Here is a 288358-nt window from a genome sequence, read left to right on the forward strand (position 1 = left end):
GTTTACAGGTGAGGGGACTGAGGTAGGCTTGCTTCTTGGACTCTGTGTACTACAGCAACATGAGGAACCCCAATATGTGTCTTTGCTTGGCATTGCCAGGTGGCCACATAGAAGCGCTGCAGAGAAATCTGGGAGAATGGCTCAGGGAATTGTGGATTCCATCACAACACCAGGGGCTTTCAAGACACAAAGATTCATCTGACCAGGGAACACTCAAACAAACCATCAGCAGTGAGTGATAACAACTGCTGAACTGTGCATGCTTCTGAGTAGCTGCACAGTCTCCTTTGCACTGGGAAGGGAAAACATCCCAATAGGAAAATCATTTTCTATTCTCTAGTCCATAAAGCCTGAAGATGTTTTCAACTATTCCTGCTACTTGGTTTGAATTTGCTAAATCATGCCCAGTTCAGGGATCTGGCTTAAGCCAATCTGGGAGCCTGGTTTGGGGGATTTGAGGCTTAGAACCCTGGTCTGGCTGGCAGTAGCTTCTCCCAGTGGACAAGGGTCCATCAGCCCAGGAGAATCAAGGTGTGGATCAGAGATACATGAGAGAGAACAGGAGACTTGGCTCTTGCTTTAAACACTTGACTAGATGGGAGAGGTTCTCATTTTTCTCAGAAACACAGTAACCTAACAAAAAGAAGTCCTGCCTGGTCCTTTTGGCTACATATCGTCCACACAAGATAATTTCAGCATCCACAACTTTAGTAGCACACACACACCATGACAAAGGATGCCAAGCTCTTATCCCTCCACCTCCAAGTGCTTGGGTTCTCAGCTCCATCCCACAGCTGTGAACAAGTGATACCCCGAGGGTTGTCCTCAGAAAAGTGCCTGATCACTGTTTTCCAGCTCTCCTCTGCCCCTTGACCCCGCTGAACCTTCAGGTTGACCCACCCACCCTCACACATAAGGCAAGCAGTTTGTCTCCATCTCTCCCCTTTCCCAAAGGACTTTCCCACAGGAGCAGGCATCCCACTGCTCAGCTCTCCTCTTCACTCTTCATGGGGGCCAGTGCCCTCTGTTCAGCGTGGTGGGGTCCAGTCTCTGTGGTCTCCCCAAGCTCTGAGCAGGGAGCAGTTCCTTCCCGCGCGTGGATCTTCTGGTGCCTCTTCAGGTACTTCTTCAGCCGGTAGCGCTTCCCACAGACCCCACACTTGTAGGCTCCCCCCCGGGAGTGGAGCAGCTGGTGTTTGATCAGGAGGCGTTTATGCGGGAAGCACTTCCCGCACTTGGTGCACTTGCAAGGCCCCATGCGGACGTGGATCGACTGGTGGCGGAAGAGGTTGGCCTTCTGGTTGAAGGTCTTCTCGCACTCTGGGCACTGGTAGGGCTCCTCCTTGGTGTGGATCCTCTGGTGCCGGACCAGGTTGGAGCGCTGGGTGAAGCTCTTCCCGCACTCGGGGCACTTGAAGGGCTCGCTCAGGTGGGCGCGCTGGTGCCGGACCAGCTTGCGGCTCATGCGGAAGCTCTCCCCGCACTCCCCGCACTTGTAGGGCCCCTCGCTCGTGTGGATCTTCCTGTGCCTGGTCAGGTTCGACTTCTGGTTGAAACTCTTCCCGCACTCGGGGCAGGGAAACATCCGCTCACCCCTGAGAGCTCCTTTTGCTGAGGGATCTCTCTTGGATGTGGATTTCTCCTGGTTCTCCAGCATCCCCTCTTTGGTGGACTGGCAGCGTTTCTTCTGCTTCCTCTTTGAGCTCTCCTGGTGGTTGGCCTCCACACCAGGTTCCTCTTTAATCTGGATCCTTTGGATAGCACTGAGCTTTGGCTTCTGTCCATAATGCATCCCAAAGTCAGTGCTTTCCTCTGGTTCTTCCTTCACATGGAGCACGTGGTTACTGGTTATAGCGACTTCCTGTTCGTGCTGCCCATCAGCATCTTCTTCCTTTTTAGGCTGTCTCCCCTGTAAAGCCAGCAGTGGGATCTTTGGATCAAAGAGCTTTCCATAGTCCGGGTTTTCTGGTGGCTCTTCCTTGACATAAGGTTTCTGGCAGGCCACTGCAGTAGTGCTTGCTGTGTCATCAGTGGGTGGCTCTGGCTCCTCCTTCACCTGGATTTTCCAAGGAGGGTTTTTTGGATTAGATGGGTTTCTAGGTATGCTACACCCCTGGGCTACATCTCCTTCATGAGCCATATTCTCCAACACACTCTCCTCTGACCTGAGGGCATACTTAGGCTCCTCTTTAACCTGGATGACCCGGAGAGACACGCTGTTGATGTGCCCCTTTTGCTTAGCATGATTCCTCTGGTGGACATCGAAATACCTCTTGGTGCTCAAGCTCTTCCCACACTCCGTGCAGATGAAGGGTCCCCCCCGGAGGTGGATCTTCTGGTGAGCCACCAGCGTGGCCCTTTGCCCAAAGCACCTGCTGCACTCGGGGCATTTGAAGGGCTTCTCCCTCTTGTGGGTCTCCCTGTGGGTGGTGAGGGTGCCCTTCTTCACAAAGCTCTTCCCGCACTCCGTGCAGGTGAACGGCCTCCTCTCCCTGTGGGTGTGCATGTGGGTGTTGAAGTAGATCCTGGTGCTCAGGCTCTTCCCACAGTGGGCGCAGGGGAAGGGGCCCCCCTTGGCGTGTGTCCTCTGGTGGGCAGCCAGGCACATCTCCAGGCAGAAGCAGCGCCCACACTCCCCACAGCAGAAGGGTCTCTCTCCCGTGTGGATGCTCTGGTGGGTGGTGAGGTGGCCCTGGGTGGTGAAGTGCTTCCCACACTCCCCGCAGGTGAACAGCTCCTCGGCCGTGTGGATCTGCTGGTGTCTCCTCAGGTTTCCCTTCTTGCTGAAGGATTTCCCACACTCCTGACACGGGTGGGTCTTCGGCACCCTGTGCTTAAAAATGTCTTTCATGGTAGCAGTGCCCCAGTACCCTGCACCTCGTGGGGCTGCTAAGCAGCTGATGGGTACAGCAGAGCAACAGAGTCATGGGGATGGACTGTCTGTGGGGATACAAAAGCCATCAGGACACACACATCAAAGTGTACTTGAACGGGTGCACTTTATTCCCTGTAGGAAACAGGTGTATGCCATGCTGTATGCCAGCTCTGGGCCAACATGGACTGTGTGGTATTCCTCATTCCTCATCCTTGTAACTCCATCTCCTGCCTCCTCTCATCTGGACAGGCTTCTCTGGCATTCCTGGAAAGGCTTCTCTGGTATTCCTGGAGACTCGAATTGCCAGACTGAAAAAATAAAGGGGAAATAATTAGGTTATTATTTCTTCCCCACCTCCTGTGTTCACTGTGTCAACACAACGGGTGACACCTTGGTGGCTGCAGGAAAGGCTGAACCTGAGATCTGTGAAGCCACAGGCCCAGCTGAGCACAAGCAGAGAGGGCAGGAACAGGATGATTTCCCCTGGCAATGGGGGATCTGTGATGCACTGACTGCTGTAATGACACGGAGGTTTTGGCTCTTCTATTGCTGCACTAGTGATTTACTCTTAGAACAGACCTCTGTCCTTTGACCAAGGAGAAATGTAAGTTAGTAAGCTAATTAAGTAATGCACCTTGCATTTCAATTAGACTCATTTTTGAGGAGTGACTCTGCAGCAACTTAAATCCCTTGAACTTAGAAGAAAACCCAAACTTGGCATCACTTACAAAACTGGGGTGTCCTGCTTTGGGCTGGCAGATCTCCAGGCACAGGGGAGGACAAGTCAGTGATGTCCTGAGTGGGCAGCTGGAGAAGGAAGACATGGAAAGCTAAAAGGCCTTTGTCCTCCTCAAGAGGGTTCAACTGGCAGAAGGGTCTTGATCCTAAGTATTTCCATCAGAAAAAATAAATAAATCAGGGCCAAGAGAGATGTGAGCAACATCTCCTATCAGGAGTGTGAATTGCAGCAGGGAGAAGAGCCAGAAAGGCTGAGGGGAGGAAGGCAGCGGTGCTGGAGATGCCTGTCAACAAGAGCATGTGTGGCTGGGCAGGATTTCACTGATGGTACTGATGGCTGAGGGTGAGGCTGCCAAAATCTCCAGTTATGGGGCAGGAGGCCAGCAAGGAAATATGCTGCCAATGTCACCTCATCCCTGGAGGTCTGAGATGCCGTGGCTGAGAAGATGAGTCGCTGGGGAGCTTGTCACTGAAGTGCAGGGGTGGGTAGGGGGGATGCCATGGGTCAGGGGACAAGTGGTGGGACATGTGGAGTACAAACATCCAGGCACAACTGTGGTGCAGAGTTTGCAGCTACGTGGTCCTCAGAAGAGAGGGGTCAGAGTGGTAAATGAAGAGCTCAATTATAATCAGTAAAATTACTTCAGATTTAGTCACGTTTCCTTTCAAGCTGATCCATCTGGATCCCCACCGATGCTGGTAAGAGCTATGACCAGAACACAACGTTCCTCCTGTCCGAGCTGAGTGCTCCATGATGGTACAGAGGAACCACAGGAAAACAAAATCAGTGATGATAATAATGATAATGATGATGATGATAATGATGATGATGATGATGATAATAAAACAAAAAAAATCAACTACCTGGAAAGTTATACCGAACCAGGAGAGACAAAACACACCCACTTGGAGCAGGAGCAGGAACTGGGTTTAGTATTCGCTGTTGGAGGGGAGGGACCAAGACTTCTCCATAGAGGGGGGAGCAGCTGTGTGACACTACAACAGGTTTTATTTTAACGCAGACAAAGCCTCAGCAGCAGCCAGGCTGGAAAGAGGACTCAGAAAAGTGCAGCACTGTATTTTTATTAAGGAAGGTCAGTAACCCCCTGAGTGGGTGGTGGATTGAGCCTCCTGGCACCAAGGACCCTCCCGGGGGGTGTGGGTGACGCCGGGGGGACACGGTCGGCCGCAGATGCCGGTGGCTCATTGCGGTGTCCGCGGCCTCTCCCCTCGCCATGGATGCTCTCGTCCGTCCCTTGCAGGCACCTCTCACCACCAGCAGCGTTTCAGTTGCCTGGATTTTTGTCAAAACCCAACAAATCCTCAAAAAAGGATAAAAGAAGAACCTCCTGCCTACTTTCTCCCTTTCACTTTCCCCCCGCCCCCCCCAGTCTGCAGATCCTACGGATCCAAATCCTCTCTTACTTCCAGCTCCGCAAGCCCCGGGGCTCGGGGTTTGAATCGAGGGCAGAATCAGATGCCAGGCAGTTGCTTCGTCTTTCCTTTGAGCTACAGGGACGAAACGAACGCCTCTTACCTGAGCGGTGCCTCAGGTTCGGGCGGGCATCTCCCTCCTCCGGGGCATCCTCGGCGGTACAACCGTGTGACTGGACTGGGAGTTGTGTCGCGGCCAGAGCCGGGCTGACCTAAAGGAAGTCTGTGGCCAGAGCAGAGAGAGTTACCGGAGGAAGGGTGAAGCCAAACAAAGCCGAAGAGGAAAGGCTGGCGGTGCAGGGGGGGACAGGGAAGATGCTCTGAGCTCGGAACGCCCGGAGGGATTTCCACGCCACCGTCGAGGTGTTGGCGGGAGCGCTGGGAGGGCGCGGAGGGGAATTTCTCCCTGATGAGTCTTTCTTCTGCACCGTTGTGTTGGTGGGAAGCTGGAAGGGTCCCCGGCTTGCGCTGCCTTCTGGGAATTGTAGTTCCCCCTCTGCATCGCTGGTCCCCATCCCGCCTTCCCTGCTTTGGCCACTGAGTCAGCATCAGGACATTTCCGTTTTGCCCCAGCTGTGTGTCAGCATCGGGACATTTCCCTCTTGCCCGAGCTGAGATTGTTCCTTTTTTTGTTGTTGTTGTGGGAAGGAAAACATCCTGAGGCACTGCAAGCATCCTTCTTCCCTCCCGGGCTGATTGTCTGGGACTTGCTCCAGGAAGCGTCAGGAGAGGAAAGACGCATTCCAGGGAGTATTTCTGTGTCTGTAGCAGCTTGCAATCCCCCTTGGAGGGGTGGCAGCCATCGAGGCTTGTGCCCATTTACCAGCAAAGGATTCCTTTAATGCTCAGTGACAGCACAGGAGTGAGTGGATTTGACAAGGGGGGACGCTGAGGTACGTGGAGTGGATTTAGCAGAGGGATGAGCATGGCCTGGGAGAGGCTGAGCCTCAGCAGAATCTCATGGGAAGCACCCAAACCTTCCTGAATCTGCACTGCACAATGAGGCTTGAAGGATTAGCAGGAAGCTCTAGCCCAGGATGCCTCCCTGTGAGGGTTTTAGGAGCATGGGAATGACAAAAAGCTGTTTAGCATGACTCTTCCCTGGAGCAGTCACTAGATGCTGTCTGTGTCTCTGAGGCTGGACAATAACACTCATTCCTGCATGCACCAGCTCCTCCAATCCTGTCCTAAATATGGCACAAGGCTGCAAACATGCTGTTCTCCCCCTCTCTGACTCAGGGAAACTGATGCAGGAGATGGTGAGGTATCTGGCTTGGATCACACAGGGAAATTTAAAGTTACAGGGTCCCTGGAGTTCAGATTTACTCTACACTCTGTACATGTCTGGGCTAAAAGTCTGCTGATGTATTTCCTACCCCAGTACAAACCAGCAGGATGAGGCAGCGGCACCAGTTTGAAGGTGCACCTACATTCCAGCTCATATCCCAGATCAGAGAGGAAAGAAGTCATAAAAATTCAACCACCTCTACACCAGTTCATGCACAGAGAAGATACACAAGCCTCATTCAGTTTGCCTTACTGAAGCTGTCAGCTTTGAGGCACAAGTGCCACAGCAGGTCCCTGAGAGACAGGAGAGACCACAGTGTAGGGCCACAGTAGATCCCAAGTCACGTTCAGGACTCCTTAGGCAACTTGCCCCACTTTCCATCCTTCCTATTTCCATAATATCTTCCCACAAATCCTGCTCAGTTCCAGTCAGCAGCCCCATCAACCAGCTCATCTGGATGTGTGACTCCATGGAGGGTGAGAGGTTGGGGCAGGGCATGGATGAGGGGCTGACATGGAGCAACTGAGAGGGGAATGTTTGTGTGACTCCTTTGCTGCTGAAAGTTCTGGAGGAGGGGCCAGGATCCTGCCATTCCATCTGTGTCAATGTCCATTCATCCACTGGGGCACAGTTTACCTTGCTCCAAAGTGGATACCTCCACTGAGGCATTTGACTTGTGCCCTCAGGGTTCCTGTTTCTCTCCACTGACATCTGCATTTTCCAAGCTCATCCTCTCCTTCAAACAAACCACATCTGCCTGATGTCCCCTCAGGCCCATGCCAAGTCCCAAAATCCAAGAAAAGTGAGATAAAATATTCCATTATATCATCCCAAGGTTTTGCTCCTGCGGTCAAAGTAGACTCAGAGCACCTTATGTTCATCCCCAAAAGGGCTTCATGGGCAAAGTTTCAGGGCAGAATTAGGCTGTGTCCAAAATTGGGTCTTCCTAAGCCCAGCTTGGAAGTGGTGGCCCCCCAAGCCTGAACAATCTCTGCTATCTCAGGGAAACCCACTCTGGAAGTGCAGCTGTGCCATCAGCTGCCTCTACAATGCACCACTAGATGCCAGTGAAAGCTCTTCCTGGTTCTCCTGCTTAGAAAACCTCACACTTTGGGCAATTTGCTTTGTTATATTTTGTTTTTTTTAAGTAGTCCCTTTTGATTCACTTTTGATCTAATAAAGTCTCCTTACAATTAGGCAATATGTATAAATATGTGTGATTGTGTTTTGTTCACATCCTCTCTCTGTTTCTCCACTTCTCTCTCTGTTTGTCAAAGATATATTATCTATTTGCTATTATTTAAATGAGAACTATTTCCCAGTGCCTCCCCAGACCAGGATCTCATCCCCAACCTCCTTTCCTCATCCTGCTTCCTATTAAACACTCCAGTCTTCAAACCTGCCAAATCCCCAACCCACCTCATCGTGACCTGATGTCCTGACATGGACATCATTCCAAGAAACATCCAGGTGTTGGCATGGCATATCCAAGCCCTCTCCTCCTTTGGGAGATGATTCTTCATATCGGGTCACCAAAAGGCAAGATGCAGGTCCAACTTATCCAGCTCTGGGAATAATAGCCTGGAGGAACAGACCTGCACAGAGCTGGGAAGGGTATTAAGGAGCAGAAGCAATTTAGTGCAGTAGTGCCTATAACCAGCTCGCAGATGTTTGGTGTTTAGTGAGAAGGTGAAATGAATGAAACTAGAAAAGAAACCCTACATGGGGAAAGGATAAAAATTAAACAAATCTCACAGCCCTGTGCAGCATTGATCTCTGTGCTGCACTTCCCTGGTGTAGAGATTGGTATAGGACTGAAATGATCTCACCTTCTGTCTTACAGTGCCTGGAGTTCTGCACTTTGCCAAAAATAATCTGTCCCATGTTACCCTCTCGCATTTTCGCAGGGTCTAAGCCTTTGAGCAGCCTCCAGGCTTTGCACACACTATTATTTTCACCTGGCTGGGCAAGCTCCAAGTTGCTTGGACTGTCTCTTGGGCACTCAGGGTAAGCACAAAGCTCAGCAGCTACCCAGACTCCAGAAGGAGTGCGTGTTTGTGCTGGGCACAGCCACCCTCTCACGACAGAGGACACCCAGGGTCAGGAACACCTTCCCCTTTGGGCAGGTTGTGTGTTGGTGCAGATTTCTCCTCCAGCACCCAGTGCACCTCTCACTCTCCTGAGTGCCTGATGCTGGCTGCCCTTGGAGACAAGATGTTAGACTTGATGGGGTAAAGATCTGATCCAGATTGGCAGTGTCTGTGTTGCTTTTTCAGACAAACCCAACTCTGTGTTTGACTGGCCAACTGTATCTGACAGGGCTACAGAGGAGAAGTGAGAACTAAATTTAAGCCAAGCTGTCACATGCTCCAGTGCCTGATTAATTATTCAGTGAAATAAAAATGGAATTTGGCAAATTAAAGGAGAATGGGTAAATGAAATCTTCACTCTGCTTTAGCAGGAAATATTGATGCAGGTTTTATTAAAGATGCCACAGTTAATCATGTCAGGAGGCTTGAGGGTGAGAGGTGGGTTGTGCTGGGCACACACAATGCAGGAGGGATGGACAATTCAGTGTGGAGAGATAAGGCAGCAGGGAGCCCAGTTATTTGTTCAGGTGAGTCCGTGATTGTTCCTGAGATTTGCAAACACGATAGGTGCCAGCTGAGGCTGAGGGAGCCCCTCACTGCCTTGTTACACTACAGATTGTTTTTATTAATTTAGGAAACAGCTCTCACAGCAAGGCAAATGTGATACAAGAGAATAAAGTGTTCAAAATGACAACTAATTTTCTGTGCTATTCCAGACTCCCCGCTTTTCTTTAATTGCTTTCGAGCTTCTGATTAGCAAGGAAAGCTTTTCTTTTTTTGGCCCACATCTCCTACAGCTTCATTGTGCAGCCCAAGCCCACGGTTTCCCCTCCTGCTGCCATGAAAACAACTGCAGTGTCTGTAGCTCCTTCCATATCCACCACATTCATCTGATAAGAGCTTGAAATGAAAAAGTGGTTTAAGCACAAATGGCCTCAGCATTGATTTCAACCTGGACAGATAAGAATGACCCATCTGCCTTTCTGTCCTACCAGTAAAGGGTTCCTGAAGGGTCAGTTGCTTGGGTTTGTTTTCCTGGGGAGAGCTGCAGTCAGGGCTGGTGACTCCCTCCCTCTCTGTCAGGAGGAAAAAGGAAGGATTATGACTGTGATGCCCCCAAATCAGAAAGCCCTCCTTGCCCTATTCACCCTGCCTCGAGTGCTGTCACCATTGTGACAGGGATCAAACATCTCCAAGTCTTACAAGTGTTGACAGGGAACTGGGATGTTACAAGGACCGTGGTACCTGTCCCTGCACCCATCACCCTTTCATCCCCTGAGTCCTGCTCTCTTCACTCTGGCTGCAACTTTCTTTCCCAAACCAACAATCCTGTTATAAGACAACATAAAAAAACCCCAAAACTCAATTAGTAATGGCTAAATGACACACCCAAGGTTGAACAGCACATCAACAGCAGAGCAACCTCTCAGAAGTTGGTGTGAGGCAGCACAGCTCTGCTGTGTAACAGCAGCTTTCCCAGAGCCTTTCTAACACAACAGCTGCTGGCCAGTGCTCTTGCTCTCCTGGCTTCATCCTTCCTCCTCAACAAACCCCGTAGGTCCTCCCTACCAATAATCATGTGCAATGAAGTTGTAGCTGCTTGAGTAGTGAGTGCTACTTGTATTCTGATGTGTTTCAGTCCCCACATCCCACTGAGAGGGAACCAAAGAGGTATCCCTGGGACTGGGAGGCATCTTCCAAATCCAGATTATAGAAGTGGGGTCTAGTCGTGAGCCTGGCCTGTGCTGGTGCCTCAGTTTCCCTGCCTGGAGGGAACTGACATTTCCAAGAAGGGGAAGCCTTTGCTTTCAAATCCCTGCAGCAAAGACAGGCTCCCTGATACTGAGAGAAGCTTATATTCAGTGGAGGAATTTTAAGGTCATGAATCATCTGCTTTAATTTAGACATCTGCCTTAGGCTGAGATGAATCACACCCCAGGCCTGCCTGACTTGGTTTCTGCATGCTACCTGGGAAGCCTGGCTCAGGGAACCCTGCACATATTGCCAAGTAAATCCTGCTGACAGGAGGTCCCTGAAGGACCAAACCCTGATGTGCTGGCTCCCCTCTTCCCATGAATCTTACCAACTTCACTTCTCTCTGGGATTTGTCAATGGAGAGTAAAGGAAAGAGGCAGGTGTGAATTCTCTCACCAGGAGGCCAAGGAGGTGTTGTGCCTCCTCTGACCTGCCCTGTCACAGGGTGCAGGGCTCGGGGGAAGCCCAATGTGCCCCGCTGCAAACAGCCCTGAGAGCTGTGAACAGCTGTGGGAAAGCTGCAGATAAATGTGTAACTAAATGCCCAGGGCTGCCCTGTGTGATGGTGATGAAAGAGAGTTGAATCTTTGTGCACATCCCACACAAACACCTCCTGTTCTCCCTTTCCACACTCCCCGATGGCCAAGGTGGTTTGTCCTAAGATAAGAACACTTCGGCTTTAAATGGAAAGTGAGTAAGTTTAGATCAGATTTTAGGAAGAAAATCTGTGGGGTGGGGAGGCCCTGGCACAGGTTGCCCAGAGAAGCTGTGGCTGACCCATCCCTCTAAGTGTCCAAGGCCGGATTGGACAGGGCTTGGAGCAACCTGGGATAGTGGAAGGTGTCCCTGCCCATGGCAGGGGGGTGGAACAAGATGATCCTTAAAGTCCCAACCCAAACTGTTCTATGATTCTGTGAACAGCAAGTGAATATTGAAGAAGGAGCTGTCTGGCTGCTCCTATAAATAATGCATTCCAGAAATGGAGAAACTGAAGTGTTTGTGGTTGACTTTGGTGAAAAATGGGATAAAATGCTGCTGGAGACTGGGCCAACCAGGAAAACTGTTGTGACAAGGTTGCAGGCAGCTTCTGGGTGGATCCCACACCTGGCAGGGATGCCTGCAGGGCATGTCAAGTTCAAAGACAGGGAACACTCACTTTTGGATGAGTGAGTAAAAAGCACTAAAATCTTGTCAAACACTGAGGAAAATCTTAAAGCAGCTCCATAGGTGCCTCATTGCTTTGTAATTGTGAGTTCTGCAAGGCCAGAGACTGTAAACCTGCTGATATTATAATGCTTTAGACAACACAGACTGCTGACCAAATCTGAGACTGAGTGGCCAAGCTGCACATAGACTTCTCTGAGAAGTTCAGACAGCAAAGGGATCTCACTGAAGCTCATGACTCAACAGGAGGGACCATAACCCAACTTTACTATAACCTAAAATAATCTCTATAAAATGAAATAATCTATAATCTAAACTATATATATCAGAGAGTAGGTATTTAGATACTGCATTGGCAATATTAAGGTCCTGTATTAGCAATAAATCTAATCATAATCATCCAGATAATCACTGTGTCCTATTGTCATGCCTGGCTAAGAGCCTTCACTAGACTACACTGCCACATCACTAATATTTCTCTTGCTTTGTTTTCTAGTGTAGAGAACATTTCCTCCTTGCATTGCTTCTTAGATACATCATCCATGTAGTAAAAATACATCCTAGGAGAGAAGCACCACTCACTCCCCTGGACCACGGAAAAGAGTAGCCTTATATTGAAATGCTCAGCCTGTGCTTAAAGGACAAGCTTCCTTTGGCACAGGGTAGTCATTGCTTCTTTCTTTTAGATGCACTTTGGTTTAATCCCTCTCATCCCCCCTATCACCCTCCTCAAGAATCATTTACTGTCCTTCTCTTGAGAAAAAATAGTCAGGATTTCTATTTATAAAGTCTACAAGACTTAATAAGGATAATGAAGTCATTTTTGGAGGGTAGAAACACGTTTTCAAAGTGGTTTTATCTATCTACAGAGGACCAACAAGCTGGTGAAGAAAATTAACCAAACAAAATACTCAGTTTAAAAGTGGTTTTATCCATCTACAGAGGACCAACTGACTGGCGAAGAGAAAAATCCAAACAAGGCCTTTCATCAGCTTTTGTGACTTCTCAGAGACCTAGTGAGTAGTTCACAAATTTATCTCTTTCAAATCATGTGAAAAGCCAGAGGAATTGAAGTCTTCATCCATCAGACTTTACTCTCATGTTTAGGGTGAGCTTTTAGCCAACAGCTGGAAAGCCCCATGGATTTCAACCAAGAAGCCTTAAAAACCAAACCTGCTTATGAAAAAATGGGGTGGAAGTCCTTCCAGCATGACATGGAAACCAAATGTTTTAGGAAAAATATCTGTGAGCCCTCCAGCTCCAGGATATTTAGGATCAGTAACTCTTGTGCTCCTCGTGATTCAGTCACCACCCTGAAAGGAGACACCCAGAGCATTACTGGTACTTCTGCATCCTCAAGGCCTCACCTCATGAGACACTCAGCAAAGATGTCAGCTGTTTATAAATATTTTGTCAGCTGTTAATAAATATTTAGCATCTTGTCCAGGTGAGGGGTCATGGTGAAGTGCCCACGTTTCCAGAGTACAGGTGTTGGCAGTGTGAGCTAACAGCAGTCATGGGGATTTGCTGGGTGCCTGCTCAGGGGAGAAGACACTATTGATATTTAAAGGTTTGTTGTCTTGTTTTCTTACACTTCTTCTAGAGGTGGAGAAAATGAGTGGCATCCTGGTTCTTGTATTTTATATGCTGCTTCAAAGGAGAGGATGCTTTAAAGGATACAAAAGAGGGTTGAGAATGAAAAAAGCCCCATTTTCCTTGTTATCTGCTCAGTGTGGGCTGTGATGTGCTGTCAGGCAGCTGTAGCTCTGCATGACATTAGAAACACCTTCACTCATCTCTCATGCTCTCCCATTTTATTTGGAGCAAGCCAAGTCCTTTATTTGAAGCAAAACCTAGAGCAAGCACTGGCTTTCAAAATTAACAAATGCTGACATTCAACACTAATCTTTTCCAAGAGCAGAGTAGATGTGAGAACAGCCCAAGTAGCTTTGCTCTTTGAATGGGTGATTTCATTCGCTGTGCAATTAATTTGAAGCTCTTGAAATCAGCCTGTTTGTAACCACCAGAGTAGGGCAGGAGAGCTGTTATCATCCAGCAACAGCGAGAGAAATAAATGGGTTTATTTATCTGCAGAATAATCAATACACCTTGAATCCTGGGTTCAGTTTCAGGCCCCTCACTGCAAGAAGGACATTGAGGGGCTGGAGCGGCTCCAGAGAAGGGAACAGAGCTGGTGAAGGGTCTGGAGCACAAATCTGATGAGGAGCTGCTGAGGGAGCTGGGTGGGCTCAGCCTGGAGAAAAGGAGGCTTGGGGGGGACCTTATCATTCTCTACAGCTCCCTGAGAGGAGGGTGTAGCCAGGTGGGGGTTGGTCTCTTCTCCCGGGTAACAAGTCATAGGACAAGAGGAAACAGCCCTAATTTCTGCCTGGGGAGGTTTAAATCAGATATTTGGGAAAATTTCTGCACTAAAAGGGTGGTCAGGCATTGGAACAGGCTGCCCAGGGCAGTAGTGGAATCACTGTCCCTGCAAGGGTTCAAAAAACACGTGGGTGTGACACCTGGGGACATGGTTTAGTGGTGGACTTGGCAGCGCTGGGTTAATGGTTGGACTAGATCTTAGAGGTCTTTTCCAACCTTAATGATACCAAGATTCTATGATAAAGGCATGGATCAATGGCTCACTGTCCAACAAGCACCCAGTGACAAGCAGAGTGCCCCAAGTGTCACCACCAAGTCCCACATTGTCCAGCATGTTCCTGATATCCAGCTAAGAGCAGGAACAACTGCCCAGTGAGGTAGTGCTGTGTCCATTCCTGTAGGCTGTCAGTGCCCAGATGGAAAAAGCCCTGAGCAACCTTTTCTGCCCTCAGACTTCTTGAGATCCCCTTCAGCCTGAACTACCTTGTGATCCTAAGGTCCTGAGATGCAGCCAGTATCAGCATTAGGCTCAGAAAATCACCAGTTGACACAAAATTAAGGCAAGTACTGGGAATATTTCTTCCTCCTCAATAAAGAGAAGCCCTGTGGAGCAGTGGGGCACCTGAGCACATCACTGCTACCCGGGTCTGTGTCGCTTCACTGGGAATGTGGTATTGCTCTGGGTTGAGATGAGGATTCAGAGCAACACTTGTTTTCTTACCTCTTCTTTTATTTCCTTCTTAGGCCATAAATAGATTTAGTTTGTGTGTGCATATATAAACAGATAGTTTATTCCTGTATTTAAATGGATTTCACAGAATCACAGACTTGTTGAGGTTGGAAGGGGGATGATCTCTGGAGGTCATCTGGTCCAACCCTCCTGTTAAGTAGGGCCACCTAGAGCTGGTTGCTCAGGGCCATGTCCAGATGACTCGAATACCTCCAATTTCTACGGTTTTTAGTCTAAAAAAATTGTTTTTACACTCTGAGTTGTCCCAGCTTTAAAAAGAGAATGGATGCTCTTCAGCTGCTGCATTCTGGGCTCCACAGAGAACTGCTCCAGGTCCCTGAGTGATACAGGTGGTAATCATGTGACAGTAAGTCTCATCTAATGTGAACCCGAGCTCTCACCTCCTGCTCTGTGGACTGGGCTGAGTTAGTAGGTTTTGCTGCATAACTGAAACCATGAGGACTTTCCACACAAGCACAACAACCCTGTTGAAAGCTCAGTCCCCTGTTGTTACTCCAGGACTCCTTCTGTACACGGGGAATCTGCTGCTGCCCTCCCTGCCCGTGTAGGCAAACTGCCGTGGTTATATAAACACGGGCTGAGTCCCTGGAGAGCAAAGTGCTGTCAGCAAATCAGAGGATGGCTCTCCTGTTGAAAGGAGCAGATGGTGCTTATTAACAGCATGAGCACCATAAAAGAAACCTTTGAAGTGCCAGGGCTTTGTTGCTCTGCTGTCGAAGTCAATGGAACTTTAATGCCGTGGCTTCCACTGGAGTGGAACCAGGCTCTCCCCACTGATCTTGAAGAATATACTCAGGCAGCAGAGAGAGACTGATCTTCCAGTCCTCCAAATTTGCTTAGGTCAGAACTTTTCTACCATGGTGTTCTGTGGGGGTGTCTGTGCTGTGTTTCAAGCAGCCTCCACTTGCACGAGTGCCCTGAGAAGCGCCAGCCCCAGGCTGAGCCCTGACACAGGGTTGTGGGGTGTGATCCTTGAGCAGGTGTCTGCTCAGCCTCCAGACCCAGAAATGCAGATATTTCTCTTCCTGCCTGACCCTGAGATTCCCCATCCCTGAAAGGGTTCAAGGTCAGGTTGGACAGGGCTTGGAGCAACCTGGTCTAGTGGAAGGTGTCCCTACCCATTGGAACAAGATGAGCTTTGAGGTGCCTCCCAACTCAAACTGTTCTATGATTTTATGATTCCATGACTCAGCTCCTGGAGTCAGCACAGCACGAGCTGAACCTGCCTGTGGTTGTGCCATCCTTGCACCTATGTCTGATCTGCTGGCACAGGACAGTGACACAGGAGGGAGAGATCCTGCTGTCACACAAACCAGAGCTGCTGCATGTGGAGGAGCCCTCAGGCACCCCACCCCTGCAGATCACTGGAAAAACATCCCAATGCACTTGTCCTGTTCTCACCCATTCTTAGGCATCTCTATATGCACTATCATAGTGGTGGCTCTACAGACCAGCTCTCAGCCAGCTTTGTATCCTTCATAAAGCCCTTGCAGGGCTGTCCCACTCTTGCTGCTCCCTGGCAGAGGATTGGAAAGGGAAGGGCAGTGTCAGTGTCTCCAGTTTTTCACCAGTGGGGAAAGCAAGGTGCAGAGCAACTTTCCTCCATGTTTTAAAGCACTATTACGCTGCTGGAAATTAGACCCAGCTTTACATCCACTTTCCTGGATGTGTGTAGGGGGAAGGACAGGACGCACAGATTATAGCACTTTAATGCCTCTAAGAATGATTTTAAAAGAGTTTTATATTGTTGCTGGTGGCCAGCTCTTTCTGAAAGGCTAAACAGAGATCAGTGACTCATCCTGGCCAGGAGCATCCCTCTCTTCTGTGTTACCTTGGCATAATCCTGCAGAGGAAGCAGTGGCACTGTATTTCTTTTGCCTGCAGGTTTTTGCATGAAGACAGCTTTATCCAAACGAGCCAATCTTTAAATCTTTCTTGTGTGAAATAAAGTGCTCACGTTATTCTGGGACGTCTAACACCTGCTTAAAAACCTCCAGGGATGGAGAAGCTCCAGCTCCACCAGTCAATAAATCCCAGTGTTTCTTCCAGGAGGAAGCAGAATTTCTGTCACAGTCTTTCTAATGCTTGATAATGAGCTCCTGATGCCTCCCTTTGTGAGGGAGGCTGGATTGTGTCTATTTAGTAGAGCGTGTTTCGCCGTGCTTTTGCAAAGTGGAAACATGGTGTTTCTGAAACAAATGGGGCTGTTTATCCAACAGCAATCCACAGAGGTGGCACAATCCCAGCCATGTGCTTGTAGATTATTTCCAAGTTACGACTCCATATTCCTCCTTCTTGCTGCCTTGGCTGCTCCTTCCAACTCTGCTGCATCTTGCTGTGGAACAGATCCTGATAACTTTGGGATACAAAGCACAGTGAGCAGCACATTGGGATACAGCTCTGAGCTAACTTCAGACTTTTGAGGCAGTTTTGCTCATTAGGGTCCCTCAGTCTATAAATGATATAATGACTTAGCCCACTTCATGAAAAAAGTGATGAAGATGTCCTCTGTACCATCCTTTTTCTCTGCTCTGAATGTACAGGGACTCTGGACACCTGCCTTAGATTAGATACCCAGACCACCAAAGGGAAGGGAGATGAAGTCCTACCCTTGGTCTGCAAAGGGTCTCGTTGATGTTTGTGGGACTGATGTGGAAAGATAGTGAGGCCTTGGCTCAGTGCATTAAACATAAATATTTCATGTCTTGTGAGATGCTCTGCCCCAGAAGCTTCCAGCTTTTGCTCCAGGGAAGCACAATTCTCTAAAGTCTCTATCTCAAGTCTCTCTTCCCTGTGTGGGTATCCTGAATGCCTCAAAGCTGTGCAAAAGGCCACAAAAACCTACATTTAAGCGCCTAACTTGAATATTCTTTGATATGAGAGCGAGTGTTTGAGGTGTGCTTATAGAAAACACAGCCAATTACTTCCATGTGACCCCAAAGGTCCTCACAGATGGTTATTTTCACAGGGACACTCAGGAGGCCACTCTGCTACTGATGGAGGTGCAGAATAGAGCGTTTTCCATTTTCCTGGGGAATCATGGGATGACCCAAAGGAGGACATTTATTCTGGAAAGCTGTTTCTTCCAATAATTTGCAGGGTTTGACCTCCTTTTTTTTTTTATTTTCTGAGAAAAACAACAGTCAGGAATGAAGATGCTTGTCAGGATTTAGGATTCTCAGTATATTTTTGTCAGTAGAGGGAGAATTTTTTTTTTTCCAAGCAAAGATAACAGGACCTGTGAAATCTGTCAGATTGGAGCTCATGTCAGCTGCTCCTTAGAGATGCTAGTTGAACAGGCTGAACTTTAAACACTGAAGTTAAAACTCTTTCTAAAATAATGAAATCTGTTAAAAAGGATTAAAAAAAAAAAAAAGCTTTGCTGTGCTTTATCTTTTTCTTTCAAAGAAACTTGAGATTCCCCGTAATAATGTGATTTCAAGCAGTGTAACAGTGAGTGAAATGGAATGACTGAGGTTCTCAAGAAAATCAGAAGTGTTTGGTCACACTGCAAAGAGGAATTAAATGGTCAATACAGCGAGAAAAATCAGGATTGTAGTAAAATAAAGCCAATATATGGGAAGCAACTGTCCATCCTAACAAAGCATATGAGTTAATCACTGTAGAGTCCTTTGTTGCCAAAAGGGAAAATAATCTCTTCCATCATGATTCATCTGTCCTGTTTTGGCTCGTGTCTGAGCTGTGCCTCAGGACCCTCTGACCAAATTTCACTAAATCTCTGCTGCTTTCAAAAGATCTGAAGATGCTTAACTCACAAGGAGGCAGACACTGTCCAGGTATTTACTTTGAACTGAATATTCCTCCCTCCAGCTGTCCCGGCCTTTGTGAGTTGGAAGTTTTTCACAGAAGCCCCCCACATCTCTGTTCCTGCATTTGCAGGTCTCATTTGACCACGTTTGCAACAACTGCCTCCTGTTTCTTCAGTCGACCCACAGTAATTACAGGAACGTGGGAGCAGAACCTGGTCTTGCCAGCTCTGCTTTTCCTGCATTGTCTTGGAATTCATTCATTCACATACTAACACTGAGCTACAAAAGTCATGTCCCACGGTAATGAGTATGTTTGTAAGCTGACAGGGAGAAAAATGATGGCAATTAGTAGGCTGAAAACACAGGGAGGAGTGTGCAGTGCTAGTCTTTCCAGAGGAGCTGTTCTGGTTATCTGTGTTTGTTTGCTGATGACCAGGAAATGTAAAGATTTTCCACATTCTTTTCACTGTCTGCTGAGGAGACGTGTGATCAACAAGGAGGTTTTAGTAGCAAAGGGCTGTGCAAAACACATTTCCCACGGTATTAAAAAATTAAGAAGCTCCCAAATATGTGACATCTCAGCTCTTCTGTGTTATTTCATTCCATCTGGCCTCCTTCACATACCTAAGGTACTCTCAGAAAGATCCCTATTCAGTTCCATCCTCCTCATTCCAAACAGCATATGCCAACCAGTTTGTATGAGAAAAGTCTGTTTGTTAAATTTTGTGGGTTCATGATCCACTCTCCAAAAAGGTGATGATCACAGCTGACATGCTCAACATCACACAACCCACCAGGAACAATCACTTCCTAATTAGTGACAGGCAGCACATACACTGACATCTCCTCTGATCCCAGCTGGGAATAGCACAAACTGGCTCCTGGAAAGGTGGCACAGCTGAGCTGATGGTGCAAATATTATTGTTTACAAGCTGCCTGAGCTCAAAGGAAACAAAGCTTCAGAAACCTCCAAGAAAATTTCTCAGCTCTACTGACATCATTTCTACCGTGAGGGGGAAGCTTTTTAAGAAAAAAACATAGAATCATAGAATCATTAAGGTTGGAAAAGACCTCTAAGGTCAAGTCCAACCACTAATCCAGCAGTGCCAAGTCCACCAGTAAACCATGTCCTCATGTGCCACATCTGTACACTGGATGAACGTGTCCAGGGATGGTGATTCCACCACTTCCCATCCCATTCCTATACTCTTTCCAAGCTCTTCTCCTCCCTTCTTAGAGCCCTCTAAAGGCAGTGTGACAGGTAAGGCCCGTTCACAGGAAGCTTTACCCATAGTAACTCCAGTTGAGTAGAGCAACTTCTGGAGCATCAGTCTGTGCCCTTGCACTGGGTATTGAAGACTGGATATTGGAATCTCCTGCCAGTGTCCAGTTTTAGGGGCTGTTGGGAGCCTCTGGAACCTGGTCTGGGGCAACCCTGCATGACTGATGCCAAGTAGTAGCAGTGTTGTGTCCCCTTCTCCAAAGGGTCCTGACCTTGCAACCTTGTCTTGCTTACTGGGAGCTTTGTCTGATGAGAGGGAGCCATGAAACAGCTGAATACCTGATCCTCAGTCCAGCTGGGAGCTCTTCTGCTGTGCCAGAGCCATCCTTCTGGAAGGTACTTGTACATGACTGTCCTATGAGTGTCTGATGGGAGACTGAGAAAAGTCACAGCATTGTTCAAGCAAAAATCTGAAGTCCACCAACCAGGAGATGACAATGTCATAGCCAGCTCTGTGTTACATGATGCAGGGAAGGAGGTATCACCAAGATATATTTTCCTAAGCAACCAGTAATGTGGGAAGGCTTGTTTTTAGACTTGTCTTAAGACTGGGTCTTAATTACTGAAGCAGTGGGACCAGGTATGCACAGTGTGTCATGGTAAACACAAACAGGATGCTCCAGATTCATCAGCCTTGTGTCTGAATTATGCTCTGATACTTGTCACTCTTTGCTTTAATGCAGCCATGCAGAGGAGAAAGTCATTTGATCTGTGCAGGCAGCACAGTGTAGCCAGCAGGGATCCATTATTTTCTCTGCTGCTTATTGGAAATTAGCATTAATTGACGGTCATTAGCTGAGAAGTGCCTCTAATCAGTCAGCTCTTTATCAAGTTTAACATTCATTCATTCATTCTAGAAATTATAGTCAACCCATCTGCCTTGCCATTGCCCATGGCAGTTAAATAAACCATAGAAAGACATCACCTTCGACCCCTCTCCTCAAAAATCAAACCTACACCATCAGCTATTCTTTTTTTTCTCTAGTAATCCCTGGGACTCCACGGGTTCAGTCTCGAGATTTCGTGCAAGGCCCTGCCAAAATCCTGCTTCAGAATTGTCCCCTTTGAATGCCTGTGAGAGGTGCTCAAACTTAACCATTTGATCTGCAAATTTATCAGATGCATTTGTAATTAATTTGCATCAGGAAATCACCATTCTTTAGATTTTTGCCACTGTTTAAGTCCAAAAATCTCAAAAGGAGCAGCCGAATTCCCAAAACATGAGTTACTTATACCATGCATTACAGGAGGGGAAGCACAAAATGCACACCTTTCCTCTTGAAAGTCACTTGTGAGATTTTGATGTTGTGATGAGACAGAAAAATGTTCACTTTGGCAGGTTTTGTCTGTGAGACCCCCGGAGATGGAACACAATAGGAGCCAATTGACAACTTCAGCAGGTTGCCAGGTTGTGTCTGCCCTGGCAATGATGTTTGCAGAGAGGATCAATCATTCCAGCTCACAAACATACAGAAAGAGTGGAAAAAGGAATCGAATTAGATATTTGAAAGAGTGAATTACAGGGGTATTTACTGTGGTGTGCAGTTGTAAGAGCCTTCAGCCAAAAGTTTATGTGCTGTTCTCTGCAGCCAACAGCCCAATTTTTAATTAATATTAGAAGATGTTATTTAGTGTGGTGACTTGTTATGGATCTGTTTCATTTGGGAAACTATTTTTTCTGATTCAGAAAAAAAAGAGACATAGTGAGTATAAATTTAGAATTAGTTGCTTAAAGGGAAAGTTGAGGTAACGCTCACGTAGGAGGATGGCAAAACTAACCAGATACTTTCAGAGAAATTCTAGTATTTTGCATTGAAATATCCCAGTTCAAGAGGTGGATCACTGAAGAATTTTTGACAGGACTGAGGAGCCTAAATGAGATGTCAGGATGGGAATGAAACATTTACAGAGTACGTGTGCATCCCCTCTTAATGCCTCCCCTCAAACATCCCTAGGTCACAATTCATCTCACCTGACCTCAAAAAAGAGGACACAAACACCCACTCATCTCTTCCTTAGTGCACAGGGGAGATTAGACAAGTCCCTCAGCACTCAGCCCATACCAGTGATACCCAGACTTAGACAGGGCGACTTTCTTTTGGCGTCTGACTCTGAAATAGCCCCTTCCTGTGCTGAGCAGCTTGGTGACAAACCACTGTGTTTGAAATGGTTTTGGAGGAAGGGAAAACTGCAAGCTTTTGCTTTTGGCAGGGTGCCATGTCACAGGCTTTCTTCCGTTTATCAGTACTTCTTATTCCTACATCAAATGAGTAACAACAATTGCTGCCTGACAGCAGGAGGGAAAGATTGTTAGAATGAAAACACAATAAGCTTCTTAAAAGACAGTGGCACTTCATTTGAGATATTTTCTTCCATACAAATGAGATCCACTGCTATAGGATGATTAACCCAGATGTGAGATCTGTGATTTCAGGCAAATGGAACGTTTTGATGAAAAATGGAGATATTAAGAAGTGACAGAGATGAGGGGAGGGGGTGGAATTACTTGGGGAAGGTTTCTGCATTATCTGCATTATCCCTGGAGGAATCTGTGTGATGAGATGATGTGTTAGAGTTCTTTGCCTTTCTAGCATATGTTTATTATTTGTAGTGTTATGGCATTTATAGGTTCCAGCTGGGAATACCACAGTAAGGAATGAAGATCTCAGCAAGAAACAGTCGCTCTTCTCCCAGGAAGCACAGCTCACATGGGAAGGGAGGGAAGTAAATTAGGAGGAGAGGAAAGGAGAATAGAGGAGAGGAGATGAGATGAGATGACATGAGAAGAGACGAGACAAGACTTGCCCCTGGGAGACCTGTGACAGGAGCCAGGCAGGATGCTCTAAGTTGTCTCACATAACACCCAAAAATAAGTTTAGGGAGATGGTTCCTAGGTTGCCATGGGCTATGAAAGAGAGCCATGGGCTCGAGCTACTGCACCCAGGTGAGATAAATCCATTTCCAAGGCAATGTTGCTCATAAGCCTCTCTGTCACCTTACTCTGTAGACTGTCACAGTCTTGAACTCTAGTCTTCCAGAGAAGGTACCTTAAGTGCTCCAGGGTGCTGGAGGGCTTCAGTTGGATCATTTCTGTGCTGATCAAACTAGTGGTCACTAAAGGTAAACAAGAAAGGCAAAATTCACTCAGTTTCACACACTTTCTGCAGTGAGCAAGGGCTGAATGTCTCCCAGCCTAACATTTCATCTGAAGAAATGGCACCTAAGTGTTTCTTTTTTGCTCTCTCCTCAGCATCCTGCCTTCGAAACCACAGGTCAGCTTGTTCCTCTCCTGGGTTTTTGACCAGCTAATCATGTGGGAAGAGTAAAAGCTTCATTGCTTTGACCTTCACGAAAATATGAGAGCGGAGGAAGAAAGGGGAGAAAAAGACGCCACGCTCTTCAGTTATTAATGTCAATTCACAATAGTTAAAATGAACTGAATGAAATTATTGTGTTTAAAAGGAGATTTTTTTTCTTTATAATCTCTCTAAATGAAAGCCTAAACAGAAAATACACTTTTCCCTTCTTCCCTTCTTTTCTTTTTAGAGCAGAGAATAATTTTTTCCTTCCCAAATAAAAAGTCTTATTGTGCAAAATCCCAAGCAGCAGAAAACGTCTATTGTGCCATGTGATTGCAGGTATTATCCTTTGTGTTCAAAAGATACATCTTCCTTGAAAAAAGCATCAAGCTCCTAATTTAACTCTTTCCTGAAACGAAGATCTTCCATGTCTCTGGTAAAAGGGATGAGCATCAGCTTGGTGCAGCCCCTTCATGATGTGGGTGGATGTGTCCCACCTCGTGCTAACCTCCTAATGGTGCCTGGGAATTGTGTGGGAAAAGGCAGTCTGACCTGACCCATGCTCACTGCAAAGTTTGGGGAGGTGGAACTTGAAGTTTTCCAGATTGTTTTACCCAGACTTCATCCCTCTGGTGTGTTCCCAGCTGGTGCTTCTTCTCAGCAAAGACTTGCACGAGTCGTGTGTGGTTTGGTAGAGCTCTCTGTGACTTACCCAGATGGGGCTGGCTGGTTTTACAGAGGATATTTCTACTGAAATACTTCCACCTCCACTATCACACCCTTGGCAATTTGCTTCAGTCAGGTAATTTTTTAAAATTGTCTTTTCAGGTAGATTTAATTGTGACAGCAGGAGAGGAATCCCAGAGCTGGCGTGTCTTCTCTTCCCATCAAACCCAGGCAGTTTTATCCTAAATAGTGACACTGTTAGATTCATCCCTGCTTTCAGCATGGACAACCCAAGAAAAGCATTTCAAAGAGTAAGTTTTGTGCTGTTAGTATTCTATAAGATGACTCAGAGAAGCAGATGATTTGGCACAGAGCTGAAGACTTCTATTGCCAAGCAAGGTGCTTGTCACCTCTGCCAGTGCCAGTAGTGGTACCTGTGGGTCCTTGGATTAGAGTTTATTTAGGCTGTGATGATATTTAGGTATTCTGAGTATATATAAAATAATAAAAAAAACCCCCATAAAATACATAATGTTGTATGTTCTGAACATATGTAATAGAGTATATATATATATATCTATCTATATGCACATGTGGTACCTAAGAACTAGAGAGCCAAATTGTCACTGACAAAACTGTAAAACAGTGAGGAATGATGAACTATTCATCATATCCTTCCTCTGGGATGAGATATGCTGCAGGTGCATACAGGATCTGCTGTCTTCTCCTCTGCCCTTTGGAATCAGAGCTCAGACCCGGTGGCTTCCCAGAAGCTCCAATGCCCTGATCTCTGTGCTGCTGAGAGGGGAGAGTTTGTGCAAGAAGCATCCCTCACCTGTTCTGTTCTCCTTTTGGACATGTCCTCCCAAAACAGAGAGGTGGATACCAGGCAAACTCCCTTCCACAGGAGCCTGGAAGTTTCCCTAGAAGTTTTCCCCCCAACAGGGTGAAATTCTCTCCAGTTCTGTGAAGCAGTTCTGGAAACATGGAAAGATGAATTCTGCAGGGAGTCTACTAGCAACTTTCCTAAAGGATGCTGATCCCAGCTCCAAAGCCTTAGTGGTGTGCTGGTCAGAGAGGCAGTGGTTACACTGCTGCCTCCTGCAACATTATTTTGTTTCCCTGGAGAAGTTTTATATACTCAAGTGCCTTGTCTCTGTAATTTTCCCATTCTACCTCATTTATCCACCTATTGTGCTTTATCAGATCTTGCTTTGCAGTCTTTCTATCTCTGAGATCTGCTGCTTTCTGCCAGATGTTTACTGATCCCAGCACAGCTCTGATCCCAGCACAGCTCTGATCCCAGGATGTTCTGAGGGTGCAATGGAAATAAATAAAAATATGGTATCACGTGGAGCCCTGGAGAGCTTCCTGTGATGCTGTGGCCATGTGTGCTGCTCTCACAAGCTTTCACCTCAGAGATAAGCACAGCATAAATGTGCAGATAGAAGAGCCTCATGCACAGTCACGGCTCCCCCAAAACCATCCTGTGAACTAATGAACAGATTGGGTTGTGTTGGGTTCACTGGAATTGAGCTGCTTGAAGCAACAAACTCATGAGAGGAAGCACAACTGTTTTTTTAATGCAGATATCACTAATTACCATTAAAAATGAGTTCCCTTTGCTGGAAGCTTACCCTTATCACTCTCTGTGTCTGATTAAGATGAAGCCTGGTAGATGGGAGGTCTGACCCAGACAGCTCATCAGCCTTCTTTAGCCTAATTGCAGATGAAGTGATTAATTGAAGAATTACATTAGGGATTAAATTTTACCCTTGGACTTTTCCTTGCCTGCCAAGGAGATGCCTCCAGGACTTGTACAGGCAGGTGAACATGGATTTCTTTTTCTCTGGGGCCTTGTGGGAGGGGAAATCTGTTGCAGCCTGGAAGGTGACAGAACACCTGGAAACTTCTTCACTCCAGAGGAGAAAAGAAGGAGACCAGTTAGGTCTGAAACTCAGGTTCTGGGACAATATGGACTCAGCCCATCCCAGGCTGATTTGTCTTCCTTCATGGCTCACTCTTTCTGGGTCTGGAGCTCAGGAACACAGATATTTTGGAGCAAAGGATTGTGTGTGTTTGCATGGATCTCAGTGTAATGAATCAAGGTCTTCTCAGAGCTTTAAGTGGAGACCCCCAGGGATTGATATTGGACCCAACACTATTTAATATCTTCATAAGTGATCTGGATGGGGGGATCAAGTGTACCCTGAGGAAGCTTGCCCATGATACCAAAGTGGGGAAGTGGACACTTTGGAAGGAAGAGCCACCCTGCAGGAAGATCTGGATAGGCTGGAAGAGTGGGCTAGCAAGGAGCTGATGGAGTTCAATAAGGAAAAGTGCAAAATCTTGCACCTGGGAAAATACAACCCAGGAGTGCAGCACAGGCTGGGGACCAGCTCTGTGGGAAGGGTCCTGTGGGACTACAAGCTCATTGTGAGTGAACAGGGAGCTGCTGTGGCAGAGAGGCAAAGGGATGCTGGACTGCACCAACAAGGGCATCACCAGCAGAGGTAAAAGTCATTATCCTGCTCTACTCAGTGCTTGCCAGGCCATGTCTGGAATACTGTGTTCAGTTTGGTCCCTGCTGTACAAAAATGATGTGGACAGGCTGGAGAGGGTCTGGAAAAAGGCCAAAAAGATGATCCAAGGATTGTGGAGCTGCCATGTGAGGAAAGGTTGAGAGAATGAGGTTTGCTTGTCCTTGAAAAATGAAGGCTGAGGGAAGACCTTATCACAATGTCCCAGTATTTAAAGGGTGGCTGCAAAGATGGAGACTCCCTTTTTTTACCAGCAGTCACATGGAAAAGATGAGGGGTTATGGGTACAAGTTACTCCTGGGGAGGTTCCAATTGGACACAAGAGGAAATTTTTTCACAAGGAGAACAGTCAACCATTGGAATAATCTTCCCAGGGAAGTGGTGGATTCTCCAACACTGGATACTTCCATGATTTTTCTGGACAGGGTGCTGGACCATTGTGTCTAAATGGTGTTTTTGCCAAGAAAGGTTGGACCGGATGATCCAAGAGGTCCCTTCTAACCTGGTATTTGTGATATGCAGATTGGGATAAGCTGCCCAGTTGTGGACTTTTTTGTCCCTTCCTCATTGTCCTGGGTATGTCTAAGCAGTTCAGCCTTGTGCAGAACTGTATGGACATGACTTTTTTTAGGGACCCTGTCGGGAGCCTTGTCTTTGTCTTTTCTCCTTTGGTGCTTTCCAAGCTGGCGGAAGGATCAAGCTGAGAGCTTGTGGGAGACTCTTCAGTGAAACAAAGTTCAGTCTAAAAATATCTTCAGTCTAAGGCTGAATTATTTAATCTCTGTTTCAACAAACTCTCCCTGGGGTGTTGACTTGTACTCTTAGGTGCTGGAAGCTGTGACTTTCCCAGCCCCACACTGGTTTACAGACAAGGGGCCAAGGGCATTGAGCCCTCACATTTCTAGATGACTAATGAGACCAAGGATCATGCCAGCTTCCCTCAGCACCTACAGACACAGGCAGTTCCAAGCCACTAGAAAAACTGATTATTTTTTGTTTGTTTGCCTAAGTTTTTGTTGCCTTCCTTCTGAGTAAACACTGACCCCAGATAAAAATAAACACAAAACATTTTGCTTTCTCCCTGTCACTCCAACACATCACACTCACAGACATACATTCTCCCTTCCCTGGCAAGCATCCTGAATTTTATATGCACTTGGGACAACAAAGAAGCCCTGTTTTTCTGCCAGATTTAGCAACTGGTTACAATCTGTGTGACTGCTCGAAGTCGTGTTGAGTTTTGAAGGCTGAATGGCAGGTTTAGGGCATCTGCTTCAGGAAGAAGCAGCCTGTGTACCAACAGCTTGTCTGCTTTCTATGGATGCACCAGTTAGTTTAATAAAAGTTATTGTTTCTACTTACAACTCTTTTTTTGGCCTATGAACTTTATTCGTGATAGCCCTTCTGTAGTTCCCACTGCTAATATTAGTCAGTGTTTTCCTGGGAAGTACTGGCTGTTCTAAACAGAGGTTCAGCCTAGGACAGGGATCCCTTTGCAGTATCTGAATGTCAATTTAGGGTTTGCAGGAAGCTTATTACAGTTATCACCTGTGCTAACAGGGTGTGCGAAGCCACACCTGACAGTTCGGGTGATGTGACTTACACACACACACCTTAGCTCAGACCCTGTTTAAAAGCTCTTTTGGCCAGAGATTTGTTCCTTTATACCCTCCCTGGCCGAAAAGCACCTTCGGCTCCTGGCTTTGCCCTGGGGATCAAAAAACAGGATGAGATGCACAGATGTTTGGCTTTACCTCATAGATTTTGCTTAGGCTTTGTGCACTGATCCCAAGAACCAGCTGTGAACCTGTTCCTGGAGCAGGTTTGTGCAATTTAATGGATACAGGGGAAGGAAAAGCAAAGGCAGATGGAAATGGAAGAGGGAGGACTTTGATGTAGTTTATTACATGATGTGGTGAGCAAGACAGAAAGGGCTTCAGGAAGGGACTTATTTCTGGTCTGGTAAAGGGAAAATCCTTGAGATTTCTACAGACTCCACTACTTTCAGCAATAGAGATGGGATGCCAGGAAGCTGCTCAGAAGGATGGACCCTGTGCATGAAGAACATAGGCAGAGAGTGGATAGAGCAGCTGTTGGCACTGGTGCTCCAATGAGGGAAAGCAAAGCTGTTATCCCAAATCTTGGGTTATAGGCTGTGATGGAGGCATTCCCCAGTGAAACCATGGCAGGTGCACTAAATTCTACCTTGCCTTAAGGATTCTAGGGTGGGATTATCTAATGGAAAGCTTTAAGTCTCTCCTGCACAGCTGAATGACATGAGTTTCCTCCAGGCACCAGATGGAATTCTGGGGATGGCTTTTATTATTAGAGGTCAGTGGGTTTCCACCTTTTCCCAGGACACTTGGCATTTGGAAGGGACTGGGGACCTGGGTGACAGACCAGCCACTTTCTAACATCCCATCTCAAGCCTGAGTATGTTTTTCCAGGATTAAAATACATATGGACATATGTTCTGCATTAGGCACCCCATTGTGCTGGCACTGTGCTAAAATTTGAGATATATTTAGAGTGGGAGGGATGGATACAAAGTCACCGCTGAGATTTCTGAGAATTATGTTTGAGAGCACTATCTTCAGACTGCAGGACTTTGGGTTTTCAGTGGGTTACCCTTGTCAGAGCAACCTCCAGCCACGTCTCTGTTTTGGTTGCACTTCTCGAGGACATTTTGTTGCTGTCTGTGGAGTCAGCATGGATCTCACACACAACCAAGGACTGCCAGTGCAAGGCTGCACCCTCTAGGTCTTGCTCAGAAATGTGACAACAGAGAGCATCTTGGCTAAGAACCAGGTTTCCTAACAAGTCAGAAATGTGTTGATAGCCATGGAGGTGAGACACATGGTCCCCCTTTCCTCCTTGTCTCCCCCAGTGTCAATTGACTTCCTTGTATGTTATGAAAGACTCATTGCAATTGCAAGGTCAGAGATGGGCTTCTTACCAGCCTTTTTTTTCCTCTCCTGATGCCACTTTCTTGGTTCAAGGCACTCTGTACTTGAAAAGTCCAAGGAAGGACAGATGGAGCTCTCAGTGGCACTTATTCTGGCAGGAAGCTACTCAGTAGTTCTGCTGCTGGAGCAGTGCAATGGGTGAGAAAGCAACATCCCAGCAGGAGATTATTAGTGGATTTCAACTGTGTCAGTGTGAGGTATCACTTTGCTACCAACAGCCACCAGGCCCTGGAGGTGGGGAAGAAGAGTTTAGAAATGTTCCTTCACTGCTGCTGAGCACCCAACTGATTGTTCAGTGTTATAGGGAAGGGTGAACTGTCAATATGCTGAAACAATCCAAAAAAAACTTGCTGAAAAAAGTCATGAACAACACAAGATTCTGTAAGGCAATGAGGTATTTTTGAGCATCCTTCTGTGAGATGGCCTGACATTTTTTAGTGAGGAAACTGGCTTCTGATGGGACAAGACGTGGGTGAAAGCTGCTGCAGGGATGAGATAATGCATTGCACAGCTTGTCAAACTCCCTGTTGATGTCTGCGTTGAGTTTGGCTGGGCTTGTTTGCAAACACCTACTTGTACACTCTGTAATGCAATGAGAAAAAAGCTGAAGGAATTTTTGGGGGCTGAGAATCCACTGAGCAGCTTCGTGCCTCTTAAACAGGATGGTGGGAAATTACTCGGAGGGACACGGCGGCGCCTGTGTGCTCATTCTTGGGAGAGCTGCAGAGAACTGATTTACGAGTGTGTTTTGACACTGTAAACTCCTTGGAGAGCTCCTCAGCAGGCCTGGGAGGATGTAAAGAAGGAAATGGCTCACTAGAAAGGGGAAAAGCTGGAGCCAGCTTGACCTGCAGAGGGACTTAAGTCATGAGAGGGCCTGCCAACGCAGTGTGACATGTCAGAGTTCAGGGGTCCTGGAGCAGGGGCAGGCAGCAGAGACATGATGGAAGTAGACCAGGAAAAGCACATTGAGCTTCGGGAGAGACAGGCTGACCCTCCCCATGACCAGCAGTAGCAGTCTCTAAGCCACACAAGAAATTTCCCAAAGCTGGTTCATGGGTGAAGACACTTGCAGGAGGGCAGCATATGGCTCATGAAGCTGTTTGATCTGAACAGGGGAGAACTGTCCCAGGAGCTGTGGAACTTTGGTGCTTTCTTTGTGATCTGGAAGCTTGGGTCCCTTCAAGAGGTTTTCAAGGTGTTTTGAGGAGATGCCAACTGGGATTATCCTTAAGGAGCCCTTACAGTTGTCTTTTTGGAAAGGCTGAAAGGGGAGATCTTGAGTCAGTCAAGAACAGGACAATTAATTCTACTTGAACTCTCTTGCAGAACTTTGGCTTCTATGCCTGCAAGAAAACGGAGAGAGCAGAAGTCTCCAGTCCCCACCAGTCCAATGGAGCCGATGGCCCCTTGAGCACAGATTCTACTGAATATTAAATTCTGCAAATCCAACAAGGATTTCGGACTCAAGGGTAGAATGGGAATGGCTTCTCAAAGCTTTCATGGTGTGAAACTCCCCTAGGTAGGATGAATCTTTTCTTAGCTTTGCATTTCCTGGCTTCTCATAGCAGGAGGATGCAAGTGGAGGATCAGGAGGTGGCAAAGCTGCAGCACTCTGGGATGAAACCAGGCTGACCATGGAATCCATGATTCTTCTGCTTTGTCCTGGGGTTTTCACAGGGCCAATAAACAGCCCTGGATGGCTAGGAATCAAGACTAACATGTCAAGCTTGGAGATATTTCTAGAGAATGTCCTGCTGTCACTGAGGCATTTCTGGTGGGACAGAGGAATGACTGGTTTCTGTACATATCTGTAATTTGTGTTTAGCATTTTGCAGTTTTCACTTGGTGCTCAGCAGTTTAACACATTCATTTTGGTACTTTAACCTTGATTCCTTTTAGAGAGTAATTTATGTTCCATTCTGATGTTTTAGCACTCACTCCAGACAGCTAAATGGGTGATGTGTTGGCTGCATAAACCACAGAGGAGCCACTGAAACTCCTGCTGGCTTTTAGTAACTAAGCATCAAGACAAAATGAGTCTTTAGCCTCGGTAGGTGACTGCCTCATTCCCTGATTTCTACGTGCTTTCCTTGGACATCTCTGAAGAAGCCAAGTGTAAATGTGTGAATAATCCTGCAAGGGGAATCTTCACCCACCATTCCCCTGTGATTTCTAGGAAGCATCCGTGTCCTTTCTGTGGCTTCACAGCCAGCTTAATTGGTGCCCCAGGCTGTTCAAAGGACTGAACAACAGCACGGTTTCTCCATAATCTCCTTGCATGGTCCCTGTTTCCTACGCTGTTCCCATGGGTATGGAAAGATAACAATAGTTACACCATCTGTTTTTATACATCAGAACAAGGTGTTAGAACAAGCATGTGTTTCCGTGCTGTATTGGAGCTGGTTGTGAGCTACACAAATGTTACTTTATTCCAAAAAAGCCCTCACAGCTTGGGCAGGGATGGGCCACTGTGAGCAAGGGGGTGAATTTGCTGATTTTGGAAATTTGCAGTTGGAGTCACTTGTTGAAACTCAAATGTTTCTGCTGGGATTGCCAAGGGCTTGCCCTGCAAACTGTAGGGCTGTTTGATCCCATGGCTGGTGTGCACATGAGTACCTAGAGTTGCATTTAGTCAATGCATCCACAAAGCTAATTCTGGGCTCCTGATTCCTCCTCCATGTGGAAAATGTCACAGAGAATGCAAACATCCAACACTGTGATGCTGCTGGTTTCTGAAGGTGCAATGCTTCCACTGCTCTGTAGATCTCCCTGAACTGGATGTTGGGGGCAAATGGATTATTTCAGACATGTTGACTCTGTCTTTATCAGCTCCTTCAGTCATGTTGAATAGGATTATATTGTCAAAGTTATTTCTCTTTTATTTAAAAAAAAAAGACTCGGCACAATCTCAGAGGATGGGGTTGGTTTGTACTGTGGATCCACTTTTCTCCCTGAAACACAGAGACTGTACCAGTGACTATCACAGAGCACAGGAACATAGATCCAAGATAGATTCCAGTGTGGCCATTCCCCTGTTCCTCTGCCCGAGGACGGCCAGCAGACAGAAAGGTTGTTAAATGCTGGAATTAGAGAGATTTCTCTTGCTTTGACTCAGCTAACAATGTCATATTAAATTCAGAGTGGCAATTTGAACATGGATCAAAGCATTATGACAGCTGCCAGCCTTTGATGTACCGCTTCTGTTGGAGAAAGTGGTGGAAGAAGCACAGATGGTGTACTGGTGGATAATGGATTTAAAATTGCACACACTCTCACACCTGGGTTTTTTGCTGAGAACTCTTGCTCCCTTTCTTTAGATCACAGTCTGTTGATGCTCCAGGGAAAATGGTGTTCAGGACCAGTTTCCTGGCTGCACCGAAGCGCTTGTGAACTGAAGATATTTAACAAGACCCCGAGCTGACAAAAAGAAGCCTTCAAAACTATTTTCCCCCCTTTACTGTGGTCTGAAGTCAGCAAAAGATTTCAGTATGAGAAAATTGCTGTTACTTACAGCTTCCTGGCATGTGCTACCTGTGTGTTACAGCTCTGCTGTTTCAGGTCAGGCCACATTAGGGTGAGGGTTGCTGCTGCTATCACAGATTTGTTCTCAGTGAGTGTCTTGGATCCTCAGCTGCGTCTGGAGCAGGTCTCGTGACCTGTACACAAACACATTAAAAAGATCAGGCATGATCCATCTGACAACATCAGCTGGATGGAGCCCCTGTGCTCTGGAGCCAGGCTGGGGGAGCTGGGGGTGTTCAGCCTGGAGAAGAGAACCTTCAACCTTAGAGCCCCTTCCAGTGCCTAAAGGGGCTCCAAGGCAGATTGTACAATTCTGTGCCCTAGGGTGGCCCACCTGGCTTATCCCACCTAACTGTCACCTGTCACAGCTCCCAGCTCCATGGGGAGATCTCCAGTACCCTGGGGTATTTCAGATGGCAATGGGTCCCCAGTTCCAGGGGGGAATATACTCAGGATAAGTCACCTATGATATAGATGTCACCTCAAATCTCTACAGAGATTGCTTCTCTCCAGTGAAAACAGCACTGATCTTGGTATCCTGGGATGAGGGAGGACACACCTCTAAAATTCCAGTGCACTTTGTCTTCCATGACCTCTATTCCAGTGGAAGTCCCCCTTAGATTAATCTGTCCAAAACATGGACTGTGGGGACATTTTATTTCTACATTTTTTATATCTTTTTGAAACAGCCTTGAGCACTGTCTATTTATAGACAGAATAGTGCCTTAAACACCAGGTACAGTCTCTAGTGGTGTTATCCAACAATAAACAACCTGCATTAATCAGAGATGAAATGCAAGGTCACCTCTTTGTTCTGATTTTTTCTTCTTTTACTTGGCTTCACTCCATACTCTTTTGCTTCTTTCTTAAAAAAACAAAGAAACAAAAAAGAAGAGGTGCTTGAGTTGCTTGAGTTCTCACTTGTGTTGTGCTTGGTCTCTTCCAGGCCAGAAGAGGGAAATGTGCAGAGAAGAATTTCTGCATTGGGACCAATTTGTGTTTGGTTTCAGCAGTATTGGGCAAGGTTCAGAGCAGGGTTACAGGAGGGTGTGACTGTGTGACCTCCATCAGGCTGCACACTGGGGGGTTGGAACCATCATTTCCATGGCTTCCCTGTATCCATGCCCAAGTGGACACATGCTCAGTCTGCCAGCTGAGGAAGCACCTCATCAAAAGAGCACAGTATTGCTTTGTTTTACTGAACCATGGTGTGGAAGTACAGAAAAAGGTCAGAGTGAATGTTATTGGGCTGTATCTTATTCTACTCCCATGTGCTCTTTAAATTAAAGCTAATTCCACAACCAAATTCCCTTGTGATTCACACCAGAAAGACGTGGAGCTAATCCTGTGGGTGCTCAGGTAATGTTTTGGGTGTACACTGATATAAATCCAAGCAGCAGGACTCACTGGGATTGTAGTGGACTAAAACCCTGTAAGAGAAGAGCAGAATATGAGAATGACATTTGCTTCTAGTGGAGACTTCCAGCTTCCATTACGGTCTGTGCAGTTCTGCTTCACACCAGGAACTCTTCAAGGGTTTCATTCACTTACCATTTTCATTCTCCTGCCATTTAAGCTCTCCCAAGGTATTCCTTGTGACCTCTGGCTACTTCTCCTGGAAGGCCACATACAAGTCCCATGTCATGTCAGCCAGCCAGGAGTGCTGATGCTCTGGGGTATGTTATGGGAGGAGACACCCATGTTTTGGCAAAAAGAGACAGAGGGAATTGTGTATTTATGTATTTACAGCACATCTGTTGCCAGCTTTTGTGAAAATAGAATGAAAATGAGACTACAAATAATGAGGTCTGTGAGTATCCACGATTTTTTTTCCCTCTTTTTAAATTAGTGGTTTCTTTACTCCTATTATTTCCTTTGAGGGCAGATTTTTAAAATTTTTTTTTCTTTTTCTCTATGTACTTTCGTCTGTGTAAAATTTCAGGACAAAATAAATATTGCAATGTTCAAATTTGCAGAATGAATTTATAGTGACAGTCTGATTCAGGAGCTGTTTTCCTCTAGAAGGATAATGATAACATCAGTAGTTTTCTCCTCCCCCTTATGCCACTCTGGATCAAAAGGAGCTCCAGGGAAATCAGTAGATGGGATTCATCATCACATTATATTGAAATAAAACTGAAGTGATACACCAGTGAAATAATCTCGGTGGATTTAGGCAGGTTTGGAATGTGGGTGATTTCTGTGCTGAGGGACAAAGGGTGAATTCATCTCACCTTTAACTGAGGCTTCATTTTAAAATTCAGTTCAAATTTTTTCAGGGTTTTATTTCAATATTTCCCAAATCCGTCTGGCAAAAGCTTAAATTAAGACAGGGCTAAATTACAGAGTAACCATAGATAAAATAGAGGACCTTGAGTTTTCTGATCAAACTAGAAAGCAATAAGTCATTGAAAGAAGAGCTGACTGATGGAACTCGTTATTTTTAAGGATTCTCAAGGGATAAAAGCTATTAATAGCAAAAGAAAATTTGTTGTGATGTTCCTGACATTGCCTATTTTTGCACTATTGTTTTGCATTTTGAAAATCACTCTGAGTTCAGAATTCTGAATTAATATTCATGAAAAACAATAGTTTTAGAAGACCAGCATGAAAATTTTCAGCAATCCTTGAACATTTTCCAAAATCTATGTTCTCTTCCACATTTTTTTCTCCCTTTGAGATGGTCCTAGTCAAGCACTATGAAGTAATGACAGATTTCCTGTGAACTCTTGCTAGATAGTTCTGCTACAGCCATGGGGAGTGAAAGGATTTTAGGTTTTCCTTTCTCCCTACTGAAGTGATAACTGAGAGTTGAAAATCCACCCTGTGTGGTGCCTTGAATATTTTTGCCATCAGTTCAACCACAAAGTGGTGCCTGACCGTGTAAAGGTCTGAAAAGAGCCGCCTTAGAAGGTTCATAGTTTTTATCTGAGCCTCAAAGTGTCCACGTGTCTGATCTCTTACGTGTGATAACAACAAGGACTGGAGGAAAACATCTGATCTCCCATCCAGGGGTTAACTTTTGGCAAAGGAGAACTTTCTATAATAAGGGTAAAGTTTTCTGGAAGAGTACATATTACTGGGAGCCAGTTTAAACCTCTGGGAAAAGAATTTTGAAGGAATCAGTGGGCCTCCACGAGCCTTCCCAGCTTCTGCCCAGGCTGCTTTCAGTCTCAAGGATGTGGAAGTGTTTATCAAAAATAATTTTAAAATAAAAATAATTCGCTTTTAATAGAAGAATTAAAAATAACCCCCTATTACCTGCTCGCACCCTCTTCCAGGAACAACAAAAAGAAAATAAGTGTGAAAGACATTAGTCTGATTAATGCCTGTCTCATTACTGGTTATTATAGTCATGGACAAGAATGAGGTTTTTGGAAAAAAAATAGTGACTACAAACCAAATATCACTGTGTCCTGGGACATTGGTGACTTCCCACACCAATAAGCCAGAATTTCTACTTTATTAGGTCCAATCTCATCAAAATTTTCTTTTCTTTTTTTTTTTTTTTTTTTTTTCCATTTTGGAGATTCAAATCTTTCTATGTCATGGCAGATCTGTCCTTTCATGTTATTGGTAGGTGAGTTATGGGGTCTCTGTGTCCATCCCTTGCTCTGACCCACTCCACCAAAGCAGACAAAGGGATGTTTTAGCTCTCAGGGAATTGCCAAAGCAATGAATAGACAAAAACAACTAAATAGTCGGAAAAGTGCAATTACTACAACCTGTCACTACCTGCAAAACCTGGTGATGGATCAATTATAGAGAGATATATTATAATACAGTCCTGATCAGTAGAGAAAGGAAAAAGCTACGATACTGAGACATGAAGATCCTGAATCTTTTTCACCTGAAAGTTGGGCACTTGCAGAAGACTCTTGACTGTTGGTATGAAATTAGACAAGTAGTTTCCCGCAAGGTGGAATGACCATAAGTCAGTCAAACTCACTGATTTCTCCAGAGAGCTGGTGATAAAATATACATCTATGAAAGGCAAAAGAAGGATTTTTGACTTTCCTGTGTCTGAGTCTAAAAAAAAAAGCCTGTGCATTTACTAATTCATCTCAAATGCTGAATAATTCCCTTTTGATTTTCTGCAGAGCACTAATATGAGCAGCTGATTTTTCTTTACTTACAGTGAATTCGTGCTGTAACACAAGCCTACAATGGCTCTTGATCCGAGCTGTGTATTGATTAACTAATAAACCCAAAAGAGAAGACTTTTTTGCAGATAAATCTCGTGTTAGATGTAATGTGAAACCCTGCTTTGTTTACCTTCTTGCTCATGAAGGAAGCAGATAAATTCACTGAAAGCTGCAGTCAGAGGGAGATTGTGATGGCCAGTGTCTTGAGACAATTGTGAGTTCTGTGCTGTAACAAGAAAACCTGATTTGAGCATCCTCTCGAGGGCTGGTGGTGTAAAGAGAGGTGGCAGTGGCAAAACAGAGTCATTGCAAAGTAGTGAATGGGTGGACAAAGGGCCGTCCCCAGATGAGCCCTGGTTAAGCTTCCTGCACAGGCAGAGCCTTTCTGTCACTTATTCCTGTATCCTACACTCCAGTGACTGTACAGAGCAGAGTCTGGGCTGACTGGCTCAAATACAGTTCAAATACAATATATAAATGTGTGTGTGTGTGTTTATAGTTTATATGTATATACAATTTATTTAAAAATTATATGTATATATATTTCAGGCTGTAAGAATTTACAGGTGAATGTCTCAATCTGTTCAGGGAGAAAATCTGCTACATTAGAGGTTTCTGTAGCTTAGCTGAGATATAAGCAGTTTTATTTTTTCTGTAATTGGGCTAAGCACTGAAATATCTTGCCTGAGCACATTCTAGAAATATCCAAAAATGTAGTTAAGTGGACAGACAGCAACAGTGGAAAAATCTCTTCTGAACACATGGAAAAATGGTAAGAATTCACTGATGACCCAGGGGATCTCATATGCAAAAGGTATTACGTGTGTCCTGCCTCTATGCAAATAAATAAAGTGTTATATTATGATACTCAAAGCGTTTGTAGCATGGTCTGGAATTTTAATTTAGAGAGTGAGAGATAGTGACCAGGGCAAGGAATCTGATGGGAGTATTGTTGCTTCCCAGTGGCAGTGTCCTGCTGTTCACTGAGTTCTTCATTCAGAACTGGGAATGGGGGACAGTAATGATGCTGCTAATAAAACATTCCCTCTGGCTCCTGAGGGGTAAGGGCAGCAGAACAGATGCTGTCCTGCACTATGGAGAGTGGATTTCAGGTTAGTAACAGGTGAAGTGCAGGGAGTGGGAACCTTCAGGGGGTAGATGGGGGTGTAGGAGAAATGGTGGATATATCTGGGGTCATAAACTGCACAGTGAGACACGTCAAACTCTTCCCCACATAAGAATCCTGGGATCCAGTACAAAGGGTCACCCAAGAAGAAATGTCTGTGGTGCCCTTGTTGGTTTCCCCAGAGGAGGATTTATCAGTCATAGAATGGTTGGGTTGGAACAGACCTTAAAACTCATCTCATTCCACCCCCCTGCCATGGGCAGGGACACCTTTCACTATCCCGACTTGCTCCAAGTCTCATCCAGCCTATCCTTGAACACTTCCAGGGATCCAGGAGCAGCCACAGCTTCTCTGGGCAACCTGTGCCGGGGCCTCACCACCCTCCTAGGGAAGAATTTCTTCCCAATATCCAATCCAACCCTGCTCTCTGTCAGTTTGAAGCCATTCCCCCTTGTGCCATCACTCCATGCCCCTGTCAAAAGTCCCTCTCCAGCTCTTTTGTAACCCCTTTAGATGCTGGAAGGGGCTCTGAGGTCTTCCTGGAGCCATCTCTTCTCCAGGCTGAGCAATTCTCTCAGCCTTTCCCCATAGGAGAGGTTTTCTATTTATGGAAACTCTGTTGGTTTCCCAGGCTGGGCAGACAGGAGCCATGTCCCACCTGCACACTGCTCAGAGCCAGAGGGATGACAGGTCCCAGGACTGCTGGATATGGAAGCATTGGCTTCTTTCACCTCTATTGTCACAGCAGACATTCCCTTCTAACCTGCCTGCCAGGCATGTGTCTGCTCCAGGTCTGATGGCATATCCCCAAAGCTGAGTCAGGAAAACTCAGAGCTGCTTTCCATGGAATTTCTTCCTTCGGCTCTCCAGCCAAAGCCAGTAGTTTTACAGAAAACTGCACTGTAGCTTGGGAATGTTTTCCTTGGCACTTTGTATGAGTTATAACTATTTTATAGCTTTTACTTTTTTTTTTTTACCCCCTCAGCTTAGTCATACCAGAAAAACAGGGGGCATAGAAAGCAAACAGCAAACAGCCTCACACCGAAGACTTCCCCCCTCGCTATCTCTTTTTAAAAAGATACAGATAGTATTTTTACAAAGAGAAGAAAACTGGGTGACTAATGCAGGATAATCAGCATTTTCACTGCAGATGAAGAGCAGGAGGTACAGGAGAGATTAAGTAAACAAGAAGTGTTTTCTTTGGCTTGATATAAAATGCTAACGTGATGTGGTACTTGTGACACAGAGGAGCCCCACACAAGTGACTCACCTGCTGCTGTCTCACACCTTTGGAGCCCTGCCTGGTTTGGTTTCTCACCCTGGCACCCACCCCACGTGGATGTCTCAGACCCCCTGGGCTGTCTCAGGTGGCCCTTAGCAGGTATGTTTAGACAAAGAAGTGAACCAAGGTCTGAGCTTTGGCTCAGGAGATCCCTCTTTGTAACCCACAGGTGTCTGGGCCTGCCTCCAAGCTCCTCTTGTAGACAGTGGGAAAGTTGTCAACAGACCCCATGGGAGCTGTTGGGGTCACCCACAGGCTGTGTGTGGACAGGACAAACAACTCCCTGGGCTGTGCTCGTGACATGGATGAAACCTCCACTGACTCAGTGTGGATGAAGACACCAACTCCTCACACCTGCATGGTGACACCTCAGCCTAGGTGAGCTCAGCAAGGTGAATGCTGATGGAGAGGGGTGAGCTTGACCTGCCCATGAAGAGTGGCAGGAACCAGGGTGCTTGGTACCTGCTCCTGCAGCAGATTTGAGGTGTCTCTCTAGGCTGGGACACAGGTGAGCTGGGAATTCTGCTGTGCTGTCGTAAAGCAAAAAGATATTTGGGAAACCACTGCCTTTTTGAAAGCCCGTTTTGAATCCCACACACTCAAATGCTCCCTGTGTGATAACAGCTGCACGTTCAGCATGATATCTGCAGAGTTTGAGGTGAGTCCCCCATGTGATTGTGGATGCAGATGTTAATCTGGTCCTGGCAAACAAAATATTCTCATTTCAGTACGGACACAGATGGGATATATGTAGCCTATTTGAGGGGTCCACACACTGTTGAGCCAACAAAATTGTCTGTAAACAGGAAAATAATTGAGATGAGACAGTTTGATTTTTTGAGTTGTTGATTCGGATACGAACAACTGATAAATAACACCACCCAAAAAGATGCTGATGTGTAATTGATAAGAGAAAAGCATGTGATCCTTCCTTGCTGAAACAGGGACCAGGAGGTCTGATGTATTTGTTTTTTAATTGACTTTGGCTGCACAGCATTTCAGCTTTATGCTGCAGATGGGACTGCTGTAATCATTTCGCAAGGAGCCTGTCCCGTGTGAATCATAAATGTCTTGTGGCTGGAAGGTAATATCATTTCAGAACGTGTGGGAAGGGCTGATTTATTGAGGGAGTCACATGATGAGTTTTGGGGCTGCACAGGCTTGAGGCTTTCCTTCCAATCCTTGGAGCACAGCGAGTTGGAAGGGGTGGCAGGTTGGATCTGTTTCATTTTACATCTCTGCCTTTATGAGTTCAGCAGGAGGGGGAACTAAACGCTTCCTAAAGATTTATGATGTTGGCAACTTTGATAAAATGTCTTTTATGCAACTTTTCCTTTTTCTTGCTTTGCAAGCATCTTCCCAATACTTGTCAGTGCTGACCAAAGCAAATATGCTTTGAAAATCTCTGTGCACAAGGAGGGGAAAAAGCATGAGGATGAGAGAGGCAGCTGTTGTTAACAAGGTGAAGGTTAATTTGGAGGACAGCCTGGAGGCCCATTGCTGGTCACAGATTTTTAGCAGTGAGTGTGTGAAACATGCAAAGTGAGTAACTTTAGTGAAAGGAGAAAATGTAAATCAGCAAAGCTGAAACAAAACCTTCAAGCAAACCTCCTGACTACAGCATTGAATGCCTGTGGTGTTGTCCTCTGCTACTTTTCCCAGACAATGTACCTTCATACACAGGATGTAGCTCAGGACCAGTGCACTACAATCACACAGGACTGAGTATCTTCTGCCTGGTGGAACGTGTCCCTGCTTATGCCAGGGGATTGGGATGAAGGGATCTTTAAGGTCCCTTCCAGCCCAATCCATTCTGTGATTTTATGATTCTGATATTTGCAGAAGACCTGTCAGATGTGTTTCAAAAAACCCCCTGGATACATTGGAAAATACACAAGCACCTGTAAGGGCATTTACAAAGTCAATTAACTTTGATGTATTTCCAACAGGAAACAATGGGAATTAAATACTCCGCCTATATGGGAATGTTTGAAAATCCCATTATGCGCCTATCTTCATGCTTAGAACACAATACACATTGGGCCAAGAGCATGGAAAAATGCACATTATTTTTGGCTGGCAGTGTGCTGTAAGCAGCCCCCTCTTCCAGGGGTTTGTTGTCAGCACAAGGTACACAACAAGATGAAGGCTAATTAAAGCCATCGGCAGATTTTAAAAGTGAAGTCCAACTTTCACTTGAGTGTTGTTACTGTGGTAAAAAAGAAGATGACTAGACTTGTGTTTGGGTTGGTTTGTTTTCTTTCTTTCCTTTTTTATTTTCCCCAAGAAGGTTATGCAATCCTTTTGCTAAAGAAAGGCTGCTCTAGATTTGATGACCTTTCTGAAATACCTGCACACAGGTACCTGCTCAGAGCTCTGACCAACCTGATCTAGTTGAAAATGTCCCTGCTCATTGCAGGGGGGTTGGACTAGATGGCCTTTAAAGGTTGCTTCTAAACTAAACTGTTCTGATTTGCAGAACTGAGGCCAATCCTTGTCTGGCTGCCCGACAAAGAGACTTGCAGGGATCCCTGGGAGACATAAAACCATCAGATATCACCAGCTATGGTCTGTGGTCTGCATTGCTTTTGTTGGACACTGCTCCTGGGTCAATTTAGATGCTGTGCTAGGAAGCAGCAATCCCTGTTTCCAATGCTGGAGGTGACCAGTTGCTGTGCCAAGACCCAGTGGTGACATGGCTGAGGATCAACTGGCCTCTGGCTGAACTGCTGAACTGTAAGTCAGCAACCAGCCACCATCCCCAAGGTCTAAATGAGTCAACTACTAAATCACAGGCAAGCCAGCTGAAGGACACTCCGAATTTCTACTGTGCAAATGTTGCTTTCAGGCTGGATGTGGCTGGCCAGGATTGGGATGACCCAGGTTAACCACTATTCCCTGCTCAGCCTGGAAGGGGCAGATCATTACCCACTGTGCCAATGATGAACACAGCACTGCTGGACCCTGAGGACACCATCCCTGCAGGATGCTGGTTCTGTTCCCTCTGACCTCGCCAGCAGCTTTATAATTTGTCATTTTTCCACCTCAGAAGACTGAATGACTCATTTGACACATGCCAATATCCAGAGTGCAATTAACTGGCTCAGCCTTTGACACGACCCCTTGCAGCCCGGGAGAGCAGAGGAGAGATGTGTCAGAGGGGTCAGAGGGTTCATTCCAGAGCCTTTGGAGACTGCTGAGCACACACAGCCTCCATGGATGCTGGATGGCTCGTTAGTATCTGGGAAACTCATTACAGTTTTATGAGTTCTTCTTTAAAGCTTTGGCTTCTCATAGCTTAAGGTCACTACAGCACTGGTCTGTGGTAATTACACCAATGAGAAAGATTTCCTTCCCCTACACTAATTAGCAAGTGGAAAACCTTAAACCAACGTAGAATCCAAGAGATTCTACGTTGAATTAATTAATGAGTAAAAACCATCTGGGTGATGTAGGTTTTTGTTTTAACTACCTATTTTGCCATCAGTACACAATTTATAGATATTATCTATTTCTTTTCCATAAGTTTCCCCCGAGATACTTTTAATCTTCCACCTCTCTGGCATTATATGGGAAAGAGAATAAAGTGAACTAGTCTGTGAAAATCTGAAGGATTTATGTGAATTCCTCACTCATGAACCTACAACATCTTTTCTGCACAGGGAAACACCATTTTCTGAGCAGTGAACTCAGAGGACCGTAATTCCAAAATTACTTTGCTTCTCGCTGTGGACTAAGAGGAAAGCCTTGTGGTGGCTGTTTGCAGGAGTGGGTACCAACATCACAGAAATAATGAGTCTGACCGCAGACTGTAGTGGTCAGAGGGATATGTCCCTTCACAGCTCCTCTCTGCCCAGCTTCTGCTCCACACTGTCCTGAGTGACTCAGGACAGCCCTGCTGGGCCTGACTCCCTGGTTGTCCTGGATGTGCAGCACGATGGCACTCAAACCCAATCCTAAACTGATATCCCTACATCCAAGGAACTGCAGAGCAGCACTGCTGACTCCCACAGGGAACAGTCAGGATGAGGCAATGTGTTGTCTTCACTGGGGATTTACTGCAAAGGAGAAGGGTGAAAAGATTTAAATAGTGTCAGAAGGAAGCAATTAGTGTAGATCCAAAGTCAGCTCACACTTGCTCTCCCATGCCAGCTGGCACAGGCCTGATCTGCGACACTCAGCACTGCAAACATTTTCCTGGATGAACTTTTTGGAGTCGTGTTTCAAGGACTGAAGTGTTCATGGGTGTTCATTTCCATAATGACTCACTGAACACAAGAAGCTTTGTTTTCTTCCTACATGGTATGCTGTAAATCAGAAGTGACTTGACCAATTTTCTTTACACACACAGTCAAGAGATACACACACAGGTGGGCATGTATGGACAAGTATGTACATGTGAATACATGGGTACATAGACACACACACACACTGTCAGTCCAAGAGGTCCACAACCATTTCCTGGCATAGCTGAGACTGTTCCTGCTGATCCAGAAGCTACATCTGAATCATCCCAGATCTGTGCCATGAATGATCATTTTGTTGAAAGGGACTTATGACTTTAAGGAGGCATCACAAAGTAAAGGAGAGAGTTTTCTTTAAAGAGATGTGACTTTATTCATCTTTGCATTCCTGTCAGGAGAAATAAAAGGAAGAAGCTTCTTTTGAAGAGAGGAGACACCAGTATGTTTCTAAAACCCCTGAGATGCACATGAAAAAAATACACCAGCCAAATCTTGATCACGTTCATACTTTCATAGTTAGTGGAATGACATATAATATCACTACTAGGATGACAGGATAATCTAGATTGTAAGAGACATCCAGTCCAAGCCCCCTACTTGCAGCAGGCTCAGCTACGATCACAGAGAACGTTGCTCAGGGCTTTATCCAGTTGGGTCTTGAAAAATCTCTGGAGATGGGAGGTTGCACACCCTCAGCAGGAAACCTGCCCCACTGCTTGACTGTTTTCCTCAGCAAAAACTTTATTCTTATATCTGATCTGGTCCTTTCTTTTCACAACCTATGCCTGTTGTCCTCCTGCCCCACAGCACTGTGAGGGGCCTGGGTCTGTCACCAACCTTGTAGGTACTGACAGGCTGTTATTAGGTCCATCCAAAATCTCTTCATTCTGAAACAGCTCCCCCATCACCTCTGCACGTGGCAAGTGCTCCAGGCTGGAGCATTTTGGTGGCCTGTGGCTGACCTTGCTCTGGTTTGATACTGTCTTGTACTGGGGTCACAGGGAGCTCCTCCCTCTGGAAACCCAGGAACCTTGGCCCAGAAATTACCTGGGCCAGGGCTTCTCTGTGTGCTCTTGTTCCTGTCCTCTTGTCCAGCCAGGGTTTTAGTCTCTGAGCTGGGATGATCCCTGAAGGATGCTTTAGGTTCCCAGGTAGCCATAGGCTTATTGGCACGTGCCAATACAAATTTGGAAATGCATGTCTTCTTGACATAAGGGTGTGTGGCTCACCTCCAGTTCAGTCACCATCTTCATCAAAGGCTACTCTGGGAGAATGGAAGCTCTTGTTTATCTGTCTTGCTCCCAGTTATTTTTCTCCTGGGATGATTTCCAAACAGCTTAACTCAAACGAATCCATTTCTGAGCAGCCCCATGACTTGATCCCATGCCATGCCTTGGGACAGCATCAGCAGCTGCTTTGGCTGGTGCTTTGTGGAAAGGTGGGCATTTTGTCACCTCAGCTCTGATGTGCTAAATGTTGCTGGTGACAGAAGTCAGCTCTCCGCCAGTGGAACCAGACAGAGCAGCACAGACAAGAGCATCACCACTGCTACCAGGCAAATGAGCTGGGAACTTCTTCCAAACTCCTGTGGGTGAGAACTTACAGAGTGGAAACGGCTGGTTTTATTTTCTAGAATTTCTTTGTACTAATAAAATAAAGAGTGGAACATTTTTATCCTGGGGCCATGTCTAACAGCAGAGAGAGAGTCCTTCAGAGTCTCATTTCTTTGGCCAGTGAAAACCTTACTGGCTTCAGTGCACTTTGCATGGAACTCATTGCTGGAATAAAACCCCCACCGCAGTCCCTCCAAGTGTCCTAGGCTACCTGGATCTCCCTGCACTGTCTGTAGATAATAGAGTCCTGTTGGCAGAATCCTGGATTAGCTGACTTGACCCTGTCCAATTCGATTTCTCCCTAGGGAATATCAGAGAAGTAGCTGGGTAAGTGTACAGGTGTACAAGACATTCCTAAGTGACAATTTTCACCTGGAAGAGCTTAGAAAAGGTGGGACATGTGCACAGGGTATGCAGCTGCTTTTCTGGACAGAAAACTAGGAGGCAGTTGGGATTCCTGGGGCATCTGAAATGGTGGTAGAATCATATATTTAGGCAACTGAATCAAGCCCTCAGTGAGGGCAAGAGGTGTATTCCACCAAGCAAGGCCAAGAACTCCTCCTGAAGCAGGTGCCTCCTGAGGGCCAGCTAAGAAGTTCTGCAGACTTCACTGCACAATTTCCTTGGGTATGTACCAAGTGTAACGGGACAGCAGCCACCTGACTTACCGAGACCAAATTTAGGTGCCTTCATCTATTTTTTGGTCTTAGATGTTCAGTGGATATTTATTTTAAGTGAAAACAGGGCATTGCAGAAATAGCCCTGAAAACACTGTTACAAAGTCCTGGTGTCCTGGCATGGATATATTCCAGTGGTTTGCTGTGAGGTGAACTCCAAGCTCTAAAGGACCATGTGAAATCAAACCCTGCAGTTAAATTTCTAGTGCCAGAGACATGAGTTCACTTCTTCAGCTACGGAATTTCTTTTCAGCTCGGGCCTGCTGGATGTCTGGATGTCTGCTGCACTCCTGGTGGTAACAGTAACCTGCAGTTTCTGACAGGATCTTCTGCATTGCAAATCCCTCTCTTATCCCAGCATGGCCTAGACCAGAGCAAACAGGGAGATAATCTACATGGTTCTGACCTGTAGATGTATCTGTCCCTTCAAACACAAAATGCTGGGGCCGTGCATCCCTATTGTGATGCATTTGATATATAAAAGCACTGACCTGGTCCTCTCTCATCAGACACTCAAATCTCAAAATCTCAAATCTCCCTCTGTTATCTCATTGAGGCATAGGCAAATGAGTTAGGAGGGTGAAAAATTACAAACTTTTAATTTGTTAATTTAAATTTTCTGTTTGTGTCCAACAAGCTCCAAGTTGAATGTGACTGAGCTGTTAGGATAGGATGCCTCCACGAGCAGGGGATTAATATCAGTGTCTTCCAAGATATCTTCCAGCCCCTGAAAACTAGACCAATATAAATCTGGAGATTTAAATTGAGCTTGTACTGGAAAGTCCTATAAAACATCTGAAGAAAATTCAGAGTAAGCTTGATAAAGTAGAAAGATCAAATTACTACACCTTTGGTGTGATACAGGTAATGGGGAATGTATTAAACAACTTGCTTTTTTCTTCCTGCTGTTGCAAAGCCTAATGGAAGGAAGAGGAGCACAGAGGGACAGGGATCCAGTGTAACACCATGAGCTCAGAAGGGAGGCAATTCTTCCTGCATTTAAACATCCTCTTGCTCAGATTTTACCATGAGGTGGTTCCTCTTCTTGGCTCCTTATCAAACAGGCTTTCCTTCCCTGATTTTAGATACAAAACCACTGTCAAGACAGGTGTCCTCTTCTTTTCCAGCATAAAGAAAACGATGCCTGGTTTTATTGAAACCAACCCAGAGTAGTGTTTATTATTGAAAATATACAGTATTTTTGAACATCACATAAAAAGCCTGGTAGATACATTTGCTCTAGTTCAAAATGCTCAGTAGGTATCTTTGTGCAGTATGTAGCACTATCCTCTTAATGCAAATATCCTCTTCTCATTACTATTTTTACAGTGCTTCCCTTTTGTATTTTTTAAACCCAGAAAAGATGTTCTGTTTTCCTTCCCCACCCCGATCCTCTGAGCTGAAAAAAAACCAGAGACTTCCCAAAGGCTACTTACATTGTGCCAAAAGCGTGGGGCTAAGAGGAATAAGGATATTTTGTAGAGCACTTAGAGCTATTGCTGTCCTTTGCAAAATCTGTGTGTGCACAGGACACGGTGCTTGCAAGGCAAAGTGCCCCGTGTTTAACAGTCCAGTGATGCCCTGACAACTCCCAGTCTACCAAAGGGAGGAATGGGGAAAGTAGATAAATTTGGATTTTTCACACCAACTTCCAGACGCTCTTTTTGTGCTGCCACAAGTTCTCAAACGACAGTTCTGCAGAGAAGAAACTTTTTACAAAGAAACAAGAAAAGGGGTGGGCTATTATACACCAAACTGTTGAAATCATTGGGAATCAATGTACAGGGTGAGATGGGCAGTATGTTAAAAACAGTCTTTGTTCACCACAAAAAAAAAAAAAAAAAAAAAAAAAAAAAAAAGGAGAAAAAAATTGATTGTTCCTGCCAGTGTGCTGTTTCAGACTTTGCATTGTGAACTTCCACAAAGTGCAGTCAGGGTTGAACCTGTTTCTTCTTTGAATCTGTTTTACCACCACCGACTCCAAGAGGCTTTTGCCTGGTTGCCTTAAAAGCAGCATCACGGATACGGGAGATGAGAGTCCACAGGAATATGCCGGGCACCTCACTGAAAGGAGATCAGCGAGGACAGAGGAAGAAAGTTTGCAGAAAGGGGCTTGGGAAGAGTGAAGATCTCCGAAGGCCACCGGGTGGTGCGGGTCTGTGCGGGGCGGGTCACACGGCCGCGGTCTGTTTGATGCTGTGGAAGCTGATCCGTGTGGGAGAGGTGGGGATGGACATGGCCCGTGCCACACGCACTCGGAGGGAGTGATGGTCCTGCCAGCGGTGCCACCTCTTCCTGGCAGCAGAACGGACCTGGAGGAAGAAAGAGGAAAGAAAGTGAATCCTTGGAATACTCAGGTACCCTCTGGGAAGGGACGCTGGACAGCGCTGTGAATCTGAAAAATCCGGTATAATGAACTGCCCAGAGGCTTTTGATCTTTGAGCAGCAAAGGTATTATTGACAGCTCTGGGAGCAAGCCAGCTATTGCTGGACAAACTTGCTCGAAGGCTTCACACCAAAATCAGCAGTTTTTATACAATTTTCATATATGATTAAGTGCGTATTCATGTGATTACAACAACTATCTACACATATTAATAACAGACGGAGTATAGGTGGAGCTCAGGTGGGGCTTGAGGCAGTGCTTCTCTTGGCCCCCAATTTTGGTGGAAGATCCATTCTTCCTCCCATGGGTCTGGGGCCTAATTCTCATCTTCCTCAGCTTGACCTCCCTTCTCTTCTATTGTTATCGACCCGCTCACTGAAGCTTGGAGAAGGCCTTGGCCCCAGGTCCGTCTCTTCTATTTAAATCTCTACTTTATCTTACTGCATCTTAATTTATTACCTCCAGGCCTATTCTATGTTTCTTTTACCATTCTTTTAAGTTTTGGTCCAGTAGGTAGGACAGAACGAGTACAGATCGTTTAGATGTTCATAGCTTGTTAGCAGGCCCAAATTTCTCAGTTAACTCTTTTGGGCCTGGCCTCCTGTTTCAGCTGGGACAAGCGATGATGTGTGCCAGGGCACTGAAACATGCAGGCATTGATTCAGATGCCTAAACAGGGGTGTCTAGTTCATTGATATCCTCTTGGGTACTTTGGGAAAAACATGACTTTCACATATGTCTCATATCTGATGTCTTCAACACCCCAGAGCATTTCAAATGGCAACAAAGGCCTAAACTGAATCAGCGGAATCAAGCCCTTGAGACGGATGCACCCAAAGGATGGTGCACCTAAGGCCTCTCTGAGAGCTGATGGAGGTCTCAGCACTATCACAGGGGCTACAGCTGCCCCTGCTTCCCTTGTGTCTGAGGAATCACAGGTGATCTGACTGTGCGTTGGTTCTACAGCACAGACACACCTGACTCAGCCCTGTGAGCATCTTGTGCAGCAGGCAGGGCAGAGCTGCTCTGCAGTCAACAGAAGCTCATCCTCAAGCAAGTGCTGACAAACGGGCAAGATTAATCCTCAACTGAAGTGCATATTTTTTTACATGGAGCACAGAGAGAGCCCAGAAACTTTAGCTCAAATATATACTTATACAAGCAAGAGGAGAACAGGAAGAAGGAGTCCTAGCCTCAAACACAGCGGGAGAAAAGGCTTGAGGTACTCCTAATTTAGACCACGACCAAATCCCTGGCAGAGAAGACTCGAAGTCATAACCTGGAATGAAGCACTTAAACTAATTTCTGAATATTCTTGCTGATCTCTGCTTACTGTAGAGAGGAAAACAATTAAGACCCCTAACCTAGGCAGCTAAGTAAGCCTACAAAATTAGGGGAGATGAATCTGGGCCCAACTTCTTGGACAGTCAATGAGTCTGATGACACTTGGAAAAGATGTTTACATTCTGCTGCCAACCTGAAATCCAGTGAACTTTCAAAAAAGAGCATTTTTACATACAACCTCTATATCAAGACAGGGCCTCCTTTGCCAAAATCACATTTGTTTAGAAGATGGGGTTATTAATAATATAATGTAGAATTACATCTCAACTCTTGACCCACAGCTCTGCTCCTGACCAAGAGACAACCAGTCAGTATGTCAAAGGGTATGATTCATCTCCTCCTAAAGCAGTTGCTCAAAATAGGCCAGATATTGTGGTCAGATGAAAAATACCTGTATCCTTTAATTACTTATAAAATGAGTCTAGACAACTAGCTCAACTTGAGATGTCTAGATTATAAATTTAGCTAAATATAGACAATACTGACATCTAAGTCTGAATATTTTTCAGTCTTTAATGTACTTATCTTCACTGCATCCCTCTAGAGTAAAGGACTGCTCTTAGCCCTGTTTTACCACCAACAGCGTAAGGTTTGGGTATTAATAGCAGTGATGCTGTTGTAGAGGAGACCTCAACCTGGATCAGCTGCCATGGCAACTGTGCAAGGCCTGGGCTGAGCTTGCACAGTCTGTGTGAAAACCATGCTGGGGCAGGTTCTCAGCTATCAGCACCTGAGGGAGGTCAATCAAAGCCATCCTGGGTGTATCTGTCACCACCACTGGGACTGCAGGGGAGATGGAGTCAAAAAGAAAATTGCCCAAAGCTGCACAGCCACTGCTTTTCTCCTTTTATTTTAAAGCTTGGGGATTGCCTTCAGGTGCACTGTGAGATCTGCTCAAAAGATGAGGAACACACTCCCCAACCTCACTTCAAACCACACTCAACATGCTGTCTAAGGGTGCTCAAACATGTTGAAGAGCTCAACTAGCAAAGGTATTTCCCACCCCAAACCACACACTGTCAGTGTCAGGTGTCCTACATGAACAGGATGAAGGCCTGATGGTTAAAACCTACAACAGTTCACAAGGAGGACAGAGAAAGGGGGAAACCACACTCCTGCTCTCAGATGGTTTCAATCCTCCCATTGTTAGGTGGGCTTTCAGGGACTTGGACAGACCCGTGGTCTGGAGTGCTGCTGCTTAGAAACACTGCAGTGCTGTGGTCTGACACCAAAGAGTCCCCTTTTAACATAAGCTTTGTCCATGAATACACTCCATTGAGGGTTTGTGAGTACCAGTTCCATTACCAGTCTGGAAATATTGCCCTCTGTGGTGTCTTATCAGGGGAATCCTGAACCTGGAAATGTGACTTTTCTGTTAGAGCCCTTATAGAAGGCAGGGACTGGGCACACTGGACCCAAGGATTTCTTTCTTTGCTTGTTACCTCAACTGTCTGTGACCTGTGCCAGTGCCATGGTCTAGTTGACAAGATCATAGGTTGGACTCGATGGTCTCAGAGGTCTTTTCCAACCTAATTGATTCTGTGATTCAAGACAAGTAGGTGCAGATGTTTAGAGTAAGGTGAGGAGAGTGGCCCACTGGGTTTTTTTCTTTTGATTTTGAATCAATGATTTGTTTCAATATAAAATAATAACAAACTTAATAGGGGTCAGACATAACCTAATAAAACAAACGATATGAAGGAATAGGACTGGAGAAAGAAGAGAGAACATCTAATGAAAGAGGAACTAAAATTAAAAGACAGCACTGCCATGAAGAGTGTGATCATCACAAATGATTTTGAGATGAGAATGAGAACAGTGTGGTTAAACAAGAGTGCAGGGGATTTCTGGAAGAGCCTCTCATTATGATGTAGTGGCTACAGCATACCCTCACTAGTTTCAGGATGGGGTTTGCTCAGTTTACAAAATGAGTTGAATGAGACACTTAAATGAGACAGGCAGAGTCAGAATGGACCGACTCACTCACATTGGGCTACAGCCTGGACTGCTGACCTTCCCTGTCTCATCAAATCTCACTGGATCACTGAACCCTCCTGTGAAAACATGAGCAACAGTGGGAAGATGTGTCATGGTGTTGCATTTTCTGGAAGCTCACTATTTGTAAACCTACTGTGGTTCTACCTGAAGGGAAAAGGGATACTTATTTCTGATTCTGGATGTAAGGGAGGATATAACATATACCCAAAGGCAAATCCATGTGCCAGAGAACATGTGAGGGGAGGTTGCACCTCACCTGAAAGACTGATGCCTAGTTTTGGCCAGTTATCAGAGAATCCTGGAATGGTTTGGGTTGGAAGGGACCTTAAAGATCATCTAGTTCCAATCCCGTCACATATAGGGACAACTTCCACTAGAGCAGGTTGCTCCAAGCCCCATCCAACTACTGGATCCATTATTTATGTTTCCAATATAGGCAATGGTGAAAGAGAGACAACCCCACCGAGGATATGACTTAGACATGTGCAGTTAATTAGACCTTTCTCTCTCTTGCTCCTCTGGGTAAAAAACCAGTTTAAATAAATGTTGGGCACCTAAGACAAAGGGCATACGTAACATGTAAATTGTCAGAGCACTGTCATGGGAAATCACCCCACAAAGAACACGGGACCTGAAATGCAGAGGGATGTTGGCTCCCGAATGCTCATTTCTCTCCAGACGTCACCAAATGCTGAGATATTGTTAGAGAAAATTTTCCTTCTTTATTCTGGAGTGAAATTTGGTTTTTCTCAGCAACTAGTGTGAAGAGATACTTACTCAGCCAGTGAAGCCAGATTAGATTTATCATTTGTGCTTCAAATCAAGCCAATCAAGTCAAAAAGAGTCACCTGGAGATGAAGATGTGAGTCTAAACAAGGAGTTGTCCAAAAGGCTTTTATGATATGGTTTGAGACAGGATAAAAAGTAGTAGCAAAAATTCTGCCTTCTTGTACAGCTGGAGCCATTCCCAATGGACTGGGCACATGGAAATAGACTGCACTTAGAGGGGTGAGGGCAAAGCATTTCTTAGTGACAGAATAATTCACTGCAATTGGGATGTGACCAGAGTGCAAGCAGAAAAGGTTAAGCTAAAATTTATCTCTTGCAATTGAAGTCAGAATCAAAATGTTAGCTTAACTTTAGGTCAGAAAAGAAAAAGGAAAACTGGTTGTGACTACTATAATTAAAAAAAAAAAAAAAAAGGACACTGAAAAAGCTATCACACAGTGGAAGAGTAATAGAAAAAGAGAAGGTAAAATTCAAACATGGTTGTTAATCTCCATAAGAGATTAATTCAGTAATTCATTAAGCATTGGTAGAGTCAGAACCATGCCCTAGAGTCAGCATTAGCACATTTATGACCTAAAATTACCAGCACTTGCCTGTAATAGCCCAAAGATGCTACAGACTGCCATCAGTGCTTAGAGCTTAACAAAAGGGCTCTGGAACACAAATTATCAGCCTCACCCCTATGGAACTGTAGTTGCTTGAGAGGACCATGATTATCTGAGGAGAGAGCTCAGGTCTCTGTGTTGATCCCTGATCTGTCTTTTTCTTGCAAATTTTCCTCTTTCAGAATTACCCTTTCCAGCTTTTTGTGCTTTGTGTACTGTGAATAATTACAGTTCCTGAGTATGTGGTCAAATCAGACTTGCCAATATATTTGTGCCTACAGAGTGTGGGCACTGCTTTAGAACAGTCAGGAGGAAGGATTTGGATAATGGGATGGAAATAAATCAGTGGGTGATAGTTTTTCTCTCCTGATTGGATCACCTAACCCAGGACTTGTCAAACCGTTAGATCACACCTGAAAAATCACTAAAAAACACATCTGATAAAAAATATTGTTGAAAGCCTCTCCTCCTCCTCCTCCTCCTCAGCAGAATAACAACAAGAATGATAGAGATGGAGAGAAGGATGAAAACATTCAGAGAAGGTTTGCTTTTGATAAAATAGACATCAGTTTTGTACTGGTATTACCTGTGCTAGACACTGGCTGCTGGCTAATTTCTTGCAGCTATCCATTAGAAAGAGTCTTCAGTGACATTAAAAATAAGTTTTTGGAAGAAAAATATCATGTTTCATTGGCAGAGAGGAAGAAGGCTTGATCCATCTAAAGGGGCCCATTCACTTGGGGCTTGACATAACACTGAAATATAATAGTATTGTAGGTGCCCGATAAGAAGATCTGGAATAAAGGAGCTGTCATGGTAGCAGAAGCTGGAATTAAGACTGTTGGGATGCACCATCCTCTGTTCCCAGGGACACCTGGAAGTGTTGACAAGTGCGAGGTAGAGGGACAACAGGTACTCTCTGACTATAGGATAATCATGGTGTTCAGCAGTCTGTGACTGCATAACCCAAATTAAGTTCTTGCCATGCTCAAGTGTAAGTTTTTATTCCCAGAAAACCCGATCTGGAGGCAAACGAAATAAATTAAGATTTTTACACCTCAATGGCCTTTGAAACAGGCTGATTTTTGCTTTATGAAAACAGGTTTCAGTGTTCAAGTTCCACCCACACTTAAGTGCTTTGTGCCGTGTTTCAGATCCTTGTGCTGCAGTTGGAGGTAACTGGAGAATAATTTTGGACTTTAAACATCTTTAAACAGCAGTGCTAATGCTCTCAGAGAGATAGGAGTGTCTTTATATATATATTTTTAAATAAAGTACATCACTGAGCAATGACACGTATGTCCTACTGCCCCCTCTGACCCTACTGGAATGGCTTTACAAGGCCCCCCTAGACCCAACCTCTCAGGCCAAAGAAGCTCATGTTACCATTAGACCAAAAAATACTGAACTAAACATCTCCATAAAGATACCATTATCAGTATTTAATCCTCCTAAGGTCAGGAAGGGAAGCAGTCAAAACAATCTGCAAGGCTCAAAGGCAGAACAGGTAGAACATTTTTTTTGGGTGCTTGGGTTTTTTTGCTGGTTTTTTTTTGTTGTTGTTTTTTGTCTGTTTGGGTTTTTTTTGTTTTGTTTTCTTTGTTGGTTTTTAGGTTTTGTTTGTTGTTGTTGTTTTTTTCCCCAGCCAGCCTAAATCTCACCACTATTTATGTAACATTGTTAAGTTTCTTTTTCTCCCTAAAAATATTATCCTGCTTAACTGGTTTGCAATTCTTTTTTTTTTTTCCCCAGAGTCTTTGGCAGCAATTCCATACAACCTGGTAACAGGAGGAGAGTTTTCCAGCACCTGCCAGGCTGGGATGTTAAAAGTTTATTTCGAAGATCTCAACAGTGCAATTTAGTTATCCTATATAACTGTTTGAGAAGCTAGAACAATTCTGACTAGTTATAAACATTTGTCACATATTTTTTCTTTGGTGGAATAATATGCTGCTCTTCTCTTCTGGGCCACAAAGGACCAGAACTAATCATGAGGGAGGGGGGCCATGGATGCAACCAGCCCACCTCTGATTTTGTTGTGGAGTGCTCTGGAATTGTGTTCACAACAGCAGTGGTGTGATGAAAAGGAAGATGGGGTGGGGAAGAACCCTCAGTCCAGATGGAATTAAACTTTAGCCCTCTGGTCCACCTCCATATTCATATTTATTCAGAGATTTTAAGGAATGCTTAATGCATGTCCTTTGGGCTCAGGATGATTAATGTGAGGTCTTCTTGGATGGATGGGCAGGTGAATGACTAATCATTCCAGTGTTGATTCAGAGCTGGCAATTCTAATGAATACCCTCCCAAGATGATCAGATCAAAGTAAGCCACTTTGAGCTTAATAGGTTTTGAGAGACAGATGGTGCTTGGGTAAAGGGTCACCACGCAAAAAAATTAAACATATTTATCCTTGCCTTGCACCTTGTTGTGAGAATAATTTACAGTGGCATCTGATCTATTCCTCTCTGATGATGGTTTCCAAGTCAGATAATTGTTTTCCATTTTAAATGTTAATTCATAGATGATTATTGATATTGAACAGACAATACCAGAATCTGAGCCCTGCTTGAGATAAGAATTCATGTTTTGTAGGATGATTTCAGACAAAGGCCTGGTTAGATTCGTACCCCTCCAGGACATGGTTAGAAATGAAGGACAGCCATCTTATTATGGATATAGGATTTGTGAATTACAGAATAATTAAGATTGGAAGGGACCTGGGAAGGCCTCTGTCCAATGCCATAATCAGAGCAAGTCCAACAAACAAATTCTACCCAGCTTTGAAATTAGGTCAGGATCTTATCCAATCATTTTGAGTACAAACAAGGACAGAGATCTCAAAACACCTTTGAGCCTCTCTTCTAGTGCTTAAACATCCTCACTATGATTTTTTTTTGCCATATTTGAGCAGGATTCCCCTTGTTTCCTTCATTAAATTTCTTTGTGTAGCCTCACATCAAGCACAACCACTTCATAAATGTAGGTTGTGATTAAACACCATTGCCTTCATTCACAAGGCCCTGTAATGGGGTGGCTGTGTTATGATCTCCCACTATGGCTGGTAAGGTTTCCAAGCATTATAGAACTCTCTGAGGCATCTGGTGGTTATTGGAAATGGCATAAAGCACCTAATAACAAGGATGAGTGTTCTCTGGAGACAGGGATTCTTATTCCTCCGTTATCCTCCTGTTTCCCTCATGTCTTTACTGAGGTAGCAGGAGTGGAGCAGCCCTATCACTGAAGTTCTTGTTCCTCTGGAAATTCACCTGGATGGAAATATTTTGTTTCCTTTTCTGAGAGATGTTGCAGCATCTGGGATCTGACCTTCTCCCCTCCAGGCTCCAACAAACAGCTGTACAGGAAGATGTTTGGGCAATGAAGCTGGTGAGGGTTCTGGGGAGCAAGTCCTATGAGGAGCAGCTTAGGGAGCTGCAGGGATTCAGCCTGGAGAAAAGGAGGCCCAGAGGGGACCTTGTCACTCTCCACAGCTGTGTGAAAGGAGGTTTTATCAAGGTTGGGGGCGGTCTCTTCCCACGGGCAATTACTGACAGAACAAGGGGAAACGGCCTCAAGTTGCGCCAGAGGACGTTCGGGTTGGACATCAGGAGGAATTTCTTCAATAAAAGAGTAGTTAAGTACTGGAACAGGCTGTACTTGGAATATGAACCACTACAAATGCACTCCTTCCCTTCTCTCTCTGTAATATTTTACTTTCCCTCAGGAGAAAACCATCACTTGCAAGAAGGTCTGGCTGACAAGGTAGATACAACACCGGAAAGGGAACTGGTGGGAAGATCCATCTTCCTTTAAAGGTGTTTTATTTGGGATCAGTCAAAGACAGAAGAGAAACGCTGGGATTGCTGTACCCATCTGAGTGTCAGCAGAAGGTGCATACTTAAACAGGAGTTTTTTTGGGAATGCATTCCTTCAGCACAGCTTCAAGCCACTTGTACAATCACAGAATCATCTCATGGCCTGGGTTGGAAGGGACCTTAAAGATCATCTCATTCCAACCCACTGCCATGGACAGGGACACCTTCCCCTAGCCCAGGTTGCTCCAAGTCCTGTCCAACCTGGTCCTGGACACTGCCAGGGATGGGGCATCCACAGCTTCTCTGGGCAACCTGTGCCAGGACCTCACCACTCTTACAGGGAAGAATTTCTTCCTAATATCTCATCTAAATCTGCCCTCTTTCAGTTTGAAGCCATTCCTCCTTGTTCCACGACTACACGCTTTTTAAATTCTATCTAACCTTGATGTAAAAAACTCCATCTTAAACTTCTTTTTTAGTTTTTTTATTTTTAAATCCAGCATTATCTGAAACTAAATTCAATCTTGTGACCTCTGAGTTGATACACAAAAAATTTTGAGGAGCACCTTGATTTTTGCAGTCATTGAAAAAGAAGATCACATTCATTCTTTTGAATGAATTCATTCTTTTGAAGTGGCATCCAACACAAACGCATACATATTTTTCATTATGCCTGTTTTCATAACATCTTAAATTCTCAGAAACCTCTCACCATCAATTTTCTTGGAAGTCCTGAGATGATCTTTTCCACTTGGACTAAATGAAATTTGCATAGTTTTGCCCTCCAGTGCTTGTAGATTTTGTCTGTGTCCAAAAAAATACAACTATTTTTCCATAAAGTCTCTAGACAAATTAACGAGGCAAGTGCCAACAGCCTCTCGTGCCCATCCCTGGCACACACAGTTTGTCCAAAACAGCTTCAGAACCTTTCAGATGCAAAAAAACCCATACAGAACCGTAAAGTTTGTACCCAAACTGCTTCTTCTCCCCAGGTTCACTGCAATAATTTGTGTGTAAGGTGCTGGCTTGGAAAGAGGGGAGGGCAACAAAGCTGGTGAAGGGTCGGATGAGGAGCAGCTGAGGGGGCTCAGCTGGAGAAAAGGAGGCTCGGGGAGGACCTTCTCAGGAAAGGACCTGTAAGGATCATCAAGTCCAACTCTTGCCAACTCTGTAGGCAAACTCTTGTTAGGAATGGACTCTCACATTCCGAGTGTTTTTAAGAAGTTGATTTTGACCTTTAAACGCAATTTTAGTTGTACAGAAGTTTTGAAGCTACATAGACTGAGATGCTCAGATATTATGGAACTTCACTGACAGGTACAACATAAAGCTATCAGAAGCCAGTAGAATTTTCCTCATTATTTCCTCTTTCCTTTTTTCTTTACTTCATGCAGGTTTGTCATGACACATAATCCTGTTTCCTGTGACTCTATCGAAATGCTGCCTTAAGTAATATTTCTGCCATTTACTCAGATTCCAGTAACTGCTGTTAATGCTACTCTTGTACCCAAACCAAGTGATTTTCACACCAAACAGATTGGGAAATAGTCTCTTAACATTTAATAAACACTGCAATGTGTATGTGCACTTCAAAAATACAGGCAATAAATTAATTGCACAATTGTCTTTCCTCAAGAAAGGCTGGGTTTAATTGTAGCTTCTCCTTATTCTGAGAACATTAAAATCCAGCACAACTATGCAAAGGCTGCACCCAATTCCAGTCCTGAAAGGGAAGAAATTTTGCATGGGTCCCTCAATAAAAACAACATCATCTCTGCTCCTACAGGAGTTCCTCTATGTCCTGTTATTCTCCTTCATTCTCAGAATTACTTCCAGCCCTTAGTTGTGATTTCTAGACACAGAAAGCACATGCAGGATCTGGCTTGTAAATGCTTGTGTCCTGCTGAGAAAACTCAGCACAATGACACACCGAGCCTAAGAAAAAGAACCCCAAACCAGTAGTCTAACCAGGTTATGCAGGATTTTTTTCTGTGGCTACCTAGTGAGTAGAACATCTCTACAGCCATTCCTTCACACCTGGGGAGACCCACAGTGGTGTTTCCTCTGTCCTCCATCAAAAGCAGCAGCTTTAGTCCCACAGCAAAAGGAAATACATAAATTGTGAAGGGCCAAGTCTGCCTTTGAGAAAAGCTGGAGTAATTCACTCTCCCAGACACGAAGCACTAATTGAAGTTCTTATGAAGGACATGTGTTTTTTGAAGGCAATCCATAATTTCTGAACTCTGCTGCAGACAGTTATTGGCAGTTTGTAAGCACCCAGTGGCACGTGTATCAAATATGGAATGGTAGAGATGCAGCTGAGATGACAGCATTATTAAAGCTTTAAACTGATGGATTTTCTAGTGTTTTTCCCTGTGTCATCATTCAGAGCAGGCCTGGCACTGTTGGGAATGAGTAACCTGATAAAGACTATTACATGCATTTAAAGAACCCAACTCTGTCATAACTGGGAAACTTCAAGTATTTAAAACCTTCTGAGATAGCAAGTCATCAGCCCATCTATGACAGAGACAGGAATATCAGGAATATCTCACTGAAGAGATAATAACAAGGCTTCAGTGATTTACACAGATTTCAGGCTACTGAAAGGCTGCTCCTCACAGGTCATTTTCCTCTTTCAGAGCAAAATCTGGTACCTAGTGGGGATTGGGTGGCATTACCTTCATCACCACTTCCAGTAGAGATGCCTGTCTGAGGGCAGCTGAGCTTTCACAATAGTGTACTGTAAGATGCAAATTTGTTTTCTGGACAATATGATCACCAACTCAGGATGCTCTGAAAATTCATGGAATTTGCTACTTTTTTATATGCTGTGCAAAGCTGAGGCTGGAACAGAGCAGGAAATTTCGCCCTTTAAAGCTTTATGATACTTCAAAAATAAACATTTCCACGCTACATTAAGCCCATCCCAAAGTGCTTTCACAGTTTTGAAACAGATAATGCTGCAATATTTGGAGGGTTTGGACTTAACGTTGCACCTCAAAGAAGTAGTTACAGGGTTGCCATGGTTTAGTCAGTCAAGTAGGAGTTGCACATTGCAAACATGTGGCTGCAGGGAAGATTTCACTCACAAATTAAGCTGGTTTTGGGTGTCTACATGTGAATAGAGTGTGTAGGCAAAAGTGGATATAGTCCATACTGTCAGTGAAGACTAAAGTTCAGGTGAGCAGAGGGAGGTGTCTATTGCAGGCCAAGTTGATGACAAAAAGGTTATATCTACTGGCTTGAATTTGTGATATGGAAAGCCATTTGGTGAGCCCCATTATATCCCACTAGGCTTCCCACTTCCCAGTCAGATGTGAATCTTCTCTAGACCCTGCATCACTTGGTAAGACTCACGTGGATGCCTCAGATAGTCTACAGCCTCTCAAACTTATTAGATATCTGTGTTTAGGGAAATAAGACCACCTACGTCACCAAAGTTGGGTGTCTTGGACTGACTCCTGCAGAAATGCCCATTCCCACCAAAATAGAGTGATATAGCTGGAAAATCAGTTATGGAATCATTCCAGATCTGCTAGTAGATTGTGATCAAGGCACAGAAGCACATGAGTCGAATCATCCTGCCTTTGACAAGCTTGATTATGTCTGAACTCATTTAAGTTACAGGAGACGGGAAGTTGGCTCGTGGCTTTGGACAGACAACTTCAGCCTGCTGCAGTGAAGGGGATATTTCTCCCACTAAAGACAGCTGAAAGAATGCCAGAACAGCCAAAAAACCCTTGAAAACCTGGTGGGAACAGCCAGCTGATCCTAGTCCAAGTGCACAAAATGGAAGTGCACTGGATTGATAGAAAGTCCTGATGGGTTATGAAATCACAGCCTGGGTTCCAGCCCCTCGTGTTCCCTGTGACACCAGTGAAAAAAAAAAAAAAGACATAAAAAAGGCCTACTGTCTACATGGGAGATTCTCCTTCTGCATTTACAGTGTAAACCTGATGAATGTGACAAGTAGAACTGAAGGGGCTTCTGGTGCCTTAAACCTTATCAGATGGTGCAGCACAGCAGCTCACAAAAATATAAGCACAGCCATAAACAACTCAGGTATATGGCAAGGTTTGGAGAATCATAGAATATTCTGAGTTGGAAGGGGCTGACAAGGATCATCGAGTCCAATTCTTGGCCCTTCACAGGACATCCAACAATCTCACCACGTGCCTGAGAGCATTGTCCAAACCCTCCTTGAGCTCTGTCAGCCTTGGTGCTGTGCCCACTGCCCTGGGGAGCCTGGTCAGTGCCCAACCACCCTCTGGGGGAAGAAACTTTTCCTAATGTCCAACCTAAACCTCCCTGGCACAGCTTGTGGTAACTGTGGTTCTACAGTTAAGCTGCCTGCACTTTTGGGGGAAGGTTTAAACCCTCTATTTAAAATGGAGTGATGAGAATTTATGGAAGGAAAGTTGGGAAGAGAACTGAGAACACTCTGCTGCCAGCATATAAAAGTGGCACATGCCTAACCTGAGAAAGCTGTGCTACTTCTTGTTAACACCACCTCAGAATTAATGAGGAAGAGGGGAAATCACTAAAATAAAATAAAATACTGGTGCTTCATTGTCTGAAGTACAGAAGACGTTGCAGAGCAGCAGGATAAGAAGCCAAGCCCATTCTTTCTCATAACCCACAATGATATTAAGAACCAGCAACAGCAAAATATATATACCAATAGAGCAGGAATAATGAAGACATGGAAATAATTTCTGTAGAAACACAAATTTTAACTGGACAAAGATGACACACTTAAATGCAGGTACATGAGACAGTGGCAATGTAAATAGGGGTAAAAATAAATCTTTCACACTTTGGGGTGGAAGTCAAACACTGGATATTAATGAAACATTTCTTGCTTGAGTGGTTGTACCTAAAATTAATTCTGAGGAACACCGTCAATCTGCCCCCAACCCTCTTTTCTGAATGCAACAGGCATTGATCACTCAGAGACAGAAATCCACACGGAAAAACTAACTCTCTCAGCTCAGCATGGCAATCCCATTTTAAAAACAGGTCACCTGCAGCGTATCCTTAGCAAGAGCCCAGCTCAGAGGTAATTAGGTATGCCCAGAAATCATATTTTTAATTAATGAGAAACTTCAAAGAAGTCTTAAAACGAAGAACAAAAATTTCGTAATCTGAGAAGGCTTCTTTTCCTCTGCCCTGACCTCTCAGGTAATAACCCAAATTTGATAGAGCTTTGAGAACAAAGGACACTCACAAAGAGGGCTGGGAAATTCAAGTGCACAGTAACAGTCTTCTACGACAGACTGATGGAACTGTGACCCCACATAAAAACATCTCATGTCTCTGTAATCAGGCATTCAAGTAAGTTCTGCCTCCCAAGAATTAATTACTTACCTCACCATTCAGGAAGCAGTAAAATACTGACACAAAGAAACCCTGGAAAGAACAGAAAGCAGTCAATTATTAGGCAAATATTTTAACACTTCCACTGATAGAGGGGATTGCCACTAAAGCATATCTACAGCATCCAGCTGCCTCCCAAAATGGCCCAGACCCCTCACAGGTGCTATGTCATGTCTGACAGCTCTGTGTGGGTGTCTCAGGCACTCAGAGAGGGTGTCAAATGGCTTTAGATGGTCTTGTGTGGGCAGGTTTATCATCAGGTTGCTTAAATTCCCCTGAGCTGAAGGGCTCTGTGGAATTTATTGACAGCAGTGACTAGACCCCTGTAAGGACGGCAAAGATCAGAATTCCTGTGAGTGGAATCCTTCCCATTTTTGGTTTTAGCAATGGACTGTAATTATTGTCACCATAAAGGAGAGATTCCCTGTGCTTTCTTTCTTACATACATCTTCATAACACTAACAAGAAAACAAGCAGTGCAGCACTTTTTGAGACACTGAGTGTCAGCAGATGAAAAGTACAATCAATTTTAGGGAATGAAACGTGTGGATTAGTTCACTGTAAAAGGCTAAGGTTCCTTTCTTCGCAGATTAAAAGTGACATTTTTCATTTTGGTTATTCAGTTGTGATTTCTGGGGAGATTGCTTGTGTGTCACAGATAAATGTGTAATCAGTAAAAACAGTAACCCAAACCTCATAACTTTTATAAATCCATAACCCTAGATTTGGCTTGACAGCTGTGTGTTTGTATTGACACCCCTGGGTATCAGGGTGCTCGTTCCTGCACAAAGGAGGTAAAATATCAATGTCAAACATGTTTCCATCCTAGTTCTGAAAGGTCTTTAAGCAGAAGTAAAGCTGTAGGACACAACTGGGCAGAAATGTGGGGCTAAAGATCATCCAAGGTCTTCAGTTGCTTTTGGTTTTGTGCCAAATTCAGAAAGCTGGGGCAGTTATTCACATTCCACTGCTTTTTACATCCTGGTAGAACTCCTGTTAAATTCAGGGAAGGGAGGAGATGGGACATGTGTTCTGATGGTTGAGTGAATGCACCATTGCAGGACAGCTGGAGTGAGAGGCTGGGCAGTACAGCCAAAGTCTTCATCTCCCAAGTCAAATAGGTAGGTGTTGTTTCCCTTTGTTTTAACAACACCTAATCTGTCTCAACCCACTGTGAAGAGAGCAGTACCCTGGGAGGGTGATTCATCATCCTCTCTCAGGCAGTTAAAATGAAATATCATCTCCCCACTGACTTTAGATGGAGCCCAGGTGAGGAGCTGTAGCTGTAGACTGAACGTAGTGCTGATATTAAGGGGGATGAATTCCTCCAGTACACACCTGAAAGGAGATCTCCACTCCATATGACATATTTATATGTCTGTTGTGTATATGTGAACTAATCTGAGCTATTTTCAACTCGTTTTTCCATCCTAGACTTCATTCCCATAAGATTCACAGCTGAAAAGCCGTGAGGATCCCTTTGGCAGCAGCTGATGCCAGCTGTAAATTTGCTCTCTTACCTGAAAAGACTGCAGGAAGGAATTGAAATAGATGAAAACGATCTGGGAAATGTCATCTTCGCCAGGGTTGACAAAGAAAAGCATGTAGGTGATGCCCAGCAGAGGCAGGAGGACTAAGGTGGCTTTGACTGCCTTCCTGTGGGCAGGAAACAACACGGGAGTGAACACAAGGAAGGACAAGTGTGGTGGGGTGGGAAGGAGGAGCATGGAAGGAGTGACAGCCTCCCCTTTCTGACCAGTGCCTGTCCACTTAGAGAAACATGTTCTGGGAAAGGTTTTGCCTTTGAATCCTGCTGTTTGTGCCCACACTCTGAACCCCAGGGGATGAATGGGAACGTTATTTATATCCCTCCCTTTTTCTCTCTTTTCCCTTCAGCTCCTCTCCTAGCAATAAGTCTTGCAACAGGCTGAAGCCTGGAGACTCTCTGCAGGTTTGTTGGGTGATTTCCTGTACCTCAGGGTGATGTTATCAGTGCACAATTTAGCTGCTGGCCAGGGCAGGAATTCTGTGCCCAACAGACCTGCTCTATTCCCTATTCCTGTTTGATTCTCTTTGGAATGTTAACCCTTTCTCCCCCTCTCTCTGCAACACCTGCACACTAAACTCAACTGCTTAGAAATAACAAACAAGCAGGTGGTGTACAACAAAGCATAAATGATTATTAACAGAATTAATAGGGGTTAATCCTTATTATTGGTACTAGAATAGTGTCTTGGGGTGTTGGCTGAGAAGAGCTGTAATAGATTCTGTACAAACACAAAGACTTCAGCTTTGCCAAGTCTGTATAAATCTCTTTATAATGCCATAGCAGGTAGATAAAGACAGACAGGGGAGCACAGTAACACTGCAGAGTGACAGTCTAAAAGCAGCTGCCACATCGTTTAATATCTGCTTAACAAATGTTTGGACTGCTTGGCTTTAGAGCATCAAGGCTTGCCCCAGGCTTTGCTGGAATTCTAGGGGTTTCTATTTAGGCTGTGAGAAAGACAATTCCCTCACAGAGCCTGTCCTGAGGACAAGATCCCGTCATCTGATTGAGAACAAAGGCAGTTACTTCAGATTGCCTCAGATTCTAGTATTCCTAATGCTCCCTGAAAACTGCAGAGGGGATAGAAATATACTGATATTTGAATCAGGGCTTTTTCAGGCTAGTTTTAATTTTATGGCATGAGGTCTGAGCAGGAAAATGGGGTATTTTCCCCTTTTTTTCTCAGGAAATTCTCAGAGAAGGGTCTGAACAAGAACATCAGACCAACTGCACTAACTTCCCCTTTGTCCCAAAAACCCAGACTGGAGTAAAAGGAAGGAATCAGGCAAAACAACAAAAACTCATTACTGCAGCAAAACTGCCTCTCAGGTCAAGAGCAGACTGATGGGAGGACATCAAGATTCCACTCAGCTCAGTACACTGAGATTTTATCCAGAAATGATTTAGAGGATTGAGACCAATCTTATTCCACAAAACCTGTGCTATTTCCTAGTGTAAGGACCTGCCTGTCCATAAATGCTCCAAAGATAGTGGAAATGGTAAGAAAAGGGTGCTCAGCATCTCTTGTCTCTGAGAATTTTCTTTTAGACTGTTTAGGCTGATCTCAGCCCACACTGGTGCCTGAAGGGGCCAGGCCACCTTCCTTCTGCCTCACTAGTGCTTGTGAGGTTGCACAGTCAGCCAGTTATGGGAACTGATTTAGCTGAGAATGCCCCCCCAAATTAAGGTAATGATCAGTTGAGGATCAGGTCTGTGATTCCCATCCCCTACAACTTAAAAAGAGCATTAGATGCCTGTTTGCACACATTAAACATAAAATCACAGAATCCCAGAATGGTTTGGGTTGGAAGGGAATGTAACCATCTTGTTCCAACCCCCTGCCATGGGCAGGGACATCTTCTGCTATCCTGGTTTGCTCCAAGCCCCATCCAACCTGGCCTGGAACACTTCCAGGGATGGGGCAGCCACAGCTTCTCTGGGCAACCTGTGCCAGGGCCTTACACCCTCATAGGAAAGAATTTCTTCCTAATATCCAATCCAAACCTACTTTCAGTTTGAAGCCATTCCCCCTTGTCCTGTCACTACATGCAAATGGTAAGAAGAGGGTGCTCAGCATCTCTTGGCCTCTGAGAATTTGCTTTTAGACTGTTTAGTCTGAAAATAAATATATATTCTCTTTCTGTCTTTCTTCTGGGCTCCCTTCAGGTGCTGGAAGGTCACAGTTAGGTCACCCTAAAGCCTTCTCCAGGCTGAACAATCCCAATTTTCTTAGCCTTCCTGATAGGAGAGGTATTCCATTGTTATAATCATCTTGGTGCCTCCTCTGGCCTCGCTCCAACAGGTCCCTGTCCTTCCTGTGCTGGGACCCCAGAGCTGGATGCATTACTCTAGATGGCACATGCTTGTGCACATATAGAAATTGATAAAGTTCCTGCCCTCACATGAGATCAAATCTTTCAGATTTCATTGAAAGGGGGGAATTTCACGTGTGTGTTGGGCCATGTGCAAGTCTGGAGGGCTAAGAGAGTGGTGGCTGTGGCTGTGCACATCTCTGTGCCTGTAAACCAAGGCTGTTTGTGATGACTGGACATTGAAATGGAGTGGACAGAACAAATGCAGGCAAAATTTTATGGAGAGCCTGCAAAAATAAGCACTGTGTGCCCAATGTAGGAGCTCCATCAGCAGTGGCACCTGGAAAGACAAAGATGGGACAAGGACAGGACAAGCAAGGCAGCGCTTTGTTAACACCAGAACAGCAAGAAGCACCAGCTCACTTACCTGTATTGTATTGTCTCTGAAGTGGTTGAAGCTCTCAGCTTTGTCATTAAAATCCTAACTATGTTAAATAGAAATACAAAATTTATCTGGAAATAAAAGGAAGAGAGAGAAAAAAACAAGACCAGTGAGTCAAATAATGGCTTAAGGGTTGTGATACACCCTAAAGGGCCCATTTTACACTTCCAGTCTGACTGAAAACAGCCTCTTGGTTTTACCATTGATTGCAACAGACCCAGAATTTTACTAGAAATACCAGATTATACAGAAAACATCCAACAGCTGTTAATGTTTCCAAAACAGCAATGAAAGTGGAGTACAAAATTAAAAGTTTGAGCAAGGAATTTATTTTTATTTCCTTTTCTCCTTTCCTGGGCGCAACGAGGAACTAAGGGTGAGATTTTTGGCTCTTTGCCGGGCTCATCCAAGGCTCCCTGCACAGAGTGTTGGGCAGCACTGTGCTGTGATGATCTGGGAGGTGTTTGAACCCATTCTCCCATTCAACAGGAGGCTGAAATGGTGGGGTCAGACTCCCCAAGTACAAGGCTGCACTGCAGAGAGCTAAATGTGAAACAGTCACCACCAGACTCCCTTTGTATTTGTATATGTTGCACTCCACAAGAGACCTTTAAAACAGAGCAGATGAATCATACCTGTAGAGTGCCTCCTTTTTTGCTCTGTCTTTAAAGATAAAATGATGGATTTACCACTTCCCTTTCTAATCTGCTGAGCTGGGTAATTATTATTTGTGTTATGGCCTCACCCCTGAGAATTGAGATTTGCTCTAATTACCGTTGTTGTAGCATCTGTTAGGGAGTTTCTTACGTGAGTTTCCTGTCAGTGTAAACAGAAAAGGGAAAAAAAAAACAAATTGAAGAGAAGGTTCTGATTTGTGGACTGTGGTCAGTGGAAGGTTTTGGCACTTAGGAGCAAGTTTTGAGTGGCTTTCAACACACAGAGTAGCTTATAACACACTGATCTGTTTCCAAGCTATCAGTGATGCAGGCTGTCAGAACCACAGAGCTGTCCCCTCAGGACTGCTGAGGTCCCAACCCAAGCCCATGAGAAGGTATTCACCTCACACCCATTCCCAGGGTCCCAGGACTCCTGGCATTTTGCAGCCTATGAATGGAACAGATCTGTGATTCACTTCCAACTGTTTACAAACACTGCATCAGAGCTGCCAATTTAAAGGTTTTCTCAGAATATGCTCCTTTTCCCCCCCCCCCCCCGTGCTAAGCGGTGCATTTCAATGATCAGGGTACCTTGGCATCCATCAGACCATTCATTCCCTGTGGTTCCTGTAACACTGTTTATGACAAATGGTGCAATAAGCATCCAAACAGACACTGGGAGGCTGGCAGCATTGAGAATTGTGTGCATCAAGCACTTACTACGTGAGACACAGAAACGCTGCTCTAGGCATGAATGTGACATTTTTGGAAATTATTTTCTTAGCAGAGCAGGGCCCTGGGGAGTACAAGGAATAAATAAAACAGTGCAGTTGGTATATTTGCTCTTGTTAGAATTGTTTTTTTGTCATATTAAGAGCTTGAAGTCGACTGGCTCACAAAAACAGCTTCATATCCCTGTTTTGACTTGAATTTTAAACTCCTCACACTGGTGACTGCTCTGTTTCTCAGTTACAGAAAGAGAAATATTCAGGCAGTCCCTGAAATGTCCAGGCTCAGGGGGAGGTGGATGAGAGTGTCTCTCATCCACAGAGATCTTTTGTCTCTGAAATTCTGCTGTCAACTCTTGAGGTTCTTCACCAGCTCAGAGCCATGTTTGGGTAACTTCTACTGAAGATGCAAAAAAGGCACCAATCTGAAACTTGACACTTTTGGAATCGTAATGGAAAAGTGCCAGATTGAATTATAGAGTCCTAAGCAAGAGCAAGTAAGATTAATCACATGGGATTAACATGATGAACTGGACTGGAGAAGGCATTTCAAGTTTCCTGAGTCCTGCTTTGATGTGACAGCATCATTCCATTTGAACTGGAAATTCAAATTGCCACAGACTGCATCAGAAAATTAGGGATTTTGACCTTTTCTGAAATTAAACTGCAGAAGTGTGATTCATCAGACCAGGAGGATAATTGCCAGCTGAAAACTTTGGGTGTTACTTCACTAGAAACACTCTTGTTCTATGTAAATCAATTTTTCATTCTCCCAGTTCAGCTGCCCAAGCCAAGACCTGAGCAGCACTCGAGGCTCTCCTGCACAGCTGAAGACTATGGGTGGCACTGGCACCTGTGACAAAGTGCTGGTAAGAGACCTCAACTCTCTACAAAAGCAACAGGAAGGCAAATACATCAGTTCTTACTTTTAACAAGCTGCCCAGGTGTCAGAAGAAACCCTGATAGGGACATTATTTACAATTATATTTTCTAGGAGAAGGGAACAGCAACACTGAAACTGAGTCCTCTTCTTAATTTTTACATGGAATATGCCACACATCCTTAGTCACCTGGGCAGTGTTCAAGCCTGTGGGCCTGAAGGCAAACACTAAAATCCACTTGGGGAGTACTCAGTGATGTCCAGTCTGCATTTCAGAGGGACTGTCACTCTGCTTCTTCCATTAATATTTGTAGTCTTCTTCTACAAGGCTGCCTTTCCCTGTAAACCAGAGAACTGGGTTTTTTTAAAAGGCTGGTAAATGGGACAAGTGGAAGTAGAGTATCCTGGATGGAAGGTACTGGAAAAATGAGTTTCATATATATGCCCAAGAGATGATGGCTGGGATGCAGAGGATCGTGAGTCAGGAGAATCCTGTGGTCTTTTTTTAATGCATAAAGTTAGAAAAACAATTCACAACTCTGTCTGGAATCCATGAATAATGTATGCAGCTATTTCAAGGCTTGGTTTTCCACTTTCTCATAAGTCTTCTCTCCACAGCTGTCACTGCATCAGGACAGGACACAGGTCCAGCCTTGTTACACACACAGCTCCTGGTGTTGGCTTCATCCCACGGGCTTCTTCAGGAAAAGGAGTAGCTAATTCTTTCCCCATTCTAGATTAGGTACCTAAGAGAACACCCAAATGACTTGATCCTCCCTATAAAGCAATTCCATCACATGATGAGGATAAGACGAGCATAAGGAGATGAGTTAGATTGACATAATTTAATTTTAAATTATTTCTAAGCAGCTGGTTATCCCAGGGTCTATTTATACTCAGCGAAGAGAAAGGGAAACTTTTCAACAGTGGTTCATTTGACATATTTTAAATGAGTGGCTTGGACTTGAACCAGCTGCCCACACAAATCACCCAGTGATCTCCAGGTTGTCCATGACATCCCCCCTGAGCTTCAGCTGAGTGAATGTGGCTGTATCTACCGAGGTTCTGTGACATTGTCATCTGTGAAAGCTTAAAAAATGTTTTGAGGCACCAACATTTTGTCTCTACTAAGGTTTCTCTGAGAGATCTTCAAGACTTGAACAGGATAAGCCCTAAAATGCAGAGCTTAGCAAGCAAAAAATTCCAAGGCAAACGATCAAAATGCGGTCACATCAAAATACTTATTTTTGGTTTTGCCTACTAGAAGCACATTTCAGTGTGTTCACTTTTAGTGATTTCTTTTCCAAAAACCACTCCATTTCAGAAAAACACTTAGCTCAACATGACCTTTTAGCAGCGCTCAGAGAGGTCTAATCTGCAGATCAATTTTCACTGCATAATCAGATGGGATTTTAATTGTCCATTTGTCCCCACAGGGCCTGAGACCACAGCTCATTGGGATGATGGCTTGAGTTTGTTCAGGACAGAAGACACAATCTGGGAATCAAGCAGGGAACAGGCTGCTGCACACAGCCTGCAAAAGCTGAAGGATTGGAAATGAAAATGGAGCTATTTTCTCAGCTGGAGAGAATCCACACAGTTCTAGTGACTCCCAGATTGAGTCTGATTTACAGGCAAAGAAGATAAAGCCTCTGGTGTTTATCCCTCATATGTACAGCAGTGTTTCAAAGGAAAAAAGATCTTACTACTGCAAAGTGAATTTTCCTAGAAAAGACCCTCAGTGCTGTATTGAGCAAAGTACACAATTATTTGTCAAGGACTTGCTATTATTGGAGCTCTATGTCAACAGACTAATTTCTCTCAGAGCTGGACAGCTCTTGCAAAACCTACACATCAGTTCCATAAATGGAGACAGGAAAGATCATTTAAGAGGAGTAATGATGACAGGCAGTTTATCCTTTCTATTTATCCTTAAGCTGACTTTATATTTTCATTCATTTCTGTATATAGACATTTTCTGCTTCATAATGGAAAACAGAATTAAGGATTTTTACCTTAATATTTATTGTTGGATAAAATGAATCCAAAGCTGAAGTGTTGAAGACAGAGTAAAATGGCTTATTTCTTCTTCTCTTACTTTTATTTATGCTATGCTAAGAATATCTTTATTGCTGGAATAAGATTCTCTCCAGCTACAGATGGGAAAGAAAGAGTTTTCATATCTTGCCAGAGCTTTGGAAGTTTAGTCTTTCCATTTCTAAATTGAGATGAAAATTCAGACCCCCAAAATGGAGTTATAAACCAGCGATCCAAAAACCATTTGGACCATCTGCTTTGGCACTGACCAACTATAACCTGAACACACAAACCCAGAAACTCTTCTGAACCAAAAGAAACTTTTCACTGAGTGATTTTTGGTCATAAAATTTTTGTTTCATAAAACCCAAACTCTGAGAGAAAATTTATCTTCCTTAGCAAGATGCAATTGCCAAAATGCACAAAAGAGGGAACGCTGACTCTGAAGGTTCCTTTGCAGTTTTCCCCAAGCCCAGGAGTTTAAAAGGGAAGTCATTAAGCTCTTCTCTTTCGAGAATTTAATGGACAACTGGCATTTATTTTGCTCATTTTCTGCTGGGCTTTGTATTTTATGCTTCACAGAAAGCTTTTACTTCTGTGCTTCTTAGAATGTTTGTTCCTCTTCACTCCCAGGAATTGTAAAAATTATTCCATTTAGACTTTGTATTTTTATGCAATGTCGTAAAATCCACCTCAGGATTAAGTAACCCAAACTGAGATCAGAGCAGTCATTTCAGGGGGAGCATTAGATGCTGTCATCCTGCCCTCAGACGAACAGCCTGGCAGTTTATTAATGCTCTGTTTTAATTGTTCTCCCATGCTGTCCTGACACCATCCTCAGACAGTGCCTTTTTATCACAAAAGTTTCCTTTTCAAAGGTCACAGGCATCACAATGACTCCTTTGGGCACAGGGCTGGAAAATACTTTTATGCACAATCAGGAAAAACGAGAAGTGATTAAGAAGAATGAGGCATAACGAGGTGATGGTCATGATCAGGGAGACTCTGGAAGAGACACCCTGGGGCAGCAGGGAAAGATCCACTGCAGGGAAGCAGGGCAGGAATATCCATGCCCTGGAGATTGTATGGGAGTGGTGTTTTGGTGGGGAAAGCAGGGAATGGTAAATGGTCAGATATCTTCCTTACACATCAGCAAACAGACGCTTTGCCCACATTGCCACGTAAACCTAAGTCCAAACTCTAGTCCTGGTTGGGATCACATCATTTCCCCACTGGAGCCCTGCATCCTGCATGAGCATGTCCACAGCCTTTGTCAATCTTACAACCTCCTCTGTGATCCTCTTACTATTGGGATGGTCCTCCTGTCTCTCCTGAAACACGTCATATTCAAAAAGCTTTGTTAAAAACGTCAAATGTTGCAATGCCAGAACACACAGACCCTTTCAAAAGTAACAGAGTGTTCTCACCTGGAGGGAGTGTCAGCTCCTGGACAGCCAACTCATCCCACCAGCCCATTGAAAATGGCCAAGACGACATGACAGCCCCAAAACATGGTTACACTGACGTGAACAATCCACCTGGTAGTTCCCCAGGCTGGGCAGGCTCAAGTTGTCACATGGTGACAGCAAGAACCACAAGACCAGAGAGAGTTTCTCCAAAGAGAAACCATCCAGCAACTTGCTGAGGAAATGTGATTTTTTATCTGGAAAGTGTTCTAAGGCTTAGGATGAATTTTGGAGAAATTTTGTTAGCAGTTGCTGGTCATGTGAGATTCTTATTGGCTATGGAACATCTCAGAAACAGAAAATTTAGAAAATGGGAGACATTGTAGAGTGTACATGGTATTGGACACCTTGTTTGACACTATTGGCTGCACAGCTACAAAATGTAAATGGCAGGAACAAAGTAATAATAATGATGGCAAAATTGGAGATAAATTCTGGTCGACTATAACTAAATTATCATATTATCTCTGTCCTCCCTGTAGCTGGGGCAGCCTGCTTGCAAACCAGTGAAAATTATGATAAATGGTTTTCTTGCAAGAAAATCTCAGGGACATCAACAGTTTGCAGGTTATGAACTGCAACCTTGCAGCAGTGGAAGAACTGCTCATGTTTAGAGAGAGAAAAATTTAAAAAATCAATAGGAAAATCATTTAATAATTTAATCAGCAATCCAGTGGTTGAGAAAAACATGAGACAGTCAGATAGGAAGGATAAGGGAAAAAGAAAAAGATATATCAATAATAATAATAATAATAAAACCTCAGTCTCTCAACAGAACAATGCAGAAGTGGAAGCATAAGGGTGGAGAGAGTCAGCAGAAAATAAGAAAATATTCAGAGACTAAAATAAACCACCTAAACACTCGATATTTACTGAAGAAAGTTTCATGGTCTTCCAGAGCATCAGCCAGTGGTTGCTATATATAGCTACTGCTACATCCCATAACCTGAAGCTGAGCTGGACAAACTCTTTGTAAAGAAGAGCATTTGTAGAAATAAAGTGTAAAAGGGAAGAATGATATGCTTTGTGAAGTCCTCTGAAAGAGTCAGCATGGGGACAAGGGAGACCCTGTGGTCAGTGCATTCAGGTTTCTGAAAGGAATTCAAATTTGTTTCCCTAAAGGTTCCCATTGAACTCGTTAGAGGTTTGGAGGGAAGAGCACTATGGATAAAAATACATGAGAAAAAGGGTAGGAATACATAAATATAAATATAAATATATATATATACACACATATATACACACATATAATTTCTATTTTATCAATGGACAGAGGCTACCCGCATATCTGTGCTATTTTACACGCATCTATAAACGGGAACGAAGAACAGGCTGATAGATCTTTAGTGACATCAAACTACTCAGAACAGCTCAAATAAAGCCTGATTGCAAAGAGCTGTACAGGGACTCACAGCACTAAGTGATCAGGCAATAACATGGCACATAAATCACTTGATACAAGGGTAACGCTGTGGGGGAAGAAAACAATCTTAACTTTACCATGGAGAGTCATGAGCTCTGGGCATTTTCATTCACAAAACAAATGTTGGGATTACATTAGCTGGCTCCCTGAAAAACTTTATCTCAAGCTCCCAGTGAAAGAAAGCAAACAAACAAAAAAAAATTGGAATTACTGAGAAAGTAAAAGAAAATAAACCAGAGAACGGGATGCTGCTGTAAAAATCCATTGGTGTGTTCACACCTTGAGCACTGGGGCAAGCTTTGATCTTGCCACCACAAAAATGCTACTTGGTGAATGATTAGAACATCATAAAGACCACTTGGGTGCATGTGTCAGCCCTCTCCTGAACAAAATCCCACACTGCAACAAGGACAAGCCCATCTTCCTAAGGACTCTTAACTCCTCTAAAGCACTTGTCACCCAGGAATCTCAAAGCAAAGAAGATAAGTATCATTAAGTTTGCTTTAGAGCTGGGGGAAACCGAGCTTTGAGCAGCAATCTAACTTGTTCAAGAGGAAACAGCTGATGCAGGCACAGGCAGAAGTGGACTCCAGATCTTCCCATCAGCTAGTCCACCCTCTTATTCCAGCAGCTAATTGATTGTGGGGAATTATTTTCAACCAGGCACAAGAAAAGCAGAGGTCAGAAAACTGTTCAGTTCCCAAGCACAAGAGAAAAAAAAAAAAAATCTATTAAAGCCGAATATAAGGTTTGGAAAAAAAAAGAAATATTTGATCTGCCTGTTTGAACAACAGAATATTGATACAATTTTCGCTCTGAGAAATACTGCAGAGCAGTTCCTAGCTGGGGTCACTTCACAACAGAAGTCACTGTGAATGAAAGCAACTCAGTTAACTGCCCCTGGTGCCTCTTTTCTGAGTTTTGTCCTCCGGTCTCCTCTGATCCTATTGTATTTTTATGTTCACCAGTTTCTTTGGCAGCATTTACATTTAAAATTGAACATAAGGAATGTATTTTCCTTAATAAAATCAGGATGAAATTCACTTCTCTGGCATATATTTCCAAACTTTTGCCCATTCTTTACCTTCAGAGAGGAGTGTGTGATTAAAACTCGGTTATGTGACTCTGAGGAAAGAGATCAGAATTAAAAAAAAAAAAAATCACTAATTTGAAGAGCAAATACCTAACAGAGGTATTTAGGTATAGGAAATGTTATCAGAAATTGAATTTCAAAGCAACCAATGAACTGGATTATTAGATCTCTTGGGGGATATGTTCAAGCCAAAATCCATTCAGCAATGAAACAGAGAAGGATGATCACCTACATTTTCTCCCTCACATTTTTTGTTGATAAAAATACAGGTTTCTCACCCAATATGTGGGATCAGCACTTATTTTCCTTTGCTTCTGAAATAGTCTGAGATTGTGTCTGAAATCGTTTCCCTGTTTTCTGCCCGAGACAATCTTCAGGTTCCTTCTATAGATAAGCAGGAAATCAATCAAACAAATCTCTTGACTTCATTGCTCAAAGTTTTTGTAACCGAGATATAACACAATAATGTGGTTTAAAGATGGACTTGAGGATTGCTACCACGCTCAAAGGGCTTTGCTTAGACCAATCTTTCTTCCCCATGAGGCTCAGAATTCCTGCATGACCTGTTCCTCATGTCACCTCGTCCTGTGGTGTAGCCACTCAATGCACAGAGGCAAGAAAATGAGAAATCTAAAACCAGTGGAAATAATTTTTGCCAGAAAAATATCCTTAAAAAAAAAATCTTTTGAAGAGACTCTGCATCTTTAGAAGCAGGTTTTATCCCTCTGGGACTAAGAATATTTAACAAGAGCACTCTAATCATAATTTTACTGGCTGGTATAACGATGCTGCTGGAATACACATGATGTGTCCAAGAGGTAACCAAAACTCATCTGAGCTGGACATTGGGCTCTTGGCTCTTCAATCCAGTGGGTGAAGCCAATTTTAACTGTCCCAGCCTGAATGCTCACATGTGGACAGGAACTGTAATTTCATGGAGTTTTTAGACTTTTAGTTTTTAGTGTGAGCACCCTTTTGCAAATAACATTAATTTCTCCTAGTAACGTTCTTTTTATCTTTCCAGCAGCACCATGGGATAGTTCTCTCACAGAATTGCCATAGAATCACAGAATGGTTTGGGTTGGAAGGGATCTTTGAAATCATCTTGTTCCAACCCCCTGCCATGGGCAGGGACACCTTCCACTAGCCCAGGTTGCTCCAAGCCCTGTCCAACCTGGCCCTGGACACTTGCAGGGATGGGGCAGCCACAGCTTCTCTGGGCAACCTGTGCCAGGGCCTCACCATCCTCACAGGGAAGAATTTCTTCCTAAGTATCTACTATAAATCTACCTTCCATCAGCTTAAAGTCGTTATCCCTTGTCCCATCAGGACTATGTCCTGTTGTATATGTTCCTTCACAAAACATGAATTTCAGCTTCAACTCTATTTCAATTCTTCATTAATTCAAGTTAAGCTCATGAGCTGTGACTGAAAGAGGTCACAGACGTGCACTATTTTTGAAATCTTTGTGTTTTCCATTTTTGGTGACCATTGTTCACTGAAGGGAAGAAGAAAGCAGCACTTTGTCCCCATCTATGATCAGGCAGAGACATAATCACATATGAGGGTGGTGATGCTTGACTTTGTTGCCCTGAGAACATGGCAGAAGTCAAATTTCAGTGCTCTTAATCCATCACTTTTCACAGCACCCTTGAAAAGGTCAATAACTCCAATAAAATAAATGATGCTTGAATAGTTATATAGAATTTGAATTTATTCACATAAGGATCAAAAAATGAGCCTGTCAAGTTGCTCTAAGACTCTGTGGGGTTGTGTGTTTTAATTAAACACAAAACTCATCTGACAGCTCAAAAAAGAAGGGGAGAGGGCACATAAGAGGAATTTTCAAATTTGCCTTTTAGATTTTGTTTCCAGAGAGCTCCTTTCCTCTTGCAGCAGTGCTTTTTGATGGGACTAACTATAAGGTGAAGGGAGGAAGGGCTTGCCCTTTTGTTACTTCTCTGAATTGTATCAGCTGCTTCCCCCCCTCCCTACAGTGCAATTACTGATGTTATCTCATTAGTGGCTTAATTAGAGCTCAAGTGCAGGCAGGCCAAGGTAGGAAGGTTCATTACACAGTGTCAAGTCAGGGCTCCTCAGCTACAGGCTCAGTTTAGAGGGGTCTCAAGGCTATTCTAAATTAAAGGCAGATAATAATGATCTGTACATAGAGACAGCCCCCAACTGTACCTCCATTTCCTGGGTCTCCTTGGGCTCTTTAAAGTGCTGTTCTGGGGAGAAGAAAGGCGTTTTCATGATGAAGCTACCTACGGTATCTGCTAGAGATGCTGCCCAAGGATTTTACAGATCTTGTGGACTAAAGGGATTATGGTGGGTTCAGAGATTCACAGACTTCTAGGCAATGATGTGAAACCCAAATGCTCTGAGTATCACAAACCTCCCACCTCATGTTGTCCAAATAGGATTTATTTGTGAGTTAGTCTTGGTGTCAGTGATTCAATTCACCATGAAGCTGTTTGTGTTTTTGGGGTGACTCCCTTAGTGACATATTTGTGTATATCACACCAATTGTTATTTCCCTCCTTAGAACATAATGAAAAAAATTTTTACATAAAAACAGACTCCTCCTATGTGTGTGGTTTTTTTTTTTCTCTCTCTTTTCAGGTGTGCACTATGTGATCCATTTGCAGCATCTGAACAATACAGAAGTTACCTCTCCTGATGTCAGGACACATTCAGAGTGGTAGTTGGCTTCCTAGGCAACAGGGAAGCTTTTCTCATGCCAAAATCACATGAACACAGCACTGACCAGGTGAGACCATGATGCTGGAAATGGTGCCTGTTCTGGAGCATTTGCACCTTCTCCATGGGGATTAGAGTGGCAAAAGGGACAGCTGTGGTGAGTCTTGGTTCCCTAAGAGAGGGGAAGCCACCAAGCCCTGTGAATTCTCTGTTGTGACATCTGCCTGCAAGAGCAGAATTGGCTTTTTCAGCCTTGTCCTTTCCAATGGCACTGATATTTTCCATCCACACTCAGCACCACGGCCCTTCAGCTGAAGGCTCAATGTGGTTTATGAATGAGTTTCCTTCTTCCTCTGCCTACTCTTGCTTGGCACAGGAGAGAGTGTTGGGCAAACAGATAAACAGCCTGGTAAGTGTGGGCGGAACTGAAAAGGAAACTCAACAACAGGAAAGCTAAAAACAAACACACAGCAGTGATGGGGATGTAGAACATGGAGATGACTGTATGAGGAGACGTAATTCCCAGACACGATTATTATATTTTTCTAAACAATGTACGTGGCAGAATTGCTCTAGTTGTCAAGAACCTCAAGTGGATGAGCAGACATTGTGATGTACCTCCTGTTTTTGAGCATTTTCCCTTCCTACATCTCAAAACATTGTACAAAGGCAAACAGCTTTTCTTAGGGAGGAGCAAAGAATGGCCTGAGATCAAGGAAAGCCAGATCACTTCAATTCTGACTTGCAGTTTTAGCTACTGTGGCAACTTCAGAGAGCATCTGAAGATGTTTGACCTTGTTTGTGTCTTATTTTACATAAAAGTATGTGGAACCTCGCAGATGCCTATCAAATTATCTCTCAAGGGGAGATGGCAGTGTCCTTGAACCCACACAAACACTTACCAGAAGGACAAGAATCACTGGCCCTTGATATATGTAGTCAATATATTTCCCTGGCTCTTTTCCAAACCAGCATCTGTAAGAAACATAACAAATAAGAAAATCATATATAAAGTTAAACTCACTTCTTTTAGACTGTAATAGGAAGGACACTGTAGAGAGGTGTTCCTTTATTCACTGCATTGATTAATCATATATAAATAATCAGAAAGGAAATGAGTTTTCTGCTACAAAGCACCTGCTGTTGGACACAGATCTGAGCCCCGTTTCCCCCTCCCATTAAAACATTCACGTTCCCATACGGTTTTGGCAATTGCCTGAGTAAATATTTCCAAGAAATGTGAGAACCTGCTACAAGGAGGGTGCAGGAGATGTCTGAGAAAGGGACTAAGGAAATATTCTGTGTAAGAAAAAAACCTCCAGCTGTTATCTGCTGCAGTGCCCAGAAACACGTTCCACAAAGTGGCTGCTGCTTATAGCAAATATGTCTCAAATTGCATGGAAATGCTGTCTAAATAAGCTACTGGATGAATGAGAGGTAATTCCATTGGCCTTGAATGAATCTTGGGACCACTGGGGACTCCACTGGTAGTGTCACCATTCCTAGAAGTGTTCAAAAACATGGTTTAGTGGTGGACCTGGCAGTTCTGGGTGAAGGGTCTTTTCCAACATTTTCTTTTTCTTAGAGGTCTTTTCCAACTTTAGTGATTCTATGATACCATGACCACCAAACCCAGCAGACAGTACAGAGCCATCATTTGAAGCTACCAAATACCTGATCCAAGTATTTGGATCATCAAGAGGAAATAGACTCAGGTGAAGTGAAATCTCAGGTGAACTGAATGGCCTCAAACCAGCAGAGAGCCTGGATGTGTCACATGTGACTCAGCACTGGCTTGACTTCCACTTCCACTAATTCCACGTGATTTTCTCCCTGCTGTGCTACACAACAGACTAACCCTGTGATTTCACAGTGACCCACAGTGTCACTCACTTCATTGTCTTAACTGAGAGTAACAAATCTGTTGTATTTATGCTGGTAAATGAATTAGAAACTGGGCTCAGCTCTGAACTCAATCATTTACACCATTACATTTTCCTTGCTGCAGCTTTGGTGCAGGCCAAATAATATCCAACCCCTAAACTATTCTTGGGTAATGAATCTGGAGCTAGCACGAGCCAGAGAACACTCCCAATAGTCCACAAACTGCAGCTACCCTGATTTTTGAGGCCAAGAAGGTTTAATAATATGGATGTGAGTTACTCCATGCTGTTTGAATTCCATCCCCAGGAATTAACCCAGGCCCAGCTAATTTAGTATTACAGACACATCCACGTGGTCTGGATCCAGAATTCCACCAAGCAGAGACAACTTCACTCTCGTAATTCCTTAAGGTCTAGATCATTGGAGCTCCAGATCCCTTAGCAAATAGATTTTGGAGTTCAAGGGTCTGAGAGTTTTCTTCCCTGCCATGGATACCACATAACAAGTCTACGCAGCAAAAATTATGCCTTTCTCGTGTTTGCCTTGTGACAAACAGTAAGTTAGTGCCACTGGAGACATGAAAACAAGGGTAATTCCTGAACCAAGGAGACCAGGGAGGCAGATTTTCACTTTTACAAGCAGTCAGACAGAAAATGCGTTGCCTCAGAGAGGTGACTGTCTGCAAGACACAATGTCAAGAGTTCAGGGCAAATAAACTGAGATGAGGAAAGAATTCTTACAGATCACATCATGCCCTTAAAGCCTTTCTACAAAACCTGTTGTTTGCTAAAATAGAAGGAGCTGAGTGCCCATTTCAAGATGTTCTGACTGGACAGCAGTGCTGAGATATGTAGCTGGTATCTAAAAACGTGACTCAGAACCGTGAATTATTTGCCTTTTCTTGACTCAATTCCTGCATCTTTTAAGTTCCAAATGAATGAGTGAGCTGTGAATATTTTAGATATATAAAACATGTCTGTTATTCCCTGGTGCACAGGCTGCAAATTAGTGTAAATGTATAATTTTGCAACTAATTTTCCAAGATTTGGTAATGAGAGCAAGACTTGGAATAAGGCACTTCCTCCAAGTAAGTTATCATCCAAGAAGAATCCCCAGAGCAGCCTTAAATGAATGAAACTGCCTTTTTATTCTTGTGTAGATGGAAAGATTTGAAGAAAAATGAATTACAAGATATGCCAAGGCAGGAAACATAATTCTCCATAACTTGCAAGACCTACATTTGAGAGAAGATTTTGAAGGGTATTTTGGGAGAACTATTTTATATTGCCTGAAACTCATGGTACCAAGAGCCATTAGAAGAGGAGTTTCTGGGAAACTGGCTGCTCCAGCAGAGGGTTCTAGCAGGGGGACTAATAAGAAGGAGACTGAAGCATATGGCAGAACTTAGTGGGCTAGAAAAAGTCAGCAAAGAATTTGGAACAGAGCTGGTAGAGCACAGATGAGGTTCCAGGGCAAAGACTGCTCCCTGTTCTTTGGAATTTAAATTTAGCTGGAAGACCATCCTGAAGACCAAAATGCTGACATTTATTTTCTGGAGCCCAGTATTAAACCAAGGTTGCACTGAGTGAAGCCTCGTGTATTTACACACTTTCACACAGTTTAAGGGAACAAGGTTATCGCCAAAGATAAGAGTTCTACAACACAGGCCTCTACAGGGGAGCTGATTCCTTTTATTGATTCCTTTTGTAGGTAGGGGAGTTAAAAAAAAAAGGCAGGTAGCTTTTTAGGTTGGTGTTCATGTCTTTAGGCTGTAAAGCAGATGTGTTACACTGTAATCTAAATATTCCTAATACACCCATTAGATCTGGTGAGTAACAGTGAGAGGACAGTTATTTGCCAGTGAGGTTATATATGTCTGCATTTGATTAGCAATATTTCATATTTACAGTCTAACTGTTCAAACTGGGACCTTGGCTGAGATATTGCAAACTGTCTGCCATCTGAAGTCTTGCCTTAAATCCAACACAAGCCACTACTTCTGCAATAAAATCATCACTGCACATTTATTTAAAACCAAAAAGAGAAACTTAAATCACTGACAATTACTTGGTGCATCAGAAGTTTCATTCCATCTGTGTGAAATAAAAGCCATTTAACCTGGTTTTTTTTTTTGGTTTGTTTTTTTTTTTTTTTTTGGTTTTTTTTACCTCTGGAAGAATAAACACACACTCCCTAAATATTGAAGGGGACAATTTAGGAAGACAGTTCTGATAAGACTGAGATATGTAAACACACTTCTACTGAATAGAACTAATTAATATTCTTCACGGTTCTCTGATAGTTCTTAATATAACCAAACCCACCACTGGTTTTATCACTATTGTTAATTAGATCTTATTGATGTTCTTCCCCTTAACAACTGCCCATCAGTGAAATTACTACAATAATCCTTAATCACCTTTGTGGGATTTTTTGATTGAGATTTAACAGTGCTTTTTTTCAGAGTTGCCATACTTTTCGAAACCCCAGGCAGGATATTTGCCACAGTACCAATTAAAGTTGCCTCACTAAGCAGAAAACGATCTCTATTAAGTACAAAAATGAAAAAAATTAGGAAGTTGATTGAAGCATTTTCTTAACATTCTTCCTGAGTGCTAGTTTGAGCTTTTCAACTCAAATGATGAGCTACACAACTGGAACCCCGGTTCGACCTCCAAACAACTTAAGTTACAGCTGAAGTGGATACTCAGATGAAGGAGTTTCTCCATTTTGTCCCAAATTTTGGGCTGTCCCCAAGAGTCTTGGAATCTGCAGAAGAGTCCATGTTTTCTGCATGTGCCCAGTTTGCTGGGTCTGACCTCAGGGGGCAATGGCACATCATTTCCCCAGTGGTCAGGACAAATGGACAAACTCTGTGGCAAAGAGCAAAGTCAGAACCCAGAACTTTGGAAGAGGAACTGTTTAAAGAGAGCTGTTTAAAGAGCTAGTGGATGAGATCCCCTGGGAAACTGTCCTTGGAAAAAGGAGCTGATCAGAGCTGACAGCTCTTTAAGGACACTTTTCCTAGAGCACAACAGTTCTCCATCCCCATGTGTAAGAAATCAGGTATGACAGGCAGGAAACTTGCATATTTACACATATATACTAATATAACAACACAAATATTAACATCACTCACTGTTCATTTTCATAATATAGCTTGCCAATGGCCCAGGCAATGATGATTGGACAAGGAATACCTGCAGGAGGAAAAAAACCAGGAGTTAATCATGGATGTATGGACGGATGGATGCGTCTATGATCCCAAAGTAAATTCAGATTTGTGTGAGGAGAGACTTAGTTAATGAACTGGAAGACTCTAAGTACAAATGGTCCTATCTTGGTATCCTTGAGACATCACAATTGCTAAGACCTCTTAATGTATAAATTAAAAAAAAAATAAAAATATAATCTCAACAAAAATTTAGTACCAGTAAGAAAAGTTAATAAAAATGTTAACAAACACAGATATATACCCACATTTCTATAGAAGTGACCAGAACAATTTTGTCTGACTTAAAGGCAATTTTGGTCACTTTTAATTTTCCAGCAAAATCTTAAGGACAGCTCTTGGGGGTGGGTGTTTAGGTTTTTGCTTCCCAGGCTCCAAGAAACTTGGAAACTTACGGGGATCTTTGGTTGAAGCACATTTTTGAAACTTTCAGTAACTTTTTGAGTTCAGTCTTCCCTATGAAATAGGATTATGAGAAAGATTATCTTGATATCTTGCAATATCAGAATTAATTTTTTCCCCCTTCTAAAGGATCCAGCTGCTCTTAAGTTTACAGACATCATCCAACTCCCTACAATGTGCAGTGTGCTCTCTGTGTGTGTGTGTGTGTGTGTGTGTGTGTGTGTGTATGAGCTCTTGTCAAAGCCATGGATCTGTTTTTTGGGTTTGCTTTCTGTTGTACCCAGCAGGTGTTGCTGTCAGGCTCCTCAGTGTAGTAGATGAGGTGTATTTGTACACTTAATGCCCCAGCAATGCCATTTCCTCTGCTTTCCAGTTCTGATTTTATACCAGTCTCATGTCCAGAGCTTTGCCCTTGTGTTTGTTTTGTGTTGGGCCTTTACAGTCCAACTGGCTTGGAGGGCATTTGCTGGAGGAGGAAACTGGAAGTGAGGGAGAAAAAATGGAACTGGCCTTTTGACACAGACCTCCTGGGGAAAACAGGAACTTTTTCACCCAGACGAGGACTGGATTGATGTCAAAAGTGGAGGAGGAGAGTTTTCCCTCTCCATTTCCTCTTTCACCTCTCGTGCCTTTCAAATGACTGTGTTGTCCTCCACCTTTTTCACCACTGACTCACAGGGTCTGGTGCACTTTTCCCCCCACTTTTCTTGCTAGGCATGGGCAGACAAAATGCAGCCACATCCTTTCTTCTGGAGGAAAATATTTTACTTTCCCTTGTGAAACGAAGAACAGGGATTTGAGAATGAGACAGGTAAAAAAATGTTTATGGGAAGGCAGAGCAGAGGCAGAAAGGGCCCAGAAGGGTGAGAGAAAGGGTATATTCAGCCCACACCATTCCTGCATTAGTAGGACTCTGAGAGAGGTAGGGAAGGAAAATACCATGGATCAAACCAGTCTGTGAATCTGTGAGGGCTGTGTAAGCAGCTGATTTTCCAGTTGGGTGACAGAATTCAAAAATACTGGGCAAAAAAATATTGAATCAATTCCCCACATAAACATTTTTTTTTTCTCCTACAGCTCCTTTTCCTCCCATTTTATTTTGGATTGAATGACGTATTTTGTCTCAAAGGCTGTTTCTGCCCTCAGAACTGCAATTCAATTACTTCTGCACAATTCTGAGAGCGAGAGGCATTTTCCGAACAAAACATCTTCCTACTTTCAGAACAGAAAATATTGGTGACTTTTTTCCACCTTTCTTCTTTCAACAGAGAAGAACTGCCAAATCCACTAGCTCTGTCTGACCTCAGATTCTGCCTTCAAGTGAACGAGCTGCCTGCACAGGGCTTGTCTTGCCAAACATCTCCTGTCAAAGTTCAAAACATGGAGATGTTGGTTGGAAAGGACCTCTGAATGTACCCACTACAATTATCTGCTCTAGGCAGAACTATCAGCGCTGACCCACTCCAGCTTGGTCTCGGCCTTGATGAATTTTCAATACCCCCAGGGTCAGAGATTTCACAGCTTTGAAGTTATCTGTTCAAGTTGCACCACTTTTTGGTACATTTTCTGTTTTCTTAACGTCCAGCTGGAACCTCTCAGTCTGGTATTCGTGGACGTTGTCCCTTCTTATAAAATCTGCAATACCAAGAAGAACTTGGCTCCCTCATTTTTGTAATTATCTTTCAAATCATTCTTGGTACCTCACAGATCCTTCCTTAGCTGCCTCTTTGCCAGACTGAACAGGCTCAGCTCCTTCAGCCTCACTTCACATGTCATGTCTTCTAGACCCCTAAACATCTTGATAGTCTTTTACTGGATAATCTCCAGTTTTTCCACATCACTTTTCGACCTAAGAGACCATAACTGACCACAGTATCCCTAAGGCAGCCTTACCAAAGCTGAGTCTGAGTTGCCACAGGGACAGTACAGAGATGACATGGGGACTCTTTGTTAAAAGCTGTTTTCTAGGAACAAATTCCTCAGCAGTCCAAAAGACAGCTGTGAGGCTGGACTGGTAGATAATTAGGCTTCTCTTCTAGTCAGCTCCCCACTTAGGAGTGTCTCTTGAGACTAAGTGTTCCACTGGGCATGGACAGTGCCTCTTCTGCTTCATGCTGCGTTGAACAGCAGTGTGTGAGGGGTTGTGGTCACTGCTTTGCTGATTGAAGTGAAAGGGATGTGGTCTGAAAGGGATGTGGTATGGACTACTGACTTCCCAAAAGGCTGAGCCTGGGAGTTCTCTTTCTTTCCTGAACACCAGGTCCTTGAGGATGAAGCCAAATCCGGTGATAACCTATTAGCTTTATGTCATCACCACAGTGAAGAACTAAACCTGATCTCACATTGTTTTGACACAGTTAGGTCTGAATGTCAGATTTTGCCCCAGCAGGATTTTTAAAGTTTATTCTTGCTGCTCTTGTCTTTAACACTTTAATGTCAGGTACCATCAGATAACACCATTTTAACCATGGAAGTCACTTACACCATCCAATGAAGAGAAAGACCCATTTCCTCAACTTATCCGTGGAGTAAGTCATCACTATAGCAGTGTGCAAGTAGCAGCCTTCCACAAACATCCAGAAGAAGTTGGTCACCACAAAATAATTGTAGACAGTGGTAATACATCGACACCAGGGCTGGAGAGGAAACAGAAGAGAGTATTTTAAAATTATAGTGAGAACATTTATAAGATTCTGTATGTTGTAATCCCCATAAAAATCAATGGGAGATTTTACTCATGGGACACAGATTTTCCCTGTGACTTGGAATCACAATATCTTGGGTGCTGTTGGGAACTCACAGCTACATCTGTGACTGTCTGCTCAGGCTGCTTTGACCATGATATGCAGGAATTCCTGTATCTAAACATGTGTGGAAAGTTAACATGCCAAAGGCAAAGCCACACCAGCAGCCTCCAAGCAGTGCGAGGACACAAGAGGAGCAGCTCATTTGAACACAGATGATCTTCCAGAGGCACAGCCATATCCTTAGGGTCTTATCTAAAGATGACATGAGTCTAAATATCTAAATATCTGCATATCTGAGGCAGGATAACTCACCTGCTGAGCAATTCAAATACAAGGTAGACATTAATGTCACAGTCCTGCTTCCTTTCCACTGAAGGAAGGAGCACCATTAACATTTAGGCAAAAAAAAAAAAAAAGGTGCTTTAAAGGTATGTTTTTATCAGTTACTTTATCTCCTCTATTCCTGCCATTTGTGCTTCATTCTGTAAGTCACATCACATCACATCACACTTCACCTCTGAATTTTGCCTTAAACCCAACAGGAATTTTTGGTCAGGCTCATTGCATAAACACAGGCATTTCCTCCAAATGAACGTGCAGTGAGAGCACAGCTGTGGAATCACAATGAGCTCCAGAGAGGCTCCAGGAGGTAATATCCCATCAATAAATCACAAGGAACCGATGGCAATTTCCACAGAGCTCACACAGAGGTCTGGGAAAATGTCTCTGTGACCAGGCACACACTGAGCAGGACACTAATTACCTGTGTTCACTGCCACCACTGGTGGCATTTTGGTCTCACCATTCTTGAGACTTTTAATTAACTCTACTGGAGTATTTGCAACTTTTGATCCTCAGCTGATTTTATTTCAGCCCTCATATGCATGAGGGCTCCAGGCAGTCAACAGAGCAGCAGGTGCACCATCAAGCCCAGCATAATTCTGGAGACTAAGAATTTATTGGGCAAGAAACACAGTTACAAAGCAACAGCTCACTCACAAATTGCGAATTTGTTTATTGAATGGAAATAAAAAAATCTTTTTGATGTGTTAAAGCTTTCATTCCTGTATTATTTCATTAATATTTCAAATTTGGCTTGGCTCCATCTTTAAAATAGGATTAAAACCCAAAACAATTCAGAAAAAGAGAAACCATTCTGTTTTCAACATTTTGTTTAAACCAAATTTTTTTTTCCTTCCCATTTTGGCTTGAGTAAAGGAAAATTAAGCCATAAACAAACAAACAAATAAACAAATGAACATTTTTCTTTCGCTAAAAAAACCAAATATTTTGCTTCCATTACTGGTTGACCCCCAAAGTAGTAAGACTTAACTCTCACATTTGATTTCTTGAAGGTATGAGCACGAATTAAATCTTTCCCTGTGGCCTCAATCCCATGGAAATGCTCTGATAGAGTGTCTCCACTCTTGTTCACTTCTCTCCCTCACTTACAAAATTTACACAGTTTTTGTCCTTTCCAGAGCTGCCCATTTTCTGAAGAATTGGAAAAAATAATTATATCTGAGCCTGTTGTTCTTGTGTCGGAACTGAGTGGAACTGGATTGGGAAGATACTGGGACAGATACAGACAACAGACACAGTGGTGGGGAAACCTCCTTCTGCAACATTTCCGTAGCAGACCAAAATAAAATAAATTTTAAGCAATTCCCTTTTGGAACTGTGGATTTATTACTACTGAATAATAAACCCAATTTGCTGAACTCACTAATTTTGTTTATTTGACTGAGGATTCTTGATCCCCACATGTATCAACCATCCCGCTGCAGATATATTCAACAATTCCCCTTCTTGATTTATTTACAAGCACTATAATTTCATGCAAAATATTTCGATGTTGAACTCTTGATGCTTCTGTGCCTGTGTTATTTAATCTCCACTGATCAGCACAGAACAGATCACATTATTAGCCAGCATAAAAGATGTTATTCCCATTGATTTTCGTGGCGTTATTTTGTTATACCACAAAAATATAAAGTTATCACTCAGACTTGCACAAAGCACCAAAAAGACTGCAGAGAAAAGATAAGTTAATGAAAACTGGGGCATGTCCTTAATACTTGCAGGGTTTTATTTTCCTTGGCAATTTGTGGTTGCATTTTTAAAGGCACTTGAATGCCTGACTCCAACAGATTTTTCCTAAATAACTGTAAAAATCTGTATTAAGATTTGCAGCATTGTCATGAGGGTAAGTCACTCAGTAAGTAAGTCACAGAGTAAGTCCCTAAAGCTCCCACACCACCATCTTCTGGAGTATGAGAATGTCAGAAACACAGACAAAGCAAACACTGAATTAATAGAAGCTACATTTTTCTCAAAGGAGCCTCTGAATGAATAATAATAGAGATTTATTCACAGACTTCCTCCTTATCTAGGTACTAATGATTTTTCTATTTGTTTTCCCAAAGAATGGGATTGAAGTTGAGACGTCAAATCTTACATTTGAAACGTTAATTAAGGATGCTGAGTGTGCCCAGCTGACATTCAAATGAATGGATATCCAGGCTCCTGGGGTGGTTTTCCATTCCTACAGGGCCAGTGGAGCCATGATTGATAGCAGATGTGGATCCAGCTCACAGTCTACAGGCATTTTAGTCCATCTGCTTTCCAAAGACAGAGACTATAAACGGGGTGTGTGTGTGTGTATGTGAATATGTGTTTGTAGTACACTTTCTTCTTAGTTATGGAGCTAAATATCAGGGGACATCCCCAAAAGGAGAATACCCAACTATAAGATTATTACCAGGGAAAGAGAACAGTAAACTACCCTACCAAGGGACCATCAAAAAGGACTAATTTTCAAGGAAATGTAGAGCTGTTCTCCAAGAAAGTAAAGAAAAATGCTTTTTTTTTTTTGGAGTGGATGTTTTCATTCCACTCTGAAATCCTTGTACTGCTGGGGCTGCTGAGTGACTAAAGAGGGAGAGGAGTCAACCTTGATGTCTTTGATAGGACAAGGGGTCATGGCTTCAAACTATAAGGGGGAATGATTAGATCTTAGAAAGAAATTATTTCCTGTGAGGGTGGGGCCCTGGCACAGGTTGCCCAGAGAAGCTGTGGCTGCCCCATCCCTGGAAGTGTCCAAGGCCAGGTTGGACAGGGCTTGGAGCAACCCAGGATAGTGGAAGGTGCCCCTGCTCATGGCAGGGGGTGGGAACTATTGATGTTTAAGGCTCCTTCCAACCCAAACCATTCCATCATTCTGTGATTACTGTACTTACACAGGGATTGATTCACTCAGAGAAGCATCTGCAGTTGGGAGTGACTTGAGTGAACAAGAAATAACACGGGGAGTGAGAGAAATGAGAGCATGGTGACCACGATGCTGCATTTCTCAAGTGCTCAGTGCCATGCAGAGAAGATGCCCCACTTATTTCTGCCTCCAGCCTTCCCATTTTTTTATTGTGTGGGTCTGTTTGGCCCCTTGAACTGTTTCAGGCTCCCAACCACCCATCAGAAAGCTGACTTAGCTGTGCCAGCAGGAAACTCCTCCTTGCTTTTCTGATGCCTGGGTTAGTTCTCTGCCAGTTTAATGAGTTCAGTTCCCAAGAGTTCAGTCCTCCCCAAGGGGTCAAGAAAAGGAACAGAGGGAGTGCAAAGGAAGCAGCAGGAGCTGAAGTGTTTGGGTCCTTGGAGGAATGAGCCACCCCTTCCAGTGACAAGCAGCTGCTGCAGGATGCAGCCCATATCCCAGAACTTCATCCTCAAGGCCAGTGTGGTGAAGAAGGGATTAGCAGAAAAATGGAATTTTGTAAAAAAACCCCCACAAATATATCAACAACAAAAATTGTGCTGTTTCAGGCCCCATTTCTCATTTTTTGGGAGTCCCACGGTCATCAGAAAAAGTACCTGACTCAGAGCCTCAACAGCCAAATCAATTATTTCTGTCCCTGTTCATGGAGTTGTTGCCCTCTGGCATGAATTTTTTCCCTACACAGGTGCAAATCACTGCAGGATGCTCTGACAAAAATGGTCAGGAACCACCACGTTTAGTGTCTTGCACAATATTATGTCTCCAAATATATACATTTGGAAAGCATCTCTGGTCAATGAAGAGATGAGAGAAGCTTTTTGGCAGGATTTTTACTTTAAAAATCCCCTTTGATATTCAGTAATGAGGAAATCAATGGAAATTTAGGAAATCTAAGCTCATTTTAATTTTCATCATCTTATTCAAGTTGCATGAAAGCCACTCTGAGCCTGTGGATAAGTGTCCTTGGTAATATTTCTATCAGCTGAACAAAGTCAGAGCCCCTGCCTGCTCCCAAAGTCCATGGCAGAGAGATGCTGCCTCCAAGCACTTACTTCATTGCTTTCATGGATGTTGTGATCTATCATTTGGAGCAGAAACCACATCACGTTCCTCAGGATGAATGTGGTGATCAAATTCCAGTGGATAATATTCCTCAGGCATCGGATACTCCTAAACAGAGAAATGCATTTAAATCAACACACACAGTGGATATCCACATTAATAACTATATAAAATAAGTTAGTTCTGGTCACTTGTAAAATTCCTCCTGCTTTATCCCCCTGCCGTCCCTCTCTCACAGCATGAAACAGGAGATTCAACTGTTCTTGCAAAGCCATGTACACAATTTGTCTTGATAACACAAGGAGCTCCCTTTGACAAGAATCAATTCAAGCAGATGAAACAAAGATCAGTGGGAAAAAAAATCAAATATTCAAATGCTCACTTAATCCTTGGTTATTGGTTTTGCTCCCCTCCATCCCTAGAACAACTCGAGTTGATGGAACAGCCCCTGAACCACCAGGCTGCACTGGAGGCTGCTGAATTGCTCACAAAAGGACATTTGGTGGCAAATATTTGCACTGGAGTGGCAAAGCTGGAATAGTTTACATTTGGTTTGTTCTTGAACAGGCTCCCCTGTGCGAGGTTCAAAGTTAATGCAATAGGAGAGCACAGACTACCTGGTTTCAGTCCTGGGCTTAGTTGGCTCTATAAGCTTTCTAAAACAAGGTAGAGCTGCACATCCTCCTTCATTAAAAAATATTTTTATCTAGTTTTAGTCCCTCTCCAGCTCCCATTCAAACACAATGTAACATATGAGCACAATATAAAATAAGAGCTACAGTAAGCTGGGACACAGTGCCATAAAACAAAAGAGGGGACATCTTAGTGTTTGCAGCTGGAAATGGCTCCAGGAAGCAGCCAATGCATGATGAGGATGTCAGAAACCAAAGTATCACTGAAGTGAGACAGAGTTATCGTTACAGATTCAGTCATTCAAGACCAGAGCATTTCCCCTCTCACTCTTTGTGAAATGGTAAAGGAAGGCAAGTGCCAAGTTGCAGCGTTGCAGTTGCAGAGTCTTCAGTTAAATGATCTTTTCTCAGCTAAAGGAAAAACACTCCAGTTATGAAAATCACCTCCCCAAGGGTTCAAACAGCCAGTGCATTTCCTGGGATTCAGCATTTGCTGTATCAGTCTTTCTGCTTGCCAAGGAAGTTGTCAGATAACATGGGACACAGAAAGTGGTGTTCTAAAACCTGCTCAACTGGAACTGACTGCAGCTCACCCCAGTGACAGCAAAAAGAGAGGCACAACCCACTAACCAACTCTGCTGTTGCCTCAGGTCTTTTGCATGACAAACAAGCCAGTTTTCTTAATAACAAACACTATTTTCCTATCATAAAACACTTTTTGCACTTTTCCCAGGACTAAATTAGTCAGTCTCTGGGCTAGAAGCAGTTCTATTATGTCCTTCAGCCTCAGAGATTTCAGGCAATCCAGCAAAAAAATAAGTAGAAGACACATCTGAGATACTTACAGAGAGATGCTCAGAGGTATAACCCTACTAAGTCAACGTTAAAATAGTCTCTGAGTGTAACAACTCAGCAAGTATGAAATTGGTATTTGGTTTTCAGAGCCTCGGTGACTCATGACTAGAGTCAATTTGGAAAACAAATCTCCAGCTGCTCAGATTCATTCTCTTTTATTTAAGCTACAAACCCCCAAAACGATGCTCTTGGTGTAACCTGTGCTTCCAGGGAGCACGTCAGACACGAGTCTCACTTTGAAAATTTCACTTCTAACAAAATGAAGGCTCACAGTTCGGCTTTCAAAGAAATGAGGCAAAGAATTACTGCTCATGTTGAACCCCAGGAATCCATGTGGCTCTGGGCAGGCTTCGAAACATGTTAATAAGGTCCTCACTCTCTTGATCATTCTGCACATAAATGTCCTGCAGCTGCTCTTCACTTACACATTTTATTTAGGTTAAGGATTAGCAGATAATGGGATGAATTTGAAACATTGCTTGTAGGGGGAGAGGGAGGCAGGGGACTAAAACTAAGGAGATTCAGGTCAAACTGTGGAGTTACTGACATGAAATTAATTGCTTTTGAGAGCTCTAAGAACAAAACAGATCCAGCACACTTGCCAGCTGAATGTATTTCTTGACAAAGATAAGATAAAGGAGTGGGAAAAAAATCCCTTGCTGCAGGTGTCCATTTGGATGTAGTTTAATCATCCCATATGCTGGAGCCTCACTAAATCTGGCTAGAGGAAATCTTATTCCCAGAGGATTTACGGCAGGACATTGGACTGGACACAGAGGCAAACAGGATCAGATAAATAGCTGTAGACTTTTTGGTTCAGTTCATAAACAAAGTTTTTCCCTGCAGAAGTGTCCCACTCATCAAAACCACATTTTCTTCTGTATCTTAAGAAAAACTCAGTGGACTTGATGGTCTCAAAGGTCTTTTCTGACCTTAATGATCCTATGTTTCTATCTATTGGCTACATTATCTTTGCCCTCTTTACTACTTGTTGGTTCCCACTGGTTTTTCTTCTTTGCCCCTCAGTCTGCATCCTTCAACCTTTTAGTGATGTCTGTGGAGGACACAGAGCAAGAGGGTCTGGCCTGTACTGGGAACCTCCAATCTTTACAGATAATTGTGATCAAAACTGCTTGTTTTCAAAAAGCCACATGTGTTGAGGGAAAGTGTGTCCCTGGGGTAAAATTAGGTAAGGAATAAATGTGGCCAGCAGCTGGAATGGACCAAAATGAAGCCTGAAGCGTTGGCTTTGGACATGAAATAGGGGCAGTTGGCTCCCATATCCCACTGCCTTCATCAAAAACCACATTTTGGATACCAGCAACCTCACACCATCACCTCATTCCCTTCTGGAGACACTCTGTGTGTGGCTCAGATGGTAAAGAGGTGTTTTCACCTGCTAAAAATCTTTAGTCTTTGGGACTAACAGAGCCATGGAGAAGGGGCTGAGAGACTTGTCCAAAAGTGCCACAGACTTTCCTAAACAGCTCAGACAGTGACGTGACCATAGGCACAGAATGGTTTTAACCTTTTCACTTCTTTTGTTTTTCCTTTTCTTTTTTTCTTTCAGTAAGAGTCCCAACTGGAGACTCAGAGCTTGCTTTTGTTTATAAAGAGCCCAGAGCCCATGGTTTCTGCTTGTTTCTGTCTCCTAACTACTACCAGCACAGAAATCACAGTGGCAGTAATGCAATTCATAGCCAAGGGCAGGGAAAGCTTGAGAAATGACTGTGTCAGGTTTGCACAGGGGAGGGAGGAACAGCAGGATAATGGAGTGTGTGGAGGCTGCAGGGCACAGCAGTGCAGGGCTGCAGTTAACTCGGTGTAACAAGGGAACAATCTCTTGGCAGCCACCTGAGAAAGCTGCTCTCATTTTCAGGCACTCCTGGTGGGTGGTATTATTGTAATTTAGCATGTGCAAAGCATCTGGAGGGATCCTGACTGAGGTGATGGTTCCCTCATTCAGGCACTATTCACATATGACTGCTCTGCAGGGCTCAGGAGCTTAACCTGTGTCTAGAGTTTATCTGTGCAGCCAGGCTGGAGTATGAGGTGACCAGTGAATGAAGGACATGTCCCAAACTCAGCAACAAAACTAGTCAGCAACAGGTGACCTACAGCCCAGCTAATGTTTGGTGAGAGGGCAAAGCCAACATTGTCATACTTATCTCAAAGCCTGAGGAAAAAAAACTTCTAAGACTCATAGGGGTAATTTGTCCTCCACAGGTCTTTACCTGGCTCTTGGTAAATGGAAGGTAGCTTAAATTTATAAGCCTTAATTTAAATTTAAATACTCCTGTTACTCATGAAAATGACTTGTCCCATTTTGAGCATTTAAACAGTCATAACAGTATTCTGTGACAATGAGCCCCATGGTCTCCTTCTCCTTGATTAATTATTGGCTTCACTCCATGGAGTGGAAAAGTAAGCAAGCCTGTGCTCCAGGAACAGCAATAACTGCCCTCACAGGCAGCACTGGAAAGGCATTCCCATCACATCCTAACTGGCAGGAGGTGGAATTTAAAACACATTAAACTGTGTTGTAAGTTAGCAAATTGAGCTTTCCTAGAGGCACAGTGATTGGCACGAATGAATTCCCTCAAAATGGAGAAGCTAAGGAGTTTGGGGTTATTCTTGCCTCAGTAGGGAGATATCACAATTTGGGGATTGTGGCAGTGGCAACATCAGGAAAATGAGAGTGCAGAGAGCAGAGAGCTGCCTCCCAAGAAGGCAGAGAGCCACATGAGAGAGGGGAGAAATGGGAGATGATGGGACTGGGGGCTGAACTGCTGCTTCAGACAAAATTACAGCACTGCTAGGGAGAAATTGTGAGTTACAGAGCCATTTAGAGCCCCCTGGCCTAAAAGACCTGATGACAGAAAGTTTCATATTCATCTTCATGTCAGGTAACATCATTTATGCCATTTCCACTTGTTTTACAACTCTTGATATGTGTTGAACGGTGCAAGTGCCTCCCAGCTTCCAAGAACAGCAGCACAAATCACCATCCCAGATATCCTGAAGGCTGGCATGTGAGAAGATATGACAGACTGAGTTTATGGGCTTCCATTAAAAGGCTTTTCCTGTATTTCCTTCCTACCCTAATCCTTTCCAGACAAAAAAATGTTGGTCAGATCTTTGGCTGGACTCTTCTACTGACTCTTCCCTGGTGCATGGGTCCAAAGATGGAAGCAAGAAGAAAAGAGGTTGTAGCAATCTGGCCACAAGGGACTTATAGATTGAAGCCACAAGACAAAGACATAAGAACTTCCATATTCAGACAGACCAGCAGGCAGGAAATGGGCTCAAGTTACACCAGGTGAGGTTTAGATTGAGTATTAGGAAAAGCTTCTTCACTGAAAGGGTGGTCAGGCATTGGAACAGGCTGCCCAGGGAAGTGGTGGAATAACCATACCTGGAAGCGTTCAAAAAATGTGTAGATGTGGCACGTGGGGACATGGTTTAAGTGGGGGACCTGGCACCAGCACCCTGAACTGCTTGGTGTGCAGGTGTCAGAGGTGCCACGTGAGGAACAACAGCAGCAAAGACAAAAAAACAAACCAAATTCTCCAGCAGTTGACGGCAGCGTGAGTCAAAGGTTGGCAGAAAGAGCTTCAGATTGTTGCTGCAGGGAGGACTCTCTGATAATATTTCCACAAAATGACCCTAATTGTATGATTCAACATAGAAAGTAGGGAATTAGAAAACCCATTCTTTTGATTTGAGAAATGATGGGATCTGAAAAGGCAAGAAAAAAACCCTTATTAACTATTTCTGCAGAGGCGGCCTCGCTGATTCAGAAATGGACATCTATAAATAACCCTGGTAGAACTCAAAGCAGCTTTCTGTTATATATTGTTTTTTTCTCACTCTATTCATACAGTGGTATTTTTCCTCTGGGATGTGCAGAGCTACTATTTTCTGATTCAAAGCATGACACAAACAATTAACATTAGCAATTATAATAATGTGCCAGCGTGGCTGAAAGCTCGCTGAATTAGTGGAATCATCTGCATAAAAATAATTGCAAACAAAAACTTTATTAAAGAAGCTTGGAAACCTTCTATTAATTAATGTAGTATTCCATTAATAATGATGTTCAATTAAGACTGCTGTCCCAAAGCCTCTCTCAAAAACATCTGACAGGAGAAATAGGAGTGCACTTTGCTGGAGTCCTTCCCATTCCATGGCTGTTGAGCAAGCCAGAAGGAGAATCATGGACAATACTTAAAAAAAGTATTTTCCCCTCTTTAGTCTTTTCTAGGGCAGGCAAAGCACATGTACAAGCCATAAATGGCTTGGAGTGGGAAGAATACCTAACAGCAAGTTATTTCCCAGGCTCTGTGCCTGTCATGGCCTATTTGCTTTCACCCGCACCGAAGCCTTCCCTGAGGTTCTCATGGTGCTCATGTTCAATCAGTGCACATATTCTGGTACTCCTAATGCCTACAGATGGGAAAAGCAGCTGGAGAGGTTGGCAGGGAAAATCAGCTCCTTGGTGGCAGTTGCCTGGGGGAATATAAATATTCCCACAGGAAATGCAAGAGGCAGTTTCAAGGGAAGAATGAAAGCCTGGAAGAAAATAACAGCTTTATTACGAGGACAGGAGCGAGATGCTCAGGTGAAGAGGAGAAGCAGCAGCTTCCATTAGTGTTTAGGATGTGCAGAGACCCTAAAAATAAACCCATTATGGAACCATCTGTGCTCCACTAAGTCTTTTCCAAAGCTTCGTTCTCCTGCCTTCAAGCCAGTTTTTAATCACAGGACTTGGGGCATCCTGCCTGCTTCAGGCACAAAGGCTCATAGCAGTGACATTCCAGGGCTTGGAAGGATGCAGCCAACACAGCACACAAGAGGACCACAGGCAAGACAGCCCCAGGACAGCCCCAGACTGCCCGTGTTCACTGCCAGTGTTCGTGCCCAGCACTGTCTGGCTGGGAATGACGGTGGACAGGGGTTAAGGACCTCTGTGAACTCCCCAGGAACAGTGTGGATAACTGTGGGATACTCCATCAGCCTGGCTTTGCTCCTCATCAGCCTGCAAGAGTAATGTTGCCCTGAGAGCCACGTGGTTAAATAAGGGCTAATTGAAACCCAGTCACGGGATACTCCAGTCTAAGAACAAGGCTCCAACCTTGACTGTGCTGTCAGCTCTTCCAAAGGAGAAAATTCCCATTATTTTCACAGGAATGACAAAGATGACTTCACTTAGTGCAGCATGTGACCGTGGTTTAGACGGCTGAAAAAAGGTTTAGAACTCTGCTCTAATTTGTTTTGTTAAACAGAGGTCATTTGTCAGTAATTTTTGAACCAAAATTACTTTACAGACAGGGCTGTAAAGTATCTTCTTTTTTACGGAAAACATCTTGCAGGTCAGGTTTTAGTGCCCCATAACAGCTTTAGAGTAGCAGGGACACAGCACATGACTACAAACCTCCAGGGTTTTTCTGAGGTGCTAACCTGTAGACATAGGTTGTAGTTATCAGTCCACACTGTGGAAGGGTGAATATTTTCTTGTTTAATATTTTTCCATTGCTGCTGGATTGCACAAATTAGAGGCAGGACTTCAGAAGCCAGACAGAGAGCTAGTAGTGGCTGGTCTGGCTTACAGTTACTGTTTGGGAAATACGAGTGCACAGCATGTTCTCGTTCATAATCCCCTTGCGGGATTATTTAAAAAAAAAATAATTTTGAAACAAAATTAATTTAAATTACTGGCTTGGGAATTGAGGGGTTATGTTTTGCTTGCTTTTTTTTGCTCTTAATACAATTAGCAAAACTTGTAATATTATCTACATTTGCAGATACTGTGTGGATAAACCAAGGAGGAAAGTCTGAGCAACTGATGCTGCCCCTCTCCTTGGCCTCGTTTCCACCAAAATATGGTGTAAAATATTTAATTACTTTTGTGTATTTGTCCAGGAATTTAGGAAAGGCCATATAGTCTGATCCTTCCAAATAGTCATTCCCGTGCTCTGTCTAAATCCATCAGCCTCAGGATGCTCACTGTGCCTTAGGAAATGCTTCCAGTGGTTCAGCCTGGGCACCTCCCCAAGGAAGCTGCTGTTTCCAAACATGCAAAGGCAACCCACAGGTTAGTAGGGCTGTACATGTCCCATTCAGGGGTGACACAGATTTCCACTTCACTCATGTTTTAACAGAGTAATGTGAAGTAGCAGCTTTCACAAAATCACAGAATCATAGAATGGTTTATGTTAGAAAAGAGTTCTAAGATAATCGAGCTTAACCATTCACTCAGCACTGTGTTCACCACTAAACCATGTCCCCAGGGGTCATGTCCACACGCCTTTTGAACACTTCCAGGCATGGCAACTCCCTCACTTCCCTAGACAGCCTGTCCCAATGCCTGACCACCCTTTCAGTGAGGAAATCTTCCCTAATATCCGATCTAAACCTCCCTTGGGACAACCCAAGTCCATTTCCTCTCATCCCGTCACTTGTTACCTGGGAGAAGAGACTCAATTCCAACTGGCTCCAGCCTTCTGTCAGGAAGTTGTAGAGGGTCATAAAGTCTCCCCTGAGCTCCCCCAGCTCCCTCAGCTGCTCCTCATCAGACCTGTGCTCCAGATCCTTCCCCAGCTCTGTTCCCTTCTCTGGACACCCTCCAGCACCTAATTCATCCTTTAGATTAGACAGAACAGAAGGTGCCTGAGTGCTGAACGAGCACAGTGGAGTTAGTGAGGGTCCTTGATGGGCAATTCTGTGGATGAAAACTGAAATGGAACCATTTAGTACTTGCATGGCTGCAGGTGAATTTTTAGTACATAACTCTAAATATTGGCTTGAAACCACCTGCTCTGCTTCTCCTTTCTAGAAATGACACAAGACATGGTTTTTTTTTTTCAGTAAATTGTACTCCTGAGCATGATTCACATCGAAACTGTAAAGACCAAACTTTGCTTTCTTCCTTTCTCTTAAATCTTGGAAAAGTGGCAAGGTTTTCTCCTAAAACCATTCCATCATCATCAGAAGTAGAACAGAGCAGAGACAAGTTTCACCTTGTCAGTCAACATCAATCTAAATCTTGCACAGAGCAGTTCTATTATCAAAATTCAAACAAGCTAGTGTCCATCTCCAGAAAAATACCCTCATAGCCAAAATCTTGTCAGCAACAGAAATACACCAGTAGGAACATATTTCTAGCACAGGAGAGGAAGTGGCCTCCTGATCCTCCAAACCTCATGTCAAGAAAGTAATTGAGTAAAAGCCCTTCATTAATTCCTGATACTCTCTCTGAACTCCAACTGAATTTTTCTTTCTCTACTGCACTGTTGCTGGACCCCTCTGCTCTGTGGGTTGGAAACCATCCTCTAATACCCACTCCCAAGTCTGTCTCTAGAATGCCTATACCCATTTCTTCTTGCACTGACAGTGTCCTTGATTGTAAGTAGCAGTTTCTAATGTTTCTTCAGTGGTGATGGATTTACGGGCAGCAATAACACTCCTTGGCAGCCTTCATTTTGCAAGGCCACAATACCACCGTTTCAGATGCAGCTCTTGAAACCATTCACATTTTAAGAGTGCAGCTCTCTGGGCACACTTTTAATTACTGGTATTATTTCAGGACTTCATGAGGGCTCTGCTCTCTGTGGCTTTTTTGTGGGGTAGGCTCTGCACAAAGAGTCTAAAGAACGAGTCACACAGATGTGAGATGAGAGGGGGCGAGTAAAGGCAGTGGGAAGACAATGGCCTGAGGTTAATCAACGGGAAAAGTGTTTCTGTCCTTTATCTGAGTTGCTGAGATGAGACACTCGACATGGATTCAGGCAGTTCAGGGACTTCAGATGCTTTGTATTCAGAGACAACCCTCTCATTGCATATGTGCTTGTTTACAGCTCAGCTCCCTCATTTTCATTCCTGCCTTGCTTTGGGAACTTTACTGTGGACTGGTGCAGGGTGGGACAGAGTGAGTGCTGTCCCCAAATCTACAGCCACTGCACACACCCCACTCGTGCTCTGCTCTGGCTTTTTGATGAAGTTTAAAAAATGTCATTAATGAACCATCAATGAAGGCTCTGCCATTCCAAGTGGCAGATGGAATAGAATTGACTCAGCTGGATGGAGAGTCAGGAGATGAGGGGGGGAACATGGAGCACTAACACGAGCTCATGAATTCCACCAGTTGATGTCCTGTCCTGAGACTTGCTCTTTCCTCTTGTTCCACAACAGAAAGGCACAAATAGAAGGATTGCACCTGAGATCTGGAGCCTGCTCTGCTCTAACCACACCAGGCAGCACATCCCTTTTAAGTGCAAACCAGTGCTAACTGTGCAGATCTCCTTCCCACTGGGTATATCCTCAGTCTCTAGGTGTCAGAGATTTTGCTCTAACAGGTCAGATCACTTTGTTCTAAGAAACTTGCTCTGTATTTATGCTCTACATTTCTTCTGACAGATTTCTAGAAAGCATTTAGTCAAAGTCTTCCATTCCTACCAACAGAGGCCTGCAGCAGCAGTCTTGCCAGCTGCACACCAGACTGAACACCAAGGGGCAGTTCAAAGGAGCTTGGAACAGGGGAGGATAAAGGAAAGGAAATTTTCCTCTCCTAAACCCTGGGAGATAGTTAGGGGGTAAAAAAGAAAAAAATAAAAAGGCTACGTTGTTTCAGGAAAAAAATATTTCAATCTTTTGGGAAGAAGTAATATGTGGGATTTAGGAAATCTGAATGTAATTGTAAGAAAGAATGGTGACACTGCCTCAGTGCTGTGGGAAATCAGATGCTTTAATGGAGAAATAGAAAGAGGTAGATTTAAAAGCAACAGGAAAGCAAAATTTCCCTCAAAACCTCAACTCGCTTTCGTTACCACTATACAAATGACAAAAGATGTTATGACAATGTTTGTGGGTTTATTGTTTTTTTGTTTTAGAGCTGCCTTTGTCCAGTAACCCGTGCAGAAGCACATGTCATTTTTAATCTTCAGCCTATCTCCCTTTCAGCACCATCCTTTTATTGGATTCAAAACTCAGCAGGGACTTAGATGCTTCCCAGAACAAATACCTTTCATCCCCTACTTCTTCTTCAATCACCACTGAACAAATAAAACATCTCCTGACTGAATCCAGCTGGCCATTGCCAGCACACTGTTTAATAACAAGTCAGGAGTTTTACAAAGGACTCTTATTCCCTCTCACAGGCTGCTATAACAGCACACCAACGAGGGAAAATCCGTGACAAACCTATCTGGGTTTTTGCATTATCAGCAATTTGGGTTTCTGAATTATCAGCAACAATAAGGGAAAAATATGATTCAACAGAAGCATTTCAATCTTTTTTTCTTTTTTTAATAATTTTTTTTCTTCAGCTTGATTGGTGTTACTGACAGCAGGTTTCCTCCTATGGAAAACCCTTCCTTTACTAGTGTGAGAATGGGATTTGATGGGATGATGAGGCTGAGTCAGTGGGAACTGCCTGTGTGCACCTCTGGGATGGATCAAACCTTGGCTATGAATGAGAACACACAGACCATGAGATTCACAGCAGTGTGGGCACATTTAACAATGACAAAGGGAAGTGCCCTGAGCTAATCTTGCCAGATCCTGCCTTGAAGATCAGTGCTCCTCTACAGAACACTTTGTGCACAAATTCTACATTTTTTTATTCTCAGCATATTTCTTTTTGTTTGTGAGCTTGTTTTGTTCTGCATGGTAAACACAGCATGGCCCTCACAGTTTTAAGACCACCTACCTTTAGACCTTGAGAAACTAATGTTGACTTAGGAGGGATCTCAATGACTCATTGGCATTCAGTCAGAGTGCCAACAACAATCAAGGTCTCTCCTTCATTTTCTATTATTTAGGTGCTAAGTGAAATGTTTACAGGCTTATTTTTTGGCACAGTCAATAAAGGATTGGTTCATATGTGACAGAACTGGAGAAAATGAGATTAGAATAGGTCTTCACAGTAAAAAGGAGGCCCTGGTTGAGTTTTCCTTCCTTCCCAGTTGTGTTGGGGGTCTCATGGACACAAATGGCAGATGATTCCATTACTTCTTGCTGCATCTGAGACCTCTGACCCTCAAAATAGGTGTGGGGTTCCTTAGATTTTAGGGCAGGAGAACATTTCTGTGGGTTGTGAATGGAGGACAGAAGGTTGGATAAAGAACTGAGGAAGAACAGAACCAGGGACAGGAAGACATAGAACAGATTTGGAATAAAAGGGACTAGATCCAACTCTTTCCCACTTCAGCCCAACTGAGGACTAAGCTCCCCAGCAATGCAGCAGCTCCCTGGGCTGGGGCAGTAGTGGTGAAGTTCATCTCCAACAGAAGAACATCCATGTCAGTACCTGATCACCAAATCAACACTCTTTGCCATGGCAACCAAATATTTCACCTGCTCTTAAAACCCCCAACGTGGGAGACCCCACAGCCTTCCAAGCAGTTGTGTTCCAATACAGCAGGTGTGCTCCAGTCTCCTCCTTCAGACAGCACTGCTTTGGGACTCTGCACTGACAGAGCTAAGGAAAACCAAGCAGGTGGTGGGTGACAAGCACAAAAATATTGAGCAGTCATAGAATTTGAATCTTCCTGGAGGTCTCCTCTATCTTCACCCTCAGTAGGCACTCATGGAGTGAGGTGGATGGATGGAGTGGGGCAGGAAAAAGGAACTGACAGATTCCCACTTTGGGCCAAGATGTGAAACTATCAGATTGTATTTTTTTTTACCAGGAAATACCTAAATTCTCTCATTTCACCCAATTAGTAGGTGCCTTCTTCCACCCAAACTAAAATGGGGGGGGGGAAGAGAAACCCTAAATAACTGGAATTGATTGTCAAAACTGATTTGGTCTTGGGGCACTTTGTGATGAAGATGTGCCAAACCTAGAATTTGACTAGAGGCAACCTGTAATGAAATATGAATCTGGGCTGCCTTCACTGGAGCATCTCTGGAACTTTGGAAAGCAGATGTGGCTCGACAGACACTGAGGTATCTCATGCTGGTTAATGCTGGCTGGATACTGGACATTTTTTGCATGATACAATGGGAATTTGAAAAGGCAGACTATCTTCATTCACAGCATGTACAGGAGAGTGCTTAATTGCTGCTTCTCAGTTGTTTTCAATGCTGAAGCTGACTGCAAAATTTAAATCTTCAAGTCAAAGTTTAAATACCACAAGAACAATTTAAAATAGATCAGCTGGGCCACTTCTGTGTTGAAAGCTGGATACATTTATACCATCTTATCTAATTGTTTTTGTGTTATTTACTCAAGCATTTATAAAAGATTCAGCATAAAAGCAGGGAATATAATTACAGTGAATAATTTGCATTCTTTATTCAGTGTAAATTAATTCAGGTCTCCAAGCACTATGGGAATTAGCTTTATATGCACAGTAGAAGGCTTGAAATAGAAGTTTAAATTGATGCATCATAAAAGTTCCCATTGAATGTTTTAAAGTTTTTTTTCTTCCCATTAGCATAGATTATTCTGTTTATAGATACTGGAGTGCAAGAAGATTTGTATTGTGAGTAGAAAAGGCCTTGTTAGGAATGTTCAAGAGGAAAACTTTGCCTAAGACTTTGTAGGGATGCTACACTCCAGGAAAACAGGAATTCTTTCACTGAGGTCACTGTCAATAATCAAGTTGTAAACCTGGGGAGGGGAGGGAGAGAATTCCTCCACAGCAGTTAATCCTCTGCTATCAGAATAAGGTTTCTCTCAAGGATTAGCACTGCATGGCACTCAGTGGAGGTGGTTCTAAATTCAGTTGAACTCTTCTAGACAACACAGCACAAACAGTACAGAAATACCAGTCAGGTAATCCAAGAAATAACGCAGAAATAACCCACCAGGCCACTACCTATGAAAATATATCCCTGTGACTCAAGCTTTGTGCCTACAATACATTTGGTGACTGATGCACATCTGCCTGTTCCTTTCCACTAATTTTCCTTTCCTCCTGTCCTCTCCCTTTTCCCTGTATTCCTAATTTTCAGTTGCATATCCACTGGACCTACCAAACTCCCTTCTGTACCCTGAGACAGGGAAGTGTTTCTATGCAGTCTCCTCAATTTGTATTCATTGTTTCGTGGGGACTGGTGGGGATTAAGCTCCTCTAATGATGTTCCTCCTGTTATTTAAGAAAACTTCTAAGCTTTTAATGAAAGAAAAATCGAAATTAACCCAAAGCAAAATAGAAAGATTTCCTTCTATCTCCTTTGGGTTTAGATCTTGGCATTATCTGGCAGGGAATGTAAAATGCCTCCTGTTGTCATGCACTGCCTTACATTAAAGAAAAAAAAAAAAAAAGAAAACTTGCCCCCAAAACTCGCAACTTGACACGCTCAAATCTCAGTTTCCCTTAATGAAGCACTCTGTGCTCACCAAAATTTTTGTGCTGCATCAATAAATCACGCACAGTTCTCTCCCTGAACACAAACTTCAGCTTTAGGCTTCAGCTCCTACGCACAGAAGGCTCCAGCACAGCATCAGTCAACAAAACCATGGATGTGCCCGGGAGCGTCAAAGCCATGACCAGTTTTCCAGACCTGGACAGAGTTATCAGAGGGCTTTGAGCAGCCCAGTAAGTGTCACCCACGGAAGTTAGAAGCATGCAAAACACATTACTCACCTCAAGCACAAGAAAAGCATAAAGGCAACTATAAGGGCCCCTACTGAAATACAGTGCCCCAGGTAGTTTATGATGAGAGCAATCTTGTAATGGAGCGCATACTTCCTCTGGAGGTAAAGAGATAACAGGATTAAATCAGCATGAATCTCTAAGCACTGACATCAAGGAACAGTTAATCAGTTTAGAAAACAGTAATTACTTTTCTCAACCTTGCAATGATATAACAGCTCCAGGGCTGATGCCTATATATAAGCCAAACATATTGCCCAGGCATAGAAGTACAGGCTTGGTGTGGTTTCAGTGTGGGATTTGCCAACAGTTTATTACAAATATCTGCAAAAGAAGTTATTTTCTCCCTGTTTCTTTTTTCTTTTTTTTTTTTTCCCCTGCAATTTCATCAGGATTTCTTGTTTTCATTATTATGCTATTTTAAAACTTCGTCATTTCAGGGCTACAAAACTACCAAAGACACATCTTCTCAGAGTTTCAAAAGTTATAAAACATTATTTTCTTAGGAAACAGCACTGTCTTTAGGAGCCAGGTTATGCCACTTTCCTGCTCAAATGGCTTGGTTTTCATACAAAAAATTCAGTAAGGAGTAATAAAGCCTTCCCATACAGGCAGATTTTCCTCTGAGGGACATTCCTTTCAAGCTAGGATCTTTATCCTTCCAACTGAGGAAGAGCTGGAATCTGGTGGTGTCCCTTCAGTTCTGAGAGAGCCTGACAAACCAGAGATCCTGTTGTTTTTAGAAGCAACCCAAGTATGTGATGAAGCTTCATGTGCTGGTGTCTGTTTCCTAGGATGGGGGGAGATTATTGGTAGGTTCTAGATCCCGCAAACAAAAAATTAAGTACCAAAGAGCTCCCACCTAAATCAGTGAATTTAGGGGTATGACCAAAAATCTGGCCTTGCAGTAACTGGAATGTTCTTTATTGGTGGGCTGCTGCTGGTTTCAGAAAAGAGAAGCATCTCCTTTCTTTCCCCGATGGATAGAAAGAAGTAGAAAAACACTATTCAGATAAATACTGAAGCTGGTTAAAAAGGGACAGAGGTTTGCTACTGAAAGAACCAATCCTCCTGAAAAATATATTCATTTATTGGGTTTGGCATTTGTTTCTTTTCAGGATAAGCAGATCTTTCCCCAATTTGGAATGTTGTCCTCCTTCAGAAAAACAAGACCCTTGAGAACTAACCACCTACATTTCCTCCCTTGTGACAAAAATATAAAAGCAAAATCCTACAAATGGCACCAGTTTTCTAATTTTAGTTGAACTTCCTTTTTCCATTTTTTTTTCCTAGCAATTTCCCTTAATATTTTATTCCAGTCAAAGGAATTTCTCAGTGAATGAATGTTTGGCTGAAACTACAACCAGCAGCTGTAGTTAATCTGTTCCATTGTTCTGTGAAGATAGCATCTTCCAGCACTTTGCCAAAAAACTCTCTTGGAATCATTTCTGTGATGAAACCTGCCTACATCTTCAGCACACGGAGTAATGTGCTGCTTCTGGACAGAACTCAACCATGCAAGGTATTTTTAAGTCCATTATAAAATCCCCTAAAATAAACTTCCCCATCCATGGGCCCATTTTGTGAATCGCCTCGAGGAGAAAAGAAAAAAAACCAGCAAAACAAACTTACAAAATCCAAATTCCACAATGAGTTTTATTTATCCTTAAGACACAGGGACACTTAAAGGGAAGGAAAAAGACACTTGACCTGATGTGCCTACCTGTGCAGTGCTGTATTATTCAGGGAGTGCCCTGGTAAACTGCATGGCTTAATTACTCTCCTGCTTAATAAACTCATGGAATCACAGAATATCTCAAGTTGGAAGGGACCTGTAAGCACCATTGAATCCAAATCACTACTTCTTGCAGGACTTCCTAAAACTAAACCAATATGACTAAGAACTTTCCTCAGAATTGCTCGTGTAGTGCTAGATATCTTCTGGAAGATGACAACATTTTTCCCAGGACAACGATCCTGCTCTTTGAGTCTGACCCTTCAGCTCCTTCCTGTGGCTCCTGACCACTGTTTCAACTTCACTCAAGTTTTAAGAGGGCATAGTTCAAAGCATTAGAAGACTAGTTAGAAAAATAAAATTATTAAACTCCTGTTTGATGCACTGATGCTGAAGGAAAAACAGGCACGACTCTCATATTTTCAGTTTCTGGCACTAACAAGGCTTCCCAAAGGCAAAATCAAATATCATAGAAACAAGAACTGCCTCAGTGCCTATGAAAAACTAAGCTGACAGGGTGGCAAGATCACTTTCCACCAGCCTACATGCAATCTGCATCTCTGGTGGATTTGAAGACGGCACCTTCAGGGCTGAAAAACACGTGCTCAGAATCAGTCATGTGTTGGCCAAAGCTCAGTTCATGTAAAACACTTTTATAACTCCTTTCTGTCTCGCCCTCGTGAAGACCAATACATCTAAAATGTCAACAACCTTCTACTGTTACCCAATATTCTTCTGCTTCCAGGAAGATGTTTCACTTCACTGAAATGAAGATATAAATTCTATTCAGGCTTAGGAGGAGGGTTTTTACACAAGAAATTAGCTAGAAAAGGAGATCGTAGAATCACAGGATGGTTTGGGTTGGAAGGGATGTTAAAGGTTGTCTTGTTCCAACCCCCTGCCAAGGGCAGGGACACCTTCCACTAGACCAGGTTGTTCAGAGCCCCATCCAACCTGGCCTTGAACATTTCCAGGGATGGGGAATACAAAGATGGTCTGCACACCAGTAGCCTTGCTCTCTGATCACAGCAGGTCACACCAGTGGAATCCTCCTCCATTACACACAACAATCATGTTACACCAGACAGTGCAGAGGTGTCTCCCACCAGCTTCTACCAGGTAAGCTGAGGAAGCACAGCTTTATATCTTTACCTGCACCAGCCCTGCAAATCTAAGACATGGTGGGCTCCCTGCAGCCAGATCTCAGGTAATTGTGGAGTTGTTCTGTGTAGAGCACTTTTCCCCTTGCTTCAGCCAGAATGTGACAGCCAACCTGTCCAAACCAATTCAGCTAATGATTTGACTGAATGACCACCTAATGACAGCACTCTTTAGTCCAATTGACAAGGATTTTTCTCCCTCTAACAGAACTTACTGGCAGGTCCTGCCAGTGTTTACAGCTCATGTCTCCCTGTGGGGCTCTGCACTCCACTGCCAGTTCAGTCACTTTAGATTTCTTCCTGTTGCCAGCATGATCTCATCACCAGCACGGTTTAAAGACACCACATCTCCTCTCCAAGGACTTTCAGAAGCCACTGGGAAGTATCTTTGTCATCCAAGATGCCTCTGAGTTGACTGCTTTCCTGTTCTGAGCCAGCTGGAAGCTGCATAACTGTGCCTGGTGTGGCTGTGCTCCTATGCAGGATATATTAGCTTAAGCCCAGCATGGTGCTAACTCAGCTACACAGCTTGAAGCCACCTCAAAACATCAGCAGAACCAAATTCATATCCAGCTGACATAGGCCACATAGACAAGACCAAAGTTCCTAAATTATAGCTCTTTTTGGAGGCTAAGATGTATTTTTTTTTTTGCTGCCTGAGACTCATTTTATTTCTAACAAGCACAGATCTGTGCTCGATGCAGCAAAAGTCCTTTTGACACAGGAGCTTGCAGGCTGAGTAGAATTTTTGCATTTGTCACACGCTGTGCCATCAAGCAGCCAGTAGGATCAAACTTATTTCTGTACCTTATTCTTGTGCCTTGAGAAGGAGCCAACTATTTGTTCAGAGGGTGAGATTCAGTCTGACATTAGGGCACCAACATCTGGGTATCTACCCAACATCAGCAGCAAGGGAAAGAAGTAGTGCACACACAGACATCAGTGACCCTTGAGGTGCACTCAGCAGACTCTGCTTCCCAGCTGGCCTTGGTGACTGACCTCCAACTGCTGCTGTTTAATCACGGAATCATTAAGGCTGGAAAAGGCCTCCAAGACCGAGTCCAACAGTTCACCCAGCACCGCTGAGTTCACCACTAAACCATGTCCCCAAGGGTCACACCCATGTGCTTCTTGGACACTTCCAGGGATGGTGACTCCACCACTTCCCTGGGCAGCCTGTTCCAATGCCTGGCCACCATTTCAGTGAAGAAATTGTTCCTAATATCCAATCTAAACCTCCCCTGGTGAGGCCATTTCATCTTGTCCTGTCACTTTTGTTACCTGGGAGAAGAGACTGACCCCCACCTGGCTACAACCTCCTTTCAGGCAATTGTGGAGAGCGATGAGGTCTCTCCTGAGCCTCCTTTTCTCCAGGCTAAACACCCTCAGCTCCCTCAACTGCTCCTCATCAGACTTGTGCCCAGACCCTTCCCCAGCTCTGCTGCCCTTCTCTGGCCATGAAGGACCCGAAGGGCACAGGTATTCCAAAGGACTGTCACCTGCCAGCTACATGGAGACACACAGGGGCATTTTAAACTACAGGACACAACTCCACACAGGGAATTAGATCCCAGCCAAAATGGGAATCTATGAGCAAATCAGTCCCAGACTGGAGTTTTATCAGCTGCTGCCACAGGTCTCGACCACAAGCAGAGCCATGATGTGTTGATGCAATCCAGGGAATGTGTGTTACTGAGCTGATGCCCCCTGAGACTGACCCACAGCTGACAAATCCCTAAAATTTCCCTTGCTACATGATCAAAACTCTGCCATAAAACAGGTAGAGCTGGGGATGGGGCATGTTCCTGTCCCATCTATCAATCACTGAATTCAGAGTCAAACCATGTGATTCTTCAGCACTCTGGCTGTGAGTGGCCAAACTTGACAGCAGTGTTGTTTCCTGTATTAAAAATAAACACAAATCACAGGGCACACCTCCCAGCTGATGCTTAGCATCTGCTAGGCTCAGTCAATAAATAACAGGAGAAACATGTGTGTGCCTGAATCTCACCTTTAATCAAACCCCCAGAGAAATCTATGGGGATTTTTTTTCCTAGTTTTTTTGGACATCACAAAGCAAGTATTCATCCGTAACACTGAGCATTAGGAGAGATTTCAAAAATATTCACAAATATTAATATCTGCAAAGCTTGTTGCAAATCTTTGAAGATCTAACAAATGAGTTTTTAAGCTTCTATAAGCAAGGGTGGGGAAACATCTGCACTTTCATCTGTTTAAGAAACACGCTATTTGAGTAGTTTTAAGCTATCACCATAGCTGCAAAGTTTTTGAAAGCAAAAACAGAGCACAGGAAATAATCCTGTCGTCTAGTCACAACACTTCTCCAGCCTTTTCAAACAAAACTCCTCTGTGTTTGCTGGTGCAGAGATAGCAACTGTTGGAGCCATGCAAACACATAAGGAGGGCCATTAAAATGCAGCAGCACTTTCCTGAGCAGCACACTGTTATCAGCTCAGGTTTCCTGTACCAGCTAAACCACATCAAAGATATGGAGCCTTCACCCATCTCTGCTCCCCGTTCTCTAAACCAGCACTGGCTGCTCCACCCCCCCCCCTTGCTCATTTTTAAGAGGGTGGTTTCACAGATGTGCAGATCCCTTTCAGGCAGAGCTGGTCGGTGTGTCCCCCTCAATCCCACCAACGCCCTCACTGCCCTGTGCCTGGGCTGGCCCCAGCACTCCTGCAACAAAATGCTGTAGGGAACTGAATCATCCAAAAAAACGACCCAGCAACAAGTTAGTTTTTCATTTTAAGTGGGAAAGAAATGTAAGGAGGGGCTGCCCTGGGGTGGTCCTTACTTAGGTCAGTTTAAATTGCCATGAGAGCATCATCACTCTGCTGGATCACCTGGAACATCCCTCTGGATGGCACTCAGGTATTGGTACATTTTTTTTCCTAATTTCTAGAAGCCTCCAGCAAAAGGAAGGAGGATGGGGTGCCACCAAAGAACTTAGCTAGTGGGTAAGAGCAGGTCCTCCTCAGCAGCTGGTGTGTAGTTACCTGTTTTCTGAGTCACTGGTTCAAAGCCCACATTGAGCAAACACATTGATCTCACAGGATGGATGCTGGACCTAAGACAAAGCACATCCTGACTGTTTGGGGTACAGCACTGCTCCAGATAGTTCCTGAGTACTAAATGTGGGATCTTGTCCACCTCCCCTCTGCAACTGGCACAGCACAACTGCAAACACGGAATGAGCTGGATGAACCCCAAAACTTAAACAGAGCTGAGCTGCTGAGCTCCACCCTGATTCTTAGAGGGGACAGTCACCCCTGGCAGAGACAGCACAAGGACTGTGTGTGCTCCTGCCCCACCACAGCAATCAAAACAGGATGGAGAGGAAGAGAACCTGGTGTGAAAGGCTGGAAGGCTTAAACTGTGTGAGGGTGAATGTCTGCCATGCCTCCAAGAAAAGCTGAGACATTTGACAAGAAAAGGGCTTTGCATAATTGCTTGCAGCCTTTTGGAAGGAGCTTAACCCCATATGCTAATTGCAATCTGTAAACTCCTATATCATGGAAGACTGGTTCAATCTTTTAAAGGCAGCTGAGACCTGAGTCTGCTTTTTATGTATTTTTCTTTTGCTGCCTCTTTACATATTTGCTTAAGGAGAAATGACATTGAGATCTGTAAAGGTCAGTTGTTGATGAGACCTCAGAATGGACAGATACAGGGTGGAATCAGCTGGTTAAACTTGTTTTTTAGTGCCAAAGAGGCTTTTGGTCTTAATGTTATCATTACTAACATTTACTGTAGCATCTGTAGGCTCTGAACAAAGCTAAGAAAAATCTGCATAAACATACATCAGCAGGGACAGAGTGTGATAAAAAGCATCCTTTTTTAAAAAACATGTGAGTAGGGGATATGGAGAGAGGACAAGTGATTTGCCTGAATTCACAGGGAGGTTTTGTTGCAGAGACAGAAATGGAATCTCTCTCAGAAGTCCCAAATTAGCATGTTAACCTTAAGTTTAGCTTTGCATTCACGTATGAGAAATGTCATTGAGAAGAATGAAGGTAAAAATACAGACCTTGTCATCCAGAATAGGCTCACACTGAGAGTAGTTTATCTTGGAAGCCCATGTCCCATTGCCCAGGCATTCTCTGTAGGCATTTCCTGGTAGAGACCAAAATAAAAGAGAGATGAACAGTCTGTGATGGACTTTAAACAGCCTAGAAATCTCACAGATTTGAGAAAAGATTAACGGAACAGATTATTTACAAGGCAAATTAACTTATCCCACCTCCGTGAGGACTAGAACAGCCCACTGAGGAGAGAAATAAATAACATGAACACAACTAGAGACTACAAGTATTTAAAGATATTGATTGATAGTGTTTTCTTACAGTCTATGAGTTCAGAAGACAGAAAAGGTATGAGAAGAACGTTGCAAGAGAAAGCTTAACGTTGGTATAGTCTTTTAAAAAGAAACTATACTCAAAACCAGAGAGGTTCAGGGGTTCAGTGCCCCCTCTGTGAGAATGGTTTGTGCATGGTGAACTTACTGCTCTACCCCCCTTCCATTTATCCCACTGCAAACTAGACAAAACATTCCCGGAGATGCTGATTTTCTGGAGTCTTCCTGTGCAACACTATTGCTGGGAAAACTTCTGCAAAAAACATGAGGAGCAAGATCAGCACATCTCCCAAACCTGGGACAGGTAGGATGGGGGGGATTACACAAGAATCCACCCAGAATTATTTCAGAAAGGGGTCCCTCCAGGTTAGGATGTGTTCACCCATTGTCTGTGGAAAAGAAACCACTTCTGGTCTTTTTCCAAGGTTCCAGTTCTCCCCAAATGTAAGTGAAAATCAGAAATTGCTTTACTGAAGCAAAGAGATTTCATGGCCAATTGTAATGTAACCCCGAGGAGCTCTGAGAACTGCATGTAATGATACTGGGGGTGAGGAGGGGAGTTCAATTTCTGGCAAGAATTCCTCTTCATCCCAAGGAACTCCGAGGGAAAACTATGCAGTTTTGCTGTACAAACTACCTTCCTCCACTCATCAAAAGTACATCCAATTCCAAGCAATATTTTTTTTTTTTTTACATTCTTATTTTGAACTGTTTCTTAGAAACAAGAGAATTAAAATAAAACAGGAAATTCAGAAGGATCCCCGAAGGACAAATGCAGGCGACTTCCCTAATGAACTCTTCATGATGTTCCTGCTGCCCTTTATCCAATTTCTTCTTGGGCCTTTGCCATGGTCATTCAGTGCTAGTACAGCACCCAGCCCTCAGGAAAATCAGAAATAAAGGCATCAGATTGAATGTTTCTAAAAGTTCTGTTGACAACAGCCTTTGAAAAACAAAGGTAAAGAGACTTTTTTAAGGTGTTTTTCCTTACAGAGAAGGACAGTCCACATGGAAAGCAACAGGACACTCCAGATTACACCATATCCACACAGAGCACTGATTTTTTTACTGCTATTGTCTACTTGCACTTTTCCACTGCTTCTTTTTGACATGACAAGGTAAAAAAACCAAAACAGTCTGAGTGGGATTTAGGTGGTAGGATCCAATTTACATCTCTCAAAGCCTTTGTATTTGTCCCATCCTTTGGCCAGTTGCTGATCTTGAATCTCTGTAGCAAACTTCTGACTCTCCAGACACTGAGTGGGTGCTTAGTGGGATGTTGAATCCCAATTCCAGGACAGTGCTCATGTGAAACCCTTATTTTATTCATTCAAACCATTGTTTTATTCATTCTGACTCTTCATTTGCCTTGCTGTGCCTTTCCAGCTCAGGTGTGGAGAGCACAAACACAGTCAAGACTTAGAACATAAAACCCACGTCAAGGCAGTTCTTTGAGGAACTTCTTTGAGTTATCTGGGTTTATGAGCTGTCACACCAGATCTCCTACATGGTGAGTATCAGAACAGGAGGAGGATAAAATCAAACTCTGAATTTTTCTAGTCCAGAATCTCCTCCAGTATCAGTCACTTCTCGGAAACAACAGCAGCAAGTAGATCTGACTTCTGGGAATATCTCATTCCAAACTCTAGCAGTCATAACTAATTTATATCCCACAGTAAAGGTCTTCTTTCTTTCTTTCTTCCAAATGTCTTACAGCATGAGCCCTAATAGCCACATGGAAACAAGTTTCTGATCACACTGGATGTATTTTCATATATCTATTTTAATAACATAATGCAGATCTTTTACCCAGTGCTTCAAAGGAGAAATACCTCATTTAGTGAGTGAGGTAATAAAGAGTAAGAACCTCACTGAAGGCACCTGGAGGAAGCAGCTCTTGTTGATGCACAGATGAATCCCATGGCATATAGTGAGTCCAGCATTTCTTGAGGATATTGGATCAATCCCACATGCACTGGATAGAGGCTCACTGTGCTCACAGACACTCAGTCACATCTGGCATGAGCTAAAATTCCTGTGTGTGCTGGTATATCCCTGCACAGAAGACTCTGGATAAAATAATGGCGACTTCAAATAATCATCTTGGCATTTTTCATAGCAGCAAACATCTGCCTCGTGACATCCCTGGTTACTGTCAAAGGCAGCACAGAGAAGATGAGGAAATACAGACACTGGACTCCACGACAGGCTGATTTTCTGGGACATGCAGAGTTGTGGCAGGGATCAAAGCAGTGAAGAGATGCCAAAAATGACAGATACATTGGTTCCATGAGAGAGATCAATGGAAGTGATGTGTCCCCAGCTACAGAGTGTGTAAAGGAAGAGGGAAACCAGCACTGATTGAACGTGCTGAAAAATATTCCTTCTCACCCGGTTTTCCAGGGAGAACTGGGATTAATGTGCTTCGTGCTAGAAGCATTCTTGCTCTTAGCTTTAAAGCACTGTGTATGGAAAGAGACTGGATTAAGTTCAGTTTTTCTTAATGATTGTCATTAAAAATAGGAGAAAAAAAAAAGGGAGAATCATGATGGAGAACTCCATTGTAGAAACAAACAATGAACGCCCAGGAAGAAAAGAACAATTACGTGATCTTTCTAGGGCAAGAAGAGTTAATTATAAATGGAAAGAAATAGAGCTATTAGAACTGTTTTTTTCCTAGTTGAAAAACAACTGTGTAAATTTTCATCTTCTTTGACAAATGACATACTGAAAAATTCTGTATACTTTCTCTTCTTATGATTTCTCCTTCCTTACTGACTTTGTTCTAAAGAAGAAATACACAAAATAAAGAGATACTTGGTGGTTACAACATGTGGTTATTTGTGCTCTGTGGTGCACTTGCACTCACGTAAGACAACTGGACAAGTAGATTTAATGTTCATGCAAACCAATAATGAGTAGTAGATGACTCATGATGGCACAGGCAACACTCAGTCATTATCCACAGAGCTTCTGACACATCATCCAATATTCATTTCTGTGCTTCAGTCGATGGTCTCTTCCTTGATTTTGGAAATGTTGATTTCCTTTTGCTGTGGATTGGTGGCACTTGATTTCCTCTGCTTAACCATTAGTCCAGGGGATGGGCAAGGAGGCAAAAAAGAAATCCCTGAATAGGAAGGAATATGTAGAAGAGCTCAGGTTGTCACTTGGGTTGCTGTTAGCTTCCAGAAAATGTATTTCATCCCCTCAGGCCTGTCAGCACTACATATGCATTTCCCTATCTCCTCTAAGAGCTGATCATAGTCCTATTCCACCAGCAAGACCAACAGCAGCAATGAGAGACCAGATGCACATCACAAGGACAGCAGAAGCACCAACATTTGCAGCTCTCATGGACTCTAAGGTGTTGTAAAAGGGATCTCCACTCCTGAAAAACTTTGTGCCACATCACAAGGGAGGTAAAAGATCTGAGCATGACTACAGCAAAGCCTTGGCAGGAGTAGAACTGGAATACCCTGCTCCTTCCAACCAGCCACCCACAGCAGGAACAGGGACTATTCTGTGTATGAAGCTCCTGTAAAAGCAATTCTTGCTGAGAAGTCCTAGGTGCCAATTCTCCCTAACTCCAGCTTTTGGGGAAGGAGTGTCCAGCTCAGCCTATTTATTTTATGGATCTTCTCTGATTATATTCAAAGAAACAGCCAAATAACTACAAGAATGTCTCACTTTCGTGTATTTGTATACACATGCCCACACCATGTAGAGCTTTAACTTTTCTTAGTGGAGTAAAACCATTTGAAAGCCACTGAGAAATTCTAAGGTAGAGAGTAAAAGATCCTTGAAGGGAGAAAAAACAAAAGTTGCATTTATCCAAATAAACAACTATGATAATCACAGCTCTGTCTATTTTCAGGGCAAATGGGAATTTTAAGAAAGCTCAGCATATCTGTTGTTTCAATAAAGAGAAGCTGATCAACCCAGATTTGAGTACTGTAGCCCCAAAAATAATGGATAGTGATTTTCATCTGGCACGAAGGACATCAGAGAAGCTCACAGGCTTTATTTAGTAGTTTATAAGGACTCCTCACACTCTAGTGTTTGATAAAGGGGGGAGACATCCAAACTGTTCACAGCTTTGCCCATAACCCCCTCAGCACCCCTGCAACTCAGTGCCAGTATCACAAGACTAGTTCTGGGAAAACTGGCATGGGATGTGAGCAGTTTTTCACCAATAAGCTCAAGGACCTTTATCCCAGAACTGAGCTGTGGCTTTCAGGCATCTGAACTCATGCAGAATGAACTCCTCCCAATCGTGTTACACTTTATTAACAACTCTGCTAGACACTCATCTAAAAAGCCTCCCAGTCTGTGTCTAAACAGCAAATGAAGCAGCCAACAGTCAATATTTGTCATCTCAACTGTGATTTTTCTGCTACTTAGAAACCACTGAACCCAGTGGCTGTGGTAAGTCTCAATATTCGGTGTAACTGCTTCAAAACTGCAAGTGCTCACATGAACGTCGGACTTAAAATACTGACAACCAGCAACACCAGACAGCAAAAGCACACACAAAGTAAACACAGAGTAGCTACAAAGGCTGTGCCAACACATGGGCTGAAAACTGTGTCCAGTTCTGGGCTCCCCAGTACGAGAGACACGTGGACATGCTGGAGAGAGAGCAGCGAAGGATCACATGGTGATTAAGGGGCTGCAGCATCTCTCCTTTGAGGAAAGGATAAGAAAGCTGGGACACTTCACTCTGGGAAACAGAAGGCTCGGGGGGATTTACTAATTTATACAAATACCTGAAGGGAGGGTGCAAAGAGGATGGATCCAGGCTTTCTTTTTTTTTTTTTTCCCATTGCCAGGACCAGAGGCCACGGGCACGAATCAAGAAACAGAAGGTTCCACCTGAACAGCAGGCAACACATTTTTGCTGTGAGGGTGAGGGAGCACTGGTTGCCCAGGCAGGTTGTGGAGTCTCCCTCCGTGGAGATATTTAAAAGCTGTCCAGACATGGTCTCAGGCTGTAGGTGGCCCAGATGACCTCCAGTGGTCACTTCCACCCTCAATCATCCTGTGATTCCCTCATTAAGAGGATACTATTTATTACCTTCTGGAACAACTTTAAAACATAGCTTAGGTACAACGTATTACATCAGTTTGGGAGGTAAAACCTTGACCTTAATTTCATTTCTAACTGCAGATGAGGTTGCATTTCTGAATGGAATATGTAAGGAAGAGTGTTTGATTAGTGGTATTCTTTATCTTTTTTGTTGTTGTTGTTGTTGTTTTTTATTGATCCTGCTGAACAACATAAAGCCTTTTAGGTAGCAGTAACTCAATATGTATAGATTGGCCTGGTGGCTTGTGTTCAGTCAGTAAAAGTCCATTAAAAACACGAAGCAAACAAGAAACCAGAGACAGGATCACTGGGTAAAGACGAGTGGATGTAATTCCCAGCAGGAAGTTAACCACATCATTCCAGTCATTAGCAGGTGAAAGACAATTCCAGACACTGCAAGTAGGCACTGCTGTAATGGATCTTGTCCTTGACAACTGGAACTAATCTGGTTCTGAAAAAGATTTTAGTCATCTTGCTGTCTCTCATGTAGATGATTTTCCGAGGAGGTTTACGCTTCCAGTTATCACTAAAATGGAAATCCAACCTCTCTAACTGCCTTTTGCCCTGGATCCCACACACACAGAGTGTCCACGGAGTCTTGAGACAAGCTCATCTGCTACTGGAGCAAAGGGAATAAATAGGCAAATGAATAAATTAATAAAAGACAGCCTGAGTTAAGCCCTGAGCTGGGCACAGCTAAGGGTATCTGACTGCTCTGAGAGGTTATCCACGTGAGCTGGCAGCCAAGCTGAAATGAAGGGTCCGTCAATCAGGAAACAGGAATCCCCACTGAACAAAATCCCTGGAAATTACAAGGTGTTGGAAAGTGGAGTGAGCAGTGACTCTGGCAGCCTCAGAGCCTCCCAGACGCAGCAAACACCTGAAAGGGGTCAGTGGGTCATGTCACCCATCTCCTCAGTAGCATTTGTTCAGTCCAGATTTAAAAGTCTAAGCCCCAAGAATTTCTGGCAGTTGCTTTGTAAAACTGTTACAGACAGTCTGCTAAATCTCTCCACTGGGATTTTTTTTTGTGTTAATATCCTAAATATATATTTTTTCCTTGCTCTTTAAGACAACTACTGAACCATTTTTGCCCCTGTACTGCCCTCTGACCAAGTTGAGCAATTAGCCTTCTTTTTCAGGGTGTGTTAGTTCTGCATATTTACCACAGGTGGAGTTCAACCTTTTAATTTTAAATATCAACTTGCATTCAGCCTCGTTCAGCACATCTCACCAGTCTTTTCCTACTCTGCCTTCAGGGCACAGCAAAGCAGCCAGTCAATGGTGCCCCCAAAATGGAGGTGTTTATCCCAAGTTTGCCAATGGAAAACAAGCCCAAACAAGTGAGGTTTTCCCTTGGAAATGCAACATTAAAATAGGTTCTGTGAAATGCTGGCCTATAGAATCAGAAGCAGACAGCAGAGAAAACCTGTCTTGTCTCGGTATCAGGCTTAAAGCTGGATGACATTTCCTGAACTGAATAAATGAATTTTGAAATATACAGTTATGGGGCAGCAAAAACCACTTGATAAATCAGGTAAATCGGACTCTGAATTTTTCTAAAATTTTTCTTCAGGGCGTAAAAACCTAAGAACACAGGAGTTAAAATAAAAGACAATATTCCAGTGTTGATTGTTGTAGCCCATAAGTTACTCACAACATGGAGCACTTCAAGTCTGGTCCTTCCTCTGTTGGATTTCAAGAGGAACCTGAACCCAGTTTAATGGATTTCTTTCTTTCAGAGTGTCCTAATCACTGGGACATTGCAGGATTCTCCCAGTGTCTCCTCCAAATAAGTTTTATTCATTTAATCGTTAAAACAAGACAGTTTGCTTGGCATTAAGTAAAACCTTTTCACCATGATCCCCAGTAAATCCAAGAGGAACTGCATGATATAAATTCCTCAGACTGGCTGCCCAGATTTCATAGGATTCAGATCAAACGAGACAGAAAGAACCTGTGTTGCATAAAAGACACATCACTTCATGTATAGACTATTCTTAGCCCTTTTTCAAAGTCTCAGAAAAACAGAAAGCCTCTAAAAATAGGGGCTGAATCATGGGGCTATAAATTATTTATTCATGTGCCAAAGATTCCTCTTTGGAATCTTTCCTGATTGTTGCAATGACAAGCCAGAGCCAGGTAGGATTCACAATGCATCAGTACACTGCTTACTATTTCTAGAAATCATAAGTGACAGCAGCATAATTGTGACAGCAGCCAGACATCCAGGAGATTGGAGAAAAAAAAAGACCTCCACATACTTTATTTGTCAATGAGGGATATTCTGACAAAAATAAGGAGAGGCAAGAACAGTTATCCAAGCGATGCTTATTACTTTATACATCAGCCAACATCATCCTGAAAGCCAAACTTTGTGCAGAGGTTTTCTTAGATGTCACAGTTAGGGTTTTTTTGTTTGCTTGGTTTTTTTTGGGTTTTTTTGTTGTTTTTTTTTTTCCCTTACATTCATGCAGAATTATAATGTACTTATAGGAGAGTCTTGGAAGGCAGATAAGTAAGACTTCAGGCAAGAAATGTTCCCCTAGAAAAAATATTTCTAAACTCAGCTCTATCTGGCTCACCAACCTGATATTTCTTCAGGCTTTCAAGCACACAAGAAACTCTAATGAGTTTTCTATTGTTTTTCTTTACAAAGAAGTCCAAAAAGAGTTCACCAGAAGCTCAAGCAGCCCAATTATGCTCACTTGCTGTATCGATTTCCTACCTGCTGAAAAGCTTAAGTGATTCTTTCAGGTCATATAACATGTCAGAAGCCAAGGAAGCAACAGAACCTTTCAGAAGTTTAAAAGTCATCTGGACTTCCTCAGAGTTTAGAAAAACAGTTCTCTGGATTTGTAGCCCAAGGCACTCCCTGTTAAACTGACCAAGATTAAGGGCACCTGAGGAATTCAGTTCTGTTTGTCTGTACACTGGGTCACAGAAGGTTTTGGGTTGGAAAGGACCTTAAAGATCATCCATTTCCAGCCCCCTGCCATGGGCAGAGACAGCTTCCACTAGACCAAGTTGCTCCAAGTCCCCTCCAGCCTGGCCTTGAACTCTGCTTGCCCTACACTGGGCTACCTGGCAGCAAATATTGCCTTTTGAGCACCTTAAGAAAGATCCCAGAGACTGAACTGCACAGAACTCTCAGAACAGTGGCTCTTTTTGACTTTATTCAATGAAATACCTGCTAATGCAAAACTTTACACAAAAGAAAACCCACTTGTTTTTTTGACTTTCCAATCCCTTGAAAGTCAACCCCACAACTCAGGAAACACAATCCCTTGCCCTATTTTTTCACTCCTTTCATTCCTCCTGGGTTAACAGATTGTTCCATAAAATACAGCTCTTTTATAGTACATATTCTGTTCCTTTGCAGCTCCATTTTGACTTGTTTCAGGATTGAGGTGTGGGCAGTTGCAGGTGATCCCCAAACTGTTGCCCTTTCCTAAAACAATCACTCCTCAGAAGAATCACTGGGGAATCATCCTGGAAGCTGCTTTCTTTGTCTCAACTGTTTACAGCTGTGGTAACCCTTCTATTAATAACCCAATAAAAAAGAATTATTATTCAATTATATAATTATTATCCCTATATCCTATTAATTTCCTTAGGAAATTATTTCATGTCTTGTGAATAAGAAAACTCTTGTTCTGAAATGTCAGGACTGTGCTGTTGCAGAAACTACTGAGGGAACATCAGGAAGACAGAGAGAGAGAACCCAGTGAACAGGCTCACCAGCATCTGATAAATGCTCAGTTAATCCTGCTTTCAGAAACCTGCAAGAGCACAGTTCTTGTCCTTATACTAATTGACATGACAGGGTTTGGGCCACATGTGTCAAAAGCACTAAAGGAGGGGGAAAAGGCAAATAATCCCTCCTTTTCAGTGCGTGTCAGAAAGTGCTGCAGTGCCTAAATTACAAGTACACCCTGTAACAGCCTGCAAAGTTCATTTTTTTTCCCCCAAAACCAGTGTAGGTTATTTGCTTCCATGACTGTGTTACTGAGCTGAACTTGAGGTGAATATGCAGGATGAGTCTGCAGCCTGCCAAGGCTATTTGCACTCTGGAGATAATTCCCTGAGACAGCAAATCCCCAAACGTGAATGCACACAGAACCCAAAGGTTTCCAACTCAGACCTGCCTGTATTTTTAAGTAGAAAGATAAAAGAGGGAGATTACGAAGCAAGCTGTGTTGAATGATTCCTCAGGTTATCACCTTTTCCCTTCACCTGGTTTTCAGCACAAGGAAAAATAAAAAAAAAAGAAAGAAACAAAAAAAAAAAAACCCCAACAAAATACAAGAAACAAACAAGACCCCCAAATCAAAACTCTTAATTTCTAGCATAAACCAGAAATTATTTGACCCCCCTCCAAAAGCTGTTGCAAAATAGAAGTCTGACATTCATGCTGGGCTTGTAATTTCCACACACAGCTATTCAAATTAATCTTTGGTGACAGGCCAGGTGTCACACACAGACTTCTACTATCACTTCTACTTCAGCAAGTCACAGAAACTTGGGTTGCTGGAAACTGAAAGAGCACCCAGGAACAGTCTTTCTTCATGCTTGCCCCATTCTTCTATTCCTCTACAGATGAAACAGTTCAAGAATAAGACATAAATTGTAATGTCCTGATGCAGATGCTCATGTGAGTGAAGGCTGCAGTGTCCATGCTGCTAAATAGACATCCAGCATTATTTGCTGTCCATGGTATCCACTCAATCCAGGCCATGAAACAGCACTAATTTCTGCAGTTTAAGCTAATTTATTAGCCCAAAAATTGCAGCCAGCACAGTCTAGACAGATTCAGCTGATCTGTGGCCATTTACTTTATGGAGATGAATTGTTCTTCCATTTACCCCACGTCTATTGACAATAGGAGGAATTTAATCACCTAGAACACACATAAGCATTTTCACAAAGACATCTAAATTTATGTCTTTGAGCTGAACAAAGCACTAGCCTGGATAGGCCTGTAATTTGATGTGGAACAATCACTCTGTGTCTGTTTTAAAGACTTCCCTCACCTGACGCTGGGTGATGCAGTTGTTTTAAGAAACAGGCTATCATCCAACTAGTTAATGTTTGTATGGATCAAGCACAAATTACTGGGAAAGATTCTACAGCCCAGAACACTTCCACCTACACAGAGAGGGAACTTCCACCTGCACAGCTACCTAAAAAAACATGAGGGAGAAAGGTGTAGTCTAAGAAAAGGACTGGTTAGTCCAACAGATCATTAATTCTCCTTTTGCTGAGTAGTGGGAGTGAGTTCCTGTGGAGCCCCAGGACTGGAGGAGGAAAGTCATCACCCAGGGGTGAAGCCCAATTTGTTTCTGAGCTTGACAGACTAGAATAGCACAGAGCTATGAAACTTCCTGCCTGACCCCCTTCTGGAAGGCTGGCAGGGGCACAGGCTGATAATGATGTTTGATCTTTGTAGTAATTGCTTCTTAGTTGAAATTCAGAATTCAATTAGTCACCTGCCGTAATTACTGAATGCACAGAGAGATGGCAGTGATAATGAGAGGTGTAACTGTACTTTATTACCTGTAGTAAGGCACTGTGGAACTGAGAAACACTAAGATCTGATTAACACAGTAGTGGGAGGGAGAGGAAAGGAGCTTGAGGCTGGAGTTCTCCTAGGAGGGACAACTCAAGAAGACAATTTGTACAACCTGTGGAAGGAAATGAGGCCCTGTGTGCATGGTTAAGTTTTTGCTGAGGTGAGTGGGAAAGTGGGAATCAATGCTCTTCTCACAGAGCCTTCACTGCCTGGAATTTATGCAGGAGTTTGGGAGCTGCAATCACAAAAGCAAAGCACAGCAGCTGTGTGAATGATTCATGATGGAGCATAGAGTCAGTGTTCACTGGGAACCCTGACCTGCTCCCAGAACTCTGCAAAAGTAATGAGAAAGGTGGTTGAGAAAAGGAGGTGGTGATTAGGGATGAGACTAAGACTCCAAAATGCACCCATCTGTGGGATATTTGCCTGGCAAGGTTCAAATGTTTTTGACATGGAATTCAGGTGAAACCTCCAGTCCAGCAGCAGAGGCTGGGAGATGAGAGCAGCACATGGGAGAGACAAGGGCCCTCAGGAAATAAGGGCAACCCAGGAACATAAGGGAAGATATCACACACAACACAGGGAATGAGTCTGCTTAAGAGGATCTGCAAAACCTGATTATCACTGAGTCAGCACTGGGGATTCACCTCTCCCACAGTAGCCTCCACCAGGAACAGCTGCTTGGCCTTGCAGGGATTTTCTTTGTTAGTTGCTTTTTTGTTTAATTTTTTTTTTTTTTTTATTTCCAACTCTTCCCCGGATCATAGATCCAGCATTTTATAAGAGTCCTTGCCTTGTTGAAAACTACAGTCTACCAAGATGATTCAGACAGATCCTGTCACACTTGCATGTCTCAGGATGTCTGGACAAAAACACAACATACGCTGCTGTCAGCTTATGCTCTGGTTGGTTGCCAGAAAGCACCAAACCTTCCCTAAGCCTAAATATTCATCAGGGGAGTGCAGGGAAGAAACAGACTGCCTGCAAGACAAAAAAAGACTCCAAGTACGAGACGGGTGACCATTTGCCAAAACAATCCCTGCCAGCTTTCATATAACTAAACCTGATACAAGAATATAAAAATTCCAGATGTTTCTTGGCAGATATGAGCCCATTTTGCTCAGCCACAATCCTCCTTCTAAAAATGCAAGTTTAAAAAGGGGATGAGAATGGGCAATTTCTCCTGATTTCTGTGAAATGAACTTGATGTTTCTCAATAAAACCCCTTCCCTAATCACACTATTTTACAGGATGAGCAAAATATTCAGCAACATCAAGAGCCTGAATTTTGATTGTGGAGATGACTGCTGATGTGAAGGTTATAAATAGCTTCTTTAGGTCATCACAGATTGGGTTTGTTTGAGATGAGAAAATAAAATCCTTGCAGATATAGGGAAATACAGCAATTCTGAATCTTAAACTCCTATTACACACACTAATAGTGCTATACTTTCTGCTGATTATCTCTCTCTATAAATACCCTCCTTCTCCCACTGGTGAGCAGAATAAGGTTCAAAAACAGCTCTGTGAAAACACCTGCCAGGAGAAAAGCAATGCCCAAGTCAGATCTTCTTTCTTTCACAGTCACAATGAGGAACAGGAAACTTTCATTAAAGAACTTACCTCAAGGAGCACTGGGCTTTTGAGCTCCAGTTTTGCCTCCCTCTCAGTTTTTCTCTTCCCACCCCTGAAACTAGTGCCAAAAAGTTGATTGAATCCATAACAGAAACCAAGCACTGCTGTGGGGAGCTCTTCTGTCCAGAGATGTTTTATCTGGTAAGGAGGACAGCAGGCAATAGCTGACTTTGTAAATATGCAATTGCTGGGTTGACTTCTTAAAGCCTGTATTTGAAAGTCCACCAACTGCTTAAACCACCCAGGGCTCCCCTTCCTACACTTTTTAGTACTGTTTCCACTGCTGCATTTGCATTCTTTCCCAAAATGTAGCATGGAATAAGAATCATGTGCCAGTCCTCTCCTCTAGGACATGTATCGAAACTTTAAGTGAGATCAGAAACCTGAAAGAAACAATATTTCATGTGGTGTTTGTTAGTACTGGACAGTACACCAGGAAATTTGCTTTGCAAGTGATATCAAAATGAAGTGGGAAAGTATGAGATTAATTTTGAGAGGGAACTGTGAAGGACCATATCGTTCTGCAGGGATTGTTTTCATGCTCACACCACCTTAACAGTCAGAAAAGGCCGATCAAAGATATGCATTTGGCTCTCTGGGAGTGAGATGGGACTGTCTGCAGTGCTCCTTGGTCTCCACTTCAGTCCAGCTTCCCAAGACATCTCCCAGCCTTCACCCAAGTGATCCTTCACAGGACATTTCCCCATGCACAAGGAGTTGAGTGATCACGTGTTGGTCAGGAAGACCACAAATAATCTGCAAAAGCCAGGTGGAAAAGAGGAAAAGAGGCTGCTCCCCTGACATAACCCGATTAATACAATGCATCACTCATGTGGAAAACCTGCCGTTATGTAGGAAGGTGCTTTCTTATCACCTGATAATTATTGTCTCTCTGGGGGTTTGAAATGGCATGGGAGGCAGAAAGTGAATTTTAAAACCTCTTCTAATTTTATAGTGTATAAAGGGTGCTGTCAGCACATGCTGTGACAGTCTAAGAAAAGAATTTCACCAGCTTCATTTCTTGGCTAAGCTCTCTGAAGCATCTTAAGAGCCTGAGCTTATTTCAAGTAGGGATGATTAGTGAGCCACCTCTGAACCATCCCACGTGGGTTTGGGTTCACTGTGGCCTGGCAAACGTGGTGTGGCAGCTTCAACATCATCACATACAGCTTTTTAAGACCCATGTACCTGTGATCTCATGGCTGACTGTAACACTCAAACAGCTTTGGCAACTGCTGCAGTAAACAGGGGGATGGATTTGTGTACAGAGGGAACAGAAACTGTGGTCCCAAACCTGTGGAGGAAGAGAAAATGCTCTCTAGACAGGAGCTGCTATGAGTCCTTGATCACCACTGGAATTAACTCAATCATCCATGAGGAGAGAACTATATAATTGGCACCACTACACAAACTTCCCAGAGTCAGTTATGTGTCACCTGCAGGTACTGGCGTGTCTGAAAAGGGAAGGCTGGTGACACTCTGTGTCCAAAATCGGTACTAACAAAGTTGGCAGAGAACACTCTTCCCTTTGATTAATTCTCCATGACTACAAGGAAGTGGATGGAAAGAATAAGTCATCTCATGTTGACACCAAACACTGCACGCATTGCTTTACATGCAGGGCAATAATCTTAGGCTTATTATATAAAATTTCCTCACAGTACAAAAAAGGACAGAACAGCCCCCCTGTCCCTCCAGATATATTCCAGACACCTCTCAGAGCACTAAAAAAAATATGACACTTCCCATTGTTTCAACTTAGCTCAGGTTTTTCCTCAACATTCCTTCATTTCCAGGCAAGTTTCCCTCACTCTGTACCAATCTGAAACAACATTTTTTAGTTTGCTTTAAATCATTAGGAAGAAACTCTTTACTGGGAAGAAATTCTTCCCTCTGAGGGTGGGGAGGCCCTGGCACAAGTTACCCAGAGAAGCTGTGGCTGCCCCATCCCTGGAAGTGCCCAAGACCAGGTTGGATGGGGCTTGGAGCAACCTGGGCTAGTGAGAGGTGTCCCTGCCCATGGAACAGAGTTGGAATGAGATGACCTTTAAGGTCCCTTCCAGCCCAAACAGTTCTGTGATCCCACACTGTTGATACTTTTAATTCTTCACTTTCACTTTTTTGTAAATTTTATTTCTGATTATAATTATTATTCTTTTATTTCTCTATTCCTGCAAGAGAGGATATATACCATAAGTGAATATTATAGCCCAAGGTTGTCTGGGCTGGTTTTCAAGCCGTCAGTCCTTTGCTCCAGAAAGCTAAAACTGCTCTTTCCCTTCCATGGTTGCTAAGAAGGAGCTTGTCCTAACCAAAAAAAGGAAGGTGGTTCTGCTAATGATACAGAAAACCTGCTTTCTCTATATTTCACTTTTCTTCTTCCTTTCTTTTTTTTTTTTAAAGTTGATGTGGTGGTCTTCAATTTAATTGTAGAATTGAGGCTTTCAGAACCCAAATTTGTTGGCTTCACGAGCCCTAGATTTATGTACCCCTTTCCTGGGACATAGACACTGGCTCCAGGAATTCTGAAGAAGCACTATAAATTGGATCCAGATTGAAAATAAAAATGTTGGTTAGGTTTTGAGTTTTTTTTTTAACTTGTGGTTGTTGCTGGTCATTTATGTGGTTTCTTGTTGGGTTTTTGTTTTTTTTATTTATTTGTTTTTGAGTGGCTGTTTGGGGTTTTTAAAATTATTTTTAACCCAGATCAGTCTACATCAGGGACATAAGAGATAGAAAGAGGTAAGATGAAAGCAAGGCAGTCTTCTTACCCCAGCACCATCCCTAAAGAAATGATGCATCCACCAAGGGCAGAAACCAAGAAGTTGAGGTGGAGGAAATATTTTGGGTGATTCAAAGAGCATAAAAGAGTTGGTGATGCTTCAGCACTCGCTAAGTTTAGTTTAATACAGATAACTGCACAAAGGAACATAAGACAGGACACTGCAGAACACTCCTGTCATTCAGAGCTGAATTTGCTGCTCTTTAAATAGTTGTTGGTTTCCTGTCATGCTGACATGGAAGATGGGCACTAAGACTGGCTGTTTACAGTGACAATGCAAGAGGATTTTGAGAAATAAGAAGGGAAAAAAAGGTGTCTTAAGAAAGATTTATCATTTCCTTTCAACCAAGAGAGCAATTAGATCAGGTAGAATACGTTTGAAAGAGCTCATTCACCCAGGAGAAGTGTTTAGTGCTCATCATTTACTTCCATTTAGCTGAGACTCTCCCATTTAGACACTTACTGACTACTTTGGTAATAGTTTCTCTTTCATGAAAAGAAAAACATTACTGAGAACTCATACATTACATCTCTTACACTGAGACAGATTTATCCACAGTACCATTTCCCTTTCAATCACAAAATGAGCTCCCCAAGAGCAAATTGAGTGAGCAATATTTAACCAGTGGGTAGTCAAGTGAGGACTGCTTAATTGATGTTCTCCTTGGTACCAAGCCATAAAATCTTAAATCTCACATTTGCTGTGAACAGCTGTGCTGTCGAATAAAAAAAAAACCACCAACAAAACACAAAAAAACCAAAACAGAAAAAAAGTAATGTTTGAATGGGCAGAGAAACTGCATTGGACTTCAAAGAATCCAAAGTGCATGAAAAAGTGTCTTAAATTTATAACACTTTTCAAAGTAACACAGCTTTGACTTCCTCTGCTAAATAATAATGAGCTACTGACTTGTATATCAAACGTGGGAAAGGTGATATGGTGATACTAGAGTTGTTTTCTTTGACAGATGAATTAAAAGGTTTAAAAGGTAATTTCACTTTTTATTTTTAAAGGTAGGGTGAAACTTCAATTGCATTTAAAGAACAATTAATTACGTTTTACAGCAATGCAACTTTCATGTGCATGTTACGAACAGGGTACAGAAAAGCTACATAAGATTGTTGAAAAGCGTGTCAGCTTGACAGTTTAGCCCTGCTTTTAATTTATGTGACCATGAAAACATCTGCAGTGCAACATAAAACCTCTGCACAAATGAGCATCCAAATCTTGAAGCCTCTTCTCTGAGAAAAATAAGCAGTCACTTCCAGCTTCCACTGGAAATGTTCATTTTGGCCCACCAAGTAAGTGCTGTTCTATTAAGCTCTAACAGTGTTTGGTCCAATTTTTACTCTATGAATTTTATTTTAAAACAGTGCAATTGGGAGACCCAGTCTATCTCCAATTGCTCTATCATTTGCCAAATAGGCAAAGACCTCCTGGAGGATCCACAGATTTTGCTTCAGTCCTGCATTTGCCACCCCTGAAGGCAGGTAATTCCATAGGTGGGTGAGACCTCATCTCTGGAAAAGAGAGAATGAGAGGAAGAAAGAATTGGGGAAAAAAACTTTTTAAAAAGTAAAAAAAAAGTGGTATAAAGATCCATAGTGCTACATTCTAATTAACTGTTCTCAGACTTCTGTTAAGTCCCTCTTTTGCCTCTACTGCAGTGATGACTCTCCAAGACCATCCAAGCAGCCTGTCCATCTTCAAGCCAAGACAAAAGACTTTGCTTGTTTTCAACCATAGAAGCAATACAGATGTGGAAACTTCTGGAATTATTGCTAAAGATGGACATGTTCAGAGGGTGATTTGGTCTCTGCATCTTTCTCTGTTGACCAGAAATGGAGTTGAGAAGGTGGGCTTTGACCAGTCATCACTCAGAGATGGCTCAAGTTCAGTGAGATAAATCCCATCTTATGTATATAGACAAACAGAAATTATTCTGGGTCTTGAGGTTCAGCAAGTGCAATGCTACAGTTTTCTGGTCTTGAACCTAGAAGAATTCTAAAGTAGTGAAATCTAAATGGAATTGCACATTCTTTCAGGATGGGTGGGATGTGGCAGGGTCACCTATGGTGCACACAGACCACGCAGCAAGGCACAGCTACAGAAGTCAATACTCCCTGAATTTGGACTTTAAACCCTCTATGGTTTTTGCAGGAGTAGTGATGGGCTGATAGCCACAAAAGAACATTTTGAGTCTTACAAGTTAGATGATTTCTAGTGAAGTGGCATCTGGGGGGTTTGTACAGCACTGACTTGAGTTACAGAAGCAGAAGCCTCAGGCAGAGACCCAGGCCCTCATGGTGCTGTAATTGAAAACAGCACCTTTCCAAAATTTCTGTGAGCTCAGGCTACGAAGAAACAGTATAAGAATAAGAAAGTGGAGGTGGAGTGCAAGATCCCAGCCAGGCAGTGAGAAGACTGCAAACAGCATAACAAAAAAACCCACCCAGAGCACAGCTGATCACAAACACTGCTGCTCCAGGACAGAGCTGCCATCAGCCTCCATCAAATCCACACAGCATGGGACAAACCTTCATTCCCAAAGAAGTGATGGCCACAGTGAGCACACCAAGGGAAGGATGGCTTTTATGTGAGTGCTCCTGACACACATGTAAAAGAGGGCTGTGAAGATGGTGAAGGGCCTTGAGGGGAAGCTGTACCAGGAGGGGCTGGGAGCACCTGGGCTGTTCAGCCTGGAAAAGAGGAGACCACGGGGAGACCTCTTAGAAGTCTATGACTTCCTCATGAGGGGAAGTAGAAGGGCAGGCACTGATCTCTGCTCTGTGGGGACCAGTGATAAGACCTGAGGCAATGCCATGAAGCTGTGCCAGGGGAGGTTTAGGTTGGAGATTAGAAAAATGTTCTACTCCCAGAGGGTGGTTGGGCACTGACCAGGCTCCCCAGGGCAGAGGTCACAGCCCCAAGGCTGCCAGAGCTCAAGAAGTGTTTGGACAACGCTCTCAGGCACATGGCGAGATTACTGGGCTGTCCTGTGCAGGGCCAGGAGCTGGACTCGATGATCTCTGTGGGTCCATTCCATCTCAGGGTATTCAGTTTCTCTGATTCTATAAAAGCCTGACTCAACCCATCCATAACAAAAACTGAAATTCCTCATCCCTGGAAGCATTCGAGGCCAGGCTGGATGGGGCTCTGGGCAACCTGGTCTAGTGGAAGGTGTCCTTGCAAAGAGGGTGGAACAAGATGATCTTTAAGGTCCCTTCCAACCCAACCCATTCTATGATTCTGTGAGCAGGCAGTTCACAGCTGAACCTTCATTTCACCTGATACACCTTAAAAAGAGAGATCTGCTACAAAACATTTCCCAAATGAAAGGTTAGTGAGTAAAAGGTGACTTTACAGTCACACAGTGTCTTGGAGTACTTCCCATTAAAGACTTTTAAAACAAAATCATTACCAAGTTTTTTTTTTCTTCTCATCTGTCTGATTTTAATTATGTCATGTGAAATGAGATCATTTAATGCACTACCCTTAAACTCTTCTCCTCTTAAAATAGAATCTAAATCTTTCTATAGATAGAAGATTCTTTAAGTAATTACACACGAAGTGTTTTGGATAAAGTGTCTTTCCTGTGCAGAAGAATTTATCTTTGGATCAGTCAATAGAAGAAGGTTTGCAGATTTTCTAAGGAGAGTACAAAGGTAACTAAAATTTGTTCTTGTTATTTTTGAAACATGAAGGAGATGGGATATATATATCATATAACAGTTTCTTCTGGTCATCATCTGTGAAATTCAGATAATCACTGTATTTAGCTGTTAAATGATTGTACATCCGGAATATGACAGGAGGAAATATTTAACTTCGGAGAATTACTCAGAATTCAATTGCATCTAAGAGAAGAATACAGCTCTGTTACCTTAGTACTGATATCACTTAGGAAAACTATTCACAGGATGCTTCAGACTGCAGAGAATGCTGCTTGATTACACATGAGAACAGCCAGTTTACAAATCCTTCTTTAAATTTTTCTACTTCCTCCATTTTTCCCCACTTTCTTTCCACTTACACTTTTTTCCATCCTGAAATTATGTTGTTCATGATCTGTCAAAATAACTGAGACACTGAGTGACACAGAATGCACTCGTAGAAGGATTTGGGGAGCCATGTAGTGGCAATGTAAAAGACAACTTCTCTTGTGATAAGTGTGGATACACTTATGGATACACAAATGCTGCTGAAACAGTGGATGCTGAAGCTCCTCAAGGTCAGTTGAATGGAGAGCAGTTAGTGAAGGAAAGCTTGGAAAAGCTTAGAAAGCTTCCTCAACTTCTCATTCCAGACTGGAATGAGAGCCTCACCTTTGGAGCTAAGTTAGAGAAGGCAGAAACACACATCCAGCCTTTACAGCCCTGCAGAATTTTAAGGATTATTGTCAAACAGGACATGACATCAGAAACTTCAGGAAAGTTCAGAAATATTTGTAGTGAATGATGGTAATTACTACAGATCAGTGACCTTGTTTCAACAAAAGAAGATCCATTACGAAATTCTTTGAAGTGAGACACTAACCTAGAATTTCAGGTAAAAATAACACCAGTTTAGTCTGGTGTCTATTTTGGGAAAGGATATGTGCTACAGGCATAGAGAATTTCTCCACAACTTCACTGAGCTGTAAGAGATAAAAATGCCTCTGAGTCAGCACACTGAATTGTTTTCTGAGACTGAAAACCAGTTAGAGTATTTAGCTATAAACCACAGGTCGAATTTAAAACATTTACAGTTGGTTTAAAATACAGCCAGAGATCACTGCTTGAAACAGCTGTGGGAGGACCATGACTGGAGGGAGTATTTACAGAGGAGTGGGAACACAAACAAAGTGAACTGGGCAATGAGACCTCAGCAGCAACCCCTCAGCCCTGACACCTCTGTCAGTCCTGCTGGGCCAGAGCATCACAGACTGATGGTTGTGTGTCACAGCTCTGGTGTTATTTGCACTTAGTCAGCCTACACTGGCTGCATCTCTAACAGTCAGCAACTTAAATCCCACCTCTGACTGCAGAGCAGATCTATCCCTTTTTGCAAGAGCAATAACTGATCTCCTTCCAAGAGTGGCATATCCTTCCAGGCAGGATCTGCAACCCAAAATTAGGTCAACTTGGCTAGACTGAACAAAAATTTCCATTCAAATTCCATTCAAATGCCCCAGTTTATCTTCTGGAAGCCTTTCCTTAGGACAGCAGTCTGTGCTCTGCAGCGTTCAGTCACCATAAATATATTTCCAAGCTTGAAGAATTTGGAAAAAAATAGATCAGGATGAATTTTGCAGTATTTATTTCACATCCTCCTGTGGTGGGTTGACCTTGGCTGGCTGCCAGGTGCCCACCAGTCCTTTTGTTCTCCACCTTTCTTTATCATCATTATTATTTCATTCTTTTATGTGAAGTTTCTCTTGCAAGGCTTCCTGCCAGACCCTTGTGTCAAAGGCAGGTTTATGTGAACTGTTATTACATAGCACTACTCCTTCATTACAAAATTATATGTATTATGCAGAGCAAAATTGCATAATCTGTGTAATTAGCTCATCCCAGTCATTGCTGGCAATGAAAACATCTGTGAAGGTTGAGCAGAGGGGAAAGCTAATGACACCCATTCAGGAATAAGGATTGCACCTGTAAAACTGACTGGCTGAGCCCTCTGTCTTGTCCCAGAGCACAGCTGAGGCAACCATTAACCAGAGGCACTCAAAAGACACTGATTTATAGCAAGTACTTGCTATAAACTGCAGCAGACCAGAAGCTGATTCATAAACAGATGAGTGCATGTGAGCTGGGATGAGCAGAGACAGCAACCTCACTTCAGGATTAGGCTGTCAAAACCCCACAAAGCAGATTAAAAGCTGATCCTTCTCCATTCTTAGTTCTTTCTTTTTCTCTTCTTTCCCTTCTTGTCCTGACAGAAGCTTTGTTTCTCCTCCTCCTACTTGGTCCCTTAAGTATAAGCCCTGATTCTGCATTTTCTTTAATTCAGAGTTAAGATACTGGTTTCTCTATTGCTTCAATTCTTACACTTGTGGGCTGCCCAGACCCTGCTGACACTGTCACACCCCTGCATCCATGGGGCTGACACCAAACAGGGAATCCATACAGCTACTTTAGTTTTAGCCCTAAAAAGGCAGTGAAGAGCCTGATCAAAGGCTGTTTCCTTCTAACATCCTGTCTGTATCACATTATTTCCTGAGTTGGAAGAGAGAGAGTTTGAATTCCTCCTCTTCATCTGTGCTACAAAGTTGCACGATATATTTGAAGTGTATTTTCAGGCAAAAAAATCGTTGAAAAAATGAAAGAGCTTATGGAAGATGAAGACAATCTCCACTGATAAAGCAGGACAGTTCACTGATTTATCTCCAGTTGATCAAGGAATGAGGCCAAATCCACTGGATGGGATCTGACAACAGGATATGAATTGTACCAGAAAATGTAGCCTAGGAAACAACCCTGCATTGCAGAGAAGAGCAGCAAATAGCTGAATAAATGTGATTGTGATAACTAAGCACTTCATCTGGCACACAGAAAAACTGCAGGTGCTACAGACCAGCAGGTCTGCACCAAGACAATGAGGCATGAAAATAAAGAGATACAGATGAGCTCTGAAAACTTATGGTTGAACTCAGAAATATATTGGTAATTGTACCAATTGTACTAAATATTCAAGCTCATGGATATTTCTGTAATTCTGAAGATGTTAATGAAAATAATTTTGGTTTTCCCAGACCACACAGAGGGATGCTTTCCATTCAGTTCACATTTCAATACTGAGAACAGGAAATTTTTATTCCTGAAAGAGAGACCTGGAGAGAACGATATTTAGATACTACAATCCAACCACACTTTGTACGTCCAAAAGTCTTTGTAGGGAAACTCTTTTAAAGGACTGCAAAATACAGATTCTGTCCTCAAAACTCTCCTGCTCAGCCCTAATGAAATTAATGACACTGAGGAATAGAGGTGACATTTCCAGGGAACTTCTTGCACTGTAAACCAAAAAAAGGAGGAGTCTTTATAGAGTTGGAAAGCTTCAGAGTTCCTGATATGCTGGAATTACTTTATAAAGGGCAGGACTGAAGGACAGGGGACTGAAGCAGCTTCCCTGAGGCCAATTGCAGGGTATGAAATAGGTCTCACTTACTATCTGTTCTAACAGATACAAGCTGCATTCAGCACGAAACGACCCTGGTCCTTTCCCTCTCAAACTGGCACAGCCACAAACGCTGTCTCTTGGCTGCAGCAGGGCATCAGCACAACCCCACGTGGTAGAGATGTCCCAGATGGATCAGTGCCAGCTGTGGTCAGGAAAGTCCTTGCTCTCACACTGAAGGCAGCACAGTCAGAACTGAAGTGGTTCCAGTGTGAGGTTGTAGTCCTGTCACATGCCTGCCCACCAACTCAGGGGACAAGAATGCCAGAGGGGAGATAGCAAGAAAAATAATGAAGGAAACCAGTCTACGAACATCTCTTCCCACAGAGGCATGGGAAGAGAGAAAATACTTAGGCCAAATATGCTAAAAATCAAGCTGCACATCACCTTTTCATTTACAAGACAGAAACACTGGGCCTGACATTTTCTTCTGTTGAGTTGTAGTTTGCTCAGAGGTCCTGGTGGCCCTGCACTCAGTTAATGGTGTTTGCTGTTCTGTGCTGCCTGCCTTGGATGTGGTACTGTATCACATTTATTCTTTATATCTGGAATTTAAACATCAATTCCCTTCTCTTACCTGCAGTTCTTTGGGATGGCAACTCAGATTTTTGCTTGCTGTCTCCCAGCTGGCAGCCAGTCTGCATGACACTCCAGTTCTTCCCCAGAAATGCTTTCTGCACATTTCCCATACGTTTCCCCCATCCCTCTGTCAGGGATCATACACTGCATTCTTTGTCAGCACTAACATCTCAGCCACTCCTCACCCCTGTTCTGTTATCCCACCTTTCCATCTCACCTCCCAACACTTTGTCCTTAGTTTCTAAGCAGCTGGTTACTGCTCCCCGCCTCTGCACAGCCTGCTGTGCTGCACTGCCAGCTCTCCCTCCTGCTCAGTGGCATTTCTACATTTTAAATCCCTTCAGCCATTCAGTAAAATCTTCTGCAGGAGCTCCACCCTCACCCATTCCCACAGTGACTCCAAACTCGTGTTCTTCTCCAGGCACAAAGTCTCTGCCTCTCGCTCACTTTCACCTTGACAGGTTGGAGAGCTGAGCCTGTGCAAACCTCATGAAGTTCAACAAGGCCAAGTGCAAGGTCCTGCACCTGGGTAGAGGCAAGCCCAAGCCCAAACACAGGCTGGGCAGAGAATGGATTGAGAGCAGCCCTGGGGAGAAGGACTTTGGAGGGTGTTGGTAGATGAGATGTTCAACATGACCCACCAATGTGTGCTGGCAGCCCAGGAAGCCAGAAAGTCTGGGCTGCATCAAAGAAAATGTGGCCTGCAGGTCACATTATTCCCCTCTACTCTGCTCTTGTGAGATCCCACCTGGAGCACAGCATCCAGCTCTCTGGACTCACTCCAGCAAGTCCATGTCCTTCTTATGCTGGGGCTTTCAGCAACCCAGTCTAGTGGAAGGTGTCCCCACCCATGGCACAGGTGATAGATTCAGGTGATCTTTAAGGCCCATCCCAATTCAAATCATTCCTTGATTCTATATATGAAACTTCCAGCACTTCAACTGCCTGATTTCATCTCGAGGAAGTTATTTTTATCCTTCTACCTTGAGCAGATAGCTTTTCTGAATGAGCCATCCATGAGTCACTGACATTTCAGGATTAAATCAAAGCAATTAGCCCTGCCTTTTCCAGCTGATTTTCATCAAGGTAACATGGCAACTAGACAAAGGTCAGTGCCCCATGAGTATCACTTGATTCCCCTAAAAGCAAGCAAAAGATGAATTAAAACAAGTAAAATGGTGCAGAAAAATTACATATTACACATCAATAGGTAAATGGAATCAAAACAAGAGACTGAGACTGTTGCATGACAGGTAACACAAGTTCTTAATGTAAAAAACACAACAAGTGCCATGTCACAGATTTCCATGAAACACAAACAATTGGTGATGGAGGCCACTAAAGGATCCATTTGACATCTGTAGGGACATCACAAAGCCACAGAAATGCTGGTTAGAAGAAGCAGGAGAGTTCATCTAGTCCAACTTGCAATATGTCATGTTGCCACACCATGTTTTTTTTTTTTACCAAGCAAAGCCAGAACTTCTTCAGCTCCATGCTCAAAATCTGTAGAAATGCTTTGTTTCAAGAAGGAACTGTTAAAATCAGAGTGAAGTTTTTAAAGCTACTCTTGAACCAAAAAACTTGAACATGTAAGTGACTTACCACAGTGAAATTAGTTTCTTTCCCTGAGGTTACAGAAGGTGAATTTGGGCTCAGGTTTACCAGAAGCTGAATGAACACACCATCAGTTTTCATCTGGTCCCAGAGGATCAGTGACTTGTTCATATCTACCCCATTCACAGTTCTTTCTGTCTAGTCAGGGAAAATGAGACTGGGGTTGGACGAAGAGCTTAGCAGAGGGAATGCACTGAAGGCAGACAGGAGGCATGCAGTTATTTAACCAGCTGAAGAAGTGATGAAAAAATAACACCCCAAATTCTCTTGAAGCTCTGTAATTGCAATGAGTGCATTTAGGTGCTGATGGAATCACAGGAACTCACTCAAGGATCTGCAGCTGAGATCTAGCAGAGAATAGGAATCTCTAGGGAATTCTTAACACTTCAGTAATAGCTGAAAAATCCAGCTATTACTGAGCATATTTCTAATTACGAGAGAATATTTTACATACTCCCATGATAAACTGAATCACACTGCTATGATGTCTGTGCTCTTCTGACACAATCACCTCTGCAGTTCAGCTCAGAGACCCATTTATTCCCCTCAGCATTCACTGAAGTAATAAACCAAAGTACTTTTGGAGAATAAACTGCTATTATTACTGCTGCTGGATTTTTTTTTTTTCCAGGAGAAACATGCAGTGAATGCAGGAGAGATGAAGGGGTTAAAAACAGGTAAGGATGAAACAGATAAGGCTGTTTGGGTTTGTAGGTAGACAAGGATGACTTGACTACATGAAAAGACCTTTGTGGGGATTTTTAGCTCTCCCCCAAGAAAGAAAAAGCAGCAGCAAAACTCAGTATTCAACTGCTACAGCCTCTCCTTTGGACTGGACAATGCAGTGAACCACCATAACTGCATTTGGATTTATGCCTGTCCTTTTTGAGACAGGCTTTGAAACAGAAGGTAGATCCAAATGGAACTTCATTCCCTCAATTTCAAACAAAACAAACCAAAAACCTTCTGATTTCTGTGCTGCAAAAAAGCTCTGGGTGCCAGGTGGAAATGTGCATCTTCAGAGAGGCCTAATGATAGGGAGACATTTGCTAAATAATGGCACAGTCATGGGGCAAGTGGGTGAGTTTATACATGAAGTTTGTGTGAAGTAGGAGGGTCAGAAGATTGGATAAGATGGACAAATTTAACCAAAATGCAGATCTGTGAGACCCTGGCTTTCTTTAATACAAAGTGTTGGCCAGGAAGAATGAAAAGGGTTCTCTCTACAGAGGTCATGTGAGCTGGTGGCTGTGTTACCTGGCTCCCACACAGTCCCACACCACTCAGAGCATTGGTGAACAACTGTCCAAACCCCTGCAACTTCCCACCCAAGATGTCATCACCCACCCCCTGAGGCAAGGAGCTCTCAGAACAGGAATATAAACCCTTAAAGATCTCTTCTCTGTGGTGACCAGAGGCAGAACCTGAGGGAATGGCCTGGAGTTGTGCCAGGGGAGGTTTAGGTTGGGTATAAGAAAGAAGTTCTTCCCCCAGAGGGTGGTTGGGCACTGACCAGGCTCCCCAGGGCAGTGGGCACAGCACCAAGGCTGACAGAGCTCAAGGAGCATTTGGATGATACTCTCTGGCACAGGGGGCGACTTTTGGGGTTGGTCCTGTGCAAGGCTAAGGGTTGGACTGGATGATCCTTGTGGGTCCCTTCCATCTCAGCATATTCTGTGATTCTGTGAAAAGGGCTTCCCAAGTTAGGGGTCTCTCTCTCTCCCCCACAGCTCCTGAGAGAGAAAAAAATTCTTTTTAGAAACCTAGAAATCTATTTCCAGCAACCAAACTCCTGTTGCCTGCCCTGGTTTCCACAGAGAGTATTCATCTGTTGGGTGTATCAAGATCAGCACAGAAATGAAGATCCTTGAAAACACCCTCTGCTTCCAAACTCTTCAACAGCTGCTCTGGTTGCAAAGCAACAATCAGTGTGGTGAGTCTGGAGATTCTGAATTAAGTAATGACTGCTCATGGTGCCCTTTGAAATACACAATGCTGATGTTTCAGGTATTACTGGCATAATTCAGCAATATCTGAGTTAAATAAAAATTCTTAGAAATGAGAAAAAGAATCCCTAGGAAGTCAGGTCTAAGTTTAGTTAAAATGGGGATGATGCACTAGCAAAGTAATTTCCTATTTTCTCTCTTTGTCTCATTTCCATAACACATTTTCTGTTTTCCAAATCTCTCTTTGCTCCCTGGATGACTGAGGAGGATAAGTTACTGCATTAATTCTTGTGTCACGGTATGGTCAGTGTTTTCCAACCACCAGGGCTTTGGACAATACAGCTGCACTGGGAAAGGTTCTTCCTTCTTCTGTTTTCCCAGGGAAAACTCCTAATGAGAATTTGAGATTTTTCTCTGAGTTTGTTTTAAGCACTGAGTTTCTGTTCCTATAATTTCCTTCAAAGTATTGCTTCTCCCTGCACAAGTCTCATATGGAGCAGCATCTGGCCCCCTGTATTCCCAGCACTGCAGAGAAAGAAGTCAGCAGAAAGAAATCTGAGTTTTATTGATTTTATGAATTTGTCCCAAGAGCTACCAATTATGAACTCCAAGAATAACATCCGAGGGGAATGAAACTGCACTAAAAAAAAAAAAAAGAAAATATCTACTAAAAATCCATTCCCTTCCAATTTCCATAGGAGACCATATTTCTCATCAGCTTCTCAAGCTACTAAGAATGCTTGTTCTAATCTGGATGTCAACTAAGTGATGTTGGGGTCTAAAACTGAACAAAAGTTTCCCTTTCACAGGACAGCAAACTTTGAGCAAAGTCTTACATGACTGTCAAAGCCTGGGAACTTTTCTTGGATCAGGACACAGCTTAAAATTCTGTTCTTCCAAGGCACAGAAATTGCAAAGGTTCACCATTATATAAAAAACAATGTCATGGCAGAACACAGAGGGAAATCTAAAGAACCTAAATCTGAGCTGTTCTGCAGAACCCCCTTCCCATGAGCAACAGTCAAGTTGAACACTCACAGCTGGGGAAGGCACTGCCCCACTGTTATAACACACCTACATGTTATTCTTGCTAAGTGGGAGCACCTGGAGCATCTCTCAAGTGCCTGAGGGTCCACAGGGAAAATCCAACAGGGAAAGTTCCTGCCAGGGGACAGCACTGAGGCAGGAGACATCAGATTAGTGCAGCAGGAAGCAGCACAGCAATGACCATGGTGTGTACAGCAAGGAGCAATCCTTGTATCATCCTAATGCAGGTTCTTATTGACCACTTCAGCTTCTCTGATGGATTGGTTCACCCCTGCTTTGCACAGCTCCACATCTAACATTACACACACCTGCTTGGGAACAGAGCTCAGCACTGCCCTTCCTTCAGGCTTTCAGAGCAGCCCTGCTGAAACCACCACAAAGCACCTTCGGGGAGTGACCTGCTCTCTATTAACCCTCCACAAAGGAGAGGACAGCAGGATCCCTTCCAGAACATCCTCCTCCTCTTCCTCTCCCATGTCCTTGTCCCCACTTCACCTCAGTGAGTCTCTTTGACCCCCCAGGAGGACGGGGAAGCTGCAGAGGCAGTGCTGGCAGTGAGTGGAGCAGCACAAGGTCCAGGATCGCTCTCCATCCCATCCATCACTCCCACTCCCAGGTGGCTCAGTGCAGATGCCGGTGGACACTCACTTTACCTGCACTTTAAGTGACACCCTGTGGCTGAGAGGCGGAATTACGGGTGACCATTCCTTCAGTGGCACTGTCCCTAAGGTTTTGGGACAATAAAGAGCCGCTGAAACCCAGCGAGTTGCAGGCAGTCTCAGGTGTTCAGCGACTGGTGAGAACAGCCTGATTTCATCTTCCCCATCGCGGTTTCAGAGCTCATCCAGCTTGGCTGGATGGAAAATGGGTCATAAGAATACAAGAAATCCCACATCCACAAGAGAGTGCCTGCCCTAGATGTAGCTGGGTGGGATTTTTCCTCTCATTTTCACATGCTGAGATGAGGATTTCCTGCTCTGTCTCCCTTTGTAATATATTTAATTCTTTCCCTTCCCCATATGTTCCTGAGCCATTCCCCCTTCCACTCCTCCCCTGGCTCCAGAAGCACATGACTTTGCAAGTATCATCTAATTCAGAACCTGTGGGAAGAACTGAACCTCAGTCCATCTGTCTGCCAGCTGGTAGCTGCTGTCAGCTTAGAGAAGTGCTCATTATCTCATGCAAGTTCCAAAGAGGTGGATGGGGCAGCTGCCTTAGAGAGAGAAAGAGTCACAGAAGCCTCCAAAATAATGTGGCCAACCCTGTGTTTGCTGACTCTCCTGAAGGCCCAAGGTTAAGAGCCCTCTCCAAGATGTGTTGTTGCTCAGGTCTCACTGACTTCAGAGGAGGATCAGGCAGGCTTGGAGTAGAGCAGCAGCAATTCCTGGCTCTGGGAAATGGGAGAAGTCAAAAAGTCAAGCCTAAACTGAAGAGAATTCCTATCAGGTACAATAGGGTCATAGCAAAGCCACCTCATAACTTACCAGCAAAGAACAAAAGTACTTATCGGTGTTTAATTGGATGGAGAAAAGGTCCTTGAGCATTTACTGAAGTAACATTAACAATCTTCTTATTTAATTACATGCAATTTACTTGTGTTCTGCGCTGAATGAAGAAATCACACACTTCACACAATTGTAGTAGAGGGAGCAAGAAAAACGGGTTCTTTTCGTTCCTCCTTTTAAATATTGGTGTCAACACTCTTCTTCCAAACTGCAAACTCAGAGCCATCTCGTACCACAAATTGTGCTTCACAATTGTGAAGCTTCATAAAAAAAGAAGAAAAACTTGAAGGGAAACAAGTGAAGCCTCTCCCATCTGCTCATGAGTGAAATCAAGAGCCTCACGCTGCTGGATTTGTGGAAGATGTGTGTATTTGTGCCTCTCTTGCTAAACCAGCAAGAGAACAAGAACAAAGGTGGTTGAAATCTCAGTCTGGGTACGGTGCTATATTGGAGACAAGCTGATCCAATCAGCTGCAAATTTGATCTCCTCAGCTTTACAAGCCTAAAAATTGTGTTTTATTTGCTCCCCCAGAATTCCAATTCTGGACTTCAGTTTTCTGCTGCTGTGTTTGTTTCATTTCTCATCTGTCACCTTCCTTTAACTTTCATGTACTTTTGACTCCCTAGATGAAAATACTGTGTTGGTCACCCCAGAATGGCTAAAGCTTGGCTACTGCAAGGCTGCAGACTATTTTTATTTTTTTTTACAGTTTCTTCCTGGTGAGTTCATAATTAAAATTGGCCACAAAGCATTTCTCCTTAGCCCAAATCTTGTTCTATCATTAAACACTGGGATAAAAGCCTTCTGGATACCTAAGAAGGTTACAGAAAAGAGATGAGGTGGAAATAGTTTTGGGGCTTCACAGTATGTTTGTCAGCCTGAAAACACACATGTACGCCCATGATGGGCATTTTATTTTTCTCCAATAAAGATGAAAGGCCACCAGAACTTAAGGGGCCTCTGTGTTTTAAGAGGACTTGGCTTTCAAAAATGCACCCTTTAGAAATCAAGCCAGAATAACCTCTGGGGAAAAAGTAAGTCATGTGAATGCGATCAACAGAAATGCTCAGGACACTGAAATACATGAGATAAAACACAAGTGAAAGTATTAATTGAGTCCATAGGCCAGTCAGGTATAAAAGTGCACATTTCTGGAATTATCAGGACAGGTCTTACCCACATAGCATGAACAAGACTCTGCCACCAATGATTTCCTAGCAAGGGTCATGTTTTATATGCAGGCTGAAGCCACCACTCCAGAAGATCTCTGAACAATAACTGAAGGAAGAGCAGCAGAGGTTAGATCTCCATGAAAGAATGGTTGCTTAACCCATGAGAATTAGCTCTTTTGCTCTTTCAAAAATTAAATAATCTCTTCAAACCCTATCAAAAGAGGGGAGATGTGAATCAGAAGAGCTATTAATTTACTTCTCCACCATTCCATCAGCATAGAAAAGATAATTTCCCTCTGTTCAAGACAAGGCAACAATGGACTGCTGGAATTTTTCTTTCAGTGGGGAGTAAGACATGTCAACAGGTACGACGGCGATACTTGTGCCAGTGGCTCTTTCTCCCATGTCCACCCACGTGAAAAATAGACCAGTTGCCAAGTCACCAACCCTCTCAAATCATTCTCAACAGGCAGTTGGTTATAGGGCCAAGGAAAAGGTGGGGCACACACCCTCAGAACAAGGAGTAGGGAAGGAGGAACAAAATCCCCATCAGTGCAAGGTTAGCAGTGTTTATGCACCTGTTTCCAGCAGCACAGGCCCTGGAAAAGGTGAGGATGCTTTTCACAATACCCCAAACACTCATCTGAAGTGGTTATTTCAGTCAAAAACCTACACTGCGAGAGAGAGGGGGATTTGCAGAGCTATAGAGGTACAGTGACATTTTGTTCCTGTTGATCACAGAAGCATCTGATCTCAGTCCCCAGGTGTGGGTTCAGCTCAGCTCAACAGACACTCAGGGATGAATTCAGCTGCCTAAACATGGGCATGAGATAACTTGTCATGGAGCATCTGCAACACCTGTGTGGCCTGGAAGACAAAAACCAAACCTGCACAAGGCCTGAGCCCTCTGAAACATGAACCAGATATCAGGCAAATTACCTCTGAGACATATCAAACACCACCAGAGCTTCTGCAGGGGCTGCTGAACTGGGCTGAGCTGAGTAACTCTTTGGGCTTTATTCACTGTTTAGACCTCCACCAACTTGTATTAGAGCTTAAATACTTGAATTAGCTGTTGATACATAATTGGAAATACCCAGGTTCCAATGCTTCCAGCTCCTGCCTGCAACCAGCACAGAGCAAGGGAGGAGCCCACAACGGATGGGTCTCAACCCCTCTGCTACACCAGGGGTTGTAGACTCAAATCAGACAGTTGAGGCTACAAAAGTCAACTCTTTCTGTCCATCAGGCGAACATTTAATCCTGGATTTTCCCGTTGCAAAGCACAATTTGTAGGGAAAGAGCTAATAAGGGCATACTTTAGCCTGTAGCATGCTTTCATGTAGCACCACTTTTTAGCAAACAGCAAACAGACACATTATGGTCCATTTGCTGAATTAATCAAGCTTCAGGATATCCTAATAAGTGAATTGTTTCCTAAAACATGAATAAAAGCTTCACACTGTCAAAGCATAAACGCATCTAGAGGGCAGTAATGTTATTGTCATTTTTAGCTAAATATAGAACCTGAGCAGAGACAAGTGCACAGTCACACACTGCACCAACACAGACATTTTTTCCTGTTTTTTTTTTTAAATTTTTTTTTTCCTTTGAAAATAATACATAAGCTTGGCTACAAAACTGTGAAGTTGTAAGTGGATGGCATAATTTTCAGATCCTTGGTCAAAGAACGTTTTGTCTGTATTCACAAATAATACTGCAGGGTAACCAGAGCGTGTTTTGTCAACATGACTTTATTTCCCAAATAAAGAGGGAGAAAAAGAAAATATCACCAAAATAACAAAGTGTCAGGGATGAGAAATACTCACAGACTGACAGACTTAGTTCTACAAATCCAGCTGAAACTTATCTGAGTCACTCAGCAGTTCCCATGAGACACACACAGAAACACAGGCAAAGGCACAAAATCACCACGGGAAGTTCTTGCAGTTGGAATGGAAATATTTTATGCAAACAGTTTATTCTAGAGTGGCAAACAGGAGGGGATTTTTTAAGCACCAGGGCTTATTCTTAAGTTTTTTGCCTCAAATAGTCTTTCATTAAATTTTGCTGGCATATTGCAGGGTTTGATAGCAATCCCCCTCTGAGCACTCAGAGGTTCTGAGTTAGAGCAAACATCAAAGCATGAGAGGTGAAGAGATGGACACAAAGCCAGGGCAGGTCCACCCAAAGCTGATCTGTGGAGGAACTTACTTATCACATTTTGTCTTGAATTCCACACACTGCCTGCACAGAGGCTACAATAAGGTGCCCCATGAGGACCAAAACTCTGCCATGGATCAGCATCTTGGGCTTCCCTGAGTCTGAAATAAGCTTTTCACACAGTTTGGGCACTTTTCAGTCTGGAACTGCTGGTGTCTACAATGCAAAATCTTTCCTTTACAGGGAATGCTACTGGGTTCATTCCCTCCAGCTGATGGACTACTTTTAGGAAGTTGGTAGGAACTTGGAATATTTGAGACTAATTTCTAGAAACAAGAAAGAAACCGCTGAAATGGATCCAGAATTTCTATATGCATTCTAATGAGGAAAAATACTCACAGATGTGCAAAATCAATATAAAAATACGCTGCAGTTCCTAAAAGGTGGCAGCTCACAAACACAGGATGCCTGACAGTATAATAAACAGCTGAGTTACAACCTGCAGCTGGATAAGCCTTTAGTAGAAGAAAGAGATTGCAAGGTGCTTTATTTAAATTTGTCTGATTTTGCTCTCAAAAAAAAAAAAATCACTACAATACACACCATCATTTCTCCCTCTGCCTCATCAAAATGCAAAACAAAACAGGACAAAACGGCACTGCATGTCCTAGGCAGAAATCTTATGTTGATCCAAGCCATCTCCCTATCAGACCTTCATTTCGAGCTGTATTATTCACCTCTGAGATCTGCAAGATCCATTTCCCTCTTTTTTATCAGTTTTCTGTGCTTATTTTATCCTCAACACAGGGTGCACAGGCGAGATTTTCAGCACAAGGAGCCTCATTACAAATGGCCCTCTCGTCACCCACAAAGTGACTTGGTGAAATCGTGCAAGTGGTCAGGCCATGCCAGTATTTGACATTCCCAAACTCTGGATGTGTTCTGCATGCACTAATTACATCTTTCAAATCCCCAAAGAGATTGCACCTCTGTGCCTGAACCTTAACCTGCTGTCCTACTGCTTTCCCAAGCCTTAATCACCAACTGTTCCCAAAAAGCTACTGATTGTAAAAGTTCAGCAAATTTTGACATCCTTCCCTTCGTTTTCTGAGCTACAACTTGGAGGAATGACATGAATGGAAGAGTCCAAGATCAACTGTAACTGGCTACAGTGGTTTCAGTGTACTTCAGTTTTATTGCACTACATACTCTACTGCATCTGGGCACCACACATGGACACATATTTTCTCAACAGGACTACTCACATTTTGTGTTGGAAGGAGAAAAAATGTCCATTTCCCCAGACTTTGGCAAAATAATGCTTCAGCATTTCAATAACATATTTTCATCAGTCTTTAATTGAATTAACATGCCATTGTTTTAAGAGAACATATTAGCACTGTAGTATAAGCATTACCCACCACTGAGAGGGAAATGAGCAGGGAGGAACTTTAAATCAAGTCATTGATGAACTAGTGAAGACATTAACAGAGTTCATAAAAACAAATTGTGATACTTAGGACTTTCTTTTCTTCCATGCACAAGAAAAGCATTTAAATTCTCCTCACTGTGTTTACGATATAAACAAGGAAACCTCCGTAATGCATTTTTTTTTCCTTCCCTTTTGGAGAAACAAAAATCAGGCAAAGGAAACACTGATACTCCCCACCAAAAAAAGGAAATGGAAAAATAAAAAAAAAGAAGCCACAGTTCTTTGAGGTACCTTTTCTGTTCTTTTAGGGTTTGTTCTGATACACTTGCTCTTGTCTGAGCTGTACTTAATCCTCAGAAAATTTCTTCTGGTCTCAACTGAGACTTGTAAAGGTAGTGAAATACCTGCTCTTATCAAAGACAGCATCACCCAGCCCCCTCCACATTCTCACCAATTTTATTGCAAAGAACACAGGTCAGAGAATAGAGGGCTTGAGGATGATTTTGCAGTTCTCTGAGGGAACCTCCTTACTCTGCTCAAACTCTCAGGTGGCAGAAGCTCGTCCCTAAGAGCAAATTTGGCAGAGGGTTCTGTTTCACACAGAAAATACACCAAACTTTTGGCTACTTATCTGACCCTTGACATCTACAGCTGGGCAAAGAATAGATTCACTCTCAACAAGTTAAAAAATCAGATCTAAAATGTCAGGGTCATTCTTTTACGGGACTTAGAGAGAATGCTCACCCCACAAAATTAACAGTACCTGCAAATTAGACCATCGACACCCCAGCAACAGTTCAGAGTAAAATGTCCCTACAGTCAAAACCACACTGAATAGTCTGAAAAAAAATGAGTGGCAAACAAATGGGTACACATAGTCGGAACTAATATGTTAAAAACTCCTGGTGAAAGGTCCAAACAGCATTGACAGACAAGGGAAAGGAAATGAGTGCCCTGGTCTGACAGCCTGAATAATAAATTTTTAGTGACTCATCAGGACTGTTTACCTCGAAGAATAAAGCATCAGTTCCAGGAGATTTCTAAGGAGCCTCCGTTCTCCCTTGCTTTCAGTATTATTTGCCTCCTAATTTCCTCTCCTGTTTCCCTTGCAGTGCTGATGCAGCCACTCCAGCCTCACCAGCTGATGAAGTTACTAAACAGATTCCAGACCTCAGCCTTCTGTTTGTTACACACAACTTCCAGCCTGGTTTGTCCCCCTGTTCACACAAACAGCCTCAAAAAGGGACACTCCTCTCAAAATACAGTTCTTAGGTGATAAGCTTAAGTCCTTCAGGAGCCAGAGGATCTTTAATTATCCAGATGGCTGAAGCACTGCTACAAATACATCTATACGGCTATACATAGCTACACATGCACAAACACACAGCACAACATACCCTCCCTACGCTGCAGAGCATATTTTTTCCCAGATCTACCTAAATACACTTAAGTAAAGAGGAAACAGTGTCCACAAGTCTGTGCCTTTGAGAAATCTGCATCATTCCAGGCAGGAATTTTGAATAGACAGGCTGGAATGTGGAGGAAATGTTGATTCCCAGACAAACAATTTTCTTTTTTTTTTTTCTTTTAATGGAAAATATATTTTGGGTCTCCCCAGGCGCCTTCTCAACACCAGATCTGCGGGAGAAGGAAAGGAGTTTGTACTCACTCGTGGTGTTGTATTTGATCCCATTGAAGAATTCCGGGCAGGGTCTCTCCACCAGTTCCCCCGCGGAGGTTCTGGGCCAGCAGGTCCCGATCTGATCCGTGGTGGCATTGCAGTAGGGACCTTTGGCGTTAAAAAGGGAGACAGGAAGGGAGAAAGGAGCGGTTGAGAAAGCACAAAAGCGACACGCTTTGCATCACAAAACAAACCGAATCCCAGCACTCCTAAAGCTTTTCCGAGCCCTGCACCAGGTAACATTTCCTACCATCAAAGCCCAGGAAAGGGACTGAGGAACTCTCTAAAAAAGTCTCTTGTAAGCGATCCAGGAGGCTGCAGTTGACATCAAATTCTTCTAAGATGAACTGAGATATGGTCACATCCATTATTCCCCCCGGGACTGCTGGACTGGATGAGGCTCCTTGCCCCTTTTCTGATTTTTTTTTTTTTTTTTTTGTGTCTGTGTGTGTGTGTGTCCTCTCCTCTCTCGCTTTCTGGAACTAAAAGCGCATCAAGCTGCGGACACCCTGCAGTCTCGTGTGTGTGAGGCTCTTCCTCGCAGCGTGCTGACAACTTGGCTCAGAATCTGCGTCTGGCTGAGCAGTTCAGCCCTCCGAGCTCTTCCCTGCTTTAAAACAGCAGCTCGGGAACCAATGGGATCAGGCTGAGCCCGGAGTGAGGGGCTCGTGTCTCTTCGCCAGCGTCCCCTGGAATCGCAGCTCCCCGATGCCGCCTCACTTTGCCAGAGCCATGTATTGCTGGATGTCCCTCCCTCTCTCCCTCTCTCTGCCTCTCACACACGCACTGAGGCGCAGAGACAGTTTTATTGTCAGCTCCGGGGATGAGCACTTTTGCAAAAAACACTCGCTTGCAAATTGAAGCCAGGGAGAACAGGAAAAGCCATCAGAGGAACAGAACTCCTCCGGCTTTTTGTGGAGCGAAGCAATTCCTGCCTCTGCTGCGTGGAACTGAGGACGAACAGAGATGCTTGGACAGGGAGGGGGAAGAAGGGACACAGTCCAGTGGCTGCAGTATGGGATCCCTTAGAAAGGATCCCGCAGACCTTGAGAAAAAAGAGAAATAATAAAAGCTGGGATAAGGGAGATGATCCGATAGAAGAGAGGTGTCGGAAAAAAGGAATCTGCAGTAATCATAGAATCACAGAAGGTTTGGGTGGGAGGGGACCTTAAAGATCATCTCATTCCAACCCCCTTCCACTAGACCAGGTTGCTTCAAGCCCCATCCAACCTGATCTGGAACAAAGGAATCTGGAGCAACAACCCACAGAAGAGGCAGAGTGGGGAGAGTAGAGAGGGCTTGGGAACCCAGCCTGGGAGAAGGCACAGGGGCAACACATCTTTGAGCCACTCACACAGATGGGATGGGGTGGACAGTAGAGCAGAGAAAGGCATGGAGAGCAGAGGAGATTTATGGAGCTATGCATGGACAGTTCAGGGAACAAGGAGGAACAGATAGGCCAGTGTCTCATTTTCCACTGGTAGGAAGGAGTGAGGTTTTCAGAAAGGACGAGCACCTAGACTGGGGAGAAAGGGAAGAGCAAAGGGCTTTGCAAACTGAGGTCAATAAGGAACAGGATGAAAAAGGTCCAGAGAAGGGGAAAGATGACAAGAAGTTTGGAGGGAGCTGCCCAGACGGTTGGTCATCTTTTGGGGAATCAAAGCTCACTGCAGTGAGAACTGGGTGAAGTTCTGCACTCTGGGACATGCTGGAGAGCAGCTGAGACCTAACCAGCCTTTCTGACTTGCTACATCAGGATACGAGAAAATCATAAAAAAAAAATATTCAGAACTTGCTAAGGGGGATCATCCAGGATCACAATTCAGAAGCAAACAGAAAACTGACAAGTAAGGGACTAAAGGAAGATAAGTTATATGCCAGTAGCAGAGATGAATGTGGAAACAGAGAGCAAGGATAATAAAGAAGCTCTGACAGAAAGAATTGGATCCATAAAGGGACTGTTTCAGCCTGTGTTCACAGCTTTAGATTGGACATGGTGCTTACACCGAGATCAAAGCAGTGGTATAGCACTTCCTACAACATCTGTCTCCCACCCTGCAATGGCCTGGACTTCCCCTTTATTCATATTAAAGATGGAAGGACTTAATTCTTTGGAAGGACCAAAAGAATTGTGGTATTCAAAGAGAGGAAAAATAAAAAAAATAACTAGGTTAGAACAACAAATAAATTAACAACATGCACTGAGGAGAGAACTAGCCAGGATGTTGTTTTGCCATCTGGGAATCTGGAGATTTTTTAACATTTTCAGATTGCAATGGCAGAGAGGGGAGGAGTGCAAATGTGGGTTTGGGGTGAGTATTTTTGTTTTAAATATGTAAAAGCCCACAAAAATAACAAGTGCACTAACTCTCTAGACAGTGTGATATTCTGAGGCAAGGGAATGCATCTGTTCCTCTCTCTGGAGCCATGATCTCCTTCCCAAGTGAATGTTTCCAAAACTGCAACCCTTCTTGAGAAATCTCAATTGCAACAAATTAACCCTTTCAAACACCACCAGATCTGTTTGTCCCACACATCTCCAATCCCCAAAAGCAGGAGAGAAAATTTCTTTAGCGTCATTCCTGTAATATGACCACCAACAACATACTGGTTGTCTTTAAACAGGGCTTTGAGGAGAAAACCCTATTTCTTGAACTTTCAGGAGCAGAGGATAAAGGGTGCTCTAAATCTTTAAGCAATTAACAGACATCTATCCCACAAATCGTCTTAAACTCTAAACTTTAGCTTTCTTTTCTCCTTCCTGACAGTGCAGTTGAGTTCATAAAATTCCTTTTTGTTCCTCAAGCAGAGCCTCTTTGTGATGGATTCGAGATCTCTGGGCATTTAAAGGTGCCCAGTGGCATCACTGAGCCCAGTGGCCATTCCCATGGAGGGAGAACTGAGCACTGAGTAAGGCACTGCTCCAGGATGTTGGTAAGATTATTTTTTTTCTGCTTCTGCTGCCTCTCTGTAGGAGAAAAATCACACAGTCTGGCCAAAAGTCTTCATTTCTCACCTACTGTCTGCTCTGTCTATTTTCACACACAGTTTGTGCAGCACACTGGAATCAAAGTCTTGGTTGGAGGCTTTGGGCACTAGAGTTTCCTGAATTTTTGAAGGAATACATCACTCAATAAACTACAAAAAAGAAAGGCAGTTTCAAAAAAAGAAAACAGCAACTACTTTTAAATTTGGTAAATGTTTCATGTTCCTAAATGCTGCCCTGTATTTTCCAGCATAAACACTTGAAGACTTTTTTCGGATGGCTAAATTATTACAGAATTGAACACTGAGCTGGTTTTCATTTCAAATTTGTTCTTTATAGTGGTTAACACCTGAAACAATAGCCCTGCATTAAACTAAATATTTTTTCAGGATTAAGAGAACGATTTCTTCATTTCAGTGAGAAGAGCTAGAAAATCCTCAATCTAAACTGATTATTCCCTCCATCTTTTTGGTTCAAACTTTAGAAAATTGGAAACAGTACGTGTCATATGGATAATACTATCGTGTTCCACATATTTAATAATCAAAAAACCCACTCCAAAAGTAAATAGAGAGGGGATGAAAAAATTATCTAGGAGTAAGTGTGAACGAAGAAAATTATTTATTGTTCATCAGTCCACAAATTAGCACTATTCTTTAATAATCCCTTCCCAGTTCTAGTGTAACCTCTTGATGAAAAACTACTTTTGCAGCTTTCCCTGGGTGCAATTAACTACCCCATCAAAGTTTCCCTCTGAATGGGTCTAGTCAAATCCTGACCATGTCAATTTGACTCGTGTGATGTGAAGATGTTGTTCTTCATACAAGAAGCAAATGCAATTAAATGAAAGATTGACAGAAATACTGCAGCTGCTGATCCTCTGTGGATGCAACACCCCTCCGTGGTGCACATCACACAAATCACTGCTAGGTCTTGCTGGGCAGTAGGTAGCAGAGATCTGCCTTGGAAATTACTGAGCATCCCAAGAAATTTGTGGTTGGCAGGCAGAAGAACTTTGTTAAGTTAAAGGTGGTTTTGTTCCTGTGTATTTGTTTGAGTGTGTACACAAATGCACAACCCATCTGTATGAGAACACCTGAACATGCAAGGTTCTGGGGGTGAACAGGACCCACAGATAAATATATCAACACATGCACAGCTCAGCAGGGCTCTTTTACAGAAGAGATATTAAAAAGTGACCCACAGCTCTTCTAGGAAAGGAATGAGCTCTGCTCATAAATGGCAGTGGAAACCTTTGTATGCCAGCCCTCACCACTGTTACACAGCTGGTTTCTTCATCCTCGGCTCAATCCAAGCCACAGCTGATAGAATTAGCCAGAGCACAGCTCTCGGTTTGCCCTACTAACAATTACTAGCAAGGGTGACATTGTGCTGCTTAACCAGTAACACCAAAACTCAGCTCTGTGCAGACTCAGGCAGCACCATCATACGTGTTTGGGGAGGGTGGAAGTACCTCCACAACCAGCTGGCTGCTCCCTGCTCGTGTCTGCCAGAGGCACCTCTTCTCCTCAGACACTCAACTTGCACAAAATCAAGAGACCACTGTTATGTTTCGATATCCAGGATGGGTATTTGGGGGGGGAGGAAGGCAAAAAAACCCACAAAAAACCAAAAAAAAAAACCCCAAAAAACCCAAAAACCCAAACCAAACAAAACCAAAATAATAAAAAAAACAAACAACCAAAAACCCAAACAAATAAACCCCCCCTCCAAACAAACAAACAAGCAAACAAGCAAGCAAGCTCCAGTTCTCTCCACTACAGTGACTGTTTTATCACTCATGTTCTCTATCCATTGATGTGAAGAGCTCCTGCTTTCCAGGTAAAACAGTCACCCATCTCTTCTGCTCTGTAACAGGCAGGCAGGAAATGCACGTTGCCTATCAAACAACCTGGTTACACCAAACCCCTTGTACTACAGAGTCATTGGTTTTCAGGAATTTTATCTTATCAGTATGGAAGTACCACAGGGAGTCATGGTCCCACTGGTGGCTTTTTAGGTCTCTTTCTTTTAATCCAGGTAAATCCACATCCGTACTCATTGTCTAACATCATAAATTGGTTAGTTAACACAGTCATGGTTCTGTGATGGAGCATGAGATAAGGAAGACAATGACACACCCAAATAAATGGTTCAAAAGCACTTTGGTCTGCAGGTCAAGTACAATCCTATAGTTGAACTTCACTTCTCCCCAGCCCTTATGGAGTTAATGCCAGTTCATGTGAAATGCCATGAACACTTTGTGATGTTTATCACACCTTCAGTGAGGGAAAGACTCAGGTACATCTCAAATAAAATATTCCCTACACTCCTTTTGATGGAAGACTGAGGGACAGAGAGAAAGGTGGAGAACAAAGAGGAGGAGAAAGAAACACCTCTCTTATTTGTAGAAATGAAGTCTTTAAATCCTTTGAGGGCAATCAAGAGGCAGAATTAAGCTTGATGGCAGAAATACAGGGTCATCAACTTATTGCTCATACAGCCTGGCTGCTCTGGTTTGGAGTTTAGTGCCAAGCTCCTTGTCTCTCTACCACTGCATTTTTGTCACCATTAAATATGAGGCAGGAGGGTTTCAAATGGCAGAGTAAGCCTTTTATCATCTTCATTTTATGTTTTAAAAGTGTTCTCTAGTAATCTTCGATTATTGCAATCACCTTTCAGCATCTGTCTTCAAAGTCAGTGGGGCTGTTCAGCTCAGTAAGGGATGCAAGGCCATACACTCAAAGGAAGGTACTAATTTACCAAAGTGGCTTCTGAGCCACGAACTTGAAGGCCCTCCTTCTCAACACACACTGCAAAACTGGCCTGACTGCACTTTCAAATGCCAGGACAACATGACCATTCTCTGGTAGAATATTTATCTTTCCTTCCCATTCCAGGTATGCTGGCAATGCATGCAAACAGAATTTTTAGAGTGGGAACAGGGCAGCCTCACACCACAGGGAGCAAGACAATTCAAGCAGCAAGAGACTGAGGACAGCATAAAGATCTCCACAGACAGTACACCTCCAGAGCTGCCATGGGAATGTCATATATGGCTGTCTTTGCCACACTGTGGCTTCCCACTATGAATTGCACTCTGCTACAGGAGTAGACTGCTAAAAAAAACCCCTTTTCAAACTGAGGACTGCACTTCTAATCCAAATCTGGCCCTTACTGCCTGTACTTGAGATTTATGCAGAATGTGCAGAGTTGCAAATTGTTGTATGTAGAGACGAGGATCAGACACAGATAAATACAGATCTTTGTTTCAGTTCATTGACCCATTTGCTACAAAGAGGAGACATCCTTTATCACTGGGAATGACTCTACTGAGCAAAGATAAATTTAATAAATGCAGGTTCTGTGGTGATAAATCTTTGCAGCTTCATTGATGTTAGAAAATATTTACTGGGGGTGTAAAAAGATTCATCAGCATAAATAATAAATGGCTTGTAGCCACACATCAATATATTTCTTTGGGCACATTAATACACTTGTGATTCTCTACAGCTATAAAACCTGTACAACTGAATCATGTTACATGAGACAAATGATGAGGCATTGCAGGGAGGTTTCAAGAACACACAAGAGAACCAACCTTGACACACTAATGAACTGCCAAAGTTATTTTTCTTGAAGTGAGGTGTTTTGGATGAATGTGCAGAGCATCATCTATTGTATAAGAATGCAAAAACATTCCAGAATAACTGTGATTTTATACACGGTCAAATTCAGGGTCGGTGCTGACATTCAAGAACACAAAACATTTTATATATTTATCTATGCCTGGCATTGGCCTGCTCCTCTGTTTACAGCATAAGCACAAAAAATAGAAAAAAACCCAGGGGGTCAGGTCACATCTGAACAAAGGATGACCACGATGATGAGTCTCATTGGTCCCACTCTCTCTCTGTAATGTACAATAGCACCATTGCCAAATAAGATGTGAAGAACCAGGGGCCTTGCCCTGTTCTCCCCCTCAGAACACATTAGCCACATTTCTTGTGGCTTAATTCAGGACATGCCAGTCAAGCTTTTGCTTTCCCTGCCTCCCACTTTTCTTTGTTGTGCTGACTTTCAGTGCATGCTGGGAAGATCTGAGTAGTCATCACATATATCATAAGTTGGGAGGATGCAAAGGAAAAAAAGGCAGAATGTTCAGAAGTCAATCCCCCATTTCCCTCTGAAAACACACAGACACTGCACGATAGCTGTCTTTGAAACATCATGTAGCTCAGAAAGCAGAGGTAGAGAGACAAGTAACATGTGATCATGCTGACCAGTATCCAGTCTTTGAAAATTACCCAAATCAGATGCTTCAGAAAATGATTTAACCCACTCCCAAACCCAGCCTGCTCCAAATTAGTAGGGTAACTTTAATATAAGCAGTAAGAGAATTAATCCTTTGGGCTATGGGCTTTGCCTTCATTGCCCAGCACACAGCATGGGAGCTACACTGTTGTAACTCACAGGTTTAAACCATCCAACTCATATTTGCTTGGTTTTTTTTGAGGAACATCATCAGTCTGGCTTTGGAAACCTGGGTTAGTGGCTTAGGTAATTTTTTGGGCATCTCTGCCCATCCCAGGTGTAGAATCCAGGATTTGTGACAGATTTAAACACTGCAGATTTGCCAGCTCTCAGATTGCTTTGAGTCTCTGCTTTCCATGAGTTATGTCTGCTGCCATTATAGGCAAGAAGGATCCAGACATTGATTCAAATGCCCAAAAGTATGTGACCTGCATATCTGGAATAGCCACACGAGGCTGGCAGACAAGCTCAGGACCAGGGAAGACCCACCCCTTCTGAAGCAGCAGCCAGAGGCCAGACATTTCATCCTCAGGCATCTCAAACATCCTGTGACACCTGTGTCTAAGCAACCAGGGCCTCAGATACCCGTTGATTACAAGGACTAATCAGAACTAACTTGAAAATACTTATGCATGAACACACAATCTTGGAGACTTAATCTGACTTGCAGATAGCAGGACAATATCAGTGCACTCTGCTCCTCTAAATCCCAAATGCCTCACAACTGTTAAACTTGACAAGGAGCAGAAACAGCAAATTTTCTTATAAGAATTTGTATTCTACTGGATATTGGACTGAGTAAAAACTGGATCTTCACAAAAAGGAAGGATCCCACCATCAACATGCCACTAGGGAGAGTTTGTCACTATTATTATTTAGGCTTTACACAATAGATTTTTAATCCTTCATAAACGTGGGAAACCTCCTAAAACACAAAGAGTAGCCCGAGCAGCCTTCAGTGGTAGGGGAACTGAACTTTCCTGACAATTTTCTTCTCTTGGTTGAACTGTTATGCTTATTACATCCTCTCAGAGAGGAAACAAATTCTGGACACATGACATGTCTCAGGGTATCTCCAGTGCAAATGTCTCCAATCAACAGAGGTTTGCAGCCAACAGAAAGAATTTAGAACTTTTGCAATGTGATTCACTCGACCTACTGATGAAATTGGTTTTGTCCTTAGCTTTAACACTGAGTAAATCCTTGCTGTCTGTAAGAGGAACATATAACAACCTGGATTGATGTAAATGTCTGCATTAATCAAATTAGTCCCATTCCAGATCCCTAGAACAAACTGTTTGCTGATCCCACAGCACCTTGTATCCCCTAAGCATTTGGCAGCTGTCATCCCACGAGTTTGAGCCTATCATTTTATGGGACATCAAACAAAAATATTTTAAATTAAACATATCAGGAATAAAGAGAACAAAAATGTCCTGTTAGGACAGGACTATCACAATGTTAGCAGCATATCATTATGTTTAGCAATTCCATGTCTTAAATTTGATGTAATTATTTACCAGAGGAAATCAATACAATGCAAACACTGTATCTCTCTGCCAGCCACCTGATTTATAGAAGGACTCCAGGACACTCAGCAAACACCAGAGAAAATGCCTGGAAATTAAGTGGAAGAAATCATGGGCAGGATACTGACTTCAAGTGAGGCAGCAGTTCTCAAACTCATTATTCTGTAACACACAGTGAGGTAGGGGCCAGTCACACCAGACACAAGCTGGAATGATTAGGCATGAAAATGGATTATCACAGTATTGTTATGGCCATGATAACCAAGGAAAAAGAATGTGAGAAACCCCTGATTTATTATTTTCGATCTGCTGCCTTACCTGTTTGCAGCCCCAGAAGAACAGAGTGGATGTAAGAACAGCAACTCTGTAGCATTAAGTTTGTGCCCTTTCATCTTTTTAACAACAGGGCCAATATTCCTAATTCTGCAGCAAAAGGGCACCTCGGGTCTTGCACAGCTATAGCTGGATATTTGAGAGGTCTCTGGTAGCAGAGAGACACATCTCACCTCATTTCAGACACCCAAAATTTGAGTGTCTAGACTAAAGCAGGTATCCAGGTTTTTTAACAGTCTCCAGGGAAATGGCCACTTTCAGAGAATGATGATTCATTTAATTCAGAGACAAATATCTTCTTCAAGTTTATCACTCTTAGATATTCTACTTCGTGAGACAAATATCTTCTTCAAGTTTATCACTCTTAGATATTCTACTTCGTGGGGCGTAATTCAGCCCAAGATACATTTGAGATCCATTTGTATTTTGGACAGAGCTCTCTGCTGCCAACACATCACATATCTGAGATGGGTATTGGAGCTATCTATATGTGTTAGGCAGAAATTGAAAACTAGGACTTTATTGCTCTTTTAGTTGAAATGCACACCTATTTGTCCAAATACTATATTTTTTTGAATTTTATTGATCTTATATGAAGCTTATAGAATCTTGTTATTTTAAACATTCATTTTGAGCCACCTGTAAATCGACTGCATCGATTTTATGGGAAAGAACTTTCACAGTAATATAAACCTTGGAAAACAGTTTAAAGCCTCAAACCTCAGTTTTCTTCCTGTTCTTATCATGACTTTAGATATGGAGGTCTCGATATATAACTGCTTATATCAGCATTGGTTATAACCAGTTACACCAGCGTTGGTTACAGTGGATTTTTTAAAAAAGCCAAAGATCAATCCCTAAGAATTCAATGCAAAACAATTGAAAATTGAAATAAGCACTAACATTAAAACAGATTTATTTCAGTATAGATGTAGAACACATGTAATTGGCATCAAGTACCTGATACTATGATAGATCTTTTAATAACAGGTGCAGCAAAAAAAATTAATCCTGGGAAGTGTGGCACTTCCAGTCTACTTGACAGCACAGCTGGGTTTCTTTTCCCATGATGTGCTAATGTGTTTTGTATTTGGTAAACTGCATGAATGTTAAAGGAAGAGTTTGGGGAAAGCATGTAACATTCTGATAAAATATTTTGTCATCCACATGCTCTCACACTCAACTGCAGAGGGAAGATAACATTTCATTGCTGAGCCAGTGCTGCTTCTCTTCTGGACTCGTCAAATCTCTTTGTTAACCTTCCAAAATCTCCTGCCCCCAACCAGAGTGGCCATTCAGGATGTTGCTAACTGCCAGTTATTGCAAGAAGATGTGAAAATCTGCAGATTGATGCCTGGAAAAGGTGTTATTTTTCAGCATTTCTTCCCTTCGCCAGCTAATAACATCATCAGAATCACCATTTACAGCAATATTGCATGGAATAAGCAGCTGGTCAGCACAGCTTTGCCTTTGGGGGCTATGGAAAGAAGAAACAATAATAATAATAATAATTTTTTTTCTCATGAAGAGGCTTTTCTGCAGTTATTGCATTCTGAATAGTAAGAATTACTTCTGTGAGGACCAAGTTCTCTTCATTTTCATTTCCTGTAAAGTTATTAAATATAAAAGCTATTAGTTTATCCCTAAAGTTTATCCCCTTTGTGCAAATAGCTCTTTCTAGACAGAAATGAGGAAAGAATTAACACAGACTATTTCACTCAGAGGGTTTGTCAAGTGCTACGAAATTCTTCTGGATCCAAGGACTGATGTAAGCAGCATACAAGTCACCCCTAACAGGGCTGGAGGTTACTACCTTTGAAATATGCAGCACATATTTCTCCCCCTGTTTTCTAGCCTGGCTCACTGCCAAAGCAATGCTCACAGCTTTCCCTCGGCCACTGGAGGGCTCTCCTAATTCTTCATTACTGCGAAAAGAAACATCTGATTGAGTTTAGAAACATGACAAAAGAAAACCTGCTTGCGGTTACCTGAATGCAAAACCAAAACAGGAGAGTTCCCCGGCTCGCACAAAGATCTGCATGAGGAAAAAAAATTGCATTTTACTGCCCTTTCTCCAGCAGCAAAAAGTGCTGCTACAGTAAGAGATTAATTTCACTGAACAGAATATTTCCTTTTATGAATAAGGTTATCAACTCCACAAGAGAGTGTGGGTTTGGGGTGGACGGTCTGCCCTCACCACCTATTCCTCCCTCCACCGCATCCCTTCACCCTGAAATCACTGCACAAGTCAATCCATTTTTCAACTGTGTCTTTAGTCCTCTGCCAGCTGATTTCCAACTTATTTCTCCCCTGAACCAATTTCCCTGGCTAGTTCAATCTGCTCTCGATGGAAACACTGATGATCAATCATGTTATCCTTTTCATGTTAATGCTGCTCCTGTGGAAATAGGAGACTGTACAAGGTTTTCCATTCCCCTGTGGGAAGAGGGATGTTATGCCCACACTGCTGGGAGTACTTGCAGACTCTCTTGCCAGCTGAAAATTTCTGACAAAGTGTTTCTCTTCTCTCTGCTTCTTTTTGATCAAAAGCACTGGAGTTAGTTCAAGCTAAATTGTCTCGTGGAAACAGAACGAGTTGTTAAATCTTTTCTTAGGGCAGTATTCCCAGCGCCAAAATAAAAGACAAGTAGCTATTCTCATCCCAGCATAATCATTTGGGGTGAACTAACTTGCCCTTCTGATGAGGCAAAACCTCCCCTGTTCCACTCAGTTTTGCCCAATGCCTTTGTCACTCACAGCTCACCCAAACTGGGGAAGGATGTGGGTTTTGCCATTACCTGATGTGGCTTCTCTGAGTTACTTTGAATGTATTTAACTGGAAATAAGATATAAGCCAGCCAACCTATCACACATGGCAGAAAATATTTTATTTGCCATGAATTAGAAGTAGCTTTGAGTTAAGAGCCCTGACTGTGACCATTTTATCCCAAATCCTTTGAGATACTCGAACACAGATAGAAAAAATACCTATGATAATGGACAAATGGATTTTCTTGGCCTGTATGACTCTGCTTCTGTCTCTGAATATAAAATTAGCTGGAGCTGGGCTGAAACAACCTAGGGGTCATTTAAATTACACCTTAATTATTTAGTCTGCATTGCATTGGATTTTCAGTTTGCCAGGTGACAGAAAATGTAGACAGGAGAAGAACAAAGACGTAAAATCTTGAGCAGGAATTTGTATCGGTTTCCTTGGCTTTTTTGAACTCTGTAGTTTCCTGAATGAAATAAATGGTTCAGATCCCTAAATTTTAGATGTTGATTAGTGTTCAAGACCAGGTTGGATGGGGCTCTGAGCACCCTGGTATGGTGGAAAGTGTCCCTGCCCATAGCAGGGGGTTGGAATGAGATGATCTTTAAGGTCCCTTCTGACCCAAACCATTCTAGGATTCTGTGTTTCTATGATCAGCTTATCCTAAAGGTCCTTGTGGTGTCATTGGTGGATTACAGTTAATAATAATAATTATTTCTGTGCTTGGACTTGCAGTAGTTGATCTATAAACACCAACTGGATGCTCTGGGTGAGAAAAGCCTGACTTTGTGGATGTGCAGTCTCTGCCTCTGAACAAATCACCAGGACTCCCTTAACAGAAGAGCCAGGTCCATCTCAACATAAAGCCTGCATTTAAATCAGATGGGTATAAAAATGCTACAACAACAGCAATTGCTTAGAAGAGGAGTCTGAGGTGTCTGACTTAATTCTGGTTGTCTACATTATGTATATCCAACATGTTTGAGCTGATTTCTTTTCCCACCTCTGATTATTTTTTGTTTTCTGTATTTATGTATCTGATTATTATTATTGGGGCATTGGAACTAGATGAACTTTAAGGTCCCTTGCAACCCATTCTGTGCTTATGAGCAAAGGTTACTCCTCCAATACAATCCTGGGAGTTTAACCTTAAAATTCCAGTCCCCACAGAAATCAATAGCTGAGTGTCCCTCCACACCAAGAAAGCCATAGTTTCATTTGAAATAATTGATTTTTTTTTTATGGAGATGAAAGAACAGCCCATTTTACCCTCTTCAGATAAAAATTAATTATCTCCTAAGAAACTTCTGAGAATAAGAAGCAATTTGTGGTTTTTAGAAGAAAACACCACTCCTCTTCAGAAGAATTATACTAGTTTTTGTGGATTATGTTCCCTTAAAGTCTTTGCTGGAGGCAAAATCTGTAGAAAATATAAACCAAGTAGTCCATAAAAGAATTGATAGATGGGCATTGCTCATCTGAGCTGTGGATGATGTGAATGGGATCATTTGTCTCAGTTTAATAGTGTGTAGAGTAGCTGCCAGTGGCAGAGAAATCTCTAGGTTCCCTTAAAAGTCAAGAGGGATCCAGTTAGTGCAGTCAGTGGACTCTACAGGATGATTCCTGCCACCACAAAGAAGATACTTAAATTGGATAAGATAGATTGTCTTCTAAAAGTCTCTCTCTCACCATTAACTACAAAGGCAACCTGGGCTGACCTGCTCCCTGGGACAACTCTGTACCATAAATCTCTAAACGGAGGGAGAGGAATCCCATCTGCAGGGAAAATAAAACCAAAATCAGGCCTAGAAAATCTTTCCTTGTAAAAATAGCCTCAGTTTGTGGAGAGTGGAACACTTCCACTGGGGCTTTGCTTTTGCTTTCCTTTTTTTTTTTTTTTTTTTGTACTATTTTCCATGATGGTCTTTATTGTGGCTCCTATTTGTGATGTCCTGCACCCAGCTCTGGGGTCCCCAGGACAGGAAGGATGTGGAGATGTTGGACCAAATCCAGAGAGGCCACCAAAATGATCAGAGGGATGGAGCAGCTCTGTTATGAGGAAAGGCTGAGAGAATTGGGATTGTTCAGCCTGAAGAAGAGGAGGCTGACTGTGGCCTTCATGTATCTGAAGGGAACCCACAAGAAATATGGAGAGAGATTGTTTTCAAGGGCCTGGAACGACCAGACAAGGGGGAATGGATTCAAGATGAAAGAGTTCAGGTTTAGATTAGATATTAAGAAGAAATTGTTCCCTGTGAGGGTGGGGAGGCCCTGGCACAGGTTGCCCAGAGAAGCTGTGGCTGCCCCATCCCTGGAAGTGTCCAAGGCCAGGTTGGATGGGACTTGGAGCAACCTGGGCTAGTGGAAGGTGTCCCTGCCCATTGAAGGGGTTTGGAACTGGATGAGCTTTACAGTCCCTTCCAACCCAAGCCATTCTATGACTTTATGATTTTAAAGTTAGTTTTCACCAACCAATAGCACCACGTAAGAGGACAGGGAAGAATGAATTAGAAATAACCAGTTGTGCCCTATAACTGCACCTGCTGACTTTACAAATCCATGAGCTGCGACCAAGCACATGGGAGGCTGTTACAAACCAACCAGCTCATCAGCAGCACTAAAACAACCCATTTTGCCCCATTTTCCAGACCCAGTAGGAGTTGAACTGCTCAGGCATCACTGGAGAAAATGCCAGGTTCATATAAAGCACTCAAAAAATACCCAGCTCCTGCAAAGTGCTGAATTTGGGGATTTTCTGCCAAATAGATTCCATTTGCATACTAAAGAGATTTTAATTTTTCAGAGTCTACACTTCTGCTGTTAATACAGCCCATCAGTTTGGGACTGATGCAATTTTAAGGCCATCAGTTAAGAACAGATAAATCTCATTGAAGCATATCCTTTCCAGAATAAATACAAAGGGAAGGAAGGAGGCAAACAAGCAACAATAAACCCTTATTGTTTAAAGGATAAAATACTCTTCCTTTCTGAATATGTTAAAATCTGCAGTGTTTATCCCAAGAGACATGCTGATCTGATTTAGCTTCTAGATACTATCATAGCAAGAACATGAATAATACCAATAATAACATGACTGATAACCACAAGACATATTTTGAGTTTCCATTCCTGAGATGAGAAGTCCCACAGAAAATGAGAACTTATTGCTCTCCTAAAAGCTTTCAATAATGGGCTGAAACAGTAAAAACAAAGGAAAAACTATTAAAACAGAAAGCATCTGGGAATCTACAAATGCAGAGTGTACATGAATTTGCAGAGAATGAATTATAGAAAATTAAGGTTTCCAAGACAGAGCTGGTAAACTTTCCAGCAGAAGAATAAAAATGCTTCCCTGGATCAATTAATTTTATCCTGTGATTTGCTCCTAACAGCAACTATCCCTCTGGAGAAGCCTGTTTTTGTATCCTGACTGTCTCACTGGTCTGTAAAGACCAGTGGCTGGATCAGGGGTAGGCAGACACTTGGATAACCTGTCCCTCTGCAGGAAGGGAAAGTGTTTAAATCAAAGCCTTGACAGACCAGAAACAGACTCTACATCTTTCCTGTCCTCGTTCAGTTCCCTACAGGCCATGTCTTTCCTTCAGACATTGTGTGTCCTCCTCTCCCAGCTGCAGCAACACAACCAGCCCCCCTTGGGTTTATAATGTGACTCAAATTGTCCTTTTCCACTACTGCTAGCAGAGGGATTTTGGAATGTTTTCGAAGAAGCCTGTCTGCACTTTAACAACTAGAAGCCAAAAGTATGAATAGCCCCTACCTTTGTGACTCTGAGAGGAAGCAAATGTTTCTAAACTACATAATTTAAAGTGTGCTGATGATAAAAAAAAAAAGATATATTTTCAGCATTAAATTGTTTCACTATAAATCACTGAAAATTATCTTCCATGGCAGAAAAATTGTGGGAGCAGAAGCCCATAGCAAAGGAAAAGAAATATTACATACCATGTAGCAAGTGACAGGACAAGAGGATATGGCCTCAAGCTGTGCCAGGGGAAGTTTAGACTGGATATTAGGAAAGAATTCCTCATCAAAAGGGTTGTCAAGCATTGGAACAAGTGATGGAGTCACTGTGTAGATGTGGCACCTGAGGACATGGTTTAGTGCTGGGCTTGGCAGTGCTGGGTTTATGGTTGGATTTAATGATTTTAAAGGTCTTTTCCACCCAACTGGTTCTATAATTCTGTGACCATTCTTAGAAATGCATTTGATGCTTTCCCTAATTGAACGTTGCAGTTGTTCAGAACAGCATTTTCCTTGGAGATTTACTACTCAGTTCATGAGAGAAACACACAAACATGAAGGCCAAAGGCTACGAAATGTTTATGATACCTTAATAGCCCTGAAATGAATGTAAGCAGAGAACAGGCCTGGCTGCATAAACAAATGGGGTAGAATGATTCTCCCCGAATTCCAGGCATCCACAGAGGAGGGTGAGTTTTATCCTGTTTATTTTGAAGTGTGGAAAGGTCTGAATTTGCTCATTTTCTGATTAGACATAATGTAAAGAAGTTGCTTTTAAGGAGGTTTGTTTAATATGATTTTTTTAAAATAGATAGATTTTCCAAACAAATTTTTTTACCTTGTTAAAGGAAAACATTTACACCTATATAAATCAGGATTTTTTTCCCTGTAGCAGTGATTGTTGAAAATTAAACGCATTTCTAAAGTAAAAGTTGGTATGATTTGGAGTTTCCTAAAGGTAAAATTTGGTCTATCCTCACTTAGACAACCACCAGCAACCAGGAGTATTAAAATGTTAAGTAGATTTTTTTTTTAAGTTTGCTTTTGCCTATGGGAAATTTTATATTATTCTCACCTTAAGAATTTTCGTTGGAAATTCCTAAACAGATAGGAGCTACAAACACTCTGACTGTAACTACATTTAGTGCTTGGGAATCCCTCAGTACATCAGGGGAACTGAAAGAAAGTGTTGCTTGGAACATCTCATAGAAATTGCTTCTCCATTAAGTCTTAAACCAGTGAGCTCATGCAGAAATGGCAGCAGCAGAAGAAAATCTTAACAATTCCCATGTGTCCACCCATTCCCTGATCTTAAGAGCAAAGCCCAGCTCCACATCCTGCTCTATCTCATCTCCACCACCCCATCTTTCTGACAGCTCAGCTGAATAAGGACTGGTGGGGACTTCCACGACATCTGCAATGAGGAAGATGTAGAGGAGGATCTGTGGGTCCAAAGAAGAGGATGGAGTGAGAGACAAGATGTCTTATATCTCAGGAGCCTGTGAATGAGCAGGAAGAAAGAGGAGAGTAGAGGAAAGGTCTGGAGAACAAGGGAAAGACGCACAGTCCATCTGTCCCCCAACTTCTCAGCCCCTTCCTATACACTGAAATTTCCAAATGAGCACTGAATCTTTACCCTCCCTGCTCTCCATCAGGAACAGGGTATAGAAGGCCAAGGAAACCACTGACTCAGACTGCATTGACATGAGGAGAAATAAAAAAAGAGGTGACTAGTTGGTAACCAAGGAAGGGTCCAGATTTACCCAGTATTCCCTACGATTTTTACGTAAGCCAGATTATAAGAAGAAAGGAGGAGAGGCCTTCGCTCTCTTTCCTTCCGGCGGCTTGGAGGTGCAGGTTCCCTGCTGTTGAGTCTGCCGTGTTGGGGAGCGAGGCCTGGTTAGGCCTTGTTGACCTTGGGAGACAGAGGTTGCCGGCGATCGTTCCGGAGTGACCCTCGGTTGTCCCAGGAGAGTAGTGAGCTATTTCTTTGTTAACTCTTTTAGTGGATAGATATTGGGCTGCTAATTGGGAATATTATATATATATAATATTTTGGTTTTGTTCCTTTTCCCTTCCCCCTTCCCTTTCCCTTATTTTTTTTAATTATATATAAGTGTAAATATATTTATATATCTCACTTTGGTTGTCTCTCTCTCGTTTCGGGTTTTCTTTCGTTTTTTCTCCCTCTTCTCCCTGAGGTTTGAGGGGGGGGGGGAACTCTGGTGGTAAGGTTTGGAGACTTGGCAGAGAGCCAGCTTCAAACCATATCACACACCAACAAACCAGAGCATCCATCAGCAACATTTCCACATCAATAACCAGCTGTATCCATGGAACAGATAAAGAGGACAGATGTTTTTATTATGCTGGTCACCTTACCCTTCCTACATACAACCTTTTAAATACCATCAGGCCTTTTGTGGGATGGAAATGGCATAAAAGTCTTTCTACAGCATAGAACATGTCACACTGCCAGTGCCACACTAGCACTTATGCACCCTGTTTTCTCCACATCAAAGCAGGCAAGCGACACATTTCATATGGGAAGAGAGGAGTTATCAGGGCATGGGGCAGAGAGCAGGAATTTCAAATCCAGCTCTAGCTAATGCTGTGATCCTGGGCAACTTATCTCTGTTGCCCTTACTTGAGCTTCCAACAGTCACTGAATTATTCATTGTGAACACCTCAGCACTCCCTTCTCCAAAATCATTACTTCTATTCCCCGGAACTTCACACGAGCCACCAAAATTCAAATTGAATCCATTATTTTATCATGGATTTATAATGATGAGTTTCACCTTTGGGCCTTCAACATTTCTGAAGGAGATCAAGTGAAATCATCAACACATAAGAGCTCCAGCTAAAAGCAAGAGCAGTTACATCAATCAATTAGGAAGTTCTCGGGTTGTGTGTGGGCTTGCAAGGCTACCATGGAATATTTAAAAGTTTTGCAGTGCAAAAATGTCACTGCTTACTTTTAATTGCTCTGATTTTAGTGCCAACCAAGTACTGCAGGCAGGGCTGCAGAGGGAGAGCGCCTCAAGTTCTAATATTCCTCTGGTGACAGGCTTTGAATTCTTAGCAAATCATTTCACTTTTCACCATATATAAAACAGAGATAAAAATACCCACCCTCCAACTTCCATGGATTCTGTAGGAATGCTTTTGCTACTCATTTTTTTAAATTTTAAATGATGGGAAGTTAAGCAGAACAAAAGATTCCTGTGTTTTTTTTGTTTTTGTTTCTGTTTTTGTTTTAAACACTGGAAACAAAAAGTAACTGAAAATTGTGGACTTAAAGTAAAATAATCCACAACAGTCAGGCCTCCTGGAATGAGATAAAGAGGTACAAAGTGCCCAGAAATCTGCAATGCAGATTAAAAATCAAGTATTCTTTGCTTGTTTCATCTGTGGACCACAGGACTGCAGAAAAACAAAGTAACAGGTACTGTGTAATGCTGCAAACAATTTTTTCCTCAAATGTGTGCTTTCCCAAATCGAATGGACACATTTATTTCATTTTCCTGTGGATGTTGATGAGACTCTAACAATTATAATACAAAAATAGAAGGCATAATCATTTTTACTGTGCGTGTTTCCACTGATGCCCCTGAGCTCTTTGTGTCTCTGTTGAAAATGGCCATAAAATCTTATCCTCCAGGTTAGGGAAATAGTAGCCAAATAGCCAAAAATTTAATAACATATATAGCATATAACATATTGATTTTCGTTGCCCTATTATAAAAAATAATTGCTTTATAAAAAGGTATATATACTGGGTGAATTTCTGTTTCACTTATCTCAGAGATCTGTAGCATAACCAACTATTTTATAGAAACCTAGAAAACCGTATTTTTTCTGCCAATAAGAATTCTACATTTGGATCTGAGAAGGCTTCATAAAAAAATTAAGTAAAAGAAGAGTAATCCGTAAAAAACAATGTGAGGGAACACCAGCCTGGTCTGAGTGAATTGGGAACTCTCCCAAGCAGAAATGACAAGCACTTTAGGTGGCAACTGTGGCATTAAAAGAGCATTTCCCTCCTCTGAAACTCAAGACTTTTAAAACCCCTAGGAGTAACAGGGGAAGAGAACTGGTGAGAATCCTGCATAGATAATTGCATAAATTGAATTTATTTACCCTTGAAGAAAATGCAGATCCGTGTGAAGTTTTAAATTAACTTAAATGAGAGAACAGATACATTTTTCTGGAGAGAAGACAGCAAAAAATACTGATGATACTCCTAAATCCTAGAACTCAAAGGTTTCAAAGTTCACTCAGTGGCTACTGGAAGGACAAATTCAGCATAATGAGACTTTTCATTCTTAAAATAATCAGCCATCAATATTAATTATACTTTCATGTTTATATTGATGCATATATGTTTTTATTTATACATATACATGTGTATATTTAACACATGTTTACTCACAACAAATAGATAAGAAGTCACCCATCCTCACCAGAAATCCTGGGTTTAGCTCACTAATTCAGATTCCAAAGACCACTCAAGTGTGGCTACACACTGAGGATTCATCTAAAGATTTCACACCCACGTTCACAGGGATGAACTCGCCAACAGTCTCCTTGAGCAGATTAACAACAAAACTGAAACTACATCTCCCTTCTGATATTAACTCCTTCCCCTTTATTTACACAGAAGGCAGAAAGCAATAGTTTTCCACATGCTGCTAAATTACCTCAGGGATACTTTCAAGGAAAGAGACAGTTCTTAGGAGTATGATTAATTTCCTGTAACTGTAGTTATTGCAAAGTAGGCATTTGCAGCTGAGTGGGCCTTAGGCCACTCTATATCCAATTAAAAAAAAAAATAGGCTTGTTTAAAAATACCAGAACAGCCCTAGTGGTTCTGCCTGAAGGTCTACCTACTACATCTTTCAGCCTCCAGCAGTGGATGTTTAGGGAAGTTTAAGGTGTTTAGGATTTTCTGAACAAGATAAGGTTATTCTCTGACATGTTAAACCATCCTTTATTTAATAGTGAGAGCAGCCAAGAGGTCAGCTGCTGAGTGCCTGGCCTTATGCACCGTGGACACCTGCACAAGGTGGAGATTCGGGAGGATGAGGACAGAGCCTCGAAACCAGACTCCCATAGGACATTAATGGAGCTGAGACACCACACAGCATTTACACCTTTAGGAACCTGTTTCTCACTCGTGTCACTCTCCCAGCTGCTGGTGTGTGTACTTGGAATATTTGCAGCCATGAGCAATCTTTTTTTCTGACAGTTTACGCACACAAGTAACATCACGAAGGGAATGAATCGTTGCTACAAGCAAAGATAATACAGAGGGTGAAATGTTGAACAGTTCGGGCCAGAGTGGCTTACATAAACCATGTTAACATTTTCCATTAGCTCTTTCTTATATAGCCAGTTTCCACCCTCTGACAGTTTAATGAGTAAGATGAATACCCAGAGAGCCAAAAAAAAGGTCACAGTTCTTATTGTGTAATGGAATAAGAAAGCTGAACAATACCGAGCTGGAGCTTTACAGGTTACTTTACATTTTGACAAGCTTTAGTGCTTAGCTATTTTTTCATACATGGGACAACAATCCCTTGCAAGGCTAAAGGCTTGGAGAACTATGGCTGGAAAGCTGCCCAGTGGACAGAGATCTGGGGGTGCTGGTCTATGGCTAAACATGAGCCCAGGTGTGCCCAGGTGGCCAAGAGGGCCAGTGGCATCCTGGCCTGTGTCAGGAATAGTGTGGCCACAGCACCAGGGCAGTGACCATCTCTCTGTACTTGGTTCTGTTGAGGCATCTCAAAACCTGTGTTCAGTTTTGGCCCCTCAGTCCAAGACAGACATTGAGGGGCTGGGGTGTGTCCAGAGAAGGGGCCAGAGCTGGGGAAGGGTCTGGAGCACAAGTCTGATGAGGAGCAGCTGAGGGAGCTGGGGGTGTTTAGCCTGGAGAAAAGGAGGCTCAGGGGGGACCTTCTCACTCTCTTCAACTCCCTGACAAGAGGTTGGAGCCAGGTGAAGGTTGAGCTCTGCCCCCTGGTAACAGGTGATAGGACAAGGGGAAATGGCCTCAAGTTGCACCAGGGGAGGTTTAGATTGGATATTAGGGAAAATCTATTCATTAGAAGAGTGGTCAGGCTGCCCAGGGAAATGGTTGAGTCACCACTCAGGAGGTATTTCAAAGATGTGACTCTTAGAAACATGGTTTAGTGGTGGCCTTGGTAGGGCTGGGTTAAGGGCTGGACTCAGTGATCTTAAAGGTCTTTTTCAACCTAAATGGCTCTGTGATGTTATGACTATACAATAAGATGTACTCATCTCATGGTTGGGGGCAAAGGCAAATTAGTTCTCTACACTTTATTCAGAAAAGTTCAACCAAGTGATGCAGCCCAGAGTTAAACAAGGAGGAAAAGCTGCCAGCTCCAACGTTACAACTGGTGATTTATGCACCCTGAACCTCTGATCCATCTTTTACATTCACACTCTAGTCCAGAGTAAGCCAAGACAGCATGTCTAAGTATGAAGCATCCCACCACTTTCCCTTCCTCAGACCAACTGCTGGATGCTCAAAAAGCTACGAGCATATGTTGCAACATGCTAATAACAGATAGTGGAAGGTCACCCTCTTTTTTTTGGTTTTCAGTAGTTGCTAGTGAAGTAAGGTAGATATAATTTTATACACAGGGGACTAAACCACACAGATTTTAGCTTCACAAAGAAATGGGTGGAGCCCAGCCTCAGCTTGGTCTGTTTTATAGGGTGAATCTGGCTGTGAGTGTGGCTCAGGGACACCCCTCCAAAAGCAGCATGGAAACATCCATTTTGTCAAAAGCAGGGAGACAAAGGTAAGACAACTACTGCGTGTCAACCAGAGCACATCTAGAAGCTCATTCCTAATCTGGAGAGTCAACTCAGTCATGGGATCATAAGTTCTTGGGCATTTTTTTGAAATCAAAAACAACAAAAGAATTGCCTACTCTAAGCAACCTCTCCCATTTCCTAACAACAGTAATCTCCCAGCACTATATATGTTCCACATCCTCTCGAACCACCCATCCTTCAGAACAGTGCAGCTTGTAGTATCACTCCTGTGGGTTTACTCTCTAAATTGGCCACAGTGTTATTTCACTGCTCGAAGGGCTCATCAACCCACAAACCCAGAGAGAAATGTTGATTTAAAGGACAGGAGGTGTTTTCAGTTAGGACCAGATACACTGACGTGATTCTGTGTGAACAGAAAAGGCACTCCATCTGTTCAGCAGAACTTGACAAAATGAGACGTTCTACAGAGCATATTTTTATCCATCAAGTGTACAAAAAAAAATGGTATCTAATTTAGAAACCACGTTCAGCAAATGGTATTTATTGTACCAACTCTACAAATTTAAAGATTCAAGTGTATTTGATGAAATGGGGCATTGTAGCAGTCAATACTGAGAGTGTGCTGAGAACAAATAATGTAGAAGTGACAGATCTGGGACTGAGGTGCCACTCTTCTGAAATAGGAAAAAACCCTCAGTGGTGCGTTCCCACCATAGCTTGTTTTTGTTCATGATCCCTGCCTTTCTTATCTGCATTCCTCTCAAGTTTTCCTCTGTCCACTTTTCCCTTTCCTTACTCTTCACAGCAGCCCAGGCTGGCAGCAGGGAACCACCACGGCAATGCCATGAAGTTGGTCACTGCAAATGCTTCCAGAGTCTTAACAGGACTGTGGGATCTGCCCTGACTTCCTACCATCAGCAACCCTGTTCTGCAGTCCTCCCTCAGACCCACAACCCCAACATCCCAGTGACTTCAGACAGATGTGCTGCAGGTGTTCATCAGTTCAGAGCTGATGCCACTGAGAGGCTGTTTTGATGAAGATGTTCAGAGGGCCTTTACCTTCCCATATAATGTAAAATCCAAGGGCAGATTATTTCCTTTGGTAGTTTACTGAGGTTCTGCAAAAGCACCTTTTCATGGGGCCAAGACACTGGATTCGCTTCTTACTGAAACATGTTTCATGCTGAGCACTTTACAGCCTCATTTGCACAGCTTAGTCTGCTGTTGCTGTAAATTTTGGAATAACTTGTCAGCCTCAGGACACCTGGAATAAATGTGGGAGCCTTTAGATATGTTCATATATCCCATCCATAAACTATTTACTAAGAAAACCCTCAAACCCCAAAACCATCATAAATAATTTGTGCACCAAATGTACGAAGTAGATGAGGTGCTTAGGGACATGGTCTGGTAATGGACTTGGTATTGTTATATTAATGATTGGATTAGATGAGTCTTTTCCAACCTAAATTATTTTTCTAAATAATCCTCTCTAGTGGATCACAGAACTTGTTGGGCTGTCTACATAGTTTCCTAATAGATGAGAGATTTTTGATATCCTCAGTTTGGAACTGCCCCAGACTTGAAAAAAATGCAAGTTTTTAAATTCTAAGGACCAGTGGCAGTAATACAAATTGTCCAACAACACACAACACTGTCAGCTTTATTTTGGGAAGCACGAGCAAGCAGTGCTAGACTGCCTGGAATGTCATTTGGGGCAGTGGGAAGTAAACCAACATCATCACCTCTATTTAAATAGTGCTATTGCAACATCTGAAAATAGGAAGCACTATGAAGATTGCTGGTGTCCAGCTTGAGTGCTGGTCATGCAAATGTTGATGCCCAAGGTTATCTTTGTGCCTGTGAGCAGTGACTGGGTGGTGTGGATGGGATGATGTCCCACAGGCAGCTGCAGGAGCAGTGTAGGGAGCTCCAGCCAGCAGGCTGACGCCAAAGGAGTGAAAGCACACGTGAAAATAAATAGCTCATCCAAGTCTCTTTATAAATTGGAACAGCTCATTGATGTGACCTGCTGGGAAAATCAGAAGGGAAACGATGAGAATTGCTGCCATGCCATTACTGTGGAAGGATATTTAAAGATGTAATGATGCCAAATTTCTGTTTCCAAGAAACAGGGCAGTGTGGTGTACAGAAATAAATAACCCCTGGAGCAATGAGTGCCTCACCTTTGCAGTTCTGCATGGAAAGCAAGTTATCAAATATGCTCGTCTGTCATGGAACTTTCATCTGCTAAAAGAATGATTGATTAAAGAATGATTGATTGAAACCAGCTACTTTAACAAGTCAGCCAAGAAGACCACTGTTCATCCCCTCCCTGTTCTGTGACACTGTAAGTGTTGGAGAAGCCTCTTGTATAATAAACTGTCCCAGTAACTGGGGAAATTATGGCAATCTCCAAGTGATGTCAGGTTAGCTGGAGACTTGATGAGCATCTTTGAAGGAACTGTGTGTTGGAATCCATCCCTGGGTATATTCCCCCCACATCCACCAATGTGTTCCTTAAATGAGAGTTTCCCCAGAGAAAACAACACAGGAGTAGTGTAAGCCAGAATTTGTGCAGGTGGAGTCCTGCACACTCAGAGTCAGGAGGTTTACACCATTTCTGTCAGACAGCAGCCTTTCACTGCACTGCAAAGGGACCAGAATAAGGGCAAGCAACCAACCCCAGCATCCAGAGGATCCAGTCACCAGGGGGAACAAACCCGTTTTCCCTTCCCAGTGTATCCCAGGACTTCTTGAAATGAAATGCACAACACCTAATCTGCTGTCTCTCCTTTACTGTATTGTCTGAATAGGCCTAAACATCATAAATGAAAATTACAAGCTTCAAATTACATGGCTAAAGGGTAAGAAAGAGAAGAAAAACAGAGAATGTAATTCTTATACTGATACAGTCAGCATAGTAGCACTGGCCATCCACCTACTGGTTTATTTTTTGGACAAAATTCCTGTTTTCAGATGAATTCTCTTTCTACAAGGTCTTAAAGACTGCATGGTCAAATGTGCCAATGTACCAAAAATGAGATCAAAAGATTCCCATGGAGATCAAAATTAAGTAGGATTAGATGTAAGCCAAGACTTGTAGTTTTTACTGGAAACGTATAAGATGGGAAAGTCGAAGGATGTGAAAGGAATAATGAAAAACCACATAGGATATCAGTGTGAACTGTGGACCCGTGTCCCCTACATTCCCATAAAAATTCAATCTATAACTCATTGCCTCTCTCATATAGATATATAAATTAGAATCATCCAGTCATCCTGGCTATTCCTGTAATTCCAGCCAAGCCAGATCAGAGCTTACAACATGAGAAACACTTTCAGCTGAAGTACCTGTAAAAAAAATCCTGTCATTTCAACAAATTCCTCTCATATATGAAAGCAAAGTAATAATTAAATAAAGGTTTTCTCCACAAATACAAACATGCATTCCCATCTGGGATGGTGCACTTCCCCTTCCCCCCAGCCCTACTCTGGATTGCTCTACTTTCTTAGGAATTCCTGCTTGGCCTTGGCCTTTGTGTAACGAGTTGGGTGGTGAAGTGTCCCTTGACCATCCCAGGCATTCTTGCATGGCTAAAGTGGGAGCAGTACCAGGTAAGGTGTGGAATGCCAGCAGGAATATTCTGTCAGTCCCTGACAGCCTTGGAACATTCTTTTCCTGAATTATAGCCCAACTGGAAGGGTACCATTGTTACCAGAATTTTCAAAATTCCAGTAATTAGCGACCCAGATTGTGCCCAGGATGGAAATTTAGGTACCCTACACCAAGCATAGTCTGAATGTTGCCACTTTGGATCCATAGTTGACTGTTGCAATTGTAGTAAACTCCTTTGTAAATGTTAAATTAGTCAATGATTAAGTGCTGCTAAAATCTCCTGATCCACCTTAAAACTGTGAATAAACCTCAGGCTGCTGCTCCTTCAGAAGCCGTGTAAAAATTCCATCTGTGCTGAATTGCTACTTTTACAGCATCATATTAAGACCACCTTTTGCTGATATGTTGGATGGTGGTTCTTTAGGTGACCCTAATTAGTTACATGTGTAATCCTTAGGATATAAACCATTGATCAAGTCTAAGATGGGACCTAGTTGCACCCAAGTTCTATCAGGAGTTTAACAAGCAAGGTGGGGTCTACTCTGAACCTCATGATTCAACAGAAGGGTCCCCCTCACTCTTTTGCATTTTTGATCTCTGTGTAAACAATTTTGTCTCGATTCTAACTTTATTTTCCTTTGTATGTTCCATCCATGTAGTAATAGAGTGAATCTTGACACTTAACTTCGTTAAATCTCACTTTACAAATTCATAACCAACATACTTTTGTTAATAGCTTTGATGGTGATCCTTTAACAATCTAAGCCACTCATTGACAACTCCATCAAGCTCAAAATCTGAACCCAAGCAATCATGAAGGTTTCATCCAGGGATTTTCAAGGAAACAATGCCCAAAAGAGAGAGTGAGTTATCTTGCCTTTCAACTCTGAAAAAAGTATTTCTTGGTTTAAATCATTTCAGGCTGAATTTACAGTGTCATTCACTCAGCAATTCAGTGAAATTACACATGCATCAAATTCTCAAAAGCATTTTATGCCATCTGTTTGGGATAGTTAGAGTGAACATATTTAGGGGGTGAATTTAGTAATTATAAGGGGAGGAAATTAACATATTGGACTAATTAACAGCATCTTCTGGAAAAGAAACAGGGAAAATAACCACTTACAAAACTTAATGTTTACTGTTCTCCCAGCTAAATAAAGACTGTTCAATATGGCTCTCCTTGGGTTTCTTTACTTGATTTTTTTTTCCCCCCTTCTAAAATATGATATCTGCACTCTGTTGAGGAGCATGAGCCAGAGAAAAGACTCAGGCACTGCAGGCTCTGTGGTCTGGTTCCATCCATCCCTGCTGCTGAATGGAGCAATGTTCACACACCAGTACTCCAACATGACACATCCCTGTCGTTGTGAGGGTTCAGAATGAGGGATGCACACAGCTCACCTCATTTTGGGCACCAAAAGATTAAAGCAGACTCAGTCACAGGAGCTCGTTATCCTCGGATCCCGTTAAAGAAAAAGCATTTGGTTTCTGCTCCATCTTAGGTGCCCGTTTGGGATGAAATCACACTTTGGACTTTAACTGCAGCAACTAGAACTTGACTGACTATAGAGAGGAGATCACTATGGGGCAGAGCTCCATTTCTGATGGGATGTCTCATAGCTGAACAGTCCAGACTGCTTTGAAGATCCAGGTGTCATGGAACACAAGGAGAACATGTGCTGCATAGAAGAGCCATGTTCCTGTTGATGGTCCACCACACTGAGAGAAGAACATTTACCTGTGCTAAGCAGAAAAATGAACTTTTGTCTCTAGTTTGTCCCAAAGTTCACCTCATGCTTATGCCTGAGTCTGGGCTTATGTCTGACCATTGGTTTTTACAATATGTATATATTATATACCTAACCCCATTCTCAAAGCAGAGTACAGATCACAGGATTTTGAAGTACCATGGGAAGGCATGTTCTAGAAAAGCTGCACTGTCTCCATATGGACTGTCTCCATATAAAAATTGGATTGTCTCTATATAAAAATTGAGTTTCATTAATTTCAGAGCAATGCTTTACCTCTGATCACTGACACTTTACAGTGACAGTGGAATAGAAGAGAGGCTTCTGTGGCTTCTCTCTTTCCCTTTCCTATTAAAATGCTATTCTTGTAACCACATTCTGCCTGAAAAGATGTCCTGTGTTTATGCATCATTTAAACAACCCAGAAAATTATTTTTTGTCAACAGTTGAAAAAGAAATTGTTTGCTGACTCTAAAGACAGCCTGAGGAGGAATTTGTTTTTTCTGCAATAGAAGCTCTGCACAAGGAAAAATGCATTATGAATAAGTGGCAAGTTCTATAGTAATATTTACAAAAACATTCAAAAGGCAAAGAACACCTGAAAGAAAGGTTCAAACACAGAAACTCATCTATCTCCCCCTTGTTTCCATCTACAGAATGGTCATTAAAATTTATATAAATAAATATGTTTCATGAGGCAGAGTTGCTCCCTGGAACTCAACAGCACAAGTTGCAGAGCTTGGACCAGATTCATAAGGCAGGTCAACACACTCATTTATATGCAAATCAAGAAGCAGTTAAGCACAACTGTCAGACTCGAGTCTGATCAGCTTGTTTAGATCAGTTTATTGTCCTTAAGGAATTGATACAGTCAGAGTAAAACACTATTGATTTGGTATGTTATACAGAAAGATTTTTTCTTCCCTGAGCCTCACTTCCTCTGTCTGGAGAACTGACTGAGTGATAATACCTAGATTATTTTTAAACTCCTCCCTCCACGAAGATTTACCAGGGGCAAAGAGAAGTGAAGGGGAAAGAAAGAAACAACTTGACAACTTCTCCCCCAGTAGGATCACTCATTGCAGCACAGCCCCCCCCAGTCATGCTGCAGAGGAGAGGCTCTGAGTGTGCTCCTCCCACTTCTGAAGCCAAACTGGGTCCAGTTTCACATCTCTTACAGCATCATTTTTCTGCTGTATGAGATGTGTATTTTGGTGTACTTCAGCCAAGAGTCGAGTGCTTTGCCCTGCTTTCAGAAACTGGTCTGGATGCAGACACTTCAGCTGTTCTAACCTTCAACTAGCATATCAGTCAGCAAGCATAGCTAATTCAACAGATTAAATTATGAGAAAGGGCTGTCATTGTGTAAAATTCCAAGTTTTCTTTCCGTGTCACACCGCTGTTCATTGTTGCCAATGAAAACCCAAGACTGGAGGCACTATGTTTATCTCAGCAGGAAAAGATGTTCCTGGAGCAAGGACACTTTGAAAACAGATCCTGCAGTAACAAGAAGCCAACAAGAAATGGAGAAATAAATACCTGTGACATTGGTGCGGGCTGACAAAGCCTCACAGTACTTTTCCAGCAGAACAGATAAGGGCAGGTTCACAGAAGACTCACAGTGGAGAACTATCTGGATGAAGAGACAGAAATAAACCAAACAGTAAATAAGAAGCAGAGAACAGATTTTTCTCATTCATGAGTAAATCCCAGCACTTTTGTAGCAGCTCCCATTACTAATTGATTCAGGTACAGAAATCCCATCATGACAGAGAAGGTTTGTGGTTACACTTGCTTAGCTCCAGGTCGTCACATGGAATTCATCTGACTAGATGCAGGCATCTACAAACGAACCACCTCTTCTGGACCTCTTCTTGTGGGACCTGCTCAATGCCATTAACAAAGCTCAGGGTCCAATTTTTGTCTCACCTAAAAGTGGATGCCTAAAATAGTGAAGGTGAATCACCTCCCATCAAAGATCATTTTTTCAATGGTTACATGGGTGCTAAAGATCCTTCCATATTCAAGAGATAAAGCAACTGGAAAAGGGCAATTCAGAGGGCTTGAGGAAAGTGGTTGCATAGAATAAATAGGACAAATAGGCATCCCTATAAGGTGATTTTTGGTTCTTTTGAGACAGGAAAGTAGACATGAGTTTCTGACCCTCAGAATTCAGTGCTGAGCCCACTACTGAGGGCAAATGCTAGTGAGAAAGAACAGCAATGTCAACGTGGGCACTTCAAACAAGTTGCAGGTTCAGTACAGGACAATAGTACATCCCCAAGTAAATTTTAGGAAATACAGAAGTAGAGTGGAAATCAAGGGGTATATTGTAATTTTCACTCTCAAAATTAAATTACTGAAGTGCCCAGAGCAGACAGAGGAGAGAAGCCCCCAGAACTGTACATCCCAACACAGAGCTGAGTTGGGAACCTCTTTGGAGGAAAAGCAGCTCTTGAAAAGCCCTTTAGGAAAGGCAGAACTAAATGTGGCGAGAAAATTCAGGAGTGAGACATCAGTGACAGAAACTTTCATTTTCAGAATATGAAACACAACCTTCCTGACTATTTCTGAGGGGATATAAAGCTGTGGTAACACACATAAAACGCCTTTGCTTTCTGTTTAGGCGCAATGACTCCAACACAATACAGGTGGCTTTTACTCAGGAAGCGACCCTGCTCCTTCCATGCTGATGTCACATTTCAGTGCTCTGAGATGTGTTAAGTGACTGCAGAACCCTTTTCATGCTGCTGAATTCCTTGTCACTTAACAGGAAGGGGGGGTCATGACAACAGAATCCATCAGCAGTGTTGGTCCCTAAAGAACAACTGTTCTCTGTACGATGCCATTTCTACCTATTTCTCACTTTGCTGTCATTTTACAAAATAGGAAGCCCTGAAATGCAAGCAAAAAGCCTTTCTCAGACTTCATTCTTTTCGCACAAACACCATGAAGCTGCTGTTTCTCCTTCAGGGAGAGTCAAATCCCACTTCCCATAGCACAGCCTCCCAGGGTACTGACCATGCATGGCCGGGTCAAGGAGACAGAGAAAGGCTGCTCTGCATCCAGGACAGATTCCATCCTAAAAGCACAGAGCTCCAGCCCAGCCTGCCAGTAAGCAAACCCTGTAGTGGTCATGTCTCATGTCAGACCCAGACAAGTGAGCTGACACAGCAGAGGCATCTCCTCCCCTCCAACCCTCCACCCCTCTGCCACCTCACAGGCCAAAGCACTGTCTCACTTCAAAGAAGAAACTCGAGATATCTCCATGTACTGTAAATACGCTGCATGTCCAGCTGTCCCCTCCCTGAGATGATGGGAAAGAACAGACAGAGGTCAGGCACAGGCACAGCATGGGGAGGAGGAACAAGAAAGGTTAAATGTCACATTCACTTCAGGGTCAGCTTAGGTTAATTTGGCTGGAGGGAAAAGCGCCTTCCAGGTATTATGTTACTTTTGGTTTCATTTTCTCCCCTCTAACCGCGGTGAACACCCTTGTTGTGTGTGAAACCTTTTTTAAAAAAAACTTATTTAAAGCAGACAAGCCCCAAAAGACTAAAAATCCTTCTTAAAATAATAAAGAACAGGGGAAAAAAAAAAAAGAGAAACATTTTACTAATGTAGGACTGCAAAAATAAATAATTGGGCCTGTTGTGCATCTATTTTGAAATGTTAAAATAATTGCTTTACTAATGCATACTTTACTAAAACAGCATTTCTTCTAAGACAGCTATCTCTGTCAGAGAGTATGAAACTATGAGGCACAATCAGAGGAACACAAAATCATCTCTAGAGGAGGGAAGGGCAGATGAAAACGGCAACAACTTTAAGGGAGAGTAACATCTTGCTATGGTATGTTGTTAGAAGTAACAAGACACTAACAGTGTGTACTCCTCCATCAAATGAAGGGCTCCAATCTTGCAAACATCTATTTATGCAGAATTAGTTCTTTATTACACAAGTACTCTCACTAACACAGAGTCCTAAAAACCCATATGAAACATGTATTTAACAGGTTACAGTGGATCTGTACAGAGAGCTCTGGGCAAAGACAAATATCTAACCCATCCTAACGTTGCCTCCTCACAGTTCCTACCAGAATTTGTGGTTATTCCATGCAGATTACAGGGGACTTGTAATTTAATTTTTAAAAGATTTATCAGAGAGTCCTGATTTGAAACATTATTGAGTTCCACTATGTTGTAATTTAGACATATAAAAGCAAATGAACACTGCTGTTGTAAAGTTCACCTGCGTGGGAGAGGTTGTTTTATTCTCTCAAACATGTAAGAAATGACTGCAATAATATAAAATAAAGCCCCAGTGCTACAGACAGGATCCAAAAAATGTCAATACAGGCATGGGGCTGCCACAGACACACAATGGAGGATCTTATAAGTTTAAATATCTAACAATAAATAGCAGCAAAGTGGATGAAGTCGGGATGACTGAAAGCTGAAGGGAAGAACTCAGGTGGAAGAGGATGACACGTGACAGTGGAACATTCCTTGCCAAGACAGAGGTAAGCTCAGAGGCAGTGAGTGCTGCCAAACATGGACAGATGCACGTGCTCCACTTTCCCATTCTCACACAAGAATTCCCAGCTAACATATTCCAGTTGCCTAATAAAAGCCAGTTGTTAGGCCTCCCTGTGAAACATCTGCTGGTGGCCTGCTGAGCAAAAGCAGAGGTGTTGACATCTGAGACAGCCTCAAAGTAACAGAGCAAAACCTCTCCCTTTCAAAAAAAAAAAAATAAATGTTTCCAGTATTTATAAGGTCCCAGAGAAATCCATCCCATGAAACTACAGCAGCATCTCATCAGAAAACCACCCACAGAAGAGCAGTGGGATTTGTATTAAATAGCTCAGACTTCAAAACAGAGAGAGCAACAGCTGAGCTGATCACCCAGGATTTCCTCTGCAATTCAGGAGGAGAAGCAGGATTTTTTTCAGATGCAATTCATCTGCTGTATTTTAAATCTTTAAGCTGAAATTTCCTGCACTGACCGCACTAGCTGGGTCTCACCCCCTAGAAGGACAGGGTCACTTGGATGAATCTTTCCTAAATTTCCTTCAGACACTCCATGAAAAAGGAGAGGTAAAAACAGTCTCAGAGGTGATGGCTACAGGAGACAGGAACACATCCCCATCTTATCTGGAGCACTACTCCTGTCTTTTACTGAGCAAGATGAGGTGACCTTCCATCATCAAACAATTTTGTAGTTCTCAGCTACAAAACATGTGCTCAGTCCACAGCTGACAAGAGAAGGACCCATTTCATGCCTCTAAGGCCATACAGGAGCAAAGTTTCAGTCTAAACTATCCACCTGTGCTCTTTATAAAGTCAAAACACTTCCCTTTCTGAGCAGACACCTCTGGTAATGGCACAGATTGTGTCTGGAGTGTGTTTATTCCTATCCTTCATCTCTCTGAAGCAGCACTGCTTAAATAAATACTACCTTTTACTTAATTTTTACTTCTTCAATTAAATAAATACTACCTTTTACTTAATTTTTACTTCTTCAATTAAATAAATACTACCTGTATTTTAGTTTTTCAATTTAATAGATAATACCTGCATTTAATTTCTAGTTCTTCAGTTAGACAATGCAAATAAATTCATTTGAGAGACACTCCTGGCTCAAAGGTAACCTTATCAAGTTAAGCTCTCCAAAGGCACCATCCCCACAATGAGATCCTGTGCTCACCTCAATGTTTGGGAAAGATGTTCTCAGGGCAGAGGTCCAATTCAGCATAAATATTGTTAGTTTGTGTCCACAGAAGCTCATTTCAGGGAGACACGTGCATTTAACTTCACAATGAAAATGTAATTAGTGAAAGAGCTCAATGCAGCAAAAGCAAAGTGAATCCCACCCTTCCATGACAAAACCCAAACTCCATTTGAATACAGCTGAGGAGTTTCCAGGACAGGTGGGCACTTGGTAAGTTCTACAGGGGTTCCTGACATCACCAGTATTGTGTATGAAAACAGATGCCCAGGGAAAAAACGCCAGGTATTCCATGGAATACACTTATAACAAATGCCAATGTTCATCTGAGCAGCTCTTTCCCTCTAAGGGATGGCAACACATGGGAGGGAATGAGGAGAGCTGGAATATTTGCTGACTATTAATCACCTGAAGGAATATGCACAACCAGGGAGAGTGAAAAATGCTACTTCAGGAGAAAAAAAGAGATTAGCACAGGAGAGGAGGGGGAATTCATCTTTACTGTTGCCAGGATGGATTTATATTCACTGGTGTGTGGTTGTTTCATACACGAGGTGTATATAAAAGAGGTGTTTGTTCAATGACAGTGACAAGAGGGCCAGAGTGGTCAAAATACTTGGCTTTTTGAAGAACCAAAAGACCTTTTTGGCTTTTCTCATCTCAGTCATTTAAAACTTCTCGTGCAGCAGCATTTGCCAGCATACAATTGTTTGGTTCTGCTTCACCAGAAAATTAATTTATGATAGAAAGTCTAATTACAAGTTTTCACAGGAACCTGCAACCTGAAGCCTGAGACAGCTAAGGTTACAGTAAAAGGAAAGACTCTGGGAATAGCTCAAGAAAAGCAGTCTCCTTTTCAAGTTATCCTTCAGCTCTTTCAACTCCCTGTCATTACTCACCTCTAAGTTAATCCAAGCAGATAGATAAAATAGTGATACCAGCTACAGAACCCCAAATGCTCCAGGAGACACTGCTCTATGATCTTAGAGGCCAGATGTATTCTGCAGCTCTTCCAGGAAGTCTGGAAAAAGAGACTATAAGTCTGCATGGAATGGGAATTAGGACCCCAGTTCAATAAAGCAACTGAACACATGCTCAGTTCTAAGCGTGAAATTAAATTAATCCTTATTCAAAAATAAATTAAAAAAAAAATCCCTTAAGCATCTGCTACACTGAGCCCACCACTGAACTTCACTGTTGTCTTTGAAACTTGGATATCTGCCTTCATTAAGCATCTGCCCACATGCTCTGCTGAATAAGGGTGTAGAGGGGAGGTTCTTGATGCACTGAAGCCAGGCACGTGCCAAGGGATCTTCTGAGTCATGAGACATAAAGCAAAATTGTTTAAGGCCACCCATGGGCTGGACTTGTCCAACCAAGTCTCCTACCCTTTCAAAGCCACATGAGATGTGTAAAAAAGGAGCAAAACAGCACTTGAATCGCAGGGTACAGCTCTCTTCAAAATAATATTGCTTAGTGGAAAGACTTTTCAATCTCACATCCCTGAAGAGTTTTTTTATTCATCCCCCACGTCTGTGAATATCATATCCAGAAACTGGAAGGAGAGCCAGCACTCCTGAATTAATGTCTTCCCTTTTCTTAGATCTTCACACCAAACCCATGACTAATTCTTCCCTACTCTTTCCACCCAATTCCCATTATTCTGAATCCTCTCAGCAGCTCAAACGTGATTCACCTCACCCACACATTTCAGAAGGCATTGCTTTAGGTTCCCTCATACCCAATGGAAGAAGGAAGCACTATCAAGGAACAATCCATTGCTTCTGCTTTAAACACATCCTTTAGGATGAGATAACTTATGCACTGGAGACAAAACACACAGGGAATCCAGAGTTTAAACTCAAGTTTAAAAGTCATATTTACCCAAGTGAATGTCAGTACCTCAGCTACCTCTTATCTACCTGAATAGCCTCTGCAAGGATCCATTGTCATCACACTGTCACTACACTTCAAGGCCTCCCTTCACAGGCTCTTCCACTTCTAGCTCAACAAATGTGAGCTCCTAATCTTTGTTTTTCAGGTCTCTCCCAGTATGCTCCTGCCTGAAAAAGGTAAAAATCCATCTCCCGTGCTTTAGGCTTTAATCAGCTACTGAACTCTGCTCAACTTTCCGTGGAATGTTGAAAATTGCACCTCTGTATCCTCCATAAAATGTTCCTTTAACCCAAAATTTCATGGTAGTTCAGTGTCACCTCATCGACTCATTTTTAATTCTCTTTCTCTCCATCCATTCCTTTTTCCTTAAATTTTTACCTCTTGGGCTGGAGCCCACCTTTAGAGGTTTGAAAAACGCATATCACAGGGAAATTTAACTCCAAGACTGGAACAAGAGAAGATCTTCTTCCTCCTGAAGAGGAATTACAGAGGAGTCAGACTCCTGTCAGGAGCTGACAGCAGAAAGACAAGACAGGCATCATTCACAAGTTGAAGTGAGGGAAAATCTCACAGAACATAAAGGGAAAAAATATGCACCATGACAACGACTGAGCATTGGAAAAAAGGTTCAGAGATGTTGTGAAAGCTCCATCTTTGCAGGTTTTCACAACTGAACTGGGTGAGCATGATGTGGTTTTGGAATTAGCCCTGCACAAATTGTTTTCCCATTCCTTGGTTCTAGAATCTATAGTCCCTATGGTAAAAAGTATCATAGATAACAATTACTCTCCAAACCTTTTTTTTTGCAATGCAGTAATTACCAGTTTACAGGCTGTATCTTGAACAATAATCAGCAATCTCGAGGCTTTGAGGGTTTTTTCATTCATGTTTCTAATATTTTGGACTCTGTTCACATAATAATAATTAAAATATTTTGCCAAATAATATGAAAAGACATTTTTAAATTATTTTTGTATTTAAAAATAGAATTTTCTTTTATTCTGTCTGAAAGAAATACTGGAAGTCTGACAAGGCTTCAAAATATTCACAAAGACACTAGTTCTGATAAAATAAGGGTTTCTTACACCTTGGAAGGTGTCTCAAGTTCAAGATGGACTAAATAGCTGATGTCACAGCAGGGAGGACTTGAGACAGGATGAGGAAAAATCCTCGCTGCTTCTGACGAGGAGCACACGCGGTCAAAATTCTTTCCTGTGCTCTGGGACGTTGTTCTCCTCAGCCAGAGGGATAACCCTGGCCTTCCTCTCTGCTTTGAAAGACTCAGCTGATAACAGGAGGAGCGGGCAGATCCCTGGATGCCTTCACCCCCGAAGCAAGGGAAGAGCGGGAGCAGAGCACTCTTTTAAGTAGTCCAGGGGCTGGAACAGGGAAAGCAGCAAGGTGACAGCTGTGATGGCCACTGCAAAGTGCAGCCCCTGGTGCTGTCTCTGCTGGCAGGGCCTCCTGAAACCCAAGCTCTGTCTGGGCTGGGGGAGTTTGCTACTGCCACTCAAAGGGAATCGATACTTTAGTCCCGGCCTGGCTAAGCCGCCAGCGAAGCCTGGCTGGCAGCCCCACGGCCAACCTGCTCCCACACACCAGCACACTTCCTTTCCTTCACTTTTGCCTTCTTTCCTCCTTCCTTTTCAATGGAAAAGCCACCTCTGCTGGAGGACAGCACTCCCAAAACTACGGCAGCGCAGGCATGGCAGCGCTCAACAAGTGTCCTGCATCCCAGGAACCTGGGGAACAGCAACACAGATTATCCCACAGCCCTCAGACTGGCTTCTTTCCCGTCCTCTGGCACTTCAGCTACTATTACCAGGGCAAGAGTTCAGCATTGCAGCGAGGACAGCTAATGTATTTTGATCTTCATCTGCATTGCTCACTATTTACTTTCCCGGCACACACGGTCCAGAGTGGACAGTTACTCAGCCAGGATTATGCAAAAGTTTATAAGGCTTTAATTACTTTCATTTTCCTGCAGCTCTGCTGAAGAAGTACCTTTGAGCTGTTGAATTACCAAATGGATTTTCTCTCTTATTCAGCGAAAACACGCCGTGTATCTGTACAAACACAGGCCGTGTCACTGATCATTCCAGGAGAAGGACCCTTCCCAAGTTCTCCACTCATGGAGCTCCACAATGGAGCTGTCAGGCTGGGGAACACAACGTGTACAGGTAGGAGCAGCACATTCCCAGCAGTGGGACTGACTCCCAACCTGGGCTCCCTTGTCCAGCAGTGAGGGACTCGTGAGCCAGCGGTCAGGGCAGGATGTTGGAATCCATCTCCCCTCTGTCCCTCCCACAGCCCTTCCCAAATGGACCAGCCTTTGTCAAGATCCAGCAGAACATGTTCCTGGGAGAGCCATCCCAGATGATCCCAGACCCAGAGAACCTGGCAGTACTTCCAACAGCTCTGACATGTTACATGTCAAAGAGCATTGCAGGAAGCATCTAACAAATATCCCCCCACTCTGGCAACAGAAACTGGAAATGAAATTTTCATGTATTTGGACATGTCTGATGAAATTCAAGCAGACATTCCTCTGAAGGACAGTGCTGTTTGCTGACTGATCACGATGCTCAATGAGTAGTTTCCATTTGTCTTCTTTTGTAACAACGGCCACAACCAAATTTATTCAGCTCCTCGGGGAAGAGAATTAAAACACATAAAGCTCTTTACCCAACACTTGCCAGCTTAAATCAATTACAGCTGTTTTCAAAGCAATTAAGATTTTAAAAAATGATTACCAGTAAAGGAAAGTTATTCTGTATAAAGAAATAGTTTGATAAAGCAAACTATCAGGAAGTGTTTAGTTGTTATGAATAGATAAGGAAGCAAAGACAATGTTTATGCAGTGCTGTGACACATGTTATTCTGAATCTACAGGAGAAAGGGAGGTGCCAGTGGCTCGCTGGACAGCTCCAGCTTTACATCCAACAATTCATGTTTGCACTTTAAGGGAGAGCAGACTACATTTGGGATTAAAACTGGTGTGGATTAAAAGAAATAAAGACGTGGACGTGATGAAGATCTGATCTATCTGATTCAATTTATAGACACGGTGTAGAAGAAGAAATTCCTGCAGAAATGTCATTTACTGGATAAATTTTTAATCTAAAGTAAATCAGCTTTCCCCCTAAGTCTCCTTTTTGGGTTTGCAGTGCTGCAAACCTGAAAGTGAGATAAACTAAAAAGGAACAGATTCAGCAGTGTGTGCAGCCTGTTGTTACCACCCACATTTCCTCACCTCCCTCTCTCCCCAAAAATAAAATCTGCAGAACCATTAAAAGAATCTATAAATGTGTAAATGTTTGTTCTAATACAGTATTTTTAAAATATTTGCTTCACTAATATATAGGTTAAAATTAAAATAAAACAGAAAACACCAAAACGCTTCCTAAAAAAGTTTGTGTTATCCACTACCCTGTTCTTCTCGTGATGAATCTCTCAGATCAGCACATCACCAGCAGGATCCCACAGTAATCCCTGACACAAAGAAAGCTAATTGCCAAATTCAAAGCAATGAAGAGTTTGCCTGAGAGGCAAATACCTCCCTCAGGTACTCATGGAGAGTGTGAGGGATGGCAGTGCAGCTACACTCCATCTAAGCTAATGAATCAAGCAGTGCAAAGGTCTGTTTTAAGTACTTAATCATTTATACTGTTAAATTTTTAGAGTGGTTCCTGGCCACATTTGTGCCCCAAGAAATCATAGTGGTATCTCCAACAGTTCCTGGGAATGATCTGGGAGTTAGGCTGCGCCATGGACCATCTCACTGGGCAGTTTGCACAAAATCTCCCTGGTTTAGAAGCTGAAGGAGTTTAATCCCACAGGCACAAACCACCCTGTGGCACTTGGCCCGAAGGCTGGAGAGCTGTCCTGCAAATCTGAATGTACCAGTGGAGTTAGAACTTAGGATGCTGACACTAAAAAGTCTGAACCAGATTTCTTCTTCCTGCACCTCCTTCTTCCTCCACCGGCTTCAGCAGGGCATGCACAGCCATGCTCTGATTTGGAATATGAAGGTCACAGAGTTTAGAGGACTTAATCATTATTTCTCCTCTGCTCTGGACAGAATAATGATGTGTAAGCAGATGCCTTATATGACCAAAAGCTAAAGCTCCTTTCTTGCTGGCTAAGGGCAGCTCTGAATATCGTCACTGAAGTGTTTCATGGCAAAAGGACCAGTCAGCAACACACCAGCACACAACTACCTCCCTCAAACACCCAGTAATTGCCATGAAATGGTTACAGATTTAAACCCTGCCAAAGTCCTACCCCAGCAAAGCCTTCTCCTGATGAGTGAGATGTTTATGCTGCATTAATTCACAATAGGGCTGAATTTTGGCAGTCTCAGACTAGGAATATTATTTAACTTGTCACCACTGGCTGATACACTCACACTGCCCGGGCTGTTTTAACAACTTCAGGAGAACATATGAATTATAGTGAGCTTTGCTCTTGGTTTTGATGAATAATCCCTCTCTCCAAATTATGTGAACTTAGTGAGGACTTTATATCAAAATGTCAAAAAGATTAATTTGCTTTAGGATTTGTTTGGTTGGTTTCCACATTAAATATTTTTTCCAGTGTATCATATGTAGAGAACCTCTTCAAGAGAACATAAATCTCAGTGTAAGTCTTCACCCTTTTTGCTGACCAGCCCTGTGAAATCTGTCAGCTCATTTGCACCAGCATTTTCATGTGGTAGATCTAATTCTGTGCTAGAAAATTGCCTCATCTCGTGGGCGTTGCAAAGCTGCAGTTCCCATAAAACACAATTGCTTGGCTGCTGTGAAAACTTAAACTCCCTTAATTGGGTAAGGGCCTGCTCCCACAAGAAGCTATTCCTTTCCTCAAATCCACAAATGTGAATAAAGTCATCGACTTCGAGTCCACTTTCTCGAGTGTTTTCAAGTTAAACAAGAACTTAAGAGCCTTGGATTTGAGCCAGAGTTTCAAAACATTGCTCTTAAGCTTCTCGGTGCCAAGTTTCATCCAGCTGTAAAGCAGAGGTACAGATTTACCAACACAATTCACGGATGAAAACACTCTCCAGAAGAGCAGCAAAAGCTTTTGCTACAGCTGGAGCAGCCGGAGCTGTTCCATAGGTGAGGCTGAAGATCAAATTCCAACAGGTTATTTCCCTGGTAGGTGTACACATGAATCCCTAAGATTCCCTAAGTATCACACATCCAAACAAGCTCCTTTATAAAAGCAAGTGGAATATATTCAGAGCACACATTTCCCTCAGACTAACCACGCTTTAGGGAAACTTGACATATTGATTATTAACTTTTTTCTTTTTTTTTTTCTTTTCTTTCTTTTGAGGCAGCAGTTTTGTTTTAAAGCAGCAACATAACAACCAAAATTTACAGAAATAATTCAAATGCAAAGTTGCAGCGGAACTGGAAATCTGTCCACAGATTATATCCGCAGAGAAAGCACACAACATTTTTTTGATTCATTGAGAAAGAATTAGTCTGGCTAAGTACTCAGTACCTGAGTACTTTTGACAACCTCATTGTCAAGACCCCCTCTCTAAATGCAAACTGAGATATTTTTATGGACCAAAGTAAGTCAGTAAGGGAAAATACAGTCTAGAAGAGAAAAAGGACTTCGAAACAAAGTTTAGGAAAAAATGGTTTGGGATTGAAAACACCAGTGTGTAGACCCATGCCACTGTGATTCCATGTGCACTGATCTCTGACTGGAAAAAAACCCCACACTGGAAAGTATTCTCTGTCTTCTAAGAGAGCTACCACAAAGATTTTAAGATTAAATTGTTGCTCTTCAGATTAAATTGTTGCTTCTCTTTGAAGCCTGCTGCCTTTCCTGACCTGGTTTTTCTCTATCTTTCTTTGTCAACTAGAGTAGAGGAAAACAAATAAAGCCACAAACAAACAAAAACCCCAAACAAACCAAACCTAAAACAAAACAAAATTGAAGATAATTAAGGAGATAAAACAGATTTTCTTTCTTTATCTAAGGAAATGCTAAAGACAGGCCAATTACACTTTGGTTTGGAAGAGTCACTGTCACATTTTTAATGCTATGGGAACAGCCTTTACAAATTCTGCACAGGATCAGTGTTCCTCCTGCTTAATCCCTCACTTTTGCTTTGCAAGTCTGACTTAACACACTTGAAACCATCGGTCAAAACAAACAAGTCACCAAAGCACTCAGCTTGACTTAAAAATGTGGGCTGGGAAAGCTGTTTCAAGTCCAGCCTGACACAGGCCAGTCTTATCTCCACCTCATCTCAGCATCACCCAGGGGGATGCTCGTGATGAAGAAGGACCACGCCGAAAAGCTTCCCGTGCATTTCCCTCGAGAGAAACTCGGAGCAAACGCTTGGATGGATGCGTGGGCTGAGCCCTGCCCTTCACCACCCCTGCTGCTGATCCCTGCTCGGGCACATGCTGCGAGAAGCACCAGGGCCAGAGGTCGGGGACGACGGGCACCAGCCAGGGAACGGGGAGGTGTAGGGAAAACGCCTCCCCTCTGGGGCAGGGAGCGGGGTCCCTGTGCTGGGACTTCTTCTGGCAACGAAAGGGACAGTGAGGCTGCTGCTCCACAGGGAAAGGGACACTAAGAAGGGCTACGGTTGAGCCCCGGGGCTCTGAGCGGACCCAGAGCTGAGCAGCCACGGGCGGAGAGAGGGTGTTCCTGCGCCCCTTTCTGAGCGCACCTGTGATGGAGCAGGGAATGGCCAGCGGGACGGATCCCTGGGCACCCGGGACGGGCACTCCTGCGGGAGCCCGCCCGGGGTCTCTCCGAGCCCTTGGCAGACGAAGCAGAGCAGCCGGGTGTTGTGCTTCGTCGGTGGCCGCCCTCCCGCCTTCTTCCCTCCCCGCCTGGGCGTCCCTGTCCCTGCTGTCCTGTCCCTGTCCCTTCCTGCCCTGTCCCTGTCCCTGTCCCTCCCACCCGCCTTCTCCCGTGCTCGCGCACTTACGGGCAGGAGCAGGAGCGCGGCTGCGGCCGCTGCGGGAGGCTTGCGCTGCGGTGCCCGCCGGCCATGGGGGGCTCGGGGGTGTTCCCCGGGGCTTCAGCCGGAGCTCGGAGCTGCCCGGCGCTGGCCATCTCCCCCCGGCGCGCCCGTTGACCCCTGCCGCCGTCCAGGAGCCAAGCCCGGCGCCGCCGGCGCGTCCAGGGCAAACCCCCGGGAGGGAGGAGGAGGGAGGGAAGGAGGGAGAGAGGGGGGGAGCCGAGCCCGCCCTGCCAGGTGCCTGGGGATGGAGGCTGCGGGGGCACCCCCGGGGGAGGGCGACCCTCACAGCCTCCAGGAGCGACGGAGACCGTCCTCTCCCCCTGCACTGAGCGCAAGGCGGATTCCGCCGTCCGTCAGGCACTGGGTGCAAGAAGAACCTCACTGCCCACAGTCGTCCAGAAGCAGTGGGGTAACCCCCTCCCCAAGCACTAAGTGCGCTGGGGATCCTTTTCCCCAAGCAGTGAATGCGATGGGGATGCCTTCCACGAAAGCCTCCTCTCCCCTCCCCTATTTTAGGAATTCCACTACCTCGAACTTTCCAGGCACAGGAGGATTTCCCCTGCCCAGGCTCTGGGTGCAATGGGAACCTCTTTACAAAGTTAAGTGAAATGCAGATGTCCCCCACAATCCTCTAGAAGAATTAAAAATCCCTTCAACACCACCCCATCCTGCCAGGCATTAGGTAAACTGTTAACTCCATTGCTCAAAAACTCTCAGGAGCAACAGGTTTTCCCCACTGCTCAGGCAAGAAGTGCAGTGTGCACAAAGTGCATTAAAGGAGGGTCACAAAAAAGAGGAAGAGCAACTTTTTACTTGGGCAGATAGTTATAGGACAAGGGGGAATGGTTTTAAACTAAAAGTGCATAGATTTAGATTAGATATTAGGAAGAAATTCTTCCCTGTGAGGGTGGTGAGGCCCTGGCACAGGTTGCCCAGAGAGGCTGTGGCTGCCCCATCCCTGGAAGTGTCCAAGGCCAGGTTGGACAGGGCTTGGAGCAACCTGGGATAGGGGAAGGTGTCCCTGCCCATGGGAGGGAGGTGAAACAAGATGATCTTTAAGGTCCCTTCCAACTCAAGTATTTCTATGATTCTGTGACCTCCTACAAGTCTGTTAAGGAAAAGTAGAATCCTCCCTGACACTGCGCAACATGAACCACCTGTTAATCCTCCAGAAGCAAGGGGACATCCCCCAGGCCCAAGATGCACCCCCAAAGTGTGATGAGGACCTCCACCTCCAAGATAATGAGTAGCAAGACTCCCAGCTTCCTGTGCACACCAGGGCAAAAATGTTCCAGCTAGTTGGTCACCAAATCATCAGCAGATCTTTCCGAAAATCTCCAAGCATGTGGAGCATCTCCTTTGCTATTCCCCAGCTGCAATGAGAAGTCCTTTTTTCCCCAGCACTGAGCCTTTTAAGACTCCCCAACAGCATGTACACCCTTCTAACCAGGCAACCCAAAAACTGCCTGTGTGGCTGTTCCTGGTTCACTTGGTCTCTGAAACAAGAGCCATTTGTCCTGCTCTTCTCATCTACAAATACTTGCCAGATTAGACCCCTGTGCAAATAAAAGCAAAACGAGGTCACCCCATATCTTCATGCCTACTTGCCCAAGGGGCTCCTGGCCCTCTGGTTGCTCCAGGGTGGATGTTGGTGCTAAGGGAATTGGAGCCTTACAGGTTTGGATGCCTGACCCTGTTGGGGCCCATAAGTTCCTGGGTCCAATCACTCCGTGATCCACCCAGCGAGGCCTCTCCATACAATGCATGTGTTTGTGGAATTGTCAGGCTGTGGGCACCAGGCCAAGCCCTGCTACTCCCAGTGCCAGCAATGAGCCTGATGAGATTATTTTCTCCTCTGCTCCATCCCATCTGCCCAGAGAAGGGCCAGCTGTGTGTGAATCACAGTCGGTACCTTCCCCCAGCTGCAGCTGGGACTGTCCCCAAAAGCCCAGCCATGTCCTGAGGCACACAGCCCTCAGCCACAATTCTGGAGCAGGAGCAGTCGTGACCTGCTCCTGCCCAGCACAGCTGCTACATTTCCACAGGGAACAATGTCATGCTCTGCCTTTGTAGCCATCTATTGCCAACTGTTTCCACTCAGGGAGATGGTGCCTTTTCCTCCACAAAATAGTGCCTTTCCACCACCCTCCTCGTTTGGCATGTTTTACTCAAAATCGATTGGCATACAGGTAATAGTGGCACAGAGGAAAGAGTTCCAACAAATTCTCAGCTTAGCAGGCTTTACTCAGAAGTAGAAATACCTGGACATCTTTGAGGCCTTGCTGAATTATTTTGCTTTTTGTCATTGGCTCAGAAAGGCATAGACAGCTTCTGACCATCTCTAAAACACCTCAGAGTAATCCTACTTCCTAATCCCACGCAGGAATCCCATTTAGTACAGCAAGGAGATGGGCACTTACACCCACTAGAAAACTTGAAATCCTCCACTGGCCGAAGTTTTCACAAAGCAGCATTATTTTCCCTTTTCCTCTGGTTATTCAACAGTTTGAATATATTTAAATATTTAAGCCTGCCCAGTTTTTCATCTCCTGTTTGTTGCACACCGACATTTGCTTCCTTTCATTATTAAAAGAAAACAAACCCGTATCCCAAAGTTGCATGCTTCCAATTAATATTGGGTTTGTTCATGAAAATGCAAAAAGGAGGAATAAATCCAGCACATTTTTTTATTGCATTTAAACATCCACTTCCGGGACTGGAAACTCACACGCGACAGGATTATGTGAACTCATGAGAATTGGGAAAGGGAGCCTGGAGCTGCCTGTGCACAGACATTGGTCAAGTGCCCTGGAAGCAGGAAAGTTTTCCATCATGTGGCTCCACGACTTTCTGTTATGATTTATCTGTGGGGTTTTTTTGCTATCCAGGACCAGAGCCTGGTAATCTTAAAAGTTGTATTGAAACAGAGCAAAACAACCCCGAATTGTGACTATGTAAGGATTAAACAAATCATTCCTGCAGTCTTATGCCCAGGGCTTTTCCCCCTCACAGCTGGTTGCAAAGTCCAACCAAAGCTTTTTTTTTGACTGGGTTGCATATAAGGTCACTTCCCTTCGGATCCTCTCTGGGTCTTTAAGGGCTGAGCTCATGCTGCAGCTTTTCCTTCAGCCATGGTGCTCCTGGGGATTCTCCCAGTCATCTCCTTTTATAAAACTTGTAGGATCATTCATCCTACTGCCTGGCTTTATGGGTGGAACTGGTCAAGGTTAACATGGAAACAGAGGCATATAAAGGCATAGATACACACAGACTCATGTGTGTGGATATGGCACATGAAATGTAACCCTTGCTCTTTTAGGAAACACACTAAGACACATGAGAGCAATATGCAGAGATTTGGGAATGTGGGAGAAGACAATTCTGATCAGTTGGATGGAGCAAGTCTCCATATGGGATCATGGCACGGACCCAGTTGTTCAGTTCTTGCCCAAACAACTTTCAGATATGTCTTGCAGTCATGCCCATACAAGGATGACTCCCCTTTGCTTGTTTGGTAGTGCTTTTTCCCCCCCCTCTTTAAGGCTCCTGAAATAACTTATATCTTCAATTTTCAGCCCATGAGTATTCCCACTGCTCTCAGTGATGAAACTGTGCACAAAGCATCCTCACTGGAGGAAGGACAAGGCCAGCTCCTGGTGTGACATCTATAACACAGTGAGGTCCTTGCCATGTCCATAACCTCGAGGAGTTCATACAATAAAACTAAAGTAACTTGAAAAACAGTTTCACAGAATGATAGAATCATAGAATCAGCCAAGTTGGAAGAGACCTCTTGAGATCATCAAGTCCAACCCTTGATCCAACACTGCCATGGTTACCAGACCATGGCACTGATGCCACATCCAGTCTCATCTTAAAAACCCCCAGGGGTGGAGAATCCACCACTTCCCTGTGCAGCCCATTCCAATACCTGATTACTCTCTCTGTAAAGAATTTCTTCCTAATATCCAACCTAAACCTCCCCTGGCAGAGCTTCAGACCATGGCCTCTTGTCTTACTGATCACTGCCTGGGAGAAGAGACCAACCCCCACCCGGTTACAACCTCCTGTCAGGGAGTTGTAGAGAGTGAGGAGCCTCCTCTTCTCCAGGCTGAACAACCCCAGCTCCCTCAGCCTCTTCAGTAATAACCACAAACGCCACACAAGACATGAGTAACCAAAGGGCAGAATTGGAGTGAATGAGGCAACAATTTTGTCTCTCTGAAATATTGGATGACGTCTCAGAGGGATGAGATGTCTCTCAGTTAAAGAGAACCAACAGAAAATACCAAATACCTCCCTCTGGGTGAGGTCCAGAGCCCTCTCCCATGGGTCCCCATTTGGGGACAGACTGGGTCTGGATAGATTTTTTTTTAGGTCTCTCATGCAGGGTATGAGTAAATCCAATTTTAAATATGTATCAGATGTTTTATTCATCCAATTAACTAATAAAGTTAAACCCCTTTCAGAGATGTGACAGCTCAGAACAGCTACAAATCTCTGAAAGTGTTGTGCTGCCCTATCCCCTTTTGACTGCTTTGGTTTCAGCTCAGTTCCAGAGAGGCAGGTGAATTGATCCGGGTATGCCAGATCCGAAAAAGGTCAGGCTGGGAAAAGGAATAGGAGGAGTCCCCTCCCTGCTTCTTGCAGAACAAGTGAATGCCATGATGACATTTGAAACCAGAATAATGCCTGCAAGGGAGGAAAGTCAGCTGGAGGGTTCTTATTAATAATGAATGTAATGGTTTCCTGAAATAATGGTGGGTCAGAGGTGGCAATGAGCACAGCTCAGGAAAACAGAAATTGCTCCGATAAAGCAAAGGCATGAAGCCTTTTCCTCTTCAGTACCTTAGTACTTGCAGTTGTACTTGAATAAGGAATGTAAGAAGGATGGAGGAAAAAATTGTGATATTTAAGGAAAGTTCCATTGTTTCAAATCGCTCCAAATTGTGAAGTCTCTGGGGTGTAGTATAAACATTGGGAGAGGGGAGAGAGAGGGAAACTGAGGTGGAAGCATCACCTCTTAGGCATAAAATAGATTTTCTGGCTTTCTTCACCACAGAACCCATGTGAGTACTGCATTCTCATGGAATAACACAGGGCTTTTCCTTGTGACAGCGTGCCCAGCTTGGTGTTCTGTACATCCTATTGCCAGGGAGATTCCATCAGCTCCTCACGTCCCAGGAGCCCCACAAACCTCAACTACCACCAAGCCCACACGAGCTGGGAGAATTGTTCTGGTGGCTGCAGGCACTGCCAGATGTTCCCCTTTCCCCAGCCAGATGTGGGACAACAAATCTGCCACATCTGGGGATGTTGATATGAAGTGCTTTGCAGTCAGACTTTCAGATGCATTGCTCCAGACTGTGAAGGACAACTGGCAGCCCAGATATCATTCTTCTGAGGGGATCCCAAAGTTCCCTGGTAAAGCAGTTTCAGAGATAAATTTTGTGTCTAAAGGAGCAGGCACAGAGCCCTATCTCAGCCCAGGACCCTCCTGGAGGGAAAACAAGCAACGTGTCCCCACAAGGTTTTAAGATCAGGTTCCCACCCTGGGACAAGGGGAGGGAGAAGAACCTATCACAGACCACAATGGACATTAAATCATCCCTGTTACTAGCACTGTTCTGTCCTTGTGCTGTGAAAGGGACTGTTGACATCAGTACCTGGCAGACTTCTCATGCAAAAATCTGGGGGGGGCTGTCCTGGCAGGACAACACTTTCCCTTCACCTTTATCTGGGTGAAAAATTACCTGGGTGAAAAATGCACTCCCAGCTGGTTTGTATCATGTGTGACGGGAAAGTGGTTGGACTTGTTAGGAAGAGGCTAAAATAGTCAGACCAGTGTCTGCTGCAGAGAGGGGATTACAGGGACAGGGCAAACGTGGAGTGATGCTTCCATCAGCCAGAGATCTGTGGCAACCCCTTAGTGATCCAACCATCCTTGTATCAATTACAAACTTATTATGCCCCATCCCTGGAAGTGTTCAAAGCCAGCTGGATGGGATTCTTGGAGCAACCTGCTCTAGTGAAAGGTGGTCCTGCCCATGGCAGGGGGTGGAATGAGATGAACTTTAAAGTCCCTTTCAAACCAAACCATTCTATGGTTCTATTTCATGCCTCAAGGTTTCTTCCTCCCATGGCTTCCTTGGTTTTCAAGAAATTATTCCTATGCTTTACTGAAAGAATAAGTGACTCCTTTTTACATGGACCACATGAAGGAGAAGGAGGAACTACATGTAACAAAAGTGGTGAAATCAATCCCAAATCATTAAATCCTTAGTTACACTTGCTTTGGTTAATTCATATTTATCTAAGCACTGAAACCTCCATAAACCTTTGCCATGGTTGCAATTACTTCACTGGGACTTTACAATATGGTTAAATGTACTATCAAGAGATGTTTCACCTCAAAAATTCGGGAGGAGCAAAATGTGCCATGGGAGGAGCTGCCTAATTTGGCTTCAGAAGTTCAAGTCCCACTGATACCCTCTAAGTAGATCTGACATTTTGGTGGATCCTTGGTATGACTTGATTATTTCCAGATAATTTCCAAGTTACTTCTGTGGAAATAAGCCTTGGATTTTCAAATAGCAGAAAGAAATTTATGATTGATCCTCCCTCTTTCACTGTTGTATCAGAAATATCTTCTGCATTTTGCATTTAGATTGCAGTGTTCATCTGTATTTTATCACACTGAAAGAGATCTGGTACCAGACAATCAAATGAAGACTGAGACCCACAATTTCTGCATCCAGCTTTAATCCCTTGTGATTACACTAAAATCTGACTCATCTATTTTCTGTTAAAAGTGCTTTCTGCAGGATGTAGTTTAAGGGTTGTTTCCTAAACTTTATGTTCGTTTTCACTCTCCAAGGGGTGATTTTTTTATGTCAGCAGTCTTAAAGGAAAAGAAACAACTCAGCTTGAGGGCTAAACCCCCAATCCTTTTAACTTGAAATCATTTATAGGTTACCGTTAAGGCCTCAATAAGAAGAACTTTTATTACAGTACTTTTGGGAACATACAGCAAAAATGAGACAATTGCTGGTTTGCAAAGAGATTCATGTAAGTCTTATCCCTCTCCTCTCCCATTTTCCCTTTGTCCTTGGACCTTTCTGATTCAAATAGTAGCTTTTTGGGCTCGAGTAAGTTATCCATCTTTAGCTTGAAATGTCATCTTACATTCTAAAGTAGCTTTCATTCTGAACTGAGGCTCAGATACCCAATCAAGTCTAAATAAGACTTGCAGTTTAAATAACTGGACAGGATTTCTCTTGTGGACTGAGAAAAGTAAGTGTAGGTGTCTCCATATTTTAATGCTGAGCTCATTTCATCATTAGTGGAGATCTGGTGAAACAGGTGAAACATAAAAAGTACTTTTTGCCTAATAGAGAGATTTCTTGGGGCTCACTCTCATTTCTGACAAGCTTCATCATTGCCTTTGAAACTTCCCTGCTGAAGGGCAGTTTCACCAGACGAAGTTTTGGGAAGATCCTTCCCTTGACAGGCTGCTCTGAACTCTTTGAGATCTCGATTATTTTAGTCAGCAATTTCTGGTCTCAGATCTACCAAGTCACTGGCAGGATTTCCTTTTATGGAACTACCACTCAGTATGTCAGGAATTTCCTTGGAAAACCTTTTTTTTTTTTGCCAATGCAATGTTTGTTTTGTTTCTTGCCATCGTCAGACAACGCTGCTCTCTTATCTTTTCTAGTGAATTGTTTGGAAATCAATTCTTTTTCTTTTTCTCTTTTTCTAGGAGCTCACAGCACAGCAAACAAACAAAAAGGTTCATGATATTTCTTCACATCCTTGCCTGACACTGTCAGCTTTAGTGGAGAGGCTCAAAAATTTGACTCAGCAGTTGGCAGGTAAATGAATCAGAAGCAGTTTTACAAAAAATCATTTGTCAGTCACAGCAGTAATACTCCAATTTTACACCCTGTAGCCATGTGGATTTCAGTGAAGTTACACTGGAGGTACACATGGGAGAACCCGGCTTAGAGAGTGTAAGAATGCATAAAATGGGAATTTTCTACCTCCACTTCCTAGAATTCAGCTGTCAACATAACTTATCTCTGTCCATCTCTAGCCTAATAGTGCTGTGTCCCCCCTGAAGAAAAGCACCACTCTTTTCCCAGGAATAACTGCCTTCTATTTTGGATTGTGCTTGCTGCATTTTTTCCATGCTGAGTGCCTAAAGTTAGTGCCTCGAAGCCATATGGGGCATGGAAGCATCTGCATCTGTGTGTTGCTTCAGACTTAATTCAGTGAACTAAACATCACAGAATCACAGAATGGTTTGGGTTGGAAGGGACCTTAAAACTCATCTCATTCCAACCCCCTACCATGGGCAGGGACACCTTCCACTATCCCAGGTGGCTCCAAGCCCTGTCCAACCTGGCCTTGGACACTTCCAGGGATGGGACAGCCACAGCTTCTCTGGGCAACATGTGCCAGTGTTACATGTTTTAAACAAATTAGAATTAGGTATCCCTATGAGTTAGGACTCTCAGATTGGACACAAAGTTATAAAACTTATCCTGAAGTTACTGAATGTGACCACAGAGTTTGCTTTTACAGCATTTCCACTGGTACATAAATTACTTGCAAAAATTTTACTGCCAAGAAACTGATAATCAAACAAATAGCTTGTTAATCTTCTATTAGGAAACAGAAACAAGGGATTTGCATACCATCTTTTTTTTTTTTCCCTTTTACTTCTTGCCCTTCAGTTGTCTCAGTGCTGTGAGTTACTGGAGTCAGCAGTAGCACAATATTCCATGTGGTAAACAGGAGGTCTAGAAATTATGTTGATAAATAGAAATAAGTGCAGGCAGACAGGCTGCATACTAATCAGAGCTTCCTGGTAATATTTCAGTCTCTGTGTAACATACATTCATAAGATGTCCAGTATAGGACCCAAAACTTTTAAAAAAGGATGTAGGAAATGAGGTTCTAGGAAATTTTCTGGCTTCACAAACTGCCACCATAGGTAGGATTGGGCTGAATAAAAACCATTATTATAATGTGCCTACAAATGATCTGGTTTCTCCACTCTCCCTTTACAGCCAGAGGACATAGAGCTAATACAATCAAAGAAGTCCAGCTTCACTTTACATCACCCTAAACTCGATGTCTATGGTCCATCTGTTCACTCAAATCCCAGTTCTGTCCATTCCTTCCCTTGACTGGGAAAGAAGCTGAGGGCAGTGAGTTCAGATGGGAACAGCTGCACTGGAGATAACAGGAATTAGGTGACATGAATCCCATCCAGTCTTTAATGAGAGAAAAAATTACCCTGCCAGTGTTATAACTTGCCATATACCTCACTGTTCTTCATTGCCACGGTATTATGACACTTTACAGTGACTGAAATCTGTTCCAACACCCTTAAATCCTCACTGAGAGGCATCAGCTTTAGGCATGAGAGCATTTGATTTCTGAAGCTCGTCTTGTTCACAGCAATTAATTAGTGCCACCTTTGGCAATACTTCCCTGCCATGAACATCTGCCTCCCAGAATGTGAATCAAAGCTGCATGTGCTGCCTTGTTGTACATGAGGGCTCTTACAGGCAGGAGAGCTCCAGGACCTTTTACTCATTCATGTTAATATGCCTCTAAATATTGCAGCAATCAGCCACAGCAGTTTCAAAGGGTCTGAAATTTTTGCAGAGCGATGCTCCACGCACTCAGGCAGTGCCTCATTAAAATACATGCTGGAGGCCTGCTGTGGCTCAGCCAAGATTAGCTTGTCTTCATTTCTTTTAGTCCTTCTGATTATCAGTCAAAAATCCCTTTCCACGGCGTTTTTTTTTTGCATCAGATGCCTTTAGCTCACAATTTCTTTACAGAGAAACACTGCCCTTGCTTGTGCTGCCTTAGATTGGGGTGGTTCAACCTTCTCCAGGTTCCATGTCAGCATTGAAACCTCTCACCTGAAGGGGTGGATGAAGTCAGCAGTGGATCCTCTGAAGGATAAGGCTGTGCACGTTATCAGTAAAAACAATTTGGCTTTTTGGGTCCATCATGATTCATTTCTAGCTGTACCCCTGTGTTTCCATGGACACTGTAGAAAAGGTGGTGAAGTGGGTGGACTCAGCCTGTAGATTACCCAGGAAAACATCTCATAAAATTCCTCTACAATTCCACCACTTTATTCATCTTAGCAGACAGGAAGTTATCGAAGAACTTACAGGGATTTCCTTTTAGCTCTCCAGGAAAATGATTTTTACACTGTTTTTTCGCCATTCTGCATTTCTTAACCATCTTTTCATCCATCTACTCTCCTGATTCTCTAATCCAGCCCATCCTGAGTTGCTGTGTCATCTGAAAACAACCCTTTGCACAGCAGCATTTTTGTGAGTTATGGTAGCAGGAAAGGGATGCATCATTTCATGTTTATTTATCAGAGAATTGGTGATAAACAATCTTCTTTTGCTCAGAAATTGAGTTTTCTAGATACTGGCTGTTTGTCAATAAATGCTGCTTTACATTCTGAGGTATGAAAAGGAAAGGAAGAGATTATTATTAGTGTTAAGGTAATTTACACTCTAATGAAAACAGAGGGAGAGAGATTAAACTGAAGGCACCTGCAGTTGAAATGCTTAAGGGTGCCTAATTTTTGTCCTGTCTTCTTTTTTCAGGTGGAAAGCAAGTCAGACACTCTCTTTCCAGATAAGCTGATGGGAGCAGTTGACTGAATCTTGAATTTCTTCCCAGAAAAAAAAACCAAACCCACAAAAAACTCAAGTTCTAGTCTGTGAAAGACTAAAATTTTATATCTAAAATGGTTCAACTTCCTTCAGCTCCAAGAACAGGTACAGAAGGTGTTTGACAGACTTAACAACAGCTTTATTGAGTCTCATTTGATATCTTTGAAACAACTGGGTGAAGCATCTAAGGATGGACAGAATAATATTCCCCAGGTACTTGCAGCTGTCAATGTTAGTGACTGAATGGTAGACAGACCCCACAGACCTTTCCTTAAATCCACATAAAAAAAATTCAGGATGCTGGTGAGACACACAGGTACAAGTCACGTTCTGAAAACAGTGGTTCCTCCACTCCAGCCTGGGAATCAGGATATGTGTGATGATGAAATGCAGCTGGACTGCATAACCATATCATCTTTAAAAGGCTTGAATTAAAATTTGGGTACATGTGCAGGTGCTCCACAAGAATTCCAATTCTTTTAGTATTTCATAAAAATTATAAATCTTGAAATTCCCCTATTTGGAGTCAGAAAGAACCAGCAGTAAGGAATGAAACCAATGTTGTCTCTTACCATGCTACCACATCCCTCCTGATCCAAACTGGAAAGAACTCCAATGTATTCTACAATTTTTAAGGAAAAAGAGAATCAAAGGGTTCCTATCGGTGCCACAGGGAACTAATGCCATTAAAAAGTAAGTCTGGGGATTTTCTGTGGAAAATTTCTACTTTTTTTCATGGGAAAAGTCCCTGAGCCTGACTTTGAAGTCAGCCCTGCTTGGAGCAGCAGTTAGACTGACTCGACATCTCCAGAGGTTTCTTCCAACCCAAGTTTTTCTACTATTCTGTATCCCACTGTCATTTATTTTACGTTTTCCTTTGGGAAAAATCTTTTTAAAACCCCTGAGGGGGCAAAAGGTGAAGTGCAGTTGCCGGGTTAAGCTCTACCTGTGTGATTTACACCAGGATCCAGATGCAGCATAGATGTGCTTCCTCAAACACCTTGGACTTGCTTTCCACACACCTCCCTCCCAATGATGGTATCAACCAAATGGAGGCAGGGAAAAGCAGGGTGAGTCAACAGCTGGATCTGGCTCGTGAGTAAAATTATGGAGGAGACAAACAGAGTTCATGGGACCATAGAATGAAACACAGACAAAAATACTTTTACTGAAGGAAAGAAAGAGGTATTTATGGCACAGGGAGTTTCCCACAGCTGAGTGAGTCTCCACAGAGCACTGCCTGCTTTAGAGGATTTATCCCCTTTTCTGGCATGGGACCATACCTGCCATGGAAGTAACTTCTGCAGCTGAGGGAAACGGAAAACCACTGATCCCTTGACCCCTCTATCCAAAGGAACCATGTTCAACTACTTTAAGCAGCAGTCAGGATTAAAACAGACAGCAGGCTTTAGCCCAGTGAGCCCAGTGGGGAGGTCCTCTGCAGGACAAGACTGTAGGTTACACAGGTAAAGCTCAAACCCAAGAAAAAGCAGCCTCAAATACTCCTGACACCTGCATCTTGTTAATCTGCCACTGAGGAGGTGAGGGCAGCAGATGAGCCATCCCAGCAGCCCCTCTCCCCTGTGGTGCTGTCTTCAAGAAGGGCTCATTTTTCACAGTGTGATATCCAAGGGGACTCAGAGGATTTATTTAGGATTGCCCATTTCTCCTTCCTCTGTTCAGAAAAGGAGACTCACTGTGCCAAGCCTATGACTTGGCAGGGCTGGCTTAATTGTTGGACTCGATGTTCTCAGAGGTCTTTTCTAACCCAAATGACTCTGTGATTCTAATGATTCTGTGATGGGTGACTGTCAAAATGCAAATAGTAGATTATCTCAAATTCTCCAAGCATTAGGTTATAATAATCTGCATTCTCACACTATGTCAGTCTTTCTGTGTTTATTTTCAGCCTCCTCAGACCTCAATCTTTCCATACAGCAAGACCTACACTATGAGGCTTACCAGAATATGTAGTTCTCATAATTAATCACAAACTAACCGAGTATCAGATATCTTGATTCTTGGATTCAGAAAAAAAAAAAAGCCCCAAACATAAAATGGAGGAAAGACCACATTGATTTAATGGCTTAGGCAAGGGCATGAGAGCCAGGAACTCAAATCTCACTTGTTCTCCACTGCTGACATGTTGTGCTTTAAGTCAAGTATTTTCTTCTTTGCTTTCCCTTAGTATAGGGTTGGGAAGCGCCAGAATGCTTATATTGTTACCATAAAATGCAGCACCAGTTTGCAAAGCATGGAGTGTGTGGTATTTATATCAACAAACAGCATTTTTGTGCTTGGATGGCAGGCAGGAAGCTCCCTTCCACTGGATGCTGGGGGCTGCAGCAGTTACTGAAGTTTTTGGAAGTGAACTAAAGGCAACTCTATGTACCCCAGCTCCATAATAATTTAATGCTGAAAGCACAGGATGCTGTCTCCTTAATTCATCTGACCTATGGACATCCTGTGAAACAAAAAGAGCCGTGGGGACAACTTCTTGCTTTTCTTTCAGTCTGGAGAAGAGAAGGCTCCAGGGAGATGTTAGAGCACCTTCCAGTGCTTAAAGGGGCTATAAAAGAGCTGGAGAGGGAATTTTTACAAGGGCATGGAGTGATAGGACAAAGGGTAACAGCTTTAAACTGAAGGAGGATCCATTTAGATTAGATATAATAAAGAAGTGTTTTAGAATGGGGGTGGTAAAACACTGGCACAGATGTTCCATCCCTGGAAAGATGGAAGGTCAGGTTGGATGGGGCTTTGGGCAATTTGATGTGGTTGAAGATGTTCCTGCTCATGGCAGGGGGGCTGGACTAGATGACCTTTAAAAATTCCCTTCCAACCCAAACTATTCTATGATTCTTTTTTCTTTCAACCTCAGCCTCGAATTTGACATTTCCTGTATTCTTACCAATGTGTTACAATAACTAGTGTGAGTCAGGACCACTGGCATGAGGCCACCAGGATTAATGTAACCAAGTAATCCAATCTTAATGAGGTTTAAAAAGGAGCTTGACAGTAGTTCAAAAGCACTTATTAGATGTATGGCTTGTCTGTGATTACTGAAGCATGCAAAGAATGTTATTCATAGCTCTGCAGTCAGGTGAATAGGTTTGCAGTCTTTGGATTAATTTCATATAGCAACAGGCAGTGGTGATTTAAGTAAGTGGAAACTTCAACGACAAACATGTTGATAAACTTTCCAAGAGCTTGAGGAAACACAGCAATGGAAAATGGATGGGGATAAATGTGTTGGGTCAACAGTTATAGCTCAGATTCATCCCTCAAGTACATCTGCTCCCCTCGTCTCAACTGCACCAAATCACCTCTGGTGAAAACATACTCTCTGTAATCCAAAACTGTGTATCTGGTTCCTCATCTGAGAGAAGGCATAAAGGATTATGAAAAAAAAAAAGTGACTGCAATGAGCAGAAAATGCAGATGTCCCTGACTTCTGGACAGGTCTGTGTGAGCCCAGCAGTTTCACAGTTCATGCAGTGTGAAGAATCACTTTCTACCACTGTTTTTGAAATCAATTCTTGGTGGTTTTACCAAACAGCTCTTAGTTCTTCAATGGTAAAAAACATTCTTTGACCACCTTCTCCAGATACTTCAGACACCAAATCCTTCAGGCTCCAAATCTTTCACACGTGGTGTTTGCAAAATAGTCCATTTTAAATTCAAAGAATACTGCTGTGGAAGGAAAAAAAAGGGTAATATAGCAAATATCCTCTTGGTTTTGTATTTGCTACGACCAGTTGTAGTCCACTGGCTAAGTCTGTCCTGTCCTTCTCTGACAGTTCAAGGTCTAAGATCAATAATTCTAGTTGTCTCAGAATTGAGGACATAATGACTCCCAGGTTCATGTGTTTAAGTCAAAAGTTCAGTGGCTAAAGACAGGTTGTCAGTACAAGAAATAACACAAACGCAGTCATTTTTTAGAGGACAAAAAAGAGCATCAGTTTGGCTTTGTTTGGTTGGTTTTTTAATTATGAAAAAATAGAGACCTTTGCGTGAACATCATTTGAAGCAGAAAAGAGATGATGTGCTGTTGCTGGAGCAAGTCAGCTGTACTGGAATTATTCTGCTATGCAGTTCCAGTTAGAATATAGCTTCAGACTTTTAAAATGCTGGAACTACTGAGCCAAATCTGGCCCTCATTGCATACAAAAGGCAGGAATTCTCATCAGTCTCAGCGGGGAATCTCTGCTTAAAAGCTGAGTCCCAGTCCTGCTCACTTGTTTTCAAGGAATAAATGCCTTTCAGTAAGTTCATTTTACACCAATAGTAAATTCAGTCTGTTCAGCTTCTGAGCTTAAATTTGGAGACTTAAGTGATTAGTAGGGGAATGCTCATTAAGAGTCAAGACATTAAGTCTCACATTAAGGATTTTCTACAGTGCCTGTGTTCTCAGGATAAAGAGGCATCAGGTCACCTGCTGCATAAAGCCCTGGTATTTATTTATGGATTCCATAAGGTAGAACACAAAATGCAGTGGTCTGTCCCCCCTGGAACTATTGTAACTCTTTCCAGCATCCCACAAGTTGTGCCTTTACTTCAAGAACTGCAGATCGTCTGAAACAACCCATCAGAAACACTCCCATGGAGTTTCCCACGGGGAAATGTCAACCTGTCAAGAGAAAATTGTATCGTGGAAATATGTCAAGTTTGATAAAACACCGCATTGAAAAATTAGAATAGAACACATCCATGGAAATATTCTCCTGTCAGTTTTTTTCAGGAGCAGCAGGGTTTGATTTCCATTTTAAACCAGATTTTAGTTTTATCTTATTTCCCATGAAGAAAAAAAGAGGGGAAATCATAGAATCACAGAATGGTTTGGGTTGGAAGGGACCTTAAAGATCATCTATTTCCAATCCCCTGCTATGGGTACAGACATCTTGCACTATCCCAGGTTGCTCCAAGCCCCGTCCAACCCAGCCTTGAACACTTACAGGGATGGGGATTTCATAATGGAACATTTTTAAAGCCCTCAAACAAACAGCATTCAATGTTACTGTTGATTTCATTTCACGGGGAATTTTGTTTTTCTATTATCCATTTAAAATTCAATTTTGTTTTCCCTTGTCAGAATTACAAGCGAAAAAGAAAATCTATTTCCCTCTCTGGTTTTAATTAAACTGTGTGTTTCTCAAGTACTTAATCAGAAGTGGAAGGTTAAAGTCCTGCAAGCATTATTAAGTTGAGTGGAAACAGGTACAATGAAGTTGTGGTTGGAAGAGAGAATCAGAAAGAAGCAGGAAAAAAAAAAGAAAAGAAAAATAGTCTAAATGACAATGACCATATTTGCTCCTTAAACTGTGCTTTTGAGCCCATATCCTTCCAAGTCGTTTTCACCTATGGATTTTATCCATAAGTGCACTGCTGTGTAATTACCATGGATTTTCACATTTAGTGTGCATCTCTCATCTATGTCTGCCCGTCTGACCTGCTCATTCTGTGCTGAGTTCCCTGGATGAATCAACTCCTTATCTGCAACTCAGTACCTACAGTCAAGGTCAAAAATAAAACTGACTTAGGAGTATCATGTTTGTGCTCAGGAACCACATGGCCTAAAATTCGACGTATTTTCCTGCTCCCACTCGGTGATGTTTCAGTGTGTAGCTGTGGCAGGAGTCCTTATCCAAGAAAAGGGGAAGACAATTCAGATTCTCTGTCCCCGTTAAACTGGAGATAACACATAAAAAGCATATTTTCCCCATAATTAGACACTCCCAGAAAGAGAAAGGAAAATGTAGAAACCAAAGAAATATATAGAATTAATGAGGAAAATTGGAATAAGTATTGAAATATCAGGGAAAATTCATAGAAGAAAAATTTTTAAGGGTTTTTAAATACAAAGGCATACCATCTGACCTTGGGAATCTGGATGTCTGCACAAAGATCTTCATGGACATGAACACCTTCATTTTAGCAGGGATGGGCTGCTATCAGGGCTCAGTCCAGTGCAATAATCAGCATAAATTTAGGCTAATTCTAGCAATGAAGCAAGAATCCATGATTAACCACTGGGTAATTGGGCACAATTTACTTCACTAGTTTGCTTTACCCATGGGTGTTCCACTGTTGTCTCCTAAGGCAGTGTGTGAGCTCTCCTTTCTGTGGGAAGCTCAGGATGACAGTCATGGAAACTCATCCTGTCCTGGGCCCTATCCCTCTCAGAAGGGAGCAACGTTGGGTCAGCTACAAAGGCTAATTCATCTGAGTGGAACATACAAACACAACTATGTTGTTTCCATGTCCAGAATTAGCTTGGTTGAGACCAGACTGAACATCTGAGCCTTGGCAGCACATGGCAGAACGTAGATATTTCCCAGGAGATAAATCCACAATCTATCTTCTCCTGAGACAGATGCTGTCAGCTCTCACAAAAATACATTATTGCTTTCCATACAGGATCAAGAACAGCAGCAGGACTGTACAGATTCTCTGGCATTTCCCCTTCTTGGATTGGGAGTGTATTTAAGGCTACAAGTGTTTTTTGGCTCGGTTGTTTTGTTTTGTGGTGGTGAGAGAAAGTATGGGGGAAATTCAAAACAGAAGAGATCTCCTCCAAAATTGAGGTGTTGGAATCTTTAGTGATGAAAACTAGTGAAAGGAGCTGCTTGAACTTCTTGAGCAAATTGCCCCAAAGACAGATATCAGTGGCACATGGGAGTTTATCCTGGGATTTTACAGAGGTTGGTTGGGGAACCACGGGATTGACAGAGCCCTGGGGATACAAAGCCATGTCCTTTACCAGCTGGTGTCCAGGTGACAGCAAGTGAGTCACTGTAGCATCACCTAAAGGTGGTAAATGTGTGGATTACTGAGGATCACCAGAAGAAAAATGACAATCATCAGAAAGGATGAAGTACAATAAGAAAATCTGGATCATCTGAGACTTAGGAGTCAAACTTCAAAACCTTCATACCACCTTCCTAAATAATGCCTGTTTTGCCTTCCAGGGAGAGAGTCTCTAGCTTGACTCTTTGGTTCTAGGCTTTCAGCAGCATCAGGTTGGATTTTGCAGACCTCAACTTGCTTCCTGCCCTTCAGGCAAGAGCAACCTGATCTTAAAAGATCATGAGGAGGGATTGTCTGATTCACTTACTCTCTTCTGTGTACAGAAACCAGTATAGTCCTCCTGTGGAAACTAAACAGTACTGAATAACTTATATTCCAGTTTTCAAAATTGCCCTGTTTCTAACTGGGATGAGAAGTTTCCTCTGAATAGGGGTTCATTTTAGGCTGTTCTCCACCAGAAATCAAGACAGACTCAGGAAAACACTGATGTTAGACCTGATGTGAGGTTTATCTGATCAGCTGCAGGTGTCTGAGCTTGCTGTCTCTGTTTCCATTATAATCAGTGGACAGAAAAAGGCTGCAGGGTCCTGATGGCACTGATGGGCTTTATCAACCCTGACCAACCTTTCCTGAGGCCTCTGTGAACACCCGCTGCTCACAGGCTCCATTTGAGTTCAGTCCTGGTCCTTCAGCCTGGGCCTGAGTTATGCTGTAGGAATATCTGTCTTTTGTCAGTGTTTGGACATGGACAACACTGATTTAGGCTCTGACACCTCCCAGCCTGACCTTGGACCTACCTTGTCACCATGGACCAGCGTGGCAAGCACAGGACTATGTCTGACAGGTTATTATTGCTAGACCTGATCCTAACCTCAACTTCCTGGCCTAATCTTGGATTTACCTCATCAGTATGAACTTGCCTGAAGTTTTGGACTGTTGGCTGAACTATCTCTGGATTTGCCTCACTTTTGAGGTGCTGCAAGGCAGGATCTTGGCCAGTGAAGTCCTAGTCCTGCTGTCTGGTTTATCACTCTTAGTTCCTGGTCCCTGCACCTCAGGGAGCAACAACGGCAGCTGCTCCCTGACAAAGGCATTTTATAGCTCGTGCTGTTCCATGACAGCTGCCCACTACAACCTGGATCCACACCAGCTCTTCACAAAAACTGCCAAACCCCCCAAAATGGGGAGCAGTTTTTCATTACTTGAGCTGTGGCTCAATCAGCAGCTCATAGTTCCAAAGCCCTGAGGTGACCAATCCCACCACAGACAAAACCTCATCTGTGGGGAGAGAAACCTTTCAATGAAGGAAACAAAAATTATCTTGTGCCATTGGGTAGCAGTGGCAAGAAAAATGTGGAACAGTGTGAGGAGGAGCATATATTCAATGACTGGTTAGAACCTTCCCTGTAAAGTACTTCTGCCTGTATTACAAGTGACACCGATAAATTTCAGGTGTTTAAACCAAATATTACTCAACCAGTCAGTCAAAAGAGAAGCTAAATACATAACTATTGATTAACAGGTAAGTTTTTTCCCCCTCTCTTGCCTCAGCCAAGAGACATTACCTGAATGAACTCAGGTTGATCAGGTTTGGACATCCTTGTATTCACAGCAAATGCAAGAACTGAGTTTGAGGGGGAGCTGTAATTCTTTTATCCCAAGAAACAGCTGTTTAGTTCTGTAACAAGATGAATGAAACTTGAATTGCTTGGCACTTACTGGAAGAAGAGCTTGTGGTCTCTAATTTCTTTTTTCCTTCAAAGGTTGAGCTGATGATGGAGCTGAAGAATATTTACCAAATCAGCCTGAACCACGGTAGTGGTATTTTTCAGATTAAATACCAAAGCAGTTAAGAGTTTATGGTAAAAAAAAAAAAACCAGCATTTACATCAGCCTCCTGAAAGCAGTGCACCTGAGGAGCTTGTAGCTGGTATTTTAGAAACAGTGTTAGTAGAAACAAGCAGCAAAAATGTTTACCTGTGTTGGTTGTTCTTTTCTCACCCCAGTTGACTCAGTGATCTGGTTTCCAGTTTGGCTCACACAGAGTTGTAACAGCTCAGTGAGGTGCAAGTGAACTGACATGGAGGGGGAAGTGAAAAGTGAGGGAGCATGAACCATCTTTTCCCCTGCAGAAAATGCCATATGGAACCAGGACTTCTGCTTGGATACAGCAATCACACCTCTGAAATACTGATCACAGTGGAGGTTACTGAGTACCCAGCAGGTAACGAATCAACTCCAAAAAAGAAAAGGTGGGTTGAGTTTTTCCCTCTTTCTTCCACTGTGCATCGTAAATCAGGCTTTGCATTTGTTGCTGGAGAGCCTTTAAAAGGCTTTTCAAAAGACTTTCCAAATAACAAGCAAATGAAAAAGACAAAACAAAGCAAAAACCTCCAGTCCAATGCCAAATCTTAATTATTAGGGTTAACTGATCTTGACTGTAATTACTAAGATCTAATGAAATTATGCAAGAACTATTATTATTATTATTATTTAAAAAGCAAGCTAAGTCAGCCCTTAGCCAAGCTAACCCAGTGTGCTTTACACACTCTCTGTTTCTTGGGCAGTTTCTGGTGGGAAGTGATTTTTAAAATGCTAATTGTTTAGAAATCATGAAAAGTCCTCCAAAAGGCAGAGATTGGAGATGTTTATTTACAAGTTTCTCCCTGTAGTTACAGGCATCATCTGATTTCTTTGCACCAAGTGTTCAGGACCCTTTCCATTAACAGCCAGGGCAGAACAAAACTGAGAGGACTCCCTGGGTTTAGTGCACTAAGTTCCTTTCCAGTGGCTTTGTTGCAGAGTCTGTGGAAATAAGTCAAGTGTGAATTAGTAGGATGCTCATAGTGAAGGGTGTGAGTCGGCAGTGGTGAACTGGGGTGTGGCATGAAATTATTGTGCTCTTCCATCGTGGTGGGTAGCACAGAATTATCAAAGAATTTATGCAATAAATCATCAGTCACTGATGGTTTTCTGCAGTGTGCCAGCCTGGGAGAGGCAGAAAGCTTTTTTGATCAGGTTTTTGAGGGGATTTAAGGGTTTTTGTTCATCCAGGATATTTGTGCATTGACTTGATGCTGCTCTTCTGTCCCAACAACCCTTTCCAGCCTGGTGTGCTGTGTCCACTCCACTGTCTCTCCATTTCACTCACAAACCCAACAATTAAATATAATCCTTCTCCCTACCCAGCTAAGAGAACACACATTCACACTTCCTGTTTGAAACTGCAGCACTAAGTCATATGTTTCATAAGACAACCCTCCTTTAAAAATAGCAGTGTGTGTTTGGGAACGCTGCCTGCTGTCCCTGCCATAGGATACTCCCTCACCAGAGCATTTCCCATTGTGTCAGCACGAGGCTTTTGACCCTGAAGGTGGAGCCAAACTTTCAAAGTCTTCCTTGAAATCCCAGCAGCTGCAGTACCCTCATGGTGAGTGCTTATTTTTAGAAAGGTAGCTTTAAAAGGTCTAAATCTGTCCTCCTTCAGCCAGGAGCATCTCTAAGTAAATTCTAAGTAAAGGAAGCTGAAGATACTGAAGCAGTTTGTGCAACAGCAGATCCAGGGCATCACAATTCCTTTCCAGCTCAAGTCAAAGTCAGATTTTATAATTGCTGCTGATTCTATAGAGAGGATGTTTCAGTGCCTGGGTGGCAGCAGCACAAAATAAAAGGAGGCAGACAAATTGCACCTTTTGCATTGGTTTCACCAGGAGTAAAATCAGGTTGTTTTCATCTAAACATCAGGAAAGAGCAAAGAGACAAGGGCTGAGTTCTCAGGGCAGAGAACAGTCAGGATGGTTCAAACATGCAGCTGTGCCCCAGATCTTGCTTCAATTACCTACCAAATCAATCATTGTGCAGAGCTTGGGGTGGAAGCCTTAAAAGACCTTGAAGTCAGTGGATTCTTTTTTCCCATCATTATTTAATGCAAATTCTAGAAACTGTCCAAAGATATGTTCCTGTGCCTCCCCTTGCCATGTGAGATTCAGACATCCATCCCCAGGGATCCTCTGGGCTCTGAACCCTATTTTTGTGGCAGTATTTAACTACAGCCAGAAGTGACTGAATCAATAGGAGAAAGTGTTTCTGCTGTGTTTTCTTCAGCCTTTCCTACTGGTCAGCAACTGGTGCCCAAATCAGCACGAGAAATTTGAATAATCCCAGTGTCCCAACACTTATCCCAACCTTGGATCCATTCCTTTGTCACTAAATAATGCCCTGTACAAGTGGGCTGATCTTTTTAACTGAATAATCCTCCCAGTCATATGGATTAAAAAAAAAAAAAAGTCATATCTTCCTAGTTTCTTTCATAGTTTCATAACAGTCCTTCAACTCTAAACTGGGCAGATTAAATCTGCATACTTGTTTATACTTGCTAAACCACAAAGCTTACTGTCAGTTCTGAATGCTCAGTTTGAAAGCCCGATCAAGCCTGATGTTTTCACAAGACACTTCACACAAGATTCTTGGAAAGGCGTTCCTCAATCCAGTGGATTATTGAATTAATTGTCGGTACTAATGCCATTGCTGTGTACAGATGGGAAAAGGAAAGCAGAACAGCTCACTGACTTGGAATGGAGACAGTCCCCTGGGGATATTAATGTCAACGAGTCCGTGAAGGGATTATATGGATCAATAAAAATAGAAACAAAGTCAATGTTGCCTTTAAAAAGACAAAGAAGGTCAAGCATAACTTGATCAGGGCAATACAGGGAAAGGGAGCACAAAGGGAATTGCAACACATTCATCAAGAGTGAACAAATACCTTCAAAAGAGTGATTTATTCTCCTGTTTCTCTTTGTAAATTGCCCTGGCCCAACAGCTGTTACCTTCTTTTTCTTCTCCCCTTTCTCCTCTGCCTGAAATTGTCATTAAAACACTCCAGAAAGTAACACACGCTCTTTAACTTGCTCACCAGCAGTTTGTGCCAGAATGTAATATATGACATTGAAGAGTCAGCCTGTTTCCACGGGTTGTGGTTGATTTTTGGGTCCTCCTCAGAAGAGGATGACAGGAGAGTTATCCTTGCTTTGCAAAGAGCCATGTTTACAAACGTGAAAGGTACAATTAGCAGTAAATAGTCTTCTCTGAGTAATGAGCTTTTATGCTCCAAAGAACTGGGCTTAATTGAAGAACAAGCAGTTGTTTTGCCCTCCAAGCCACTGGAGCCTGCTGAAGAGGGAGGGGTTCTTGTGTGTGATGCTTTATGGCACTTACTGTGACAGGTCTCCTGTCAGCTGGGTTTGCTGGGCTATTATTAATCACAGAATCATAGAATGGTTTGAGTTTGAAGGGACCTAAAAGATAATGTAATTCCAATTCCTCTGCCATGGACAGGGACACGTTGCACTATCCCAGGTTGCTCCAAGCCCCGTCCAACCTGGCCTTGAACACATCCAGAGCTGGGGCAGCCACAGCTTCTCTGGGCAACCAGGAGGATTCTTTTTTGTCAGGATTGTTTTGCCATATTCATGTAAAATGAGCTGTTCCAACCCTTCTTATAGTTATTAACACTGCTCTGGACACTAGTGAGGGATAAAAAGTAGACCTGCTCAGGCACCTGTAGATAACTCCACTACAGCACGGGGTTATGTCAGCAGGGTGATGTGTCTGTGGTGGCCTCCACACACTTGCTGTAGCATCCAGAGGGTGACCAGCTGCTACTGGGGGGTCTGAACTGTGCTGGGTGAAGGATTTGGAACAGCAGTGACCACAAGCTGTTGACATCAGACACGGGGTTTTGCTCTGCTGTAGCCAGTCCTGCTGCCTCACGAGCCTTTGTGGGGGTAAAAGCTTGCTCACAACAGTCCCTGAGGAGGCTCAACTCCCAGCTCCCCTCATACTGTGGTTCCCTTACATTCAGAAAGGCAGGAACATTATGCAGTGTAGAGAGCTGGCAATTTTGGGCTCGTTGGACAGGCCAGAGTGGCTGCTAATCAAACCTGGCCATTGTCAGGCAGGATTATTGCCCTGTGTCTCCTGACAAATTTCCCTCCAGGGTGTCCTGAGGTGATAATACTGACAACAGAGCTGGTTCATGTCTAAGTGCCTGTGTCAACCTGATTCTGCCTCCTCCCAGAGAGCTTTTTTCTACTGTGTGAATGTGTTTATGAAACCAGGATGTTGTTTCCTGTATATTCAGTCTTTATACTTCCAAGAGCTGTGACTGACGGGAAGGAGAGCTGTCATTTCTCTATTAGTGCCAACCTGTTCAGACACACACATGCCCACACAGTGCTCTCTCCTGGGCAGTGGTGCAGCTGTTCTTTTATGTCTGATAATTGTTTTATTATTGTTGTTCAGATAACATGAAAACTGGGTGGCTGAAAATAAGCAGAAAGCTAAAGCAGATAGTGTCTAGAGAACAGTGAGTGGATTGGAGAAAAAGGAATGATTATACTAAAGTGTTCTTAGATGGTGTTGAGTGATTAAAGAATAAATCAGCACCAGCACACCTAGGTGATACAGCAGACTGAGAGCAAGTCCCTGGTCTAGCTCTCACAGGAGAAAGATTTGAATTGCAGTCCCAAAGCTCCTGGAACAAACAGTGAACCATTGTCAGACCCCTCCTTGACCAGACATTACAGCCCTGTTGAAATGCTATTCTAATTTCCATAAAATACTGATAGTTTTGAAGGGAAAAATTAAATTGCCAGGAATTTCTTGATCAAACCTTCTTCGGATCACATTAGTGTCTCTCAGAGTAATCTCTTCTGTAGGCCAGTTTTCAATCTGATTTATTTGCTGGTGTTATTTACCAAATGAGGAGGGTTCTGACATGATTTGCTCCCATATGTAAACATTAGCAAGGCTGCAGCACAAACCAGACTTCTGCAAATAGGCATGTAAATGTACCAGAAATTGCCTTTTTCCCGGAGTCAAGAGGTAATTCATGTACACACTCCATCTCTCTCTCGTCACTGAACTTTCTGCTGACAGGTTAAAGAAACTTCTGTGAAAAAAAACCAAAATCCAGAATGAAGGCAGTGAAATAATACAGCTTTTAAAGTGGTGGAAGGACTAGAACACAAGTTTCATGAAGAGCAGCTGAGGGAACTGGGAGGGCTCAGCCTGGAGAAAAGGAGGATCAGTAGGGACCTAATAGCTCCCTACAAGTCCCTGACAGAAGGTTGTATCCAGGTGGGGATCAGTCTCTTCTCCCAGATAACCAGTGACAGGATGAGAGGAAATGGCCTCAAGTTGCACCAGGGGAGGTTTAGATTGGATATCAGAAAAAATTTTCTTCACTAGAAGAACGATCAGGCATTGGAACAGGATGCCCAGGGAAGGGATGGAGTCTCCATCCCTGGTAGTGTTCCAGAGGGGTGTGAATGTGGCACCTGAAGGTGGTGGTGATCATGGCTAATGGTTGGACTTGGTGGCCTCAGAGGCCTTTTCCAACCTCATTGATTCCATGATTCTCTGATTCATGAGGATGATGGTTTCTGGGATGGCACCAGTGCAAAGGGGTGTGAGGTGTGGTGCCAAGGTACTCATCACCACCAAAGAACCCAAAGGCATTTACTCACCCACAGCAAAAATACACGAGAGGCCATATAAAAAAATCTAATCAGAGAGAAGTTACAGCTCCTGGCCATGTCACTGTTCTGTGTGCAGCCATGGCCTAGAGCACGAAGCTGAAACCTGGGGGATCTTGTGTTTATTGAACTGCAGTGTTTCTGGTGGTGCTCAGAGGATACTTATAATTCTCTTCCACAACCCAGTGCTGACCTCTGAAAACAAGAGTTGCAACAAAGCCCCCATGTCAATCCAACCCAACACCCAACACACTCGTTCACCAGGTGTAGAGCTGTGGAAAGGGGCCACCCCATGTGCTCCAGCTCTTGCTGAGCAGGAGTGACTGTATGGAGTGACTGTATGGATCTGGAGGTTCTCTGACCCTGTCAGGGCTGTTTTCCTCCCTGTTCATCCTTTTAAGAAGTGGACGTGGGAGACAGCTGGCTCGGATTCCACACCCACCCACAGCACTAGCATTTTGCTGCCTCAGTGTCAACAGTTGACAAACCTAAATTGTGAAGTGCTTTAGGAGCAGTGTGAAAGTTGAGATTGCTGTGCTGAGAAAACCTTTACTCCCCTGCAGGAATGATGCATAAGCCAAAGGTTAGAATATTTTTTTCAGATATGACTGACTGCAGTGTAAATCAAACTTTTTAGCAATACCAAAAATACAGTAGATTTGTTAATATGAAGAATTTTTAAACAGCGGAGCAGATTGAGCGTGTATGTTTTTTAATTTTGGTCCTTTAAACTACAAATATTCAAGAGATGCTCAGCAAATATTCACTTCTGGTTTTAAATAAACCCTGGTTTGTCCTGATTTGTAATGTGTTTGCTTTGTGCAACAGTCCAGAGAATGAATATATTTGTCAGATCTGTGAGTGATTCTCAGTCTGTACTTGCTTTACAAACATTCATTCGTAGGTTTGAACGCAGGCATTCAAAGTTCAGGATGTGTTGAGTGGCTGCTGTGCATCTTGGTTGCTTGCACAGGGAAGAGAGCCATTAGAATGGCTTTTCCTCGGGGAATAATTCTGTTTACAAATTTCAAACATGCTCCCTGCAAATGCTCCCGAGTACTAACCCAAATTGGTTCCTTCCCACAAGCACAGCAGATGATTTTGTCTTTCCCTTTGACATTGGACTGTCCAATTAGCCCCTCCTTTTTCACAGCTACTCTACATTACTTTACCACTTTCTTGTAGCAGCTACTTGCAGAAGCAATAAATAGTTTATTACCTGGCATCTGACACAGAGATAGACTACAGGACATAGACTATAGAAAATATTCCAGGTCAGCAATTCAGCTTGTTCAGCTTAAGGTCAGTCAAATTCCAATTTATCCCACAAGGAAAACTTGCCACAAACTTGAGCTCCCTGCTCCCCAGGCACTCTGTGCTTCAACCAAGGCCTTGTCACAGCTTCTTTTTCCCTCTGTGCACCACTGCCACTATGGCTAATTGGATATTTTAATCAGCTTTACTTGACAAAAATAACTAGAACTGGACTGAATTTAAAAGGTTGTCTGCCAGAAGGGGTTGGGAGATTTCTCCACTCACTGGCAGAGTGACCAACAGGATCCTTTGGAGGATTTCCATTTCCTAAGGTCAGGCATAGGAACAAGTTTTGAAGAACTGACCTAAATCTCATATTTTTCTAAGGTCTGTGGACATCAGGTAATAGGATGGACAAGGTAAGAGGGTTCCTCAGAAGATAGTATATTTTGGCTGTTAAAATTCAATTGTTAACATTTATTACCAAAGAAGCAGTTTAATGGGATCCTGGATTGATCTTGAAGAAAGACCCAAATATATTTTCTGTCCGTGATGCAAAATTGTCTTTTGTTAAAAACAAAACCAGCACTGCTAGATCAGATATTGACTGTTCCCATCAGGGAACCAGCCTGAACTCTGTGACCCTCTAGAAAGGGTCCTACTTGGCTTGGACTGCATTCATGGGATCCACTTTTGGGAAAGGCTGAAGGAAATGAGCCACATATCCTCTCCACATCCCCACCTCAACTGGATATGTGGCCAATGTGTCTGAGATTTGGTAGTAGAGCAGAGGCCCAGGGATGGAAAGGAAGATGGTCTTCTGTGACAAGCACCAAAAGGACAAGTCTGGCCACTGCTGTCCTGCTTCATCTGCCCTTATTGTCAGACATCATTTTATCTACACCCAGAAAATGGCAGGACATCTTCAACAGCATCAGGACCAGCAGGAATTCCTGAAAAAACTCTCATATATCACTATATAATAGTGATACTTTACTGTAGGACACTTCCAAGTTCTGACATTTAACTTGTTCTTCATTTGTGAGATGTGTCCTCTGGGGCGTGACCTCTCTGATATTTTTTTTCAGTCAGAATGACATGTAGTATCAATTCAGCACCCTGAAATCTGTGTTGATTATGCCACACATCTGTATTTAAAAACCAAATGTGGAACAGTAACTTGATAAAGAAACCACTTAGATTGTCCTAGCACAGGCACTGTATGATACCTCTTTTTCTCCTCTTTCCTGGCAAACTTAAATGTCAAACACACAATTAAGGTGATTTAAAAAGTGACAGTGAGTGAGATTCACAGAGCCAGGTGACCACAGTGCCTTATTTCTCTCCATGGATAATGGGAAGGAATTGCTGCTTGCTCGGTATTATTAATCGTACCCTAAATAGACTTTTAAAACAAGACAGGTGACTTGTGCCCTAAAAACTCCCGTTTCTATGCATTGACAAATGAAGCAGCAGGTAACGTGCTCAGCTGGAGATATTTCCAACCTTGCCCAGTTTAGCTGTGTGGGTACAGTGCATGTTTACAGCCCATGGGATGCAGGAACTCGTTTATTTTGGTGCGGGGCTGTCAATGAAGGGAGTCTGGAGTAATTTGTATCACCTGCCATTTGCCCTGGGATAAGAACAAATGCATGGACATCTCAGATGAGTTTGATAACCTATCCTTGGCCCTGGCAACTTGCTGGCATCTTTAAGTCCTCAGGATAGTCATAAGAAAGGAATATGAACAAAGATATTGTATTCTGTACTCTCTTCAACAAGACTCACACCTCTAAGAGCTGTGTGGAACAGAAGTGCAGTGTCAGCCAGCAAGACAAAAGAACACTTTTGCATCTTGTTTTTCTTCTCCAAAATCACACCAATTGAAAAACATACAGGTCTTTAATGTGATCCATTTTGCATTTGTTGAGACCTTTCTCCCTGAGGATCCAAGGGTCACTTTGCCTGCAAGCCAGGCTGCAGGATTTGCAGGTTTGCTGGTCAGCTGGGGACTGCAGCAGCTTTCTCTGTCCCACGTTGGTCAGGAACACATTTGGCAACTTGGATGTTGCTATTCCCGAGGAATCACAGCACAATCCACCTGGCAGGCACTGGGCTCCAACAACTGATGCCCTTTAGCTCCTCTGGGACAGTCTTGGCTTTAGGTGGGACAAAATTCCTTTCTGCTGCTTCCCATCAGCCACGGTTTGAAAAGCAGTGCCAACCATGTGCCACCAGAGAGATGTAGTTCAGAATGCAGCAGATCTTTCAAGTTGACTCTTTCTGGAGTCATGTGGAGCTTTTAACTTCTATCATGTCTTTATGCAGCCTCTTTGCTGAGATAAGCATTTCAAAGCCTACTTCAGCAAATGGCATCATGTTTCTCTCCTCCATGTGTGCTTTACAAACCTCTCCTGATGGGAGCTTGCACTGCAGTGACTTGTCAAGGCTGAGAGTTACAAGTGGTTTTGGTTGATTCCTTCCCTGTCCTGTGCTTAGAATTCCCAAGGAAGCTTCACAGCAATTTTTAACACTGAAGTGAGCATATAATTTTAAATGCTGGTGTCTCCAAAAGGCTGAGTTTATGGAGCATGTAACACTACATTCAAAATGGAATAGGCTTGATTGAATTATCCACACTCTTATAAAGCCATTTATCACCACAAGCTGCATGACACGCAAACACTGCTGCATGAGTTCCTACATCCCTCCTGCTGCATGGAAAATTATCATCTGTAGCTGATAAGATGAAGAGATAGAAGATGATATTTTCCAAAGTCTCTAAGTGATTTTTAAAATCCACTTAGAAAACTTCCTGTGATTTATACAGGATATTAAAGGAGAAGAGCTTAAAGCCACTGGCTAAGCCAAGAGCTTATCCCAGATCCTTTGTGTCCTATAGCAGGTGCAGAGGTAACCCTTATCCAAAGGGAAGGCTGCCAGGCAGAATGGGGCAGTGTTGGGGTATGAACTTATGAACTGCCACAGGTAAGCATTCAGATCACTATTAAATACATACCCAAATCCCTTGAAACTTCTGTGTTGTTGTTTCTTTTTTTCATGCAAATTGCAGAGAACTTCCCCTGCTATTCAGAGAAAAAAAAATTTTTTTTGTTTTAAAAAGGCTTTCTGAAAGCCTTGAGGGAAAAAAAAAACCTACAAGTTATTATTCTAGAATTACAAAATAATTTATGTTGGAAAAGACATCTGGAGGTCTCTGAACTTGCTGCATAAAGCAAGAATAATTTTGAAGTTACAGCAGGTTGCCTGACCTGGCTTTGTCCAGCTGAGCTCTGAAGTCTTGCAAAGATCCCACCCCAATATCAGGCCACATCACTGTGAAGAAATGTTTCCTTTTCCTATAATGATTTGACTTGAAGTAGTCAAATCCCTTTTCATGGGTAATTCTTGGAGCCATTCTAGGTAGAACAAGAGGTTTTTAACCCATTCATCATTCCAGACAGATGGACAAGGGTTCTTTCTGAAGTCTCAAAAAGTGGGTAAATACAACCATCTATTCACCGTCCCTCTGTTATGACAATTCCCTCCTCCCTTCACATCACCCTCTTCTGAGCTTGTACCTGGAACTTTTAATGAATCTGTTATTATTGATTATTAACACGTAATAACAACTGTGTAGAATAACAAACTTACAAACCATTAAAAAATAATGAAGTTGCCATTCAGCTTGACAAAAAACCATTGTCTAAAGACACTTTGCATTGTGAGGATGACTTGGACTTGCTGTTCAGGAGCTGGAATAACCCTTCAGCAGGACACTGTGGTCGTGTTCCAAACGGAAGGTTTTGAGAAGAAATCTGTAAATTAATTTAAATAGCAGACCTTTTAACAAACTGTGTCAGTGATGTTCTCTCTTCACTCTTGCAATTGTAAATAACCTTTACCAAAAGTCAGGTCAGACTGGGAGAGCTGGTATAACCCAATATCCAGATCCTACCCTGCTATTGCAGGAATATCCCAAGTACGACTTAAATTTCCTTGTGGTTGCACCATGTGTGCTGTACATTCTATGGAGAAAAAATTATCTCTGCCTGCATGTCTTGGGCTCACACTGACAATATTTTTCAGTCTCCTGATGGAATCTCTCTTGTGCATCCTCCTCTGCAGATTTACTCTATTAAAATGAAGCCTAATGGGTCCAAAGATAATCGGATTTTGTGTGCTGATCACATCCACCTACCTGGAGTCCCTGCTGTTCTACTTTGCAGGATTTATGTCCTTCTCTGCTTCTTATCACTTAATTTCTGTTTGAGACAGGGACACCTGCCAGGAACAAAGAGGTGAGGTGCCATTAGACTCACAAAATGCCCTCTGCTGATATAATAGGCTACTCAGTAATTACCTCAACTGAAATTTCCACAAAAAAAACCCACATGGACACTAGATAATGGAGTTCTCTGTAGTTAGTTCTTTGTTTGATTTTTTTTTCCCCTGTTATACCAATGTGATCTCATGGAAATTTTCCTGGAAAATCAGGTTTTCAACCCAGCAACTATTAAGTTTTCAACACCATGCTCAGAAGTGGGAAACAGACCCTAAACTTTTTTCAGTTGCAGATTTCCTCAAGGACATGTCCATAAAAAGTGTGTTCCACCTGTCTCAGCAAGAGCTAGGAATGGCAACTTCCCTGCTTCTGAATAACATGTACTTTCTAAGATTCATAGAAAAGATGTCCAGAGAGAGCTGTTGGCTGTAACATGGTTTCCTTGGAGTTATTCCCATTGCACTCATATGAATCCTGCAGCCAGAAACAGCCTACATGGCTCCTGCTCTGTATCCAGCCTGGAGTTCCTATGAACTGAAGTGGATACTGAGATTCAGCCCTGATTAACCATCTTTAGGGGCAGTAATGCTCCTTGAGAGCTGGAGGAGAGAATCGAGCACTTGCTCTAAGCAAACAAAGTGAAAGAGTCTATTTTTCCTCAAGATTGCTGTACCAAAGCCTCCACTTGCTAATTTTTTTTTTTCTCTGGTATATTGTCCCCTCTGCTGCAGGAGTGAAAGCTACCAGTTTTCCCTAGACCTTTCCCAGACCTTTGCTCTCCATGAGCACCTGGCAGCCTTTCAGTGAAGAACTTTCTTCTGACTCACTTCAGTGCTTTCCTCCAGATTTCCACACTTTGCAAAAACCAGCTGGTCGGCCACCCCTGGTGCACACCAGAGTTTTTCAGAGAACATCCATCTAATCTCCAAAGTCAGGGCAACCTGATAACACAGCACACTGCTGTGATGCAGGGCTAGAGAGGAAACATCTGCCCTCAACAGGTACTCCAGGAATAACCAAGAGGCACAAAGTGTTCTCTGGAGCTGAGGATGCACTGATGAGGACAAGAGAGTCAGCTGGGAGCTTGTGGTGTCTGTGTGACATGAACGCTGCTGGGTGGAAAACTTTCTCTCTAAGCAAAGACAGGTCTGTGGGTAAAAGTATTTCCTGCCCTTCCCCATATGAGAAGAGGAGCATAGCCAATGTTAAACATTTGCCATCTCATGTGCAATTTAATGCTGACAGGCAGAGAGGTGCTGCTCGGTTGAACACCCAGGTCTCTCCACTGACCATGCAAAGTGACATAATTGCCTGCTGTATGGTGATTACCAGGGACATAAAGCACTTTTTTTCATTAAAGCTCAATTTACAGGAATATTTATCTGCTGGCCTCTGCCTCCAAGGTTTTTTTCTCCTCTGAGGCACTGACACTGTCAGCTGGACTAACTAGGAAGACACAAACTCTTTGCTCTTGATTTTACTGCCTAATGAGACCATCTGCAAAATGAATTTAGCACTGAAGTTCAGTGAAAGAAGAACAGCCTTTTAAAACCTCAGATCTTTGCTTGGGACTGAACAACCCACTAATAGCAATTAGAGTCACCAACATCATTTAAGGGAGTAGTGGGACAGAAGGAAAAATACAAAGCTGTTGTTGGTTTTTTGCATCTGCATCTTGACTGGGCTTCACAGACTTCATTGATGTTCCTCTAGCAGATGAATAAAGAGACCAGGAAACCTGGTCCATTTTTAACTCCCCTCTGTATTCAACAAAAAAAATCACTAACATACACAAGTTCCATCACTACCACTGTCACGAGCTGACAGTTCAGCCTAGAACTCAACAATTGCAAGTTTGCTTGAACATCACCTGACCTGAGCCCTTAAATACCTCTCTGCAGTCTTTAAACAAAATCCCCTGAAACCTTTAAACCCACAGCAGATTCTTCCACAGCATTAAAAACAAAACCTGAGGATAAAAAGTGCATTATGGTGAAGACTTTCTTCCTGGAGCCTGGTATTCCTTCCCTCATTGCTATTCCTGCTTCAAGGGGGCTGGGATAAGGCACTGGGGCCTTTCTCAAGAGCACTGCATGGATTTTTACAAAGGGCCAGCACGTGCTTACAGTTCTTACAGACCCAAGACAGGCAAAGCAAACAGCAAAATAGGCATGAAAGGGGTCAGGAAACGTTCCTGGTGAAAAAGAGATTTTCTTCTGCTCCTGTACTTGGGACTGGAGTGTCTGAGTCTAAAGGAGTTTTCCTCCAGCACCTCTACTTCATGTAGGCCTATGTTCCTCTCCTCATTCCTGGTATTTACATGTTTATCTTTAAGGCAGAAGAAGATATTTATAAAAGGAAGAGAAAAGAAATCACTCCTGTAGAGGGCTGTGCTTTATCCCAGACTTTTGCAGCCCAATCTGAAAGAATTTTAACAGCAAAGACTGTGCTTGTAGCTGGGGACCTCGAGCAGCAGTGACAGGTTATATCTCCCTGAGGGCAGGACCAACTTCATTTTCTCCTGGGGTGAAGATCACAAAAGGTTGTGACAAAGGAATAACTCAATCTGCTCAATTTGGGTTGTTGGAAGACAGCTGGGCCCATCACACTCATCAGGGCACCACCAGTAGATCAGGTATTTTGTAAACCAATGAATGTTCTGTGAAAATACACTGTTAGAAACAAACGTGAAGCATCCTGAGATGCTTTTTTTTCAGAAAAAAAAACAAAACAAAAACAAAAGACCAAAAAAGCCCAACAACCAAGGGAAGAAAACAAGAGAAGTGCTTTAACACTGTGGAAACATCCTGTTCCAGCACTTGTTGAATGAAATATTTTGCTCTTTTTGCTTTGTATTTATTTATATTCTCATATATATATATATGTATGTATAGGTATATATATGTGTATGTATATATATGTATATATGTGTATATGTGTATATATAATATATACACATATACACATACACACACATATATATGTGTATATATATATTTATATATATATGTGGTTTTTTGACAAATTCTACTTACAGGGATTATTTTAAAGCACCCATCCACATTTCCCTTGGGAAACCCAGGAAAAATTATGCAAACTGCCAGGATGTTGCTCAGTGACTGACACTTCCTTGTGTATTAAATCAGTGAATTAAATAGCTTCAAAAATTGGTACTTTTTGAAGGAAAAAAAAAGAAAATGAGGAGGATAAAATAAAATAAATTAAAAGAGACATGCCTCTCATTTCCAAATGTTTTGGGTCCACAGGGATGGAATTACCCATCATATACACAGATTGATATTGAGGGAGGACTCCAGTTCAATGGATTGTTAAAGTTATACAATTTCCTAAATTTCATTATGAGGCTTCAGAAAAATATCAGAAATGTCATAAAATATAATAAAATACAGAATACAAATTGACCAAAGACTCATAATAATTTAGAATAATTTAGACTGGAAAAGAACATCTGATGTCTCTGATAGTGGGTTGGGCTCAAATTTAGGTGAGACCACCCAGAACATTATTGACTGAGTTTTGGGTGTCTCTAAGGATGCTGATTTTCATGTTTCAGACCAAATTAGTGATCATTTCCAGCTGGCTCTCTTTCTCCCTGGCAGATGCCTGATAATCCTGACTTCCAAGTCAGGAATTTATCAATGTCTTGTTTGAACCAGGCAGCAGAAACTTTGGGCACTCAGTTGTAGACAAACCTTTGTCTCAGAAACTACACAGTTCACACCCCTGAATGTTACTGAATTTCTGTTACATGGTCTTCCCCAAACTTTTCCAAATACCCAGCTAATATGGATCCTATAAATATAGATGGCTGTCTAACCAGCCATGGCTCTCCTTGGAAAGCATTTTCATTTCCTTCCCTGTTTCCATAGCAGGAATCACAAGAAAGGAAGATAAAATAATCTACAGCAATTTACCAGAAGTTGCCCAGAATTTTAGAAGACCCCTCTCATATTTTTGACTCTCAGGTTGCTGTCCCAGTCTCCAGACAGTATTTGGCATGTAAGAGATGCATAACCATCCTAAATCCAATATATTAAGGCACTTAAATAAGTACTCAAAACCTTTGTTGAATCAGAAATAATAACCTGAAACTATACATGCAACAGTCTGCCCACACTGGTGGAATAAAGAAATGGATCCTGCCTCTTTGTGTGGAATTTGGACTTGCCCACCAGTAAGTTAAGCTTATTTTATGATAACAAGCTGAAAAATATGACAAAAAAGCTCAGTGATGTGTTGTGAAATAATAAATGGTTTTATTTCATTAAAAAATAGGGGAAAAAACAGCAAACCGTAGTGATATTAAATTCCTCATTTAAAACACTCATATCCAGGCAACAAAGAGCATTAATTTTCAGGAATGAAATTAGACAGAGACAGCCAGATAAATATCTGCCCGTGTAATTCCTTCTTGAACTGCGTCCGCCTCCAAATATCAAAGCAACCCTTAAAAATTGCAAATGGATTTTCAGAGTTCAGAAACAGTGATTTTACCCTCAGCCGGTGGGGAGTTATGCCAGGTTGTTGTTTATAACTTTCTCTGGATGAAACAAGCTGCGGCAAACAGGTTTTGGAGGATCAGGATACAACTAGGAAATAATCCAGTGATACCTGGTGTCACTGGTGTGGTATTTCTGAAGGGCCTCTCACTGTGGGGTGGGGACAAGCAGCTTAAGACAAGGCATTAGTTGCTAAAATTGTTCAAGGGGACTGAAAGATGACTTATTTTAGTCCAAAAGGAGAACACTGGGTGGTGGCAACTAGAAAATATGTCACTGGAAAAGAAAAGCGGGAAAAGAGCAATAATTCCAGTACATGAAACATATTTCCAAGAGCAAGATGACTCCTACAGCAATGCATGTATAAAACATGGATCCCTCTGGTAACTGGCCTTGGACACTGCCCACTCAGCAGCTGGCCTTGGATTCTCCCATCTCCAGTTGCCTCATGCACAGTCACATAAGCAAGAAACCAGATCTCTCAGCAGATTCCCAGACTTCATGGTTTCTCTGGCTTGGATCCCTTTATTCCTCCAGTAGCCAACTCATCAGTCTCATGTCTTTCCCATATCTGGCCCAGATTTATGACCATTCCAATACCTGGCTTCCAAGCCTCTTATCCCTGTGACCTGTCCCTTTATCCCACTGTTTTCCCGTGCTTGTTCCTCTCCAAACCAGCCAAAGTACTTCCTTTTCCTTCTAATTCCTCCTCTTAACATCTCATAAAGAGTCCCTTGTTTTCAGTATCTGATGGGACCTGTGTCACTCTTAGCACAGGGGGTTGAGGCTCTCCTGGGAGCCCTGGGATGAGCAGGATCCTTGGGGTTGTTTCTCTGTGTAGATTATTGGAGTCTGTCACACCCCAAAGCTCCTTTATGCTCCCATGTGTGCAGGGTAAAAACCATTAACCACATAAAAAGGTTCCTTAAAATCAATGGTCTCCTTCTCTGCCCTCAGGTACCTAAAATGACCCTCCTGGCTCTTCAGCTTTGTGAGGTTTTTTTTCAACAATGCAATTTCTCTGTGTCTCTGCCTCTCATTTTATTGACTGCCAGAGAAACACATTAAGCCCAGTCCAATTTCACGTGAAGACTCACGTCCCTGAGGCACCTGTATTTCAGACTTCTCTGAAAGAACTGCCTGAAATCTGCTTCAAAACCCAAAACCACTCCCCTAAAAAACCCGACTCCCAAATATCTCAGATCTCCTGCTCTCAGCAACATTATTATTTTCTGTATTTTCTCCTTAGTCTGTAGACAAGCACCACACAGATATTCAATTCCTTCATGTTGTCCTCTGTGTTTACAGAAAGCTTCATTTCTGATGAGGTTGTAAATTATTTTATTATTCAGTACACAACTCTTTATTGACTTGTCTTTTTCCTGTATCAGAAATCGCCCCAATCACTCCCTGGAGGAACAGAAATCTCCTGGGTGTCACCATAATAACTCCTTTTTAGGTCTCAACAACCCCAAACTAGCATCCCCCTTGGCACTAAATACCCACTTGTTCTGGCACATGCTGTTGCCAGTGGGAAGAAGCTGGGAAATGTATGATTAATGCAGCTATCTCACATCCCACATCTCACACAGAAATCAAGATGATGTTGTTGCACCCTACAGTCCTTTCTGGTGAAGCCTGGGACTCTAGGAACAAGCAAATAAAGTTGGTGGCTAAAGCCACGTGCAGAAAAGTGGTTGGAGGTGACCATGACATGGCACCAAAGCTGTGAGAGTCAGTCACAATCAAAGTCAAAATTCCAAGGAAATCCTTGACTCTTTCTTCCTGGAAGAAGGCAGCTCTCAGAATGATCTGGGAAAAAAATCTGGAGAATTTCCAACAGGATTTGGGACTGAGTATAAGCTTTGGGTAAAATAACTTCTGACCAAGTTTTAAGCATTGTTCTGTGTTGTGGATTTTGGTGGGTTTTCTTCAACCCTTTACCAGCTGACAAACAACCTGGTGACGTATTTTTAAAAGTTCATTCAGTGAAGGATAACTTCTGGCCTTTCAGGAATGGAAGAGACAAGCATCCATTTAGCTAAATCCTCAATTAGGTGCTTTCTGCCCCTGGGCCTCAATGAGATTCTAGCATAACCCAACCAGGGATCAGTGGACTAGGGAGCAAAAACTAATTCTGTTTTTAAATTGCTAATTGAAATAAGGCACCTCAGGTGGTTTGAAGTGGTGTGACACAGTTTGAGATAAAATCTTTCCTCATGCTGGTCACCCACAGCCCCACAGTCCCACCAGAGCTACCAAAGAGATGAACTTGGGGCAACACAGTGTAAATCCTGGGCTGTCTTTGTATCAAAGGCTTGTTAAGGGAAGTGATAAACAAAATAAACTGACTGTTGGGACTTACAGTGATTCTGCTTAAGCTTTTGAACCTTTTTTTCACCTGGTTCCTCCCACATTCTTTGTTAAAAATTGGAACTCGGCGCCAGAGACAAGTCTTTGTCGTAGCTGAAGGGAAGCAGCCAGGTGGAGGGAAGGAGGAAGATCGCCTCTCTGTTAAGCTACTTACTGATGGACAAGAAATGTGTCTGTTTTGAACTGGAACACCCCAACAGAGGTCCAACAGCTCGTCTGAGACTGACTGAGGGATGGAACTGTCTCCCCATACCCCGAGTCTTCCACCCTACCAGAATTTGTAGCAGGACAAAATGATAACACCACATTCTGGTTTTGCTTTTTGGAGTAAAATGAGCTACTTATTGCCCATCGAATGCAACAGAAATCCAAATGTCTCTAATTTGGATGCAAATAGCCAGGATTTACTGTGTTTTCATCATGGAGTTGACAGATCCCCACAGCCTTTGACCTCCCCTCCTTTCTGGACTTCTCTCCTTCTGCACTCTGCTGTCGACCCTGTGCTAGACTAATGCAAATGGAATTTATTCCTTCTGGAAAGTATCAGACCAGCACTGAAACCTGTTTGGGCTCAGCCTGTGGCTCCACTCCCGACTTTCTGTGCAAGCCTGGCAGATCTCTCAGCTTTTCTTTATCAGTTTTCCCTTTATCAGATCTGATGGCCACGATCACAAGCCCTGTGACACAGGAGACATCTCTCACTGTGTTTCAGTCCCAGGTGGGACCAAGACCCTGACAGGAAACCAGCTTTTGGGGTGCACAAAATACATTTTCTATACCAGTGAGGGCTGGTGGCCTAACGGTCCAGATATTCTTCTCAGCTCGAATAACTCCAGCCATTTTCCTTGGGTTGTTTATCATCTCTTTTGGAGATAACGAAGTCAGAAATAAAAAGTAATTTTGGATTTCCTCTGACACAGAGGGGGATTTGGAAGGGATTTTGGACCTGTTTCCTAACACTTTCTTGGAGGGAATATGAGGGGTGTGTATTTTCCATGAGGCCACAGATGATGTGAAATTAGGATTGTCAAGAGGGTCTATAGCATCTATGTACTCATTAAATTCCCAGCATTATTAGCTTTATGGATTCCAGGGAAATGTCTCAACTGTGTTTGAAAGACCTTGGTTTGACAGTGAGAGCTGATACTACTCACAAGGGAGGACATCAACCTCCCCCCCACAAGACTGAACTCTTTAGTTTTTGTTGGCTGGACCGCTGAGTTTAATTAAAACCCTGCTTTTAAGTTCCATAATTTATGAGGTTTGTCTCCTTCAATTAGTGACACATGAAACCTGAGGATGAAGGCTGGGAGAGGTCATGGAGTAGAGGAGAGTGAAATCTAGGAAATAGCAGGGCTTTTTCTGCTGGAGATGGAACGAAACCAAAGCTAAGCCATAATGTACAAATAATAAGGCAAACACAGAATTGCAGATCTTGGCAAGGCTGCACCTTTTTAGAGCTTCATTGAGCTGCTGATGGACACCAGCACAAGGTGAGTTGCTCTTCTCCATTAAAATACAAAGCCTGTACTTCACATTTCTCTATTTTGCTTCCTCTCTCTGTTACAAAGTCAAATTAGCATCTTCTTTACCATTCTAAGTTTCATTCACCACTTCACGTTCAAGATATATGAGATAATTCTCTGTTGAGTATATGTCTGTGCATACAGATATATATATTATTATGGGAGATTCCTATTTTTCAGCTTCACTTTGCCAGCATTAAAATCCGATGCACATTCCTCATTCCTTTATTTGCATGATTACTTGCAGTCTTACATATTTTTTATTAAAATTTACTTCCAGACCATAGAACATTGGCCAAGCTGCTTGCACTTCATAAATCACCTCAACTTATAACTGGAGACATGTTTTTTAAGGCAGATTTTAGCCTCAGTATTGAGGTTTGTCTAATTAGCCACGCTCTCAAGTTTGTTGAGTGGAACAGAACGAAGGACAAGAGGAAAAGGCCTCAAGTTGTGCCAGGGGAGATCTAGGTTGGATATTAGGGAAAAAAGTCTTTGCTGAAAGGGCACTCAGGCATTGGAACAGGCTGCCAAGGGAAGTGGTGGGGTCAGCAACCCTGGAACTGTTCAAAAAATGTGTAGATGTGGCACTTAGGGACAGGGTTTAGTGGTGGACTTGGCAGTGTTGGGTAAGTTTGGACTCAGTGATCACAGAGGTCTTTTCCAACCTAAACAGTTCTTTGATTCCATGAATGGTGAGGCTTTAAGTTTGCACTTAAGAAACTCAGGTTTGAGCAGACCTGACCATGTCTAATCCAGAGGCTTCTTTTTTAGGGCTGGCCCTGAGATCACCCAAGACAAACTCTTTGCCCTTCACACATCTGCACACGAGGCCTGATCCTACACACAGGTGAGCTCTTTGCTGTGATCCTGGCAGGCTGAGGGAGCATTTTTTCAGGGAACTGTAAATTCCCTTCTGTAAAGACTTTCTTGGTTTCAATAGGTTTATTGTAAATCTTCCCTTCTTTCTCCTGCAATGACCAATAATCCTCTCTCACTGTGGACAGAAGCTTCACATTAGGGGGCTAAAAACAGATTAATTTTAATTTTTAAAACAAATCCACCTCTGATCTGGCGTGAGGCTGGCACGATGCAGAGGCTGCCACTCAGACCACTACTCTGAATTTCCCATATACTTACACTTGCTCTTTTTTTTTAACGTACCTGCTCTCCTGCCTTTCAGTTTGAGGACCTAAGAAGGCAATAGAAGGAGGAAAGCAGGTATTTAAGAGAAAATCAAATTCCAGAACTTGCTTGAAAGGACACCCTAGTGCAGAAATAATTTTTGCTAAGCAGATGCAGTTTAGATCCCTTATTATAAGGGATCACAGTTATTCCCTGCACAGTTTAAGAGCCACATTTGTCCTGACCCGATATTTTGCATTTTATCCACACTGTGCTGGGAATTCACAAAAAGGGTGAGGGAGGGGGAGAAATCCCTGTACATGTTCACAGCTCATTATACATTCAAACTTCCTTTGAAAGTCTCTCACACTGAATATTAAGTTTTCCAAGCTTTCCCAGTGCTCCCTGTCTCTGAGGCCACACTACAAATCGTTTCCCAGTAATTATGGAGGGGGAAAAAAAAAAAAGAAATTAATTATAGCAACTTGAAAACTCCAGAATGACCTTAAAAAAAAACTTCAAGGTCTTCCAGGATGGTCTCCTTGCTGTCCCAAACTGGATCCCACCCTTGTTTTTCCTAGGAGGAATAGCTCAGTCTCTTCCCGGGTGTTTTTTATGAAGATGGAGCTGAAGACACTGTAATGGGAGCATGGGGGGGTTGCTGGTGAGCTTCTTAAGGAACATCTGCCACATGGATGTGCCCGTTCTATCTTCCTGACCTATAGACTTTCCTCCACCCATTGCTACCTTCACAGCAGTGTCATGTGTCCTACTTTGGCAGAATAAAACCACCCAGGCTGGTGATGGTGATGTCAGTAGACCCCCATTGCCAGACATGAATTGTCAAATGTTTACCCAGAAAGAAAAGAAATATAGCTCAGACACGTCACTTGTCTCTCGTTGTGGAGGAGTGAAGAAGAACGGTACAAAAAAATAACCAAAATATCATTTTCAGAAGTGAAAGAAAGGATCAATTTTCCATTTGATGAGCATGCAGATGCAGGAAACCAGTTGCAACAGGAGACACACTGGACAGGAATCAAGGAACACTCAAGGAGGTACAAAGATAATGTGGATATCCTGCAGTACTACAGCTACTGCAATCTTTATGTTTTTAAGATGATACAGTGAATTTGAGACTAAGGGTAACAAAGATGTGGCCAGATTATATGATATCTGCTCATCCCAGGACAATCCCTTGGCCCTATTCATGAAACAAATGGTGACAGTCTTTGAGAGAGGCTTCTGGAGATGGGAATACCAGATCACAGCCCCAGCTGCTCAGTTCCCCCATTTTTTTTTGTTTGTTTTTTTTGTTTTGTTTTGGTTTTTTGTTGGTTTTTTTTTGGTTTGGTTTGGTTTTTTTTTGTTTGTTTGTTTGTTTGTTTTTTCTCTAATCACTGCAAAGGAACTCACATTTCTTATTCTGACCATCAATTTTCAAGCCTTGTGACAACTTTCCAGCACCTAAAGGAGCAGGTTTTGAACTTTTCAACATTTTCTCCATCAGGGTTGGGAGGTGGAGGGGGACTGGAGATTGCTGTAAGCATGGAGTAGCCAAGGCAGAGCTTGCTCCCTCCTTTCTATGCTCACCTTGGCATAGCTGGGGAGAAGCAGAAAGTCTTCATGCATGTCTGACATCTGAGAGGGCATTGGAATCCAACAGCAATTCCAGCTTTGCCTGCTGAGGCTGCTGTAGTGCCTCACTGAACCCTCAGGATTCATTTGGGTATCGACCAGAGTCATTTAGGTAACAGGATCAGACCTCAGCACGAGCCTGAAGTTGCTCCTTTAGGTTCAAAACTAAACTGTCAGTCACAGAAGATGGTTCAGAGGGAGGCAGATGCCCGTTGTCACATGGTGGTAGGGCACAAAACTCAAGGCAGAGGTTGTGCCAGAGCAGATGGCAAAGGGAACATCCAGCCTGCAGGAAGGTGCAGCAGTGGGACTCTGCACCCTCCCGTTTTTCCAGGCAGCTCACACATCTAACATCCCACCTTCTCTGTTTCCCCCACCATCTCATCTTGAGCTGTTATGTATGACACCCTTTCTGATGATTTGACATCCCTCCTTGTGATTGATTTGAGCTATTCTTATCTTATCAAATTAAAGAAGACAGAAAATACAACAAGAATTAACCATCGCTCCTTGCAGAAGGCTAAAGGAGCCTTCCTGTAGAAACCTATGAAAAAGAAGTGTATAAGGTCTCTAAAACAGGGCATAAGACACGTGCTGATTGGCAAAGGGCTTTCATTCTCTTTGGTACAACAAAGCATTTCATTTTTTCTCCACAGAATAGACAAATGTCTCACAAACCTCAGCAATGTCAAATGAATCTTTTGTTGTTTCCTTTCTCTTTGTAGCTGATGTTTTTTTTCAAATACAGGCAGAAGTGGCTCTGCCTTTTCCTCGCTTTCAGAGAGAACATCTTAAGAATCAGTATGGATGAGGCCACTGGATTTTGGAGAGGAGGAGCAGGGCAGATTTTGGTTTAAAGACAAAAGCCATGACATTTGTCTTGCTTAACTCGGATCCCCCAGTTCCAGTCAGGTGGGAATTGGTCCTTGGTTCTTCCCATGGCCAAGCTCACAGCAGCCTCTGAGGTTGCTTTTTCTCTAATCACTGAAAAGAACCCACATTTCTCATTCTGACCATCAGTTTTCAAGCCTTGTGACAAGTTTCAGGCCCCTAAAGCAGAAATTTTTGTACTTTCCAACATCTTTTCTACATCAGGGTTGGGAGATGGAGGGGGACTGGAGATTGCTAATGTGGCAGGAGAACAACTCATGACCTTCAAACTCATTTGATAGTAACCATTACTTTATTTTTTTCCCCTCTTGAATGGTCTATTTTATGCAGCAAATTGCTTGAGAATACTGATTTTCCAGAAATCTTGTGAGTAAGTCTTATCTTTTAAAAGTCAGACAGGCATTTACGAATCTCAGTTCCACTGAATATCAAAAAGACACAAGACTCCCAAACCACTTCAGCACACTTTAATGTTTAAGTTTAAAGCTATACTTTATAGCATTAATTCTAACACTTAGAATCTTGGAGTTATATCTTGCTCTGGGAGCATTCACAGCAAGACACAGTTGTTACAGAGGCAGTGAGGAATTATTCTGCATGGGTAAATGGTACAAAATTGGGCTCCAGGTGCTCAGATTCATGTGCTTTTAAAAAAATAGGAGTTGATTACTGACATCAAAGTGTTACAATAATGATCAAGCATAGCAGGAAACACAAAAATCATAGACTGAGTGAAAAGAACCCATAAACAGCAAACTACGTACAAGCAATATTATGACATTATTTAAACAATGTAGTACCAGAGGGAAAAACTACAGCAACTGCATTTTGGCTTTCATCATACAATGCAAAAGGAAATGTTACACTAAGTGTTTATGAGTTAAATTTCACTTCTCCCCAACGATGGAAACAAAAATGCCAGCCAATAGCTCAGTAAGCTGTGCTTCCAGAGAGGAGTTTGAATGGAATAAATCATTAATTTTTCAAAGTAGAGGCTTAAATGATCTTAATTTTAGTCTTTATTTGGCTCAGTAGAAATAAATCAGATATTCAGCAAGGACAAGCGACAGGTGAGACCTGAGCAGCTCCAACAACTCTTCTATAAAGAACTACATTTTCTAAGTTTCAGCTCAGGGGACGAGCACAGAGATGCAGGATTTTCATTTTCATATTATTTATTTATTTATTTATTCATTAATTCCAACCAGCCGAAATGAAGAAGTGAACAGAAAGCGAAAAATTATTTGAGCTCATTCTGAATCATTTCATTTGACCTAAAATTAAATGTTCCATGAATTTAAGGGAATTAAAACAATTATTTCTAGGGCAATTTTTCAATTGAAAGCACTGCTTTTGAAATGAACATTTTGTTAAGCAAATCTGAGAGAAACACTTTGCTATTTATGATTTTCATGGTTTTTCAGACCAAAGTTATTTGCAAAATTTGACCAAGAGCCAGACATAGCTTTAGTATCTCTAAACTTCATTTTCCAATTTTTTTTTTTCATTTTCTTGGTTTACTGAAATATTTGCAGGACATAAAGCCACTTGTCTCTTCCCTAATGTTGGCAATAATTATAGTTTGTACAGAGTGTTACAAAAGCACTAAGAACTTGTTTATGAAAACGTAAATGAGTTTTAAATTCAGTGAATGCAATGGCTTGGAGTAAGTGAAAGAAAAATACCAAAGCAGCTCAGTGTTAAAGCTCAGCACTCCCTGATGAATGTTAAGTCACAAGCAACGTGCTCTATCTCGTGTCTCTTCAGGCAGAAAGTGTGAGCAGACGTTTCTGCTCCTACACCTCATTTTTCTCAAGGGTTATAAAATTGCAATTTATCTCCAGAATAAACCTAATCTCTGAAAAAAAAAAATTATTTCTTAGTCACTTCTTTATACCAGGTATTAGGGCTTCTTGCAGCTGCCACCTGCAGCCTGCTGAGCAATCAATAATTACTGCTCTCTTTACGTGTTTGACTATAAGCCCCAATAATGAATGGCAGTAGCAAAGGTTGCTGTCACTTGAGAACTCCCCACAGAATTGGGTTTAAATATCGTAATTCCATCTGCTCCCTCTCCTCCTTATGCATTTCTGTGACTCAGGGTGATGTACTCAAACCCAGGCAATGATTTTCCTGCTGCTGCTGAGAGCAATCACAGAGAGGGAAAATAGATTTCAATTCCTTTCTGAAATATTTTAATGAACATCAGTGCAGGCAGAAGGAGGGAGATGCCATCTTCTCTGAACACTGCCAAGTGTTTTCATAAAGGCACAAAAGGAAATAGAAGTGGTGCCTAAATTAGACAATTGCCCATGGAGGTTTTCCTAATTAATATCAGTGATTTGTTCCGAATCAGCTCACGCAGTAATTGCTGCTGAGTCTGTAAAGCCAAAGGGGTTTACAATGGATGGATAAGCAATACACAGGTGATTTCAAACCTCTGTGAGGTTTGAATCATTCCTCCCTGAACTGAAATCAAATCTTTTCACGGAAAGAGGAGCACCCATTTGAAATTCAGGGGCTGGAGAAGACGCTGGGGTGCCTGGATTAATACCATCCATCCATTCAGCTTATCAGAGAGGACTGACTGCACGGACTTGCCCCGAAGACAGTATCTGTCACTGAGTGACATTTTATGCCATCACAGGTCTCCTGATGCCAGCAAGTGAAAACAGACAAGTTCAACTATTAAATACAAAATCAGCTCACAACTATAGGGTAGTTCATAGTGTTGCCTGAAGTCACATTGTAATGGTTTTTCCTAAATGGGAAAAGTGTTTTGCAAAATCACATTTTTTTTTCTCGGTGACATTTGTTCTGATTATTTTGCAGGAGAAAAAGAGCATCTCACTTTATTTTCTATTTTGCTCAATACCACTTGTTTCCTACTTTGCTCCAAGGCAAAGGCACCTGTCTCTCACTGCCAAAAAGCAGACAGGGCTCCCTCAAACCACATGGGAAAGAAAGGTCTGTCCCTTAAAAGCACCACACATCCCTATTTTTCACGTCAGATGGAGCTGATTCTAAATTAAACTTCTGAAGATTTCTGTTCTGAGGAAGGGGAGGAATAAAGCTTGTCTGTGTCATCAGAGAGCAGCACAGACAAGTGTAGCTGCCTGGTTTGGCCTCAGAAATGGTGTACTGAAATTCCCTGCTCCAATATAAATGCTATCCAGGTTGAACCCATTCCTACCTGCAATGAGACCTCGATCCTGGGAGAGAGGCAATGAAAGGAGCAACATGCTTTGCAGACAAGCCCGAGGTAAAGCAGTGAAAAACTCATTAAGACAATCTAGCAAATGGCATAATGATGGAAATGGGCATTTTCTCTCTGAACAGTGCAATTTCTCTATGGAAATAAGGATAATGACTTTCTTATACATTTTATGCAGGTGTGGAGAGTGAGGGACCCAGCAGGGAAGGGCCCTGTTACGATCCATTAAGGTAATACAGCTGGATAATAAAATGAAGCCAATGAATAACAGGATGAGGATCAAAATAAGAGCTCTTCCAAAGAGTCCTCCACCTGAGTCACCCGGAATTTCCAACAGTACCAGTGCCATGGAGTCAAGGGCAGTGCCTGTAGAGTAAAACCAGCATAGAAATTGAGGTGGTGGGGACAGAATCATGGAATCCTGGGATGGTTGGGGTTGGAAGAGTCTTTAAAGACCATCCAGTTCCAACCCCCTGGCATGGGAAGGGACATCTTCCACTAGATCAGGTTACTCAGAACTCCATTCAACCAGTCCTTGAAGATTTCCAGGGATGGGGAGTCCATATCTTCCCTGTATGACCTGTTCTCAGAACATTTGACCAGCACAAGGATGGATACATGAGGTCCTGTAGGTCAACCAAGCCTCAAACAAAATGATGTAGTAAGAGCTGAAACCCTCCTCACTGTCCTGCAGCAATTAAAACCCCTGTATCCAGGAGTACCTCCCACTTTTAACTGTGGTTGCAATAAGATAAGTCAGGGTAAGGAATTTCAAAGGCATGTTTTGCTCACACAGCTCAGCTTGAATACATTTGCACTTTCAGAATGAAACACTTCTCATTTCTCGCCCAACTTTTAACATGATTTCTGTTGTGAATTTATGGCTGTGAGTTGCCTCAGCTAAGAATTGCTGGGAGTGAAAAGCAAAGCTCTCCATCCAGCCAGTGCCATGAATAATGTGTGCATGTGCTCTCACATATACCCATGTGTGCTGTTGTCATTTTTGGACACTCTGAGATTTATGAAATGTAAAATGCAATCCCTGAATGCTGGCAATTCTCACTAAGAATAAAATTCAAGAGTGAAAAATGTATATGAATGTCAAAGAACAGAAAGATCTTTACCAGGGAACACGTTCAGGAATCATAAGTCATTCACCTCTTAGGAGGTTTCATTTCTTCACTCATCTGTCATCCTTATAAATTGCTTCTTTTTTTTTTTTTCCTTGTAAGAATGGAGAGCACAAACAATCACAAAACTTCTTTAAGGGAGAATTTCCAAAAGACAGCATAAAGCAAGATTTTCCCAACATCTTTGGTACCCAGTCAGTTCACAATCCTTTTGCAGAGCAGAAATGATTCCACATGCCTAACCCTGCACACTGCGAGGGGCTGGTTTGCCACAATTCTTGTTCCCAATATAAATGTTTTATAACTACAAATAACAGGTGTATGAGAATGAAAGGTCACTTTTAGTGGGAGTAAAGAGGTGTTTTTCACTGAAAGCTGGTTAAAAAACAGAACTCGGAGAGCTTACTCAGAAAAATGAGGTAAAGAACATGTAGAGATACTGAGTTAACCTGCTGGCATCAGAGGCAGGTCAAAGTATGGCTCTTCCAGAGACATAACCTGTGACCTCAGATTAATAATTTAATTTCTATGTATGGTACATTTAGATAAATTTTTAACCTAACTGCTCTGTGTATATACATTTATGAAAACAGTAGTTATCAGTCTGTGAAACAGAGGTAGGGATCATTCCTGTATTCCACCCAGGCTGGCTCAGACACACATAAAACACCCCAAAAAAGCATTCAGGGTCTCAGTTCCCAGCCAGGAGCTCTGTCACAGTATTTCAAGGCTGAGGTTTGAGGCTTCAGCCATTTCAGGCATGTGGCTGTTCCTTCCACTTCGGTTCCAGCTCTTGGCCAAGGACAAGGGGCTTGGAACTAGATGACCTTTAAGGTCCCTTCCAACCCAAACCACTCTGTGATTCCATGACATCCCCAGCATATGAGCAAACCACAACAAGGAAGGGATTTGCCTCTTTTCTAGATTTTGTCTATCTGTACTAATATGTGAAATCATTGTGTAAAGAGAACATGATTCAACCTGTAGAATCTGGATGCTGGGGGGAAATCAAATGGGAAACACCAAGGATGGTATCCAGAAGAAGGCATCCTGGGCTAAATCAAAGTTACACATCTCAGCTACTCTTGATGAAATCACAGTGCCTGGCAGGAGAGATGCAATACAATAATTTTTGATTCTTTAAACCAACAACTTTCAAATTGCCCTGGAGAAACAACCAAGAGTTGTAAACACTATATATTTTCAACAATTTTTGGTGAGGACATCAATTAAGGCAAGACAGTGTTTTTATAATATTTAACTACAAAGCCTGACGCAAACATAATTCCAGTCGATCCCAATTTACTTTCAAATACACATCCTTCCTAGTAAATAGATATCTGTTTTCTTCAGTTCCAGCTCATATCTGTCCCACACATAGTACGAGGTATTAGGCTGAACTTGGGGCCAAATGTTCAATCTTTGGGTTCCTAAAGTTAAATGGATGAAGTAAAAACCGAATATTTGAGTCACCACTGAAGCTCATGGGTGCTGAGGCACCCAGTCCTTCAGATTTTGCAGAAGGTGGAGCATGGGAGTTTTTACAAGGGGGGGGCAGTTAAATATTAAAATGGGAAGAAATACTTTAAGTGATGCTTCTTCTCCCATTTCTTATCCCCCAGCCTTCCATTCTCAGTACGATCTCAGATCCTCTTCACCTCCTCCTCCAATCCTTAACCCTACAATATCATGGATTTTCCATCCAGTCAGCATCTTTACCAGCCCTCTGAAATCATCATAAAGACTTCAAAAATGGGAAGATGTTAAATGCTAATATTTGATACTAGCTATCTTATTCCCAATAGGTCAAGAATTCCTGAAATAGCTGCCTCCTCCAAGGGAAGCACGAGAATGGGCAGAGAGCCATGAACAGAATTTTACCCCACATCTCCAGCTCTTTGAATCAATAATGTTTGCTAATCTGGCCATATCAGTGTTTCATATTCCAGGTGAAACCCTGTCACCCTTTCAACCTCAAAACAGCTTGACCCAGTTTGGTGGAACAATTCTAAAGAGGATTTCAATGTTTCTTTAAATTTTCTGTTTTGTTGTTTGTTTGTTTTTTTTTTTTCCTTTAACTGGTCGAGTATTTTATGAGAGGCAAAACATTTGTTTATTAGCAAGTAGATTCCCATGTTAGGGTTTTTTGTGAATAAAGGATCTCTCTTTGGAGCTATTAATGTCTTGTATTTTCCTGAACATACTTTGCACTGTGCTGATCAAAGCCTTTAAGAACAATGTAATTTCTTTTGTGTGATTTCAAAACTATATTAAGGGAAGCCTTACCATGCAGATTCCTTTGTGGGCTGCTAATGCACATTTAAGTTGTGCTTTAAATTTCAAACTTAAATTTAAATTTTAAAGGTCCGGAACCTCTAGCAGCAGATAAATTGTTAACTGCTTCGTGTGTGGGATGTCCTTTCCATTTACAAGTTTGAAGCACTACTATTTTAATTTCTTCATCTTCTTCTTCTTTCTTCTTCTTCTTCCTTCTTCTTCTTCTTCTTCTTCTTCTTCTTCTTCTTCTTCTTCTTCTTCTTCTTCTTCTTCTTCTTCTTCTTCTTCTTCTTCCTTCTTCTTCCTTCTTCTTCTTCTTCCTTCTTCTTCTTCTTCTTCTTCTTCCTTCTTCTTCTTCTTCTTCTTCTTCCTTCTTCTTCTTCTTCTTCGTCTTCCTTCTTCTTCTTCTTCTTCTTCTTCTTCTAATATTTTTTAAAAATAGTGGACAGAAGTTCTAGTCCTGCACCAAGACCTCCTGAGCAAACAGGGCAGAGCCCCAGAGGAGCAGCCAACACAAGCTCCAGGGAAAAGCACTGGGCTTGCACTGGAAGAAGAAGAATATACTAGAAATTGAGATAACAGAGCACTCAGGGACTGCGTGGAGTCTTGACTGTGACTTTTACCCCAGCAAAATCAGGGGGAGAAGAATGAAACAACTCAAATTTTTATAACTATTGATCAAAAATCGTGTTGTTTTGCCAACAAACTTTCCAAACAGCCACAGGCAGGTTATAGAGGATGATTCAGAGCCTTGTAAACTCAGAAGAGATGTGATCTTTAACCCTAGGAGTGCTGGGGGTGGTGAGGAATGGAGCACCACTGTGGTTGGGCTGGGAATGCAGCAGCTTCAGGCTGCTCTGTGTGAATAAATCTACATGTCCAATTAATTTAGCACCAGCCCTGCCTGCCTACACAGCTCAGAATTTTTACCAGAGATGGAAATAAATGATTCCACACACCCTATTTAATACTAACAACCTCTTGTGCTGCCAGGTTTGTAAGAACACGAGGTCCAACAAAAGGTGTGGGTGTATTGCTCCCTATGAACTAATCTCCAGAGCATGGAAATGAGAAGCCTTGGCAAAAGAGATTGAAATAGAAGGAGCAGATTCAGATAAATTCCACTTTAACCTCTACAAATGCTAAGAAACTGTTGATGTTAACCAGAGAAAATAATACCCAAGTGAGGATTGACGTATTTCTAATATAATAGACAATTTTTTACTCTTAATAGTCCCCTTTATGCTTGACTCTAATTAGCAGAAACATTATGCAGGCAGATGTAGGTGGAAAGGGCTTGGATTCAACCCTCAAGTGTCACTAACAAATATCATCTTGGGGTGCCACCCACACCCATCCTGGTGCTGGTTGAAGTTCCTACTTGGAAACAAAAAAATCAAAGGACTGAACCAAACAGTGTTTTGTTGAGGGAAGAAAAGGGCAATGAGGAAGACAAGGAGGCAAATATGTGACAGCCACCAAGCATTTTCTGGAGTACACTGGTGCTTTCTTAAAGCCCTCCTCTCACTTTTAGGTGAGGCAACTGCCCTCCCACTGCCCACTCCCCACCTCCTGCAGTAACACAGCATTCCCAGTTGGCAAGTCCCTGTCTCTGATCCAGTGAACCCTGCTGCACAGAATCACAGAATATCCTGAGTTGGAAGGGACCCACAAGGACCACCAAGTCCAACTCCTGGCCCTGCACAGGGCACTCCAATGATCCTCCCCTGTCCCTGAGAGCACTGTCCAAACACCCCTGGAGTTCTGGCAGCCTTGGTGCTGTGCCCACTGCCCTGGGAAGCCTGTTCAGTGACCAACCACCCTCTGGGGGAAGAACATTTTCCTAATATTGTGGCATCCTTTTTGGTCTCCAGCACAAGCCAGGATGGCTGGAGGAGAACCTCTTCATTATCCTGCTCAGCCCACAAGGCTCTCCTGCAGACCTTTAGAAAACATTCCTGATGCCTTTTGTCTCCTGGGATATTCAGTCATTTTAAGGCACACTAGGCAGTGAGTTAGAAATGCATTGATTCTTTTACAAGAAAACCCCCAAAATGACCTTTACATTTAATGTTTTAGTTTGTCAAGTGCATTAGCAGCAAATTATTTCCTCTCACTGCACAACAGTCCTTGGCCCTCTAAACTATCCTTTATGCCTTCTTTAACCTCACCCTGGCAGTGCAGAGGGAAGTGCAGACACAAGAGAGCCTGACAAGCTGTCAGATTTTTAATTCATGCTGAAAAGTGGTAAGTGGAGGCTGGAAGCATTATTTCCACAGGCTGAAAGAGTGGATTTGGAATAAACCCTTGCTGACTAACCCTCCACCAGAAAAGGGATTATTTTCAACCAAATATGAGGTCTGACCTTCAGCTTGGCAAATTGGGTATACTTTTCCCCTCCATCATCACTTTTCCCTCCACTCTGCATCAAAGGATGTGCATTTCAGTGTTCAAAGTACCTTCAGATCACTGCCAGAGCTCTGCCCACTGCCTTCTCAGAGACATGAGCAGTCCCACGGTGTGGAGGAGCTGCTTCTGCCTCCTGAAATCAGCTCCTGAAATCAACAGAATTATTTCCAAGGGTTGCCACGCTGCTCTTCTGCTTCTCCAGGCAGCTCTGCTCCTCTGGCAGCCACCTGCCTCTCCGATGGGAGAAGGATTTTCCTGAGAAGGAAAATCAAGAAGTGGTATCTGTGAAGCCCAAGTTTCTCCAGATTTCCAGCCTACTTTCTCTTACAGCATCCCACCACAGCCTCCCCACAACCCACCAGCTGTCCCCGTCCTCCCCACCAGCCCCAACACTCCAAGGACTCTGCAGGGACACAAATGCCAACTGGAAAGCCACAGACACTGAAAATAAAGTGTTAAGCTGAGAACTTCCTTTCTGACCCTCAACCATGTGATGTGCTGATTTTCACAATACTTGAAAGAAATTCTCTGTTAAATTCCCTTATGTTCAAAAATTATTGGAAAGAAGACTGGAAGACAAGTGGACAGATGGACACAGAGCCTTAGGAGGCTGAGTTTGCTTAGGGACTCAGCTGAAATACCACTTTCACTCTGGTCACCCAGAATCTGTTGAATTTAGATGATGACAAAGTCTGAAATTTCAGCATATTCCAACAAGTCTGCTTGGAACCCGACCATTTCAAAACCATTTTGGACTTTTTCTGACCCGTGTGCCAGTGTGAAACCCTTTGCTGCAGTAGAGAGGGGGAAGATAAATTCACTGAACCAAAAAAAAAAATGGAAGGAAAATGCCATGTGAACATTTAGATTGGAACCAGAGGAAAGTTTTCAAGGGATAAATGGCAGGGAGGAGAACGGGAGTTCTTTCACGGTTGGGAAAACATATCAGGGATGCTCCTGATGTATTTGGCCCTGCCTCTGTGTGCAGGGGTGGGGTGACAGGACAGGGTGGTCACTGCCATCCTTACATTTCACCTAGTCCAGGTTTCAAATGCAGCTGCTCAGCTTCTCTTTCCCAGTCCTGTGTTTCTATCAGCTCTTCTCTGTTGCTGTATCTATGTCAGCCTTGGATATCAAAAACATGCTCTGTCCTCATTTTCATGCTTCTCTGCTGCATATCCTTAATCTGTTAATACTCTTTTCTGCTGTGCCCTGATACTGGAAACATCCACTCTTCTTCCCCATAAGGCACAGCTTCTCTTTTCCTGTGTTTTTCTCCACACTTGTGATCGAAAGATTACTCACCTGATGAGATAACCTGTCATTTAAACCCTCATCTCCGGACCTGGCTGTACTAAAGTCTTTTATCTTGTCACATTCTACCCAAATAACACCTCCTGGGGTCTGATATGGTTCAGTTTTACCCTTGGTGCTTGGCTTAAGGACACGCATGACACAGAGCAGATCAGTCTGTATGACCTATTGCAATCTTTCTTAGCAATCAAGGAAACCAGCAGCTTTAATGTTTTCAAGCAAAATCTAAAACTTCTTTTTGCCTTAAGTACTGTGGAAAGCCAGTTTTAAGCTTATGCCCTGAGCAAGAGGTTGCTTCTGGAAATATAACGTGTCTGGTGTAATTAAAGTGACTGTAGTGTGAACAAGACCATGGGAAGATTGATCTCACTGAAAGAAAACTGGAAAGTATCTTCAGCTTCACTAGAAGCAGAACCAAATCCAAGAGAAAAGAAGCCATGGAGTGATAGGACAAGGATAATGACTTTAAACTGAAAGAAGGTAGGTTTAGTTTAGATATTAGGAAGACATTAATCCCTGTGAGGGTGGTGAGGCACTGGAACAGGTTTCCCAGAGAAGCTGTGGCTGTCCCATCCCTGGAAATGTCCAAGGCCAGATTGGATGGGGCTCAGAACAACCTGGGCTAGTGGAAGGTGTCCCTGCCCATGGCACCAGGGTTGGGATGAGGTGGTCTTTAAGGTCCATTCCAGCCCAAAGCATTCCATGGTTCTGTGATTACATGCTGCAAAATGATCTCTGCACTAACAAGGCCCCTGAAATGTGTGTGCAGAAGTGCAAGACAAAGCAGAGATTGTCATCCCACTACGAGAACAGTCACTTCGTTCTCTCCCTGAAGAAGTTAAATCTGCACTGACCACCTTTGCCTTCAAACACAGTCCAGAAAACACCTTCCCAAAGCCAGTCAAATTCATAAAGCATGTGCTATTCTGCCTGGAGCACTGGCTTCCACTGCTCGGATCAAATGAAGTATCATAGAATCCTAGAATGGTTTGGGTTGGAAGTGACCTTAAAGATCATCCAGTTCCAACCCCCTGCCATGGGCAGGGACACCTTCCACTAGCCCAGGTTGCTCCAAGCCCCATCCAACTTGTCCTTGAACAACTCCAGGGATGAGGTACCCACAACATCTCTGGGCACCAAGAGGATTGGTGCTTCTTCTTGTTCCTATTTTGTTTGGTTTTTGTTCTTCCACATTTTAGCTCTGCTAAGCACAGCCAGCTGGGAAGAGCTCCTGTTGCTGCAGAAGTGCCCAATACCTGGAAGTGCCTGAGCTGTGGTAATTACTTTTTCTGTCACTGTTGTCTTGAATAAGGCTTTTCTCTCTCTTTTTTTTTTTTTCACCCTGGTGCTTTTGTTGTATTCCACGTACAGCTGCAATTACTGTGCTGTTCAGCCTTGAATGAAAGACTATTAGATTCAAATCCTACTTAGAGATGATTTAAATCACAGGGTTTTAAAGCTGCAGTTTGTTCTCATGATTAAGCTGTCATCATAACTTGTAAGTCACTTTGGGCCTGAGTTTATGCAATTTGGTATAAGTAGCATGTGCAAGTGAGGGCAGGCTCACACCTTTATATCAAAAGGAGTAGCTGTCAGTGAGAACTTAGATCCCTCTGACTTGGGTGTGCTGAAAATACTATGGCAGTACTATGGAAAGCAATCCTGTGAATTGAGTTTTCCTGCATAACAGCCCAGTGGGACTTTTCTGGAAGAATGAGAAGGGAATTGGGTCTGACCACTGCTTATGCACAGAGTGACACTGCAAGGCAAATACCACAGGGTTTGCAGGAAGAAAGCAAGAAAGAGAAGAGGGATATGAATGAAAAGATAACAAACCAAGACAAAGCCATTCTGCAGAGACCAGACTGCGTGTGGGGTTTCAGAAGACACAAGTTGCTGGCTAATTGCTGGGAAATGCCCCATCCAGACACGTGGCAGAGGCGAGGCTGATGCAGCTTCACATCCTCAGATCCAGCCAGTAGTGAGGCTGAGCCTGCATTTCCCACAGGAACACACAGGGATATCACCTGTGTACACACATTTACATGCACACAGCTCATCACACAGGGCAGTGCAGGCAGAAAATGCAGCACTCACACACACCATCAGCACCTGAGGTCTCACCCTGTCACTCCTCTCACTAAACACCCCTTCAGGGCAGGTTTGAGTTAGTTGCTGGCAGCTGGTCCTGATCTGAACACAACTAATAAAGTGTTATCATAGAATCATCATATGGTTTGGGACACCTTCCACTAGACCAGGTTTCTCCAAGCTCCATCCAACCTGGCCTTGTTATGACCATAAGATCTCCCTGGTACCAGATGTTGCCCAAACTGAAAGTTGCTTCTTTCTCTTTTCCTAGGACCTTCTCCCCTTTGGAGACACACTGATGTAAAAGTGTCCTGAGCAGCAATTTACACGGGAATTTTATCCCAATCCTCCAAAGCTGGCTGTCAGCCTGCATGACCTTTACTTTGGAATTGGTTCCTGCCTTAGATGTTCCATGATGGCATGTGAGAATAGAAAAGATTTTTATTTGTTCATGTCACCAAAATTTTACTGTGGGTACAGAGCCTGCTTAGGCATCTGCTGGTGGTTGGATGTAGATGTTGCCACAGCCTGAGGTGTGTAAAATTAGGTGGGTTTTAGGCTAGTCTGTGGGTGTGCTGAGCTCTGTTGGGTGGTAGACAGCTGGGACCTGAGTCAGTGAAGTTCCTTCTGCTCAAGGTGGCAGGCTCTGCCTGGAAGAGGTGCTTCCACCTGCCCAACATCTGGCTGCACAGCTGGTGATGTCAGCAGGGACTGGCTTTGGAGAGAGTGGGAACAGAGCTCGTTGCTCTGAAGGGCCAAGTCTCTTTATGCAACCTTGCGTGAGTCCCATCAGTAATTTATGGATTTTTCAGCAATCTCGCAAATTAGACTGCTATTAATCCCTAGAGATGTGCTGGGGTAAGGCTGTTATTGCTCAGAAAAGGTGAAAGTGAATGTTTGGCATTTATCTGGGTGACACAATGTCAGTGACACAGCCACCTCCTCCCCAGGGGCGCTGCAAGAATTTCCTTGACATGAGCCTGAAATGCAAATAAAAATCTCTGCAGACACCAGACATGTCACCAATCTGCTCCCTGTCCCAGACATACAAAAAGGCCAAACTCCTTGCACTCCTCATGCTGGCAGGGCTCTGAGGAGCTTGCAGGGTGGAGACCTTAAATTTGAGGTCCTGCACATAACACCACAGAAAGGCTCTGCTGATCAGAGCTCATGCAATAGGACAGACTGTCATCTGCCCACCCCTTGCTTCCAAGAAAAGGGAAGAAGAACTACCATAGGAGGCAGCAGCAAGGTGGCTGTACAGATTCTCCAGGAATTTGTCAGTTGTAAGGGTGTCACAAACACCTCCACTGCTCCACCTACCACTAACAGCGTTTTAAGAATGTGACTGTACCCCTTATTCCAGGAAAGATATCAGAGGGGAAGTGGTTTTTGAGGTAGAAAGGTTTTAAAAGCTGTATTTTAAACAAACACAGAACATGCAAACAGCTTAGTATTTCGTGCTTGGCTTTGTGCTTGAAAGTAGCCCACCCTGGAGTGACTCTATTCCATACTGCCCATTCCTGGTGCTTGATGTTTAGCAGAGTTCTTCAAATCACCCTGTGCACCAGGTTTTCATTAATCCTCAATTTTCTTACTGTGACAAACACTGACAGTTCATTAAAAATAACTGGTCCATGGAGAGGAGTGGGCATTTCAAGAAGCCATGGAGGTAACTTCTATAATAAGATGCAAAAGTCTTGTCCAGAGCCCCTGTGACCACGATGTGTTAAGGCTCCTCAATATCTCCTGAAGGTTTCTTCCTGCAAAATAACTTGGGAACGGTGAAAAAGTGCTTAAATTATGTGTCAGCAGTGACACAGATGGTCTCTGTCAGGCCACAAACTGCCCACAGTGTGTTTCCCTCTCACCTGCTATGTGCAGCGAGACAGTGATGGTGCAGCTACAGGGAGGCTCTTGCTTTTAATTCAGTGTAACATGTGAGTTCAGCCTCCTCACTGAACACAGCACAGATGGAAAAAGCATTCCTGCTCCAAAGGGTGTTTCCAGCCTAAGGACAGCATCCTAAACACAAATAAGCCTGCGAGAAGGGAACAGATTTTATAGAGTCAACAAAGAAATATAAGGACACGACGAGAGGAAATAGCCTCAAGTTGCACCAGGGGATGTTTAGGTTGGAAAAATTTCCTCACTGAAAGGGTGGTCAGGCATAGGAACAGACTGTCTGGGAAACTGGTGGAATTGCCATGCTTGGAAGTGTTCAAAAAGGTGTGTGACTCTTGGGGACATGGTTTAGTGGTGGAATTGGAAGTGCTGGGTTAATATTTGGACTCAATGATCTTAGAGATCTTTCCCAACCTTAATGATTCCATGATTCTGTGATTAATGGCATGTCAATAAGAATGGCTCAGCTCATGTAAAGCATCTCCACCAATGACCCTGGATCCTCCCACCACGTGTGGATGCAGTTTAGGTGCAAGCAGCAACAGGATACACAGGTCTAAGCCAGACACTGAGAGATTTTACCTAAATTTCCAGTAGACCCAACACTGACCTGCTTGCTGGGGTTTCCAGAGAGGAACCCCAGGGGTGTGTCCATCCAGTTCATAACACCAGGCATATTTTTTTTTCAGTGTTTCCTCCTTCTGCATGGTTTGCAGCTGGTCACAACAAATATTCCTCACTCCTTGCCCACTTTACCAATTCCAGCTAGTCTGCAGACACAGAGCAAACCAAGGATAGCCAAACCCAAGATGTGCTGTGCATGGGTCAGGAAACCAGGACAGCACATCTGACTACAGCCCTGCTCCTGTCACAGCTTGGTCCTTTCCTCTACAACTATAGTTCTGAATATGGGAACAAACAGGGTGATTTCATATAATTTTTGCAATTCTGCTGATTTTAGAGGACTTGAATGTGGGTGCTAACACCTGTCTCATTATGCCTCTGCTTCATGATAATCCAACAACTCTGGAGCCTCCCTATTCTCCCCCCATGCCAGCTCATGTCAGATGAAAAATATACACATTATATACAATATATATGTGTGGAGATACATGTCCCAAAGTTCTCTCACAAATGTGCCAAGATTTCTCATGGGAAGGGAACTGAAGCAACATAACTTCAGAGCCAGCAGTCTGAAGCCTCCAGATTACTGTATGGGCTGGAGTTGAGGCCCTGGAATCACTAGTGACTTTTATATTAAGGATAAGGTAGGGGGAAAACCTCCAAATATGAATGGGAGTGTGCAGAAAACACATGGGCTACAAGCCCATAAGCTGAAGGGTGAGCCAAGGAGTATCTGGATGGAGGCATGAGGCAGTGGCCAGAGCCCTAAACTCTGGGATTTTAGATTTGGGAGACCACATAGCCAATAAATCCAAGAGGGAAAGGAGCAAAGAGCTCCAAAAGATGTGAGCAGAACAGAGAGGATTTGGGGGACGTGGGGTCTCTCTGGGGTTTGTGCAAAATGAGGGGTTGAGCAAGGGATGATACATCAGCTGCTGACTTCAGGGAAGCTCACAAATAGATCCAGATCTGCCTGGCATTAGCACCAGCCTTTACAAATGAGCAACCCAAGCACGCTGCTGAAAGCCCAGCAGCCTATGGAATTTCATTCCCTGGCTCTGCCAACAGCCTGTCTTGCCTCTGACTATAATTGTGTAAGACTCCAGGGACCAGGTAACACATGGAAAATAAACTGTTACAGCACTGGAACAGAGAGAGCAGGCAGAGCCATTTTCACCACTCGGGTGTTAAATGGTCCCAAAGGATTTCTCCTTGTGTGAATCCCTCCAGTCCCTCTGGAACAGCTGCCTCCTGGGAGGATCAGTGCTGGGGATTTCACACGGAGCAGGGAATAAGCTGTGTTTGTTGGGAACGATATAAGAACAATGTGTGATGTCAGCCTTGACAGACACTTTTCCACCTGCATCACTGGTGTGTGACACTCCAGGTCCCACTGCAGCCATAAGGATGTTGGAAACATGCATTCCCTTGCCTTGGCAGTGCCAAAGGAGAAGGAAAACGCCGTGAGGGAGGCAAGCACACTGCTGATCTGAGTTGGGACAGCAATCAGCTCTATTTTGACATCAACACCCCGCTGCTCTGTGACAACACGTTTTGCTGAGGTAATTTTCCATTGCCATGCAGATGCACACCCATCCAGAGGCAGATCCTCTCTCCAGTCTCCTTCAGAGCTGCCTGAATCTGCAATTATGGTGAGCCTGAAATGGCACCAAGAAAACAGCAGTGTCCTTAGGGATATAATCCAGTCTAAATCTTTCAAGGTGATGCCACATGCTGTCTTCCCTCTCATGCTCTCATAACTTCACACTGATTACCTTTTCGAGACAAGAGGTGCCTGCTGAGGAGGCTGGACCCAAAATCAGCAAGCCGAGAAAAAACACATTGCCCACACTGTCAGAACCTAAAATACTCTGGTTTGGGTTTTGTGCAATGGCATCAACAGCTTAAAAATGTGCAGCATATGCACAGTCACCACATACCACAGCAGCTTGAGGAGACATATTCATAAAGTATTGGGAAAGCCTGGTCATCTTTGGTTTTCTTGTACACAACTGAAGCCACAGGAGGCTGTGACCTTCTGAAAGTTGAGAAGATGCACACCAGCTCCAGATCTTGCTGCAAATCCTATCTATAAACTGGATTTACAGGATAACCTGGAATACTAAAAGAAGTAGTAGGGAACAGAGTTGGAAGCTTGACCCTGTCTCATTTGGTGTCATGGTGTTGATGAGGTAGATCCACCTCAGTGGATAAAGGGCCAGGAAAGGACTCAGAGGCTCAGAGTCCTCTCCTGGGAGCTCTGCCCTGGATGCCCCTCTACAATCCCAGATCCACACTTGAAACCTGTGAACGAGAAATGTCCTATGAGTAGGGTTTTCTTGGAACCATTATGCCTGCTCCATCATTCATTTTTTTAATCTCCATTCAGATTTGAAGAGTAAAATTGTAAGTTTTTCTCCAAAGTGAAACAGGGATTCCAAAAACATGTGCCTCAACACCACTGCAACCACTGCCCTTGGAATGCACATTGCTGCACCACTTTCACCAGGCTAAATCCCTGCTCCACTCTGTGTTTGGTATTTGATGGGTAAGGCCCAAGACTCCTCTCTCCAGAATTCCTTCATGTGCCAGTGAAGGAAGAGGAGTTCCCCCAAGAGGTAGTTTAGAGCTGGTACCCCACAGAAGCTGAAGTGACAGGTTCATGATCAACTACCATGTTACTGTCTCCCACTGTGATATTCTCATCAGAGTATCACAAATGGATTCAAACAGTTCATCTCTATCACTGCATCACATCTGAATTTAAAGAGAGATGTATTTTTGCCAGAAAACTCTATTTTTTTTTTTTTGGAACATGCCTTTTCTAATTAATTTTTATTTCATCATCCCTTACTGAGCTCCAGTTTAATTGCTTTTTGGTGCTGACACTTTGCACAGGCATTTTGAAAGTGGATAAATCTCTTGCAGTTGGTTCTGAGACTGGAAGAAACAAGCAATACCTTCAAGTCAGTTTTAGATTTGGACAACTTTAAAAATGAGTGATAACTACGGATGTGAGTTTTATTGTGGAGGAGATGATTTGTGATCTCAGAGGGTACTTACTGTTTCTTCCTTGAATATATATATATACAACCTTCAATGGCATTTTTATGACTCCATATTTGCTGAAAGAGAATCAACTGACACAGTTACATGTGTTGCAAAGGGTCTTGTTTGAACACATTCCTTCTCTACACAATTTAATGGTAGTATAACCACGGTATTTATCTGTTGTAACCATGAAATCTGGATTAGGAACAGCATTTTCTGGAATTCCATTGGGGAGTTTGCTTAATAGGACAGGCAGGAAGACAAAGCTGACAGACAGAGACTGGAAGCAACCAAACTTTGGAGAGAAGTTACTGATGTTGAAGCCAGGACAGGATATTGGTTGTGTCCATCCCCTCCTGACCCCACAGCCATCCTCAGTGCTGAGAAATGGGAATTCATCATGAAAAGAAGTTTTCATGCAAAAATCCTGCTCGTGTTGTCCTAAATGTGCCCTCGCTGATGGAACAGGAGAGAAAAATCCCTGAGCACACACAACACATTTTCATCACCTCCCTGGAGTACAAGGAGACTGGGGTCTGTGTAAGGAAACTGGGTATTCCTTGGATGAAGGCACATCCTCTACTAACAGACAGGATCTGGGATAGCTTCCCCCAGTTCTTCATGTGAAAAAAAAGCTGTCCTGACTCTTATTTGCTGTTGTAATTGTTTATATGAGGGTACGTGGCACAAGGGAGATGCGGCCACTGCCACTTTTTCAGAGACAGCACTGGATCCAGATTCTCAAGCTAAAATTCACCTTTGGGTAATCAAAATACCCCTCTCCTCCTGCCTATATGACACACCAAAATGGAAAGAGTTGAAGTGGAAATACCTTTAATAGGGTTTACTTCTCCCTGTTTGGAGAAAGGAAGAGGAACATGGGCATTTTGCCAGCCTTTCACACGGTCAAATGTCCCCTGTGGAGCTCTACCCAGGGAGCACATTTCTTCCACAATATTTGGGAATTCATGCCAGACACCCAGGAGCAAGATTTAACACATGATTCCTAGAAGGTGGGATGTGGACAGCTATCTGGGACGGGTGTGATCACTGCCACAGGCTGACACTTCTCTCAAGTGCCAAGAGCGGGCACGTTGCCCAAAACATTATTAATTTTACAGCCAATAAGTTTTCAATGGAATTCTTTCCCGCTGAACTGTAATTTATTTGTGATAACAACAACTTCATTTCGCTGAATGGCTTTTTAATACTTCTAACTATAAAAAAAAAATAAAATTAATTTTATCACATGTCACCCCTCATTATCAGCTCAGCAGTGGATTATCCTAACTTGGACTGAGGCCTCCAGGGGCTAAGTGTGGATATGTGATAATCGCCAGATGGTTTACCTGAACAATGGAGATTTACTAAAATAAAGGAAGAGAATTACATCCCCGTATGTTTTCAGTTATCTGCAGAATTGAGGGCTTTTTTTGTCACAGCATCCATCACTGACAAGCACCAGAGAGCTGGAAATTAAGCATGGAGTAATAATAATCACAATGTAATGGCCTCCTGGCTGGGCTGAGCATCTGTTTTGCCTCCAGCTCAGCCAGTGAAAACTCTCTGCTCTTAAACAGGAATTCATCTGACTAAATATAGGCATCTCTGAGGAAGCAGAGCATCTGAATTTGTTCTCCTGGGCTTCCCAAACTGCAGAATCTAGGAGCTGGTCATGGATCTGTGTGTCCAGGGATGTTTGCTGCATGTCTTTCGGCATATTCCCAGGTCTCCTAGAATTCCCCCTCAGTGAGGCAGCTCCTAGCCTGGCCCCAGGAAGGGTAAGCAAGGGCTCCTCTGGACTTCTATCCCAATCCAGATGTCCCAGTGATGGGACTGTGCTCTCTGGTGTCACTCATATGCCTGTGGCAAATCTTTCTCCATGCCAGAGCCCGTGCTGTGGTGGGATAAAGCCAGAACAGGCAGCCTACACCTGGAAATCACAGGTAAGAGGAGTAACCCCAAAGCCCTGCTCAGCCTTGCTGCAGATAGTCTGCTCTCTCCTAGGTTAACCCTTTCATCCATGCCTTTTTATCCCAATTCCTCTGCCAGCATTACTCTTTGTTTACTGTAGTCCTCATGTCAGGTAAATGATGTCCCAGGAGCAATTTTCCCACGGTTTCCAGTCCCAGCAATGGAGAAAAAGAATTGTCCACTGCCTCTTCTCCCCCATTTTGGTAGTGGAGTAGTCATGTATAACCACTGCAGGGTAACTGGCTGTATCTGCCAAGTGCAAGGTGATGGACAAAGTGGCAAAGAAGATCAGGAATAGAAAAATTAACTGGGATTTACCACCACGTGGGCAGATCACTTCCCAAGGTGCTCCTAAAGGACTGTTTACCAGAAGGCCTTCTGTGTGCCACAGATCTGGTGGCTGTTCCACCAGGGTGACATGAAAAGCAAAGGACAGCTTTGTGGTCCCTCTGATCCATCATGGACACCCCATGGCACACTGATGGAGGTCACAGCCTGGGAAGGGGGGGAAGTTTTTGCCATTAGGCTGAGTTGACAAGTTGAAGTCCAAAAATTTAAGAAGACCAAGGACATCTGAAATGCTCCTCCAAGAGGGAAGAGGAAGATTGAACTGACAGGAGCCTCTGTGGCACAAGGAGTCACAGAGAGACTCTGGAGAGAGGGAAGCAACAGCACCAGTGCAACCCCCCACAGCTTGCCTGGATTTAAGGAGAGGAGGCAATAAAACCCTGTGCACCTACTCCCCCCTCACTTTAACAATTGCCTCACATTGCTTTATAGCTCAGATCAACCAAATTAGCTCCTGGTCTTGGAGAAATTTCTTTTGGGTCAAATCAGCATGTTGGCAAATGAGATCCAAGAGAGGAAAAACAGTCGAGTAATGGAAGGGCAGTGCTGAGAGATGGAGAGAGGGGATCTCTGAGGGCAGTTTTAGCCTGTCCTTGTAGACAAAGCCTTACACAGCTTTTGCTAGGGAAGATCATGTACACTCAGGTGATCTCAAGCACTGCAAATCTACCCCAATAAGCCCAGTTTTTCTTCTTTTTCTAACAGGAAAACATCTCCCTTACATGTTTATTACAGACACTCCTGTCTGAGATGTGTACAACTAAAACCACAGTCAGCAACACAAACATCTGCTTTGGTATTGCCCTGAGCAGCAAAGCATTAGGTGTAATTAAGCATTAATGCCTTTCTTCTATATCCCTCTATATAAAAATTAATTTACTTAACAGCAAGATTAGAAGCTTCAGTAAAGAACAGGCTGTTATTAGTCCTGATTCCTGTCTTTCCCTTATCTTCTCTTTACACAGAGGATGAAAACGGCTGAAAATTACCCTTCTGAGGCTTGTCTGGTTCTTCCCAGGCCAAGAGATTGCCTTTCATTTTGGTTCCAGGCATGGAGCCAGAGTGTGATCATTTTTAAAGGCTGTTTAGCTGAGATAAGTCGTGCTTCTGAGTGGCAACATTTTCAAGAGTTATGTCTTATAGGACCTTCAATCAAATTTTTACTTGTGACTTATGAACGTGGGTGTGGAACATCAATTTGCAACAATGTCCCAGGTCCCCAGAATCAAATTCTGTCGGTAGGAGTCAAGTCCCTTTGAAGATCTGGGTCCTGCATTTATTGATATTCCAGGGGTTTGAACCACCAGCAATATCCTGCACGTCATCTGCTCTGTGGTAGTTGTTTATGTTCTTGGGCACAGGATTTTTCTTAGGAAAAGAGAAATTCAAATTATCTGTTATTTACCATCAGTGTCTTCTGAAAGGTAAAGGCAAGAACACAGACAGTCTGGAACAGTTGATGAAGAAGTTTATTTACATAGGAGCCTGAAGGCTCCTAAGTGAGAGTGTCATAATGAAAAACAAGATGCTTGCTCTTCCTCAAAATTATTTAACCAAGGTTTAAATCACACTGATTTAATGTGAATGGTCTTAAAATGTTTAACAAATAGTAGAAGTTAACTGTGGGCCAGATTAATTTCTGTGTTATGGTAATTTACTCTGGGAAAACTTTCTCAGCAAACTTTGCTGCGTTTTGTTCCAATATTGTTTCTCTTTGACCTGTTTGAGGAAATTAAATCACATCTTCAAAAAACTGTAGGTGAGAAATGTATAGAATGACTCACTTGAGGAGACAGATTAGTTAATTCAAATATTTTTGGTCAGTTTGAGAGTCCAGAGTCAGGAAGGATTAGGTAATTCATCTTTGTGGTCCAGGTCTTCCATGATGGGACTGATCTAAATATTATTGCTGCTCTGTGCAGTCTCAGTCACCCTTTTCCTTTGTTTACATGGCAAAACTTTGATTATAAAGTCTCAAGTTGTTCCTGCTGACATGAATAAATAAGTCCCATCATGCATAATAATCAGGACAGTGGGTGGAAATCCTCAACAAGTTATTGACAATTACACAAAGATGCTGCATCAGCAATGCAGCAACACCTGACTATCAGGAGGATGAACTGATATCAGGTGACTTATACCTAAGTAATTTTTCATACTCCTCTGTGGGGATACTGGGCTAATTGAGAATGTAATTAGGCCAGATGTGAAAAACTGTAGTAGCTTTTAGTGCTTCACGTTCCTGTTTTAATCTTAGAATCATAAAATGGTTTGGGTTGAAAGGGATCTTGAAGATCACCCAGTTCCAACCCCCCTGCCATGGGCAGAGACACTTTCCACTAGCCCAGGTTGCTCCAAGCCCCGTCCAACCTGGCCTTGGACACTTCCAGGGATGGGATCTCTGTGTGACCTGTTCCAATGTCTCACTAATTAACTCCAGAAATATGGGGTAGAATGAGTTCCAACTTACTAACCAGGGGGATGCTGGAAGGAACACTTGTTTAGGAAGGGATGAGCTTGTTTGAAACAGCACCAGAAAGCTCAGCAGCAGCAGCCCTTCATCTTACTGCTGAGGAGGCAAAGCCCCCTGCAGAACTGAGCCCAAAGGCCCAGCACCACTGAGCTGTTTTAGGCATTAATCTGCAGAATCTGACCTAGTAGCACAATTCAGCTTGCACAGCCACTTTAGTGTCATCAGAAATAAGCTGGGCTACCCCAACAGTTGCTAGAGATGGGTTCAAATCTCCTACATGTCCTCTTTAATGCCTGGTAACTCAATGCAATGTTTCAGAGGTCTCAAATATTAGGTATCCTTTCAGGTCTTCATGGTAGAACCCTGGGGTCCACTGACAAAAATGGTGGAGGGCTCTTCATTTTATTTCTGAGAAGAATTAACATGAAAGTTAAAAATGTGGGGATTTCTGATGTGTTACTGGTGTAAGGTTTGAGGCAGTAGCAGAGTCAGACCATGAGAATGGTGTTTGTGGCCTTTCTCTGCAGAACAGCAGGAAAAATCCAGATCCCTTTTTATATCTTTCTTGTATGTTTTACATTTATTCTCATAAACTGAGCCACGGCCTTTAAAAAGTTTCTCTCTTGTCCTGCCAGCTCTTGCAAAACAGAGACCAATTCTACATCAGGAATTGCAATTTTGGCCCTACTGGATGACAAACAAAGACATCTCCCTCTGTACACCTTCTCTCACATATCTATGAGATATAATGGCTGAGAGATTAGAACTTTTTTAATCATGTTTTTGATCTTGCCTCAAATCACAGGCACTTTGGGAAAAGCAAGTGAAACACTTTTCAAGGCAGGGACTGGGAAAAAAACCCAATAACTCCCCTTCCTCTTCAAAACCACAAAGAAACCACCCAGGCAAAGCTGAAAATTTTGTTTGCTTGTTTGTTTGTTTTTGCCTAAAAAGGAAAAGCCAGAGTGTCTCTGAGGTCCAGTAAAGACTTTTATATGGAGCAGATGAGAGCCAGAGAGGAGTGATGCAATGGAAGCTGGAAGGATCAGCAGCTGGTAGCACCAACACCTCTGCTGACTGGCAAGGCAAATGTAAATCTGATTGCCCTGACCCCTGACTTTCTGAGACATGACAGGGCAGTGTGTAATGCAGGAGCCTCTCTGCATTAGAAGACTCAGAGACTTGCTGTTTTCTGGGTTATCACAATTAAACTGACTGCTCCCAAGGCAGTACCCCCAGGCATCCTGGCTTTGGGATTTATTGCTCAAGACAGCACTTGCCAGATTGGGAAAAAAAGGTTTTTCCAAATCTCTGTGTGACTCCTCGTTTTATAGAGCTGAAGCAAAGCTGCTCCAGCTTCAGTTGCTTCGTGTTTTAGATATCACTGGGTTTTATGACTGCAGAATGTTTTCCCATTTATTAGGTGCTCTGCCTGGAATGCAGTGATGGATTATTTATTGAGCACAACAACAGCTCCCTCTGCAACTGCTGATGTGGTGTTTGTCCAGTGATGAAGGACTGGGAGTGAATGAGGTCCAGCTGTGTCCCTGGATCCAAAGCAGCCCCAGCCCTTGGAGTGGTTGTTCTCTTTCCTGGGATATGCAGAATTTCTATCAGAGCTGACCTTTGCACTTTTACTTCTCAGACAGGAAAGAGTTGCCCATTTCAATTGCTCAGATTTTGGAAGGCAGCTTACAGGGTAATGGCTGAACACTCACGGAATCATAGAAACATTAAGGTTGGAAAAGACCTCCAAGACCATCAAGTCCAACCTTTGAACCAAAACCACTGTGTCCATTAAACCAGATTGCAAAGTGCCACGTCCACCCATTTATTCAACACTTCCAGGGACTGTGACTCCACCATTTCCCTGAGGAGCTTGTTCCAATGCTTAACCACTCTTTCAGTGAAGAAAGTCTACAGTATTAAGCCCTCTAAAGGCAAATCAGAAGACTCAACTCCTGTTTCCATGCACTTCTTCAATCATCTGTGTCACAACCTTTTCAAACTGACTAACATTTTGGCATTATTTCAAAATCCAATTAACTCAGCCAAGTCCTGGGGTACATTTATCCACATGGCCAAGGGATCTTTCTTCCCCAGCTGTTCCCAGAGCTGTCAATGACTGGCACCAGGATCTCCAGCTGAGGGATGAAACTTGGCTGGGAGCAAGGCAGGACGATTCCCCCATCGCTCCCTCCTGCTGCAATTCCAGGGGGACCAAAGTTTCCTTTCAACAAAAGGGCATTGTTCTAAACCAGTCCCAGTGCAACCATCAACTTCCAAATATTAGATGATGCTGAAGTCCTTTTTTAAGCAACCCTTCCCCAGCTATAACAACATAAGTACAGCATTTGCTGTTGAATTGTGGTTTTCCCCTTTAATTGGCCTATCTAGGGATTGAATAATCTGCCATTTCATATTTTCTGTCCTCAAATTTTGCTGGGGGTGGCAGGCAAGTATTTTAAAATGCATTTTGTCTTGCTTCTGGAATAGCTGGGAAGATTTTTGAAGATCCTCAAGCACACTGGGGAGCCAGTTCACCTTGCACGATGACAAAAAAGAGCAATTATCTCCAGTAGAAGCTGCAGGCACAAAGGAAAAATAAACACAGACTACAGAAGACATGCCAGAGACCCCACAGAGCTCATGGAAAACTTCTTTTTAAAGGAGCAGATTGATTATGGAGTGTCATCTCCCTCCAGTCCTAAAGAGAAAGAGAGAGGGTTTGTAATTCCTTTGAGGGAAAAACTCGTGGGATAATTGGGATAATACAGCATGGCACACCATGGGTTTCTGCTCTGTGAGTGCTGTAAGAGAAATGGTGAAGAAGTCACCCCCATGCCTGATCCCAGCACAGCCTCTCCTCGCACACAGACCATGTGGAGGAATGGGAAAGATGCACTGCCTTCTTGTGGGATGGAAACCTGCCCAAGTAGGGAAATGGCTGAGCCAGGAACAACCTGGGCTTTTCAGAGCTACCAATTCACCTCCTGGAAAATGAGTCCTTACCCAAGAGGAAGGACTTTTGTTATGGTATAGCTCAACACAGCTCCTAGGATGGAGGTTGTTGGTTTTTCCATACTTTTTTTTCCCAGCAGTATCAGAAAACAGTAAAACTCTCCCAGGACAGAAATGCCCCAGAGACCCCACAGAGCAGAATCCTGACAGGCTCCTTTCTTGGCACAGTTGTGTTTCTGCTGGTAGCTCCCTTGGGATCATGCTCCATTCCAGGGTGAATTGGCTTCCAGTGGCCCTTCAAACATTAGACAAAAGCAAAGGCCACAGCACTAAAAAAGCTGAATGGGGTATTAATACTCCTTTAGGAGGAAATCAGAACAGTTTTTTCCCCTTGGAAATTAGATATGTCTACAAACACAGCCAGGTAGAAGTCATTCTCTTCTTCCAGGTAACAAGTTACAGGATGAGAGGAAATGGCCTCCAGTTGTGCCATGAGAGGCTTAGATTGGATGATTGGAAAATTTTCCTCACTGAAAGGGTGGTCAGACATTGGAACAGGCTGCCCAGGGAAATGGTGGAATTGTCATCCCTGGAAGTGTTCAAAAAACGTGTAGATGTGGCACATGGGGACACAGTTTAGCAGTGGACTTGGCAGTGCTGGGTTAATGGTTGGACCTGATGGTCTTAGAGGTCTTTTCCAATCCTAGTGATTCTACTATTTTAAGATTTTGAGGGCAGACACCCAGCAGAGCTGAGTGCTTGTATGTGGGACCTCAGAAACACACCGTCACACAAATAAACTGCAATGAGGCCAACACAGTCTACAGAACATTTGCTGGGAGGTTCCTGACCTCTCTACCCAGGGATTGCCTACTTGGATGACATCTCAGGAGAGCAAAGTTTAAACTGATGACATGGACAGATCTGGGCTCCCTTACCCTGCAAGCATGACCTGTCTTTCGTCCACCAACACCTAATATAGAATTAAGCCTACTGAAATGCAACATTTGCTTGCTGTCTCCTCTTTTTCTGAGAAACCAGCAAGGCTGGCTGCATTTTTATGGCCATTTGCCACCCAGGTGAGATCAGGGCAACATCCCTCAGTCTCTGGAGTTCAAGAAGCGCTGGGACAAAGTGTGATTCTGGGGTTGTTCTGTGCAGGGCCAGGAGTTGCACTCAGTGATCCTTGTTGGTCCCTTCCAATTCAGGATATTCTGTGATTCTCTACCTCTCTCACCACATGCAGGTTAAACAGAATGGATTCTGTTAAACGTACATGGAAAATTCATTCACGGTCCCGTAGACTGACACTGACAGAGGTGTTGCTGTACCTGCAGTCTCAAGGTGTGCTCTCAGAGCAGCAGATGAAGAACCAGGCTGACTTGGTGCCACGAGGCAGCAGAAGGAAGTTGCTTGCCTTTAAGCAGTGTGAAATCAGGTTTCCTGAGCTAAGTTTCACACCCAGCAAAGCGCAGTGCAGATGGCAGGTCTGCATCTCTCACGGCAGATCTATAAATTATGGCCTCCTGGCTCATTAAAATTGCCTTTAATTCTGCTGCCCTCTTAATCCATGCCAAGGGAAAGAGAAGTTAGGGATGCAAAACACTTACCCTCTCTGCAATTGCTGAGCAATAAATATTTTATCTGCTGGAGGGGAAAGAAAGGTAGGAAGAAACCTGCAGAATTCCCCTGTTTTCAGAGGTTGGTGCTCAGGCTTCTTGTGTTCTTTGTCAGATTTCTGGATGCTTACTCTGAACACATTCTCTTCAGGAGCTCAGATACAGAAAACAGAAGGGGATGAGTTTGTTTTTAGGTATTTTTTATTTGACAGACACAAAATGTCTTACACCCTACCTCTGGGCAGGGTTCCCAGATAACATCAACCAGCCCAACTGGGTGCCACAAAAGAAAATTAAACCTGTTAATTCGCTTTGTGTTGGCAAAAAATTATGTGTACCTCACTGCATAATTATTCTGATTTAGTATCTGTAGGTTCATGGTAGAGGAGTAGCAAAGTGATCCGTTCTCAAAAAGGTAGATTTCTTTTATACAATAAAGAAAGCCTTTTACCGAAGAAATTTAGTTATGGGCTAATCCTTTCCAGCAGCTTGAGGACAAAGTGGAAAGAGATTCCCATTGGTAAGAAGTCACAGGAGTTCACCAGCATTAAAGGAGCTCCACAGGCAGGACAGAGGATGTGGGTCTCCTATAAATAGTGCGGGACGTAGGACTGAACTTGCCATTTCCTGCAGTGGAAAGAACTATTCTTTCTCAATACACCACTGAGAACAGTTCAGCCCACTAAATTTAATGAGAGGGGAAATTAGAGGCAATATTAGGTCTAACATGAAATCCTGGCCCCACTGGAGTCAGTGGGAATTTTGCCACTCATTGCACAAAGATTTTGCTCCGTGTCTTTGTGCAGGGACGCCAGGAAAGTGAAAAGCAGGAGAGAAAATTAGTGAAGTCTTGTCAGGCTTTATGGGAATTTAGCTTGGTAATTGAGCCTGAGTGAGCAGGATCTGGGAACAGTTCTTAAAGCAGGGAGAAATTTCTTTACTGAAAGGGTTGTCAAGCGTTGGAACAGACTGCCCAGAACAGTGGTGGAGTCACCACCCATGGAAGTGTTTAAAACATGTGGATGTGGCACCTGTGGACATGGTTTAGTGGTGAACATGGTGGTGCTGGGTTAATGGTTGGACCCAATGATCTTGGAGGTCTTTTCCAACCCTAATGATTCTACAATTCTAAATGGTCCCTAAGCCTTCTGCCTGCTCCTCACCATCCCTCCTAAGGGAGAGGAATGTCAGAAACTGGAATAGCCTTTGTTAATATTTAGGTCCATAGAAAATGCTTCTAAACCCTGGTTATGGCTCTACTGATCAAAGTCTTACCATGTGGTAATTTCAGTGATGTCCAGAGGGGCACAGAAGGTCCCACTCTGCCAACTCTGTCTCTAAGGAGACAAGAAACGAGACTGTCTTTGCAAACTCTGTTCTTGTCACAGAGGAGAAACAAAGATTTTATTTTTACTTCCCTGTAGGGAAGCTCTGATCTAAATAAATTATAGGTGTACACTAAAAGAAAGAACACTCCATCCCCTTCTGCACCTACAGAAAATTCTCTTAAATAACAAATCTGCATAGAAATAGGAGATGCTGTCGTGCCTGATGATCATGGAACAGGCCAATTGCATTACCAGGAAGACAGTAAAGATTCTTGCTCTCCTTTTTAAAATAAATTATGGCCTGTTAATACGTGTTTTGCTGCCACAATAATGCCAAAAATGAAATTACTGGTCCTGCATCAAACACATCAAAGCTAAACGCGCTCGTTTTCCATTGCAGCTGTTGGATGCTCCCAGCTCTTCAAAGACCATTTCATGGGACTTCTTGATGGTCTCCTCTCAGTGAGTCACCAAAAGTAATCTCCCTTCCCTTGAGATGACTGCTAGAAAGCAGAATTTCAGGGAAGCTGCCGAGCTGAGGGAAGTTTTCACAGCTTCCTTATAGACCTACTGCTGTTATTCCCTGTGAGGCACCACAAAGACCATGAGAAGACGTGGCCACCAAAGCTGCTCTGTGGCCTCTGTGAGCTCAGCAGAAATCATGGAAAATCAAATAACTGAGCAGTCATACATTTTAAAGATGCCTTAATGTTAACAGGCCAAATTCCCCGAGTTTTTCTCTGTGCAGCCCAACAGCTCGAGGCTGAAGAGGAGCCTGGTGTGTGGAACCCCTTGCAGTGGGAAAACCCTACAGAAGCTGTTCATGTACCTGCTGTGTCTGGTGACCGAAGAGTGCTTTGGGGCTGCAACGACCAAAAATCCATTTCACGACTATTTTAAGGCCATTGAACAAAAATTCTCCAGGCCCAAAAGCCTACAGAGAGACGAACATTGATGCTGATCATCGGGCAGTGCTACAGGAGAGAGCCAAGGTCGGAGTGCAGGTGCCCGGGGGAGGCCAGAAGAAGTTTGTGCAACCACAAATAACAGGTCACTTCTTTAACTTTTGTTCTCTTCAATGTGGCAGCTCAAAAGTACAAGCCAGGCTTCATGGATGTAAAAAAAAAAAACATAGTAAAAATATATTTAAGAAAGGAACTAACCCCTTCTGTGGAAGATGGACAGGGTTGAATAACTGGAGCTGGCAGCTTTATGGTCACCCTGGTCTTTTCTTTGTTACAGGGGAAGCATGTAAACAAAAGGTGATTTCAATGACTGAGTCAACTCAGGAAAACTGGGAGGGGTTTGAGGATATTTTAACAATATTACAACCATTGCCATGTCATGGTGTGAGCAGGACTCATTATCTGCAATATTGGATCACAAATCGAACCACAAATCAAAGATTGCAAAGGCCCACACAAGAACAGTCCAATGCAACCAAAAAATAGTCAACCCTTGAACAAAAAAGCAATCTGGAACATATTTCTATGATACAATAGGAGCTTTGGAGGCTAAGCAGTGGGAATAAATAAAATAAATCGATAAAAAATGAGACCTCCAGTCATTCTCTTCTGGCCCACTTCAGAGTTGCATTACTAGCAGAGGGAGTGTGAGTGAGAGAGAAGAAGTGATTATGTAAACCCTTCCTAAATTTTCTGAGCCACTCCACGAAAGGGACAAAGTGGAACCACTTATGAAATTAAAACAAAAGCCATTTGATGACAGTACCGTGTTGTCGTATGGTACCTCCTAATTATTGTGGTCCCAGTGGTACATTAATTGTGATGGTAACCAGCTGGTATTTCCCTCCTTTGCATATTGCTGCAGCCTTTCCCACTCAACAGGAAATATGATTACAGGATGCCTGGTTCTTTGCCCATAAAACTTTTGATTTCTTCCCAAATACACTGTAAGAGCAGGTGAGGAACTATGCACAACACCAGCACAGAGCAGGGATGAGGAGAAAACACACTGCAAGGTCATTGCGAGATTGGAGGAGCAATTTCAGGTGAATAGAGCAGTTATTTGGGATTTTTAGCTGTCCCTATGGGTTAATATTTGAAAATCAGTAGATTACACGTATTAGCATTTTTGCATCCAATGGCATGATTTACTGATCTCCTTAATTAAGTTGAAATCAATAAGATGAACTGGGAAATTAAGACCACATTGTATCTCAGATTCAATGGTGTGGCTCAGATTTGCCCTGTGCAGGAGGTGAGGCAGTTTGGAGCTGCAGACACTGGCAGTGGACAATTTCTGGATCTTTCCACACAGGTCGATTCAGGATCATGAAAAAATAAGGTTAATGGGAAGATATCACAAGGTCAAGGGCTGTGCGAAGAAAAAGGTCTTCTGTTTCTGATTCAACATATTCCAACTTTTAAAAAAAAAAGTTAATTCCCTAGGGAAGCACTGTCCCCTCACTGGGGACACGGATCTGTCCAGGTGTCCCACTTCATGCAGAGCACGCAGGGGTGGTGGCAGCTCATTTCCTTCCCAGGGAATGCTCCTGGCTGCATTTTATTGCTGTCCCTGCACCTGAAGCATTTGCAAATGCATGAGTGGCTCAGGAAACTGCCTGCCCTGGGGGCAGGTGAACCCATTTCACCCAGACATCAGGAAGCAATAAGGGTGGGTATCTCTGTGCACAGGAACACGTTTCTTTCAGCAGAAAGGCATCACCCCCTCTAGAGAGAGATGCCTTCATTAGCTGGCTTTGCTCAGCTTCCCACTCAAACTGCTAATAGCCAGAGAAAGCCAGAACAGGGAGCCTCCAGCTAAAGGATCAGGTCTCAGTTGGTATTTGACACTCGAAGCATGTAAGTAATAATCATGCTGTGCTAATTTCCAGCAGCCAAAAATTTGACCTTATCAAGGCATTTTTTAAGACTTTTTGCTCTTTTTCATCTGGACAGGACTCTGCCTGATGGCCTTGAACTGCAATTAGGTCATTCTTGGTTACAAGTGGTGGGAATTTGGACTGGACATGATTAAATCTTGGTTACTGACTGTGCAAAGCCTCTGTAGAACTTCAAGTCAGAGAAAGACAACTTGGAAAAATCCCTCCAGGAACCTACAAATGTTCAGGGTAACACCTCACAAGCAACTTCCAGACTAGTTCACAATTCACTTTCTCCAATGGAACCCACAGTATTGTAACTCTCTCTATAGGACTGGGAAGAGAGAGATTGCAAAAGGAAGGACTTGATGATCTTGGAGGTCTTTTCCAACATTAATGATTCTTTGACTCTAGATATTTAAGCCTGAAGGAATAGCAGTAATTTAATTAGTAATTTAAGCACGAAACAGAGCCCCTCTTCCTCCAGGGTAGCTCTTACTAGCTCACCTCACAATATCACTCCCAAACCTAGGCACTGAGGAATATAGGGCAGTGAGCTGATCACTTTAAAATCTACCAGGTGTTAGAGGCTTGTTTCCCACGGCAGTGCCATGGCTGGAGAAATACAATTTAGTCCTGTAGAGTGATGGGTTTTGGCTGCACAGTGATACAACTGCAACCAGAGGCACAGAAGTGCTGCACCAGGCATGGCCATGCCACCTAGCTTGTCCTACTATGAGAGGTGATGGGATACAGGTCCAAAAACTCCTCCCCTGGGAGGGATTTTGGCCCAGTTCCTGCATTTTTAAAACATAGGGTGGCCCTGGGAATGGTCAGAAGGAGAGGTGTGGGAGCCTGGAGGCAAACCAGGGGCTGACCCTCTCAGTGGCAGTGCTGGGTGACACAGAGAGTGCCAGGGCAGAGTTTGCAAACCCTTCATGGGACTGCAGTGGATTTCACTGGGAGTGAGTCACCCAGCCTGCCTGCACACCTCACACTGCTCGGGTCCCAGGAATGTAAGTCCCAGGGATAGGATAAGAGGGAATAGCTTTAAACTGAAAGAGGGCAGGTTTAGATAAGATATTAGGAAGAAATTAGGGTGGTGAACCACTGACACAGGTTGCCCTAAGAAGATGTGGATACTCCATCCCTGGAAATGTCCAAGGATGGGGTTCTGAGCAACCTGGTCTAGTGGAAGATGTCCCTGCCTATGGCAGGGGACTGGAAGTGGATGCTCTTTAAGGTCCCTTCTAACCCAAACTATCCTGTGATTCTATGATTCCATGTAAATCACTTTGGAAATCAAGCCTAGAGTTTTATGAGTGAAAAGGGAATTCACTGTTATCCCATATCCAACCCTTGACAAGTTGAGCTGGGCTGTAGGGCCAGCCTGGGAAAAAGGCAGCAAGTCATAAAAACGATCCCTTTTCCTTTGATGAACATTGATGAATCACCTTAACATCGACTCTTGCTTAAGCAGCCGTGGTTTAGAGGGTGTGAATGTTACCTTTGAGGAACGAGGTGATAACTCAGCCTGTTTAAATGGAAAGACTCAGCCCAGCAATGAGTCTGAGTGCACAAATATCTGTGCTAATCACATCTTCTGCAGTGCCTGACTATGACTCGTGCTTTCTGAATTAGTTATGTGTTTGAGATTAACAACAGGATCCTTTACTCAATTACAGCAACACTCCTGATGAGTTTGTTTTCATATTTGTTAATTTTCCCATGACAGCGTGTTTTGGAGAGTGCACATCCATTATTAATGAACTGAAACTGCCTTGTATTTGATTAGTTATCTTTTACCCAGATGTTGATATCACCTAGAATCAGACTCCATTCCTGAATGGAATCCCCCTCTTTGTTTTGCCACTGACTTGTTTCCATTACATGATCCTGGCATTTTACATCAATTAATTAATTAACTAACTAACCCCCCCACACACCTCCTGTCTGATTTTCACTCCCCAGACAAAAATTGCCATGGGAAAGATATCTCTTAGAGTCTTGATCATGCTGTATGTACAAGTTAGGCTGATTTCAAGCCAAAGGGATGATAAAACACATTGGGTTGCAGGAGACACAAGTTTCACTTCTTCCTCTGCCACTGACTCCCTGGAAAACCCTGATCAAGTCACTTAGAGGACATTTCTTTACCCTAAGTTTAGACTCTGGCTCAAATGAGCTTCCCAGGCAATGGAAACCAAGGAATGATTCAGCTGATGATAAAATGAGAGGGGGAAAAATTAATCATCCTCTGGAAGAGTCTCTCTGCCTCTAATTAACTATCACAACATACAAAAGAAATCAGGCAAACTAGCTGGGTGAGCTTGAATAGGTGGCAGAGCTGCCACCTCACTTGTTCTGAACTTCCAGAGAATTACACGAGTCACACAATTACGAGTGAAAACCATGTTTGTCAATTTTTAACCATCATATATCCCCATTCTGGGGTTTGGTTTGATCCAACTGACAATTTAACAAAACAAAACCAAAAACAAACCCGAAAAAACCCTTCAGTGTAAAGCTGCTCCCAAGCATCTTTGTTCCCAGCCAGATCTAGTTACAGGCTCTGAAAATAAATCTCACCCTTACAGGATGCATGAAAGAAACTTTGGCTGCACCAGCTCTGCATGAACAAATGAAGAGAAAAGATGAGATGGGAGGGAAAGGACCTTTAAGAAAATGTTTTAACAAGCAAATGTGGCAAGAACTGAAATGCACAGCCCCATTCAACTCCCAGTTCAGCCGCCTAGACATCTGAGCACCCATTGTAATCTCAGGCACTGTGGGTGGATCCTGCCCAGCCTCTGGAGCCTCTGCTGCTTCTCCTAAATCCTGTCTCCTCTCTGGAGCCACCCACAGATCCCCATGGAGGGTTGTGGCATCAGATGCCTCTGTTCAGGCAATTGAATTGTGCCCTGGAGTCCTCTGGAGCTCACGGAAATCTGCTCTTTGAGTTAAAGAGGGATTATTTAAGGACTATCTGAGCATTCTGGGATGCTCAGATTTCGACAAACTTTCAGCAAGTTGCAAGTGTCTGTGGGAACATGGGAAGTATTTTAAGCAGCAGAAGGAATTCACGGTGCCAAAGGCAGGGGAAGCATCTGGGCCCCGAAGCAGATTGTGAGTTTTCACTCCGAGCTGAATTGAGGTTGAGAGTTGTGCAAATCTCACAACATTTTAGTCCAAAAGGATGGAAATAGGTATTGCAACACTATCTCTAATTGACACTCTGATAACTTGTTAAATCTTTCCCTGAGCTCAAATGCATGTTAAGTGCAGCCCAGCTGGAATAGACCAAATTAGGTCAGAGCCTCTAATTCTGTGCATCTCTGCAGCACATTGAAGACACTGATCAAACTAAGCAGAGATAAGCCCATCAGCTCTAACAGAACTTGGCCAGACTTTGGCATTTATCATATTCTCCACAGAGTGACTAATAAAAATCAGATTCCATCATGGCATTCAAACAAATTCATGGTCACCAGGTAAACCGAGATTTTGTATGTGGGGCTTGTTGCAACATTCTCATTTTCATGCAAGTTATTATTAAAAAACTATGGATGAGATAGCTGAAAATTAGAATTTTCATCCTAAGGGAAACATTTTAAAATGTCTTTTCAGGCTGCACTGGTGCCAGGTATTTCACTCTGACAAAACAGAATGTTATTGTTTGGAGTTTGCTGTTACTGAGCAGGAAATGTCAGTGTGAGAGTCAGAGAAAAGCTGTTAATTTATTTTTGAAGTGCTTCATTGAAGATATACACTTCTGCTGGATACCAAATTCCACCGAATCAACATACTTAGCTTAACTAATATTGTCTCAGGTTTAAAACACACATATTATGGGTAACAAGCCACCTTCAGCAGAGTGGGCACACTCATTATCACCTCTTGGCATCAGCCCACTTACTGTGTGCTTGTAAACAGTCAGAGTGCATCCAAATTGGGGATTTAAACTGCAGCAGAAATTCACTTTGATGTCACTTTACCTTGTACCCACATTTTGAGCTGGGCAGCTCATTTCCACCTGACTCAGGTGAAATTCAGTCCTTTTCTCTAAGTGGACCCGAGGCCAAAGCTGCAAATCATGGCACTGGGTAGGGCAGCCCATCTGCAGTGTGGGTTCGTGGCACCTCCTTTAGGAGAAAACATGAGGTCTTGCTCTTAAAAACCTTATTAGAGAGAGGGTTGAACACCTCTGGAAAGGCCATGCAGCAAGATAACAAGATGCAGGGATCACTTGTTAGCTGGACAATCCAGGTTTCCATGGAGAAACAATCAGTGCCATGCAGAATACACAAAATGGCTCTAAAGAGAGTGAATTTCATCATCTTATAAAGGGCAAAAACTGGATTTCAGGAGCTGTCTGCCCATCACTAACTCCCTTTTTTCCAGCTGGTTGAAGCTTTTTGGATCAGTGGACACAGCAAGGTGTGGAGCTTGCCTTGACCTCTTGTGTTTTGGACACGGGTTTGAGACAGCTCTGAAGCACCTGTGACCACTGCCAGAATGGGGATGGCCACGGCAAGACCTCTGTAACAGAGACAACATGATCCCAAAAGAATTCAGAATTCAGTAGTTTGTGTCAGTATCCATGGTAAACTCATAATTCCAACAAAACCAGATTTTTGATTCTACAGAATCACAGAATGGTTGAAAGGGACCTTAAAAATCATCTAGTTCCAATCCCCCTGCTACGGTGTGGTCTTCCACTAGACCAGGTTGCTCAGGGCCCCATCCAGCCTGGCCTATTCCAAAATTAATATTAACAACAGCAATTCAGTTTTGATGGACCTCTAATTTCCAGTTCCATTCAAGCTCCATCATTATGTGTTTGTTGAGTGATTTCTTCATTGCAAGCACTTCGAGGTGGTACTGACCCACACCTTCTGTGATACATTTGGAGTTTCTCTGTTACCAGAATCAACACAAGACAGTTTGTTCAAGCTCTTTGATCTCACGTTGGGTTCCACATCTATAAAATGTGATTGTAATAAATTGACTGAAAGATGCACGTGCAAAGCAGAGAGCTTCAGAGGGGTCACAAAGTCAGGAAGGACACATATGGCATCTTTTCATGCCTCTATAATGCACAGATTTCAGGCATAATGAGTGCTGGATTGAATCAGTACTTGCTTATCTGTTGGTCAGGTCGGTGGAATAATAAAGGGAAAAAGAACAAATGGGATCAGGTCACCATTTGTCACTTTGTGTGTTAATTCCAGAAGGCCACAGTGCCTCCAGCCTCAGTTTGGATGCACTAATCCCTCAAGATAATACCTTTAAGTGCAAATCTTTTGTTTCTCTGGCATCCAACACACAATTACACTGTAGTTACCCAGGTGGGAAATCCACTTGTCATAAGCTCCTTGAAAACAACTTGTCTTTTTTCTCCCAGGTGTCTCTTGCAGGAAAACAGCATTTTGTACTTACATGAACCACAAAAAAATGTCCCTGTCAGGTCAAAAGTGAGCAAATGGCTGAATTTCTTTGGGAATGTTCTTTGTTTGGCAGGACACCTCAGTATCACATATCTCTTGTGAAAATGAGGAGTGCTACAAAAAGGGGTGTTGGGTGTGAATTCACAATTTCTCCAGCTCAAGTAGTGTTTTCTTACTCCTTCCTGAAATATTCTCCGTACCAAAGGTCTGTTACACTGAGATACCTCAACATCTGTCAGATCTAAAAATCCTGGGACTAATAGAAATACCAGCTCACGGTGTATGGGTCTCTCTCTCCCCATTAGCACTTTATCCATGGTGTTAAAACTTCCAGTCTTTCTCTTTCCTTTCAAGCAAAGCTGATTTCTTCCATGTCCTGTACACATTACATGAGTTTCACTTTATCAAAGCTCTGGGTGTAAGGGTGACTTGCATTTTGCCTCATCCTCCTTGGAAGGTGGACTGTCAGCTGCAATGACAGACTGAAGCCACCATTACCATATACAAGGACACTGTAAGCTACTAAATGTCACAGGAAAACACACAGTGAGGAAAAGTCACAGGGTAAGCTCTTGGAATGGATTTATTTATGATGGCAAAATGCATCTCTATCTTTTGGGAAGCTGCTGATCAAGGAGAGACCCACAGATTTCAAGGCTTCACTTCCAAGACCTCACCTCTCCCAGTTTTGCCTAAGCTTCAAGGATTCCATTATACATTCCAATAACACCACGACTGCTGCTGAAATGGTAAGAAACCAACTAAATAATACAAATGGAAGAGTATATGAGAGAGGAACAGCTTTTAGATCATGAACAAAACACTGCACAGCCCCTTCAGTCCAGGGACAAAGCCAGCATCGTACCAGGTAACCATCAAAGAGCACTGTAAGGGATGTTATAGGGCACTGCTTAGCTCCTTCCTACTGCCAGTGCTTTCACAGAGTTTTGGCACACAGTGGGTGAGAAAGAGCAGAGCATCAATTTTTGTGTGCAGTGTTGAGACGTGAAAAAATCAATCCCTGAACCAAGTGCAGTTCAGCTCACTGTCACTGTTTAGATGCTCAAGTTTTCACTTGGATAAGCACAGAACTGCCTCACTCACATCTCACTTTCCCCCTCTAAGTGGAAGGTGATGCTCTGCAAATGGTCACTTTTATGAGAGCTGGACCAGAAGCGCCAAGTGAGTTCAGATTGAATTTCCCATGTGTTGATTGTACAACTCCTAAAAGGCAGCCCTGATCCTCAGTTGGTCCTTACTCAGTCCCTTGAAATCCCTTAAGGAAATTTACTTTAGGATGAAAGGATATTAGGCATGTAGATTAGAGACAGGTGCTTGATCCAGTTCCTGTTTATTGCCACTTCACTCCTAAAGATTTTTGGTGCCAGTCAGGTTACACCAACTCAAAGCTGGGCTCTGGTTGTATTGACTGTAGTGGAGTTGCTCTCACTGCTGCCTGCAGACCTGCTCAGCTCACCCTAAATTAGATCTTTAAATCTGACCAGCTGACCTGCCAAACCATGGCAGGAGGGTTGGGACTAGATGATCTTTAAGGTCCCTTCCAACCCAACCCATTCTATGATTCTGTGACTCTCTGACATCCTTTGCAGCATTATTATGGATTCTGGAGCTTGGCCTGTCATATTGTAATGGGGAAAGGTTCTGCTGCAGCCTTCAGGCACAGCACTCCTGGGAGGGCCAGGAACAGAACAAAGCCATCAGAGGCTGCCTGCTTTGCTGGTGTGAAGTCAAGAACTCTGTTTTTGTAGCTGCCTGCCAATCTCTAACATTGCTGAGAGACACAAGAGCACTGTGTAAGAGGACAAGGCTGCTGTGTTTGTCTGTGAGAGCTGAACTTCCACCTCAGAGGGAGAAGAGCCAGGACCAGGCAAAGAGCTGTTTAAAAACACAGCACAAAACCAATTAACGAGAAGAGTCCCAACTGATCAGTCCTTGAAGTATCTCAGCACTGTTGAGTGCTCTGACAGCTTCAAGCACTTGGAATTGCAGCATCCACTGGCACCAGCCGGTGATTCAGCAAGGAGCAGTCAGGGATGAGATGCCTGAATGTGGCTAATACTGCCCCATCACTGATCCTGTGTGACATCTTGATGCCTTTGCTTTAGCAAACAAAGACACTCAAGGTGTGATGGGGCCACGATCCAGCCCAGGTTTCATTGGAGATGCCCTGAGTTTCTTCTTGGGCTTTTTGACTGAGTGGAATTTGAGGTCTTATTACCCCTGTGGATTTGGTGATGCTTAGTCTGTGGCTGCTGTACCATCAGAAATGTTTGACCTACCTACACCAGGTGAGAATTAAGCCCAACCCTTCCTGAAAATGTCAGACTTTCCATGTTGTAGGCAGTGACAACAAACCTACATGTTGGCCTTCCTGCAAACACTCAAGATGACAACAACCCAGTGGATTTAACACACCAGACTAGGAGATAATTCCCAAATCTAACTCAGGTTTTTCTGTGAGATCCTGTGAGACTTCACTTCATCTCTGTGTATCCTCTATCTCGACAGAGGAAATACCAGATCTTTTGCCTTGAACCATCTGGAAATTGTTGTCAACTCTCTGTATTGCCCAGAATAGGAATATAGTTTGCCTGGACTTTTAAAGACACGTTACTGCAGTGGACTAATAAGTAATAATATGAAATATTCAAACTTCACTAAAAACCTTTGGATCCCAAAGTTAAAAGCAGGAAGTCTGGAACATGTAAGTTATAGTTATACTCACCCGGTTTCGACGTTGCCATTTTCTTTGATTTTTAGCACAAAAAGTTTACTAGAATTTCCTTTAGAGATAGGTTCCCTTTTGGGGACTGTTAGTAAGAATCAATGAACTTTCTGTTGAGCTGTGCTCCAGTTTCTTGAAAACCTGTTGAACAGTGCAGGTTTGCTTCAAATTGGATGCAGATTTCTCAGGAAAGGTCATGAACCTTGGTAATACCTTATAACCATTCCAGCTTTAGAAAGATTTCTGGGGAAAATTAAGCACCTAAAGGCTAAACTGCATCCTGTTTCAGAGCTCCCATTTTAAGGTCATATTTATAGGGTATAAATTAGCTTTGTCTGTTAGTAGTTCTCTGACCTTTAAGCCTTCAATGTAAAATCCTGTAGTTTCTGGCTTAAAGTAAATTAAAAAAAGACAAACCAGGTAGTTAAAAGGATAAAATGATATAGCAGCAAAGGCACACAGATGTTGTTATGTTCCTGCAAAGAATGTCCTTTGCAAACTTCCAACCTGTCTATCCTACTCATTCTCCAAAATGTGCATTATATTTAACATTAAAATGAGAGCTTGTAGTGATGGGCATCTTTGCCCATCTGTTTCTGCTCTGAAGTGCTCAGTATTTTAGGAAACCAATAAAAAAAAACAGAGTAGTAAGAGCCAAGTTTTTGCCGAAGGGACTCATTGTTTTGGATCCATTCTGGGAGAACTGGCCCCTTCCCAACAAGGTGCCCATAAAAGTCCACCCTGTGCTGGGTTATAACAATATCCAGCCTTGCCTGTGAGCCTATAGAGGCAATAAAGCTGCTGGATCACACTGCAAAGTGCTTGGGGCCAAAGCTGTGCCTAATGTGCCCCTCCTAAATGCTCCTTTTGAAGTCCCTGCATCTGATGCCTCTCTAAAACTGCCTTTGGGCCTGATTCACTGAAACCACTCAGAGCTTTTTCCATTTCCTCCATCCTCTTTTTAAGCTGTAAACACATGCCCCAGCATCTCCTTGGGGGATGGAGGGAATGATTGGCCTTTTCTGAACTTTTACTCTCCTCTTACCTCCACACATGAAGGTGACTGTGACAGACACTTCACACACTGTGAGGCTCCTGAACATTCCCAGCTGTGGTCCTTCTCTCTGGTTCCTCCCAAACCTCCTGGCTCTGCTGTTTCCCTACCCTCCCCATTCCCCTTCTCTCCACCCAAGGCTGTGGTATCACCTCACTGGCTTCTTCCCAACTAAGGAAAACTTGTCCTCTAAGACCAAGAGGAGGAGAGCTGATGGGGAAGATGAAGGTGATGACACAATGCTATCAACTGACTCCCTGGATGGGAAGAAACAGGCATCATCAAGGATGTCCCTGTAATTCTCTCCAAACTCATGTTTAAGACCTTGATCCTCACCGCTGTCTACAACTTCCTCATGAGGGGAAGCAGAGGGGCAGGCACTGATCTCTTCTTTCCCTAACCAGTAATAGGACCTCAGGAAATGGCATGAAGCCATGTGGGAGGTTTATGTTGGATATTAGGAAAAGGTTCCTCACCTTTGGTGGCTGGGCACTGGAACAGGGGAAGAGGTCACAGGGGAAGTGGTCGCAGCACCAAGCCTGCCAGAGTTCAAGAAGTGTTTGGACAACACTCTCAGGTACATGGTGAGATTCTGGGGGTTGAACTGTGCAGGGCCAGGAGTTGGACTCAATGATCCCTGTTGGTCCCTTTCAACTTCAGTCCCATCAGATTCCATGACCTGGAGTGGGTTACACTTGACACAGGGTGACATTCCCAGTGGTCTTCCAGGGGAGCAGATGTGCCCTTGAGTGGATGTCTCCAAATACATGATTTACCTGCAAGAATTTAGGACTCAATCTCAGTACAAAAAGTCTCATCCAAAGGCCACCAGAGTGACTGAAAAGTCTCTGACCTGAACCCCAGCTGGGGGAGGTTTGCCAAAAGCCCGAGTGCTGCTTATTTCTGACACTCCCATCCTGCTGCTGCTGTTAACACTATTTTCTCCCTTCCTTTCCTCACTCCTTCCTCTCTTCTTTCAGCACAAAAATGGGTCTGCCAGACAATGCATTCACAAGTTAACACAGTGCAACAGACTGTGACTGCATTAAGAGCAACTAACAGGCAGGTTTTATATCCGAGCTCGGGGGAATGAGTAATGAAATAGAAGGATGGAGCTTGGCACTGCTGTGAAGCTGAGCAGCTTTAGCTATAAAAAGAATCCTTTTACACAGATATATGAAATGAAATACTGTCTAAAAGCCTCTCTGCCTGGAGAGAAGCATTAAGCAGCACATAAACACCAAACTGATGAGAGAGAACCTGGATGGGACATGTGCAGAAGAAAGGTGTCCACAGGCCAGGGCTGTGGTGTTCCTCCTAAAAGCAGCATTCCAAAGGGTGCATCCAGGCATGATGGAGCCAAGGGGGATTACAGGTCTGGCTTGCTCCATGTGGGTAGGTGCTTGACACATGGCTTTCCTCTTCTACAGGTTTGGAAGCTGGTTTAGGATGTCACAGGATGAATTGTGATCATGTAACTGTTGCTGCCCCCCTCTAAGCAATTTTAATGAACTGTGGAAACTCTTTGTACAAGGTACTGCTCCAGCAGTGGTGACATTGCCCAAAACACTCCTGTTGCTTTGTGATCCTGGGCCAGGACTTCGAGCAGGGCTTGAAGTGCAAAGGCTCTGTAAGTGTGAACAGAAGGAAGGGTTTGTCACCCATCACTTCTGAGCATCTGTCATTTCACTGCTACCATGGGTCAAAGCCCAGCAACTCCTGGGAACAGCATTTCTCAAAGGGAGTATCTGGAGTTTGTTTTGAGACATCAAGAGTTTAGTCCCTCATCTCTTTGGCTGCAATGACTACTTCTTCTGGGGTAAAAAACAGGATCCTTGCTGCCTGAGTTTTCCTTTGCCATCCAGCATTGGTTCTTGCTGTTTTGCTGTTAGTTTAAACAATTTCTTAACTACTTTGCCCTTTCTTGTGGAACATGTACTTCTGGGGTGCAATCAAGTCACCTCTCAATCATCTTTCTGACAAGCTGAAGAGTCTGAGCTCATTAAATCACTTATCAAAAGTGGTTTCCCCAGCACTCAAAGAATTTTATGTATTGCTTCTCCTCCTTAATTAGTTTATCCACATCCCGACATCAAAAGATACCAGCGTAGGTCTGACCAGTGCTCTCAGTTAAAGTGTTTTTTTACTCAATTGCTCCTCTCCCAAAACACCTGAAAGGTTTATCAGACACCCCCCTCCAAACCACACAAACAATTCCCAGTCTGTGCTACCAGGGCAGACTGAATTGCTCAGATTTACACCCACGGGATCGTCTCCAGAGTCGGTGTTTTCCAAACGCTCTCATCTATTCTCTGAGAATTACCTGCATTCTCAGAGGCAGCAGATTGCATTTGCCTGCAATAAAAAGACCATTTGCACAGGCCTCCCTGACAAGCAGTCAAAATTGCCCTCTCTAAATGTCTTGTCTTCATTATTATTTATAGCTGCTTCATCATTTTGACACCCACAAATTTTATCGGCTGTGATTGCATATTTACTTTTGGATCATTAATGACACTGTTGATAGTGCTGGGCTCAGTGCCAATCTTGTAAAATGCCACTAAAGCATCTCAAAAAGTCATTTCATTAGCTACAGGAATGCTGTCACCCTTGTTCTTAATCATTTGAAACTGTTTCTACAGACAAGAATATCTATTCATATGATCTATTGCCCATTATTGTCCAAAATGTTTGTCAATATTAATTAAAAGCATTTGAAAGATGCTTTAGTGTATTTATGCACAAAGCTTTCCAAGTTCCCTCGATCAAATATCCAACAGACCTGTGTTCACTAAAGGCACACTGACACACAGCATAATTGCATTGTGTCTTCACTAATCAAATCCCATATCAGCTTTTCCATAATTCTGCCCCGGGCTGGAAATCCAATAAAGCTGGCATGTAGTTAACTGGATTATTTGATACTTAAACATCTAAAATTAGTTACTTGCTGAGTTCTCAAAAATGCTATGACACAACCCACTGAATCCAGAAAAGACAAAATGCCCAAACATTTCCAATTGTTTGGGCTTAATCCACTTTCAAAGATGCGACACAGGGGCTGTGGCAGATTGAGCTGCAGTGGAGCTGCTGGGGTTGAATAAAAAACGTTCTCAGCTGCTCAGCCACTTACCCACCTCAACATGAACCCAATTGTGTTTATCTATCCATATAATTGTATAGCCTGCTCATCACCCAGTAACCAGAATACTATAAAGAATACGGCAAGTAACTGCATTTGGAAGGAATCTTTCATCTATAAATGTCTCTGCTTAGCTCTGCAGTAATCCCAAGGCTACTCACTTCACACCAACGTTGCAAGCTCAAGTGAGCACAAATGTGTGAACTCATAGTCAAGAAATACATTTCAAGAAATATCTGAAGCTCACCACTTGAATTTATGGATGAGTTATTCTGCTCCTTTCACTGTGAACAGTTTTGTCTCACAGCTTTGTGGAACTCAGGGCTTACACACTCCCTCTCATGAGAGTAGAAACACTTCTTGGGAAATTAAAAGTGTTTGTGACCTCCTTTCTCAGTTGTTTTTTGAATTTTTATTTTTATTTTTTTAACAGAAAAAGTTTCAGATCTGTAGATACAGTCCAGATCTAGGGACAGTAAAAAAAAAAAGAGTTATACCATGATAACTGAATTCTGCTGTCCTTAAATACAGGGTTTGGGTTGGAAGGGACCTCAAAGAGCATCCTGTTCTAACCCCCTGCCACGGGCAGGGACACCTTCCACTAGCCCAGGTTGCTCCAAGCCCCGTCCAACCTGGCCTTGAGCACTTCCAGGGATGGGGCAGCCTCTAACAGCCTCTCTAACCCATGCCAGGGCCTCACCACTCTCACAGTAAAGAACTTATTTCTAATTTCTAATCTAATCTAATCTAAATCTAAATCTTTTAGTTTATAACCATTGTCCTTTGTCCACCTGTGTAAAAAGTCGGGCTCTTTCTTTTTAATAAGCCCCCTTTAGGTACTGGAAGGGGCTCTAAGGTCTCTTGGGAACCTGTTGTTCTCCAGGCTGAATAACACCAGCACTCCCAGCCTGTCTCCATAGCAGAGGTGCTCCAGCCCTTGGATCATCTTGGCCTCCTCTGGACCTGCTCTACATAGATTTTCATAGTCCCAAGTATTCATGGTTCAAAACCCAAGGACTTCATATGTTCAGAAGACATTCCCTGCAAAACTCAGATGAAAATGAAGAGCAGCCAAACCCAACCCCAAGGCTTAGGAAAAAGCAGGCAAAGAAAATAAAAATGTGTGTAACATATTGTTTCTAAACTCCCTGATTTAAGTTGAAGCCAGTGGCATTTTTAATGTGGCCTCTGGATAATTAAAAAGGAAAGCCCAACAATCAATAGAAACTTCTCAATAACTCTGAAGAGAACAGACACATCACTGGAGTCACAGCAAGGACTCCAGTGATTCCATGCATTTTGTGTTCTACATTCCTCTCCATCAAACATTACAGAATTTCCTTGCTCCTATATAAACCTGAAAGTCCTCCCCTCATCTCTCCTTCGGTCTAGACACAGCTGGCCCACCCACACCCACCACAAGGAGAAGACAAATCCTCAGCTAAGCTAAGCTTATTCTGTACCTGGAGTTCTCATGGTAGGAAGTATTTGGAACTCAAATTCTGAATATCTGTAAAATATGGATAAAGAAAACAAACAACCTCCAAGGGTTAGGCGAGCTCTGAGCCATGCCCTGCACACACCATGCTCTTCCCCTAGAGCTCATTGTGCACAGCCTTTAATCTTGGTTTTAGTACCACTTGAGATAGAAGTTACATAAATAAATGTCAGCTTATGTGACTATATAATTATACAGAGGAGGGAGCAGACACAAAAGCCCTTAGTAAAAGGAACAGGCACTTGAAATAATTTGTATCAGCTTGACTGCAGTGAAATGTTAAACTGGAAGAAATGGCCTTCAAAAGCTGTAAACTGGCCCTTTTTATCAGACCCTGTGGGTAAGGACACTGTACCTTGGTCTGGATTTTGACTTCTGGGTAAACTGCTGGGATTCCAACCCAGTGACTTTTTGTCAAAGGTGATCTTGGAAAATCAGCAAGTCCTGGAAACTGCAAGTCTTGGAAAAGATCAGATCTTTCTGCAGTTCAGAAATGCAGATTAACAGCTTTGGTTTAGTTTGGTTAAAGCTTAAGGTTTGGTTCAGAGAATCAAGGACTGGTTGGGGTTGGAAGGGACCTTAAAGATCATCTTGTTCCAACCCCCCCAAACTGAACATGTGAATCCAACATTGGTTTGCATGTTCTGAACCACTGCAACCATGAACTAGAGCTCTGAGCACTCTAACTATGGCCAAAATGAGACATCCAGCACCATCTGCCATCATTAGGTCAGGATAGACACTCCAGGTCCTTCTTTCTGAGCTTGGGAAGAGTTCCACAATAGCTTTATTGTGATCCCATTTCTTCCAGTACATGTTTTTCCTCAACAACATCTCTAATTAGTCGCTGTTACAATAGTCCTACAATAAAAATAGCATTACGAAGGGGAACAATGGGGAAATAAGAGAAGTATAGGGAATAAAAAATTAAAAAGAGGGTTATTAAAGGATGCAGGCATACTGCAAGAACGATTCCAGATGAAATATGCACAGAAAACAGAGGGAAAAGATGAGGGCAGGAGGTCAGAGTGGCTTAGGAGAGGAGACCAGCTGAAGCCATGCCACAATGACTGCTGGCATGTGTCAGCATTAACAACCATCTTCTAGAACAAAAAAAACACAGGGCATCTTTCGGGTTTTGGCCTGTTCATTCCCACCAGAAGGGCACTTTTCATGTCAGTGTTTCTGTCCATAATAGCAAAACCCTCCTGCTTAATTAGCTCCACATGCCACCACCACGGACAGAGCCACCTGCCCCTGGCAAGGCCCAGCTGGTTCAGAGCTCCTTTCCCTGTGGGCACACTTCCATGCCATGACACGCTCCTCCAACACCATTTCCACCCCCACTCTAAGTCCTGCCAGTGGTCATTCCCAGTTCCATCACCACCAGCTACAGGCAAAGTCCTCCCAGCAGCTGAGGGCCCATCTCACTCCCTCTGGACAGATGGTGGGATCAGAGTAGCTCTCAGTCCCTAAACAGCACAGAGCTCCTTGGTGGTGGTGTGAGAAGGCTGGCACAGGGGGCACTGGTGGCTGTCCTTTGAAGCTGATGGCCTCTGTCCACTCCCACAAACCTCCTCCAGCAGACAGACATCCATCCCAGTTCCAAAACACCGCCCAGGCAGGTCGGATGCTGTCCCTGACAGTGCCATTGCATCATGCATAGCTGGGATAGCTGAGCTCCTCTTCCCCCCTGTAGCAACAGCAGGGTCTGTTTTGTGTTTATTTCCTGGCTCAAATCTTTCCATTTGTTACGTTTGGCTCCATTCCCTGCACATCTGAAGAGCCAAAAAGCCAAGGGCAGAGGGCTGATATTTCACCTCTGATAGATGGGAACTAAAGTTACTCTTGGCAGCTGAGTTGAAGCTGCTATAAAGAAAAAATTGGGGCTTGGGTCACCATGGGGCCGTGCTCTGTGGTTCTGATAACAGGGCTAATTAGGGTTAATTAGGATTACCTGAGCTTGGCTTTAAGTCAACACGAGGATTATTTTGCTGGAGTGCATTTAGAAATGTCATGGTGGGTTTAGGTTATGGTCTGAGCAACTGCAGGTTCCATAAACAAACAAATAAAAATACCCAAACAACAATTAAACAAACCCTCATTTGATCTCTTCAATATCATCTCAATTTTGCACTGTCAGTAAGTCCAGAACTGCACAAAATACACAGCCTGATGCGAGAAGAGAGTCTGATGAAGTCCGAGATCCTACATCTTTTGGAGTTTTTTTAATTACAAGAGCTCTAGTCCTTAAAATTTTCCAGTCTTTTTTCACCTTTAGTATAAATTTTAGAAGTACAGCAAGTGTTTAAGGTACACATATAATATTTATAAAGAGCAAAGTGAAGCTTTGTAGAAACCCACACGGTATGGGAAACGGACTAAACGTCATTTAGTTTTTGTATTCTGTCTTTTTATCAGGAGAACTCAAAGACAAGTCTTAAGCAAAGAGTACCATCTTTTGATTTACACAGGTAAGAAACTGCAGCACTATTGGTTTGTGCAGGATCTCCCAATTTGCTCTTGGAAGAGCCAAGATTGGAATGGATGAGTGTAGGGTTGAGTCTATTCTTTATCCATCAACCACTGTGGCCTCTCAGACACCTACTGGCTACAAACCCCTGTATCCCAGGCTCTGTCAAACCTGATTTGGCTCTTAGCTGATGGGAGCATCTCCCCAAAAACCAATGGAGCTCTCTCTAGATTTGTCAGCTGAATATAAGGTCCTCTATATTTCATGTTAATGTATCCCTGCAGTGTCTATCCTAAGTATTTCTTAATCTTTCATTATTTCTACATCAAGGACTGCAGAATTTTCTAGCTTTATATAATTTAGACATCTGAGAACACCAGACCATTCCATTTTAATTCCTCTCTCTAATGGATAAGTTCTCAAACCCATTCCTAATCAGTTAGCCTTACTTTCAGGGCCGATCTCTGAATAAATAAGCTGTGACAGAAACGAGCTCTGCAATGTAAGTGCCATAGATGCCTCTGGGCAGATCTGGACTTAATGACAGACAAACCCAGCTCCAACCAAATCCATAGGAGCCTGTTCTCCTGTTAGCAGTCAGCAGGAATGAAATACCATTGGAATCTGGGGTGTTTGAGGCTGGACTTTTTCTCTCTTGAAGAACAAAGAAGTGACATGGAAGCCAAGGTCTGCCTTCTTTGCAGGCATCTTTGATGATCTTTCTCTCACAAGTTTGAGGTCTAAAACTGATGCATGGAGGTGGCAGACCCTGAAATGAGTGTTAGGAACTTGTGGAGGTGTGGGGGGGAAAATAAATACATCTTTAGTCCTCTAGATACCTTGTTGGTATGGGCCTTGTTGGAAATGTGCCAATGACCCCAGCAGGTGTTAGAAAATCCTTGTGTGACCCCAAAAGCCTGACCATACAGGCAGCCCTTTGAGGAATCTGCTTCCCCAGAAGTCCAGCCTGTCAATAGCTCAGGGGTTTTGTTTTCTGTGTTATCTTCTGCAATGGTATCATAGTATATTGGCCCAGAGGGCTGATCCAGCATCTCCTCCTGAGGGGACAGACAGAAAAAAAGCTTGTAAACACTATTTTCTATGTTGGGAAGAGCCTTCAGCTTTTCTCAGCAAGGCCCCCCTAACTACTGCATGTGGTAAATAATGCAATATTGAGTGCATTACTTCCATTTCAAAATTCAATGAATTCAATGAATTTTAAAATAGTTGACCTTCTCATCACTTTGATTTATGATTAATGGCTTTAAACTGAAAGAGGGTAGATTTAGATTGAATATCAGTGAGAAATTCTTCCCTCTGAGGGTGGTGAGGCCCTGGCACAGGTTGCCCAGAGAAGCTGTGGCTGCCCCATCCCTGGACGTGTCCAAGGCCACGTTGGATGGGGCTTGGAGCCACCTGGTCTAGTGGAAGGTGTCCCTGCCCACGGCAGGGGAGCTGAAACTGAATTCTCTTTACGGTCCCTTCTGACTAAAACCATTCTGGGATTCTGTGATTTCAGGAAGAAAATCACAAAACTAATTTCATTCTCCTTTTCCAGCTCTGGATGAGGACAACTAACTTCTCTGAGCAATGGAGCCAGTGAGTTTGCAGCCACCTGTAGATAAAGCCCCTGAGTTAAAAAACAACTCTCCTAGGCAGTGAGAACACAAAAAAATCCACCCTGGCTAAAAAAAAAAATGTACCATGACCTGCTGGCCTTTAGTATCTCTGACTTCTCTTCAGGTTGGTTTGATCACTCCACAGGCCCTGTGTTAAGTCACTGGAGGAAGCCTGTGCTGGTGAGCTCATTCCTGCAGGAACTCAGCAGCTATTCTTCCCAGCTGGAAAAATCTGAATAGTTTCCAAACGTTTTCCCTCCTGAAATATCAGAACTGATATGAACAGCTCATTTTGCCTGGCAAGTTTGGCTTTCTCAAATCGAGCTATTTCCTCCCTGCAGGTCTTCCCTCTCTCTCACAAACACTCCCCTCTTTTGGAGCAGGACAAGGAAGCTTAACCCAGAAATCAGAAGCACCCCAGGCAAAATGGGCTGTAGGAACAACTGTGAGGTGCAGTTAAAAAACAATGAGTGGTTCTGGTGTGCAGAGTATAAATGAACACTGTGACACAGCCAAATAAGTGGTAGTAATAGTAGAAATAACAATAACAATAAAATAACTCAATAAATTGCTCTTTCTTCTCCCTCAGATGTTTTACAAAGGGCCTTGCCTGTAACTGGAAGCAATTTCCCTCTATCTGAGGGAACATTATATCCCAGTTTCCTGCATATATCAGATTTTTTACAGGACATCAGCAGGATTTTGCTTTGGGCTGCACACCCAGAAAGATGACAAAGTGATTAAGGAGAAACTGGACCCAGTGCAGCACCAATTATTCCTTTTAAGATGTAGATGGAGATTAATTTCACCTCACTCCAACCACCTTTGATCTTGCATCTTAGACTGTTGGCAAGATTTGAGAGGTGTGCTGACAGCAAATGATCAGGTAAAATATTGGCTGTTTTGGGAAGGCTGTGGAAAATTATTCTTTCTTTCCATGTGGCACTTGTGAGGACACACCTGGGATGTTGCGTGGGTCTTCCTGCACAAGTAAGATGTTGACAAATTTGAGTGAGGCCAGTGGAGGGCCAAGAAGGTGATTTTGGGGTCTGCCATATCAAGAAACATGATGCATGAGGAGAGCCTGAAGGATCTTGTTCAGCCTGGAGAAGGCCAAGGGGGACTTGAATGACTTCTCTTAACTATTAAGAATGGGAAAATAGAGATGAGGAGGCGAGAAGGACATGAAACAGCAGCTAAAAGGAAGAGAAATTCCCACCTGAAAAATGAAAACTGATTTTACCATGGCAGCGGTGAAGTCTGGGAACAGGGCTCTGAGAGGCTCATGGGATCACAGACTGACTGGGATTGGCAGGGACTTCTCCATATCTTCCAGTCCAACCCCTGTGCTTAAGCAGGGTCAGTGAGACCAGGTTGTACAGGACCATGTCTGGACAGGTTTTGAATAATTCCAAGATAAAGACTCCACAACCTCTTGTTGCAGCCTGTTTCAATGTTCAACCACAGATCCACGGCTGGAGATTTTCAGAACTGCACTAAAACCTTGAGCAGCCTGGTCTAGGACAGAAACCAGAACTTCTCTAGGCAAGATTTGGGAACAGAGGCTGTAGAGGTCGCTTCCAACCCAAATAGTTTAATGATTTTGCCAATGATAACCACAGATATGCCAAGGCTGCAGCATTCTGGGGAAGCTTAAGCTTTATGAACACAAAAGTACATTAATAAGACATACTCCAGCTAAAAGATGAGCCATCTTTATTGCTCTGAAAACCACAAAACACAGAGTTAGGGGATTCCTCTACACTCATTCCTGGCTGCACTAGATCAAGAATTAGCTTGCTTTCCCAAATTTCACTCCAGCAACTTCCCTGTCACCCTCCAGATTCTCAACTTTCCTTCCTACTTTTTGTATCAGTTTAAGTTCATGAACTCCAATTTCACATATGCCTTCAGCTGTAAGTGCACAGTATTACTTTTTAAAAACAGAAATGGATGAGAAACATGTGCAAAATAAAAGCCTAATGCACAGTAGACAGCTGAGGTCCTGTATCTGACATAAGTGTCACACTGTGAGGAGCCACCTGGAGGTTTACATGGCCTTAAAGTTGTGCACAGAATTAGGGTGAGGTTGAATGAACATCTGGGTATGGACTCACCACGACCCAAAAGCACTGTACAATGGGACTGCTGTGAAAGACTGTGGCAAGTCTCAACCCTGAGGAAGCTTAACTTCAAGTCAAAAGCTCCTAATTTTGTAACTGCAGCTGGCTGCTCTTGGAAGAGGGGCGCAGGTGACCCACATCTGTCCAGTCCTTTGCTTCAGCACCAGTGCATTTTCCTGGCAACACTGATAAAACCAGTCTGGCTTGGCTTTTGAATTTTTAACTGTTTCCCTGCTAGGATGGCTTGGGTTGAAGGGCACTTTGAAGATTATCTCATTCTTACCCCCTGCCATGGGCAGGGACACCTTCCACCAGCCCAGGTTGCTCCAAGCCCCGTCCAACCTGGCCTTGGACACTTCCAGGGATGGAGCAGCCACAGCTTCTCTGGGCAACCTGTGCCAGGGCCTCCCCACCCTCACAGGAAATAATTTCTTCCTAATATCTCGGCTAAATCTCTCCTTTTTTTAGTTTGAAGCCATTCCCCCTTGTCCCATCACTCCAGGCCCTTGTCCAAAGTCCTTTCCCAGCTCTGTTGAAGCCCCTTTCGGCCCTGGAAAGGGCTCTAAGGTCTCCTTGGAGCAGTCTGTTCTCCAGGCTGAAAAACCCCAGCCCCCTCAACCTGTCCTTGTAGAAGAGGTGGATTTAATTTTCCTCTTTCTGAGTAATTTTTAGGTGAGGACAAGAAATTATACCAGCCCTGCATGTTGTTGGAGCCATGAATACATTTATTCCCAGAGAATAAGCAATTTTTTAAATGTGTATTTGGGTGCCTACTTGGGAGAGCATAGAAATGAAATTCAGAGCAGCTCAGTATCAACAAGTATTCTTACTATTAAGGCAAAATTAGATGTATCTATGGAAGACAAAGTCACTGCAGTGATTTTTATCCCATTTTCTGGGTATTTAGCAGGTATTTAACCTTCCTTGCTGAGATGATGTTACCTGGAATTTGCATTACTTCTTCTGTGTCTGTCCAGCACAGTTAATGGTAAAAGGGCTGATTTATCAGCACCAAGAGCACGAGGGTAACATTGGTCCTTCAAAAAGTGCTTCAACAACTGCTGCTAGAAATTTCTGTGCAATAAATAGCACATTTCCCCTGAAAGGAAAAGATTCCCCATTTCCATGCTCATTCAACAAAAACCTGAAGGGTTTTCACCCTTGCTGGTCAGTTTTAAATCTTATACTGGTGCCCCAAGTCACATGGTTCAATAAAACCTCTTTTAAGGCAAAAAATTTGGTCACAACAGGTACAATTAACAAAAAGATTAAAAAAAAAAGGAACCACCGCTGCCAGTGCCTCTGGCTGAAGGTCCCCTCCAAAGTGCTCTGCAAAATTAAACACTTCCAGGGAAGGATGGAAATACCAATTAATTCTATTAATTATGTCAGTGTCAGGGGTCTTGGTGAGATGGGGCTTTGTTGCTCCAGCTGCTGTAGCATCCTTTGGAGAACAGCTTGGTGCCAAAAGCTTGCAAACTGAGTGGAAAAGAGTCAAGGAGAGCAAGACAGGGGCAGTTATTCTTGTTTATGCTGGAAGACTTGAGGGGCAAAATGACTAAAAGGCTTCTGCAAAGGGTCACACAAAAAAAATCTATCTTCAAGCTGAGAACAGAGCCCAGACATCTTTGGTCTCTTTGGAGCAGAGCTCAAGGCTGTTCGTCCTTCATACCAATCTGGGAAAGCTCTTTAGACTATTTTTGCTCAAGTCAGACAGAAAATTCCCTCTCCTACAGCCTGAAGGCTTCATGTAAGACATGAAAGTGTCTGACAGCAGCACCTCAGCCCCAACACACAGACTGCTCCCCACCAGGATGTTGTTACACCAGCGCTACTCACCCACTGGCCACAGCCCCATCTCAAAATCTTCTGCAGGAAGGAACAGCTTCACATCCACTGAGTGATCCTCTGAGTTCTCAGGAGGCCTGGAATAGCAGAGGAAGGGTTTATATCAGATTCAGTGCTAATCCTGCCTGTAAATGTGAACTGCAATCTCATTAGTACTGGTAATTTTGTCTCCTCTTTGTAGTCATTGTTCTCAGAGCAGCCTGAAATTTGGTCTTCCATATCTGATCAGAAATTGGCCACAAATTCATCCTTGCAAGAATTATATTTTTTCCTGCTTATTTTTTTCCTGCCTTTTTTTTTTTTTTAATACAACCTAAGAGCCATCTCCTCTCACAGTGGTAAAATTTTACTGAGATTTGAGTTATAACAGCCTGTTTCCTCAGAACTATACTGAAAATCTGATTGTTATCTCCCTTATAAGAATGGTTTAAGCAACTACACTCAGGGTCTCTAGAGGAAAATATTAAATCTGCCCCCTGATGCAAATCCATTCATTTACTACATCTGCATTTTCTGTATCTACTCAAAAGTGACTCACCAGCAGAATGAAGGTTCATGTGGCGTCAAGAAAACTCTGCTTGGCCAAACATTAACATCTCACTTGACCACATCCCACCATAAACATAATTAAAGTGTCCTGCTGTTTTAAACTAATACCACGGGTAGTTCATATGGATAATGTGAGCATGATAACACTCATATTAAACCAAGATATGCAGGAAAAAATGCATTTCCCAAACAGAAATGTCACTCTTGGGGATGAAGCAATTTACCACTGGCAGCTAAAGAGAGTCACTTCTCTCCTCAGTGTCATTAAGTCGTTGCTGCTGATGCTGCCATAGCTGAATCCTGAGGATGTCTTTTGCCTTTGCAAACACACAGGTAGATTTTGGGCTTTAAAAAAAAAAAAAGCGAATTTAATATTTTTTTTAAGAATTTTTTTTAAGTTATTGATACTGCAAAGCTGTTAGGAGCTTGTCTCTGCCAGGACATGGCAGAGAGCCTTTCCCCAAAATCTTACATTTCGGGGGGGGGCAAAAACAATAGGGTGAGTGAGAAAATGGAAACCCAGAGAGAGAACAGGCCAGACAGTCCCAGTGTGACATCAGATGCTTAACTGGGATCATCTTTCCTTCTAAGCAATGCAGAGATGCTGGTTCCCCCTGAGGGCCTGGGTACCCTTCTGCTGACCACACGGGCACAATTTCAGTTTCCAGCTTAGGTGTCTTTCCCAACTACCAGAAACCAGGGCCAACTAAGTTCCCCATGTGCATAAAAAGAAGTCTTGGCATCCTGACAAGACCCTCAATCCAGTGGATTGTAAAGTGCCTGAGTTACCAAACTCCAAGGGTTTTAATCCATGGCATGAGTCCACCTGGAGACCAGACACTAGTGTTATATCCCAGTGGGTTGATCCTGGGGCCAATACAGTTTAATCTATTAATTAGTGATTGTGGGGTGAGACAGAGGGCACCTTCAGCAGGTTCTCAGACAATACAGAACTGGGAGGAGCCACTGATACACCAGATGATGGTTGTGCTGCTGTTCAGAGGGTCCTCCACAGGCTGGAGAAAGAGGCAGAGAGGAATCTCATGAACTTCAGCCAAGGCAAATGCTGGACAGGAACAGCTCCATGTACTGGGATGGGGACTCAGCAGCCAGAAAGGAGCTTTGCAGGGAATGTCCTGGAGGTCCTGGAGGACACCAAACTCAAGGGGTTCCAGCAATGTGCCCCTGCAGCATCATGGGCTACATTAGAAGTATCACCAGCAGGTCAAAGGAGGTGACCCTTCTCCTCTGCTCAGTGTCGTGGGAGGTTTACACTGGATATTAGGAAAAATTTCCCCACTGAAAGGGTCGTCAAGCATTGGAACAGGCTACCCAGAGAAGTGGTGGAATCACCATCCCTGGAAGTGCTAAAAAACTGTGTAGATGTGGCACTGAGGGACATGGTTTAGTGATGGACCTGGCAGTGCTGGGTTAATGGTTGGACTCAGTGATCTCAGAGGTCTTTTCCAACTTTAAGGATTTCATGATTCCATTGGTGAGACACATCTGGATTTCTGTGTCCAGCTCACCTCAGTGTCTCTAGGTGACTACCCAGCTCCAAGAGCTCTCCACTGGCCATTGCTCTGGATAGTTTTCAGTCACTTATACTTACACCCAATTAGATTTTCACTTTTGTCTGCTGTGCTGATGAGACACATCAAGAAACCTGACACAAAAAACATCTCCCTTATTCAAAAAGGCTTTTTTTCCCTCTTAAAAAAGGCCGTGCATTGTTGTGCATAAGAGATATTGACAGAAAAAACTTCCCAGCCAAAGAAAATTGCTACAACTGTGATGAAGCTGATGTTTCAAAACATTAAAAATTGTGATTTCCATAATTCGTAAGTACCAAGGAACGCATTATTTTTTTGTGTTTACAACAAAAATGACGGTAGTTTTGCCTCACAAAAGAAATAATTGGTATGATGAAATGGTTGTGCTCCAGGAGGTTGCTTTCAGTGGAGTGCTTGAAAATGAGATGAGATCCACGAGAATGGCAACGAAAGCAGTTGTTTACTATCAAAACCTTCAATACTAATAACAGAATAGAAGGAAAAAATTAAATTTTGTGTGAGAGGCTTTCCGCACTCTACAAGAGCATTCCCGCTCTGAGGGGTGGGTCATTTTCATGTTCCTAGGATGGGATTTCTCCAGGGGGAACAGCAAAAGGAGAGCTCCAGCCTCCCACAGAACTCTGCCAGGACACTGTTGGAGACACCTCCGAGGGTGCAGCTCTCGTCTCACAGCCCTCCCAAGCATTCCCTTGTGGTAGGAACATCCCAAAGAGCATAACCCAGGGAGAGAATTGCTCCAGCCACAAAACCACCCAGGGCCCATCACGACGAGTGACAAGTGGAATATGAGGACCACGACAGGGTAACCCACCTAGCTGATACAGGGGAGCCAGCAGATGGAATCTTTTTGGACTTCAGCAAAGCTTTTGATACCGTGTCTCACAGGATCCTTCTGGGCAAAATGCCTGGCACACAGCTGGAAAACTGTGTTGTGTGATGGGGGAGCAACTGGCTGAGGGGTCGGGCACAAAGGGCCACAGTGAATGGGGTGAC

General features: G+C 43.3%; 2 protein-coding genes across 4 annotated transcripts; both read right to left on the reverse strand.

Moving 5' to 3' along the window:
- Positions 1–861: 861 nt before the first annotated feature.
- Positions 862–5304, reverse strand: LOC103757524 (zinc finger protein 208). The gene is made up of 2 exons (XM_008923671.2): positions 5151–5304; positions 862–3183 (listed from the first exon to the last, which is right to left on the reverse strand). Exon 2 carries the CDS (start codon positions 2849–2851, stop codon positions 986–988), a length of 1866 nt encoding a protein of 621 aa, XP_008921919.2. The 5' UTR covers positions 2852–3183; positions 5151–5304; the 3' UTR covers positions 862–985.
- A 42161-nt stretch (positions 5305–47465) lies between these two features.
- Positions 47466–189080, reverse strand: CRHR2 (corticotropin releasing hormone receptor 2). 3 transcript variants are annotated; one of them, XM_025896822.2, is made up of 13 exons: positions 189022–189080; positions 175974–176067; positions 146549–146668; positions 110851–110936; positions 103896–104002; positions 89806–89923; positions 85218–85371; positions 82241–82301; positions 78120–78192; positions 66217–66302; positions 63449–63584; positions 61920–61961; positions 47466–47924 (listed from the first exon to the last, which is right to left on the reverse strand). In XM_025896822.2, the coding sequence occupies exons 5-13, from the start codon at positions 103913–103915 to the stop codon at positions 47784–47786; spliced, it is 831 nt and encodes a 276-aa protein (XP_025752607.1). In that variant the 5' UTR covers positions 103916–104002; positions 110851–110936; positions 146549–146668; positions 175974–176067; positions 189022–189080; the 3' UTR covers positions 47466–47783. The 3 variants fall into 3 exon arrangements, with proteins under 3 accessions (XP_025752607.1, XP_017944717.1, XP_008921915.1); XM_018089228.2 differs by lacking the exon at positions 189022–189080 and adding an exon at positions 180144–180222; XM_008923667.3 differs by lacking the exons at positions 175974–176067; positions 189022–189080 and adding an exon at positions 146811–146965.
- Positions 189081–288358: the final 99278 nt, after the last annotated feature.

The sequence above is a fragment of the Manacus vitellinus genome, unplaced genomic scaffold, assembly GCF_001715985.3.
Source record: "Manacus vitellinus isolate BGI_N305 unplaced genomic scaffold, ASM171598v3 scaffold_12_pilon, whole genome shotgun sequence".
Lineage (NCBI taxonomy): Eukaryota > Metazoa > Chordata > Aves > Passeriformes > Pipridae > Manacus > Manacus vitellinus.

Excerpts from the sequence above, each read along its gene's own strand:
- CRHR2 (XM_018089228.2), bottom strand. The coding sequence starts at position 180,191 with ATGCTGAATTGGACCTCTGCCCTGAGAACATCTTTCCCAAACATTGAG. Across the intron at positions 66,303-78,119 it reads CAGTGATTCTTGTCCTTCTG|ATAAATTTTGTATTTCTATT; the intron begins GTAAGTGTTTGT and ends TTTTATTTCCAG. Across the intron at positions 47,925-61,919 it reads ACTGCTTCCTGAATGGTGAG|GTCCGTTCTGCTGCCAGGAA; the intron begins GTAAGTAATTAA and ends TTCTTCCTCCAG.
- LOC103757524 (XM_008923671.2), bottom strand. The coding sequence starts at position 2,851 with ATGAAAGACATTTTTAAGCACAGGGTGCCGAAGACCCACCCGTGTCAG.